General features: G+C 42.9%; 7 protein-coding genes, 1 long non-coding RNA gene and 2 pseudogenes across 15 annotated transcripts; 5 read left to right on the top strand and 5 right to left on the bottom strand.

Moving 5' to 3' along the window:
- Positions 1 to 16,658: 16,658 nt before the first annotated feature.
- On the bottom strand, positions 16,659 to 24,301 carry LOC115144578 (uncharacterized). 2 transcript variants are annotated; one of them, XR_010459327.1, is made up of 4 exons: positions 20,196 to 24,301; positions 19,795 to 19,904; positions 18,099 to 18,264; positions 16,659 to 17,910 (listed from the first exon to the last, which is right to left on the bottom strand). It is a non-coding gene; the product is annotated as an uncharacterized LOC115144578 (long non-coding RNA). The 2 variants fall into 2 exon arrangements; XR_003865834.2 differs by having other exon boundaries at positions 19,795 to 24,301.
- Positions 24,302 to 92,594: 68,293 nt separating this feature from the next.
- Positions 92,595 to 111,534, top strand: LOC115144147 (glucagon-like peptide 2 receptor). Of its 2 annotated transcripts, none has more exons than XM_029684930.2 (13): positions 92,595 to 93,635; positions 97,469 to 97,583; positions 97,793 to 97,897; positions 100,460 to 100,581; positions 106,947 to 107,053; positions 107,395 to 107,551; positions 107,793 to 107,952; positions 108,147 to 108,207; positions 108,376 to 108,442; positions 108,891 to 108,979; positions 109,106 to 109,244; positions 109,448 to 109,489; positions 109,619 to 111,534. In XM_029684930.2, the coding sequence occupies exons 1-13, from the start codon at positions 93,546 to 93,548 to the stop codon at positions 109,997 to 109,999; spliced, it is 1,635 nt and encodes a 544-aa protein (XP_029540790.1). In that variant the 5' UTR covers positions 92,595 to 93,545; the 3' UTR covers positions 110,000 to 111,534. The 2 variants fall into 2 exon arrangements, with proteins under 2 accessions (XP_029540790.1, XP_064858546.1); XM_065002474.1 differs by having other exon boundaries at positions 93,562 to 93,643.
- Positions 111,535 to 126,372: 14,838 nt separating this feature from the next.
- pts (6-pyruvoyltetrahydropterin synthase) lies at positions 126,373 to 128,789 on the top strand. Its single transcript, XM_029685625.2, has 6 exons — positions 126,373 to 127,147; positions 127,505 to 127,584; positions 127,758 to 127,780; positions 127,977 to 128,033; positions 128,248 to 128,318; positions 128,438 to 128,789. Exons 1-6 carry the CDS (start codon positions 127,056 to 127,058, stop codon positions 128,559 to 128,561), a joined length of 447 nt encoding a protein of 148 aa, XP_029541485.1. The 5' UTR covers positions 126,373 to 127,055; the 3' UTR covers positions 128,562 to 128,789.
- Positions 128,790 to 135,322: 6,533 nt separating this feature from the next.
- Positions 135,323 to 185,022, top strand: LOC115144146 (myosin-16-like). Of its 3 annotated transcripts, XM_029684927.2 has the most exons (24): positions 135,323 to 135,558; positions 141,043 to 141,234; positions 148,142 to 148,369; positions 149,874 to 149,978; positions 150,749 to 150,835; positions 151,053 to 151,198; positions 156,902 to 156,992; positions 165,292 to 165,348; positions 170,517 to 170,603; positions 170,774 to 171,019; positions 171,207 to 171,324; positions 172,294 to 172,421; positions 173,632 to 173,828; positions 174,295 to 174,427; positions 174,572 to 174,788; positions 178,697 to 178,833; positions 179,340 to 179,443; positions 179,822 to 180,014; positions 180,266 to 180,469; positions 180,684 to 180,809; positions 180,944 to 181,114; positions 181,265 to 181,465; positions 181,605 to 181,751; positions 181,946 to 185,022. In XM_029684927.2, the coding sequence occupies exons 1-24, from the start codon at positions 135,475 to 135,477 to the stop codon at positions 182,099 to 182,101; spliced, it is 3,555 nt and encodes a 1,184-aa protein (XP_029540787.1). In that variant the 5' UTR covers positions 135,323 to 135,474; the 3' UTR covers positions 182,102 to 185,022. The 3 variants fall into 3 exon arrangements, with proteins under 3 accessions (XP_029540787.1, XP_029540789.1, XP_029540788.1); XM_029684929.2 differs by lacking the exon at positions 141,043 to 141,234 and having other exon boundaries at positions 135,324 to 135,558; XM_029684928.2 differs by lacking the exons at positions 135,323 to 135,558; positions 141,043 to 141,234 and adding an exon at positions 146,171 to 147,209.
- A 120-nt stretch (positions 185,023 to 185,142) lies between these two features.
- LOC115144144 (growth arrest-specific protein 7-like) lies at positions 185,143 to 231,671 on the bottom strand. Of its 3 annotated transcripts, none has more exons than XM_029684924.2 (14): positions 231,139 to 231,621; positions 211,903 to 212,020; positions 201,912 to 201,989; positions 201,078 to 201,166; positions 199,849 to 199,902; positions 198,388 to 198,477; positions 195,277 to 195,392; positions 194,919 to 194,993; positions 190,610 to 190,688; positions 189,444 to 189,572; positions 188,446 to 188,569; positions 186,981 to 187,060; positions 186,671 to 186,769; positions 185,143 to 186,559 (listed from the first exon to the last, which is right to left on the bottom strand). In XM_029684924.2, the coding sequence occupies exons 1-14, from the start codon at positions 231,316 to 231,318 to the stop codon at positions 186,446 to 186,448; spliced, it is 1,425 nt and encodes a 474-aa protein (XP_029540784.1). In that variant the 5' UTR covers positions 231,319 to 231,621; the 3' UTR covers positions 185,143 to 186,445. The 3 variants fall into 3 exon arrangements, with proteins under 3 accessions (XP_029540784.1, XP_064858545.1, XP_029540786.1); XM_065002473.1 differs by lacking the exon at positions 231,139 to 231,621 and adding an exon at positions 213,714 to 213,801; XM_029684926.2 differs by lacking the exons at positions 185,143 to 186,559; positions 186,671 to 186,769; positions 186,981 to 187,060; positions 188,446 to 188,569 and adding an exon at positions 188,577 to 188,774 and having other exon boundaries at positions 231,139 to 231,671.
- A 480-nt stretch (positions 231,672 to 232,151) lies between these two features.
- Positions 232,152 to 246,038, bottom strand: LOC115144143 (myosin heavy chain, fast skeletal muscle-like). Its single transcript, XM_065002472.1, has 40 exons — positions 245,381 to 246,038; positions 245,191 to 245,237; positions 244,840 to 245,056; positions 243,196 to 243,339; positions 242,381 to 242,537; positions 242,244 to 242,271; positions 242,031 to 242,136; positions 241,806 to 241,898; positions 241,650 to 241,713; positions 241,470 to 241,568; positions 241,267 to 241,370; positions 240,769 to 240,907; positions 240,499 to 240,617; positions 240,253 to 240,402; positions 239,989 to 240,159; positions 239,588 to 239,894; positions 239,427 to 239,491; positions 239,242 to 239,329; positions 238,582 to 238,699; positions 238,355 to 238,478; positions 238,114 to 238,250; positions 237,744 to 237,999; positions 237,162 to 237,404; positions 236,895 to 237,071; positions 236,654 to 236,799; positions 236,470 to 236,560; positions 235,976 to 236,365; positions 235,648 to 235,893; positions 235,359 to 235,555; positions 235,002 to 235,185; positions 234,767 to 234,932; positions 234,532 to 234,656; positions 234,081 to 234,389; positions 233,676 to 233,879; positions 233,420 to 233,545; positions 233,158 to 233,328; positions 232,832 to 232,936; positions 232,605 to 232,700; positions 232,373 to 232,507; positions 232,152 to 232,275 (listed from the first exon to the last, which is right to left on the bottom strand). Exons 3-40 carry the CDS (start codon positions 245,041 to 245,043, stop codon positions 232,264 to 232,266), a joined length of 5,796 nt encoding a protein of 1,931 aa, XP_064858544.1. The 5' UTR covers positions 245,044 to 245,056; positions 245,191 to 245,237; positions 245,381 to 246,038; the 3' UTR covers positions 232,152 to 232,263.
- A 1,078-nt stretch (positions 246,039 to 247,116) lies between these two features.
- LOC135559587 (myosin heavy chain, fast skeletal muscle-like) lies at positions 247,117 to 249,891 on the bottom strand (annotated as a pseudogene).
- Positions 249,224 to 255,137, bottom strand: LOC115144479 (myosin-2-like; annotated as a pseudogene).
- Positions 255,138 to 265,017: 9,880 nt separating this feature from the next.
- On the top strand, positions 265,018 to 267,665 carry adprm (ADP-ribose/CDP-alcohol diphosphatase, manganese-dependent). The gene is made up of 3 exons (XM_029685624.2): positions 265,018 to 265,848; positions 266,157 to 266,279; positions 266,399 to 267,665. Exons 1-3 carry the CDS (start codon positions 265,272 to 265,274, stop codon positions 266,686 to 266,688), a joined length of 990 nt encoding a protein of 329 aa, XP_029541484.1. The 5' UTR covers positions 265,018 to 265,271; the 3' UTR covers positions 266,689 to 267,665.
- A 1,879-nt stretch (positions 267,666 to 269,544) lies between these two features.
- Positions 269,545 to 287,081, top strand: LOC115144141 (dual specificity mitogen-activated protein kinase kinase 4-like). 2 transcript variants are annotated; one of them, XM_029684920.2, is made up of 13 exons: positions 269,545 to 269,857; positions 271,182 to 271,217; positions 271,844 to 271,876; positions 274,351 to 274,462; positions 275,268 to 275,442; positions 278,927 to 279,046; positions 282,414 to 282,533; positions 282,655 to 282,706; positions 282,824 to 282,951; positions 283,625 to 283,702; positions 284,215 to 284,363; positions 284,552 to 284,597; positions 286,197 to 287,081. In XM_029684920.2, exons 1-13 carry the CDS (start codon positions 269,740 to 269,742, stop codon positions 286,308 to 286,310), a joined length of 1,281 nt encoding a protein of 426 aa, XP_029540780.1. In that variant the 5' UTR covers positions 269,545 to 269,739; the 3' UTR covers positions 286,311 to 287,081. The 2 variants fall into 2 exon arrangements, with proteins under 2 accessions (XP_029540780.1, XP_029540782.1); XM_029684922.2 differs by lacking the exons at positions 271,182 to 271,217; positions 271,844 to 271,876.
- The last annotated feature ends 1,277 nt before the right edge of the window (positions 287,082 to 288,358 follow it).

Below are 288,358 nucleotides of genomic sequence, written 5' to 3'. Positions count from 1 at the left end.
GCACTCGTAGTGTCAGAAAAACAACCTCTCTCACAAAGTCAACAAAACAACGGAGATGATCATGGACTTCAGGAAACCGCAGAGGGAGCACCCTCCCTATCCACATCGAAGGGACAGTAGTGGAGAAGGTGGAAACTTTTCAGTTCCTCGGCGTACACATCACTGACAAACTGAAATGGTCCACTCACACAGACAGTGTGGTGAAAATCAGGAGGCTGAAGGAGGCTGTGTCACAGCCTGGTACGGCAAATGCACCACCCTCAACCGCAAGACTCTCCAGAGGGTGGTGCGGTCTGCACAACGCATCACCGGGGGCAAAGGACACCTACAGTACCCAATGTCACAGAAAGGCCAAAAAGATCATCAAGGACATCAACCACCCGAGCCACTGTCTCTTCACACCGTTACCATCCAGAAGGCAAGGTCAGTACAGGTGCATCAAAGCAGTGACAGAGAGACTGAAAAACAGCTTCTATCTCAAGGCCATCAGACTGCTAAACAGCAATCACTAACTCAGAGAGGCTGCTGCCTACATTGAGACCCAATCACTGGCCAATTTAATAAATAGTCACTTTATACAATGCACTCTAAATAATTCCACTTTCATAATGTTCACATATCTTTACATTACTCATATCACCTGTTGTAAGGGAATTCTGCCCTATGTTATTTAAACAAGAGACCACAGGGAATTTGATCAGAGGTTAGTTTGTTTATTAATGATTGCAAGCCGGATTGCAAGCCGGAGTATACACTTACAGTAATTTGCAAGTAACACAATCAGCACAAAATATGGTGTTTTCCCCTTTTATCACCTACTGAGGATCACCCCACCCAGGGTGATGTCCCTTAACTTTAATACCATGTAAGCTCATAATTAATAGTTGCTAATAGAAAGATGTCTCTGCTAGGCGGAGTTCAGCTTATTGTTATTTGCAGTTAGTTTCCCAATCCTTCTTCCTCCTATTGCTATCATGTGCTAGCAGAAGTAAGACTGGAACATATCAACAGGAACTGAAAGTATAGTTTCAACACACAAACAGACATCTGACTTTTTGTACAGTTGACCTCTTCATGCACTTACAAAGTCTCTACCACTGATTCTTAATCTCAAGCTAAAGCAAAACATTAATCATTGTACTTTTGTAATTACATGTGTTCCTATAATGTACAGATATTATAAAATTCCTTTCAGTGTGTATACTGTATTTTATAGCATCCATTGCACCTCGCCTATGCCGCTCAGCCTCTGCTCATCCATAAAGTTACATGTACATATTCTCATTCACCCCTTTAGATTTGTGTGTATTAGGTATTTGTTCGGGATTGTTAGATACAGTGCCTTGCGAAAGTATTCGGCCCCCTTGAACTTTGCGACCTTTTGCCACATTTCAGGCTTCAAACATAAAGATATAAAACTGTATTTTTTGTGAAGAATCAAACAACAAGTGGGACACAATCATCAGGTTTTCTTCCAGAATGGTCCTGTATTTGGCTCCATCCATCGTCCCATCACTTTTAACCATCTTCCCTGTCCCTGCTGAAGAAAAGCAGGCCCAGACCATGATGCTGCCACCACCATGTTTGACAGTGGGGATGGTGTGTTCAGGGTGATGAGCTGTGTTGCTTTTACGCCAAACATAACGTTTTGCATTGTTGCCAAAAAGTTCAATTTTGGTTTCATCTGACCAGAGCACCTTCTTCCACATGTTTGGTGTGTCTCCCAGGTGGCTTGTGGCAAACTTTAAACAACACTTTTTATGGATATCTTTAAGAAATGGCTTTCTTCTTGCCACTCTTCCATAAAGGCCAGATTTGTGCAATATACGACTGATTGTTGTCCTATGGACAGAGTCTCCCACCTCAGCTGTAGATCTCTGCAGTTCATCCAGAGTGATCATGGGCCTCTTGGCTGCATCTCTGGTCAGTCTTCTCCTTGTATGAGCTGAAAGTTTAGAGGGACGGCCAGGTCTTGGTAGATTTGCAGTGGTCTGATACTCCTTCCATTTCAATATTATCGCTTGCACAGTGCTCCTTGGGATGTTTAAAGCTTGGGGAATCTTTTTGTATCCAAATCCGGCTTTAAACTTCTTCACAACAGTATCTCGGACCTGCCTGGTGTGTTCCTTGTTCTTCATGATGCTCTCTGCGCTTTTAACGGACCTCTGAGACTATCACAGTGCAGGTGCATTTATACGGAGACTTGATTACACACAGGTGGATTGTATTTATCATCATTAGTCATTTAGGTCAACATTGGATCATTCGGAGATCCTCACTGAACTTCTGGAGAGAGTTTGCTGCACTGAAAGTAAAGGGGCTGAATAATTTTGCACGCCCAATTTTTCAGTTTTTGATTTGTTAAAAAAGTTTGAAATATCCAATAAATGTCGTTCCACTTCATGATTGTGTCCCACTTGTTGTTGACTCTTCACAAAAAAATACAGTTTTATATCTTTATGTTTGAAGCCTGAAATGTGGCAAAAGGTCGCAAAGTTCAAGGGGGCCGAATACTTTCGCAAGGCACTGTATTACTGCACTGTCGGAACTAGAAGCACAAGCATTTCGCTACACTCACATTAACATCTGCTAACCATGTGTATGTGACAAATAAAATTTGCTTTGATTTTGATTTGATTAACAGAGATTAGAAGCAGAGAGGGGGGGGTGGACAATGCAAATAGTCTGGGTAGCGATTTGATTAGCTGTTCAGGAGTCTTGTGTCTTGGGGGGTAGAAGCTGTTAAGAAACCTTTTGGACCTAGACTTTGCTGCTCCGGTACCGCTTGCCGTGCAGTAGCAGAGAGAACAATCTATGACTAGGGTGGCTGGGAGTCTTTGGGAATTTTTAGGGCCTTTCTCTGACACCGCCTGGTATAGAGGTCCTGGATGCCAGGAATCTTGGCCCCAGTGATGTGCTGGGCTGTATACACTATCCAGGAAGATATTCCAGTCTGTACTAACAAAACAGTCCTGTAGCTTAGCATCTGCAGGAATCAGGAGGATAGAGTTATCGTCAGATTTGCTAAATGGAGGGCGAGCTTTGCATGTATCTCCGTGTGTGTAGTAAAGGTGGTCTATAGTATTGTTTTCCTTTGGTTGCACATGTAACATGCTGGTAGAAAGGAGGTAAAATGGATTGTCCCTGCATTAAAGTCCCTGGCCACTAGGAGTGGCGCCTCTGGATGAGCATTTTCTTGTTTACTTATGGCTTTATACAGCTCGTTGAGTTCGGTCTTATCGCCAGCATCGGTTTGTGGTGGTAAATAGACAGCTATAAAAAATACAGATGATAACTCTCTTGGTAAATACTGTGGTCTACAGCTTATCATGAGATACTCTACCTCAGACGAGCAAAACCTTGAGAATTCCTTAATATTAGATTTCATGCACAGCTGTTATTTACAAATAGACACAGACCGCCACCTCTGGTCTTACCGGAGGCAGCTGTTCTATCTTGCCGATGCAACGAAAACCCAGCCAGCTATATGTTATCCATGTCGTCGTTCAGCCACAACTCGGTGAACCATAAGATATTACAGTTTTTAAAGGCCCGCTAGTAGGATAGTCTTGGTAGGATAGTCCACTTTATTATCCAATGATTGCACATTGGCTAATAGGACTCATGGTAGAGGCGGATTACTCACTCGCTGTCGAGTCCTTACAAGGCAACCCGACTTACATCCACGATATTGCCATATCTTCTTCATGTGGATGATGGGGATTTTGGCCTTGTCGGGTGTCTGAAGTAAATCCTTCGCGTCCGACTTGTTAATGAAAAAATCTTTGTCCAGTACGTGTAATCACTGTACTGATATCCAGAAGCTCTTTTCGGTCATAGGAGACGGTGGCAAAACCATTATGTACAAAATAAGATACAAATAACACGAAAGAAAACACACACAATAGCACAATTGGTTAGCTGCCCGTAAAACGGCAGCCATCTCCTCCGGCACCATTATCCATGTACTTACTTACTTTATTGTCCCCATGGGGAAATTTTGTTGCAGTGTCATGTACACGTTTAAAGTGGCGTTTAAATTCAAAACCAATTTGACTATACAACTTTCATAACAGTTACATACCAATAAAACATTTTTTTTTTAAGCCTGCGGGTCTTACTGAGTCGATAGGAACATTAGTCCGAGCTATTTAGGAGGGATATCACACCTGGAACAAATGATTGTCTAGTTCTGTTTTTCCTGCTGAGGGGTGCCCTATACCTGCGCCCAGAGGAGAGTAGTTCAAAGTCCGGGTACAGGGGGTGGCTTGGGTCTAAAATTATTTTGTGAGCGTTGCGGAGGGCCCTGACCTTAAAGATTTCATCCAGGCATGTCTGTTTGACTCCAAGTACCTTGCTTGCTGTGGTGATAATCATTCTCCGCATATTTCTCTGGCTGACAGCCAAACCAACAAACAGTACAAAAAGTTAAAATACTCTCAATGAAAGATCTGTAAAACAGAATCAGTATAGTACAGTCTACATTAAAAGATCCCAGCTGTTTGACATTGTTCGTTTGTTGAGGGAATATAGCTGCATCTTTAGATCACAACAAAAACATAAATAGTGTAGGCTCACATCTAATATATATTTTGATATATATATGTTTTGTAAAAAGGAATTAGCCACAGAAATGGAATGATAATAGAGGGAACATACTCTGTGTATTCTACAGCGTGGTGTATTTGTGGAATGACATTTCATCTCTTCGCAGCACAATGAGCAAAATGATTCCATTAGCCCGTCTTAGTCTTTTCCATTGATCTGGCTGTTTATTGATAGCTAAAGAGGCCTGTCACAACAGGAGTATAGCTTGGCATGTCCTCTCCTCTCCAACATGTCTAGGCCTACCAGTAATGAGGCTTTTGGTTTGTGCTCACAGCCAGCAGATTCCTTTCATGCTGTTATTTATCCTGCTTGTGTTGCTTACCAAATGGAATTCACAATCTCTAGATACATCCACCTAAGCCTGATAATTAGAATGGTGCGCTGCTGATGATGATAATAGGAAGAGGGAAGAGAAATGAGGATAAGATCACAATGAATGAAAGTCAACCAGGTATTGTGAGACATCGATCCTCATGTAAAACATCAAGGAAGAAATATTGCTCAATTTTATTAACAAACCTATTACAATGGTAAATCTTAGCACTGGCGGTAGCGCTATTAAATCAAATTGTATTTGTCACATGCGCCGAATACAACAGATGCTATTTTCTCACGAGCCCTTTCCCAACAACGCAGAGTTAAAAAGTAAGACAAATTTGCTAAATAAAATAATGTAATAGAAACACAATAAAATAACAATAACAAGGCTATATACATGGAGTACCAGTACTGAGGACAATACAGTGCCACTGACACGGCCTGCAACGAAAACATGCGGACTCTCCTTCACTGCAGCCGAGGTGAGTAAGACATTTAAACGTGTTAACCCTCGCAAGGCTGCAAGCCCAGACGGCATCCCCAGCCGCGCCCTCAGAGCATGCGCAGACCAGCTGGCCGGTGTGTTTACGGACATATTCAATCAATCCCTATACCAGTCTGCTGTTCCCACATGCTTCAAGAGGGCCACCATTGTTCCTGTTCCCAAGAAAGCTAAGGTAACTGAGCTAAACGACTACCGCCCCGTAGCACTCACTTCCGTCATCATGAAGTGCTTTGAGAGACTAGTCAAGGGCCATATCACCTCCACCCTACCTGACACCCTAGACCCACTCCAATTTGCTTACCGCCCAAATAGGTCCACAGACGATGCAATCTCAACCACACTGCACACTGCCCTAACCCATCTGGACAAGAGGAATACCTATGTGAGAATGCTGTTCATCGACTACAGCTCGGCATTCAACACCATAGTACCCTCCAAGCTGGTCATCAAGCTCGAGACCCTGGGTCTCGACCCCGCCCTGTGCAACTGGGTACTGGACTTCCTGACGGGCCGCCCCCAGGTGGTGAGGGTAGGCAACCACATCTTCAGGAAACAGCAGAGGGAACACCCCCCTATCCACATCGATGGAACAGTAGTGGAGAGGGTAGCAAGTTTTAAGTTCCTCGGCATACACATCACAGACAAACTGAATTGGTCCACTCACACTGACAGCGTCGTGAAGAAGGCGCAGCAGCGCCTCTTCAACCTCAGGAGGCTGAAGAAATTCGGCTTATCACCAAAAGCACTCACAAACTTCTACAGATGCACAATCGAGAGCATCCTGGCGGGCTGCATCACCGCCTGGTACGGCAACTACTCCGCCCACAACCGTAAGGCTTTCCAGAGGGTAGTGAGGTCTGCACAACGCATCACCGGGGGCAAACTACCTGCCCTCCAGGACACCTACACCACCCGATGTTACAGGAAGGCCATAAAGATCATCAAGGATAACAACCACCCGAGCCACTGCCTGTTCACCCCGCTATCATCCAGAAGGCGAGGTCAGTACAGGTGCATCAAAGCTGGGACCGAGAAACTGAAAAACAGCTTCTATCTCAAGGCCATCAGACTGTTAAACAGCCACCACTAACATTGAGTGGCTGCTGCCAATACACTGACTCAACTCCAGCCACTTTAATAATGGGAATTGATGGGAAATGATGTAAAATATATCACTAGCCACTTTAAATAATGCTACCTAATATAATGTTACATACCCTACATTATTCATCTCATATGCATACGTATATGCTGTACTCTATATCATCTACTGCATCCTTATGTAATACATGTATCACTAGCCACTTTAACTATGCCACTTTGTTTACATACTCATCTCATATGTATATACTGTACTCGATACCATCTACTGTATCTTGCCTATGCTGCTCTGTACCATCACTCATTCATATATCTTTATGTACATATTCTTTATCCCCTTACACTGTGTATAAGACAGTAGTTTTGGAATTGTTAGTTAGATTACTTGTTGGTTATTACTGCATTGTCGGAACTAGAAGCACAAGCATTTCGCTACACTCGCATTAACATCTGCTAACCATGTGTATGTGACAAATAAAATTAGATTTGATTTGAGTCAAAGTGCAGGGGTTTGAGGTAGTTGAGGTAATGTGTACATACAAGTAGGTTGGGATAAAGGTGACTAAGCAATCAGGATAGATAATAAACAGAGTGGCAGCAGCATATGTGAAGAGTGTGAGTGTGAGTGTGTGTGTGTGTGGTGTCAATATGCATTTGTGTGAGTGTTTGTGTGTGTGTGTGTGTTGGAGTGTCTGTCAGTGTAGTATGTGTGTGGGTGAACATATATAGAGCCAGTGCAACAACAAAAAAAGCAATGTAAATAATCTGGGTAGCCATTTTGATTAACTGTTCAGCATTCTTATAGCTTGGGGATAGAAGCTGTTTAAGACCCTTTTGGTACCAGACTTGGTGCTCCAGTACCACTTGCCATGCAGTAGCAGAGAGCACAGTCTATGACTTGGGTGGCTGGAGTCTTTGACAATTTTTAGGGCATTCTTCGGGCGCTGCCTGGTATAGATGTCATGGATGGCAGGGAGCTCAGCCCCAGTGATGTACTGGGCTGTATGCACTACCCTCTGTAGCACCTTACGGTTGGATGCCAAACAGTTGCCATACCAAGCAGTGATGCAGCCAGTCAAGATGCTTTCAATGGTGCAGCTGTGATGCAGCCAGTCAAGATGCTCTCAATGGTACATCTGTAGAACCTTTTCTGTAGTCCACAATCAGTTCCTTTAATTTTGAGGGAGAGCTTGTTGTCCTGGCACCACACTGCCAGGTCTCTGACCTCCTCGCTATAGGCTGACTCATCATTGTCGGTGATCAGGCCTACCACTGTTGTGATGTCGGAAAACTGAATGATGGTGTTGGAGATGTGCACGGCCACACAGTCGTGGGTGAACAGGGAGTACAGAAGGGGACTAAGCACGCATCCTTGAGGGGCCCCCGTGTTGAGGGTCAGTGGAACGGATGTGTTGTTGCCTACATGTCAGGAAGTCCAGGATCCAGTTGCAGAGGGAGGTGTTTAGTCCCAGGGTCCATAGCTTAGTGATGGGCTTTGTGGGTACTATGGTGTTGAACGCTGAGCTGTAGTCAATGAACAGCATTCTCACATATGTGTTCCTTTTGTCCAGGTGGGTGAGGGCAGTGTGGAGTGCAATAGAGATTGCATCATCTGTGAGTTTGTTGGGACAGTATGCAAATTGGAGTGGGTCTAGGGTATCTGGGAGGATGCTGTTGATGTGAGCCATGACCAGCCTTTCAAAGCACTTCATGGCTACCGACGTGAGTGCTACGGGTCGGTTGTTATTTAGGCAGGTTACCTTTGCTTCCTTGGGCACAGGGACTATGGTGGTCTGCTTGAAACATGTAGGTATTACAAACTCGGTCAGGGAGAGGTTGAAAATGTCAGTGAAGTCACTTGCCAGTTGGTCCGCGCATGCTTTGAGTACACGTCTTGGTAATCCGTCTGGCCCTGCAGCTTTGTGAATGTTGACCTTTTTAGAGGTCTTGCTCACATCGGCTACTGAGAGTGTTATCACATCTGGTTCTCTCATGCATGCTTCAGTGTTGCTTCAGCGAGCTTAAAAGCATTTAGCTCATACTGGTAGGCTCGCATCACTGGGCAGCTCGCGGCTGGGTTTTCGTTTGTCGTCTGTAATAGTTTTCAAGCCCTGCCACATCCGATGAGCGTCAGAGCCGGTGTAATAGGATTCAATCTTAATCCTGCATTGATGATTTGCCTGTTCGATGGTTCATCTGAGGGCGTAGCAAGATTTATTATAAGCGTCCGGATTAGTGTCCCGCTCCTTGAAAGTAGCAGATCTAGCCTTTAGCTCGATGCGGATGTTGTCTGTAATCCATGGCTTCTGGTTGGGATATGTATGTACGGTCACTGTGGGGACAACTTTGTCTATACATTTATTGATGAAGCTGATGACTGAGGTGGTATACTCCTAAATGCCATTGGATGAATCCCGGGACATATTCCAGTCGGTGGTAGCAAAACAGTCCTGTTGCGTTGCATCCACGTCATCGGACCACTTCCGTATTGAGCGAGTCACTGGTACTTCCTGCTTTAGTTTTTGCATGTATGCAGAAATCAAGAGAATAAAATTATGGTCAGATTTGACAAATGGAGGGTGAGGGAGAGCTTTGTATGCGTTTCTGTGTGTGGAGTAAGTGGTCTAGTGTTTTTTTCCCCCTCTGGTTGCACATGTGACATACTGGTAGAAATGAGGTAAAACGGATTTAAGTTTACCTGCATTTACCAGCAATCCCCAGCCACTAGGAGCGCTGCTTCTGGATGAGCATTTTCTTGTTTGCTTATGGCCTTATACAATGCATTGATTGCGTTCTTAGTGCTAGTATCGGTTTGTGGTGGAAAATATTTGGTTACGAATAATATAGATAAGAAATGTCTTGGCGATAGTGTGTCTACAGCTGATCAATAACGTACACAACCTCAGACGAGCAATACCTTGAGGCTTCTTTAATATCAGACATTATGCACCAGCTTTTATTGACAAATAGACACACACCCCCGCCCCTTGTCTTACCAGACATAGCTTCTCTGTCCTGCCGATGCATGGAAAATCCTGCCAGCTCTATATTATCCATGTCGTCGCTCAGCCTAGACAAAAAAATACAATCCAGTTTTTAATGTCTCGTTGGTAGGATAGTCTTGATCGTATATCATCTATTTTGTTTTCCAATGATTGCACGTTGGCCAGTAGAACGGATGGTAGTGGAGGTTTACTCACTCGCCTACCAGTTCTCAGAAGGCAGCCCGACCTTCGTCCTCTTTCTCTCCGTATTTTCTTCATGCAAATTACGGGAATTTGAGCCCGTAATCGGAGCAGTACAGTTGTGGTCAAAAGTTTTGAGAATGACACAAATATTAATTCCCACAATGTTTGCTGCTTCAGTGTCTTTAGATATTTTTGTCAGATGTTACTATGGAATACTGAAGTATAATTATAAGCATTTCATAAGTGTCAAAGGCTTTTATTGACAATTATATGAAGTTGATGCAAAGAGTCAATATTTGCAGTGTTGACCCTTCTTTTTCAAGACCTCTGCAATCCACCCTGGCATACTGTCAATTAACTTCTGGGTCACATCCTGACTGATGGCAGCCCATTCTTGCATAATCAATGCTTGGAGTTTGTCAGAATTTGTGGGGTTTTGTTTGTCCACCCGCCTCTTGAGGATTGACCACAAGTTGTCAATGGGATTAAGGTCTGGGGAGTTTCCTGGCCATGGACCCAAAATATAGATGTTTTGTTCCCCGAGCCACTTTTGCCTTATGGCAAGGTGCCCCATCATGCTGGAAAAGGCATTGTTCGTCACAAAACTGTCACGCGATCAGTTTCACGCAAATGCTACCATCTATCCACAGTTTCTGGTTAGGGTAGATTTTTATAGTCACAGTGGGTACTACATCTCCTATACATTTTCTTATGAACTCAGTCACCGTATTTGTGCATGCGTCAATATTATTTTCGCACGCTACCCGGAACATATCCCAGTGCCCGTGATCAAAATATTCCTGAAGCGTGGATTCCGATTGGTCAGACCAGTGTTGTATAGTACGAAGCACCGGCACATCCTGAGTGTCTGCCTTTAGGACGGGAGGAGCAAGATGGCATTGTGGTCAGATTTGCCGAAAGAAGGGTGGTGAAGGACCTTGTAAGCATCCCGGAAGTGAATAGCAATGGTCGAGAGTCTTAGCGCGTGTAGGACATCTTAGAGTAGGAGTGCTAATCTAGGATCAGTTTTTACTTTTAGATCATAATGAATCAAATTATATTTACTGGTGGGACATGACCTTAGATCATCACTCCTACTCTTGTGGTGCATTTCCATACCGGATTTACCTCAGGCTCAGACTTTTCTGTTTCCATTCACACAGGCCGGCCCGTGTCTCACTGGGCCATGACTCCAGTGGACCTGCTCTCACTTGGGGCCAAAGCCAGGCTACTCGTACTTTTCAGCTGCATTTACATAACAATGGCTCACTGTGAACTTTAACATCTTCCCACAAAGCAACTGTTTTGATTATGCAGAGGTTGTTTATTCTGCTCTTCACAAGTCCTCACTGCCAGCCCTAGCTATGGAAACAGTTTCACACACTAGTGTAACACTGACGTTACAGTGAAAAAGCATACTAGGCATACTTCCACTAACAGCCCCAGTCTCCCCTGTCTCCCCTCCCGGAGGATCTGATCCCCTGGTCGTGCTGCTGTTCCAACTGCAACTCTGTGGTCCCCTGGTCTAATTTCACTGGGCGTGCTAACTTGTCCCAGACGCCTGCTGATCAAGTTTTGCCAGGTAGTCACTGTGCTTCTGCATTGCTTGCTCTTTGGGGTCTTAGGCTGGGTATCTGTAAAGCTCTTTTGTGACTGCTGATTAGGGCTGTCCTGATTAATGTGAGACAATAGTCATGGATTTGTAACATTTGTAAGTTAGTGTGTGTTGGTGTTGTATATCCTTATTTAGCAAATGTGAAAGTTTAGCTGATCTGGAGTGGACTTCATCTGAATTTAAATTATTCGCTACGATGATTAATAGACATCAGTATCCATGACTACCATCCACATGCAATCCAACACCACTACTCTAATGAAGGAAAGGGAATACACCTCCTCAATGTATTGTACATTGAACAATAACATTTATTTTTTAAATGTATTTATAATTAATATTCCCTTTTGTCAATAACCGATAATGGCAACATGCTTGAACATGTCTTTTTATGGAGGTTATGGGGGTGATGCTGTTGCCGAGCAGATTTCATATTATGCCAAAGTTATCAATAAGGAAGATGGTGCTCTTCAGAATGACACGTTAATGACTGTTGATGTTCATAGGACTCTCCTAATGCTATGTTGAACAGTGGAGGTTCCTCTGAGGGACCATCCCTCAGTGAATTTCAGAAAAAGAACACTAGTGAAACATTAAAGTTATCCTATTTGGATAAAACTATACTAAATATATTCACATCACCAAATAATGTATTAAAACACTGTTTTGCAATGAAGGTCTACAGTAGCCTCAGCGGCACTCTGTAGGGTAGCCCCATGGTGTAGCCGGAGGACAGCTAGCTTACAGTATGTCCTCCTCTGGGTACATTGACTTCAATACAAAACCTAGGAGATTCATGATTCTCACCCCCTTCCATAGACTTACACAGTAATTATGACAACTTCCGGAGGACGCCCTCCAACTTATCAGAGCTCTTGCAGCATGAACTGACATGTTGACCTCCCAATTAAAGGATCAGAGAAAGAATCTAGTACTGAAAGGATAAGCTACAGCTAGCTAGCACTGCAGTGTATAAAATGTGGTGAGTAGTTGACTCAAAGAGGGAGATTCATTTCTTCCAGAGTCAAGGAGAAGCAAGAGAGAGAAAAAGAGAGCGTTAGCAATATTACATAGTATATACAGTGCATTCGGAAAGTATTCAGACCCCCCCCAGACTTTTTCCACATTTTGTTACATAACAGCCTTATTCTAAACTAGATTAACTATTTTTTCCCCCTCATCAATCTACACACAATACCCCATAATGGCAAAGCAAAACAGGCTTTTACACATTTTTGCAAATTTATAAGAAAGAAAAAACTGAAATATCACATTGACATAAGTATTCAAATCCTTTACTCAGGAAGTCTATTGGGTATGAAGCTACAAGCTTGGCACACCTGTATTTGGGGAGTTTCTCCCATTCTTATATGTAGATTATCTCAAGCTCTGTCAGGTTTAGTTGAGTTTAGTTTATTTTTTTTATTTTTTTTACAGGGACAGTGCACATTAATCAACGTTTCAGTAAAAGTGCCGGTTTTAGCCAGCCGGCTAATTTTCAACCGCAGTCCCTGGGCAGGTTATTAAAAACAATTACAATATAGACAATAGCAACATAGAACAAGCAAGACATAGCATACAGACAGAGCAACATAGGACAAGCAAGACGTAGCATACAGACAGAGCAACATAGAACAAAAAGCAGCAAGACAAAATTCATAAAAGCAACAAAGTGTTTCCACACCTCACAAGCTACAGACAACAGACAACATGGAAAGCGGCAACACACAGCTAGGGACCATGTTCACAAATCTGATTGACCTTTAGCCATGTCTTCAAGCGTTTTGTGAAAGTGTGATATGTGGTGCAGTTATGTGTGTCTGATGGCAGTGTATTCCAGACATGGGAAGCTCTCACAGAGAATGCAGATTTACTAAAGGTGCTTTTCCTTAGGGGAACTATACAGTCACCTCTCATGGCAGACCTTGTGGATCTGCTGCCATATGTCTGGGTTTTCTGTTTAACAAAAATATTGAGTGGAGGGGGAGCCAGGCCATTAAGGATCTTGAATACAAGACATGCGTCGGTGTATTGCACAAGATTTTCCCAACTCAAGAGCTCATGCTTTCTAAGGATGTGACAATGATGATGGCTATTGGGCTTCCTATCAAGCACTTTGAGAGCCTGTTTGTAGACAGACTGAATAGGTTTTAATGTTGTACAGCAAGCTTGGGCCCAACTAGTCAAGCAGTATGTTAAGTGGGGGAGTATCATAGATTTGAAGTACAGTTTTGCTACCTCTGTAGTCAAACAATTTCGTATAAATCGGAAATTAGCTAGGTTGAATTTGGTTATTTGAATTACCTTTTTCACATGCTTTTTAAAAGAGAGGTTGGAATCAAGTATGATGCCAAGGTACTTAAAATCGGATACCACCTGGAGCTTCTCCCCTGACACATAGACATCTGGCTCAGTAGCATCTGTTGCCCTCTTTGTGAAGAACATGCAAACAGTTTTTTTCACATTGAGATGCAAACACGAGTCACTGAGCCACTTTGTAACCTGGACCATTACAGTAGTGAGTTCTTGTGCAGCTTGTTGTTTGCTCTTTGCATGCACATATATCACTGTATCATCTGCATACATTTGAACTTCAGACCCAGTACAGACAGAAGGCAGATCATTAATGTACAGGCTGAACAGGAGGTTGGATGAGGAGTGTCGCTGCACAGCTATTTCCAGGTCTCTCCAGAGATGTTTGATTGGGTTCAAGTCTGGGCTCTGGCTGGACCACTCAAGGACACTCAGAGACTTGTCCCAAAGCCACTCCTGCGTTGTCTTGGCTGTGTGCTTAGGGTCGTTGTCCTGTTGGAAGGTGAACCTTCGCCCCCTTCTGAGGTCCTGAGCTCTCTGGAGCAGGTTTTTATGAAGGATCTCTCTGTACTTTGCTCTGTTCATCTTTCCCTCGATCCTGACTGACATACCCAGTCCCTGCCGCTGAAAAACATCCCCACAGCATGATGCTGCCACCACCATGCTTCACCAGGTATACCCAGGTATACTCCAGACGTGACATCGGGCATTCAGGCCAAAGATTTCAATCTTCGTTTCATCAGACCAGAGAACCTTGTTTCTCATGGTCTGAGAGTCTTTAGTTGCCTTTTGGCAAACTCCAAGCAGGCTGTCATGTGCCTTTTAATGAGGAGTGGCTTCCATTTGGCCTGATTGGTGGAGTGCTGCAGAGGTGGTTGTCCTTCTAGGGACCTTCAATGCTGCAGAAGTTTTTGGTAACCTTCCTGGATCTGTGCCTCGATACAATCCTGTCTCAGAGCTCTACGGAGAATTCCCTCAACCTCGTGGCTTGGTTTTTGCTCTGACACTCACTGTCAACTGTGGGACCTTATATAGACACGTGTGTACCTTTCCAAGTCATGTCCAATCAATTTAATTTAACACAGGTGGACTCCAATCAAAATGTAGAAACATCTCAAGGATAATCAATGGAAACCAGATGCACCTGAGCTCCATTTCGAGTCTCATAGCAAAGGGTCTCAATACTTATGTAAAGAAGGTATTTCTGTTTTTTATTTTTAGTACATTTACTAACATTTCTAAAAACCTGTTTTCGCTTTGTCATTATGGGATATTGTGTGTAGATTGATGAGGAACATGTTTTATTTAATCAATTTCAGAATAAGGCTGTAACGTAACAAAATGTGGAAAAAGTAAAGGGGTCTGAATACTCTCTGAATGCATTGTATGTATTATTTACTTTCACTTACTTAGCTAGCAAATGCAGTTAGCTAGTTTAGCCTCCTCAAACACCAGTTTCAAACAGAGAGGGATGCTATGTTAGCTAGCTGGCTCTGGCTATCCAACACTGGAACTCTTCAAAGTCAAGGTAAGCTTTTGGTTTTATACATTTTTGCCACTGGGGCCCACCGGTGTAAGTGGTAAACTGCTTGCTGTACACTGTACTGCATGATTGTAGCAGGTTTACTAACGCGTTAGTTGAAAAGCGTTTCTTAAACAGAAGCAAACGGAATGAAACTGGGATAAAAATACCAGAATTTATCCAATATAAACTCTAATTTGCAGCTGTTGGACTAATGATTTATACTCAGATAAGCTAGATGCAGGCAAGAGTGTGCAAGGAGGTATGGAATGTGGCACTGTCTGTCACCTTGATTATTTTAATAAGGATCGGACCCTTTTTAACCATTTTTTCCAAAATTGAACTGCCTGTAGCTCAGGACCTGAAGCAAAGATATGCATATTCTTGATTCCATTTGAAACAAAACACTTTGGCGTTTGTGGAAATGTGAAATGACTGTCGGAGAATATAACATATTAGATCTGGTAGAAGATAATACAAAGAAAAAACATGCTTCCCCCCCTCCCATCTTTGAAATGCAAGAGAAATTACATAATGTACTATTCCAGATTATGCACAATTTAGATTTTGGCCACTAGATGGCAGCACTATGTGCAAAGTTTTACACCGATTCAATAAAATAAAATATAATATATAATATAATAATATATAATATATAATATATATATAATATAATATATAAAATAAATATAGAATAACTTTTTTTTATCATTCTGTGTCTGGGTTTTTATGCTGGATGTGAGTAATTTAGCAGGTCAATAGTATAATGTATTGTTTTTCAATGTTTATTAAATATATATTCAGTCAAGTCACTTCGATTTTTTTATGTCCCTTTTAAATGTTTGCAAAGATGTGTTTTTTATTGTTACTTGCTGAAACAGTCTGTCAGGTGGTGGGTGCAGCTGGTGCATGAAGTCAGGCGCAGGAGAGCAGAGATGAGTGAACAACGCACTTTACTTAAGAAATAGCACAGAGTAACAATACCAATGTGCGAACAATAACGGTTGCCACAAAGCACGGGTGAAAACAGCACCTGGGGAAAAAAACAGCCGGAAACGTACCGACCTGAACAATAAACAGTCACACACAAAGACATGGGGACAACAGAGGGTTAAATACATGACCAGTAATAGGGAAATGAAAACCAGGTGTGTGGGAAACAAAGACAAAACCAATGGAAAATGAAAAGTGGATCGGCGATGGCTAGTGGACCGCCGAGCGGCACCCGAACAAGGAGAGGAACCGACTTCAGCGGAAGTCGTGACACAGTAATTAGTTTTGGGTTAGATTATGATCTGGAAATGTCTATTACACTTTTATAAAAGTTATTGAGTGAAATTAGCATTCGTCAACCTCGGATGTGTATTAAGTAGGCATGTAAAGTGGAGTTGAGTGTTGAAAGCCTAAACGTATAAACTTAATTGACCAGGAGAGATAGTTGACTAACATATATATATATATATAAATACTTCAAACTATAATCCTTGTGAATGTTGACCTGTTTAAAGGTCTTACTCATGTCGGCTACGGAGAGCATTATCACACAGTCTTCCGGAACAGCTGGTGCTCTCATGCATGTTTCAATATTTTCAGCTGGCTTGGCTCGCTATGACAGCACCCCAAATTTCAATTTATATAAGGTGGATACAATTCCTATTGAGAGGAATGCACTGTGTTTGTTAAAGTGAATATTAGGAGATAACCTATTTGTTTGAGCTCCTCTGTGAAACCCTGTTACAGAGTATGTCTTTGCATAGTGTGGCACTGTTGTTGGCTCCCTTGTGAAGGGGAAGAATATGAGCACCATGGTCATGGTGAAGTAGAGTATTGTAGTAGCCACACTGGAGAAGTAATGCGTGTCGTAGACAAACAATTAGACTGTCATGAAGAGACTGATCAGGAAGGAATGACGCCACCAGCGAGTCCTATTAAAACACAACACAAACTTAAGGTTCTGCTCAATAACATTTTTTGACACAGTATTGAGGTTTTAGCGCTTGGGATAAATGTAATGATATGAGAAAGAAACATTTGCATCATTTAGAATGTTTTCATTAAACTGAAATAGATTTACTGTTGACACGAAGACTTTACACTTGGTGGCTAAACATAACGACACAGACAATCTGGCAAACTGGAAAGGTTAGAAATCTGTTTTGACAAATATTACGCATTTACATACAAAGAGAGAGAGAGAGCACAGTAGGTCATTATTGTGATAACCAGATACATGTATTTATTGCTCCACCCATCTCTGTACACAAGTGGAAGTAGCACAGTAGGATGGTGGTCTTGGAGCAGGTGATGAGAAAAATGATGAACACCAGGAACAGGAACCCAAACATGTAGTACATCTTGTGAGATAAAATACTCAACAATCAATCAAATTCAGTCTCCTTGCTTAGGGGCTGAGTTGACCTTGGTTCAAACAAATTATTAGGCATTTACTTATTCGTTAATGTGTAATTAACATCTACAATCTAATAATCAACGAATTACTTGTTTGTTTCTTTGTGAATCATTATACATGCACAACTAGGCTAATTCAAAGCTCATGGTTGAGTGGCAGACTTGATTCTTGTTCTTACCAGATGCTGTTGAGAATGGAGAAGTGCTGGATGAAGATGCAGTCGGAGGTCAGGATACCCCCCATGACGATTCCCGGCATGGGCTTGGTGAAGAAGGAATGTTAATGGATCTGCCGAGTGATCTTGTTGGTTCGCAATGGCTGCTCAATCGCCTGGAGCACATAGAGCAGCATAGAAACTCATCAAGACCTTGTTAGACCCTTGATTATGTGCTATGTTTTCTCTGACTTTTATGCAAGGGTGAAAGAGATTGCAAACAAATGGGGGGAAATGCACATGATGTAAAATGACCTGTTAAGAGTTATTCATACAGACAGTGCGATTGATAGGTGAAACTCACAGGCTTCTTGAAGCCGATCTATACTAGGCGCCCACGAAGGTGAGGGGCACGGGGATGCTAAACCACAAAGCCAAGATGGCCACCAATGTGCTCGAAGGGGATGGCTGCCAAGAAGCCCTCCACCCACAGGATTATGTTAATCAGGAAGAAGTCTGCAAACAAGATCCTGAGAGAGAAGGAGAGAAAAGGGGAGAGGGAGGGCAGGACCTTGAATATCTCACAGAAACAATCGGCAACATTATCACACAACAAGTCTAAAGACATGTTTAAAGATGTTTTCAGTCACCATCTTCCAAATGGATAACTTTGACCCATTGGCATGCAATATTAAATCTGACGGGCAACAGCATCACCCCCATAACCTCCATAAAGTCTATAGACAAGTTTAAAGATTTTTCAGTCAAGCATGTTGCCATGATGTGTAGAAGCTGTTATTGACAAAAGTGAATATTAATAATGAATGCGTAGAAAACGTTGTTGTTCCGTGTACAACCGATTTGAAGAGAAATGTGGATGGTAGTCATGGATAATGATGGATGTTAGTCATCCTAGATAATCATTTAAATTCAAATGTAGTCCACCTCAAATCAGTTCTACAAATGAATGACTATTGGCGCCCCACGTTGGGTTTGTGCCGTGAGGGTGATCTTTGTGGGCTATACTCTGCCTTGTCTCAAGATGGTAAGTTGGTGGTTGAAGATATCCCTCTAGTGGCGTGGGGGCTGTGCTTTGGCAAAGTGGGTGCAGTTATATCCTGCCTGTTTGGCCCTGTCTGGGGGTGTCGTCGGACGGGGCCACAATGTCTCCCGACCCTTCCTGTCTAAGCTTCCAGTAATAGTTTGTGTCGGGGGCTAGGGTCAGTCTGTTATCTGGAGTATTTCTCCTGTCTTATCCAGTGTCCTGTGTGAATTTAAGTATGCTCTCTCTCTCTCTCTCTCTCTCTGTCTCTGTCTCTCTCTCTCTCTCTCTCTCTCTCTCTCTCTCTCTGTCTCTCTCTCTCTCTCTCTCTCTCTCTCTCTCTCTCTCTCTCTCTGTCTCTCTCTGTCTCTCTCTGTCTCTCTCTCTCTGTCTCTCTCTCTCTCTCTCTCTCTCTGTCTCTCTCTCTCTCTGTCTCTCTCTCTCTCTGTGTCTCTGTCGCTCTCTCTCTGTCTCTCTCTCTCTCTGTGTCTCTCTCTGTCTCTCTGTCTCTCTCTCTCTGTCTCTCTGTCTCTCTCTCTGTCTCTCTCTCTGTCTCTCTGCCAACTGACATTTACTCCTGATGTGCTCACCTGTTGCACCCTCTACAACCACTGTGATTATTATTTATTGACTCTGCTGGTCATCTATGAACATGTGAACATCTTGACCATGTTCTGTTATAATCTCCACCCGGCACAGCCAGAAGAGGACTGGCCACCCCTCATTGCCTGGTTCCTCTCTAGGTTTCTTCCTAGGTTCCGGCCTTTCAAGGGAGTTTTCCTGTCCACCGTGCCTCTACACCTGCATTGCTTGCTTTTTGGGGTTTTAGGCTGGGTTTCTGTACAGCACTTTGTGACATTAGCTGATGTAAGAAGGGCTTTATAAATCAATTTGATTGATAGACTACTGTCTCACATTAACCAGGACAGCCCCGATCAACAGTCACAAAGTGATTTCAAGATACCCAGCCAAAAACCCCAAAGAGCAAGCAATGCAGAGGCAGAAGCACACTGACTACCTGGCTAAACTTGATCAACAGGGGTCTGGAACAAGGTAGAACGCCCAGTGATATCAGGCCAGGGGTCCACAGCTGCAGTCGCAGTGGCAGCACAACCAGCGGCTCAGGTCCTGGAGACACAGGAGACACAGAGAGAGCATGCCTAAGATCACACATTACACCAGGGCTCCAATGCTGCTTTTCCACTGTAGCATCAGTGATGCACTACAGTATACACCAGTGGAGGCTGGTGACTTGAAAAATTGAGGAGGATGGGAGATCCACGGTATAGGTGCGGAACGCACAGAGACGGCAAAGTGTATTTCAAAAATCGTCAAAGACGAATTATTTTAACCTAAAGCATTTAATAAAGACATTTAAAGTACAATATTATGGGGAATGGGAATGAGAGGGCTACTTACACCGTGTTGGAAAGGGATCACAGCAGTGATTGAATGAGGGTATGAGGCATGAGATAAGGTGTTCAGAGGCTTGACCAGTGCAGGACAGGATTTGACTGGGAAGAGAAACTATAAGACAACACACTACACAGTTAGACAAAAGAGATACAAATGAGTTAGTCCAAGCAAGGAGTAAAATCATTGATGTGATTGCATAAGTGATTGTCTCTACATACGTGCTGCATTGCTTGCTGTTTGGGGTTTTATATAGAAGGGCTTAATAAATTGATTTGATTTGATACGGTAATTAGAGAAACTTGATAGGGGTACTCGCAGTGCTTGGAGGGGAAACGTGGCTTCAGTTCATGTCAGGAGAAAGTTGACAATGTTAGTGGAATGGAGTAGTCATCACCTCTTAATCAGGGAACAGGAGGGGACTTGGCTATGAATACAAATAGCAGATACATTCCATTACAGCTGCACCATTGTAGGTTTGGACAACAAGCTTCTCCATGAACTTAAACTCAGACATTCAAAATTCATAAAGTCAAACACAGACTGTGCATCTCGCACACTTGAAACATTAAATTAGCCCAAGAAATGTTCCTGAATAAAGCCCTGATCCTCCATATACCTGACAACTGCAAGCAGACTGGTGCAGGTCCCAGAGCGGTGGGGCAATTTTTAACAGTTGATCAGACTCAAACATCGTCTCATTTTCATCCGATACAGCATGTCAGATTTCTAATGTTTAGGTGTAGCCTAGGCTGCTGCAACATTCATGTCATGATTTGTTGCTTGTGTCTGTCCGGAGTGATTATGTGTTATCATCTTTGCTAAATAAATTACCGGAGGGAAGTGGAAAGCCTACCTGAGCACATGTGGAAAAAAATGCGCTGCGTCAACCTCTCTCTATAATATAATTCTTAATGGATGAGGCGATGGTAGCTATCAAATCATTCAGTATTGTTTTCAACATCCCAGAAAAGACAGTCGAATGTCCATATGTTCAGCAAGTAAAGCATCATAACGGGCAATTACCTCTGCAAGCTCCTTGTAGTTGCCCTTGTTAACGGAACTTTCCCTCAAGTCATGTCCCCCTATAAGCAAATTCTTGCATGCCCTGCTTTTGTTTTTTCGTTTAGCTGAACGATCAATGTTCAGGTCACTGCACCCACCTTTCAACCAAGGCTCAGACTTTCCAAAATGCAGGTAAGGCCAGCAATACAGGCGGCCTGATGAAAGGCGTCCTGTTAACCAGCTATAATTTTGATTCAGGTTAGTATTGAACACCCTCAACCTTTTCATCCGTCTTCATGAAACTGATTTCAGGCAGAGATCGCCCCTCGTTTTTAATTCGCACCTTTTGTGTGTACCCCAGAGAAAGAAAGGGGTTCTTCAACAAAAAGTCCACAACATTTCTGGCAGTGTTGGCCTTTCTACCATTCTGGCGTAGAAAACTGCACACTCGTGCTGGTAGCTAGCTAGCTACTGAAGTTAGCAAAGCACATTTAAATACATTTGTTCTAAAACCAAGAAAACAATTTATAATATACCTCCTCCGTCTCCTGTAATTTGAAAAAACGAATTTGAATGGAATATTATCCCAAATATGGTAAACTATCACTCTTCACTCATAATCTCTATCCAACAATGTCACCAAGCCGTGACATTGTGTGTGATCTGTGTGGTAATATTATTTGAATCAGAACCATTTTCATTGATTGTTATAGCCTAATGTTAGGTGGATAACATTGAACCTAGTTTGTTAGCTTTAGCTACCTGCAGATTCATACTACAGATATGACAATGTTTGCATTGGTAGTATGAGTTGGGATTATTCCGGTTCATTGTTTAGATAGCTATCTAGCTACCTAGCTAGCTACATGTCTAAACAAAGACTCCACTTCGGCTGGATTGTTCCATGGCCCATCAAATTAGCCAGGTATGTCTGGGGGTGATTACGGCCATCTATTGTATTTCATCCACATGTGTACACGTCTAGACAATAGTGACCCATCCACTTAGCTAGATGTGGCTGGGGTGTGGTTCTAGCATTTCCTTCACATGACCCTTCAAGTTAAGGCTCTATTTTAACTTCATACACATCTCTCTTGTTCCATGAGCATGTGGGAACTGTGCGTCATGCCTGGATCGGCTGCTTGCTTTCTCTGTGAAAATCCATGCCATAGCCAACCGCGTTACCGCTAGGACCAACTTTTGGTTGGACTTAAATATCTCCTCCATTGCTGCCTGAAATTGGCACTTTGGCGCACGTTTGAGGACACACCTCAGATATTGCCACACCTCTCACTTCAGTGCAAGCGAGTTCATATAAGACAAGTAAATTGCCATTCCTGACGCAAGGGTTGGTAAATAGCACAACGGCAGCTTTAACAGGTTGAAATTCCCAATGAGCTTGTGTTTTCGAGAATTGCACTGGCTTAATGCCAGATGAAAAATAAAGCCCATAGTATCCAATTTCCATCACCCCCTGACACTGACAGCCCACATGGATACTTTATGACCAATCTACCCGACGTGTGACAGGTCTCATCAACAAAACATAATGTGGACAGATGGGTAAACTCATAGTGAGGAATATTTAATCAATACACTCTTAGAAAAATAGCTGCTATCGAGAACATACAAGGGTCCTTCGACTGTCCCATTTTTAGTTCCAGGTAGAACCTTTTTGGTTCCAGTTAGAACCCTTTTGAGTTCCATGTAGAATCCCAAAAAGTTCTACTTGGAACCATAAAAGGACCATCCTGGAACCAAAAAGGGTTCTCCTACGAAGAACGCTTTTGGAAACATTTTTTCTAAGAGTGTACAGAAGGATGGATAAGAGAAGTCCTCCCGTAAAGACGTTCAGTAATATCTGTGTGTGTTTGAACTGAATATTAATCTTGTCAGTGGCCTTTATCTCCTGTGCTCTGTGGAGACATTAAGAACCAGTGGGAGTCTCGCTGCCTCTCTCCTTTTTTCCCTTATATCACTTTCTCCACGATTTTCTCTCCGATTTTCTGCATCTGCATTGCTTGCTCTTTAGGCTGTAATAGTTGTAAAGCACTCTGTGACAACTGCAGATGTAAAAAAAAGGCTTTATGAAATAAATGGGATCGATTGATTGATTTTCTCATTTTCCACCCTAAAATGTTCCACTCCGAACTCCCAAGCCTACTTAGTAACATCAATAATTCACTCCTTTCTCTCTCTCTCACACACACGCACCTGCTCTCTCTCTTTCTCCACTCTCTCTCCCACTCTTCTCTGGTCTACACTGGTTGCTCTGGTTCACGCTGTCTATTGTCCATGTATACTGAGAGATAGAGATGGAGAGAGAAAAGGGAGAGAGTCAAACCGCCACACTTGGGCAGAGGCACCTCACCCCAGGAAATATGGATAGGAAATTATAGGAGAAGAGGAGAATAGTTCTCAATTTCCTGTGTCCTGAATGAAAAAAAGACAACAATATCCTGACAGCACAAAGGATGTAATGACATTTGAAGGGTCTACCTTTCGGATTCATACAATATTGATAACACCATACATGAAGTATTTCCATATATGGACCACCTTATAGTTTGAAATTGTGTCAAGTATAGACCATGTTTTATAATTGACTTACATGGGTTACTATAGTATCTTTAGCTGCTAGCTAGCCAATTCAATTTAGTGGACAATGGAATTTTTGATAACCAAGTAATATATTGGGGTTGATCTGAGCTTGGAGCTAGATGAATGAGAGGGGGGGTGAAACTGGATGAAACGGAACGCTAATTTCCTGGACAAATAGGAACAATCCTAAATAATTGGAAACCTCTTCCAATCAAGGTAATAGCTTTTTCTGTTCTCTTTGTCAAATTGACAAGTATTGCAGGGGACATTCAGGTCAATCTGGGAACAAATCAACTTGAACAACTATGGTTGGACTTCCTGAGGATTCCTCTCATCTGAAAGAGTGGCTGTGTCTCAAATGATATCCCATTCCCCATACAGTACACTACTTTCGACCAGAGCCCTAATTGTCTCAGTTTACACCATATTCCCCATGTGTGGATAGGGCCAAAGTAGTGCACTATCCTAGGGATATCACGCCCCAGGATAAGACCCAGATGCAGATATCCCATATCCACTACTTTCGGGATAATTGTCTCAGCCCCAGGATAAGACCTATCAGGGATATCACGCCCCAGGATAAGACCCAGATGCAGACAGTTCAAATCACAGATGTTTATTGTCAAAACGGGGCAGGCAAACGACAGGTCAAGGGCAGGCAGAGGTCAGTAATCCAGGGCAGTCAGAAAGGTATAGAACCGCAGACTCAGGGGATAATGGGGCAAATGGGCGACACCTGGAGGGGGGTGGAGACAAGCACAAGACAGGTGAAACAGATAAGGGTGTGACAAGGGAATAGAGTATGTCTCTGTTCAAAAGTAGTGCTCTGTGTAGGAAATAGAGTGTGATTTGAGATGTTTCCACAGATTAATAAAATAATCAGGAGATGGTAAGAATGTTAGTAACCAGGGTTACCAGTACAGGGATACCAGTAGTCTGCTGACTCTGCTAGCTGGTAGACAAATGGATGGATGGGATGGGGCACCTGGGTAATATGGGACTTCTCTAATGTGCCAAGAAAAGAGGGGGAAAAAATATTTGAGTGATTGTTGAGAATTGCAGCAAATTACTTAAACTGTTCCCATCCCTTTCGTCCTGAAATTAAGATCCCACTGCCACTATCATCCTGGTGCTGGGATGTTTGACTGGAAATTAAGGTTTTTATTTTTATTGGGGTGATTTTTGGTGCGTACGAAAATGATTCCTTTAGCACTTTAATTTGCATATATTGTGCATGACATGACAATAATGTAAAATTATATAAAATCAAAGAATATGAACAATATAAAATCAAAATACAAAAAAAGTATTTATGGATTTTTGTGTTGGTGGTGTACAAGGGTAAAACAACAACGAAACACACATCAGTGTAATACTGATAGCTTTGAAGAAACAGTTCTTACGTTGTATATTGGAGCATTGTAATTCTGATGACATGATATTGTTTGTACTTCCGGAGATCTTGATGACGGCAAAGCTCTACATTTACAGTACCAGTCAAAAGTTTGGACACATTTACTCATTCAAGGGTTTTTCTTTATTTGTACTATTTTCTACATTCTAGAAATAACACACAGAATCATGTAGTAACCAAAAAAGTGTTAAACAAATCAAAATATATTTTATTTTAGGTTCGTCAAATAGCCACCCTTTGCCTTGATGACAGCTTTGCACACTCTTGGCATTCTCTCAACCAGCTTTACCTGGAATGCTTTTACAACTGTCTTGAAGAAGTTCCCACATATGCTGAGCACCTGTTGGCTGCTTTTCCTTCACTCTGCGATCCAACTCATCCCAAACCATCTCAATTGGTTTGAGGTCGGGTGATTGTGGAGGCCAGGTCATCTGATACAGCACTCCATCACTCTCCCTCTTGGTCAAATAGCCCTTGTACAGCCTGGAGGTGTGTTGGGTCATTGTCCTGTTGAAAAACAAATGATAGTCCCACTAAGCCCAAACCAGATTGGATGGCATATCGCTGCAGAATGCTGTGGTAGCCATGCTGGTTAAGTGTGTCTTGCATTCTAAATAAATCACAAACAGTGTCACCAGCAAAGCACCATTACACCTCCTCCTCCATGCTTCACGGTGGGAACCACACATGCAGAAATCATCCGTTCACCTACTCTGCGTCTCACAAAGACACGGTGGTTGGAACCAAAAATCTCATCAGACCAAAGGACAGATTTCCACCGGTCTAGATTCCATTGCTCGTGTTTCTTGGCCCAAGCAAGTATCTTCTTATTATTGTTGTCCTTTAGTAGTGGTTTCTTTGCAGCAATTTGCCCATGAAGGCCTGATTCACGCAGTCTCCTCTGAACAGTTGATATTGAGACGTGTCTGTTACTTGAACTCTGTAAAGCATTTATTTGGGCTGCTTTTTTCTGAGGCTGGCAACTCTAATAAACTTATCCTCTGCAGCAGAGGTAACTCTGGGTCTTCCTTTCCTGTGACTGCCAAGAGTATATAAAGCTGTCATCAAGGCAAAGGGTGGCTACTTTGAAGAATCTCAAATATAAAATATATTTTGATTTGTTTAACACTTTTTTGGTTACTATATGATGCCATATGTGTTATTTCATAGTTTGATGTCTTTACTATTATTCTACATTGTAGAAAATAGTAACAAATAAAGAAAAAGCCTGAAATGAGTAGGTGTGTACAAACTTTGACTGGTACTATATATACTTATGTACAGTGGGGAGAACAAGTATTTGATACACTGCAGATTATGCAGGTTTTCCTACTTACAAAGCATGTAGAGGTCTGTCATTTTTTTTATCATAGGTACACTTCAACTGTGAGAGACGGAATCTAAAACAAAAATCCAGAAAATCACATTGTATGATTTTTAAGTAATTAATTTGCATTTTATTGCATGACATAAGTATTTGATCACCTACCAACCAGTAAGAATTCCAGATCTCACAGACCGGTTAGTTTTTCTTTAAGAAGCCCTCCTGTTCTCCACTCATTACCTGTATTAACTGCACCTGTTTGAACTCGTTACCTGTATAAAAATCAGAATCCCTCACCTTTGATCCATCCTCCTCAACTTTCTTCACTGCCTCAACATACGCCACCTTCTGCACATCTCTGACCCTGGCCACCTCAATCTGCCTCTCTCACACCAGACACCTCCGATCCCCAGCAACATGGGCACCCTACAGTTAACACACAACTTTTCCCACTGAAACAGGATAACTTATACAGTGGGGAGAACTAGTATTTGATACACTGCTGATTTTGCTGGTTTTCCTACTTAGAAAGCATGTAGAGGTCTGTAATTTTTATCATAGGTACACTTCAACTGTGAGAGACGGAATCTAAAACAAAAATCCAGAAAATCACATTGTATGATTTTTAAGTAATTAATTTGCATTTTATTGCATGACATAAGTATTTGATACATCAGAAAAGCAGAACTTAATATTTGGTACAGAAACCTTTGTTTGCAATTACAGAGATCATACGTTTCCTGTAGTTCTTGACCAGGTTTGCACACACTGCAGCAGGGATTTTGGCCCACTCCTCCATACAGACCTTCTCCAGATCCTTCAGGTTTCGGGGCTGTCGCTGGGCAGTACGGACTTTCAGCTCCCTCCAAAGATTTTCTATTGGGTTCAGGTCTGGAGACTGGCTAGGCCACTCCAGGACCTTGAGATGCTTCTTACGGAGCCACTGCTTAGTTGCTCTGGCTGTGTGTTTTGGGTCATTGTCATGCTGGAAGACCCAGCCACGACCCATCTTCAATGCTCCTACTGAGGGAAGGAGGTTGTTGGCCAAGATCTCGCGATACATGGCCCCATCCATCCTCCCCTCAATACGGTGCAGTCGTCCTCAGTCATCCTGTCCCCTTTGCAGAAAAGCATCCCCAAAGAATGATGTTTCCACCTCCATGCTTCACGGTTGGGATGGTGTTCTTGGGGTTGTACTCATCCTTCTTCTTCCTCCAAACACGGCGAGTGGAGTTTTTGTCTCATCAGACCACATGACCTTCTCCCATTCCTCCTCTGGATCATCCAGATGGTCATTGGCAAACTTCAGACTGGCCTCGACATGCGCTGGCTTGAACAGGGGGACCTTGCGTGCGCTGCTGGATTTTAATCCATGATGGCTTAGTGTGTTACTAATGGTTTTCTTTGAGACTGTGGTCCCAGCTCTCTTCAGGTCCTTGACCAGGTCCTGCCATGTAGTTTTGGGCTGATCCCTCACCTTCCTCATGATCATTGATGCCCCGCGAGGTGAGATCTTGCATGGAGCCCCAGACCGAGGGTGATTGACCGTCATCTTGAACTTCATTCCATTTTCTAATAATTGTGCCAACAGTTGTTGCCTTCTCACCAAGATGCTTGCCTATTGTCCTGTAGCCCATCCCAGCCTTGTGCAGGTCTACAATTTTGTCCTGATGTCCTTACACAGCTCTCTGGTCTTGGCCATTGTGGAGAGGTTGGAGTCTGTTTGATTGAGTGTGTGGACAGGTGTCTTTTATACAGGTAACAAGTTTAAACAGGTGCAGTTAGAACAGGTAATGAGTGGAGAACAGGAGGGCTTCTTAAAGAAAAACTAACAGGTCTGTGAGAGCCGGAATTCTTACTGGTTGGTAGGTGATCAAATACTTATGTCATGCAATAAAATGCAAATTAATTACTTAGAAATCATACAATGTGATTTTCTGGATTTTTGTTTTAGATTCCGTCTCTCACAGTTGAAGTGTATGTATGATAAAAAATTACAGACCTCTACATGCTTTGTAAGTAGGAAAACCTGCAAAATCGGCAGTGTATCAAATACTTGTTCTCCCCACTGTATATCAGTGGAGGCTCATCAGAATAAGAAGGGGAGGACCATCCTCAGAGAATTTCATGTGAATAAAAATCATTCAATTAAGGTCTACAGTAGCCTCAACAGCACTCTGTATGGTAGCACCATGGTGTAGCCGGAGGATTGCTAGCTTCTGTCCTCCTCTGGGTACATTGACTTCAATATAAAACCTTGGTTCTCAACCCCATAGACTTGCACAGTAATTATGACAACTTCCGGAAGACATCCTTCAACCTATCAGAGCTCTTACAGCATGAACTGACATGTTGAATGTAGTTCTGAAAGCAGCTAGCTACAGTTAGCTAGCACTGTAGTGCATATATTGTGGTGAGTAGTTGATTCAAAGAGGGAGAAAGGCAATAGTTAAACAATTGTGAACAAAATAATTTATTAAAAATGAAGGAGTGAGAGCGAGAGAGAGAGAGAGCTAGCAATATTTTGTATATATTTTTTTCACTTTCACTTACTTAGGTAGCAAATGCATCTAGCTAGTTTAGCCCTACTCAAACACCCGGCTCAAACAAAGGGATGCTATGTTAGATAGCTGGCTATGACTATCCAACACTGGAACTTTTGGTTTTACTGATTTATTGCCACCGGGGGCCGCCGGTGTAACTGCTAAAATGCTTACGGACTGTACACTGATTGTAGCGGGTACTGTATCTTAACGCAGTAATTATATTAGCTATGTTGACTACGACATTACATTAGCTAATATGGTGACAACAATGTAGACTGTGTGTAACGGTTATGATATGAAGGTTTGGCTTGGAAAGGTTTTTTGCCTGGTCACAGACAGCTGATATGTTGTGCATTGAAGTCACAAGCGAAGGGAAAAGGTGAGAGGAGGAGAGCATGTAGATGTGAGAAGGAATACAATAAGCTGCTTGTAAGTGGCTATGAAAGTGAACTGTTTGAGTGTGATCAGTAGTGCATTCATTCTGCCGATTCTGTTGCAAAAAACTTTCCTTAAATGGAAGCAATCAGATGAAATGGGGATAAACATACCTGAATTTGTCCAATAGAAACTCTCGTTTGCCACGCTTGGGCTAATGATCGTACCCTAGATCAGCTAGATTCAGGAAAGAGTGTGCAAGACAGTATTGAATGTATCAATGTCTGTCATCTCAAATCTTTCTTTCGACTTGTGTGCACCTATGTTGTAAACTTCATAGTTCATAGGTTGTAGCAATCTCACGATGGGCATAGCGAATATCATGCAGTAGCACAACCTATCAATTACAACTAGGTGAATGGATTATGAATGACAGTCATCCAATTTGCTCTCATTGAAATAAGGCCATGCTCATAAAAAATATAATCGTCCTCCCTCATCATAAACGGCACCAACCAACACTGATTTATATATATATTTACTTCCTTGGTGACTAACTCAACTTTTATTTCCTGGTTTATTTTGGGCATTCTGGGTTGTTATCAGTCATAAATCTGTGGGTAAATCTGTAATCCAGAGACACATGGAAAGGTCAAGGTATAGGTTATAGTCGATAACGTTTCGGGTGGAGAGCTTTAAACTTCAGATGACACATCTAATCCACAGCAGGAACTTCCATATATGGCCATTGTCTTCTGTATCGGAATGCAGCCTTCGAGCAGGACCTCCACAGACTTTCATCTTAAAATGCAGAAGGTATCCTTTCTGTTATCCCTTGATACTGTACATTTAGCAGGATTCTATGAAAGATGACCGAAAATATATTTTGTTTGCCCAACATGGTATTTAGGAAGATTTTATGAAATGCAAACATCTGCTATTCCATTGCATAGTAACTGTGATATCCTGATGGCTTGTTTTGAGTCCAGTTTTATCACTGATCACCAAAACTATGTGCTTGACCCATGGGTTATGGGTTGTACACAACCAGAGTCTTGGCGTGTTATTTTAGGAAGGTCGTTCTCTGTAGCAGTACTCAGAAATGTTTTTCTGCATTATGTAAAATGTATTCTCCGACTTCTCCGACAATGCCAGAAATAATTGGAAATATCAACAAGCTCCAGGCCAACTCTTGGCACGGCAAGTCCTTTTTAGCTTAACAAATTCAGGACTGTGACACTACCAATACTCCGCATGCTCTCATCTCATTTCTGAAGATTCTCTCTTCACTTTGAAGAAGACACAAGTGAACCAACCCAACCCACAAGTCAGACATTATCAAAAGGAGCTCTTTGGTATCTGTGCCGCGGAAGAAGAAGTAGATAGCTTTTTCATCTCCAAAGATATCACTTTTTTAGTAGATGACTAAAGTAAGAGGGAATGACTGTTAATCCATTGAGCTCTCTCATTCCTCCTTCCCTGTCCTTTCGACCTTCCATTTTTCCAAGATGCATCTGTATAAAGTCATTAGTATGCTCTCTCAGTTTCGATGTTAGGGGACTTTGTGTCCTCCCTAAAACTATCCAACAACATCTTCTGTTTTCATATGAGTACAGTATCGAGCAGGCAGAGGTTATGTCAAAGTGAACTTAGATTACACTTAGTTCTCCGGTACATGGGCAATTTGTCAGCGGGCAGGACGAGGGTCTAGACTCTAGTGAGAAATGAAGTGGATCTAAAAGGTCTGGGCTAGGCTGGGGAGGGGACGGGACGGGAACCTCATGATAATTACATGCACATTTAAAAAGTCTGTGTGTACCGTAAGCTTTATGAATTAGTCGCCTGTCACTTCCTGTTTGTGAAGCCTTCCATCGCGCCTCTGAGGCATTAGTCCTGGCCTCAGAACACAAGCACATCACTGCAGCGGAATTGTGGAGTGACCGGCCTCCACCGTTCTATATTGAATTATAAGTAAATAAATCCATCAACGGGAAGTAGGTTAGGAGCGAGACCGGAGTGGCTTTGTTCACCTCCCATAATCCAACCTGGAGCACCTTCCAGGCGGCCTGCGTCTCGCCTGACCTCAGGCCCTACTTCCCCACATTTGAATGAACATCAAATGTCAGTCCAGAATAGACGAGGGAGAGGAGTAGAGAGGAAACGTTTTGAATAGCCAAAGATGACAATGATTATAGGGAGAAACATACAGTATCGGTGCTGACATTTATCTTGTGTTGCAAGTTATTGTTGTGCATTTCAACAAGCTTCAGTTATAAAGTTAAGTGAAATTCAGTCATGTTATATTGCCCCAGTTGCATCAGCATCAGATTCAGTTGCGATCATTCAAGCGAATTCACACTGTGTTGTGAGAGAGATTCCAGACAGTCGTTTTTAGAGCCAGTAAACCATGCAGTCAAAAACCATATCGCACATAATCTCCACTTCATTTTGCTCAACAGACCTTCACTGTCAGCTCTTCTTTGAAGAGTTGTTTCAATCAGGAGCTTAACACACACACACACACACACACACACACACACACACCATACTGGGGACATTACATTACACATGTACCTTTGATCGGTCATCTCTGTGAAGTCCTGGCATCCATATGGAAGAGAAAGGAAGAAAGGAACATAAAATAAAAAGGGGGAACACCACCTCCCTTTATTAGCTGTCTGTGATGTGTGGTTCACGTCAGGCCTTAAAGCAATACCCTGCCTCACAGGGTGACAGACTGATAATCAGGAATCTTCTCTCCTTTCCCTCTTCTGCCTTTGATGGATGTAACTGTCATACCCAGGTCATTCTTAAATTGCAGTGGCATTTCAACTTGCAATTTGTATTTACCAAAACGTATTGGACAGTATTACTGAACTTCTTAACCGTATTAATCAACATAAATTATAGCTTAATTAGTTTGAATCATTTGTATGAATTGATTCAATTAATGATTGTGCTGCCTTTTTGTAATCGGTGGTACTCGCACCTTGAATGACAATTGTGGCTTTCCAAAAGGTTAATTAAGGAGATAAAGGGTAATGGTCATTTGAAGAAAGGCTGTGCTTGTTGTTTGGTTTACCTTAATCAGGTAAAGTGTAAAGTTGTATTGTGCAACATTCTTCTATTTGTACTACCCTTATTTTGCTGTAATGTCAACAATAATTGAAGATGAGTCATCAAAATGTGATGATTATATCCTTAAAATGTTTACTATTCAATAATGTTACAATTAGCCATTTGCTGAAGCACGTCGTCTGTCCTCGGTTGCAACACTCACTACCGAGTTCCAAACTGCCTCTGGAAGCAACATCAGCACAATAACTGTTCATTGGGTGCTTCATAAAATGGATTTCCATGGCCAAGTCTAAGATCACCATACACAATGCCAAGCATCGGCTGGAGTGGTGTAAAGCTTGCCCCCATTGGACACTGGAGCAGTGGAAACGCGTTATCTAATGAATCACAATTCACCATCTGATAGTCCGACAGATGAATCTGGGTTTGGTGGTTTCCAGGAAAATGCAACATGCCCCAATGCATAATGGCAACTGTACAATTTGGTGGAGGAGGAATAACGTTCTGGGGCTGTTTTTCAAGGTTCGGGCTAGGTCCCTTAATTCCAGTGAAGGGAAATCTTAACACTACAGCATGACATTCTAGACATTTCTCTGCTTTCACCTTTGGGGCAACAGTTTGGGGAAGGCCCTTTCCTGTTTCAGCATGACAATGCCCCTGTGCAGAAAGCGAGGTCCTACAGAAATGGTTTGTCGAGATCGGTGTGGAAGAACTTGACTGGCATGCACAGAGCCCTGACCTCAACTCCATCGAACACATTTGGGATGAATTGGAACGCCAACTGCGAGCCGGGCCTAATCGTCCAACATCAGTGCCCGTCTTCACTAATGCCCTTGTGGCTGAATGGAAGCAGGTCCCTGTAGTAATGTTCAAACATTTAGGTGAAAGCCTTCCCAGAAGAGTGGAAGCTGTTATAGCAGCGAGAGAGAGGGCAATGGACAGGGTATAAACAGCAGATGGGGACATTGGAGTATGGACTGGGGAGGGGGAGAGGGCAAGGAAGGTTGAGCGTGCTCTCTCACTGGCTAGCAATGTGGTGGTGACCCCATGCTCATACAGCTTTGCTTGCATTACAGGGTCCAGACCAACTCCATATTATTGTAAGTGATTTTGGAATGAGATGTTCGAGCAGGTGTCCACATACATTTGTGTCAGGTCATGTTGTGTTTATTAGACATTGTAGTGATAACGGACTAACTGGATTATACATCAAATTGTGATATTGGATTACAACAGACTGAGTGGAATATAGCTACATTTCATGAACGTTATTGGGATTGGAATGGATTAAGTGACATATATGGCAGGTTTATTGGATTAACCGTGAACAGGCTGAGTGGATTGTGCGCAGAGGAAACTTCAACTGCACGGCGGTACGCAATGAGAGTTTCACACATTGGGCTCGGCATTTCCAGGTCTGCTGTGAGACATCAGGTATGGTCATAGCCCAGTTGGCCAAAGTTCTGCCCTCTCTTGGTGGGGCCTGCTTTCAGCTTTTGGGGTGGCCTCACAGTTGATGTTATAAACATGACAACACAGTTACTCATATGCAATCAGTGTTTGGACAGGAACATGAAAATTCATCTTCCACAAATGCCAGGCCCCGCCAGGGTAATGAACCACTTGAGGTTTATGCAGCAGAGCTGTGTTGCCTTGTACACACTGCTTTCCCAGATTATGGTGAAGCTGCCGTTACAGGGGAAATATTGAGGTTCATTGCGGGTCTGGACCCTGTAATGCAAGCAAAACTGTATGAGCATGGGATCGCCACCACATTGCTAGCCAGTGAGAGAGCACGCTCAACCTTCCTTGCCCTCTCCCCCCTCCCCAGTCCATACTCCAATGTCCCCATCTGCTATTTATACCCTGTCCATTGCCCTCTCAAAGTGGACAAATTACTTTGTTGCATCCTTAACACATAACCAAATAAAGTTGTGCCAAGCTTGTAGCGTCATACTCATGAATACCCGAGGCTTTAATTGCTGCTTAAGGTGCTTCAAAAAAGTACTGAGTAAAAGGTCTGAATACTTATGTAAATATATTTCAGATGTTATTTTTAATACATTTGCAACATTTTCTGAAAACCTATTTTTGCTTTGTCGTTATGAGGTATTGTGTGTAGATTGATGAGAGGGGGGGAAACGATTTAATCCATTTTAGAATAAGGCTGTAACGTAACAAAATGTGGAAAAAGTCAAGGGGTCTGAATACTTTCCGAATGCACAGTATGACTGCACCATCAAACACAGAGATGGAAAGAATACTTTCCGAATGCACAGTATGACTGCACCATCAAACACAGAGATGGAAAGAATACTTTCCGAATGCACAGTATGACTGCACCATCAAACACAGAGATGGAAAGAAACTTGGGAATGCGGGTATACCTCACACAAACATTGTCTGTTGACAGCCCTCAGTGTCAGAAAGATGGCACCTCTCAGGGAGAGGTTGACCAGGGGAGATGTCCTCAAACATGGGCATTGAGAATCCTGTGGAGACTATCTTAAAAGCTGTCCCTACAGGAGGACATGGTCTCCCGGCATTCATATGACAGCTCAGTTGAGCCCTTCCTGCAGATTGTTGTCGCAGACTCAGTTCTGTATATACTTGGACAACCCTCAGTGGGTCACCTAGGTTGTAAAAAGACACTGGCCAGAGCAAGAGAACAGGTTTACTGGCCTTTCATGGCTGTGGATATAGCAAAGTACTGTATATAGCATGTGCCCAGAAATCTAGCCCTCCCTACAGACAGTCACCAACACTTGCCCCTCTTCCAAAAAGCTGAGCTTCATATAACACGTTCAGGGCACAGGTATGTTCTAGTCATCCAAAACTATTTCACTAAGTTAGGGGGAGTGATGAGCTCTGTAGCAGAGTCTTACAACTCAAAAACTGTTTTCTGCTCCTCCCAAAAGATAGAATATGTAGATAATTGGCCCTTTTTCTGTAACTCACCCACAAACAGGATCAAGCATGGCCTGCTGAGGAGTGACGGCTCCATCCTAGCTAGAGGGGTGCTCTCATCTTGTCTATCAACATAGACAGGGCTATAACTCCTCTAGATCCAAAGTGAGATGGGGTGCAGGCCTGGCAGCAGGCTGTTAGCCAGCCTGCCAGTTTAGTGCAGTCTGCCACTAGCACAGTCAGAGTAGTCAGCTCAGCTATCCCCATTGAGACTGTGTCTGTGCCTCAATCTAGGTTGAGCAAAACTAAACATGGAGGTGTTCGCCTTAGCAATCTCAGTGGTATAAGGCAGAGGTGTCACTAACATTTCCAACAGCAAATTTCAATTTACAAAAAGAAAAGACTGTGTTTTAGTCTTTTGAACTTCTAGTCATGAAATCTATGCAGTCTACTCAATCACTTTTTATAGCTACTGTTTACAGGCCTCCTGGGCCGTATACAGCGTTCCTCACTGAGTTCCCTGTGTTCCCCTGTAGTCCATTAGGAATATTCACATTTTTAGTGACTTTAATATTCACATGGAAAATTCCACAGACCCACTCCATCATCGACTCAGTGGGTTTTGTCCAACATGTCTCTGGACCTACTCACTGCCACAGTCATACCCTGGATCTAGTTATGTCCAGTGGAATAAATCCTAGTAATCCTGGACTATCGGATCACCATCTTATTACGTTTGCAATCGCAACAAATAATTTGCTCAGACCCCAACCATGGATCATCAAAAGCCGTGCTATAAATTCTGTGCTATAAAGCCCAAAGATTCCTAGATGCCCTTCCAGACTCCCTCCACCTACCCAAGAATGTTGGAGTACAAAAATTGGTTAACCACTTAACTGAGCATCTAAATGTAAACTTGCGTAATACCCTAGATGCAGCCTCAGCCCTAAAAACAAAAAGCATTTGTCACAAGAAATGTGCTCCCAGTTATACAGAAAATACCCGTGAGCTGAAGCAAGCTTCCAGAAAACTGGAACGGAAATGGAGCTCCACCAAACTGGAAGTCTTCCAGCTAGATTGGAAAACCGTACCGTGCAATATCGAAGAGCCCTCACTGCTGCTCGATCATCCTATTTTTCCAACCTAATTGAGGAGAAGAACAATCCAACATTTATTTTTGATACTGTCGCAAAGCTAACTAAAAAGCAATATTCAACAAGAGAGGATGGCTTTCACTTCAGCAGTGATGTTTTACTTTTAAACTCAGACAAAACAGAGATGCTAGTTCTAGGTCCCAAGAAACAAAGAGATCTGCTGTTGGATCTGACAATTAATCTTGATGGTTGTACTGTCTTCTCAAATATAACTGTGAAGGACCTTGGTGTTACTCTGGACCCTGATCTCTCACATATTAAAGACAACTTTTTTCCGTCTTTGTAACATTGCAAAAATGATGCAGAAAAGTCAATCCAATCGCAGCCAGTTGTGATACAGCCTGGATTTGAACCAGGGTGTCTGTAGTGACACCTCAAGCACTGAGATGCAATGCCTTAGACCACTGCATCACTCGAGAGCCTAGCAGTGTAAAAAAGGGAGGGGGGGGTCAATGCAAATAGTCCGGGTAGCCATTTGATTAGCTGTTCGCTTGCCGTGCGGTAGCAGAGAGAACAGTCTATGGCTAGAGTGGCTGGAGACTTTGACCATTTTTAGGGCCTTCCTCTGACACCGCCTGGTATAGTGGTCCTGGATGGCAGGAAGCTTGGCCCCAGTGACATACTGGGCCGTACGCACTACCCTCTAGCACCTTGCAGTCGGAGGCCGAGCAGTTGCCATACCAGGTGGTGATGCAACCAGTCACGATGTTCTCGATGGTGCAGCTGTAGAACCTTTTGAGGATCTGAGGACCAATGCCAAATATTTTCAGTCTCCTGAGGGGGAACAGGCGTTGTCGTGCCCTCTTCACAACTGTCTTGGTGTGTTTGGACCATGATAGTTCATTGGTGATGTGGACACCAAGGAACTTGAATCTCTCAACCTGCTCCACTACAGCCTCATCGGTGACAATGGGGGCGTGCTCGGCAGCTTGACCAGGGGCTCAGGTCGTCAGAGAGAGAGAGAGAGAGAAAAACATACAGTACGCTAGATAAGAAAAGCTGACCCTAGCCCCTGGCACATAAGCTATTGCTGCATCATTACTGGGGACTGAGATGGGGATTGGGAGACACTGTGGTGCTGTTCAACGGACAGGGCCAAGCAGGAAGGATTGGATTTGAACAACTAGCTAGCTTTATCAGATAGACATTTTCAGGAAAATAAGTTAATTTAGCATGCCAATAAAATGTATTTAATTGCGTTGGTTAAACATTGAAATCATTGAAAACATTCGAAATCTAGCAAGATACAATCTGTGAGATTTTTTAAATCTCTGACAGTAGCTGTTTTCTCTCACCTTACCTGGGCAGTGCAACAGCCAGATAGAAGCAGCTGCACAGCTGATCTTCTTCCCCATCCCCTCTTGTCTAGATTCTATTCCACTAGCCTGAGAAAATAGATCTCAGCTTGCTAACTAGCAAAGCCAACCAATTACACAACAAATATACACACAGCAAACAACCAGCCATTTTATTTCTATTAAAAATAAGCTAGCTAGCTAGTGTCAGCTTTGTAGCGATAATGCTATGTGGAAACCCTCATAAAAAATGTTGCCTCCGTTTTTTCCCTTGCATTTCCTCCATTTTCCTCCCTGCTGTAGCTTTGAAATTCGGTGAATATCATTTAATCATTTAAAAAATCCTTATTTAGCAACATCTCCTCCTTCTGTGAGTTGGTGAAGCATCACAACATCCCGAAAGTCAAACTGAAGTCAAACGGAAATTAAACCCCATATGAAGTCGAATGGAATGTGGGAGGTGCCAGAATGCATTGACCCTAGTAAAGATATTCTCTGGTACTTGTTTATACCTTATAGCCAGTAGTTCTGAAAGTAGCGCTCACGAGCCAATTGTAATCCCCCAAAATTGCGTCCTACATCACAAATGTGTGGATATGTGCACCACAACATTGCTCTCTATCTCTCACTCTACTGTGTGTGCGTCTTACTAGCTGTTACTCAAATGGGGAGGGGCTGAAGCTCATAGGCTGAATCTTGAATTGCTAGGGGGGCTGGCCCACGTGGGGGTAAATGTAGGAAAAATGGTACCGCACAGCTTTCAGAAAACAGTTGCTTTCAAACTAGGGATGTTCATGGCTAATTGAGGTAAGGCATTAATTCTGCTCATAGATGATGCATGTATGAACTATACATCGATACATCCAGCCCAAAGCGGGAGGTTTAAAAATACTTGTTAGTTGACAAAGTGCCGGAGCATGTCTTTAATGTAAAAGTATGTCACCAAGTACTTGCACTGTATTTCAGATGAGCTGACAGGAGGTCGAATATTAGGGACTCAAGGATTTACAGCTACCATTTTCCATCTGGCAAAGCCGCATGACCTGTATGGTTCAACCGTAAAACATATAAGCCAGTCACAGCATAACCAGCAGTGCCTCCGCAAGCAAGTGCTGCCACCACAGTGGCCGAAGAGCTGGCAAACACTTCCACAGGCTCTGACACAAATAACCCACCACAGATGCAGGTTTGTTGCCAACCACTGGAGGAAACTCAAAGGGAGTTGAAGGACTTAAAGGATACGCAGGGGTATTTCAGGGAGAGGTACTCTGCTTCTCCACTGTCAGACGACGTAATTAGGATGGAGACAAGAACCTGACAAGAACATGTTCCTAACTGTTATCCGTTCTATTCAGCGTTTTAAAGATTTAATTGTGTACATTGGTGAGTAGAGGGCACAGGGGCTGTCTCTTGAGGACCAAGTTTTCATTGCCCTCATGAAGTTGTGTCAGAAGAACACCAATTTGCACTTGGCCAGTCCCTTCCATTGTAGCACTAACACCATTAGTAGTGTAATCCTCACTCTTATTCATGTACTCCATAAGCTGTTGTTCAAAAACATCATGAACACAGTTTCAGCATGTTTACCTTCTTCTTTAAACATTTTAGAATGGTCATTGACTGCACCGACATAGAAATTGCCATTCAAATGGATCAGCAGAAATATACATACTCATCCTACAGAGGGATGCACTCATTCATGCTCTTATTGTGGGTCGTTTCAAATGCAGTGATAACATACTGCAGCAATTTGTTTCCTGGCTCCGTGTCCGATAAGGCTATTGTGCAGGAGAGTGGAGTGTTAGATCATTTTAAGTCTGGAGATGTAATCCTGGCCGACAAAGGGTTCCCTCATCCAAGGAATAATGCCTGAGGGAGTTTCGGTGAATTTACCTACCTTCCTCAGCCAGGGAAAGATTACAAGGAATCAAATCCATGTCAAAAGAGCAAATGCAAGATTGAAGGATTTCAGAATCCTGAGATTTATCCTAGCATATCTCAAAAGCCATACTGATGTGCTTGTATAGGTCTGTTGTGTGTTGGTTAATCTACACAATCCCCTCATCAGAGATTGCAGTTGATAGAAATGAGTAGTGCAGCTTTACCAGCCTGTCCTCTCTGTTGTCATCACCAGTTTGTCCTCTCAGCTGTTAACCCCTTTGTTGTCAGGAAACCCTCAGCATCCTCTGGTCTCTTAGTGACCAATTGAAAAGCCTTTGCTGTCATCACCTGTGAGAACATCATTAATGTAAACGGTGTACTTTATTTCTGCATTTTTCTGCAATTTCATATTTACTGTGAACAGTACCTTGTGTAGCCTGTTAATAATTCCATTACTGTTATTTGTTTTACAGTTAAAGCAAAGCTAGAACCTGCCAACCCCCCTCTGCTGTATGGGTGACCAATGGAAAACCTCTGCTGTATGGGTGACCAATGGAAAACCTCTGCTGTCCGAGTGACAAATGGAAATCCCCTGCCTTTGCTGTCATCACCAGTGAAAACTTCGATAAATTAAACTGTATGCATTGACAAGATTGATTGTAAATTGAAATGTGCATCGTCATCTCTACTATGGACTTCACTTCAAATCTTATTGGTCACATACACATATTTAGCAGATGTTATTGCGGGTGTAGCAAAATAAAAAAAAATCTAGCTCCAACAGTTCAGTAATACCTAACAATTCACAATACACACAAGTCCTCTTTGGGCTCTGTGGCCAAAATCCGGGGAAATTGCAGAGCACGAAATTCAAAATACAAAATTCGTAATATTAAACATTCATGAAAATACAAGTGTCTTACATCGTTTAAAAGCTTAACTTCTTGTTAATCCAGCCGCTTTGTCAGATTTCAAAAAGGCTTTATGCGAAAGCACACCATGCGATTATCTGAGGACAGCGCCTCGCATACAAAAGAATTACAAACATTTACCAAACAAGCAGAGGCATCACGAAAGTCAGAAATAGCGATAAAATAAATCACTTATCTTTGAAGATCTTCCTCTGTTTGCAATCCCAAGGGACCCAGCTACATAACAAATGGTTGTTTTGTTCGATAAAGTCCTTCTTTATATCCCAAAAAAGTCAGTTTAGTTGGCGTGCTTGACTCAGTATTCCACCGGTTTCCCTCGTTCATAATGCATACAAATGAATCCCGGAAGTTACCAATAAACTTCGTCCAAACAAATCAAACAATGTTTCTAATCAATCCTCAGGTACCCTGATATGTAAATAAATGATACAATTTAAGACTGAGAATAGTATGTTCATTACTGGAGATAAATAACGAAGTGCGCGCCCTCACCGATGTGCGACACAATACTACAGCCAAAATGGGAGCCACCAAGAAAAATGACAAATTCTAGCAAATTTTTCAAAAAACAAGCCTGAAATTCTTTCTAAAGACTGTTGACATCTGCTGGAAGCCCTAGGAACTGCAATCTGCAAGGTATTCCATTGATATTCCCATAGACAGGCATTTTAAATGGTGTCACCTCCAAAACAATGGATGGATTCTCCTCGGGTTTTCGACTGCTATAGCAGTTCTGTTATACTCACAGACATTATTTTAACAGTTTAGGAAAGGATAGAGTGTTTCCTATGCAATACTATGACTTATATGCATATCCTAGCTTCTGGGCCTGAGTAACAGGCAGTTTACTTTGGGCACCTCATTCATCCAAACTTCCGAATACTGTCCCTTAGCCTTAAAAGAGTGGAATTAAGAAATATATACATGTTAGGACGAGTAATGTCGGAGTGGCATTGACAAAAATACAGTAGAATAGAATACAGTATATCCATATGAGATGAGTAAAGTAGTATGCAAACATTATTAAAGTGACTAGTGTTCCATTATTAAAGTGGCCAGTGATTCCATGTCTATGTATATACGGCAGAAGCCTCTACGGTGCAGGGTTGAGTAACCGTGACCTAGAGAAGCTGTTTGTCAGTCTCTCGGTCCCAGTGTTGATGCACGTGCATTGACTTTGCCTTCTGGATGATGGCGGGGTGAACAGGCCATGGCTCGGGTGGTTGATGTCCTTCATGAACTTTTTGGCCTTCCTGTGACATCGGGCACTGTAGGTGTCCTGGAGGGCAGGCAGTGTGTCTGCAGTGATGCGTTGGGTAGACCACACCACCCTCTGGAGAGCCCTACGGTTGCGGACGGTGCAGTTGCCATACCAGGCCTGACAGGATGCTCTCAATTGTGCATCTGTAAAAGTCTGTGAGGTTCTTAGGGGACAAGCCAAATTTCTTCAGACTCCTGAGGTTGAAGAGGAGCTGTTGCGCTTACTTCACCACACTGGCTGTGTGGGTGGACCATTTCAGATTGTCAGTGATGTGTACGCAGAGGAACTTGAAGCTTTCCACCTTCTCCACTGCGGTCCTGTCATTGTGGATAGGGGCGTGCACCCTCTGCTGTTTCCTGAAGTCCACGATCAGCTCCTTCGTTTTGGTGAGGGAGAGGTTATTTTCCTGGCGCCACTCTGCCAGGGCCCTCACCTCCTCCCTGTATGCTGTCGTCACTTTTGGTAATCAGGCATATTACTGTTATGTCGTCTGCAAACTTAATGATTGAGTTGGAGGCGTGTGTGGCCACGCAGTCATGGGTGAACATGGAGTACAGGAGGGGGCTGAGCACGCACCCTTGTGGGGCCCCTTTGTTGAGGATCAGCGAAGTGGAGGTGTTGTTTCCTACCTTCACCACCTGGGGGCGGCCCGTCATAGAAGTCCAGGACCCAGTTGCACAGGGCGGTGTTCAGACCCAGGGCCTCAAGCTTAATGATGAGCTTGGAGGGTACTATGGTGGTGAAGGCTGAGCTATAGTCAATGAACAGCATTCTTTCGTAGGTATTCCTCTTGTCCAGATGGGATATGGCAGTGTGCAGTATGATGGCGATTGAATCATCTGTGGATCTATTGGGGTAGTAAGAATTTGAAGAGTCTAGGGTGTCCGGTAACGTAGAGGTGATATGATCCTTGACTACCCTCTCAAAGCACTTCATGGTGACATAAGTGAGTGCTATGGGGTGATAGTCATTTAATTTAGTTACCATTGCTTTCTTGGGTACAGGAACAATGGTGGACATCTTGAAGCAAGTGGGGACAGCAGACTGGGATAGGGAGAGATTGAATATGTCTGTAAAAAATCCAGTCAGCTGGTCTGCGCATGCTCTGAGGATGTGGCTAGGGGTGCTGTCTGGGTCGGCAGCCTTGCGTGGGTTAACACGCTTAAATGTCTTCCTCATGTCGGTGGCACTGTGTTATCCTCTAAGCGGGAAAAGAAGGTGTTTATCTTGTCCTGGAGCAAGACGTTGGTGTCCGCGACGTGGCTGGTTTTCCCTTTATATATATAATCCGTGATTGTCGGTAGGCTCCATATATACAGTACCAGTCAAAAGTTTGGACACACCTACTCATTCAAGGGTTTTTCTTTCTTTTTACTATTTTCTACATTGTAGCATAATAGCGAAGACATCAAAACTATGGAATAAGACATAGTAACCAAAAAAGTGTTTTTACACAAAAGTTAATTTGTGTAATTTCTTTGTTTGAGGCAATCAGTTGTGTAGTGACAAGGTAGGGGTGGTATACAGAAGATAGCCCTATTTGGTAAAAGACTAAGTCCATATTATGACAAGAACAGCTCAAATAAGCAAGATAAATGACAGTCCATCATTACTTTAAGACATGAAGGTTAGTCATTCTGGAAAATGTCAAGAACTTTGAAAGATTCTGCATGAATCAGGCCTTCATGGTCGAATTGCTGCAAACAAACCACTACTAAAGGACAGCAATGAGAAGAAGAGACTTGCTTGGGCCAAGAAACACTAGCAATGGACATTAGGCCTGTGGAAATCTGTCCTTTGGTCAGATGAGATTGAGATTTTTGGTTCCAACTGCCATGTCTTTGTGAGACGTAGGGTAGGTGAATGGAGGATCTTCGCATGTGTGGTTCCCACCGAGAAGCATGGAGGAGGAGGTGTGATGGTGTGGGGGTGCTTTGCTGGTGACACTGTCTGTGATTTATTTAAAATTCAAGGCACACTTAACCTGCATGGTTACCACAGAATTCTGCAGCAATACACCATCCCATCTGGTTTGTGCTTACTGTGTCTGATGGGTGGGGTGGGGGGGACTTGCATTGCAAGATGTGCAATTTTGTGCTGTTCCTATCAGGTACATTGTTTAATATATTATATTGTATATTGTAATTGTATGCTTTTGGTAACTACATCCCCAGTGAACAAGCACCAAACCAGCGTGCGTGAGTGCAGAGTTGGATGGTGAGCTGTGCATTGCATGACGTGCAATTTTGTGCTGTTTCTATCAGAATAAATCTACATGACTGGTGCTACATGTTGGAGTTCGTGTCGATGATTGATTGTACACAACGCAAGAAGAGTACTGTTACAGTGAGTCTACTAGTTACACACATATTGTAATTTCTTGTGATGCAATTTCTGGTGATGCAGTGGGCAATAACCGGTTGAATCAACGTTGTTTCCATGTCATAAAGAATATATGTGATGACGTTGAATCAAAGTGGATAATGGATTTGATTTGCAAAATGTCATCTTTATTTTATTTTTTTAACCTAATCCAATGACATGATGGCATTTTATTATTATTTCACGTTGAATTTAAGTTAGTTGACAACTCAACCAAGTGTAAATTAAAACTAGATGTTGAAATGATGTCTTTGCCAAGTGTGTAAGCTACAGTACGAGCTACAGTGGTTGGATACACAATGCTGCTCAAGCATTCAATACATTTTTACTTATTCCATTCAACTGTGTCGGAAAGATTCCGTTTTTTATCTTCAGCACATCGACCCATTGTGTCCCATTTTTTTTGTCTATTGTTTGAATTTGGCTGTGGTAACTATTCTTTTAAGCAGCCGGGGAGGGCCCCATGGGCTCGTGGGGAATTGCTTGTGCTGGTTCAAACAGCCAGCTTTAAGAGCGAGCGTCAGAAGCAGCATTGGAAATCCCAACACAAATCGAATGGTCTCCAAGCGTTTCTAATGAGCTCATGCCGTGCTTCCACAGAGCTCAGAGCTGACGGCTGCTGGGGAGACAGTTTGGCACATACAGCCTCTTTCAACTTAAGTTCTTACAAGTGTAAGGTTTTCTCCACCAAAAAGGTGGAGCCCAGAGTACAAGGTGTAGGCCTAAAATGAAGTATCTGTATTGGCTGTGTCTCAAATGATGGCCTATTCCACTATATAGTGCACTATTTTGGTAGAGCAGACTCAATTCTATCAGTCTGCTACTACTTAAAGGTAAACAGTAGACTGATTTAAGCCTGGTTCTCCTGAGCGAGGAGTGTGTGTTGAGAGTCCCTCTGGTGTAAGTGTCCGTGGAGGAGCGTTTAGCATGCTAATGAAAGTGCTTGATGTAGAAGCATGAAAACAATCAACCACCAAACACTCCACCGTAATCTCCTGAAAATCACGACGGCCCACAGAAGTTCAGTATATTCATCAGTGTGTTTGTGTACACGTGTGTGTGCATGATCTTCCCTCCACTTTGTGTGTATTGTGTCAGAGTGAGGGTAATCTATTGTATGTAATGGAGTGATACAATCAGTTCGGGACACTTAGAAAAGAAATTCACAATGCGACACTGTGTCTTGCAAAATCACAACGTTATAAATGTCACAATTGGATTTCTCACGACACGTTGTTGCAGTATGTGTAACAGTATTCGTTATTTTCTACCCTAAAGCTTTATTTGATTTCGGGAGGTGGTGTGTGGAGTATTTCTCCTTGGAGTGTTCAGTGACCAATCTGCAGTCTCTCCCTGGATGTAGCCTGTATGAGTATTTCAGATCAGATTAAAGGTCTCCGTTTAGCTCTCTGGGGTAGAAAACCACTGACGTCCATCCATCTCCATGCCGCCGACACCTCTAAATCCCCCAGAACACAGCATACTAGCTGATGTTTGATTAGACCCCTGTAGCGCTCCCCTCAGGGGAGTGTCAGTCCAACATGAGGAATGACCCAGTATTTATCGGTTAGGGCCTGAAGAGGAATGCTGGTGGTTGGCTGGAAAGGGACGCTATAACAATGCCTGGAGAACGTTTTTCACTGTTTGATGTGTGTCATGTCCTTGATCTTGGGAATGATGGGAAATCAATAGTGAACTCATCTAATCTGGGGAGAAATAGACTCACAGCCCCTGTAGATCTGTCACAATGTTCCTACCGCCTGGAACAGAATAGCTACATCACATCAGTCTAGCTGGGCCACTGAAGAAGTGCTCGGGTGTGCCCCAAAAATGGCATCCTATTACATAGTGCAAGGTCTGTTAAAGTATGGGTCGGACCCAAAGTGGGCCCTAGGCATTTGAGAGGTAGGTTGTGAGTTATGATCTACATCTATAATGACACATGATTTCTTCATTTGTGTCTTCAGAGGACAATTAATTTCTCACTTGGGTCTCCCAAGCTGAAAAAGTTGAAGTTGACTGTTTACCATATAAGTGCAATATATAGGGAATAGAGTGCCATATGGGACTTAGCCCTACTGTACAATGTGTTCTTGCAGTACAGACTGAAGTGGTCCGCATATTGTTATTTCAATACTTCATTGACTTTTTAGATCGCATTATAGTGACATAGGACAGATGAGGACATAGACATGTATTAGGCTTTCGAATGATAAGACAAAGAATCAGAGCTGGATGGAGTGTGAGGCGAATCATTGTTTCGTATTCTGATATCTTGGCTGGTCTGTAGTCTTCATCAGTGATCTGAATGTCAAACCACAAATAATTATGTTGATGTTTTCCCAATGCTGGCAGTGACATTAATTCCTAACCAAAACATCAAGCTAGTAACTAGAGTGTATTGAAGCACAGATAATTACTCCGGTGGGGACTGGTGGTGTGTTCCAATCAGCCAGGAGGGTAGGACAGTTCTGGGCAGACTTAAGACTAAAATCCCTGTCCTCTCAGATGCATTCATAAAGCCCCAATGCTCTCAGCCACACCACACACTGAAATGTATGCCACCTCTAATGCACCTTGAAACTGTGTGGGCAAACAGCACAGTCCTTGTCACTCTGTCCCCCAACGATGCTTTCATCTTTATGCAAATCCCCAGGCCTGACACTCAGAGGACTCCCAAGAGACCGCCACCCACACGTCATTTGCCAGTCCTTCATTCTCACCAATGCTCCGGCATGGTAGAGTATTGCTCCGTCTTTAAACCCTGAGCCCTTTCTTATACAACCCATTTACGAGACAAGAAATGAATAACCATTCAAATCTATTGAAAAATCTATTGAAGCCGGCTTCCCATCTGGTATTGACACGAAGTAGAATTTCTTTGTGTATGGATCGGAGGCTCGGAGCGTTGTTAAATGGGATACCAGATGTATTATAAAAACAGTTAGCAGGTATGCCCTCACCCGTCTGAGCAGTTGGCTGTGAATGCACTCACCCGCTAGTACAATTATGCTGTGATTTGGTTTCTGACCCTTCACAGGCTGTCTGGTCAGAACAATGCTGATGAACATCACAGAACATTAATCTTGACTGGGAGTGAATCTTGGTGGTATAGTACTCGTGTTAATCCAAATGAATTGTGGTTCTATAAGGCAACAACATTACAGTATCAGTAGTGTCAATTATGCACTATAGATGCTGTTCTATAAACTTAGCAGCATTAACATTAAACCTAAAGATGAACCTCTTGGTCACTTCACCTCTACCTACATATTACCTTGTACATTGACTACTGGTACCCCCTGTATATAGCCTCCACATTGACTACTGGTACCCCCTGTATATAGCCTCCACATTGACTACTGGTACCCCCTGTATATAGCCTCCACATTGACTACTGGTACCCCCTGTATATAGCCTCCACATTGACTACTGGTACCCCCTGTATATAGCCTCCACATTGACTACTGGTACCCCCTGTATATAGCCTCCACATTGACTACTGGTACCCCCTGTATATAGCCTCCACATTGACTACTGGTACCCCCTGTATATAGCCTCCACATTGACTACTGGTACCCCCTGTATATATCCTCCACATTGACTACTGGTACCCCCTGTATATAGCCTCCACATTGACTACTGGTACCCCCTGTATATAGCCTCCACATTGACTACTGGTACCCCCTGTATATAGCCTCCACATTGACTACTGGTACCCCCTGTATATAGCCTTGCTATTGTTATTTTACTGCTGCGGTTTAATTATTTGTTACTTAACACATTTTTCTTCTTAAAGCATTGTTGGGCTTGTAAGTAAGCATTTCAATGTAAGGTCGACACCTGTTGTATTCGGTGCATCTGACAAATGCAATTTGATTTGTCTGAGAGAGAGAAACCAATTACGGAGACTGTCAAGATAAAGCTTTATGACACCCTCTGGCCCGGTGTGAGAGCCTGCAGTGCTGTGGTCTTATCTGATCTGCCCCAGGGTCATAAATTACTCTAAGCATGCTTGAGCTCCAAGACCAGTCTGGGAGGGTTCTAGAAGCTCGCCCATGGCAGCGCAACAAAAGGTCACTATGGAAAGCGCTACAGTATCATGCGCATATGAAAACTGTTTTCTTAGTAAACAATGATACCTATGGCAACGGGCACAATGCTATATACTATAAACAAGATAGCAAGCAGTACTGGCAACTCCAACATGAAAGAATAGTAACAGTGGTACAATAATCACTTTAAGTGTGCAGCCACATGTTAAGTAATTTGTGGAAATGACCCATTATTACACATAAGTAAAAAATAAAATAAAATAAAAAAACCTGCAACTTACGTTTCGATGCACGCACCACATTCGGGTATTCTTGTAACTGTCCACAATAAAAAATAAAAAATGTCCTCAGAAATGTGTGTCTTTCTTAGGACAACGATGACACTGACGTGAGTGGTTGGGTGCAATGTCCAGATGCGCCTTTCAAAGCACTCTGATTGGTTGGGAATAGCAGTGCTATGATGGGTGATGGATAACTAAGGTAGGGTAAATATAATATATAAATTATATAAGGCGAGACCCAGATGCAGATAGATGGTTTGAGTCTTTGATATTTATTAAATCCAAAAGAGGTAGGCAAGATAATGTTCATGGACAGGCAAAAAGTGAAAACCAGATCAGAGTCCAGGCGGTACAGTGTGGCAGGCAGGCTCGAGGTCAGGGCAGGCAGGTACAGAGTCCAGACAACAGGCAAGTGTCAAAACCCGGGAGGACTAGTAAAAGGGAATAGAAAAAAAGAGGCAGGAGCACAGGAAAAACACTGGTTGAGAGACAGAAAACAGGGATATATCAGTTGAAGTTAGAAGTTTACATTCACACTTAGGTTAAACAGCTTGGAAAATACCAGAAAATGACATGGCTTTAACGTTTCTGATAGGCTAATTGTCAACATTTGAGTCAATTGGAGGTGGACCTGTGGATGTATTTCAAGGCCTACCTTCAAACTCAGTACCTCTTTGCTTGACATCATGGGAAAAGCAAAAGAAAATCAGCCAAGACCTCAGAATTTTTTGTTGTAGACCTCCACATGTCTGATTCATCTTGGGAGCAATTTCCAAACGCCTGAAGGTAGCACGTTCATCTGTACAAACAATATGGGACGGCACAGCTGTCATACCACTCAGGAAGGAGACAAGTTCTGTCTCCTAGAGATTAACGTACTTTGGTGCGAAAAGTGCAAATCAATCCCAGAACAGGAAAAAAGGACTGTGAAGATGCTGGAGGAAACAGGCACAAAATTATCTTTAGCCACAGTAAAACGAGTCCTATAGCGACAACCTGAAAGGCTGCTAAGCAAGGAAGAAGCCACGGATCCAAACCCGCCATAAAAAAAGCCAGACTATGGTTTGCAACTGCACATGGGGACAAAGACCGTACTTTTTGGAGAAATGTCCTCTGGTCTGATGAAACAAAAATAGAACTGATTGGTCATAATGATCATCATTATTTTTGGAGGAAAAAGGGGGAGGCTTGCGAGCCAAAGTACACCATCCCAACCGTGAAGCACGGGGGTGGCAGCATCATGTTGTGGGAGTGCTTTGCTCTAGGAGGGACTGGTTGCGCTGCACAAAAGAGATGGCATTAGGAGGCAGGAAAATTATGTAGATATATTGAAGCAACATCTCAATACATCCGTCAGGAAGTTAAAGCTTGGTCGCAAATGGGTCTTCCAAATGTACAATGACCCCAAGCATACTTCCAAAGTTGTGGCAAAATGGCTTAAGGACAACAAAGTCAAGGTATTGGAGTGGGCATCACAAAGTCCTGACCTCAAGCATACAGAACATTTGTTGGCAGAACTGAAAAAAGCATGTGCGAGCAAGGAGGCCTACAGACCTGACTGAGTTACACCAGCTCTGTCAGGAGGAAAATTCACCCAATTTATTGTGGGAAGCTTGTGGAAGGCTACCCGAAACGTTTGACGTGAAACTGGAGGGCGTGCAATTCAAATTAAAAATCATAAAAATTATGGATATTAAACATTTAGGTGCATAAAAGCTTAAATTCTTGTTAATCTAACTGCACTGTCCGATTTACAGTAGGCTTTACAGCGAAAGTATGCCATGCGATTGTTTTAAGGATGGCGCCCCACATTAAAATATATTTCCACCGGCACAGGTTTCATAACTTCACAAATAGCGATTCACTTACTTTTTGAAAATGTGCCTCCGATTTGTCATCCAAAGGGTCCCAACTATAACATGTAGTGTCGTTTTGTTAGATAAAATCCTTTAAGTTAAGAACAAATTCTTATTTTCAATGACAGCCTAGGAACAGTGGGTTAACTGTCTGTTCAGGGGCAGAACGACAGATTTGTACCTTGTCAGCTCGGGGGTTTGAACTTGCAACCTTCCGGTTACTAGTCCAACGCTCTAACCACTAGGCTACCCTGCGGCCCGGCAAGATAGGAATCTGAAAATGTACCCATAAACTTTGTTTCAAGTCAAAATACATTTCTATCTAATCCTCAGTTAGCCTCAAATGTAATTGTAATATTTCATAGGGAAGTAGTATGTTCAATAGAAAAGCGATATTAGCAGGTGCGCGTCCTCTTCATCGCGTGCGCATACACAAATTTCCAGGTCTGTGTCCCTGTAGTAACACTCATATTTCTTACTTGTTTTGGAAGAAACAAGCCTGAAACCTTGAACAAAGACTGACACCCAGTGGAAGCCATAAATCGTATACTGGGAGCTATTTTTTATTATTTTCCTATAGATTCCACTGGAAGGGCATGGGCTCTCAAAAAACAAACAAATTATTCAGGTTGGTTTGTCTTTGATTTTCTCCTACAACATCTGTGTTAGTCTCCTACATTATTTTAACATTTCTACAAACTTCAGAGTGTTGTCTTTCCAATAGAATTAATTATATGCATATCCTGGCTTCAGGGCCTGAGCAACAGGCAGTTTACTATGGGCACATCAGTCAGGCGGAAATTCGAAAAGACCCTAGCCTGCAGAAGTTAATTAAACAATTTAAAGGCAATGATACCAAATACTAATTGAGTGTATGTAAACTTCTGACCCACTGGGAATGTGATGAAAGAAATACAAGCTGAAATAAGCCATTCTCTACTATTATTCTGACATTTCACATTCTTAAAATAAAGTGGTGATCCTAACTGAATTTAGACAGGACATTGTTACTAGGATTTAAATGCCAGGAATTGTGAAAAACTGAGTTTAAATGTATTTCGCTAAGGTGTATGTGAACTTCAGATGTCAACTGTATATACACCAGGGCTAACAAGTGACCTGGAGGGGATGGCGACAACAACAAGAACAGGTGAAACAGTACACCCCCCCCCCCCTCTAGGGACGCCACCTAGCGTCCTACCTGGGCACATACCGGGTTGACCAGGGTGTCGTCATTGGAAGTCGGTGATGAGGGATAGATCCAGCATGTCTCTAGCGGGAACCCAGCACCTCTCCTACAGGCCGCAACCCTCCCAGTCAACCAGGTACTGGAAACCCCTGCCCCTTGGTTGAACACCCAGGAGTCTTCTCACGGTGTATGCCGTATGGCCATCAATGACACAGGGAGGGGTGGGCCTGGGGACAGAAGACAAAGGACTGAGACAAAGGACTGAGACACATGGAACGTAAGGTGAATACGGAGGGTACAGGGTAACACAAGACGGACAACAGTGGAACTAAGGACTCTAGAGATGGGAAACTGACCAATGAAACAGGGCGACAGTTTGCGAGACTCTACCCGAATGGGCAGGTCCCTTGTGGACAGCCATACCCTCTGCCCAATGCGGTAGCAGGGAGCTGGAGTCCGGTGGCGGTCTGCTTGTTGACGATACCTGGAGTTGGCCTTGAGAAGTGTTACCCGAGCTCTTCCCAGGTAAGTCTACAGCGGCGGACGAACATCTGGGCCGAGGGTACGTTAACTTCTGGTTCTGGGAAGAGCGGAGGTTGATACCCTATGGAGCACTCGAAAGGGGAGAGTCCCGTTGCTGAACAGAGAAGGGAGTTCCAGGCACACTCCACTCAGACCAGTTGTCGGCTCCAGGTAGTGGGGTTGGTTGAGGCGGGGGATGGAATCCGGAGGATAGGCTGGCCGACGACCCCAATTAGGGTGCAGAACACCCTCCAAAACTGAGATGAGAATTGAGGACCCTGGTCGGAAACCATATCCACCAGGAGTCCATGGATCCTGAAGACATGCTGGGCCGTTTCCTTGGCAGAGGGAAGTTTGGGGAGAGGGATGAAATGAGCAGCCTTAGAGAACCAATCCACCACTGTCAGAATGACGATGTTGCCATCAGATGGGGGAAGCCCAGTGACAAAGTCCAGAGAGATATGGGACGATGAGGAACCGGTAGTGGCTGAAGGCCAGAAGGAGCTTGCTGTGGAGTCTTGTTCTGGGCACACCGTGCATGTGGCGATGAAGGCAGAGACGTCAGGAACCATTGCAGGCCACCAGAAATGTTGTCGGAGGAATGCTAGGGTACGGCGGGAACCTGGATGACAAGTTAGCCTGGAGGAATGAGCCCATTCCAGGACCGGACTGAGTTAGGGACAAACAGCCGGTTACCCGAGCACACTTGAGGTCCAGACTGATAGAGTTGTGCATTGCGAACCAGGGTCTCAATACCCCAACCCACTGTGGCTCAAAGGCATGAGGTAGGGAGAATGGTTTTGGAGACCAAGGGTGTGGCAGAGGAACTGTATAGGCGGGAGAGAGCATCAGGCTTAACATTTTTGGACCCTGGGTGGTAGGAAATGGTGAAGTTGAATCTAATAAACAAGAGAGCCCACCGAGCCTGCCTGGAGTTAAGGTGCTTGGCTGTACGGAGATATTCCAATTTTTTATGGTCGGTCCAGACCAAGAACGGCCGTTCTGCTCCTTCCAGCCAGTGCCTCCACTCTTCCAACGCCATCTTGACCGCCAGGAGTTTTTGGTAGCCTACATCGTAGTTCCTCTACAGGATTGAGACGATAGGACAGGTAGGCACAGGGTTGAAGCTTTTGGTACTAGGCAGATCGCTGGGTCAGGATGGCCCCCACACCAATGTCAGAAGCATCAACCTCAAATACAAATTGACAAGACTGGTCCGGATGGATGAGGATGGGTGCTGTTGTGAACCGATGCTTCAGGTCCAAAGGCTTTGTGGACAGCTGGAGACCATTTGAACGGTACTTTGGAAGAGGTGAGTTTTAATTTTAAATTTTTTTATTTCACCTTTATTTAACCAGGTAGGCTAGTTGAGAACAAGTTCTCATTTGCAACTGTGACCTGGCCAAGATAAAGCATAGCAGTGTGAACAGACAACACAGAGTTACACATGGAGTAAACAATTAACAAGTCAATAACACAGTAGGAAAAAAAGGGGGAGTCTATATACATTGTGTGCAAAAGGCATGAGGTAGGCGAATAATTAAAATTTTGCAGATTAACACTGGAGTGATAAATGATCAGATGGTCATGTACAGGTAGAGATATTGGTGTGCAAAAGAGCAGAAAAGTAAATATATAAAAACAGTATGGGGATGAGGTAGGTAAAAATGGGTGGGCTATTTACCGATAGACTATGTACAGCTGCAGCGATCGGTTAGCTGCTCAGATAGCAGATGTTTGAAGTTGGTGAGGGAGATAAAAGTCTCCAACTTCAGCGATTTTTGCAATTCGTTCCAGTCACAGGCAGCAGAGAACTGGAACGAAAGGCGGCCAAATGAGGTGTTGGCTTTAGGGATAATCAGTGAGATACACCTGCTGGAGCGCGTGCTATGGATGGGTGTTGCCATCGTGACCAGTGAACTGAGATAAGCCGGAGCTTTACCTAGCATGGACTTATAGATGACCAGGAGCCAGTGGGTCTGGCGACGAATATGTAGCGAGGGCCAGCCGACTAGAGCACACAAGTCGCAGTGGTGGGTGGTATAAGGTGCTTTAGTGACAAAACGGATGGCACTGTGATAAACTGCATCCAGTTTGCTGAGTAGAGTGTTGAAAGCAATTTTGTAGATGACATCGCCGAAGTCGAGGATCGGTAGGATAGTCAGTTTTACTAGGGTAAGTTTGGCGGCGTGAGTGAAGGAGGCTTTGTTTGCGGAATAGAAAGCCGACTCTAGATTTGATTTTCGATTGGAGATGTTTGATATGAGTCTGGAAGGAGAGTTTACAGTCTAGTGCAGAGAGGGGGGCCGCCAGGGTGCTGTAACCCCGAATGAAACGGTGGTAGAAGTTAGCAAAGCCTAGGAATCTTTGCACCCTGGATGTAGGTTGAGGCCAATCCACCACTGCTTTGACCTTTCCAGGATCCATCTGGACATTTCCCTCAGCAATGACATATCCCAAAAAGGCAATTGTAGAGTGGTGGAGCTCACACTTTCAGCTCTCGCGAACAGTTGGTTCTCCAGGAGGCGCTGAAGGACCTGCCTGACATGAACATGCTCTTGGGCCGACCGGGAAAAAAACAGGATGTCGTCAAGGTAGACAAACAAAATGTTTTAGCATGTCCCGGAGCACATCATTTAGCAAAGCCTGGAAGACAGCGGGGGCGTTGGTGAGACCAAACGGCATGACCTGGTACTCATAATGTCTGCTGACTGTGTTGAAGGCTGTTTTCCACTCATCCCCTTTGCGTATCTGAACCAAGTGGTAGGCATTTCGAAGGCCAGCTTGGAAAAAATGGTGGCCCTCTGGAGAGGTTCAAAAGCCAAGGAAAGGAGTGGTAGGGGGGGGTACCGATTTTTAACCGTAATGCCATTCAGTCCCCGGTAGTCATTGCACTGACGCAGGGTCTTGTCCTTTGCCACAAATAAAAACCCTGCACTGGCAGGAGAAGCAGACAGACAGCCCTAGTAGCCAGAAACTCCTTCATGTACTCCTGCATAGCCTTGGTCTCTGGCCTAGATAGAGAATATAGCCAACCACGAGGTGGTGTGGTGCCTGGGAGAAGATCAATGGCACAATCATAAGGACGGTGCGGGGGAAGGGAAGTAGCACATGCCTTACTGAAAACGTTGAGGTCATGGTAGTCAGTGGGAATGGCAGAAACATCAGACAAGGGTTTCCTAACAGGGCAGGTAACTATTTAATGTCCTGCCCCTCCACTGTACAGACACGTTTGAACTCAGCCTACGTGAGCATTCCCCAACTGATAACCTAGCTCTTCCCAATTGAATAGGCTCAGGAGTATCCAACTCACCCATCGTTGATGGTTCACGAGGGAGCTCGGGGGGCTTCCGATCCTCTCAGAAAAATTGCCTTCGGAAACTTCCGGATTACCTCGAGAGGTAAACACGCCATTTCGGGTGCACGTGTGCCCGAGACCAGACCTCCTCGCACTTCTGTGGTCCATTAGGTGTCCATCAATTCTAATGATGAGGGTGATGAGGGAGTCAAGGTCCATCGGTAATTCCTGAGCTGCTAGCTCATCTTTTACCACCTCAGATAATCTGTGAAGAAAAGTATCAAAAAGAGATTCCAGATTCCAGGCACTCTCGGCAGCCAACGTGCCAAAATCAACCACATAGTCTGCCACACTACGGGAGTTTTGACATAATTCAAGCAGTTTACTGGCTGCCTCTTACGGACGCCGGAGAATCTAATACCAAATCAAAATCAAATCAAATTGTATTTGTCACATACACATGGTTAGCAGATGTTAATGCGAGTGTAGCGAAATACTTGTGCTTCTAGTTCCGACAATGCAGTAATAACCAACAAGTAATCTAACTAAGAATTCCAAAACTACTGTCTTATACACACAAGTGTAAGGGGATAAAGAATATGTACATAAAGATATATGAATGAGTGATGGTACAGAGCGGCATAGGCAAGATACAGTAGATGGTATCGAGTACAGTATATACATATGAGATGAGTATGTAAACAAAGTGGCATAGTTAAAGTGGCTAGTGATACATGTATTACATAAAGATGCAGTAGATGATATAGAGTACAGTATATACGTATACATATGAGATGAATAATGTAGGGTATGTAAACATTATATTAGGTAGCATTGTTTAAAGTGGCTAGTGATATATTTTACATCATTTCCCATCAATTCCCATTATTAAAGTGGCTGTAGTTGAGTCAGTGTGTTGGCAGCAGCCACTCAATGTTAGTGGTGGCTGTTTAACAGTCTGATGGCCTTGAGATAGAAGCTGTTTTTCAGTCTCGGTCCCAGCTTTGATGCACCTGTACTGACCTCGCCTTCTGGATGATAGCGGGGTAAACAGGCAGTGGCTCGGGTGGTTGTTGTCCTTGATGATCTTTATGGCCTTCCTGTGACATCGGGTGGTGTAGGTGTCCTGGAGGGCAGGTAGTTTGCCCCCGGTGATGCGTTGTGCAGACCTCACTACCCTGTAGAAGTTTGTGAGTGCTTTTGGTGACAAGCCGAATTTCTTCAGCCTCCTGAGGTACCTTCCTCAACTTTGCCATGAAATCCTCCAGATGACAACACATGGCGGATTGTTGCTCCCAAACTGCCGTAGCCCAGGAGAGCACCTGTCCTGACATTAGAATAATAAGATACACTATCTTCGACCGGTCCGAAGGGAACGAAGGTGGCTGCAGCTCAAAAATAAGGGAGCATTGAGAAAACCCAGGCAGGTTCCATGATCCCCAGAATATCGTTCCGGAGACGTTAAGCGGGGTTCTCGGGGAGCCAGGGTAGGCTGTACAAACCCACCACTGATAGTAGACAGGTTACTGGGTGGTTGGGAGGTTTCGGAGGTGGCAGGCTGCCTATGAGCTAACTCACTGATTCGCTCCATGATAGCCTTGAACCCTTGGTCGTGACATTCTGTCAGGGAACAAAACCCTTCCAAAGAGATTCAGCAGGAGCTCCTCATGCCTCCAAATGGTGGCTCCCTGCAGGGAGACAGCGTGGCGGAGCTGGTCCAAGTCTGCTGGGTCTGTCATGGCCAGTTCGTACTATAAGGGCACAAGGCAAGACCCAGATGCAGACACGGGAGGCAGATGGTTTGGGTCTTTGATATTTATTATATCCAAAAGGGGTAGGCAAGATAATGGTCGTGGACAGGCAAAAGTCAAAACCAGTTCAGACTCCAGGAAGTACAGTGTGGCAGGCAGGCTCGAAGTCAGAGCAGGTAGAATGGTCAGGCAGGCGGGTACACAGTCCAGAAAACAGCTGGCTATCACAACTGGCTGGGATTGGGAGTCCCATAGGACGGCGCGCAATTGAACCAGCGTTGTTAGGGTTTGGCCGGGTAGGCCATCATTGTAAATAATAATTTGTTATTAACTGACTTGCCTAGTTAAATAAAGGTTAAATAAAATCAATAGAATGAGATCAAATCTGTTGAATAAATAACAAATGGCCTCTCTCTTTTCATGTCCTTACTTCCATTAGCTTCTCCTCCCCCTTCCCTCTTCCCTTATTTAATGGTCTTTCCCTTGTTTCCCTGCTTCATCTTTCCTATTCCTTCTTCTTTTTTCTCTTTTCTCACTCTCTCTCACAAGTCACCTAATCACTGATTTATTTGTCTGTTATCCCACATGAAAAGATACTATAGTAATGGTATAACTACTGTAGTGTTTTTGCTGACTTTCGTGTAGTATACTGTATTATACTGTAATATTTACAGTTAACTATAGTATATACTGTAGTATTTACTGTAGTGGTTTTGCGTACTATGGTATACTGTAGGTTTTTTTTGCGGACTGTAATATACTGTAGTGTTTTTGCAGATATCACTGTAGTATTTATTATAGTGTTTTTGTTTTATTATCTTTGACATAGAAGTAAATACTAAAAGAGCAAATATTCCATAATCTGTATTATCTATACTCGTGTAGGTTTCTCATTTATGGGTGGAACAAATTAGGATTTGAGGATTCTACCATTCTACCGTACAGTTTACTACAGAATTCTATAGTAAGTACTGTAGTATTCTATAGTAAACTTTAGTGTATTTTTTCATGTGGGATGTCAGCCTCTTTATCTCTTGTTCCCTCTCTTTCTCCTTCTCCCCCCTCTCTATCTCTCCACCCCTTCCTCTCTCTCTCTGCATCTCTCTCTGTCTCTCTCTCTCTCTCTCCATCCCTCTCTTTCTCCTTCTCCCCCTCTCTATCTCTCCACCCCTTCCTCTCTCTCTCTGCATCTCTCTCTGTCTCTCTCTCTCTCTCTCCATTCTCTCCCTTTCTCATTCCTTCTCTCTCTCTCTCTCTCTCTCTCCATTCTCTCCCTTTCTCGTTCCTTCTCTCGCTCTCTGACAGATTCATGACGTGACTGGTGCTACAGTATATCTGTCAAGGCTGCCGCTCACTGTCACCCAGGCTGTCACCATGAGCCTTGAGAACGAGGGCCTATCTTACCAGGGCAGGGTGGCGCCATCGCCACATAAAGCCCCGATAAATCTGCTTATGATTGCAGACATAGATTACACAAACACACACAACCACACACATACAGACATAAACACACGCACTTTTGTGGCCACTTCAAAACTTCAGTGCCACCAAGAAAATGAAGGCATCACATCCAAAAGTCATCAATCAAAGATGAGTATTGGTTCAACAGCTGCACCGTTCAAATTAATTGCTTTGTAATACCAAAACTAGTGGCAACTGAGCTGCCACCAACTTGAAGGGGACAAAACCTGAACTTTGCTGGAGAATTGAAACATATCATCCTGAGATGTTTTGAAATGTTAAATAGTGTGTTGTAACACCACTTAAGTGTTGTCCAACACATTGCCAGGGACTGGCAGCACTGACAGAAAAGATTGAAAACACTAGTTGTTTTGAGTCCTGTATAGTGCAGAATTAGATGGCTTCTCTTTTGGTGTCATTTGCTCTCTCTAAAAGCTTCTAAAAAACACTGATGTTTTGAGTCCTGTATAGTGCAGAATTAGATAGCTTCTCTTTTGGTGTCATTTGCTCTCTCTAAAAGCTTCTAAAAAACACTGATGTTTTGAATCCCATTTAGTGCAGCATTAGATCCCCTTTTCTGAAGTGTCTTAACATTACTTTATGTTTTTGATCGTTTGCCATTATATTCTTTTTTGGTATGCATTGTCAAGCACAGCGCGCAAACTACCACACTAACTGGAGGTTGAAATGCAAGACTTAAGGCTTCTGCTGGTGCCTCTTCTGCTGACAATCATGAATGTGGGAATGGGTGCTGTCCTCATTGAACGTCAATTTGTCTGACGGTTCTGATATCTGCTCATCATGATCCATTACACCTCATGGCACGACAAGCTTAATAGCTCTTCTTTCTTTAAACATGCATACAACATGCATACAACATGCATACAACATGCATACAACATGCATACAACATGCATACAACATTTGGTTTAAAAAAAAAATGTATTACCTACAATCCACACAAAAAGTCATGTGGCAATATAGGAAATGCAAGGTGATTTAAAAGCAAAGATTACCAATGAGTTCAGTCACTCAATTTTCTCACTCTTTGGTTATCCTGATGAAAGATGCTTACATTTTGAGCAACATATTAAGTTGGATTCATTCTTCCATTATTTTGGTCAAATTAAATGAACAAATCATTGAAATGACTTGCATACATTTTTTTAATATACTACATGTTGGGGGTATTTTGACACTTATGAAATGACAGAGAGGGATACAGATAGGTAGGAGAAACAGAGTGAAAGGTTGTAGTGAGGAATTTAACCCCGGTCTTCAGTGGGGAGAGGGGTTACCTGTCTAAGCAAGGTGTGTTACCGCTATACCAGGGGCTCTGAACGACTTTGCATTCATTTTTATAAAATAGGCCTATATGGTTTTTTTTCTTTTGTCAATTTCAATTCACCCCAGAATAATTTCTTACGGCATGGCTGTGTGGTTAAGAAGTTCAAATGACCTCCTGAGTGGCGCAGTGGTCTAAGGCACTGCATCGCAGTTCTAGCTGTGCCCTCTAGAGATTCTGGGTTCGAGTCCAGGCTCTGTCGCAGCCGGCCGTGACCGGGAGACCCATGGGGCGGTGCACAATTGGCCCAGTGTCGTCCTGGTTAGGGGAGTGTTTGGCCAGCAGGGATGGCCTTGTCAAGTCACGCACTAGCAACTCCTGTGGTGGGTTGGGCACCGTGCACGCTGACATGGTTGACAGGTGTACAGTGTTTCTTCTGACACATTGGTGCTTCTGGGTTAAGTGGGCATTGTGTCAAGAAGCAGTGCAGCTTGGTTGGGTTGTGTTTCGGAGGATTTGTGGTTCTTGACCTTCGCATCTCCTGAGTCCATATGGGCGTTGCAGTGACAAGACTGTAACTACCAATTGGATTCCATGTCAAGTTTCAATGAAATGTACAATCTGACTGCCCTTCCTGTTTCCAATCTGTTTAAATAAAGCATAGAAAAAAATAAGTTGGAATTCCACACAAATATATTCTCCCTTATCACCAACCAATATCTAGGCTATAAAACATTTGCATTTCTAAATCATTGATTGTATGAGAAACACAGTTTTTGTGTTTTGATGCTGCCTGTTACATGCACTGAAACCCCCAAAAAGTGTTTTCACAACACACTTAAAAACACCATTAAACATTAAACACCATTAAAGAACCACTTTGGGTGTTTCAGAGTGCTTCATTTGTATTTCAAAACACATTATGTCTATTAAAACATTTACATAGGTTTCACATTCAAACACCCTCCGAACACCAGATCTCAGCTTAGGTGCGCAGCTTTTCATGGTTTCGTTACATGTTTTGAGACTTTCTATTTACAGTATTTACACTATTTAGAGTGGAATTCTCTATGCACTGAGAGAATTCAGAATTCACAGATTTAAATCCCTCTTTATGTTGAGGCTTTTGCTTTGTGTTATCCCAAGAGCCCCAATAATTATTCTGTTTGTGTCTTCCTAACCTTGAATCATTTCACTGTTTTCTATGCTCTTGGGTGTGTGTGTGTATGCATATGTTTGGGTGTGAGGGTGCAACTGATGCAGCACACACACACTGAGTATTGAGTCATGCTGGGATTTTTTTGCAGCAAACTGTCGCCTGGGTCTCAATTTGTCCTTCAATGAAGCTGTTAGAATAACCAGCCCACCATTTTAGCTTGGCACTGTACTAACCCCTCAGCTAGTGAGTCAGTGGACAAGACTGCACAGTCTTGGCAGTCTTGCCAAGATTATTGCCAAGATTCAGGCCTCTTCTCTCACTCTCTGTCTCTGTCTCTCTGTCTCTTTCTCTCTGTCTCTGTCTCTCTCTGTCTCTGTCTCTATCTTTGACCATCATCTGCACTGCAACCATGATGATGCAACGCATACAGCACACCTCCAAACTTCTGTATGAACCGATCCCCCAAAACATGTTATTACAAAGTCATGAAAAAGCTTTGGACCGTGATCAATTCGGTGTTGGTGTTGCAAAAGGTTTTGCACTTTCCATAATCAAGTCAATATGCTCTACATGGACTGTTCTACATGGACCAGAGTAAGAAATAACTTACCACAGTAACTGTTAGCAGCATACCACCCTGCATACCACTGCTGGCTTGCTTCTGAAGCTAAGCAGGGTTGGTCCTGGTCAGTCCCTGGATGAGAGACCAGATGCTGCTGGAAGTGGTGTTGGAGGGCCAATAGGAGGCACTCTTTCCTCTGGTCTCAAAAAAAATATCCCAATACCCCAGGGCAGTGATTGGGGACATTGCCCTGTGTAGGGTGCTGTCTTTCGGATGGGACATTAAATGGGTGTGCTGACTCTCTGAGATCATTAAAGATCCGATGGCACTTCTCGTAAGAGTAGGGTTGTTAACCCTGTTGTTCTGGCTAAATGCCCAATCTGGTCCTCAAACCATCACGGTCACCTAATAATTTACAATTGGCTCATTCATCCCCCTCCTCTCCCTGGTAACTATTCCCCAGTTTGTTGCTATAAATGAGAATGTGTTCTCAGTCAACTTACCTGGTAAAATAATAAATAAACTGTATACTAATAAAGTATACTACTGTAGGCCTATAAACAGTACCAGTCAAAATTTTGGAAACACAAAAAAGCAATATGTATCATAAAACTATTTGACAAATTAAAAATGTGTCTCGATATGTAATAGGTTTATGGACTCATTTTTTAACATATATTTCTGTATTTGTATTTGTTTTGTTCACAAAAATAAAAAATATTATAAAATATTATTTGTACTATTTTCTACATTGTAGAACAATAGGGAAGACATCAAAACTTGGAAATAACACATACGGAATCATGTAGTAACCAAAAAAGTGTTAAACAAATCAAATATATTTTAGATTCTTTAAAGTAGCCACCCTTTGCCTTGATGACAGCTTTGCATACGCTTGTCATCAAGGCAAAGGGTGGCTACTTAGAAGAATGTCAAATATAAAATATATCTTGATTTGTTTAACACTTTTTTTAACACTTCATTTGCTACATGATTCCATATGTGTTATTTCATAGTTTTGATGTCTTCACTATTATTCTACAATGTAGAAAAAATAAAAAAAATAAAGACAAACCCTGGAATGGGCAGGTGTGTCCAAACTTTTGACTGGTACTGTATATTGTATGTCTTGGCTTGGCTGAAAACAGGGCTTCTCTGATACAAATCATAGGTACAAACTTCTATGATGAAGAATATAGAAGAGCAGATGTGTTTTAAATGTCAGCAATGTACAAAGCAAAATGTCATTTTTAAGTAACTGCAAACTTGTGGCAAATTTAAGGTAAATATCTTTATTTGCGTTTAATCACATACTTATAAAGACTCTCTAGGCAATCAGTGACATTAATTGATCAATTACGTGCCAGGGAGCAACAACAATCTAGAGTGTAGGCCTCGAGGACTGGAGTTGTGCATCCCTGACCTAAATAATTGTCATTGACAACCAAGGTGTGATTGCTGCACTGTTTATTGTCCTAAGGCACAAAAAAACCCAAACCAATGTCTGAAAGTTTTAACGCTTTATAATTGAGTTTATGATTGAGAAAATGAAAATCGTTACCGTCTCCACACATGAATACTTACTGGATGATATACTGTATAAAGTTATCCCATTCATAATGGCAAAGAGCATATTCAATACTTCTAGATGAAGTTGGATTGTCCTTCCTTTATTATGAACATAATGAAACTACATCAACCTCCAATGATGATGGTGCTTAAAGATCGCAGTGTTAATGATCTATTAATTAATGATCTACAATTCAGCAGCAGAAATAAAGAACTCATCCCAGCATCTAAAAGTCTTGATATATCTCAGTAAGAATTGATATACTGTAATTCTGACTACTGGTCTTAACGTTAACCACAGCATAATTTTATGTAAGATTGAGAAGAACTGATTAAGTAATTATAGTTGTGGGAATCAGACTGTAAATTCTCATAAAGTCTGACCCCTCAATGACAGCTGGGGTGAATCAATGAAGGAATAAGTCTGTCATAACTCTATATTTATCTTATCGAGTCAATGTTCGATGCAGTCTATCACAGTGCCATCCGTTTTGTCACCAAAGCCCCATATACTACCCACCACTGCGACCTGTATGATGTCGTTGGCAGGCCCTTGCTTCATACTCGTCGCCAAACCCACTGGCTCCAGGTCATCTACAAGTCTCTGCTAGGTAAAGGCCCGCCTTATCTCAGCTCACTGGTCATCATAGCAGCAACCGCCCGTAGCACGTGCTCCAGCAGGTATATCTCACTGGTCACCACCAAAGCCAATTCTTCCTTTGGCCGCCTCTCCTTCCAGTTTTCTGCTGTCAATGACTGGAACAAACTGCAAAAATCTCTGAAGCTGGAGACTCTTACCTCCCGCACCAGCTATCAGAGCAGCTCACAGATCACCGCACCTGTACATAGCTCATCAGTAAACCGCCCATCCAATCTATCTCATCCCCATACTGTATTTATTTATCTTGTCCCTTTGCACCCCAGTATCTCAACTTGCGCATTCATCTTCTGCACATCCTACCATTCCAGTGTTTAATTGCTATATTGTAATTACTTTGCATGGCCTATTTATAGCCTTACCTCTCTTATCCTACCTCATTTGCACATGCTGTATATAGATTTTTCTACTGTATTATTGATTGTATGTTTGTTTATTCCATGTGTAACTCTGTGTTGTTGTATGTGTCAAACTGCTTTGCTTTATCTTGGCCAGGTCGCAGTTGCAAATGAGGACTTGTTCTCAACTAGCCTAACTGGTTACATACAGGTGAAATAAAACATTTAAATGAATAAAAATGTTGAGGTTAATCATTTCAAACTGATCTGTTCAAATGACAGTTTGGTATTTTATACACTAAAAAGTGCCAAATAAGGGTTATTTGGCTTGTAACCACAGCAGAACCCTTTTTTGTGCTTACATGGAACCTTTTTTTGAATGTTCTATAATGAACAATGCTCATAAGATTATAAATGTAACCTGTATGTCACACCCTGATCTGTTTCACCTGCCTTCATTCTTGTCTCCACCCCCTCCAGGTGTCACCCATCTTCCCTATTACCCCAGTGTATTTATACCTTTGTTCTCTGTTTGTCTGTTGCCAGTGTGTTTTGTTGGTCAAGTCTACCAGCAGTTTTCCCCTTGCACCTGTCTTTTTCAAATTCCTGTTTTCTGTTTTTCCTGGTTTTGACCATGTCTGCCTGCCCTGACCCTGAGCCTGCCTACCATTCTGTACCTTGTCACACCACCCTGGATTATTGACTTCTGCCTGCCCTGACCCCAAGACTGCCTACCGTTCTGTACCTTATGGACTCTGATCTGGATTTACTTCCCCCTGCCTGCCCTTGACCTGTCGTTTTGCCTGCCCCCTGTTCTAGTAATAAACATGTGTTACATCGACACTGTCTGCATCTGGGACTTCTCCTGAAACGTGATAGCATGAACTTGCCCTGACTGACCCTGCAGACTCAGACCAGCTCCACAATGCTGTCTCCCTGCAAGAAACCACCATTGGAAGGCACAAGGAGTTACAACAATGTCTTATAGGGGGACTCCACTCAACATGACCAGGCATTCAATACATTGCTGGAGCAATTCCACGGATTCCCCACTGGGCAGCTGGTCACACCAGTAATCTCCCTGCCTAACCCAGTGTCCCGATAACCCCGCTTACCTCCTCCGGAGTGCTACGCTGGAGATTCCCAAACCTTCTTTTCTCTTCCAGTGCTCCCTTATTTTCGAGCTGCAGCCTTCTTCGTCCCCCCGGACAGCTCGAGGATAGCGTACATCATAACATTGATGTCCGGGAGGGCACTCGCTTGAGCCACGGTGGTGTGGGAGCAACAGTCCTCAGTCTGGAGGAGTTCGTAGAGGAAGTTCGGAAAGTGTTTGATTATCCGTTGTCCGGGAGAAAGGCTGCTCATAAGCTGCTCCAGCTACATCAAGACTACCGTAGTGTGGCAGACTACGTGGTGTATTTTCGCACGTTGGCGGCTGAGAGTGCCTGGAACCCGGAAGCATTGTTCGACATGTTCCTGCATGGAGTATAGGAGGAAGTAAAGGACGAGTTTGCAGCCCGGGAACTACTGACGGATCTCGACTCACTCATCGCCTTGACCATTCGGATCAAGTTGAAGTTCAAATCTCTCCGGGTGCACATTGACTCGGAGGGCGATGAGAGTTTTATGGACGCAACGCTGGCATCCGAGCTGGGCATCTCCACTCAGCCCCTCTCCTTTCCCATGGACATTAGAGCGCTGGACAGGTGCTCTATAGACAGGGTAACCCACAATACCACCCCCATCAACCTACGTGTGTCAAAGAACCACAGCGAGATGATCCAATTCCTGCCTATTAAGTCTCCTCAGGTTCCAAGGGTATTGGGATTCTCTTGGCTCCAGTGACACAATCCCCTTATTGACTGGTCTGCTGGTGCCATCATGGGCTGCAGCCCGTTCTGCCACGCTCATTGCCTGAAGTCAGTGCAGCCTGTCCCGGGACGTCTTCTTGGGGGCTCGGAAGTTGCCCCGGACCTCTCCGCCATTCCTGTGGAGAACCAGGACCTCCAGGAAGTGTTCAGTAAAGCCCAGGCAACTTTGCTTCTACCACACCGACCCTATGACTGCGGGATCGGCCTTTTCCCAGGGATCACTCCACCACAGGGACGACTGTACTTTCTGTCGGGTCCGGAGACCAAGGCTATGGGGACCTACATTGAGGACTCCCTAGCTGCAGGGTCAATCCGTCCTTCTGCCTCCTCCGCCGGCGCAGGGTTTCTCTTTGTGGAGAAGAAAGACAAAACCCTGTGCCTGTGCATTGACTACCAGGGCCTCAACGACATCACGGTGAAGAACCGCTACCCACTACCACTCATCTCCTTGTCCTTCGAGCCGCTCCAGGGGACCACCTTGTTCTCCAAGCTGGACCTACGGAACACCTACCACCTGGTGCAGATACGGGAAGGGGGACAAGTGGAAGACTGCCTTCAACACGGCCAGTGGTCACTATGAGTATCTGGTCATGCCATTTGGCCTTACCAACGCCCCTGCTTATGTTCCAGGCTCTGGTGAATGATGTTCTCCGCAACATGTTGAATCGGTTTGTCTTTATCTACCTTGACAACATCCTAATTTTCTCCAACGAACATGTTCTCCAATGCCTCCTGGAGAACCAGCTTTTTGTGAAAGCAGAGAAGTGGGAATTCCATCACTCCACCATCCCCTTCCTGGGTTACATCATCGCTGCAGTGAGTGTACAGATGGATCCCGTGAGAGCGGTGGTGGATTGGCCTCAGCCTCCATCCAGAGTGCAACTGCAACGTTTCTTGGGATTCGCCTATTTTAATCACCACTTTGTCCGGGGTTACAGCAACCTGGCTTCCCCCCTGTCTGCACTCATCTCTCCCAAGGTTCTGTTTACATGGTCCCCAGCTGCTGACCGGGCGTTCCGGGACCTCAAACACTGATTCTCCACAGCTCCCATCTTGGTTCATCCTGACCCGTCCTGGCAGTTTGTGGTGAAGGCCGATGTGAGCTTCTCTCGGTGAAGATGGCATTGGAAGCACTGGCTGGAGGGAGCGGTACATCCATTCATTGTGTGGACAGACCACAAGAACCTGGAATATCTCCGCACCGCCAAGAGTCTCAATTCCAGGGAAGCTAGGTGCGTCCTGCTTTTCACCCAGTTCAAGTTCTCCCTCTCATACTGACCAGGATCCAAGAATGTCAAGCCGGATGTGTTGTCATGCCACTATAGCCCTATGGCTACACCACTGGAACCTATGACCATCTTTCCCACCTTGTGCCTGGCGATGGCACTCAGCTGGGGAATATGGAAGCAGGTTCCTCGGCATTCCTAGCCGAACCCCGGGGGGGACCCAGATAACTGGATGTTTGTTCCTGACACTGTCCGATCCTTAGTCCTAGAGTGGGCCCACTCCTCCAAGCTTGCCTGCCACCCGGGCTCCCGTCGGACCCTGGCCTTTGTGCAACAACGCTATTGGTGGCCTACCACGGTTCCTGACATCTCCGCGTTCGCCGCCTCATGCACGATCTGTACGCAGAACAAGACTCCCCAGCAAGCTCCGGTTGGTCTCCTTCAACCTCTGCCTGTTCCTCATCTTCCCTGGTTTCACATATCCCTGGACTTTGTCACGGGTCTCCCCCGTCTGATGGCAACACCGCCATCCTGACAGTGGATCAATTTTCCAAAGCCGCCCACTTTCATTCCTCTCCCCAAGCTACCCTGTGCTAAAGAGACGGCCCAGCTCATGGTGCAGCACGTCTTCCGGATCCATTGACTCTCAGTTCTCGTCCCGGTTCTGGAAGGAGTTCTGCACACTCATTGAGCCGTCGGCCCGACTGTCCTCTGGGTTCCATCCCCAGTCCAACGACCAGCCGGAGCAAGCCAACCAAGACATAGAGACGACTCTGTCGCTGGCCGGACTCCCCCGACCCCACCACCTTGAGCCAGCAACTACTGTGGGTTGAATATGCCCACAACACCCTTCCTTGCTCTGCCACGGGTCTCTCGCCGTTTGAATGTTCCCTGGGTTATCAGCCCCAGCCCTTCCCGGAGCAAGAGGAAGAGATCGGCGTACCCTCGGCCCAGATGTTTGTCCGCCGCTGTCGTCGTACCTGGAAGAGAGCCCGGTTGGCTCTTCTCATCACCACCTCCAGGTATCGACGACAAGCGGACCGCTACCGGACCCCGGGCGCCCCGGTATCATCTTGGCCATAGGGTATGGCTGTCAACCCGAGATCTGTTCTTCCAGGTGGAGTCCCACAAACCTTCCCCCAGTTTATCGGCACTTTCCCCATCTCCAAGATATTTAGCCCCTCTGCTGTTCGTCTTCTGTTGCCCTGTACCCTCCGTATACATCACACTTTTCATGTGTCCATGACCAAACCCATGTCTCACAGCCATTTGTCTCCTGTTTCCAGACCCATTTTTTATACTTTTTCCAAATTTTGTTAAGTTAGACTCATTCAAAAATTGATGAGGAAATAAATATTTAATCCATCTACACACAATACCCCATAATGACAAAGCAAAAATGTCTTTTTAGAAATTCTTGCAACTGTATTAAAAATTAAAAACGGACATATCACATTTACATAAGTATTACTCAGTACTTTGTTGAAGCACCTTTGGCAGCTATTACAGCCTCAAGCCTTCTTGGGTATGATGCTACAAGCTTGGCACACCTGTACTTGGGGAGTTTTCCCATTCTTCTCTGCAGATCCTCTCAAACTCTGTCAGGTTGGATGGGGAGCACTGCTACACAGCTATTTTTAGATATCTCCAGAGATATTCTAATGTGTTCAAGTCCGGGCTTCGTCTGGGTCACTCAAGGACATTCAGAGACTTGTTCTGAAGCCACTCCTGCATTGTCTTGGCTGTGTGCTTGGGGTCGTTGTCCTGTTGGAAGGTGAACCTTCACCCCAGTCTGAGGTCTTGAGCGCTCTGGAGCAGGTTGTCATGAAGGATCGATCTGTACTTCGCTCCACTATCCTTACCATAACACAACAGATAAACTGGAATGACATTCTCACTCATGGTTGTATAAAAAGAGCTGTGAACAAACCATGCCCGACCAATATTGTAATGAGCCTTCGCCCCTACATTTCAATTACCACTGAAAGAGGAAAGAACCCTGTTTTTAACTGCAAAGAACCATTGAAGGGCTCAAAGTGTTCTTAGAGTCATTATGGTTCCACATAGAACCATCACCCTTCCCAAAGAACGCTTGAGGAACCCTAATTTTTCAGCATTTACTTTGAGGAGGAGCATGTGTGAATGTGTTGATAGATCAGATTGCTGGTGTTGTGAACCATACAATGTACACAACATCTTAATTTACAGAGAAAATATCACACTGGCCCTTTTTTGTAGTTTCTGTGAATGTATGAATTAATTAATGGATAAATTCATTCATTCATCAATCAATCCAATGAATCAATGGCTGAAAAACAAAAAACAAACAATACAAAAAAAACAATTCATTCACAAACTATAGAATAAACAAACAGACTAAGAAAGTCGTATGTCTGAGTGTTCTGAGGTCAGAGTTTTCTCTGATTGTCGTGCTTCTCTCTCCTCCCACACAAGACAATACAGTCTGATTTCACCCCTCAGGGTTCCCCTTCTCTCTCTCTCTCTCCACATCTCTCTCTCAGGGGATAAAGCCAGACACCTGTAATCAGAGAAGATGTCTCCTTCCCAGACGCAGGATGTGACCTCATAACAGGATTTACACGTCTGTCTCCCACGCTGTCACTGAACTAGTGATTCCATCTGGTGTTCTCACATCAGCTTAACCAGCACATCCCCCTCATCCCCCCCCACAACTGTATAGAATACTTTGGAGAGGAAAGAGAAAGAAATGTTTTAACAATAAGTTCGGGAAAAGTAACATCAGTAAACAAGTATAGGGCTAATACTGATACAGCACATCTTGACAGTAGAGTGATGCCTTTACACAAACGGTGTACAATTTCACTACACGTAGTTGCCTACATTAGACTCTGTTCATGACAGGACAAGAAATGACAGCCAAGAAATGCCCTCCACATGATTTATCAATGTTAATGGATGGGCAGGAGATAAGACAAGGACACACACACACACACACACACACACACACACACACCGCTGTCTCCTGACTCATATGTCCTCCCCGTCTCAGACATGAGTTATTCCTTCATTATGGCCCCAATCGCCCAGAGAGCAGGCAATTACACCCCAGAACACATGAGACCGGAAGCAGGCTAACCCAACCGTCCCCGTTTATACCTCAGGACCGGCAGCACGCTAACCCGACCGTCCCCGTTTATACCTCAGGACCGGCAGCACGCTAACCCGACCGTCCCCGTTTATACCTCAGGACCGGCAGCACGCTAACCCCCGGCAGCACGCTAACCCGACCGTCCCCGTTTATACCTCAGGACCGGCAGCACGCTAACCCGACCGTCCCCGTTTACAACACACCCTCATTCATTATGCTGCAGTGTTAGTAAGGCAATATGCTTTGGATCACGACCAGATAACTATTCAATCACATTACCATCCCTTTCCCTCAAATTGAAATATTGGTATGGATTACCTTTATTACGGGATTCTAAGTTGTGTTTATTGTGGTGTAATGATGACAAGAGGTGTAGATGCAGGTTGTGTGCTGTTCGTAATGTTAATAACAGCCATGGAGAATTGTAATTTTCCCTATTAGTCCAGGGATAGAGGAGGGTAGGATTTAGGAGCTGTGTCTCATTGTACCTTCTGTATGTCACAGATAAAACACACACACACACACACATGGCTTCTTCAGCTGCCAACACCTGATTAGTTAGTTGGCTAATTACCAGAAAATTATGTATTAGTCACCTAAATGTCGACTTGGAGTACCGTTTGACTCAAATTATAGTGTGTTTATATTTGGCAACAGGCATAGACTTTTATGAAAGGGCATTATATACTGTACGTGTGGTTGATTCAGTCTAATCAGCAAGGTAGTCTGAGGTTAAAAACACAGTTACCTGGTAAGACATCATTGTGTTAGAATCAGCTGAATCCCATTGGCTCATTCATCCCCTCAACTCTCCCCTGCAACATATCCTCAGGCCAATGTTGCAGAAGAGAATACATTCTCAGTCAAGTTCCCTGTGCAGCTTCTCATCGCCTGTCTGTCGTTCTAAAACAGATACTCCACTGCCCCCTAGTGCTAGGAAACGTCAGTTTTCTTTCATCGTATTGTATGTTCACTAACAACGTCCAAAAGTCTGCCCTGCCCAAGGTTCTACTGTTGCATCATTATTTATCCTGTCCATCCCTTGTTATTTTTCTTCCTCTGTTAGAGTTGTTTGACTTCCAGTTCAAACAGAGCGATGGTGGGCAGATAGTGGTTCTGGCTGAGAGAATCTGTGGTTGCCTAGCAGCTCCCTGAGGAAGGAATGGTCTGAGCTCTCATTTCATGCTTTACTGGACTGTGTACAGGGGAACTGTGAAATGTCTGAGACCACAAGGGCTTTGTTTTTGTCTTTTAGAGTGGTGAAAATGTTTTTTTTTTAAATGGTCAAGTAAAATGTAATGATGATAAGCTATTGGGGGCTGTTTTGTTAGCTGCTTTATTACTCATGAAATCTAGCTAACAGTGGTGGAAAAAGTACTCACAGTCATACCTGAGTAAATGTAAAGATACCTTAATAGAAAATGACTCAAGTAAAAGTGAAAGTCACCCAGTAAAATACTACTTGAGTAAAAGTCTAAAAGTATTTGGTTTTAAATGTACTTAAGTATCAAATGTAAATGGAACTGCTCAAATATATATCAAAAACCAGGCTGCACAATTGATATATATTTGATTTATTTACAGATAGCCAGGGGCACACTCCAACACTCAGACATCATTTACAAATTAAGCCAGATCAGAAGCAGTAGGGATGACCAGGGGTGTTCTCTTGATAAGTGCGTGAATTGGACCATTTTCCTGTGAAAATGTAAAGAGCACTTTGGGAGTCAGAGAAATGTATGTATGAGTAAAAAGTACATTATTTTCCTTAGGTATGTAGTAAAGTAAAAGTTATAAATATAAATAGTGAAGTAGAGTATACATACACCAAAAACCAAAAAACTTCTGAAATAGTACTTTAAAGTATTTTTTACTTAAGTACTTTACACCACTGGCAACTAAGTTGTATTTCTCCAAAGATAAGAAAAGGCCTTTTTGAAAGCAGTCACATTAACACCTACAGAATATCTTTTAAGTATCAGAACAACAGACAAATTATGAAAATTAAATTAGGTAGCCCTTACATAAATGCAGTTCTCTCCTCTGAGTTAGGTTGAGACTAACTCAATGTACAAGTACAATACCCGTTGGTTTCATCGGGTGGCGCTATAGCCTATTTGACACATGTAGTTTTAATGGAAGCAATATTCACTCATCTTTAGGTAATAGGAGCTAAGTGTTAACCATTCAGTAAATTGGAAACATAACAAGTATGACCTTTTACTCAGGTACCTAGAGAGGGTCCTTTCAATCAAATCAAGGCATTCATTGGCCTGGGTAATCTCTAACCTATGACATCACTGTTCTACAGGAGGATTCCTGAGAGATGATGCATACAGTATGCAGCCTCCGTACAGAGAGAGAGAGAGGATTCCTGAGAAAGGATGCATATTCAGTCGAGAGAGAGAGAGAGAGAGAGAGAGAGAGAGAGAGAGAGAGAGAGAGAGAGAGAGATGTGTATGGGAGAGAAGAGATTTTCGCTTCCTGTTTCCAAGTAGGAGACACTCATGGCCAAATCTGGGCAGGATGGGAGAAAAGACACAAACAGTCTCCATCCCTCCGTCCATGGGGCTTGGAACTCCGCCCGAAAAACAGAAAGATAATTAATAGTGTTTATACTACGGAATATATTGCAGACATATTTGAAAGGGATGCAGGATGTGTGATGATTTTTAAAAAATCAAAACATTTCCCTGAGTGTTTTTAGCTGGGAGTAGAAAAGAGGTAATGAGTGGAGAAAATGTAACTATGAAGTCCTCTGATGGAGAGACTGGATATATTATATATATATATATTGGTCAGATTGTAGGCTTACTGAGTGCACGTATCGTTTAAAGATCAGCCTTGATCAGCCCGCGCTGTGTTTCTTATTGAACAACGCTACATTGAACAACGTCACATCTTAACCTAACAGGACAAGTTGGCTAATAAAGGTGTGGTGCCCATTTTTGCTAAAGGCCTTGGCACACCGTTACATGGCATCGCGATGATCTAACTCAGAATGAACTCACTGTAATAGGCATGGCATTTGCGAACAAAGTCACACCACCGCGTGTCGACTCTGCCCTATACTCTGTGTATACAGTACGTTCGCGTGAGGTGGAAGCTAGCTGTTCCACTCCTCACAGATCCCCTGTTTGACTTAGTCTCTGGACTCTCTCACTGGCGGACTGCAGACAGAGGCTTTGACTTTAACATCTATCACTCAACCACATGGTCTACAGTAACGGCCACACCGCTTCATCTACAGATTCATTTTTTCCCCATCCGTGCATACTTTATCACACCGCTTAGCTTGAAGTAGATATCATTGTAACTATGGAATGGGATGGTTCGACATGTAAATGTTATTGTGTGGTATTTCTGCCTGTATGTGAATATCTGTATGCTGTAGCCTATGACAAAGAAAAACATTTCATCTGCAGACAACTTCTATTCATTCATTTTCCTCATTCGTAGGTGATACCATTGAGTTTCCTGTCCAAAGAGGGCAGCTAAGACACCAATTCATTGATTCATTCACACTCTCCCAAAAATCAACCGTTTCCATTGTTTGGAATTGTCGCAAACTGCAGATTATAAATGTATTTTTTAAATTTGAATATACTGTATGTCAGTGGAGGCTGCTGAGGGGAGGACGGCTCATAATAATGACTGGAGTAAATGGAATGGCATCAAACCATGTGTTTCATACCTTTTCACTGTCATCTGGTTTCATCTGCAAACTGCAGATTATAAATGTATTTTTATAATTGTAATCTGAATATACTGTATGTCAGTGGAGGCTGCTGAGGGGAGGACGGCTCATAATAATGACTGGAATGGAATCAAACCATGTGTTTCATACCTTTTCACTTATTCCACTCCAGCCATTACCACAAGCCCGCCCTCCCCAGTAAGAACAAATTCTTATTTTCAATGACAGCCTAGGAACAGTAGGTTAACAGCCTGTTCAGGGGCAGAAAGACAGATTTGTACCTTGTCAGCTCAGGGGTTTGAACTTGCAACCTTCCGGTTACTAGTCCAACGCTCTAACCACTAGGCTACCCTGTATCTGCAGTCATGTTTTTCTTTAAGCTCCTGCTATATTGTCAGACATGTTTGCTGTTCTCATGCACTGTGCTTTTTTCTTTTTTTTTGACATACCACTACGAATGTTAAGATGTTCATTCAGAACTACAAAGGACTGGTTTGAACGTTTGATTTAGCCCAAGTATTAATGTCTTTTTACATAATTTTCTTTGCCGCCTTGGCCTAAGAACCAAGCCAAGGCAACATGTCAAATCTTAGGCCAAGGCAACATGCCATGATGCAAGAGCAGAGACAGACACAGCGGTCCGTAGGAAAGAGTTTTGTTTGGAATTTTATCCCAAACTGTCCAGTTCCCTGGTCTGTATACAGAGCTGACAGAGAGATCAATTAATTATCTGATGCTTATCAGTAGCCAGGGCCAAACATTCTGGATCTAAAAGCATGCAAGCACGCTTTCTGAGAAAATAATATGCCAGATCTGGAAGAGAGAATATAAACTCACAGGGCGCAGAAAATGAATAAATCCCAAATGGAATGGAGATGGTGTAGAGGTGTGAGACCATATACAGCATGATCTAGAATCTAAAGGATGTATGGCAGGCCTAGATATTATAGACTAGAATGGAATGGAGATGGTGTAGAGGTGTGAGACCATATACAGCATGCTCTAGAATCTAAAGGATGTATGGCAGGCCTAGATATTATAGACTAGAATGGAATGGAGATGGTGTAGAGGTGTGAGACCATATACAGCATGCTCTAGAATCTAAAGGATGTATGGCAGGCCTAGATATTATAGACTAGAATGGAATGGAAATTCATTATTGAACAATTTAGTTAAAAGGGATTTGTATCTTTTTCCATTTGCATGAGTCACACGCTAAGGGGCTGTATGAAATAGCATAGACATGAATAGGATGAACTGTGAAGTGAGTTCATATAGTACAGTTCATATAGTACTCCACAAAAGACATACTGTGTCTGCTCCAGCGGTACTCCCTGTCCCATCACATAGCTCTTTTTTTCACATCACTTTCATAGAATTTATACAATGCAGTATGTGTATATATTTTTTTTAACTTCCACCCCCAACCACCTCAGTAATCTGATACCATATGTAAATCTGTCATAAAAAACGTTTGATAAGAGTTCAGAAATGTCCGCATTACATAGTAGCTCTGATACTTGGGAGTGGTTCCTGTTCCTTACAAGGGACCGCTATCATCAGGTGACCAACGGGTCCCTGTATTTTATTGTCAACAAAATGTCGCAAACATCAACAACATTGCGTACACACGTTCCCCTGGGAATGTTCTCCTGTTGATTGTAAACCGTTTAGAGATATAAACACTTTAGTTTAATGGTTTAATTGCATGTTTTGTGCAGTGTGTTTATATTATCATCAACAATTCTCAGAGATTCACGTATCATCGGGATAAAGAGACACATTGTCTGAGAGCTATGTTACATATGTAAACATATGTACACACTTAGCTCACTTCATATATTCCTTATATTACAGTAATATCAAAGATTTGTATAACTAAACAAAGATAGACCGCAGCCTGTTGTTTCCAATGGGAACAAATGAGTCATAGTGGGCAGAACAAGCAAGGAGGTGGGCAGAGCCCAGCACAAGCTAGCAAGATCCTATTGGCCCGTTCTAGCATGCATCTGCATATTTATAGCCCACTCTGTTCATAACAGATTCTAGTTTTGGGAACAGAAAACTGAACTGAGATCAAACGTTTTGGAAAGTTTGGTAGTGAGTTGATGCTCCACATTTATACATCACGTGAAATATCTGTCTCGTTGTTCTATCTGTGGTAATATTCCCCAAGATGGTATTTTAGCAGACACACATTTAACACAGACTTACCTTTGTATATGTAGTGTATGCTTTAAATGTATGTGGACACCCCTTCAAATTAGTGGATTAGGCCATTTCAGCCTCACCCGGTGATGAAAGTTGTATAAAATCGAGGACACAGCCATGCAATCTCCATGGACAGCCATTGGCAGTAGAATGGCCTTACTGAAGAGCTCAGTAACTTTCAACGTGGCACTGTCATAGGATGCTACATTTCCAACAAGTCAGTTCGTCAAATGTCTGGCCTGCTGGAGCTGCCGCGGTCAACTGTAAGTGCTGTTATTGTAAAGTGGAAACATCAAGGAGCAACAACAGCTCAGCCGCAAAGTGGTAGGCCACACAAGCTCACAGAACGGGACTGCTGAGTGCTGAAGCGTGTAGCGTGTAAAAATTGTCTGTCATCAGTTGCAACACTCACTACGAGTTCCAAACGTCCTCTGGAAGCAACGTCAGCATAAGAACTGTTTGTCGAGAGCTTCATGAAATGGGTTTCCATGGCCGAGCAGCCGCACACAAGCCTAAGGTCACCATGCGCAATGCCAAGTGTCGGCTGGAGTGGTGTAAAGTTGGAGCAGTGGAAATGCAGTGGAAATGCGTTCTCTGGAGGGATGAATCATCACCATCTGGCAGTCCAACGGACGAATCTGACGAGGAGGAGTAGTAGGAAGGATCGGAGGACCAAGGTGCAGCGTGGTAAGTATTCATTATGCCTTTTAATGAAAACGAATACTCGAACAAAACAACAAAACACGATAAACGAAACAGTTCTGTATGGTGAACATACACTACAGAAAATAATCACCCACAACTCAAATGTGAAACCAAGCTACCTAAGTATGGTTCTCAATCAGGGACAATGATTTGACCGCTGCTTCTGATTGAGAACCATACCAGGCCAAACACAGAAATCCCAAATTATAGAAACAAAACATAGACTGCCCACCCCAACTCATGCTCTGATCATACTAAAACAAGGACAAAACAAAGGAACTAATGTCAGAACATGACAGATCTGGGGCTGTTTTTCATGGTTCTAGCTAGGCCCCTTAATTCCAGTGAAGCGAAATCTTAATGCTACAGCATACAATGACATTCTAGATGATTCTGTGATTCCAACTTTGTGGCAACAGTTTGGGGAAGGCACTTTCCTGTTTCAGCATGACAATGCCACCATGCACAAAGCGAGGTCCATACAGAAATAGTTTGTCGAGATTGGTGTGGAAGAACTTGACTGCCCTGCACAGAGCCCTGAACTCAACTCTATCGATCATCTTCGGGATGAATTGGACTCCGACTGCAATCAAGGCCTAATCGCCTAACGCCAGTGCCCGAGCTCACTAATACGCTTGTGGCTGAATGGAACAGCAATGTTCCAACATCTAGTGGAATTCCTTTTCAGAAGAGTGGTGGCTGTTGTAGCAGCAAAGGGGGGGACCAACACCATATTAATGCCCATGATTTTGGAATGAGATGTTCGACGAGCAGTGTATAAGGCCCTGTGATATTGTAGGATGTGAAAGTAATTTGTCTGGCCGGCTGTTATTTAGCACTGCTGGCTCACTGTTTATACTGCCATGCTCGGTGTGTGTGTGTGTGCGTGTGCGTGTGTGTGTGGAACCCTGTGCTATGTGTGTGTGTCTGGACCTGCTCCGTGTGTGTACGGAAGAGTGTAAATGTGTTACTAAGTCACTGAACGCTTCACAGACAAATTCCTCCTTTCAGCGTTAGGGAACCAGGGCTAATCTCTCTGTCCATCTCTAACACGAAAAAAGGAAATGTTATGACTACTGTTGGAATGAACATGATAAACTGGACATGAAATTGAGAAAAAAAATAACACAAATGTTCTGGCATCATCTGTGCATCAGTGTTTTGTTGATAATTTGTTGTACTAATACAGTAGCAAAACGTCTATAGCCGCTGAAGGTTATAGATAATCTCACTCTTTAGATTTTGAAAGGAATTTCCCCACAGAGGTATAGGTTCATTTTCCATAAGGGAGAGGAAGAGGAAGAAGAAGTGGAGGGAGAGGAAGAGGAAGAAGAAGTGGAGGAAGAGGAGGAGGATGAAGAAGATGATAATTAATAGAAGGAAGAGGAGGAGGAGGTGGAGCAGGAGGAGAAAGAGGGGAAAGAGCATCCTCCACCCAGCAACCCCAACCCAGCTCAGCTCCAGGGCAGTGGGACATTAACAGTTTAAGGGGAGTTAGAGAGGTGAGTCTAGTGTCACTGCCTCGTTATCGCATCACAATAACACACTTTCAGGACCACTGGGACAAAGACCACTAATAAATAGCCTTATTGTCCCATTGGGTTGGATCTCTCCTACATCATGTGATGTTAGGGGAGGGGGCAGGAACTGAAACACCACACACACACACACACAAAACACACTTATCTTGTTTGGGTGTTTTTATTTCACTCCCACCTGTATTTTGTGTTTACTCAGTGTGTCCCTACACTCTTAAAAACAATGGTGCAAGTTGGAACCACATAAGGTTCTTGAGAGCGATGACATAGCAGAACCATTTTAGGGTCTCTGAAAAACCTTAAATAGGAGGGTTTGTTGAAGAGACATACACAAATCCTAACCCAGAAATGTTTCGTCCCTCCAGGACTGGGATTGAATAACCCTGCAGTAGGGTTTAAAATCTTATTAGCATTTTTCCTAGGGTGCCTTTCGAGTGAATTTTAGAGTTATCAGTACCACCTATGACTGTTGCTAGTGACGGAGACATTGTAGTTGCATTCATTCATTTTCAGTCCTGTGGCCTTCATCAAGTGAAATCCTAAGTGAATATGTTGTGATAAAAATGTAATTCTTTAAGACAAGACAATACATATTTCAAAAGGTCTTTTTTTGATGAACTGGTTCCCCCTAATACAGTGACCTGAAACTCATAGTTTATAGGCCACGTCAGACCTGAAGTCACATTATGCTGGATGTAAAGTGAAGTTTAACTCCTATTGGAATACAGCCAGACTGCCAGGGTTTGGAAACTAAGAGACTACCTTAAAAACCTAAACTGGAGGAACCATTTGAGTAACGGATGCAATAAGTCAACTAACAGATTGGAATAGAAACATGTATGTTATTTATATTTGAGTAGGATAATATTCATTTATCAATCATTGTACATGCAAAAACATAGATATTGAAATAAATCATTCTGGGAAAAAGGATAATGATGGGTGTGGTTTTGGTTCAACTCTGGTTATTAACACCAATACTGAGCCCTTTTCTAAATTGCATACTCCTCGTGTCGTTGCTCCTCTCTCCTCAAAATCCATTGGAGGAGAAGGTCAGAGGGGCGGGACGTCTGGCTTTCTCAACCAATGGGTTTTGAGAAGGAGGCGAGGAGAGAGGACGTGACGATTATAGAATTGAATGTATTGGGAAAACGTGTCATCTAGTACAAAGCGTTCCGCAATGTAGTAAACGGTCAAGCAAACTGAATGCACCCCTGTTCTCCTGTGGAGAAATATAAAAATGTCAGTGTTTGTAGCAGGCACTTTCAGCCAGAGGATTTCAAAACAGACATGAAGTCTCAACTGATGGGATTGCCAGGTCATTGGAAAGTGAAGCTATTCCATTGATTTTCTTCTTCAGTTAAAAGAGGATAGCATCCTATCAGCTGATTATTTTTCTTCTTCTGTGGTGTTTTAGGTCGGACTTACACTGGAAACGGTGTATGCGGGGGAAATGCGGGGGAAAAATTGGGGGAAATCCAAAATGGATTTCCCCCTTTTAAACGTCATACCCGACCAATAAAATTTTATTTTGATATAATGATGTTTGATAAAAAAAATTATATAACCTTTTTTACAAGTGTACTGACAAGTGACTAAATGATTCTAGCTTCATTGGATCAATTCATTGTGATATTCATGAAATCTATTAAGGTAACCTAGCTACAATCTTATTGCTAAAACAAATGATGCAGGGAGTCGGTGTATCATTTAAATGTTCATTTGTAGGCAAGTAAATATGTTTTAATAAAATAGTAGATTTTTTTTTGTCAATATAGCAAATAAGTACACATGGCTTGTATTCAAGACCATGTTTATTTGCTCTGGAGACCGTGGTCAGTTTACACAGCAATATAAAGGAACAGTTATGGCAATGTATGATATACAGTACCAATCGAAATATTGGACACATCTACTAATTCAAGGGTTTCTTTATTTTTACTATTTTATACATTGTAGAATAATAGTGAAGACATCAAAACTATGAAATAGCGCATATGGAATCAGGTAGTAACCAAAAAAGTGTTAAACAAATCAAACTATATTTAATATTTTATATTCTTCAAAGTAACCATCTGTTGTCTTGATGACAGCTTTGCACACTCTTGGCATTCTCTCAACCAGCTTCACCTGGAATGCTTGTCCAACAGTCTTGAAGGAGTTCCCACATACTGTATGCTGAGCACTTGTTGGCTGCGTTTCCTTCACTCTGCAGTCCAACTCATCCCAAACCATCTCCATTGGGTTGAGGTCAGGTGATTGTAGAGGCCAGGTCATCTGATGCAGCACTCCATCACTCTCCTTTGTGGTCAAATAGCTCTTACACAGCCTGAAGGTGTGTTGGTCATTGTCCTGTTGAAAAACAAATGCTGGTTCCACTAAGCATGAACCAGATGGGATGACGTATCGCTGCAGAATGCTGTGGTAACCATGCTGGTTAAGTGTGCATTGAATTCTAATTAAATCACCAATAGTGTCACCAGCAAAGAACGCCTACACCATCACACCTCCTCCTCCATTCTTCACGGTGGGAACCACACATGCGGAGATCATCCATTCACCTACTCTGCATCTCACAAAGACACAGAGGTTAGAACCAAAAATGTCAAATACTCATCTGACCAAAGGGCAGATTTTCACCGTTCTAATGTCCATTGCTCATGTTTCTTGGCCCAAGCAAGTCTCTTATTCTTATTGGTGTCCTTAAGTAGTAGTTTCTTTGCAGCAATTCAACCATGAAGGCCTGATTCATGCAGTCTCCTCTGAACAGTTGATGTTGAGATGTGTCTGTTACTTGAACTCTGTGAAGCATTTATTTGGGCTGCAATTTCTGAGGCTGGTAACTCGAATGAATTTATCCTCCGCAGCAGAGGTAACTCTGGGTCTTCCTTTCCTGTGGCGGTCCTCATGAGAGCCAGTTTCATCATAGTGTTTGATGTTTTTTTGAAACTGCACTTGAAGAAACTTTCAAAATTATTGAAATTTTCCACATTGACTGATCTTCATGTCTTTTCTCTTTGCTTATTTGAGCTGTTCTTGCCATAATATGGACTAGTCTTTGACCAAATAGGGCTATCTTCTGTATACCAACCCTACATTGTCACAAAACAACTGATGATGTTCAAACGCATTAAGGAATGAAATTCCACAAATTAACATTTAAGAAGGCACACCTGTTAATTGAAATGCATTCCGGGTAACTACCTCATGAAGTTGGTTGAGAGAATGCCAAAAGTGTGCAAAGCTGTCATCAAGGCGAATGGTGGAGTCTCAAATATATTTTGATTTGTTAAACTTTTTTGGATACTACATGATGGGTAATTTCATAGTACCGATGTCTTCACTACAATGTAGAAAATAGTAAAAAATAAAGAAAAACCCTTGAATGAGTAGATGTGTCCAAACTTTTGAATGGTACTGTATTTCTACAGCAGAAGAAAAATATACTACTAACACCTATAATAAGGACTACAGTTCTACAAAGGGAATACTTGCATGTGGTGTGTTTGGGTGGTGCTGTGAGGTGTTCAGAGTCACTAACTTCTTTGTATCCAAGCAGTATTGTCTGTGAGAGTAAGACAAAAAGCGCTATTAGACATTCATGGGCAATCGTTGTGTACTGCCTGTATTCCTACTGCAGCAGCATGGTGTAGAATATGAGACATCAGACACACGTTAGCTAGCTAGCTACAACGCACGGGTATAGTTACTCAAATACTTATTTGAGTCATAAAGCCAAAGTCATTCCTTTACTCTTCGTCATCATCATCAAAACATTTCTCCAGTTTTAATCCTAATGAGATGCTTTGAGGATAGCTAGGCTGGTTAGCTAGCTAGCTATGAAGTTAAACTACAGTACATTTTAGGTACACCTGGCTAGCTTGGCTTGTAATGGTACTAGCAAACCCCGTTATGGTTTAATCGATAACAAAATTGTACTGTACTGAACAATACTGTCTCATGTTAAAAGAGAGCTTATATTGCTAGCTAACTACTGACAGCAAAACAACTTACTTGTTTGTAATTTTGCCTCCTGATCCAGTTGGTCTAGGCTGCCACCACGAGTTGACCGAGGACGTTCTGAAGAGCCCGTCTTTGAGGGTGGGAACACAATTGGACAAAGAAGTAGTGCTCCCGTCAGGGTGTAGTTTTTACAAAGCCAGGGAAAATTAGTCAACCTAAATATCCTGCAATATCCTGGCAGACAGGAACATCGTTGAGACAAGTCCAATGGCTCTATTGAACAAGGACTACAATGTCTACTCGCTGCTAGCGTGCTCGCGTAATCGGAAAAACATAAAGGCCACAACAATTGCTACAAAACATGACTCCATTTTTAGATCAGACAGCAGGCTAAATCCACAGATGACGTCATTGGTTGAACTCTCCCAGCGCAAAAATCGAAAAATACAGCTATAGTGCATAGTGCATAATCATGTCTGAATTCATAATTACAGTTGAAGTCAGAAATTTACATACACCTTAGCCAAATACGTTTAAACTCAGTTTTTCACAATTCCTGACATTTAATCCTAGTAACAATTCCCTGTCTTAGGTCAGTTAGGATCACCACTTTATTTTAAGAATGTGAAATGTCAGAATAATAGTAGAGAGAATGATTTCTTTCAGCTTTTTATTTCTTTCATCACATTCCCAGTGGGTCAGAAGTTTACATACACGCAGTATTTGGTAGCATTGCCTTTAAATTGTTTAACTTGGGTCAAACGTTTCGGGTAGCCTTCCACAAGCTTCCCACAATAAGTTGGTTGAAATTTGGCCCATTCCTCCTGACAGAGCTGGTGTAACTGAGTCATGTTTGTAGTCCTCCTTGCTCGCGCACACTTTTTCAGTTCTGCCCACCAATTTTCTATGGGATTGAGGTTTGTGATGGGCTTTGTGATGGCCACTCCAATACCTTGACTTTGTTGTCTTTAAGCCATTTTGCCACAACTTTGGAAGTATGCTTGGGGTTATTGTCCATTTGGAAGACCCATTTGCGACCAAGCTTTAACTTCATGAATGATGTCTTGAGATGTTGCTTCAATATATCCACATAATATTCCTGCATCATGATGCCATCTATTTTGTGAAGTGCACCAGTCCCTCCTGCAGCAAAGCACTCCCACATTATGATGCTGCCACCACCGTGCTTCACGGTTGGGATGGTGTTCTTCAGCTTGCAAGCATCCCCCTTTTTCCTCCAAATATAACGATGGTCGTTATGGCCAAACAGTTCTATTTTTGTTTCGTCAGACGAGAGGACATTTCTCCAAAAAAGTACGATCTTTGTCCCCATGTGCAGTTGCAAACCGTAGTCTGGCTTTTTTATGGCGGTTTTGGAGCAGTGGCCTCTTCCTTGCTGAGCGGCCTTTCAGGTTATGTCGATATAGGACTTGTTTTACTGTGGATATAGATACTTTTGTACCTGTTTCCTCCAGCATCATCACAAGGTCCTTTGCAGTGGTTCTGGGATTGATTTGCACTTTTCGCACCAATGTACGTTCATTTCTAGGAGACAGAACACGTCTCCTTCCTGAGCGGTATGACGGCTGCATGGTCCCATGGTGTTTATATTTGCGTACTATTGTTTGTACAGATGAACGTGGTACATTCAGGCATTTGGAAATTGCTCTCAAGGATGAACCAGACTTGTGGAGGTCTACGATGTTTGGCTGATTTCTTTTGATTTTCCCATGATGTTAAGCAAAGAGGCACTGAGTTTGAAGGTAGGCCTTGAAATACATCTACAGGTACACCTCCAATTGACTCAAATGATGTCATTTACCCTATCAGAAGCTTCTAAAGCCATGACATCATTTTCTGGAATTTTCCAAGCTGTTTAAAGGCACAGTCAACTTACTAAACTTCTGAACCATTGGAATTGTGATATAGTGAAATAATCTGTCTGTAAACAATTGTTGGAAAAATTACTTGCCAAAACTATAGTTTGTTAACAAGAAATTTGTGGAGTGGTTGAAAATGAGTTTAATTGACGCCAACCTAAGTGTATGTAAACTTCTGACTTCAACTGTATGTAGGGAGACTGGAAACACCCCAAATAATGTTTAGCAGTGACGTTTCCCTTTAAGAACTTTAATTTCTTTCAGTATGCCCTGGCTATGTTCTCAGTGTGGATTGTCCTAAAATAACTATGTCCAAGGATGACCCTGTTGATGTAGTCTGTCACCTCCAAGGTCTCCATCATCTTTTTTAACACTGCAAAACCACAGCAAGAACTAGATTTCTATTTCCTGAAAAGCACACAAAAGCAACACAACAAATACCACAAATATCAGAGTGAAAAGAGAGCTACTACATCATGATAGTCAGTTTCTGTATCCGCTGATGACCCATCCAGACCAGGGGCCTCATTTATCAAAGTTGTGTATGCACAGAAAATAATCCAAACCATGTATATGTATACTCTGTATACTCTAAACCATGTAAACCATGCACAAATGTATATTTCCACTCCGTGATAAGAGTCACTGACTCAAAGCCACAAGAGGGTAGAACATATTTCAAACATTGCTTTACAATGGGGAGGGTACAGTTGCAGAAACATTGGAATGGTTTTGTCAGCTAGCATGCTAGTAGCACTGAGGCTAGGAAACAATCTCACCACCGATAAATCTACGATAATTGAGAATTTCAATAAGCAATGTTCTACGGCTGGCCATGCTTTCCACCTGGTTACCCCTACCCCGGTCAACAGCTCTGCACCCCCCACCGCAACTTGCCCAAGCCTCCCCCATTTCTCCTTCACCCAAATCCAGATAGCAGATGTTCTGAATGAGCTGCAAAATCTGGACCCCTACAAATCCGATGGGCTAGACAATCTGGACCCTCTCTTTCTGAAATGATCCGCCCCAATTGTTGCAACTCCTATTACTAGCCTGTTCACCTCTCTTTCGTATCGTCTGAGATCCCCAAAGATTGGAAAGCTGCCGCGGTCATCCCCCTCTTCAAAGGGGGAGACACTCGAGATCCAAACTATTACAGACCTTTATCTATCCTACCATGCCTTTCTAAGGTCTTCGAAAGCCAAGTTAACAAACAGATCACCGACCATTTCGAAACCCACCGTACCTTCTCCACTATGCAATCTGGTTTCCGAGCTGGTCATGGGTGCACCTCAGCCGCGCTCAAGGTCCTAATCAATATCATAACCGTCATCGATAAAAGACAATACTGTGCATCCATATTTATCGACGAGGCCAAGGCCTGTCAATCACCGCATTCTTATCGGCAGACTCAACAGCCTTGGTTTCTCAAATGATTGCCTCGCCTGGTCCACAAACTACTTCTCAGCCAGAGTTCAATGTGTCAAATCGGAGGGCCTGTTGTCTGGACCTCTGGCAGTCTCTATGGGGGTGCCACAGGGTTCAATTCTCGGGCCGACTCTCTTCTCTGTATACATCAATGATGTCGCTCTTGCTGCTGGTGATTCTCTGATCAACCTCTACGCAGATGACACCATTTTGTATACTTCTGGCCCTTCTTTGGACACTGTGTGAGCTAACCTCCAGACGAGCTTCAATGCCAGTAAAACGAAATGCATGCTCTTCAACCGATCACTGCCCGCACCTGCCCGCCCGTCTAGCATCACTACTCTGGACGAATCTGACTTAGAATATATGGACAACTACAAATACCTAGGTGTCTGGTTAGACTGTAAACTCTCCTTCCAGACTGACATTAAGCATTTCTAATCCAAAAGGAAATGTAGAATTGGCTTCCTATTTCACAACAAAGCATCCTTCACTCATGCTGCCAAACATACCCTCGTAAAACTGACTATCCTACCGATCCTCGACTTCGGCGATGTCATTAACAAAATAGCCTCCAACACTCTACTCAGAAAATTGGATGCAGTATATCACAGTGCCATCCGTTTTGTCACCAAAGCCCCATATACTACCCAACACTGCGACCTGTATGCTCTCATTGGCTGGCCCTCGCTTCATATTGGTTGCCAAACCCACTGGCTCTAGGTCATCTATAAGTCTTTGCTAGATAAAGCCCTGCCTTATCCCAGCACACTGGTCACCATAGCAGCACCCACCCATAGCACGTGCTCCAGCAGGTATATTTCACTGGTCACCTCCAAAGCCAACTCCTACTTTGGCTGCCTTTCCTTCCAGTTCTCTGCTGCCAATGACTGGAACGAATTGCAAAAATCACTGAAGCTGGAGACTCATATCTGCCTCACTAACTTTAAGCATCAGCTGTCAGGGCAGCTTATAGATCATTGCACCTGTATATAGCCCATCTGCCCATCCAACTACCTCATCCCCATATTTTTTTTTTTTTTTTGTCCTTTGATGTTCTAGCAGCTTCCCCAAGCTCCAGGCTCTCTCTCGCTCTCACTCACTCTCTCTCTCTTGCTCTCTCTCTCTCGTTGTCTCTGTCTGTTTCTCTCTAAGTTTCTCTCTTTTTCTATGCCTCTCTCTTCCTCTCTTTCATTTTCTCTCTGCCTGTTTGTTTTTTCTGGTATGAGTCCTGCGCTCATAAGCCCGCCACCTGGGGCCCTGCCATCACTCTCTGCCTAGGGAAGAATGTAAACACTCTGCACACACACCCGCACACACACACACACACACACACACACGCACACACACACACACGCACACGCACGCTATAGAATCCCTTACTGGGGGCGGGGGGGTAGATTGGACAACTCCTGCTCAGTCTTTCTCACGCCACACTCCCAGCAGCCAGCACAGAAACAAACAGTTTATGTATCCACACAGCAACCTGTTTAACTTCCAACATATCACCTGTCCTGAGTGCTAAACACATTCTAACCCATTTACAGCAAGTGGTAAACAAACTTCATGCGCGCCGGCCCAGGCCTCTCCTCACACAGAGTGCTGTTTACCCCAGCGGTGTCACAACGCTGACACTTTTACATGCCGGTGATGGACCTGAAGAGTGGGGCTGAGGAGACCTGCATGTCTGTAAAACTGGATTCTTGCCTGTTTTGGTTGGTGTCCAGAAAACTTTCACTTTGAGCTTGGGTTTTATGTAAAATGATTAATGGAAATGTAGGTCGCCAGTACAAATTATAACACCATTCATTTGTTTTAGAAAATTGTGATTTTGTGCATAATGTGCCATTTTTAAACAATGCACTTTTCCTGAATGAGTCTTCGTTATCAGTTTGTTTTCATCTTTGTGTACAGTACATTTTGTAATTGTATGGTTGTTGTAAAATGTTAACACAGGTTTACAGTAGGCTACTGTCTTTTTCATTGTCCAATAACAACTAACATTGGCACCATCTACCTTTGTCAAGCATTCTCTCTGTGGTCATAAACATTAACACATTCAAAATAATAACTATGTATAGTGCCTTCAGAAAGTATTCAGACCCCTTGACTTTTTCCACATATTGTTAGGTTACAGCCTTATTCAAAAATGGATTAAATGGTTTTTTCCCCCCTCATCAATCTACACACAATACCCCATAACGACAAAGCAAAAACAGGTTTTTAGAAATGTTCGCTTTTTTATATTAAAAAAGACGGAAATGTCACATTTACATAAGTATTCAGCCCCTTTTCTCTGTTCTTTATTGAAGCACCTTTGGCAGATATTACAGTCTTCTTGGGTATGAAGCTATAAGCTTGGCACACCTGTATTTAGGGAGTTTCTCCCAATCTTCTCTGCAGATCCTCTCAAGCTCTGTCAGGTTGGATGGGGAGCGTTGCCGCACAGATGTTTGATTGGGTTCAAGTCTGGGCTCTGGTTGGGCCACTCAAGGACATTCAGAGACTTGTCATGAAGCCACTCCTGCGTTGTCTTGGCTGTGTGCGTAGTGTTGTTGTCATGTAGGAAGGTGAACATTTGCCCCAGTCTGAGATCCTGAGTGCTCTGTAGCAGGTATTCATCAAGGATCTCTGTACTTTGCTCCGTTCATCTTTGTCTCGATCCTGACTAGTCTCCCTGTCCCTGCTGCTGAAAAACATCCACACAGCATGATGCTGCCACCACCATGCTTCACCGTAGGGATGGTGCCAGGTTTCCTCCAGACGTGAAGCTTGGCATTCAGGCCAAAGAGTTCAATCTTGGTTTCATCAGACCAGAAAATCTTGTTTCTCATGGTCTGAGAGTCTTTGGGTTTATTATTTTTAATAAATGTGCAAACGTTTCTAAAAACCTGTTTTCAATCATTTCTAAAAACCTGTTTTCATTATGGGTTATTGTGTGTAGATTGCTGAGGATTTTTTATATTTTTTATCCATTTTAGAATAAGGCTGTAACATAACAACATTTGGAAAAGTCAAGGGGTCTGAATACTTTCTGAAGGCACTGTATGTGGTTGTATTTGCCTGATGCCAGTGTTGTAGGATTCTTACAATGTACAGAATGTCTCAGAGACCTGCGATCAGGACATTTTTCAGTAGCTCAGGATTATATTTGCTTGTGATGCAGAAAGAAAACACAACAAGTCAAATATTCCCCCCAGAAAGAGCTGCCTGTTTTGATTTGTCATTCCCCTTGGTTGAAAAAGCAGAAATCCAATACCTCTGACCCATATTGGATCCATACTGAAGCAGAAGGGTTCGGACATCCGTTTTCACAGTGTTATTGCCATGTCGAACACGAGCACAGCTTTATCTGAAAATATATGTATCAATTAGTTCAGTCTCACAATTGTCTTAGTACCTCATTGGCCTGCTTTGCTAGCAGATATACTGTTGTTTAGCGTATCTGAGTCCTTGTTGTTGAAAGGGCCCTGCTGTAATGTATTCCTAAAACTCACCATGTTGGCGTTCTGACTACAAATCAGCTGAAAATGTTTTGGGCTAACAGTGAAAAAGACAAAAAAAAGGACACTTGGTAAGAGACTAAAGATATATGGGAAAGTACTTCTTAGCTATGTATTTTGCCTTTTTATCTATACATGTTGACCTCAAGTAAAAGATCATGGGAATGCACTTAAAATCGACTCCAGGCCCGTTTTAAGACACGAGACAACAAAATGGGTCTGGAATCCTTTGTTTAGATTTGCTTCTCCAGTGCTCACGAGAAGCTCTCATGACAATGGGAGAGAATGGTACAGTGATTCCGTGATGCGCAAACATGTCATAAAACCACAACAAAGTAAATACTGCCATCTTCACGGTTCAGGCCAAGTTCACTGTTATGGCTGAGAGTAGACGAAGCTAAAATACTGGCAGAGTCAAAGCCAAGCTCGCAGGAAACAAACCCAGACAGATCATAACTGTAATATCTCTCTTTAATGAGTGAAAAGACACAAATACTTCATTGACTGTCTCCCATTATAAGCTGCTGTGTGCAAACTCTGATCTGGTGAATAAAATGTTCATCAGTATAGTGTGAAAACTAAATGAGACAGTTAAAGCTACCGTCTCAGCTTCCAAAACAATGAAACTAAAGTCGGTCCGAATGGGACCGTAGGACTTGCCAAAGCAGCCATCCTTAACTTTATTGTGAAGCACACATCACAGACGAGTGACAAACCAGACAGTTCTCTTAGCGGGAGAAGCTTCAGTTCAGTTGGCGAGCGTCTTACTATTATCTGTGTTTCAAATGGGCACACTTGAACCATCACATTAGCTCCTTGACAGCCTCTTCACTCTCGTCTCGGACCAAGTCCAGCTTCGACACACACACACACACACAAATACACACCCACACACACAAATACACACAGAGGATCCTTGGCATGGGGTAGCAATACCAGGGCTGTCCTAAGGCCATGTCTCCATGAAATTGCTTTTATCACATTTATGTTGTCCTGGACCTGAGAGAATTTCTCTATATATTTTAATTGTCGTCTAAACCCTCTTAAGCTTTTTATTGTTAGTGAAGATAATGCTGACATATGACTGTATCAGGACTTTTTACAGCCATGCTTATGGAACCAAGAGTAAAATAAACTAATTTCAGTTTGATATTTTGTATATCACACAGTCACAAATGATGCCATGGCTGGGTCACAGTGGAGTCTTAATTCCTGCATCTTCATAGTCCCTATACCATAGAGAGTCACCTGGATGGATTCACTGTCAAATCTGCCCCCTGTATTTATCAGAGCACTAGATCATTCTGTAATGAAAACACAATTACGTACCAGCTGATGTATTACTAAGGTTAGCTCTTCATGTAAACAAACCAGCCATGCTGGTTAACTTCCTCCCATTTCACAAAAATGTGACAGGTGTGTCTTCCATCTTAATATACCATACTATCAAATGATGATCTATAGAATGATCAGATGGATGTACAGTCCATCAGAAGAGCAAAACTCGCACCAACGGATACTGTGCATTTATTTCATTGCTGGCTGAATGATCTACCCACACTAACATGGGTTTTTACTACACCCTGCTCTTGTGAAGGTCAGTGACCTCTCTATATTAGTGCAATGTGATGTACTATACTGTAATTGCTTTTTCCTTACACTAGGTATCCTTACTCTCAGGAGCGAATTATCTCACAAAGTGGATGTAAGCCTGTTTTAAAATGTAAAAAACAGCTGACGTTAGGTTACGGCTGTCAATCGGAAGCATAACTAACTAACTCCTTCAATCCTCCACCTGTGAAGTGCACAACACTGTGAGGATAAATAGTTGTGGGTTGATGTGGTGAGGCCAGGCATATGGCATTCTCCAGGTGTTTTATAGCATGACCTGCGTGATTATGTTCATGTGTCTAGCACCTGAGAAATACTAGATGTGCACATAAATAACTAACCCTGGCCGTCCACATCCTAATCCTAGCCTCAACTCTTATCCCAACCTTAGCTTCATGTCCACACCTCGACTCAACCCTAACCCTAACCATAACAACCCCCTGATATTTTGTTCTCTTACAGTTATGGAAGGCCCAGTAGCAAAACAAAGGACACTGTGACTCTGTGACAAACAAAGCTGGCCCCGCAGAGCTATAGTAGGGTTTTAATATTAAACTAGAAGCGAGTTAACCCCGGCAGACTGGCACCTCAGGCCCTCCCCACACTGACAGTCCTACAAAGAACCATTGATCAGTGGGGACTGGGAGAATTGTCTACATAGGCTGAGTCATATCTTCCTCCACCTATCTTATCTTCCTCTACGTAATGTTTCCCTTTTATTACAGGTGTTTATACCATTCCTCTTGTTCCTCGTTACAAAGGTTCCTTTTTCTCTTCCATAACGCTATTTCCCTATTATGTCAACATGTAAACAATGCGGTAAATAATGGTGTCAACAACACTAGACTCAACCCCCCTCATATATAGCACATTATTTACACTGTGATGTCATAGTGAAATAAGTTTAGCAATTGATTAGCTTTTCTTTCTTTCTAAATGTCTAAGGAATGTAGTTTACTTCCAAACATAGTTTAAACCCCCCCCCCCCCCCCCCCCTCGTTGTTTATAAAGTGCTATTTATTGTTACTTATACATGAGTACACTTAGGAAAAGTTTGATTTGATTTAACAGTAATGTATTTTTTTGGGCTGCACCATCTGCACAAGGAATGAACAGTAGTACAACATGTTTCTCTGGCTTATGATCCATCCTGTGTGTTTGGTCATGGCCCCTGCAGCTCCTGTGGTGCGTTTGTAGATCCATTAGACCACACAGAGATCCCATTAGTGTCAAATACTGTTGATGAGGCCCTCTTACTTTGGGAGAACCACCCACATAAAACTGCCACTGAACCTTTAGCCCCAGTCTTGGATCAACACTGCACACCTTACTGTGTGTGTGTGTGTGTGTGTGTGTGTGTGTGTGTGTGTGTGTGTGTGTGTGTGCGTGTGTGCGTGTGCGCTTGTGTGTGTATACTTTCTGCTTGTGTGTGCGTTCCCCTCCTGGACTATAAAGTCACTCCAGTAAAATAGCTCTCCCTTGTCTTATCTTGATTGGCTGGGACAAGGCCGGGCGGAGAAAAGGGGAGGCAGACTGATGGGTGAGGATCCACAGACGCTTTCAGTTGCGTTCAGGACATCAGAGAGGACAGACAACAGAACCCTTGAGAATGAGCCTGAGACGAAGACAACTTAACCAAACACACAGCGACAGGCAGACGAGCCAAAGACAACTTTACCAAATACTAAGAAGACAATGATGACTTTGCTAATCCCCGTCAACTAGGTGAGGGACAAAGGACAAGTTAACCAATGCTTGTGAACTAGGACAGATGACAACTTTATAAAATACTAAAACTAGTGGAGATGCCGGAGGAAACTTTATCAAACTGATCACAACTTAAAAAGGAGTGTCTCAGTTTAAAGCCTCGATGAGATGGGGAACATTGCTCCAAAATAATACACAACTAGAATAAGTGCCTGGATATCTTTACTAAACACCTGTCAACCAAGAGAAGAACACTATTTATTCCCAAAACATTAGTTACAGGAAGAATTTACCTTTAGAATATCAACCCACGCCTAAAAGAAGTGAAACAACAATCCTAAGAAGAAGCGGGCTCCATCTCTACCAGGCAACTATAAAAATGTACCTAAACCAATCACAAATCATCTTTACCCGAAAAACCCACTGTTTTGAGGCGAGCCTACATTGAAGAGAGAAGACACTGCCTTTCAAAAATCAGCTCAGAAGCCAAACACTGAGAGCCGCCTACACCGTGAGTAAGTCAACTTAACCAAGCACATAAAACGTTCACAAGTCTCAAATCATCTTTACCTGGAAAACCACATTGGTGAAAGGACTGGACACTTTAGAGAAGAGGCTTGTCCATGTGTTGGTTCCGTGTGGTGTGGATGCTGAGAGGTAAGACAAGAATGAGTGTGAAGAGAACATCGATGGCAGGCGGGTCGATGAGGAGCCATCCAGCTTGTATGTAAACAAAGTGCCATACCCATGCTACGACCAGCCTGGCACAGAGGGGGGTGGGCCCTGGGGAGTACCACACTCTCTCCTTTACTCCTACTGCTCCTCTCCAGTCTGCAGGTAAGATGGTGAGCCACGCGCGCACACACACACACACACACACATTAATATTAAGATCACTTTATTTGTCAGCACAAAGTCCAACCAAAATCTGCTTTATCCCAACGCCCCCGAAAGACACACATACAGGTTAAGTGACTTGCTCAAGGTACAACGGCATCTAGGACTTGATAATAGCAACCCTCCGGTTGCCAGCTGACTTCCCACCAGATATTTTCCTGTCAGACCCGGGACTCAAACTGGCTGGCAACTCTCCGGTTGCTGGCTCCTCTCTCTAAACCGCTTGGGTACCTGCGGCCATATGCACACACATACACATACAAGCAGGGCACACACATGTGCATGTACTAATCTGAATTCAATTTCTCCAGAATATTGATTCTAAACCAGTTTTGGAGCCATTTGATATTTCCTTTACAACTTTTCCTACTTTTTTCCTGTCAGGAGTGCCAGTAAAAACTAAAAACGTTTTTAATTTTTTTTTAAAATTATTATTATTTTTTTGCATTTATTTGAACACCTATAGTACATATATAATATTCAGTAAAATATGAAAAAACAAATACTCTGTTAAAAAAGTGAATTGAAGTAATCTCATAAATATTCCAACCTCACAACCGAAAAACATAATTTGCTCCAAATTCCAGTTCTCCTTAATCTGATTGAGAGGATGAATTGCTACCGTTGAACTGTACACAGTGAGCCCTGAATTTATGGTTATGAAATCTTTATTTATTTTTATGCGACTGGGATATGAATGAACTTTGGAGTTGCTTAGCAACATGGCTATATGATAATGTACTGGGTTGCATGGCATGGCACACATATGGCTGTGCATATCACTCCAGACATAAATATTATGTACCAGAACAGCCAAAAACGGACATACAGTATACAGCACATAAAATACACTGACACATTTCCAAAGTATGATTCTATCTTTGTAAAAAAGATAGAACAGAAAAGTACATAAAACTAAAACTCAATACCTTCAGTATTACCTTGTGTACTTACTGTAAATACATCTCTTTACTCAATAGTAGCTACATACTATATGATAAACATGATCTCAGTAGAGATCTCACTGATTTTATTCCCAGGCCCTCAATGAAATGAGCACTCTCTCCAAATATGTAACTGAGTTAAGCTCAGAATCCCTTAAGTGGCTCAGTGGATTTTTAAAGTGTTTTCTCTTAAAGTAGAGGAGAGCCCCTGTACCTTCTTTTCATCCCAGATAGTAGTGAGAGATCTAACAGACAGACAGACAGACAGACAGACAGACAGACACAGACACAGACAGACAGACAGACAGACAGACAGACAGACAGACAGACAGACAGACAGACAGACAGACAGACAGACAGACAGACAGACAGACAGACAGACAGACAGACACACACACACACACACACACACACACACACACACACTCCTCTGTGATAGCTGCTGTCCAGAAAACCTGATGACAAGAGACAGAAGGGGTTAATTGAAGCGGTAGAAAGTCAGGGCGCTCCTAGGATAGGACAGATCACATTGGAACAGGTGGTGATGGAGGGGGAATAGAATGGACAGGCACAGGGAGGTGACACATTTCAGATAGATATACAGTATGTATCCCCATTGGAGTGTGAAGGCAAGGCAGGAAATGTTGGTCAGAGAAAGAGTACCCCACATAGAAATAGAATCCATTGGATTATATATCTATGGTACTGCACCCCACCTGTGGAATAACAGATTCTAGATGGGAAAACCTTGATTCTCTGTTTACTTTACAAAAAGAAGAGAAGGGTTGGTCTGTCACTAGAATAATTGAATTTATTATGTTTTGTCAATGTTTTATTTGTATAGAACATTGCCAAATCATGTGGTAAGATATTTTAAAGTATCTGCCCAGTTACCTTTCAAAGTTAATATTCTGTTAACTCATATCCAAATAAGGTTGTTGATACTCGTATTTGTGGCCAAATAATAAATTGGAGAAAAAAACACTTCAAAAACCCCACCTCAAACTTGTATCTCAAACAGACCATTTAAAAAATGCTTGCTATTTCCTCATAGAGCATAACGTAATCTTGAGCTGGCCAATCAGCAGTCTAGAAGAAGGTGAGCTGGCCAATCAGCGGTCTACTTGCGTTAATCTTTTTTCCGACTGGTATACGCCCACACCATTAACCATTTTGTTGTTGGGGTAGGCTCACACAATTGCAACACAGAAATGCTGCTTTTTAACATACTTCGTTAAAAAGATTTGTAAGGAAAATGTATAAGTCATATTTCATAGAAATCTGGAAACACTGTGCAGTCACTTTACATTTTGGACCAAGATCATGATTAGGCATAAGGTTGTGTTTACACAGCCACCCTAAGAACCCAAATCAGATTTTCTTTATACTTCAGACATTTTTTGGACTGTCCACACAGTTTTACATGTGACCAAAATCAGATTTGCACATTCGCATTGATGTAGCCTCTGAAGTAGCAAACAGATGTAAATGCTCATTTCCCATCACTGCTACTGTAATGTTGGGGTGGTTGTTATGGTAAAAACAGGGCATGCGCAATAGTGTGCAATAATGATGCATTCATAGCCAAGTGGGAAGGTGGTATTTACCACATACAACTGGGAAAAATCCACTTGAATGCCCCTCGTAATTACTAGTTGGAAACTCGTCTATCATCCCTGAGCTCCGACTTGTCCCACATGCTGAGCTCTGATATCACCTACTAAGGAAATTACCTCGATAACAGCATTTTCTGGAGTTAGATGTAAAAACTAAACATTATTTGTAAAATCTCTTCTGTTTTTTGAACGCTATAATTGGTTTACAATCATGATGTCTGCACTTACAGCTTGTTGGCCATTAGCCAATCAGCGTTTCTCAATTAGTTCAAAGCACATGAATGGATCCAACTGGTATTTACAAATTCACAACTGTTAATGACCACCTTTCCACTTGGTTATGAACGCAGCATCAAACTACTTAAGAGCAAAAAAATCTCATCTGAGCGTCCAGACAGAGGTTGCATATGGAGGATCGGGTTTGTATCAGGATTCAGATTACACAGGAAGCCTAATTCTGATCTTTTGCCCAATCATTGGATAAAAAATCAGAATTGCGCTGCCTGTGTAAACGCAGCCATATGGAGGTGGTACTGTATGAACTGGAAGTCAAAAGATTAGATTCCCTGTAGTTATTTTTGATGTTTACACATTAGGGAAAGACCAGATAGATATCAGATATGCAAATAATTGTCCAAAGATCATAATTGGGCTGCCTGTGTAAACGCAGCCTAACTGAGTAACTGCTGGTCAAATCTCACATTTTGATTTCTCTTCTCAGAGTAAATGAAACAGGTGCATTTACTTCTATTAGTTTAGACCACATGACATTAGGGTCTCGATTCAATCTGTATCGCCGAAGTTCAACACTATAGCACGATTTAAAATTTAAGACAATGTTCCTGCGTCTGCGGAGACTGCATTCAAGGTTAGCCTTGCATATGTCGGCTCAATCGTAAATGACCTTTACATTTCAATTGTACTACAGTGCTGAACTTCGGCAATACGGATTGAATTGAGCCCTAGGCTTGTGAAATTGTCTACACAGACACCTAACAAAGATGGAGGCTGGGTAGTTAGATAGCTCAACAGGAATTCTACTCAAATACTGCCATCTTGTGGACTCTCACTAAAACCACATTCCCCTCAGTCTTCTTGGCACCTTGTTGGGGGTGGTAAAAATGTATAGTTTATCATAAAATATTCCTCTCTTTATAACTGTCTTATTTCACATGAAAGGTGGTGGGCTCTGTGATTAATTTGATTTTATTAGGATCCCCCATTAACTGACGCCACGAAGATGAAACTTGAAGAGTTGATCTCTAAACGGAATGAATATAGGGAGAACTGCACCAGGATTTTAGCAGAAAGCATCTTCTCAGAAACTGGTGAGCAGTTTGTTTTTGGCAATGGCCAGTTCCATGTATCATTGTGCCATTCTTCCGCTACAATGTGTATTGTCATTTAATTGCAGCCAGATTGTCAGGGCAGCAATTGATCTATATGGAAATCCATTTCCCGTTAATTAAGCAATAGAACTTTATTATTGATGTACTTTTCTGTTTGTCTCTTACTCTATACTTGTTTGTCCTGTCAGGAATCTACTGTAACGGGATGGTTGACGTGTTTGTGTGTTGGCCCCACTCAGCCCCCGGTAACGTGTCAGTGCCCTGTCCTTCCTACCTTCCCTGGATTACAAATGGTGAGTCTGGAGGCTTTATTCGGGCTAAATCAATCCATCAAATGCAATTTGGATTCAGAACTAACCATTCTACCGAAACAGCCAACTGTTATTTTTTGGAGTGCATTAAACATTAACTGGACATAGGTGGTGAAGTCAGTCTTTTTGGATCTTAAAAAGGCCTTTGATACTGTGAATCATGAGGTCCTCCTATCCGAACTATCCTCCCTTAAATGTGTCCACTTTAGTCATTAGTTGGATGTATTCCTATCTGACAAACAGAAGTCAATGGGTTTGTTTTGGGGGACACTTCGGGGTCCTACAAGGGCTCTATATAAATGATCTCCCGCTTGTTTGCCCACAAGTTAACATGCAGATGTATGGGGACGATACAGTTCTGTATGTGCACTCAAAAATAGACAACTAGTTGTTAACAAGTTAACTGAAGCTATGGTACATGTTTCTACATGGATGACTAATTCTTGCCTGCATTTAAAGACTGTTTCTATGTACTTCTCTAAGAAATCCATTGATTCTTCCCAACAAGCTGTTCTTGTTAATGAGGAGCGTCTGAAAGTTGTGTCTAATTTCAGGTATCTCGGCGTGATTTTGGACTCCAACTTGACATTTAAGAAACATGTGAAGACGGTGCTTAACACAGTCAAGTTTGGATTATCCAACTTTAGGTTTATAAAACTATATATGCATGCTATATTCTTCTCACATTTGAGATATTTCCTCACATGCTGGTCACAGGCGGGAGCTACTATTCTGAAAGCAATTGAATCACTTGATAACAAACCAAACAGTTACCATCATTGTCATATAATTGACATACATCATTTATTTAGTCTGTATAGCTTTAAGCAGGATGTAGATGCGAGCCTTGTCTTTAAGATCCTGAATGGTCTTGTCTCTCCACCCCTATGCCGGCATATCATGTTCAAGGAAAGCCCCTCCAGGATAACAGGGCAGTAAACTAGAGGGGATCGCGTTGTCCCTTTTCCACACAGTAAAATCAGTCAATCGGCCTTCTCTGTTAGAGCTACAATACACTGGAATATCATGCTCAAGGAAAGCCCCTCCAGGATAACAGGGCAGTAAACTAGAGGGGATCGCGTTGTCCCTTTTCCACACAGTAAAATCAGTCAATCGGCCTTCTCTGTTAGAGCTACAATACACTGGAATATCATGCTCAAGGAAAGCCCCTCCAGGATAACAGGGCAGTAAACTAGAGGGGATCGTTGTCCCTTTTCCACACAGTAAAGTCAGTCAATCGGCCTTCTCTGTTAGAGCTACAATACACTGGAATATCATGCTCAAGGAAAGCCCCTCCAGGATAACAGGGCAGTAAACTAGAGGGGATCGCGCTGTCCCTTTTCCACACAGTAAAATCAGTCAATCGGCCTTCTCTGTTAGAGCTACAATACACTGGAATATCATGCTCAAGGAAAGCCCCTCCAGGATAACAGGGCAGTAAACTAGAGGGGATCGCGTTGTCCCTTTTCCACACAGTAAAATCAGTCAATCGGCCTTCTCTGTTAGAGCTACAATACACTGGAATATCATGCTCAAGGAAAGCCCCTCCAGGATAACAGGGCAGTAAACTAGAGGGGATCGTTGTCCCTTTTCCACACAGTAAAATCAGTCAATCGGCCTTCTCTGTTAGAGCTACAATACACTGGAATATCATGCTCAAGGAAAGCCCCTCCAGGATAACAGGGCAGTAAACTAGAGGGGATCGCGTTGTCCCTTTTCCACACAGTAAAATCAGTCAATCGGCCTTCTCTGTTAGAGCTACAATACACTGGAATATCATGCTCAAGGAAAGCCCCTCCAGGATAACAGGGCAGTAAACTAGAGGGGATCGCGTTGTCCCTTTTCCACACAGTAAAATCAGTCAATCGGCCTTCTCTGTTAGAGCTACAATATACTGGAATATCATGCTCAAGGAAAGCCCCTCCAGGATAACAGGGCAGTAAAACTAGAGGGGATCGCGTTGTCCCTTTTCCACACAGTAAACTCAGTCAATCGGCCTTCTCTGTTAGAGCTACAATACACTGGAATGCAGTGCCCATGGACTTGAGAAGCTGCACTGACTCTTGTATTTTTACATTGAAAATTGAAAACATGGCTCAAATCTATCCAAACCTGTACACATGAGTTATCTGTGATTCCTCATATGTAAGACGACAGTTGATGATAGTGTTGTTGTTGTTGTTAGAATGATATATTTTGTATTGTTTCAGTGAGTATTTATATTGTGGCTGTGTAAAGACCCTTACATGCTCAGGGACTACAGGTGCAAATGAGCTTTTGGCTAACCCCGGCACATTTACATGGATGTTTCATTATTGTAATATTGATGTTGATTTATGTGCATTGTCCCGTATGAATTAATACATATCACACCTATCCATGCATTCTATATCTATAAAGTCATGTGATGGCACAACATCATAACATTTCATATAGTACCACACGCAATTAGAAGCACAGTTAAACGTGCCTTCCAACATGGTTGGAACATGAGCAAATCTCTCCATAACCGATCTAGTCATTCCTCTTCTCTTCCTGACCCAGATGACTCCAGGAGAGTGTACATGGAGTGTCTGTCCAATGGGTCCTGGCGACTCCAGGAGAATTCGACGGATGTCTGGCGAGAGAAGACAGAATGTGATGACCAAGACTTCTTTAAGCCCGAGGTGAGGAAAAGGCTGTGAGAGGAAACAAAGTGGAGACTTGCCTTGCATTTGGAAAAGGCCTTGCAACTGAAACGTCAACGATAAATCATACCCCAGTTGTATTTTATTAGGGATCCCCGTTAGCTGCTGCCAAGGTAGCAGCTACTCTTTCTGGGTTGCAGACAAATTAAGACACTTATATTACACATAAAACAAAAGATAAAACAATGCATCATGTAGCACTGTCACACCACCACATATCCACAACACAACATGTATGATACCACTATACAACAATATTAAAATGTAAGTGTGTGTAGAGTGCATGTGCCAGCACCCATGTGCCTATGCGTGTGTCTGTACCTGTGTGTGTGTCTCTTCACAGTCCCTGCTGTTCCATAAGGTGTATTTCTTTCTGTTTTTAAATCTGAATCTACTGTTTGCATCAGTTACCTGATGTGGAATAGAGTTCCATGTAGTCAAATCAAATCAAATCAAATTGTATTTGTCACATACACATGGTTAGCAGATGTTAATGCGAGTGTAGCGAAATGCTTGTGCTTCTAGTTCCGACAATGCAGTGATAACCAACAAGTAATCTAACTAACAATTACAAAACTACTACCTTATACACACAAGTGTAAGGGGATAAAGAATATGTACATAAAGATATATGAATGAGTGATGGTACAGAGCGGCATAGGCAAGATACAGTAGATGGTATCGAGTACAGTATATACATATAAGATGAGTATGTCATGGCTCTATGTAGTACTGTGAACCTCCCATAGTCTGTTCTGGACTTGGGGATTGTGAAGAGACCTCTGGTGGTCTTGTGGGGTATGCATGGGTGTCCGAGCTGTGTGCTAGGTGTTTAAACAGACAGTTCGGTGCATTCAGCTTTTCAACACCTCTTACAAAAACAAGTAGTGATGAAGTCAATCTCTCCTCCACTTTAAGCCATGAGAGATTGCCATGCATATCATTAATGTTAGCTCTCTATGTACAGCCACACTGCCCTGTTCTGAGCCAATTGCAATTTAACTTAGTCCCTCTATGTGGTACCTGACCACACAACTGAACAGTAGTCTAGGTGCAACAAATCTAGGGCCTGTAGGAGGGATAGTTGTAAATCATGCAGCCCCTTGTCACGATCACAGATTTTAGAGAAACAACAAATGTCGATACATATAAGTGTCTAACATCGGCTGAAAGCTTAAATTCTTGTTAATATAACTGCATAGTCCAACTTACAGTAGCTATTACTGAGAAAAAAATGCCATGCTATTGCTTGAGTAGAGCTCCTAACAACAAAACACTTTTTTCACCGCAATAGGTTTGGTAAATTCACCTCTGAAGGTGAAATGTGTACTTACATTCTGAAATCTTGCTCATCCAAAGGGTCCCAGAGATAACATAGTGTTGTGTTGTTAGATAAAATCATTTTTCATATCTTAAAAAGGTCCATATGGCATCCACGGTCGATTTTGTATTTCCACTCGTTCAATTTATCTTTATCTTGGCCAGGTTGCAGTTGCAAATGAGAACTTGTTCTCAACTAGCCTACCTGGTTAAATAAAGGTGAAATAAAAGAAAAAGAAAAAGAAAGGAGTCTTTGAAAATCTAACCCTAAACATTGTTTCAACCAGTCAAATCACGTTCGTATGTATTCCTCAGAGATCCTAGAACGTAACCAGACTTCACTATATCATTAAGGGTGTAGTATATCCTATAGGACACCAAATTTGGTCAGAGAGCAACGCCTTCATGGCACGCCGATGACGCTGGCGGTCTTCACTTGATCGACTCTAACTTGTCAAATAAGCACCAAACAAAGCTAGCTAGATAGCCAATGAGCTGGGCTTTATGGGAGTATCCGGAAATCTGTCCCCGTATCTGTCGCAAAATGTAGCTGTTAACCTTGTGCGACAGCCAGCCTTTTCCTTTGGGACAAAAATTAAAAGAATATGGAGAGTTATAAAGTTATGAAAATTGGTTATTTGCAAATGTCCAAGTATACAGATTTGATGATATTCTTGCAGAAAAATGTAATATAAATGTAAACGTCTCCTTCATGATTTGCCCAAATGTACCTGGGTAACTTCACACTAAATGTCATGTAGTTTGCTCATACTTCAAGTTATTGAAAAAAAAGTGGGCTATCCCTAAGAAGTTTTTAACTACTGTTGTATCAACATGTTTTGAAAGTTTATAATCCAGGGTTTCTACAAGCTGTTTAGTCACATCAACTTGCTCAAATTCCACATAATTCATTACAATATTTAGTTGTGGTGTAGGGTTTAGTGAATGATTTGTCTCAAATACAATGCTTTTAGTTTTTGAAATATTTAGGACTAATAGGCTGACCACACTGCTTGCGTCACGTCAACGAGCGTCTGTGTTGCCACGGGCTAAAATAGAACTCCTTTATATTTCTGACACAGATCGCACTGCAAGTCCTGCCTCTCCCATCTCCTCATTGGTTTATAGAAGTGGGTACCCATGTGCCATTGGTTATACCCACGTGGGTGATTGAAAGACAAACTGTGTTGCCGGTCGGTGTAGTAATTCTATGAAAGTTTAGAAGCCAATCACCACATAAGTTCAAAGATGAAAAGGCCTGGAAAGAGGAGAGATGATTAGAAACGATTCGGTTGACTGTTTAATGTGGATTAATTGTCGGAGTAGAGAACCTTGTACATTTCAGGTAAAATAACAACTCAATGTTTATATCCCAGGACAAATTATCTAGCAACAGCAAGCTAGCTAAATTGTTTTGATATTTTAACCTGTGTGTCGTGATCGCGTTTGGTGTGGGGGGACAAAATAAATGTATGCACGATGGCGCACGATGGCGCTCACACCCAGCCGGTTTTGCTGTCATTTCTGTCACTGTAGTAGCTGATGTGTATAGTGTTGAGTCATCTGCATACATAGACACCCTGGCTTTACTCAAAGCCAGTGGCATATCGTTAATAAAGATTGAAAAAAGTAGGGGGCCTAAACAGCTGCCCTGGGGAATTCCTGGTTCTACCTGGATTATGTTGGAGAGGCTTCCATTAAAGAACACCCTCTTTGTTATGTTAGATATGTAACTATTTATCCACAATATAGCAGGGAGTGTAAAGCCATAACAAATACGTTTTTCCAGCAGCAGACTAAGATCTATAATGTCAAAAGCCGCACTGAAGTCTAACAAAACAACATTTACAATCTTTTTATCATCAATTTCTCTCAGCCAATCATCAGTTATTTGTGTAAGAACTGTGCTTGTTGAATGTCTTTAAATATAAGTGTAAGTCTGTTGCCAATTTGTTTACAGCAAAATAGCATTTTATCTGGTCAATCTGGTCAAACAGGTATCTGGTCATTTTTTCCAAAAGTTTACTCAGGGTTGGTAACAGGCTGATTGGTTGACTTCTTCAACCAATAAAGGGGGCTTTACTATTCTTGGGTAGCGGAATTACTTTTGCTTCCCTCAAGGCCTGAGGGAACACTTTCTAGTAGGCTTAGATTGAAGATATGCAAATAGCAGAGGCAATATTGCCCTCTATTATCCTCAGTAATTTTCCATCAATGTTGTCAGACCTCGGTGGCTTGTCAGTGTAGATAGACAACAATCATTTTTTCGCTTCTTCCACACTCACTTTACGGAATTCAAAATTACAGTGCTTGTCTTTCATAATTTGATCAGTTATACTTGGATGTGTAGTGTCAGCGTTTGTTGCTGGCATGCCATGCTTAAGTTTGTTAATTTTGCCAATGAAAAAATCATTAAAGTAGTTGGCAATATTAGTGGGTTTTGTGATGAATGAGCCATCTGATTCAATGAATGATGGAGCCGAGTTTGCCTTTTTGCCCAATAAATTAATTTAAGGTGCTCCAAAGTTTTTACTATCATTCTCTATATAACTGATCTTTGTTTCATGGTATAGTTTCTTCTTTATATCCAGTTTAGTCACATGATTTCTCAATTTACAGTATATTTATCTGTTGTGCAGCCAGACTTATTTGACATTCCTTTTGCCTCATCCCTCTATACCATACATTTTTTCAATTCCTCATCAATCCACAGGGTTTTAACAGTTGTTGCAGTCATTTTCTTAATAGGTGCATGCTTATTAGTAACTGGGATAAGCAATTTCATAAATGTGTCAAGTCTGTTTGCTCCTCATTACACACCATGGACCAACAAATATTCTTTACATCAACAATATAGAAATCACTACAAAACATATTGTATGACCTCTTATAAATTATACTAGGCCCAGACTTTGGAACTTTGGTTTTCCTAGATATGGCTACAGTATTGTGATCACTACATCCTATGGATTTAGACACTGCTTTAAAGCAAATTTATGCAGCATTAGTAAAGATGTGATCAATATATGTTGATGATTTCATTGCTGTGCTTATTTGTAATCCTGGTAGGTTGACTGATAACCCGATACAGGTTGCAAGCACTAGTTACAGTTAGAAGATTTCTCTTGAGTGGACAGCCTGATGAAAGCCAGTCAATATTTAAATCACCCAGAAAATATACCTCTCTGTTTATATCACATACATTACGGGTCAAAAGTTTTAGAACACCTACTTATTCAAGGGATTCTCTTTATTTTTACTATTTTCTACATTGTAGAATAATAGTGAATATATCAAAACTATGAAATAACACATATGGAATCATGTAGTAACCAAGAAAGTGTTAAACAAGATTCTTCAAATAGCCACACTTTGCCTTGATGACAGCTATGCACACTCTTGGCATTCTCTCAACCAGCTTCACCTGGAATGCTTTTCCAACAGTCTTGAAGGAATTCCCACATATGCGGAGCACTTGTTGGCTGCTTTTCCTTCACTCTGCGGTCCGACTCATCCAAAACCATCTCAATTTGGTTGAGGTCGGGGGATTGCGGAGGCCAGGTCATTTGATGCAGCACTCCATCACTCTCCTTCTTGGTAAAATAGCCTGGAAGTGTGTTGGGTCATTGTCCTGTTGAAAAACAAATGATAGTCCCACTAAGCCCAAACCAGATGGAATGACATATTGCTGCAGAATGCTGTGGTAGCCATGCTGGTTAAGTGTGCCTTGAATTCTAAATAAATCACAGACAGTGTCACCAGCAAAGCACTCCCACACCACCATAAAGACACGGTGGTTGGAACCAAATTCTCCAATTTGGATTCCAGACCATAGGACAAATTTCCACTGGTCTAATGTCCATTGCTTGTGTTTCTTGGCCCAAGCAAGTCTCTTCTTATTATTGGTGTCCTTTAGTAGGGGTTTCTTTGCAGCAATTCGACCATGAAGGTCTGATTCACACAGTCTCCTCTGAACAGTTGATGTTGAGATGTATCTGTTACTTGAACTCTGTGAAGCATTTATTTGGGCTTCAATTTCTGAGGCTGGTAACTCTTGAACTTATCCTCTGCAGCAGAGGTAACTCTGGGTCTTCCATTCATGTGGCGGTCCTCATGAGAGCCAGTTTCATCATACCACTTGATAGTTTTTGAAACTGCACTTGAAGAAACTTTCAAAGTTCTTGACATTTTCAGAATTGACTCACCTTCATGTCTTAAAGTAATGATGGACTGTCATTTCTCTTTGATTATTTGAGCTGTTCTTGCCATAATATGGACTTGGTATTTTACCAAATAGGGCTATCTACTATATACCCCCCTACCTTGTCACAACACAACTGATTGGCTAAAACGCATTAAGAAGGAAAGAAATTCCACAAATTAACTTTTAAGACGGCACACCTGTTGATTGAAATGCATTCCAGGTGACTACCTCATGAAGCTGGTCGAGAGAATGCCAAGATTGTTTAAAGCTGTCATCAAGGCAAAGTGTGGCTATTTGAAGAATCTCAAATAGAAAATATAGCTTGATTTGTTGAACACTTTTTTGTTTACAACATGATTCCATATGTGTTATTTCATAGTTTTGATATCTTCACTATTATTCTACAATGTAGAAAATAGTACAAAAAAAGAAAAGCCCTTGAATGAGTAGGTGTTCTAAATCATTTGACCGGTTGTGTACATTATCAACCATTTAACACATTATCCAGAAACTGACTGTTAGCACTTGGTGGTATATAGCGGCTTCCCACCAGAATGGGCTTTAGGTGAGGCAGATGAACCTGTAGCCATATTACTTCAACAGTAGTTAACAGGAGATCCTCTCTAAGCTTTACAGGAATGTGGTTCTGAATAGTGTATAAACGGCAACACTGATCTTTTGGCATTTCTGTCTTTTCAGTAGATGTTATAACCATGTATTGCTTTCATTGTATCAGTGAAATTTGAATTTCTAAGTGAATTTCAGAGGTAAAGGTCAATTGCCTATTTTTCCCTTTTTTTTCCATGTCTGTGTCTTTCAGGAGGATGAGTGGTTTCGCCATGCAGCCCTTAGGGTCATCTCCATCGTCGGCTACTCTCTGTCTCTCTCCTCCCTTTCTCTGGCCACTCTGCTCATGGGCATTCTCAGGTTAGTGTCAAGGGGCCAGAGCACAGGGGTCAGGGGGTTAGGCACATGTTAATGATGATCATGATGAATTCTACTTTTGTAGGGTGATGACACAACTGCAAAGCAATGACATACTCCTTAGTCATGGCATTGATTCAATGTCATTAATTGATAATAACATATAAAACAGATACCAGGGGAAGCAGAATAACAAGATTACAGATTATGTTATCGATCACTATAAACCACAATGGATTGCCTATGTACTGAGCATTCATCTTAGTCGCATAATCACAAAATCAATTTCCACACTAAATAGTCAGTGGTGGGTTTGAGTCAATGCCAACCTCTGTCTCTTCCAGGAAGCTCCACTGTACGAGGAACTACATCCACATGAATCTGTTTGTGTCCTTCATGTTGAGAGCCATGGCCGTCTTCATAAAGGAGATCGTGTTACATGTCATGTACACCAAGCTACCCAGTGACGACCAAGGGTGGAACTCATACTCCAACTCAGTGGTACTCATGTCCTGTAGTTTGTTTTAAAAAAAACTATAAAAACATTACATTTTCAACCATGCTGGCCTTCAGGATACTTATTTCTTATGATAGAAGAAATCTCGGGCACCCAGAACCAAATCTCAGGTGTGCTCTTACGTTAACGTCTGTCACAAGAGACTATAATGTAAAGTACATTTATTCAACAAGGATAAGGCAATGTCATATATCACATTTCATCTAATATCTCCTCTTCCTGTAGATAACGGTGGTATGTAAGGCCTCCCGGGTATCCATGGAGTATTTTGTAGCCTGTAACTACTTCTGGCTCCTGGTAGAAGCAATCTTCCTCCAGACCCTCCTCTTCACCGACGTCCTCACCAAGAGACGGCTGCTCAAGAGATACATGCTCATTGGCTGGGGTATGGTTCTAAATGTTTATAAGATACATGTTAATTGGCTGAGGTAAGGCGCTAATGTTTAAGAGACACATTCTGATTGGTTGGGGTGTAAGGCTCTAATGTTTGAAAGGCACATGTTCATTGGATAGGGTAATGCTCTAATGAAGATAGATTGACAACTCATGGCAACAAAATACTTTTGCTCTTGCAAAAAGGTACTCCATTCGTGTTTGTGGTGCCATGGACAGTGAGCAAAGTTTTATATGAAAATAAAGGGTAAGTATTTTGGGAGAATTAACACCACTCATTTCAAGACTTCTGGTCATATTTCTGTCTGTTCGCATAAAGTAACCAATCAGTACTGATCTGTGTAAATACCCAATAGTCTATGATACAAGCTGATGCTGTAGGCCCAAATCTCGCTTGAATCTCTCCTGTCCTAAGGTGCTGGAACAATGAGAATAGATGGATCTGGTGGATAATAAGGGGACCCATCACTTTATCTGTGCTGGTGAGTAGCAACCTACAATATACAACCTATAGAAACCTCCTGTATCACCACTCAAATAATGCTCCACTGATATCTAAGAACGTGACACAACGATAAATCGTCTATCAAACCATATGACTCCACAGTGTACGCCAAAAGTGCACAAGACTGACACACTGGGGGCATCAGCTCTTGTGAGATTTCCTGGGATTCTTCACTGATTTCACACCGATTTTGGGATGTCTAAGATCAATAGTTGAGACCATGTGACATAGACGTCAGCCAGAGCAGTGGGTGTCAGAAGCAGTCACAAGCATGTCATATAGGGCAGAATGGTTAGGGTGCACTGATCCCAATAAGATAGGGTTTCTCCTCTTAAAGACACAGTTGACTTTTTACACACCAGCCTAAAAACATAAGCATCTCCTACTGTTTTACAGAAGAATAATATACTTGATTTGTGTTGCAGGTCATTTTCTACATATTCATCAAAATACTAATGTTGCTGCTCTCAAAGTTAAAGGCAGACCAAGTGAAATTCACAGACTACAGATACAGGTGGAGTACGGTCACTCTAAAGGTTTACTCTGATCTTTGACAGTAGTAGCCAGCACCCTCGAGCAACTATTTATTTGAACCCCAGTACAGTCTGAATGCCAAAACTCCTTTCCTTTTCTCTGTTAGCTTGGCCAGGGCTACGATAGTCCTGATCCCTCTACTGGGGATCCACGAGGTAGTTTTCACTATACTGATAGACGAGAGTGTGGAGGGAAGCAGCCGCTATGCCAGGAACTTCATTAACCTCACTCTTAGCTCCTTCCAGGTAAGAGCTTATAACAAAATGGCCACCTTCCACAAGAACATAACAAATGTTTAATTGTTCCTGTTGAGTAAAGAAAGGAAAACATCCTGATCCCATTAAGAACTGCATTTAGAGGAAAATAAATTGTCTTGATAATAAATGCAAATGCCCGGTAGAGTTTGCTACCTTGAATACAATCCTTATGTGTCATACCTCTCTCTCAGGGATTCTTGGTTTCTGTGCTGTACTGCTTCGCCAACGTAGAGGTAACTATCCACAAACTAGCTGTTCAATTTACTGTAGCCTAAGCGTTAGCTTAACAAATCGTTCTAATCGTAATATGAAATAATAAATAAATACAAATAAAAACATAAACAAAAATCTGTTATCTCCAGGTCCAGACAGAGCTGAAAAAGCGATGGCAGCTCTTCCTGTTCACAAACCACTTCCAGGTCACGCCCTGCATTGACTTCCGGGGCGAGCCCCTCAAACATCTGTGGAAGTGCTCTAGAGGCCGACGCCCCCATGGCTCCCAGCAGAGCGAATCATACGAGGAGGGGGGTGGGCCTGCCACACACTCCCACTTGCTGCAGGTGGCCTTGCAGGGGCAAGGAGGGCGACGAGAGGTGGAAGGAGGGGAGGTGGCAGGGTGGCGAGATAGGGAGAGAGACACGGGAAGATTGGAGTTCCACACCAGGAAGAGCCTGTCAAGTAGCGATGGAGAGATGACGCTGGGAGAGACCATGGAGGAGATCCTGGAGGAGAGCGAGTTCTAACCTCCTCCATCTTGTGGACACTCCCTGTCCTGGTTGGTTAGGTTACTTTGTAAATATAATCTGTTACAGTTACCTGTCCAAAATTGTAGTCAGCAGTGTAACTTTTGGATTACCCAAACTCAGTAACACAATCTGAATACTTTCAGTTACTTTTGGATTACTTTCCCCAGAAGAGGCGTTAGAAGAAGACATAAAGGATCCATCAAACACATTTGGTGTGTCATCATAGTGGCCTCTGATTTGTGGTCAGCCACACACAGGTGGAACGAACTTGCCCCTTTTTTCAATACTGAATTGATTGTCATTGAGAAAACCGAAACAAACATCCTTTCTGAATTTAAAAGTAATTCAAGAAGTAGTCATCTAGTTTCTCAAAAGTATCTGTAATCTGATTACAATATTTTAGCTGTTTTTTTGTAATCAATTACTCCCAAACCCTGCTACCTCCCTTTCCGGACTGTTATGAATTGTTAAGGTGCCTTGTTTCCTGACAGATGGGGAGAATCTCAATTGCGTACTCCTTGCGTCTTCTCTCCTCGCCTCCTTCTCAAAGGGGAGAACCCTGGTTTTCTCATCCAATTGGGTTTGAGAAGGAGGCGAGGAGCGAGGATGTGATACTAGTCCTTGCTTGGATAGACAATGAGATTGGTGTTGTTGTATCTTTGTACAGATTCTTTGTATGGTACCTTTGTGTATCGTTTTGTTTACGTGGATGTGAGTAATGTTCCACTATAAAAAAAATATGAGTTTTATGAAAAATCATAATTACATACACTGAGTGTACAAAACATGCTCTTTCCATGACATAGACTGACCAGGTGAATCCAGATGAAAGCTATGATCCCTTATTGATGTCACTTGTTAAATCCACTTCAATCAGCTTAGATGAAGGGGATGAGACAGGTTAAAGAATGATTTTTAAACAATGACACAATTGAGACATGGATTGTGTATGTGTGCCATTCAGAGGCTGAATGGACAATACAACATATTTAAGTGCCTTAGAACGGGGTATGGTAGTAGGTGCCAGGCGCACCGGTCTGAGTCAAAAACTGCACCGCTGCTTGGTGTTTCACTCTCAACAGTGTGTATCAAGAATGGTCCACTCCCCAACTTGACACAACTGTGGGAAGCATTGGAGTCAACATGGGCCGGCATCCCTGTGGAACACTTTCAACACCTTGTAGAGTCCTAGACAAATGGAGGCTGTTCTCAGGGCAAAGGGGGGGTGCAACTCAATATTAGGAAGGTGTTCCTAATGCTTTGTACACTCGGTGTATATTTATGTACATACTTTTTATCGAAAAAACAATCAAATGACTCAAATAAACGTTATCACATAAAGGTACTTCCTGCAGGTATATAAACACAATAGAGCATTAACAGGTAAGTGTAAATTTTTTGTTGTCAGAAATGGTTCATATTGAAGAGGACAGTCTGAAGGATACGTGTTACAGTCAATGTGCATGATGTGGGTATTATGTATTTGTCATATCTAAAAGTGTATAGTGGTACATTAAAGAAATCTTGTATTACCGGTTGTGTTTGAAACAAATCTCTGATACTGATGACTAAATAATAAAAAGGTATACGGTATCGACACACAACAGATACAGCATGGGGAGGGGGGGGGCAGCCTAGTGGTTAGAGATTGAATCCCCAGGCTGACAAGGTACTGTTGTTCTGCCCCTGAACAAGGCAGTTAACCCACTGTTTCCCAGTAAGCTGTCATTGTAAATAAGAATTTGTTCTTAACTGACTTGCCTATTAAATAAAAAAGTAAAAAAATACCACATGGACAAGGTTTTCAGATGGCACACATGTGCAAGTAATATAGTCAATGCTCAAATTGAGGGGGTATGCGGGGGTACCCAGCACCACTTGTTCGAAAAAAGGGCAAAAAGTGTTAGCTTAAAAATGTGAAGGCAAAAAAATGGATCCTGATAATATTAAGCAATCTATACCAATGCTTTTTGACCTTTTTTTGAACAAGGGGTACTGCGTGCCCCCACAAGGCTAGAAACAAGCAGTGAATTCCACGAGAAAGACGCGACTCCAATGCTCTTATCTTCGGATGTTTTTGGTTCGTCTACGAAATTCAGAAGCTGAGTTACGACCTTCTAAAGTTGAGGAATAAAAAATATATTTTGAAGTGTAACACGCTGTTTGGAGGATTCAGGGAGTGTAACATCAGCTATAAGACAGGATGTGGACATGAGACAGCATAAGGAGCTCAACAGGAAGTGACTTTATTCTGGGTCAGGCAACCACCATCCCAATTAGTTCACGTGATAGACAGGAATTTATACACACCTGAGGCCTTTCTAATCAATCATGAATATCCCATTCTCATCCTTACAGAAGTAATAATAATAACTTACATTTGAAGAGCACTTTTCATTTACAGATGTAAATCACAAAGCTATTCACGTTGAGAGCAACCATTTAAATAAAACATCTTTAATAAGAGGGCTAAAGATAGCTAGCAGTCTAGTACTATACAAGATACACAAACTAAGAAGAGAGGCGACAAGGACAAAACAATAGAACTTGAAACTAATGTACAAGACCAACAACAGACACCACATCATAGATCAGATTAAGTTAAAGCCAGTTTGAAGAAGTGATTCTTGAGCTCAGACTTTAAGACAGTGGTGGTCTGAACATGCAGAGATGGGGGGGGGGGGGGGGGGGGCTCGTTCCAGAGCCGGAGGCCGTGGCAGCAGAATGCTCGGTCATGAGTGACCGTGAAGACTGTTTGGGGCTGAGGAGTACACTGAGGTATTGGGGACCAAAGGCTTGGGTTTTGAAGACTAACAGGATGATTTTGAAGTTGATTCTGAATTGGTTGGGCAGCCAGTGGAGAGAGGCTAGAATAAGGCTGATGTGGGCAGATCACCGGGTTCCTTTGAGGACACTGGCAGTTCTGCACAAGCTGCAGCCTGTGGAAGCTTTTTGAAGGGCGACCACCAAGGAGGGCATTATAGTAATCGAGTCGTGAGGTGACGAGTGAGTTTAACAGCTTTTCCAGAGCAGGTTTGGAGAGAGTAGGAAGAAGCCGGGTGATGTTTTTCAGGTGAAATAATTATTTTTCGCAGACAGATTTTAGGTGGTCGAAGAAAGTGAGGGGGGGGGGGGGGTCTAGCAACACTCTAAGGTCGGAGACAGAGGAGGACAGTGGGATGGAGTGGCTGCCCAGGGTAAGGGTGGCGATGGGACTAGTTTGGTGTGATGGGGAGTGCCTAATGTGTGACTATGTTGCTATCAATTGTGCTAATCACTTTCTGAAAAAGAGGTTTATCTACACTGATACTTGACTCATGACACATAAGATGTCATGAGTCATGTTACATGATGTAGAATTGCAGGAAATTAGCTTCAAAACAACAACAATTTCCTAGGGCGCTGAATTAAACAAAACCATATTTTTGTGGTATATTTAATGTATCTCATTGAACAATAATTTAAACAGGCCCAAATGCAGGGTCTGGTCAGCATTTTTGCCTCCAACCTTGACCAACTCATGTTTCCAACACATCTGTTTAGTCTTTCACAACAGCTAACGTAAGTCAGTGGAAAAATACTCTTTCCTTACAATGGAAAAAAATATAAGGTAATTAGTGTGCTTAGAAACTAGACTATGAAACAAAGATCAATTATATAGAGAATGATAGTAAAAAAAACTTGGAGCACCTTAAATTAAGTTATGGGCAAAAAGGTGTTGTGACGTTGTATTAGTTAATGTGACAACTGTTGCTCATTGAATGATTAAAAGTTTCTAATTGCGTGATTAACTGAATTAAGCAATTATTAACTCATTAACCTGGGGCACCATGGGAAAATAGGTTTTTATTGAGTTTCTATTTCCCAAATTAACTCAAAGAATATCCGAATATCGATTTTACAACAGCCGCTAATTAATCAGTTATCTCTACAATCTCGTTCTGAACGTCGTATAATCCGGGAATCTGCACGGACCCGGGTCTCACCAATGAGTTCGTATTTATTTACTAGAAAGCTAAAAATGATGATAAAAGATACACATACACAAAAACACATTCTAGGCTATTGATTATAACTTAGTATAACGGGCCAACACACTATGGCCGCATGTTACCCAAAATGGGGATTTAAAAGAGAGAGAAAAAGAGAAAGTACACATTACATTTGGGTGAATTTGTCAGCTATGCTTATTCTAACCCTAGCCTTGCCCCAAACTGCCGCTCTTATGGGTCAGAATATAATGATGTAATTACGTGGGGAAGGTCTCTGTGGATTCTCTGTGTGGACCGTCCAGGCTGCTCAATGACGCACTTCTCTGGCGCACCTCTCTGGTCATCCTCACGATATCAGTGTCCTTTTGGCTTAGGAGTCTGTTCCCTTGCCCTTGTTCTGGAAGGGCTCTTCTGAGGACAGACAGCTCTGTAGTTCAGAGCTCACAGCTGAGGAATTAAACAGTGTAGATACCACGATTCAATGGGAGATGGAGGCTAGGTGGTTCGACTTGAATTCACCGGCTTAGACACAGCTACTCACAGCTACTCATGGGTAGAAAAAGATTTCTTTGTCTTCAAACTTGCGTTGCATTTTGGGTTCGTTGACTTTTTAGACCTCGGCTGCAGCTTGGGTCACGTAGTCTAATCTGGAAATTCTTTACTCACAGGTTTTATACCCTCGTGTCAGAAGTGGGCGTAACCGCCTTTAGGGCCCTTCTCTGGGCGTACCAAGTTATGGGCAAGGTCTAGATTTGATTCAAATCCAATTTTAGACAACTAACTTCACATTTCATCTTTATCAAAACATTCTCTTTGATTTGGACATTTTCCATACAACGTACAATGTATAAACATCAAACATATACTAGGTAAACTGTTGACGTTACAATGTTTTCGTAATAACGTCATCTATTAACCTTTAATAACAAAACAAAACTCACATACATTTTCATATTCCATCTATCGTCATGACCACCATTGCGGCTGATGGAAACCATTGTTCGAAAGTCCCTTTATTTCATGTTTAATGTTCTGAGGCTGGTCCTCCATAGTAACAGGACAAAAGGAATTTGTCTGTGGCCTAAGATTTACCAGGGGCGTGAGGGGTCATAAAACCCCCACATCTTCAGACCCCTAGATCTCTCCTCCTCTGTTGGGGTTGAGAGAAAATCTGTAGGGTCGTGGTCTCCTGTAACCTGACCTGATCAGGACAGTCATGACAAAGGCAAACTCAGCTCCATCCATTGAATCAGATGACTCATTCATCACAAACCCACTAATATTGCCAACTACTTTAATGATTTTTCATTGGCAAAATTAGCAAACTTAAGCATGACATGCCAGCAACAAACGCTGACACTACACATCCAAGTATAACTGATCAAATTATGAAAGACAAGCACTGTAACTTTGAATTGCGTAAAGTGAGTGTGGAAGTAGTGAATCAATTATTGTTGTCTATCTACACTGACAAGCCACTGGGGTCTGACAACTTTGATGGAAAATTACTAAGGATAATAGAGGACAATATTGCCCCTGCTATTTGCATATCTTCAATCTAAGCCTACTAGAAAGTGTGTTCCCTCAGGTCTTGAGGGAAGCAAAAGTAATTCCGCTACCCATGAATAGTAAAGCCCCCTTTACTGGCTGGAAAAGTCAACCAACCCTGAGTAAACTATTGGAAAAAATGGTGTTTGACCAGATAAAATGCTAATTTGCTGTAAACAAATTGGCAACAGTCTTTCAGTACACTTATATTTAAGGACATTCAACAAGCACAGTTCTTACACAAATAACTGATGATTGGCTGAGAGAAATTGATGATAAAAAGATTGTAAATGTTGTTTTGTTAGACTTCAGTGCGGCTTTTGACATTATAGATCTTAGTCTGCTGCTGGAAAAACATATTTGTTATGGCTTTACACTCCCTGCTATATTGTGGATAAATAGTTACATATCTAACATAACAAAGAGGGTGTTCTTTAATGGAAGCCTCTCCAACATAATCCAGGTAGAACCAGGAATTCCCCAGGGCAGCTGTTTTGGCCCCCTACTTTTTTCAATCTTTACTAACGATATGCCACTGGCTTTAAGTAAAGCAAAGAAAAACCCTTGAATGAGTAGGTGTTCTACAACATTTGACTGGTACTGTATATTTTAAGCAAATTACGCAATCAAACATTACATTTTAACCTGTCTAGCTTAAATAGGTAGGTCTTCAGTTGTGTTTTAAATAATGAAATTGAAACAGCCTCTGTGACATGTAGAGTGTTCCAGAGCTGAACGGCCACATGTAAGAAGGCCCTGTCACCAATGCTGCGCAGGGTTGTGGTAGGTGTGACCAGGATATTTCACAGCGATAACAGCTGTGAGTCTTTTTTGGACTCTAAGAGCTTTCCACACCTCAATTGTGCAACATTTGCTGATTATTATTTTTCTAAATTCTTCAAGTTGGTTGATCATTGGTAGCAACCATTTTCAGGTCTTGCCATTGATTTTCAAGTAGATTTAAGAACTGTAACTAGCACACTCAGGAACATTCACTGTCTTCATGGTAAGCAACCAGTGTAGATTTGGCCTTAGGTAATTGTTCCTCAAAGTTTAATTCATGTCTGGTGGAAAGCAGACAGAACATATATATTTACATTTTAATCATTTAGCAGTCATTTAGCAGACACTCTTATCCAGATTGACTGACAGGAGCAATTAGGTTTAAGTACCTTGCTCAAGGGCATGTCAACAGATTTTTTTCAGCTTGTCAACTCGGGGATTTCAAACCAGCGATCGGTTACTGGCCCGGTGCTTTTAACTGCTAGGCTACCTGCCACCAGGTTTTCCTCTAGGATTTTTCCAGTGCTTAACTCCATTCCGTTTATTTTTTTCCTGAAAAACTCCCTAGTCCTTAACAATTACAAGCATTCCCATAACATGATGCAGCCACCACTATGCTTGAAAATATGGACAGTGCTACTCGGTAATGTGTTATATTGGATTTTCCTCAAACATAACATTTTGTATTCAGGACAAAAAGTGAATTGCTTTGCCACATTTTTGACAGTATTACTTTAGTGCCTTGTGGCAAACAGGATGCATGTTTAGAATATGTTTTATTCTGTACAGGCTTTCTTTTCACTCTGTCAATTAGGTCAGTATTATGGAGTAACTACCATGTTGTTGATCCATTCTCAGTTTTCTCCTATCACAGTCATTCAACTCTGTAACTGTTTTAAAGTCACCCTCATGGTGAAATCCCTGAGCGGTTTCCTTCCTCTCTGGCAACCATGCTCAAAGGGATATTCAATGTCTGCTTTTTTGTTTTGTTTTTAATGAGGTAGTCATTCAAAAATCATGTTAAACACTATTATTGCACACAGAGTGAGTCCATGCAAGTGACTCGTTAAGCAAATGTTTACTCCTGAACTTATTTAGGCTTGCCATAACAAAGGGGTTGAATACTGGTTGAGTCAAGATATTTCAGCTTTTAATTCATTTGTAAGCATTTCGAAAAACATGATTCCACTTTGTCATTATGGGGTATTGTGTGTAGGTCAGGGATAAAATGTTAATGTAATCCATTTTAAATTCAGGCTGTAACACAACAACATGTGGACAAATTTTAGGGGTGTGAATACTTTCTGAAGGCACTGTATGTAGGCGCATTCAATTGGATCCTATATTGAACAGGCCAAGATGTTACCAGGGCATGCATAAGCTTCTGACTCCACAGTGGACAAGAACGAACTGATCCGAGCGATGTTACACAGTTGGAAAAAGGACACTTTAATAGAAGTCACAGATTGTTCTCTCCAGTACCGCACAGCAAGCAGTACCAATGCACCAAGTCTGGAACCAACAGGATCCTGAACAGCTTCTACCCCCAAGCCATAAGACTGTTCTCTCCAGTACCGCACGGCAAGCAGTACCAATGCACCAAGTATGGAACCAACAGGATCCTGAACAGCTTCTACCCCCAAGCCATAAGACTGTTCTCTCCAGTACCGCACAGCAAGCAGTACCAATGCACCAAGTCTGGAACCAACAGGATCCTGAACAGCTTCTACCCCCAAGCCATAAGACTGTTCTCTCCAGTACCGCACGGCAAGCAGTACCAATGCACCAAGTCTGGAACCAACAGGATCCTGAACAGCTTCTACCCCCAAGCCATAAGACTGTTCTCTCCAGTACCGCACAGCAAGCAGTACCAATGCATCAAGTCTGGAACCAACAGGATCCTGAACAGCTTCTACCCCCAAGCCATAAGACTGTTCTCTCCAGTACCGCACGGCAAGCAGTACCAATGCACCAAGTCTGGAACCAACAGGATCCTGAACAGCTTCTACCCCCAAGCCATAAGACTGTTCTCTCCAGTACCGCACAGCAAGCAGTACCAATGCACCAAGTCTGGAACCAACAGGATCCTGAACAGCTTCTACCCCCAAGCCATAAGACTGTTCTCTCCAGTACCGCACAGCAAGCAGTACCAATGCACCAAGTCTGGAACCAACAGGATCCTGAACAGCTTCTACCCCCAAGCCATAAGACTGTTCTCTCCAGTACCGCACAGCAAGCAGTACCAATGCACCAAGTCTGGAACCAACAGGATCCTGAACAGCTTCTACCCCAAGCCATAAGACTGTTCTCTCCAGTACCGCACAGCAAGCAGTACCAATGCACCAAGTCTGGAACCAACAGGATCCTGAACAGCTTCTACCCCCAAGCCATAAGACTGTTCTCTCCAGTACCGCACGGCAAGCAGTACCAATGCACCAAGTCTGGAACCAACAGGATCCTGAACAGCTTCTACCCCCAAGCCATAAGACTGTTCTCTCCAGTACCGCACAGCAAGCAGTACCAATGCACCAAGTCTGGAACCAACAGGATCCTGAACAGCTTCTACCCCCAAGCCATAAGACTGCTAAATAGTTCAATATTTAACTACCCGGACTATCTGCATTGACCCCTTTTGCACTAACTTTTATTTTACTCATCACATGCTCACATGCTTATGTGATGAGTGAAATAAAATAAAAGTTAGTGCAAAAAAACAGTCGCTGCTACTGTTTATTACCCTTCACATCGACTGGTACCCCGTGTACATTGCTAAGTTACGTGTTATTACTCTTATATTATTTCTTTATTTTCTTTCTATCTGCAATGTTGGGAAGGGCCCGTAATTAAGCATTTCACTGTTAGTCTAACCTGTTCTTTACAAAGCATGTGACAAATACATTTAGATTTGATTTAATCTGATGCTGCGGATGTGTGCTTCAAATGAGAGGTTAGAGTCAAAAGTTACACCAGGGTGTCTGGTGCTGGGGGAAGCTGCAATGTTGTCATCATCTAGAAAAATTGCAGATGTGCTCAGTATCCAATACAATATATTTCACAAATGATTGATTAAATGTAACAATAGGCCTACATGAAAACACAACAAGAGAAACATATTTTAGCTAAAAGGGTTGCAAAGAGATGGAATGTGACCGGTGACTTAAAAAATGTACAAGTTTACTACCAGCATTTTTTTTAACATTCAAGAATATGAATAACTTTCAAGGACATAATAGAGTAAAATATACACAGTGCACAAAACATTAAGAACACCTGCTCTTTCCATGACAGACTGACCAGGTGAATCCAGGTGAAAGCTATAATCCCTTATTGATGTCACTTGTTAAATCCTCTTCAAAATCCACTATAGATGGAACCATCTATAGTTTATCTCACGGGAGTGAACTCAGTAAAAACATTGAGATTGAGAGTAGATGGTGAAAACAAGAGCATCTCTAATGATGATACCCATAGGATTAAAAGCTTTTGCGCACCGTGCATTCATTGTTGTTGCACATTATAGAATATTTGACTTTACCGTAAAAAATGCAGCCATAGCCTATTCATTGATTGCGCTTTATAATGGCAAATTGATGATTGTGGTGATGGTGATGGGTCGTTCGCGACGGGGTCTTTTTAGTGAACGTAGGTGAAAGAGCCGGCTATTTGGCTCCCTGATTTGCATACTGCTACTAATGATTTTTGAGCTCAAAAAGTTTTTCTGCAGATAAGCAAAAAAATAATTATCTAAAAGAGGGTGAATTCGCACTGCAGAAACAAGAGATAGTGGGGATAGTGTGTCAATCAGGTCAACGCTGATTTTTTTCAGTGCATAAAATATATTTGGGACCAGGTAAAAATGTATTTGACCACGCATGACCACCGATTTTACATAATGGTAGCCTACCTTTTGGGCATTACATTGGAAATCTTTTTTAAATTTATTGTTCTAGTTTGATTTTTAAGCATTTTGAACAAAGAGCCGTTTGGGAGCCAAATGAGCTGTTTTTTTTTTTATCTGAACAGAGCCAAATGAGCCGGCTCACCAAAAAGACTCGGAATTAATACTTTTTTTCTGGGGGTATGTGCGCTGTTACCGCCCAGATGTGAACCAATGTTATTGTATTACCTTTGTCCGAGCATGAGGATATTATGCTGGCAGGTAATCGCAGATTTTTTTGTAAAAAAATACAAGTCCCATCATTGTACCATCTAAACCGCTGTGAAATATATTTTCCATAAGCAAAACTATTGTATTTTCAGCTGTTTGACGCGGGTGTACAAAAACTAAAGTAAAAGACGCAAAAACAAAATTTAAGAACAGAAAGATGAGACAATACACATAGAACAGATCCACTGATTATTAGAAATGCTTTCAAATAGAATGACCGCTCTATAACTCACATTTCTATGTGAATTTGGTAGGGTCACCCAAAAAGTTATATATTGCCGCTTTAAAGAAATATACTTTTAATAAAATACAAATATATGTTTTTGGAATTACTCAATAGAGTCTGCAAAACATAGATTGGTCTCTTGTGCTGAGCAACTGTAAATGCCATGTCTGTAGTTCTCTGTGTTTCACTATCGCTTTGTGTCTTAACCTCTCTTTTGTTTAAAGCACCTCCATACTCCACCTTCTCACTTCACTGCAATGCAATACACTGTATATGGGATACATATTAGGTTGTAGAGAAGAAAAAATATATATTCCCGTCTCAGCCAAAGTGGGGTGGAAAATACTCAGGGGGGTCTCTACTAACCAAATATTGTGTGTTTTTTAGGGGGACCATGTAGCACGGCCTGCTGTCGCCCATATAGCCCCCAATGCAATACACTGTAAAAGACTGTACATGGGATATACGTTATATTGGCTTGTAGAGAGAACTTTTCTGCCTCTCTCAGCTAAAGTGGGGAGGAAAAAAAAATACTCAGTAGGGTCTATACTAACCAAATATGCGTAGTTTATTGTTACAACTTTTCAACCCTTAGGTCTTCATCAGGCGGTGGTGGAAGGTACTATATATGTAGGGGCAGTCCTCAGTGACATCACCTGATACAGGAAGTAAAAATATATAATATCGGTACACAATATCAATATTCAATATGTCTGTTACGGATATAGTTATCCTGTGTGTGTGTGTGTATCCTGTGTGTGTTTCTTTTCTCTCCTTCTCCCCTCACAGGTGAAAACCATCACTCCCCAATCAGTCAACAATCAATCATCAATCAGAAGACACACCTCCTCCTATTTCCTACCCTATCACAGTTCCTTCCCCATGGTTTAAAAACCCCATCATTTGTTTGTTCTAGAGCAATCGCTAGCGCAATCTCTAGCTCAATCTCTCTGTAAATGCCATGTCTGTAGTTCTCTGTGTTTCACTATCGCTTTGTGTCTTAACCTCTCTTTTGTTTAAAGCACCTCCATAGCACTTTGTCATCACCTGTGAGTATTGTTTTTGGTTATGGTGTTTGTGTGTTGCTGGTGGGAAAAGGGGGAAACCAAGACAAGTCGCCCATGGGCATACACTACCCGTAGGTGAACTTTGTTAAATACACTAGTTAGAACTGGGCGGACCACCCACTGTATTTTTGGTTAGTTAGTTAGCTGTTGTTAAAGTAGGCTAGTCTAGCTTAGGGGTGTTTTTGAATACTTATTGTTTCTTTCCTTGGGTCCAGCTCAGCCCCTTTTCCTGCTCCCCCCATTACCGTGTGTTTATAAATAAACCTAGAGTTTGACGGTAGATTTCTGTTGTCGTGGTTATTTCGTGCACACTTTTACTTTGTCACAATAATAATTTGCATGAGTTATGTTACGGGTCTCATTACCATCCCCCCTAGACTGTCAGGCCAAAAGGGATTCTTAACAATGTCAAAATACTGTATATAACCAAACATGAGGAATGTGATAAATATTTACAGTAATATATATATATATATAAATACACACAATATTAAATTATGGTAAAAAACAGTATTTTAGAACTATAGAAACGGTTTCAAGTCAAACTCCTCATTAAGACCAAGAGGAGACAGTGTGTTGAGCCTGTGGATAAAGACTCCCTTTGAAGTAGTTTCCTCTCAATGTCCCCTCCCCTGCATGACATCTGGACCATTTCTATTCCAATGTATCTCATCGAGCTAATAGAATGTCCAGCTTGTGCAAAATGAACAGCAACAGGATTTTTTTTGTCTCAATGGTCTGTATATTGTTGCGGTGCTCACTGATACAGGTCTTAAGGCTTCTGTGGGGTTTCCCTGGACAGACCACAGGGACATGTCAACATGTAAACACCATAGGTGGACATGGGTCTTTCTATAAACTAGGGTACCAGTAATTATTTATTGTAGTGGGCAACTGTTTGGAGCTGTTACAGAGTCATTAATAATAATTTGCCATTTGTTTTCACGTGAATACATTCAATGTATCTATGTTTCCCTTTTATATTGTAATGTAATTCATGAGTTGAATCAAAACCTATGTTTAAACCCTTTTTAAGGCTTCACAACTTTGTCATGTGACATTTGTCTTTAACTCATATACTAAGCATTTAACATTTGAATCACACATTGAACTTGATCCTGTGAAATTCCTGGATATTGCTGTCAAAATCATATAAAATACTCTGAGACCAGGTTTCATATTAGTGTGAAAGGTGTGAAAATAGTTTTCATGGGAACACATATCCAAAATAATGGCTGTTGCAAAATTAAAGAGTAACTTTAACATGATTAATAAAACCAAAATCCATACTGTCATTAACAGAGTTCTTCAATAATTATCCATAATACTGTAGTTGTTTGATTTACATTTGATGTTAGCTGTTTAGTAGGATGGGACATTGTTGCGCTACATCAGCTGATTCAGGAAAGGATTTTATGAATGTCAGTCAAGTGATGAAGAGCTCCTGTGACACCGCACGCGATTAAACAACAGCCAACGTGTGGGAATTAACGTTGATCTAGAGGGTTGATTTTTTTTTTGTATGTCTATGTTGTAAGGGGGGGGGGGGGTCAAGATAAATAGACTAAATTTATTCCTGAGGTAAGATTACAATGACAGCTGTAGCCTAGTTTTCTGTTTGACTTACGGCTGATTTGTTACATTGAGCAGAGATCGTGTCTAGTTTATGAGTGATGGGACAGTGAGTGAGTGTGCTATGTACAAAACATGCATTTCTAAAGTCTTTCCCAAAAAACTGTCCGAATTAAATGTTGAATGCAAAGAAAGCCTATGCCTGGGAGAATGATATCATGTTGGTTTGTATCAATCGTTTGGGTGTTTGTTTGTTTTGCAAACACTCTCATCACATGTCTAGTAGCATAAAGAAACATTTTAGCCAAACACAACGGTCCATTGAGAGGCGTAAAGTGGAATTAAAGAGGAATTACAGAAAACAACAACACAACGTTTTACTCAAAAGTGGTCTACTGGTGTAGTTTAAGCATTACTGTGGATTTAGAACATCCAATTTTGTAGTTTTTCTATAAGTGTGATTTCTTTAGGGAAAACCTGAAAACATTTTTTTAATTTTCCACAGGCCTTACTTGTCCTCATTTATTTATGAATCTATATTATTATTATTATTATTTTACATAGCCTGCCTGAACACATTGTTAGACAGTTTAAAAATAAAAATTTTAATGCATTTGATAGGATTTTGTGTGTTGTATTTACAATCAAATTCTATTTGGAATTTTACAGGTTCAAAGTTGTATAATGTCCCCCCAAAAGAGTGTCATACATGCTAGCATAAGATGCAATAAGTAGATGAACGAGTCCCATCCTCTCTGAAAAGAAAAAGTGAAACGACAATGTTGGAGAACCAGCATGAAGAATAAAAGACCCTACAAAATATTAGGAAATATTAAACAAAGGACGAAACTACAACAAAACACACATGAGATGTCCCTTGCTGGTAGTATCCTAAAAAAGAGGGACATTTCAAGCAAAGAGAGGGAGAAGGCAGAAAAGCTGCAGCAGTGGAAAACGTATACTCTATAATGCAAGTTCTTCCCAAAGAATGCAGACGATGAAGAGTGATCAGATGAATTGCAATTAATTGCAAAGTCCCTCTTTGTCATGCAAGTGAACTGAATCCCCCAAAAACATTTCCACTGCATTTCAGCCCTGCCACAAAAGGACCAACTGACATCATGTCAGTGATTCTTTCTTCAACACAGGTGTGAGTGTTGACGAGGACAAGGCTGGAGATCACTCATGCTGATTGAGTTTGAATAACAGACTGGATGCTTCAAAAGGAGGGTGGTGCTTGGAATCATTGTTCGTCCTCTGTCAGCCATGGTTACCTGCAAGGAAACATGTGCCGTCGTCATTGCTTTACACAAAAAGGGCTTCATAGGCAAGGATATTGCTGCCAGTAAGATTGCACCTAAATCAACCATTTATCGGATCATCAAGAACTTCAAGGAGAGCTGTTCAATTGTTGCGAAGAAGGCTTCAGGGCACCCAAGAAAGTCCAGCAAGCGCCAGGACAGACTCCTAAAGTTGATTCAGCTGCGGGATCAGGGCACCACCAGTACAGAGCTTGCTCAGGAATGGCAGCAGGCAGGTGTGAGTGCATCTGCACGCACAGTGAGGCGAGGACTTTTGGAGGATGGCCTGGTGTCAAAAGGGCAGCAAAGAAGCCACTTCTCTCCAGGAAAAACATCAGGGACAGACTGATATTCTGCAAAAGGTACAGGGATTGGACTGCTGAGGACTGGGGTAAAGTCATTTTCTCTGATGAATCCCCTTTCCGATTGTTTGGTGCATCCGGAAAAAAGCTTGTCCCGAGAAGACAAGGTGAGCGCTACCATCAATTCTGTGTCATACCTTCAGTCCTGTGTCATGAGAAAATTCTTGGAGGTTAGTACCAGTTCAGCCAAGTCCACAATACAATTGGCACTGGGTAGAGCATTAAGGGATGTTCATTGAGGTAGAATATAGGATGGTAACATCAAAGTACAACAACAACAAAAATTGTTGTTGTTTAAGGAGATAAAACCAAGGGTCTCTGGTGTACGTGGGGAGAGAGCTCACCCAGGGCTTCACAAAATGGTCTACAAAGGTTGAAATGTTCTCTGTCAGAGATCAGTTGCTACTCACAATAGGCCAGCCTGGTATAGCTGGCGTCTTTTTAATTTCGGGGAGAGTGTAAATGACAGGTGTGGTTGGGCAGTCAACTTTCATATATGCAATATTCTGTCTTTGTAATTTCCTCTTCATTCAAAAACTTAAAACAGTTCATCATGGATCAGAGACTTGAATTGATTAGTAGGATCCCCAGGGAGTCTTTGCAAAATGAATCATTTCTGAGAATTTTCTTTCCATAGTCTGCAGCATTTTACATCACTATTGCACTTCCTTTGTTGGCAGGTTTTATAATGATAGTGGAGTCATTCTTGAGTTCCATAAGGGATACTTTCTCTGCTTTCGACATATTGCTGAATACCTTGTTCTTGTTTCTTAGCCAGGAGATTATGTGCATCTTTCTCAACTAGGTGACAGTATTTTTCAAGAGGTATTTCTTTTGGGAGGTATACGTGTGCTTTTTCTCTTAAAATATGTATTTTCCCCGTATCATGTCCTCCGAGCGAGAGTCAAGTGCATTGTCATTCTGGTTATCAATGGGAAGAGCATTAACACTCTGTCCTGTCTGGCTACTTGTCTCATTCAATGTATTTACATTGGCAGGTGCATAGGGAGCAAACCCCATTACCAAAGAATTCAGTCAATCTCAAGCTGCGGAAAAACTTTGGAAGTCTATAACGGTATTACAGTCATTGGCCTGTGCCGTTGGGACAAATGACCGTCCCTTACCTAAGGCAGATGAGCATGTGTTTGACAAGTTCATTACAATGTCTTCCTCCGTGTGAGTCGGAGGGACTTCGGGTGGTATGCGTTATCCACACTTCAATGTTTTGAAAGGTGGGCTTTTATTTTGAAGGTTCTCTCATTACCATACAAAGTGATGACATGGTTTGTGCTGCTTGCAAAATATTAGTTGGTTTAGAGCCCCACAGTGGAGGTGTCATAATACTCATAAAACCTAGCGTCAAACAGAGTAGTTCCAATGGGGTTTACACCATTAATTGTTCCCATAGGGAATTTTTAGAAACACTTAATAAGGGCTGTGTTTCGGGTAGACTTACCCTGACTTGACGTTTTGATAACCATGTAAATCTCTCTCGGATATGGTGACTTTGATCAATATAGTCGGCTGTATTTACACTCGGATTCGAAAACGCTAATTGGCATCATGCAAGACTACAAATCCCTGCAAGCTCCTGCACGTCATCTCTAGCTGACACCTTTGCTAACAGGTATTGTGCACAGGAGGTTGGTGGCCGCTTAATTAGGGAAGATGGCCTCGTGGTAATGGCTAGAATTTTTTTGCGGGTAAATACAGGCGAATATATTGACAGTCTCCTTGGCCTAGAGATTTACACGGTTATCAAAATGTCACGCCAAGCTCTTAGTTTAAAAAAAAAAAAATGCCTATGGGAAGAATGTATGAAGGAAAACCTATTGGATCCATTTCCCTGTTTGACTGCTAGGTTTTATGGGTAGTATAACTCATACCGTGGTACTCTATTGTCGCTGAGCGTTGAATGACCTGAAAAGACTAGGGGGCGTGGACTCGATTCTCCACACGCCCAGCATAACCTATTTAACGGCATCAGCGACGACTATTAATTACATTGTTTACTTCTGTTCATCTGTCATTGCAATGGCACAAGCCGATTCAAGAAACGAAGTAGCAGAGCGCATTGGATACATCACACGAGTCCAGAGTTTCAGCGCGTGCCATCGATTGCACAGGTACCAGTGCAATCCTTTTCTATCTTTTTGTTGTTGTTGTAAACGACGACGCAATAGGCAGCTTAATGCAGGGTTGCCATCTAGAAAGTGTTGCAGAGGCTGCGAGACGAGTGCAAGATGGAAAGCAATTTGGTATGATTGTGTTTCCAGTGAGACGTTATATTTGATAGAAGGGAGAGTTTTAACGCCACGAAATGAAACTGGAATCAAGCATAACCTGTTGCGTCAATCCCGGAAGATCATGGGATCTGTAGTTCTATTGTAGAGACAGCGAAGCCATAAACTTCTTAAAATTGTTAAAGGTTTTTATGATATATTTGTTGAATTGAAACCTCATGTATTGTGTTGTCTCTCCAGCCCGACGTTGAGTGATGAGGTAAACAAGAGGATATTTGGGAAGTGCAACAATCCCAATGGCCATGGACACAACTATAAAGGTCAGTCATTTGTCAAGGTCTCATCCAAACCATTCACGTAGGACCAATTCTGTTGTCAGTTATTGTCAGATTCACAGTTGGCCTATAGGTTACATAGCTGTCCTGTTCCATAACTTCAAACTGGGTCTAACCCAATGTTTATCTAAGGCTCTGTTGTGTTTTTATTTTTGTAGTAGAGGTGACGGTACGGGGAAAGGTAAGTCCCACCTGAGACTTTGCGTCGTAACATATTCATAAAAACACGACTTACAAAACATTCTCATAATTGCTAGTGGTAGAAACATACCAGTAAATCACGAGACACTCTCATGATATGAAAGCAGTCTGCCTCCTTGGTAATGGATGTTGGAGACACACAGACCGTCACAGAGCTTCTCTTTGTCCATCTCCAGATCGATCGTCACACAGGCATGGTGATGAACATTACAGATCTGAAGCAACACATTGAGGTGAGACCCTCCCTTTCTTCCAATACAATCCTGGACTTTACTTTTTTGATTTGAAGTGAAGGCTATGCTTTGATAGCGTAGGCTGCTAGACTATTAATTTCTTCATTCATTTCACATTTATAGCACATTTTAGAGAATAAGGAAAATGTGCATTAATTAATTAGGGTGTTATTTACAAACTCATGTATACTCATGTTTACAAACTCTGATACAGGAAGTCATCATGATTCCGTTGGACCATAAAAACCTGGATAAGGACGTCCCTTACTTTGCTAATGTTGTCAGGTGTGTGCTCCTCTACTGGACCGTAGCCTTATGTTTATGAGTAAAGGGTGGATTTTCAGTTCGGAGCACGTGATTCAGAGTTTCCATGGTTGAAAGTTTTTTATTTGTCTGCTGTACAGCACAACAGAAAACGTGGCTGTATATATCTGGGACAACATGGTCAAGCAGCTACCAGCCAATCTTCTCTACGAGGTCAAGATTCACGAGACTGACAAGAACATTGTTGTATATCGAGGAGAATAGCCAGCCACCTTCAGTACCTTGTAATTAGTACGATCTTTACTAATATATATTATGTAGTATGCACATCTCACGTTTGAGTTCATAGATGGACTTATGCGATGTGTTATGATGGTATTAAAGTGCAGAGTTGAGGTTATACTATTGAATAGTATTGTGCATCATTTGCTGGTGCAATCCACTCTACAACTTTGTTACAATAATAAATGGAATAAGCTCAAATTTAAACAAGTTGTTTGTGCCTCTCTACAGTGCATCTACAATAGAGAACATCTAGAATGTACCTGACTTCAGATTGACCACTAGAGTGCAGGATCTGAATGCCTCATAGCCCAGTAAGCAGCTTGACTTGACTGAAATGTCTAGTTTAGGGGTGTCAAACTCATTCCTTGGAGGGCCTAGTGTCTGCTGGTTTTTAGTTTTTTCTTTTAATTAAGACTTAGACAACCAGGTGAGGAGAGTTACTTGCTAATCAGTGACCTTAATTCATCAAACAAGTACAAGGGCTCCCAAGTGGCACAGCGGTCTAAGGCACTGCATTTCAGTGCTAGAGGCATCACAACAGACCTTGGTTCGATCCCGGGCGGCGCACAATTTGCCCAGCGTGTGTGTTTGACCAGGGTAGGCCGTCATTGTAAAATAAGAATTTGTTCTTAACTGACTTGCCTAGTTAAATAAAGGTTAATACAAACAAACAAACAGAGAGGAGCAAATCCTGCAGAGACTAAGCCTTGTGTGGAATGAGTTTGAGACATGGTATAGTATGTCAAATCATCAACAACAACAAAAAGGTTCAGAGACTGTCACACTGTTTGTGGGAACAAGCTAAAATGGGCTTAGAAAAGCCATAAATGCTTATTGTTTCATTCTAAATTCTCATCAACTGATAATGATAAATTACAATTTTTTAAAATAAATATTTCACCTTTTATTTAACCGGGTAGGCAAGTTGAACAAGTTCTCATTTACAACTGCGACCTGGCCAAGATAAAGCAAAGCAGTGCGACAAAGACAACAACACAGAGTTACACATAAACAAACACAGTCAATAACACAAAAGAAAATATCAAAATCTATGTACAGTGTGTGCAAATGTAGGGAGGTAGGCAATAAATAGGCCATAGAGGTGAAAATAGTTACAATTTAGCATTAATACTGGAGTGATGGATGTGCAAGTAGAGATACTGGGGTGCAAGAAGGTAAGTAATAATATGGGGATGAGGTAGTTGGGTGTGCTATTTACAGATTGGCTGTGTACAGGTACAGTGATCGGTTACCTGCTCAGACAGCAGATGCCTAAAGTTAGAGAGGGAGATATAAGATTTTTTTTTGCAATTTGTTTGAGTCATTGGCAGTAGAGAACTGGAAGGAAAGGTGGCCAAAGTAAGTGTTGACTTTGGGGATGACCAGTGCAATATACCTGCTGGGACGTGTGCTACGGGTGGGTGCTGCTATGGTGACCAGTGAACTGAGATAAGGCAGGGCTTTACCTAGCAAAGACTTGCAATATTGAACAGTAGGCTACCATATATTTTGTTAATTGTTGGGGCACAATATTCTGCAGTGTCTCACATGGACCTGGAGTGGCTTTCTTTACTTTCCTTTTAAAAAGGATTAGATCTCGTGACTTGTATAAGATCCTACAGTATGATCTTATACATGCACAGTCCTGGAACATGAACTACAGTCCCCACCATCTCGGTCTTCTCTTGTTATGAGCTCCTCCACAGATTAATAAAGCATGTATATACTGTAGTATATCCCGGCACCTTAACACCAGACCGCCCTTACGTGATTTATGGAGATAGTGCAAGCGGGAACTGACGTTAACGAGAAGCCAGTAGTAAGGTATTTAATCTTCTAGACATGAAATAACAAATGTTTCGTGATGCATGATTCTCTTTCAGACCTCAGGGTTAACCACAGCTAGCACATACTGTAAATTAGAAACAGTCTTTACACTGGTACTGTAGAATCCTGAAAAAAATGTCAGTCACAAATCATAGCTGACACAATGTCAACATACTATAACTCATCATACAGTTCAGTGGTGAGGCTTTGGGGCAGTATGTGTGCTTACAGATTGGTACTCATGTGATGACCATGTATTTTAGTAAGCCTGCTTTCAAATCCTCTCAGTGCATCTTGGTGTGTTTTTTTCGCCTCGCTTTTCATTCATTCATGGCTTAAAATCTGTCACCTAACCACAACCACTTAGTCTAATAAACTGCAATGCGGATCCCCTCAATACTCTTGTGATTCAGACCACAACATATGTGAAATGTCATAAGGTATACGTAGATGGGATGATGACACTGAAACGAGGGGGCCCCTTCTCTGCCAGAGTTATGATTTATTTGAAGGATGTACTGGGTGACTGTATAGTATGAGGCAAGATGTTACCACGGCACCAACCCACAATTAATCAGATTCCAAAAATGTGTGTCATGCACCCGCAGACCTGATGCTATGATCATGCTAGAGCACGATAGAGCAGGTCCAAGTTTCCCCTTAGAAATTGATCCTAGGTCAGTTTTAGATTTTCACTCCCAAAAAGGTTTGGATCTAAGGAAGGTAGGCTGATCCTAGATCTGTGCCTACGAGCAACTTTTAACTGGGGCAGTAGAGATGGCATCACACAGTGCACAGTGCTTTGGGCCCTATCATTACACCCACATACTAGGCAGTAAGATTATAGCAATTACCAGGTAAAAGCCTGTCATTAGGGCTCTGCTTCATATAAGGTGGTTTGATAGCATCTTCCTATGAGGATAATCAATGTGGTGCATTATGACCATGGATCAAACCATCCAAATCAAATCAAATTTATTTATATAGCCCTTCGTACATCAGCTGATATCTCAAAGTGCTGTACAGAAACCCAGCCTAAAACCCCAAACAGCAAGCAATGCAGGTGTAAAAGCACGGTAGCTAGGAAAAACTCCCTAGAAAGGCCAAAACTGGGTGGCCAGTCCTCTTCTGGCTGTGCCGGGTAGAGATTATAACAGAACATGGCCAAGATGTTCAAATGTTCATAAATGACCAGCATGGTCGAATAATAATAAGGCAGAACAGTTGAAACTGGAGCAGCAGCACAGTCAGGTGGACTGGGGACAGCAAGGAGTCATCATGTCAGGTAGTCCTGGGGCACGGTCCTAGGGCTCAGGTCCTCCGAGAGAGAGAAAGAAAGAGAGAATTAGAGAGAGCATATGTGGGGTGGCCAGTCCTCTTCTGGCTGTGCCGGGTGGAGATTATAACAGAACATGGCCAAGATGTTCAAATGTTCATAAATGACCAGCATGGTCGAATAATAGTAAGGCAGAACAGTTGAAACTGGAGCAGCAGCATGGCCAGGTGGACTGGGGACAGCAAGGAGTCATCATGTCAGGTAGTCCTGGGACATGGTCCTAGGGCCCAGGCCAGTTGAAACTGGAGCAGCAGCATGGCCAGGTGGACTGGGGACAGCAAGGAGTCATCATGTCAGGTAGTCCTGGCAAGTCCAAGACTTTCTTTATTAGCTGTGTCTCTCCTGAAGACCTGCAGGTGATTCCTCAACAGTTTTTGGGACTCGAAGCACGCTGATTTGATTACTCAAACTGTATTGACAAACATATCACATATCAGTTGTAATTGTCTCATGAACATGTATGCAGAGTGAAACATCCACCCCCCTCTTTTGCAGACAAATAATTGTTTTTACACGTTTGTGTTTTTGATTTTACCTTCATTTAACTAGGCAAGTCAGTAAATAACTTCTTTTTTTTACAATGACAGCCTACCAGGGAACAGTGGGTTAAATTGCCTTGTCAGGGGTTGAACCACAGATTTGTACCTTGTCAAGCTTGAGGATTCGATCCAGCAACCTTTCGGTTACTGGTCCAATGCCCTAACCACTAGGCTACCTGCTGCCCAAGTTTTACCGAAGCTGTGAGATGTCTTTTATCATTCCTCCTCCTGAACCCCAACCCCCCCACTATGACAGTGTCCCAAAAGAGACTATAATACACACACACAGCCCATGCTGTTATCATTTAATGTGTTTCACGCCAAACAAAAACCCCATTCACTGAGATGTGGCCCCGAGCCAGAACACAACCTTGATGATAAGCCGTACAAGAGCCTTGGAGGAGGAGGAGGAACAATTATTCCACTGGCATCTCACTGGCTCTATCACAGAGGCTAGGGTTGAGAGGCCTGATGTGAAGAGACTTAGGAGACTGGGAGATGGATTTAGTACATTTATTAAAGAAAGGGTTGGTATAAAGGCTGGGAAGCCAATGCGTTAGAATTCAATCAAACTATCATCTGTTGGCTGCCAGGATACACAACTCTTATTCTGACAACTGGAAGTAGTCTACCTGAGTGGAAGCAGTCTACCTAAGGCACTGCATCTCAGCACTAGAGGCGTCCCTACAGACACCCTGGTTCAAATCCAGGCTGTATCACACCCAGCCGTGATTTCGAGTCCCATAGGGCGGCTCACAATTGGCCCAGTGTCGTCCGAGTTTGGCCGGTGTAGGCCGTCATTGTAAATAAGAAGGTTTTCTTAACTGACTTGCCTAGTTAAATAAATGTAAAAAACAAAAACAAACTGGTGTTACTCCTTTTCTTTCACCTCTATGGGAAAACAGCTACAGCTTACAGCAAATACCAAACTGTGGGCTTGATTGAATGGTGTCTCAGAGGTTTTCATAACAGGAATGTTGGTATAGTTTGACCTTGTGCAGAAAAAGCCTTGATTTTTTAACAAAGTCATCCAGGTAAAATGGTACAGTAAACTGAACTTGACGTCCAGAGTGGTACTCCCCACTGAGGTCAAATTCTTCAACTCCATCTGCTTCAACCTGGTGCCTGTGGAAAACTCTGAAATGTACTGTCATGCGATCTTCTTTGTCAGATAATGCTGGGGAAATTAATATCTTCGACTGTCATGGTGATTAAAAAGTTAAATGACCTGTCCTCTGCATGCCCCAAGATGAAACAAACCAATCATCCTCCCTGTCATTTCTTCCACCTACGAAGTAAACATGTAATGTCACGCACGGCATCCCTATCTCTTTCCCTGCCTGTAGAGATGTTGGGATGTTGTCTGCAGGAGAAAAGTCCTGTCAGATGTGAGTTCTAAAGAGCTTAACCTGGAAAGGACAGGTTATGTCAGGTACTGTAGGAAGTGTTTGTATAGAGAGAATTTAATGACTACAGACAGATCGGATGAATGTGGGGAAATACCGATGGATGTTGGTAACGCTTTAGAGTAGCTTTCAAGTAATAAACGTTAACCCTTCAACAGGCAGCTCAACTAATTTTGACAACCAATTTTAAATGAAATAAAACATTAATTTTGTTTGGCATATTTTACCATCTCAACCAATGCCATTTAGTAAAATGATCATGTGGTTTTCATTATCAGTCTCCTATATTTTCTGTAACACCCATTCAATGATGGTTGAAAGCCAGGAAGTGAATGTGAGCAAAACCCAAACCTAATTTACCACACATTGTTTTACTAATTGTGTATAAAATGGGAAATGACAAGGTTGTGAAAAGTTGTTGACCCCTAAAAACATAATTTAAGAATGATTAAATTACTACTATGTTGTTTTAGACATTTAAGAACTCTTGAAAAATATGCTTTTACCAAGCAGTTGAGGTACCCATTAAAGGAATGCTATTAAGTCATTGTTAGTGATAATGGACAACAGAACAGTATTGTTATGGGAATTTTTTGTCTGTGCAAATACAAAAATCCTTTAAATTCATTTCATTATCTACTGTCTGCCTGTTATCTTCAATATGTTTCACAATATTCTGTAGATGTAATTTTACTGGTATTCATATTTTGACGCAAATGTTCATATTTGATTAATATTTGATATCAGTCCTCATTTAACTAGGCCTATCTTCCATTATAAGTAAATGAAGCAGACATAATGTAAATTAATGTATAATTTTTTAGATGAGTTAAAAAGGTCTGCAAATTCCAATACAAAATTTGTTTACTCTAATTGGGCAACTCAACCGGCTGCAAGCAAACATTATTAATTTATATCTTATATTGAGGCTAAATACACATATTTTGCAGAACAAGAATTGTTCTGATAATTATTTCTTGCTGTGACAGTCAAAGGGTTAATCAACTATTTATTAGTAGTGTAGCTACTCAATGTTTTACTTTTCTAATACATGTACAATATTTCCTGTGTGTTTGATCAGTAAAGCTATAATAAAACATGTTTTTCTGTCAGTGTTTGGTTTGATTATAATGAAAATCCGCAGGTATTTCGATTTCACGGAGGATTAAGGGAATTCTGCCTCAGCATTTTCAGTTTGGCTGCACTGAGTACTTTGCTCAGAATTACAGAGTACTCAAAGTAGTGAGCTCTGTTACAGAAAACATTGCTGTCATTACCTTTTGACTAATTACACTGACACGGTACACTGAATAGAAGCAAACAAATAAAGAAGGTTTTATCTTTTTAGCAGGTTCAGGCTCACTGAATCCCCTTTCTGTGAATTTTCACCTTAGTGGTGCAGTGTATCGGGGGTTAACATAGAGCTTTCCTCCGGGGAGGGGAGGTGGGGGCAGACGGTCTCTGTGTGTTGTGCCCCTGTCAGTGGGTGGTGGAGCTTTAAAGAGGGTGTGGAGGGAGGAGAAGGGGAGGAAGGGAGGGAGGTGTTTGGGGGGAATGTTGAAGCTCGTTTCTGTTTTCTTTTTGCACGTCAGATCCCTCCTCTCTCTCTCCCTCCCTTTCTCCAGACAGATCTGTTCTTCTCAGGGTCAGGTAGCAGGGCTGCAGTGAGCACACATATACACACACACACACTCCCCAGAGCACCGGCGAGCACACACACTTGCTCCCCAGAGGCCGGTGGGTGAAGACAGGATGGGGTGTAGCTCCCAGACAGAGATGTGAGGATGGAGAAGAGAGTGTGTGTCATCCAGACAGACTTCCGTCAGTACAAACCCATCATCGCCATCCACAGCAAGCCACTGGCACACGTAAGAACCACCTCTCCTCCTTCTCTTTGGATCCACTTCTCTGTGTCTGTTTCTGTCTCTCTCTCTCTCTCTCTCTCTCTCTCTCTCCATGCTTGTTAAATTGGTTACAGCCCCTCCTCTGTTCTGCAGGAGGCCTACCCCCTGAGTTAGGGGGTCTAGTGTTGGTCTCTACTCTTCCTGCAGGGGGAGGGAGTGAGTGAACTTATACATCAGTGACTGAATGAGAGGAGGAATTTGTTGTTTTACTTGCTGCCTCTTCAGCAGGGAAGAGTAACAGTCTTCCCTAGTGGTTAGTTAACCTTGAGAGAGTGTTTATGGCTTTGACAGACAGTGATAATGTTGTCTGTCTGGAGAGACTCACACCGATGCAGCAAAGGAATGCAAACAGACTGTCAATCAGCCAGGCAGAAGACATGGGGTCTTGTGTTGAGGAAACAGGAAGCATTTTCAGGGGATAGTTTGGTTGAATTGTTGAAAATCAATATTGGTCTCAAAGTTCTCTGAAATATGTAATATATTAGAGATTTCCGTCAGGCTTGCGTGTTTAGTTATACTGAGAGTGAGTGCTACTTCAGATTGGATGGTACAGCAGTGTGTGAGTCAGATCTGAGATGGATGATATCTCTGTATGATCAACGAGCCTGTGACATCAGCCTGTCTCTCTCCATTGCAGACCATGTGGGATCTCTCTCTCTCACACACACACACACACACACACACACACACACACACACACACACACACACACACACACAGCTTTTGAAGTCATCAAAAGCAGTGTGATTTTCGCACCTTGATAATACTGTTTATTATGGGTCAAGACATTACAGCACAGTGTGTATGGGTCAGGTATGGTACAGTATAGTGTACACATACCAGACACCTTGTAATGAAATAAACTAATTGAAAGGTAGAGTTCTTTTACAGTGTTTTGATTTTTCAGATGATAATGGGTGTGTTTCATGAATGCGGCATGTTATTAAATCACCAGGAGCTCTAGCTTGACTGATGTCGCTCTATGTTTCTGTGTTGGAATTCCTCAGCATCCCAAAACAGCTGTACTGAAGATATTCTCTCTCGGGTCTTGGCTTATGAAATCGAATCATATGAAAACAATCATGGCATTGATCTAATTGCAATCCAATAGCAGTACATGCACCCAGAGATCAAACGCAGCACCTGTAGATGTAGGCCTGCATGTGTAGTGGTCTGGTGATCAAAGAGTCTGTGTGCGTACCTCCATGACCTGGACCTACTGGAGTTCAGGTAGAGGCCAGACCAATCTGCTTCAGATTGGGCTGGGCTGCAGTTCAACCACCTGGCATTGTTTAGAGTAGTACTGTGTGTGTTTAAGGAAATAGCCTAGCTTTATATGTGTTGTAGTGGGTCAGAGTTATGTTAATAGTTCTTGCTTAAAATCATCACAACCTTCTTAATATGAAGTGAAACCGTGTAGATTAAGATTGTAGGGCTTAGTATTATTTTACACAGACTGATGAGAAACCAGTGGGTGGTACAGTACAGATACCCTCAGGTTAATGCAGTGAAAGTACTGTACATTCCGGGCATTTAAGGGCTTTGCAGTATCTTGGAGTTGAGATATCATTGGTTTCCCAGTACTACAATTGTTCCTACAGTTGGACAACAATGCATTCAACCGAAATGTGTCTTCCGCATTTAACCCAACCTCCCTGAATCAGAGAGGTGCAGGGGGCTGCCTTAATCCACGTCCGGGGAGCAGTCAACTGCCTTGCTCAAGAGCAGAACAGCAGATTTTCCCACCTTGCCAGCTCTGGGATTTGAACCAGCAACCTTTCGGTTACTGGCCAAACACTTTTATCATACTGTTGATTGATACAATAAGTTACTGATAAAATGACTAACAGTGCAGAAACGGTGTTAATAAGAGGGACTTTACTTGGGGATCTGCCACTCTGTCCTTGAAAAAAGCGAGTGTGAAGTTCAGAGAGGGAGAGAAAAATAAAGGTATCTTCTGGATTCTCCCTTTCTCTTTCTTTGTTAGGCCTATTTACAGATCTAGATAAAATGGAAAGATCAGTTCACTGAAAAATAACAATGTGCACGAATCGCATAAATGTAGGTGTGTGTGCCTGCGTGCCTATGTGTGTGCATGCATGCTCCTGTATATGTGTTTCGACGTTTTCTGATTGGACAAACATCCTCCCTCCTGAAGTCAAAACACAAACGCTCTGCTCCACAATAAGTCCCATTCATCAAGCAGAAGGGGATGTACATTAACAAAGACAGAGGTTCATCAGGGTTAGCTGCCTTATTCACACAGACAATACCCAATGCTTATATAGCTTAGCACTATGATTATGTGAAAGGTGAACCATTGATGTGTCACTTTAAATATCTTCCCCGTGCTTAGCAGTACTGAGGGCTATGGAGCTAATGTGCAGAAGGATGTTAAGTGCGACGATAAATCCAGCCCTGACAAGTAAAATACGGCCTATTCACCTGACTGTAGCCGAGGGAAGTTCAGGTGTGTCTCAGTGTGTATATCCTCAATGTTGGTTAAAAACACACATCTTAAATCATATTTGGATAACAAGGCAAATGCCCACAGACACTTAATGTTTCCCTGTCATTGTTAGTTGACAAACTGTACATGAGTTTGAAGAGGTAAACCCTTTGTTGAGGTTAGGGTTAGAGTTGGGCTAATGACAGCTCTTTTCCAGTGACACAGATACCTTGGCTCAAGCTGCGACAGGTTTTCTATTGCTCTGTGTGTGTGTGTGTGTGTGTGTGTGTGTGTGTGTGTATTTTACACAGCTTTCCTTTTCAAACTTCTTTAGATCGAGCTGTGGAAAATTTGTTCACATCTGTTTTTCCACACAAGGAAACTACAAATTTATGCTTTTGTACTCGAGCCAGAATTGCTTGTAGATTCTTGTTAGCTAAAGAGAGAAAATAAGAGAAAATTGATTTGCCCTGGTGCACAGTAAAAGTCTAAATGATTGCTGCGAGACTTCTCATTGTTCTGGACAGCATGTAGGCCAAGGTTACATGCCAAGTGCACTTCAGTGCCATGTAGAATACTTCAAATATGGACGTTTCTGTACCTTCATATGAAGTGGTGTTCCAGAGATCAAGTATACACGAGAACGCATTGATCGTCTGGCTTAGTTTATCACACAAATACAATATCAGGCATGATGTACATCCCAAGTGGCACCCTATTCCCTAGTGCACTACTTTTGGGGTGGCATTTGAGACACAGTTTTAGGCTGGTTCAGTCACCAGTACAATACATTTTTTATTTAACTAGGCAAGTCAGTTAAGAACAAATTCTCATTGACAATGACGGCCTACACCGGACAAACCCGGACAATGCTGGGCCAGTTGTGCGCCGCCCTATGGGACCCCCAATCACAACCGGATGTGATTCAAACCAGGGGCTGTAGTGACGCCTCTTGCACTGAGATGCAGTGCCTTAGACCACTGCGCTAATATGCACTTTAAACAGTGGGCTGCAGTGTGTGCACCCAGCACATCTGATTCAAATAACCCATCTAGCCTTTAGTTTGACAGTATATCAGATGACTTTAAATCACATGTATTAGCGTTGTATTTGAACAAAAGCCTGCATGCATTTACCGTCCTCCAAGAGTGGCATTTTCCCTTCCCTGAGCAGTGCAAATGAATGAGACGGCGAACCTGGTGACCGCACTACGCCTTCTCTGCCACTGTACGCCGGTTGGCTGTAAGACTCTCTAGCGGAGAGGGCACTACGCCTTCTCTGCCACTGTACTTCGGTTGGCTGTAAGACTCTCTAGCGGAAAGGGCACTACGCCTTCTCTGCCACTGTACGTCGGTTGGCTGTAAGACTCTCTAGCGGAGAGGGCACTACGCCTTCTCTGCCACTGTACTTCGGTTGGCTGTAAGACTCTCTAGCGGAGAGGGCACTACGCCTTCTCTTCCACTGTACTTCGGTTGGCTGTAAGACTCTCTAGCGGAGAGGGCACTACGCCTTCTCTGCCACTGTACGTCGGTTGGCTGTAAGACTCTCTAGCGGAGAGGGTACTACGCCTTCTCTGCCACTGTACGTCGGTTGGCTGTAAGACTCTCTAGCGGAGAGGGCACTACGCCTTCTCTGCCACTGTACGTCGGTTGGCTGTAAGACTCTCTAGCGGAGAGGGTACTACGCCTTCTCTGCCACTGTACGTCGGTTGGCTGTAAGACTCTCTAGCGGAGAGGGCACTTGAGCTGACTATACACTGGACTGAGAGAGCTAGTTCCTAAACCTCTGGTTGTTCCCTCCGATTCACCTCGATTCCCTTTGGAACGTTTCAGGGACTCAGACCTGCAGGTCAAAATACTATTTGTTTTCTTTCAATAACTTGATTTAGCTTAATTGTCTGGTGTGCCAGGTGGCCTGATGTGCACTTTTGGGACAATTCCATTGGCTCTGTTGTTCTGGGCAAGTTGCCAAGCTCAATCAAGTGCACCTAAAGTATTTGAAAGAAAACACATTTGATTTAGAGAAGCAGGCCCAATTTTCTCATGGCAGGCTGCATTCCACTGAGAGTGTTATTGTCTGTTTGTGATAACTTGTCAGGGGGCTCAACCTTTGATAGAGGACTGTTTAGCTAAAGAAAACCCATGGACTGGTGTAGGGGATGTGTTACAGTCAGAGGCTGTATGGTGCTGATGAGAGAGACGCATGGACAAAGAAAGGGCTGGTACTTGGTAAACATGTAAAGATATTATTACCATTCTGTCATCTCCATCTGTCTCCACTAAGCAGCTCACCAGCTGTCTGACCTCTAACCTCTGACCCTTGCGTGCCAGGTACAGCTCACTTCCTGGAATGCACTGTACTGTACGTGAGGATGAAACTCCTACAGTGACAGGAACAGCGGGAGATATTGTATAGGACAATATATGGAATGGTCTGGAAGGGTTTCCAGAGAATTACAGTAAAATTCCCTCTGGGACGATATCAATTGATTCATTGACAGACAACAGAATCAGGTGTTCGTGTAAATGTCTGACGGATCTAGCTACGATTTGAGAATCACTGTGCTCTATTCTGATGGATTCTCCTCCACGTACATGTTAAAGTATGATAACATGAACAGATGTTATCTCTCTCCGCACACTATAGCTCTGTGTACGTTTCCATAAGCCCAGCTCTCTCCTCTTTCTCACCTGTCAATATCAGAGCTGTTAGATGACACTGCGACGACAGCAGCAGCAGCAGCAGTATTGAGGTATTTGCTTTCCTTTCTGAGTCCAGAGGTCTTTGGTTCAGCAGGGGAGCAGCAGCCGCAGCCCACAGGAGGACATTTTATATTGTTTTAAAGAGAGTGGGCCAGGAGAAGGCCCCATCTGGAGAGAGAGAGAGGTGTGTGTGTGTGTGTGTGTGTGTGTAGGATGGGGGAGCAGTCCAGACTCCAGACAGCAGCGAGAGCCAGCCAGCCAGCTAAAGGAGCGTTGTCTGTGTGTGTATTGCTGCAGGTTGGGTCTCTGTCGCTGCAGCAGTGTACTCAAGCTCAGACTCAGACCCAGGAGGCAGGGATGAGGGAGAGAGAGGAGCTGAGGAGGGCTATAGAGCAGAGCGACCGTCTGCTAGCCAGGGTCCAAGAGTTGGAGGAACAGAACACACAACTCGGGAAGGACAAGAATGAGGTGGCCACTAAATACAGAGCTGTAAGTCTCCATTTACTAAACGTCTGTTTTCTCTAAGTCCCCCTTACCATCACCCAATTCTCTGTCTGTTGTCCTTTCTCCCTCTCTCTCTTTGTCTGCATCTCTGTCCATCTGTTTCTCTCTCTCCTTCCCTTGGTTTCTCTCTCTTTGCCATGTGTTGTGTACACAACTTTTTGTGACGTTGACAGTCGTTCATTGTGTTGTTAGTCGATCTGGTTTCCATTGAGCTTCGTCACGTGACAAATGGCATGGATGGGATGTGTCTGCAAGGGCAAATTTGTGCATGATAAGGGATTCTGAACGTAGTTATTACTTCAACCGCCAGCGAATAGTACTCACTATATAATGATACGTCTCTGGAGAAAGAGAGAGGGGGGGGGGGGGGGTGGAAAGAGGGAGAAAGAAAGAGCCAGACAGTACCAGCTTGTTGTAATGATACTTTCTCTCGGTGTCAGTTTTTATTCCAGCACATTGTTTTACTGTAGAGAGAAGATAGAGATGTTGTGCGTTTTTATTGTGATTCTCTCAGAGCCAATAACAGGCGTTGTACAGCTCTGTGGCCTCAGGCAGTACAGTGATTGAGTGGTTAACTGCTCGGAGAACTGTCTGATAGACATGCTCCCTTCCATTGAAAAGAAGGGTGGCAGAATGATAGGATAAGCTATCACTTTTTGAGTTATTCATCCAGGTGATCCAGATGAGATTAAAAAACTGTTCATCAAGAGAGATCTGTGTCAAGAAGGCAGCAGACAGACAAGTTGGCACTTACTTAGCCTTACACGTATTAGCCTACTGCGGCTGTTCTGGTTCTGACTTGCAAGAGGAGAAGTTGTAGCCTCGTCCCAGATAAGTACAGATCTGTCATTATAACAACAGTTAGATATGTTGGCTAAAGCACATACTGATCTGGGACCAGGCTGGAGAAGTTGTAGAAAAGACAAGACCCACCAAATTATTTAGTGTGAGTGGAAAGGAGAGAGAGGGAGAGAGTGTATTTGGTGGTATTGCCAGTGGTTTCAAAGAAAGCTCCAATCCAGCCCAGGGGATCTGGCCATTACTGGTGCTGATTTCCTTAGCAGACCCGTCAGGCCGCCCTTCAGCCTGCTCCAACAGAACACTTTGTGGAGTTAAACTGCAGCTCTCTTCACACACATTTTATCACCGTCTGAATTTGACATATTGAAGTGTAATTTGGAATCTTGAAGTCGTAACTTTTGCCTCATGGCTGACCGTTCACACGCAGGTTATTTTGGATTTCCCTTTAAAAGCATCGACTTCTCCTGCTTAAGGAGCACTTCCCAGTTTTCGAGGGAAGTTTGTCCCTTTCTTCATTATCCCGTAGTTTTCTGATGTCGGAGCTGGTCGGAGTTCTGGGGGGGCTCAGAGGGACACCACCTCCCAGCTTTCTCTGTCATCAGGAAATTATGTATTCCTTCTTCTTAGTGTGTGTGCGTGCGTGCAAGTGTGTTTGTGTGTGTTCTTTTTTACATCATGCATTATCTTTCTCATTAGTTAACATAGTGTCTCTGTTTCAATTCTATAGGCAACAATGTATGGGAACATTAGACAACAAAAAAATCTCATTTAGCTCCCCCAGTAAAAGTTAGCCAAATGAAATGGTAGTGCTTCAAGCTTTGTCAGGACAAAGATACATAAACAGAGAAAAGTGCTCGGTTTACCCCTCAATTACGGCTAATGGTAAATAAATGTGGAGTAGTTTTCCAGAGCTATCCAGATGCCCTAGTAACAGTAGTCTCCGCACTGTCTGGACTGGTTTAGATGTAGTGTGTGTGTGTGTGTGTGTGTGTGTGTGTGTGTGTGTGTGTGTGTGTGTGTGTGTGTGTGTGTATGTGTGTGAAGGAGAGGGTACAGAGGGTCTGGGATGGTTTTAGAGGTACTGTGTGTGTGTGTGTGTGTGTGTGTGTGTGTGTGTGTGTGTGTGTGTGTGTGTGTGTGTGTGTGTGTGTGTGTGTGTGTGTGTGTGTGTGTGTGTGTGAGAGAGAGTGTGAAGGAGAGGGTACAGAGGGTCTGGGATGGTTTTAGAGGTACTGGGGCCCAAGGAAAGGACTGCAAATGTGTGTTGGAGTGGGTAGAGAAAGAGAAGGAGAGTAATAAAGAGGGTCTGGACTGTTTTCAACTGTGTGGAGAGTGACAGTGAGGGAGGGAGGGAGACAGGCAGAAGAGAGGTTGAAAAAGAGAGAAAGATGAGCGAGTAAGACAGGGTTTTCTTAGAGGTATCCAGCCAAGGTGGTGCCCAAGGGATCAGATATGTGAGTGTTTGGATATGCTTTTTTTATATATTTTTTAATAATCCAATTTCATGTCAGCAGTGTTTGATTGTGAAAACAACCAGAGGCTGTTGGTTGAACTTTCCACCTCTTCAATTTCAACTCTCTATTCTGCCGTAGAAACCCTGGAAGGCAGCAGCCACTCACTATCTAATGTGGTTAGATTCCGATTTTCCTGTAATCTAATAGACATAGATCTCTCTAGTCTTCTCTCTCTCTCTCTGGAGGGGGAAGAATGATGCAGTTTGGCAAGGAAGCTGTTTGAAATAGCTGGATATTATCCTGTCTAGGGACATAAACTTTACCTTCATAATCTTCCACATCCATATGGGGCTTTCCAGAAAGCTTTCATAATGGCTTCTGTGTCCTTAGTATACTTCTGCACCTGTGAGTTCCTTACTGTAGCTTAGTCTTATAGCCTTGCCTATATGGAAGATAATACTATCACTCCAACCAAAAGTTGAATGAAATGCAGAGTGCAACATAATATTACATTAGCGTCAGTTCATAGAAGCTGTACTACAACTTTTAAACAACTAACTTCAGAACCATGATGTGAAATGGAATAGCAGTTGCTTGGTCAGAAGAATCAAATGACAGTCATTGATGACACACACGTGTCTTCCTCTGACAGAAGAGAATCCCTCAGATTCCTTCAACCTAAATCCATCTGAATGCATATCCATACTTGGCACGCATGTTATCTGCTACAAAAGATCAGTGTTAGTGTTGGATGTGAGTGGTGCTTGAACATTGTCTGGGCATGCTGAGTGTCTCTGGTCTGTGTAGTTCATATGGGTGTTACTGCAGGCGTTTATGCAGACATGAATGGGTTCCTCTGTTCTGTCCACAGCAGAACTCTTAACATAATGTTGAAAATTCAGGAATCTTTGAGAAGATGTTTTGTTTCAGTGTTTTTTTCTGCAGATGGATGGAAGCTTGCCATGGTTGGATGAGGCATTTGTAGCATACTTGCCCTCCCTCACATTGTTTACGCTCAGTCAGTGGTCAAGTTTTTAAGATTCACTGCAGGCTTTAGTTTTTGAGAAATTCAGAAGGGTTATTTATGAGGTTTGGTTTTTGGTGCCAAACGATTCTTTCATAGTAACCTTCAAACCCTCTGTTCAAAAATGATCAATGCAGTAAACGGTTTGTCTTGGTCTGTCACAGTCTACATAACTCATGCTCATGTGGTGGTCAAGTATCAGCTTCTACTTTAAAAGCTTCTGTCCTGTTAAGAAGGGATGTTCATTCAAAACCATAACAAGAATGCTTTCAGTTTCACCTGGTTAGTTTGTTTTACGATAACCCTCAATACTAACTACTTAACTTCTCTGGGGTAGGGGGCAGCATTTGGAATTTTGGATGAAAAGCGTGCCCAAATTAAACTGCCTTCTACTCAGGCCCAGAAGATAGGATATGCATATAATTGGTAGATTTGGATAGAAAACACAAAAATGTCCAAAACTGTTAAAATAGTGTCTGTGAGTATAACAGAACTGATTTGGCAGGCGAAAACCGGGAAAATCCATTCAGGAAGTAGGATTTTTTTCTTTTTGTAGTTTTCTATTCAGTGCCATTACAGTATCCATTGACTTAGGACTCAAATTGCAGTTCATATGCCTTCCACTAGATGTCAACAGTCTTTAGAAATGGTTTCAGGCTTGTATTCTGAAAAATGAGGGAGTAAGAGCAGTCTGAATGAGTGGACTCTGCCGCGTCGAGCTTTTTCATGCGCGTGACCGAGAGTGCGCCTTTCTTGTTTACCTTTTATATTGGCAACGTTATTGTCCGGTTCAAATATGATCGATTATTTAGGCTAAAAACAGCCTGAGGATTGAATATAAGCATCGTTTGACATGTTTCTATGAACTTTACGGATACAATTTGGATTTTTTTTGTTCTGCCTGTTGTGACTGCGTTTGAGCCTGTGGATTACTGAAGAAAACCGCGAACAAAACTGAGGTTTCTGGATATAAAGAGAGACTTTATCGAATATAAGGAAAATGTATTGAATAAATGAATGGCAAACATATGAAGATCATCAAAGGTAAGTGATTAATTCTCTCTCTATTTCTGACTTGTGTAACTCTTCTACTTGGCTGATTACTGTTTGTAATGATTTGTCTAATGGGCGATGTTCTCAAGTAATTGTACGGTATTTTATAATAAGTATTTCTGTATTTGAATTTGGTGTTCTGCAATCTCACTGGATGTTGGCCAGGTGGGACGCTAACGTCCAGCCTACCCTAGAGAGGTTTTTAATGAAGCACTGATGTAAAATCACTTATCTTCGGTACAGCATTACAGATAGAGAGTACCCACTGGGGACACACCGGTTGAATAAACGTTGTTTTCATGTAATTTCAATGAAATTACGTTGAACCAGCGTGGAATAGACGTTGAATTGACGTCTGTGCCCAGTGGGTATGCTTAGTCTAGCCTAGTCTCTACACTTCGTCTGCTGGTTCATTCAAGAAAATCCGCTGCACTTGAACCTAAGGCACAATATGGCCTTTGTGTCCCTGTCTAGATGAATGCCCTGGCATTGTTGAAACTATGTGGGCGTGGTGGGCACATAAGGTCTTTATGCTGTTAATTTGAACAGAGAGAGAGAAGAGAGAGAAAAAAAGTCGTACTTGCGACACTGCCCTTGTTTTCGTCTCTTTGTGTTGTTTAGTTGACTGCTTTGATAGTGTAAGGTTTGTGTTACCAACAGACTGAAGAGGATAACTTAGAGCCATTCACATGACTTGCCATCCTACACCTTCCTACAGTCCCTCCAGGAATCCTTTGGATCCTCTGCCACTAGGGAGAGAGGGACACCTGTTTCAGGAGGGGTGAGGTGAAGGGAGCGAAGGAGAAGAGGGGGAGGAAAGGAGGAGAGGCTGTTGTTGCGGTGTGAGAGCAGTACAGTAGTGGAGGACTGGACACAGAGAAGTGGGCTTCTGTTTTCTACTCTGGGGGACTGTAAGCGAAGAAAGAATTGAGGAGAGCAGAGGAGGAATGTGTGGATTACAGTAGCAAGTACCAACAGACTGAAATTAAAGAGGAGAAAAGTATTTGATTGAGCAGGAAAAAAAGAGAAAGCAACCGAACAAATAGTAGAGAGAGAAAGCGAGAGAGAAAGAAAGAGAGATTGATAGAGAGAGACAGAGAAAGAGAGAAAAAAAGAGATTAAGGGCATACCGCTGCAGGTGTGCGGCGCTAAACAGTGGGCTATAGGGAGAGAGAAAGGAGACTGACTGTTCGCAGCGTGCTGAGTGGAGTTACCGTGGTGACCAAACCTTGAATTAGTACCTTCTCTTCTACAGTGAACCCTCCTGAACCTCCGCTAACCAATCACAGGGAGAGAAAAGCAGAGGGTAGAGGTGTTACATGGAACTTTATTTACAACCTATAAGTCTACCTGGCCTATTAAGGAGGTGCAGTTGATACAGGTGCAGTACAGGGACTGTGTAAGGGTGTTAGGTTACTGTTGAGTTGCGGTAGGTAGAGAGTGTTGACAGGTCAATTGACAGGTTGATTGACAGGCGTCGGGTTAAGGTGATGTCTGTGGAGCGGGGCCAGGGACGTGGCCACTCCCCCTCTGACTCGGAAGAAACCAACGGGCTGCCGGTGGATCCTGAACCAGAGGAACTGGACTGGGATAGCTTTAGTACTGCATTGGAACAGAGACTGACTATTGTGGGTATACTGGTGTGTTGGGTTGGAGTGAGTGAGTGAGTGAGTGAGTGAGTGAGGTGAGTGAGTGAGTGAGTGAGTGAGTGAGTGAGTGAGTGTGAGTGAGTGAATTGATGTGTTTACATGTATGTCTGTACATGTGTGTCTGTACTGTTAACTTGTTTTTACAGTATCTTCACATTATCTGGTAATTTTGAGACCGTGATTTATCTTAACACACCAGCCAACCTTTTGGATAATCTGTATTGAGGGTTGGGAAAAGAGAGTGCCAATTATGTTTTGGAAAATACATTTTTTTGACATAACTCACTAGCTGGGTAGATAAAGTAGAGATTATGAAGAAAGAGCACAGCACAAACACATTTATATAAACATATTCAGATGGAACATGTGGTCAATGATACATTTGCAAATGGACACATATTTGGGTATGCAGTTCAGCCTCATTCCAAATGCCTTGACCATGATGACTGGTACATTAGAAAATAGCTGACACACTCAACCAGGCGCCAAATAAGACAGACTTTTAAATCTGTCCTGTTCGGGACAGCTGTTTGTGTTATTGTTTTGGCTTATCAAGTCAGTGTTTTTCTTTCTCTCGACGCGTCACTGAGAGGATGGTTTCCCACTATATATTGGAGAGAGGTTTGGGAAAGGGAGGATAAATATCTCGCTACTTGGAGTACAATGCAAGGCATTCTGCTGGTTTTACATCTGTGTGTCTGGGATATGATTGTCTCTCTATGTAAGCTAAATAATTTACCCTACTGTCCTCTCTCTTATTTACCTTCACATTCCACCACTTTTACGTTGTCTCACCGTTTCACCCCTCAACCCTGAGGCCTCTCTCCTCCTGTTCATGCTCAATCTCCTCCTCCCATACTCACCTCCTGACCCTCTGTGCTTCATCCCTGTCTTCTTCTCCACCTCTTCAGGAGCAGGAGTGTGCCCAGGCGTCAGATCACCGTTGTGCCCAGCTGGAGAAGGCCCAGCGTGGGCTGGAGCTGCAGCTGTCTGGCCTATCTGAGCGCCTGGAGGAGGAGGAGGCGTGCTCGACCCAGCTGGCCCACCACAGAGAGAGGCTGGAGGCAGAGAACAGCAGCCTCAGACGAGACCTGGAGGAACTGGAGAGTGCTCTGACTGCCACCGAGAGAGACAAACAGGTAGGCTACAACCGACTCCTTATGCATTCTCTATGGCTTAGCACCGAATGCACTAAACCGGAGCAGAGAGAGATATTATTTAAACAAGAGAACGTCCTTGATTTGGGACTACTTTACCTCTCTGCTTCATCTGTTTTCCTCTGGCTTTCAGTATTGAATTTTATGCTTTTTCTGCCCTCCTTTTTATCACTTGAATAGTCCCTGGAGAGTGGTTATATTGTAAATATCTAAATGTTAAACTAGTGTGACTACTACATGTACAGACAGAGGTAAATAGAGGGGGTGTTAACATATACTGTTACAACCCCCTCAGAGCTTTAGCTATTTCATTGAGGTTTATGGAAGGATTTAGATGGTATCTTTACTCAGGAATGCTTCATAGAATGCACTGTACTCACAGCATCGGTTGTCTATGATGGGAGAGAGATGAATTCCTTTGACTTTGTCAAATTAGTCCGTTTTACCTAGGCAATCAATATGGTGCTCCGAGTGTATTTGGCATGAGAGGGTTTTTTGAGAAACAAAGAATAATGGTGTCAAATCCTTGAACTATGTGAATCTTTTGTTGGCTCATGTGGGTTTCCTGACATGTACAGTAGAAAACAAGGTTGTTTCAATATGGATGCAGTACACTGGGATCTACAAGACTAGACCTGCATGGTGGTGCTATTGGCACTGTGCTTTCACACCTAGTAAGTGGTGGGTCTTGATGTCATAACAGTTGTAGTACTATAGATATGGGTGTTTTTTTTTATCAAAGTAAAATGAAATAAGCTACAAGGAATGCAGGCTATTGGGATTGAGTTGCACAACATTTTTATTGTACACTTTTAACATTTCTATGGTATTTGTCATAAAATATGTGCAACACTTGCAACTTCATATAAAAGGTATACATAATTAAGCAATAAGTCCCGAGGGGGTGTGCTATATCGTCTGATATACCACGGCTTTTAGCCAATCAGCATCCAAACTACCCTGTTTATAATGAGGTATAAACACTTTCTTCTAAACTAAATCACTTCCCTCTCCTCCATTCCTTCTGATTTATTTATCTGTATTTCAAAGTCCTGACAGTCCCAAACTGTTCCCCTGGTTCATTAGAACCTGATGGCCAAAGTGGGACCAGAATGCTACATGCATGTTCCACTTTGATGTTCATGAAGAACAGATTGAGAGTAATGGAATCTGTTTGGTCATCGAAGGGATAATTGTTTTATGGTTTGGCTGCAAAGCCATTGACTAATGCAACTGTTTTCCCAAACCCTCATCACGGTTATTGTATCAGTAGAAAACACATTGTCTAAGGGTCAAATTACTTCCAGATTAAAACATGCACTGTGGTGTTCTTTGTACAGACAGATTTATACTCGTTTGATATTTTCGAAGGTTTATTATTTTTCTCTATTTAGCAACATGTCTGGGGAAGATAAGTAACAAATACAATGGGTTTTATGATATCAGATGATTTGAATTTCCTCTTTCTCTCCCCCTCATCCTCCAGTTTTCAGACAGCTCAGTCAGGAAGCTTTCAGAGGAGCTGTCCCAGAGAGAGGAAGCTGTCCAAAAGCTTCAGAAGGAGAAAGAGCACCTGGTGGAGCTCAGCCAGGTGAGAACTTCCTGACCTCTCCTCACCCAGTACTAACACCTGGTGGAGCTCAGCCAATGGTGAGAACACACTGTCCCCAGGGGTCATAAAGTGAGGTCGGGGTGAAATGTGAAAGGTCGACCCTGGGTCTAACAGGAAGGGAGATTATGAAAGGGTTTGCAGAAATGCATATCACTCTCACTATAAAGAGCATGTATGCATGTGCATGTGTGTGCGTGTGTGTCTTGTGTGGATTTTCTCCCTCTCTCCTTCCATCCATCATGCCCTATACTTGCAGCTATAGGAACCCCAGTACAGCAATGCATACCAGATGCTGTAACCAACAGTAGCAGCTTGATATCCTATATAATCTGTTAAAGTCATTTAGAATCTGAGCCATTATCCCACAGTAAACGGACTGCTTATTATACATGTCCAATGTGATGGAAGATGTCTGGAAGTTACAGTTTAGCAATTCAAGTAGTGTGAGAAGTGGGAATGGAAATGGCTCAAAGCTCCTAAAATGTTATGAGGGATACAGTCACAGGGTCAGATGTTATGGTAGGGTTACATACATCATGTCGCCCCAATGAGTTTGTGTCCGTCTTCTGTTATCGATGTTGGAGAGAGAGGACTCACTCTTGGCATTCCCTTGAACAACCCAAATGAACTCATCATGGCTCCTCAGATCCAGTATGGCTGACAGATGCACGCAATCCCAATAGGGGATTAAAGATTTAAGCTACATCTGTGGGCCAGACTCAGCCATTTTGTTTCATCCCTGTATGCAGCAAGCCATTGAGGATCTGCAGAGCGAGGAGGAGAAGGTGAACCTCCTGACCAAAGAGAGGGCAAAGTTACAGGTGCAGGCGGAAGATGTAAGTGTATTTGGGGGAGATACGCCAAATTTGACTTCAGTAGTGTCTAGCTTTATGGTATTGGTACAGTATCATTGTAACATATGATCAAAGAACGTTACGCCTCTGTGATGTTTTTCGGATGCTGATGAACGGTTATGCTGTCCCCTCCATTGAAGCCCAGAACCTTTAAAACTTATATTGTTATTCTCTCGCTCTCACTCTCACTCTCACTCAGTTGGAGTACCTGTTAGAGCAGGAGCGGCATCAGCGTGGGGAGCTGGAGAAAGGCAGGAAGAAACTGGAGGGAGACAGCAGGTCCACTCTGGAGAGCCTCACTGAGATGGAGAGGATGAGGAGCAGCCTGGAGGAACTCATGAAGAAGTAGATTATATACACGCTTCATACACCAGTTATAAGCGCAATAAGCCAGTTATAGGCACTCAGTTAAATCGGTTATAGATGCTTAATAACAGTTTACAAGTCAAGAAGTGGGTTATAGACCAGGGACATCACTAGAGATTCATAGATAGGGGGGCTAAGCCCATTTTAGGGGGGTCTGGGCATACTCCCCCAGGAGTTAAAGCCCCCAAAACGTCTTTTCTCAATGTGTATTTAGAGTATCTATTAAAATAAGGTTATTTTTGGTCAAGGTTGGCTAAAAGTATACCTGTCTGATAGTTTGTGTTCGACACTGATCTAATATGACTTACTTAAATTCTATCCAAATTAAGAAATTAACGTCCACTCTGTCCCCATCCATCCAACACCAACAAAAGGCACAAAAATGTCTGTACTATGTAGCCAAAATACTTTTGGGATTTTATTTTGTGTGAGAGTGAGTGAGTGAGTGAGTGAGTGAGTGAGTGAGTGAGTGAGTGAGTGAGTGAGTAGACATGCAGGTCATATTATACCAATATATATATTTTTTTAAATTTAAGTTTCACCCTTTTGTTAATTGTTGCTCAAAATTAACCCAATAATTCAGACACATGGAAGATCCCAAACAAATATTACAACCTTTGTTACAGAACTGCTCCTCCAGCTTCTCTCTTTTGATGCTTATTTTGTGGTTGGATGCATCAAAGTGTACCTCCTATTTTTAAAGGTTGCAAATTGGTCAATGACACTATTGTGGCTTTAGTGACCCAAGCACTTCACCCTCAATGGACATGGCTGCAAGACTTGCAAGCCTTTTCTGACCCATTGTCTTACGCAACCAGGAGTACAGCCGGCACAGTGCACTAAATTACCTTTCACAGGAGCAGGTGCTCACAGGAACTGTGAGGGAAACCTGAATGATTTCCTTCAGAGAAGGAAACACATCATCATCCAGGAGGTTATGCACAGCAAGTACATCTTTGGGAGGACATCCAGCCTCTCTTTTCCAGGCAATACATTTTCTGGCAACCAACATCTCTTGTGTTTTAACATCAATTACCGTAGTGCTTGGCAAACTCAGTTCAGCATGATGTATCTAGGAAGCTTTTTGAGTTGGGGCTGCATGCCTGTATGCCTTTGAGCAGACCTGCATCTACAGTCGAGAATCGCTGGTCAAGCTCACAAACCATCCCGTCCAAGCAGGGGAGCAACAACTCTGTTGTCATTGTTTGGGAACATGACAATTCTGTGCCTAAACCCAAGGAGGTCTCCACCACAAAATCTCCCATTTTCCTTTGTTTGCGCTTTCTTGATGGATCTGCCTCTGGAATGTTGTGAATTTCACAGAGTGCTTTGGTTCTGTCATAAAGTTCTGTGACAAATGCATCTGTGCGTTTGACTTTCAGTGTGTCACATACAGCTTGTTTGCCGAAACGAGCTTCTGCCAGGTCTACAGTCTCTTTCTGGAGGAACTTGTCGTCCCTCAGTTACAGAAAGAAGGGACTGAAACATCAGTAGCAAACACACGGTGGACGACTGATGTTGCTCTCAGACCAACAGCCATGGGGGATCCAATAGTAGATAGACAATCACAAATAGCAGTTAGTGTCCACGACTGCATTAATGGACCGCAGCTGGCATGCCCAGTGAGTGTTTGAGAGCTGTTCAAGTTCAGCTGATGCTATTCCAAGTTTGGACTGAGCTTCTTTGAACTCGTGGTGGTTAACTAGGGATGTATTGAAAAATGAATACACATTCTCCAAGAAACTGAAAAACTCAGCAGCCTCCGGAATAGCCCTGCAAGTATGACACAACACCAAATTATGCTCATGAGCATAGCAATGTACATATACTGCCTCCGGATGCAGCACTCTGAAATGTGCTTGCACACCTCCTTTGGACCCACTCATGACAGCTGCACCATCATAGGTCTGTGCACTTTAGGCCTGCTACCCCCATCATGGGTCATCGCACTTTAGGCCTGCTACCCCCATCATAGGTCTGTGCACTTTAGGCCTCTACCATCATAGGTCTGTGCATGGTCTGTGCACTTTAGGCCTGCTCACCCCCTGCTATCATGGGTCAACGGGCCTCTGGGGTCAACGCACTTTAGGCCTGCTACCCCATCATAGGTCTGTGCACTTTAGGCCTGCTACTTTACCCATCATAGGTCTGTGCACTTTAGGCCTGCCTACCCCATCATTTAGGTCTGTGCACCCCATTGGTCATTTTAGGCCTACTTTAGGCCTGCTACCCCCATCATAGGTCTTTAGTGGTCACACTTTAGGCCTGCTACCCCCATCATAGGTCTGTGCACTTTAGGCCTGCTACCCCCATCATAGGTCTGTGCACTTTAGGCCTGCTACACCCATCATAGGTCTGTGCACTTTAGGCCTGCTACCCCCATCATAGGTCTGTGCACTTTAGGCCTGCTACCCCCATCATAGGTCTGTGCACTTTAGGCCTGCTACCCCATCATGGGTCAACGCACTTTAGGCCTGCTACCATAGGTCCAGGCCTCACCCCCATCATAGGTCAACGCACTCATTCTGTGCAGGCCTGCTACCCCCATCATAGGTCAACACACTTTAGGCCTGCTACCCCCATCATAGGTCAACGCACTTTAGGCCTGCTACCCCCATCATTGGTCAACGCACTTTAGGCCTGCTACCCCCATCATAGGTCAACACACTTTAGGCCTGCTACCCCCATCATAGGTCAACGCACTTTAGGCCTGCTACCCCCATCATAGGTCAACACACTTTAGGCCTGCTACCCCCATCATAGGTCAAAGCACTTTAGGCCTGCTACCCCCATCATTGGTCAACGCACTTTAGGCCTGCCACCCCTGTCATTTGGAGCTGCTGTTGCAACTCATTTGCTTTTGATTGGGCATCAAATGACTTGATTTCTGCTAGTGCTAGTAAAGGCTCCTTAACTGTCCCCTCTGTCACATACCTAACACACAGAGCCAACTGTTCAGACTGCCCATCCCTGAACACAGCATTCGATCAGGTCATTCTGAGTTTCTGGAGATACGTCACATTTGATGGAGTGTTGTACCTTTGCAGGAAAGGGTCAAACTCCTTCAAAAGCTCCATACATTCAAGAAAGTTCCCTCTATTTGTTCTTTCACTGGATTCATCATTGGCACGGAAAGAGAGTCCCTGTCTTCCTAACATTGAGGTGACTGCAACAGATACTCCCTTCTCTCTGCAATATCACTAACATGGGCAGATGTTCAAATCTGAGCAATGTTCCCATGATTGCTAGTTGCCTGGTAGCTTTGCTCTGCCACAACACTGTCTCTGTGTGTTTGTGCCAGCTCGTGTTTACCAAAGATGGACAAAGATTTTTTTCCAATTTTTGCAGCCATTACTGACAAAATAATCAAATGTAAATGGTTTTGCCAAAAACTCTACATGGAAAGCAGAAAGCTTTACTCTACACAATTGTATTTCTCAAACCAGCAGTGCTGAAATGCCCTTTTCTGTGTACCAAAACTTTCGTGTGGGTAGTTATTCAGCTTCACTTGTCTGGGCCCAGTGTCTTTGTCACCAAAATTGCTCTAATTTCTGGAAGGAGTTGCTGCAGCAGCTTGACTACTTCATTTCTCTGGATCTGTTTCTTGTCCCTCTCTCTCTGGGCATGCTTGCCCTCTCTCTCACTTATACAGCTCGCATGTTGATCTCTGCCTTGCACAGAAGCCTCTCTTTCTGCATGACCATTTTAAGATGTCATGAAAATCATTTATTTATGCCTAACAAAAGTAAGGCATATGCTTTCACATGCTGTATAAATTTAACTGAAAGCTTAAACATCTACTGGCTTTTTTGAGTCACTAACCTTCGACATGCTCCCTCAGCCTCCAGCTTCTTTCCCTCATTCTTGTCTGCTGTGTTTTGACGTGTATTGTTATTCAACTCATATTTACAATAACTCGAGGCTTAATGGGTGATTAATCAGTTTAAGTTTCATTTGTTTGAACTGGTAAAATCTTCATTTCCCACCGGATTGGCCTTCGGCAGAGCTGCTGGCATTGCCTCTCTTGAAAAATGTCCATATATCCAGCTGACATTAGTCGTTAGCCGACAGTTAAGAAATTGAGGATAATATAATAACTTTGCGATCAACACTGACGCCTTTTCTACACATGACCTACTGATAATTGTTGTGCAATGGCCTACTGAATGAAAGAAATTGAGTATGAAAAGATATGTTCATGATGTTACGTCCTCGGTCTCATTTATAGCCTGGCACAGATAGCAAAACTACATTAAATACAACGTTAATTAGATATCATCGCCACATAACGGTGTCTTTTAAATTCAACATAAGTTAACGTTACCGTTAGGTAGCTCGCAACGTCTTACATTGTAGGCAGCCTCGCGTAAAAACGTATTGGTTAACAAAGCTTTGATTATGACCAAAGTTTAGAGTAATGAACTCTCTCGCCCTCTGTTCCAACTTACCACAAATTCACATCGTAGCCTATCTACATGAATCCGTCCTGTCAGAGCCTTTTCCTGTCCGTTTACTGTTAGCAAGCAGTCTCAAGCCACAGAAGTAGGTAACGTTAACCAAAATGTTAGCTAAGAGTAGGCCTAACGGTCACTAGCGTGTGCAGCATTCTCTGCATCAACAGACGAAAAAAAGGATTCACAAAGAAAATATATTGACTGATATATTGATTTATTTAGGGAGGGGGGGGCTAATTAATATTTTAGTGGGGCTAGACGTCCCTGTTATAGACAATGGCAAATCATTGAAAAAAAAGAACAGTTGAAGAGTTCAATTACAACTTATAGACAATGAGTTACAGAGATATGAGATATTTATAGAGAGAAATAGAATGCAGTGGCTTAGTTTTTTCATAGACCCAATAGAGTTGGGACTGGTCTGTTGAAAAGTCTGTTATAGTCTGTTGAAATACCCATCTTATCCTCAACCAAAACAAGGGAAATTGGCAGACCGACAGTCCAGGTGTTGTCAACTGACGTCTTTGCTAAGGAATTGCATCTGCATACTATATCAGCCATATGATATCTGTTCAACATCCAAGAAATGAAAGAAAAAAACAGTCCAGAAACAGTATTTGGTTTGCTGCTTGCAGACATTTGGATTGCATGTCTCTGGCTTGCAGCAAAACAGATGCCTGGTGGAGGTTATAACATGATATCAGTAGTGCAGAGGACCGTTATCTAGATTTGAAGGGCTCAGGGCCTCGGGCCAGGGTTTCAGTAATGTCCTAACTTGTTGGTATGTGCCTCTCAGTAATATGAGGCTGAATGGAGGAAGGTGTTCTCTGATCTTTACCTGGAGAGTAGAACCAGCTGTGACATACAGGACACAAACGCAATAACATTTTCATTACCAAAACAGAACTGGGCCTTGACGTCAGATGTCATTCATTCATTTCCCCCCTTTCCTTCCCTCCTTCTCTTTCACTCACACACCTCTGTTTCTCACAACAACAAAAAACATTTTCATTTTCAAAGGAAGAGGGGTCCTTGAAGTCATTCATCCTCGTTGCACAATATTATTCTCACTTGTGAATGCCAATCAAATGAGGGAGTCACCTTGTTGCACCACCAGGATCAAACGAGGTCTGCCACTCATTCTCTCTGCTGAGCATGTCCCCTCACAGGGCAGTTTACTGTGGAAAAGGTATGATGATATTGATATATTCTCTCTCTCTTTCTCAAGGAGAGATGTGGAGATAACCAGCACCAGTACCAAGCTGGAGGCAGAAGAGGCCCTAAACATCAGCCTGCATAGGAGGAACAAGGAGCTGCAGGTTGGACCCAGACTGGAGATGAAGGGGTGTTCGAGTGGAGATATTGAGGGGTGGCAGGGGAGGGGAGATGGGTAATGTTGTGGGTTTGAAGGACTTTAAAGGGAATTGGGGTCAGGGGTAGGAGGCATTGAGACATATTGTGAGGTGGCGAGGGGGAGGGTGATGGGTTGAGTTGGAAGAGGGGGTGTAGGGTCAGGGGTCGGGAGGCATTAAGACGTGTCGGAGAGAGTGGGAGGACTGGGGGGATTAAGGGGGGGGTTGAGGTGGATTTGAGGGGTAAGATTGAAGGGGGTTGCTCTCGGTCGGGATGTCAAGGAGAGATCTGCATTCCTACTTTTCAGCACCACGGCTGTGTTCTGTCCTCTGATTGGTGGGCTGGTTTCACAGCCCCCTGCCTGTCAGGAGAATGAGGAGCTGGTAAAAACACACATCCTCCATCTGAGCTGACAAACATCTATAGCCTGGCCTCTCTTATAGGGAGTTAACTCCATCTGAGCTGACAAACATCTATAGCCTGGCCTCTCTTATAGGGAGTTAACTCCATCTGAACTGATAAACATCTATAGCCTGGCCTCTCTTATAGGGAGTTAACTCCATCTGAACTGATAAACATCTATAGCCTGGCCTCTCTTATAGGGAGTTAACTCCATCTGAGCTGACAAACATCTATAGCCTGGCCTCTCTTATAGGGAGTTAACTCCATCTGAACTGATAAACATCTATAGCCTGGCCTCTCTTATAGGGAGTTAACTCCATCTGAACTGATAAACATCTATAGCCTGGCTATAGGGAGTTAACCTCTGAACTGATAAACATCTATAGCCTGGCCTCTCTTATAGGGAGTTAACTCCTTCATCTGAACTGATAAACATCTATAGCCTGGCCTCTCTTATAGGGAGTTAACTCCTCCATCTGAACTGATAAACATCTATAGCCTGGCCTCTCTTATAGGGAGTTAACTCCTCCATCTGAACTGATAAACATCTATAGCCTGGCCTCTCTTAGAGAGTTAACTCCTTCACTCTCTGTGGATATATGCTGTGTAGACATTGCCCTTTGACTTCTCCGTTCAGGTTACGGTTTGCAAAGATGCACTTCAAAATCACAAGAGCCTTCCTAGTGAAATAATGTTTTATAAATAAGTCATTATAGTGTCTGATTTGCAGATACTTTGCACTATGTAAATGGAATTCATGTCCTCAGAAGATACAAAAAAAACTATGCGCCCTGCAGCTTGTTGTGTTTCCACATTCAGTCCAAAAGTATGTCAATGATTGGGAAAGAGGTTGCATTTTCTTTTTGATTCAACAGTGCCTACGCAACTAAAATAACATTCAGGTCATTCAGTTCTTATATCTGGCTTACATGCCTGAATGAGCACGTAATAACGCTGAAATGATTACTTTAACAGGACATTTGGTTTTATTGTACTATTTGCAGTTGTCATTGCATTACATTTTTGCAGACACTCTTCTCCAGAGTGACTTACAGGGTCAATTAGGGTTAAATGCACATCGGCAGATTTTGTTCATGTTGTCAGCTCAGGGATTCAAACCAACAACCTTTCGGTTACTGGCTCAACACTCTTAACCGCTAGACTACCTGTCGACCCCAAAATGATGAAAAGGCCCACGGAAGACAAGGTTACGGGAACAACGTTGACAAGCAGTGGCATACTGTCGCTCCAACACGATTATCTCTCTCCGCCACTGGAACTTGCAGATGAACATGTGTTTTGTCTGGCTCTGTTCCTTCATGCAAAATAATGAGATTGAGAGAGACACTGAAGGAGTTGCAGATAAACAGAGGGACGGAAAGAGAGTCAAGAAGAGAAACAGAGAGAGACACACAGAGATGCAGAGAGAAAGAAAGACAGAGATGGAAAGAGAAACCAAGAGAGAAACAGAGTGACAGATTGAGGAAAAAGAGAGAGTGGTAAAAGCAAAAAGGGGCAGATCAGGTAAACTCCTCCTGAGATCCATGGATAACTCCAGTTCCTTGATCCTCTATCCAGAGGTTGGGAAAGAACAGAGGAATAAAGACTGTCTTTGTCTGTCTGCTGGGTGAACGAGGGACTGAAAGACGATCGGTGTGTCAGTGAGAGTGGTCATGTTTTCACATTTACTGAAGCCCTGGCATTATCCCATCAATGAAGCCTGTGTGTGTGTGTGTGTGTGTGTGTGTGTGTGTGTGTGTGTGTGTGTGTGTGTGTGTGTGTGTGTCATGTTTTCACATTTACTGAAGCCCTGGCATTATCCCATCAATGAAGCCTGTGTGTGTGTGTGTGTGTGTGTGTGTGTGTGTGTGTGTGTGTGTGTGTGTGTGTGTGTGTGTGTGTTTGTCACATTTACTGTGCCCTGGCATTATCCCATCAATGAAGCCTGTGTGTGTGTGTGTGTGTGTGGTCATGTTTTCATTTACTGTGCCCTGGCATTATCCCATCAATGAAGCCTGTGTGTGTGTGTGTGTGTGTGTGTGTGTGTGTGTGTGTGGGGTCATGTTTTCACATTTACTGTAGCCCTGGCATTATCCCATCAATGAAGCCTGTGTGTGTGTGTGTGTGTGTGTGTGTGTCTGTGTGTGTTTGGATTGTGATCAGCATCTCCTCCCACAGATAAAGATGCAGGTGTCCAGGCCAGGCCAGCGCTGAACAAAAGACCAGATTATTGCTCGCCCACTCGTGTGTGGTTTAAATATAAAGGTCACATGAATATATCAAGATTCCCAAGACAGCATTGTAGCTCACAGGAAATCAAAGAGATATCTCATCTTCCCCCCCTACAGTACAGTTAAAGCACAATGTACTGCTGGGGTTAGCAGTTATGCATTTCAGCTGCTTCTTAGGAGAGTTGTAGCTCAAAGAGATAGCTCTGAATAGCTTTGTGATAGCTCTGAACAGCCTGCGTACTGTACAGTGCAATGTTCTGTATTTATATTGTGTACGTGGGGGAGAGTTGGCTAGTGAAGACCTATGATGATGGAGCTCCCACTACTCCTCTACAGTTCAAAGCAGCTTTGGCAGACACGATATGAATGCAGTTGTAGAATGGGGCGAGCAGATGCATGCTATTCACTTCCATCTCGGAGGTGGGAGATGTTTAATGGCTGGTTTTATGGTGTTTATAATAAAGACAATTCTAGCGGACTGAAAAGGGATCATTGTGTGAGGTCAGAGGTCAAGTCAATCATCATGAACCAGTTTGTGACCAGTATTTTTCTGTTTTGCTATAAAGCAGATGTGGGTTTGCATGTCCAGTACGTGTGCAAAAGTAACACAGGACAGGAGCCAGGCCCTCAGCCACCTGGGTACTGTACACAGAGCACATCGTTTTTAATAATATGATTTTGACCTTCCTGTCCTCAGCTACACTCTTAGAAAAAAGGGTTCCAAAATGGAACTCCCCATAGGAAGAGGTTGTAGAACCCTGGAACCAACCAAAAGGGTTCTGCCTGCAACCAAAAAGGGTTATTCAAAGGCTTCTACTATGGGGACAGCTGAAGAACCCTTTTAGGTTCCAGATAGAGACTGATGAGGTAACAGCCTTGAATTACCTGGCCATCGCTCCAGTCAATGAAATCACCAGGGCATTGCCATGGTAGCTACAGCTCCATCTGAAGGTGTTTTTACGTACGTGGACAGTATGGAGAGTTCTATTGATAGGAGTGGAGTCTGTAATGAGGTTAGTTTGATGCAGGAGCAGGTCTGTGGTAGGCGTGTGCCAGGAGAGACTAATCGTTCAGCCTCTGGTCTGGTTCCCCTCTCGGAGGGCTCTCCGAGGGGGGTTGACAGGATATAGCTGCCCACGCTATAGAATACCCCTCAGATACAATCACCGAGCCATCAGGCTCAACTCACATGTGATTGCAATTTATGCTCAATTTAAAATGGTGGAGAGTTGCACTGGGGAAAAAAGCCCCTAATGTGGAAAGTTTAAGTAAGTGCAATTTCAGATATCAGACCGTCCAAAAGTCCACTGTAATAATGGGCTAACGGTTTTGTTTCCTTTTGCGGTGTCTTATGCTTATACGATGATGCTGAAATGGACTTACTGTGGTAAAACACAATAGTGTGCCAGTACAGCAGTTCCCAGGCATGTTCAGAAGGAAAAAAACAGGTGGTCCAACAAACTGTTATTCTACAGGGCAGTATTATTGTATCAAAATATTAGCGATAACAGTTTCAGGCAAAGTTGACCGGGGGAGAAGTAACAGACACAATGTATTAAATAGAGCAGTCGGGAGCCCTGCTACTCTCTCTCTGTGTGTGTGTCAGGAAGTGTGGAGTGTAGAATGCCCGAGGAGAAGCGACTCGGCTGAGTGGAGCACAGCAGCATGTGTGTGTGTCGGTGTGTGTGTGTGAGAGAGAGAGAGAGAGAGAGAGAGAGAGAGAGAGAGAGAGAGAGAGAGAGAGAGAGAGAGAGAGAGAGAGAGAGAGAGAGAGAGAGAGAGAGAGAGAGAGAGAGAGAGAGTGTTGGGGAGAGTCAGTCAGTCAGTTGGGCTGCTGCTGCCTCACCATGGCTGTGCTCTCTGCTGAGGTCCTGCGCTGGCACGTGAGTTTCTACACCACTTTTCTCTCGCTCGCTCGCTCGCTCTCTTTATCCTCCTCTCCTCTTTCTTTTTGCATGCTCTGGAACGTTGGTGTGGGCTTGTGCCATTCATAGGAAGCTTGAATGTTATTAGCTAAAGTTATACCGATGTTATCTGAATGACTAGCCTCCTGGTTGTTTTGCTACCTGTAGAGTATTGTTGAAATATTTGCATGTATTATACCGGTTTACTGTCATCACTAAAACTCATTTGACTTAGAGATGATTAGGGCCAGCAGCATACCAAATCAAATTGTACTTGTCACATACACATGGTTAGCAAATATTAATGCGAGTGAGGCGAAATGCTTGTGCTTCTAGTTCTGACCATGCAGTAATATCTAACAAGTAATCTAACAATTTCACAACAACTACCTTATACACACAAGTGTAAAGGAATGACTAAGAATATGTACATAAAAATATATGGATGAGTGATGGCCGAACGGCATAGGCAAGATGCAGTAAATGGTATAGAGTACAGTGTATACATATGAGATGAGTAATGTAGGGTATGTAAACATGATATAAAGTGGCATTGTTTAAAGTGGCTAGTGATACATTTATTACATTCAATGTTTTATTATTAAAGTGGCTAGAGATTTGAGTCAGTATGTTGGCAGCAGCCACTCAATGTTAGTGATGGCTGTTTAACAGTCTGATGGCCTTGAGATAGAAGCTGTTTTTCAGTCTCTCGGTCCCAGCTTTGATGCACCTGTACTGACCTCGCCTTCTGGATGATAGCAGGGTGAACAGGCAGTGGCTCGAGTGGTTATTGTCCTTGATGATCTTTATGGCCTTCCTGTGACATCGGATGGTGTAGGTGTCCTGGAGGGCAGGTAGTTTGCCCGCGGTCATGAGTTGTGCCGACCTCACTACGCTCTGGAGAGCCTTGCGGTTGGGGGCGGAGCAGTTGCCATACCAGGCGGTGATACAGCCCGACAGGATGCTCTCGATTGTGCATCTGTAAAAGTTTGTGAGTGTTTTTGGTGGCTGCGCCTTCTTCACTACGCTGTCTGTGTGGGTGGACCATTTCAGTTTGTCCGGGATGTGTACACCGAGGAACTTAAAACTTTCCACCTTCTCCACTACTGTCCCGTCGATGTGGATGGGGGATGCGCCCTCTGCTGTTTCCTGAAGTCCACGATCATCTCCTCTGTTTTGTTGACATTGAGTGTGAGGTTATTTTCCAGACACCACACTCCGATGGCCCTCACCTCCTTCCTGTAGGCAGTCTCGTCGTTGTTGGTAATCAAGCCTACCACTGTAGTGTCGTCTGCAAACTTGATGATTGAGTTGGAGGCGTGCATGGCCACGCAGTCATGGGTGAACAGGGAAAACAGGAGAGGGCTGAGAATGCACCCTGTGGGGTCCCAGTGTTGAGGATCAGCGGGATGGAGATGTTATGTCCTACCCTCACCACCTGGGGGCGGCCCGTCAGGAAGTCCAGGACCCAGTTGCACAGGGCGGGGTCGAGACCCGGGGTCTCGAGCTTAATGACAAGTTTGGAGGGTACTATGGTGTTAAATGCTGAGCTGTAGTCGATGAACAGCATTCTTACATAGGTATTCCTCTTGTCCAGATGGGTTAGGGCAGTGTGCAGTGTGATTGTGATTGCGTCGTCTGTGGACCTACTGGGGCGGTAATCAAATTGGAGTGGGTCTAGGGTGTAAGGTAGGGTGGAGGTGATATGGTCCTTTACTAGTCTCTCAAAGCACTTCATGATGACGGAAGTGAGTGCTACTGGGCGATAGTCATTTAGCTCAGTTACCTTAGCTTTCTTGGGATCAGGAACAATGGTGGCCCTCTTGAAGCATGTGGGAACAGCAGACTGGGATGAAGATTGATTGAATGTCTGTAAACACACCAGCCAGCTGGTCTGCACATGCTCTGAGGGCGCAGCTAGGGATGCCGTCTGGGTCGGCAGCCTTGCCAGGGTTAACACGTTAAAATGTTTTACTCACGTTGGCCACAGAGGAGAGCCAGCAGGTTTTGGTAGCGGGCCGTGTCGGTGGCACTGTATTGTCCTCAAAGCGAGCAAAGAAGTTATTTAGTTTGTCTGGGAGCAAGACATCATGGCCCACGACGAGGCTGGTTTTCTTTTTGTAGTCCGTGATTGACTGTAGACCCAGCCACATACCTCATGTCTGAGCTGTTGAATTGCAACTCTACTTTGTCTCTATACTGACGCTTAGCTTGTTTGATTGCCTTGCGGAGGGAATAGCTAAACTGTTTGTATTCGGTCATGATTTTGGTCGCCTTTCCCTGATTAAAAGCAATGGTTCGTGCTTTCAGTTTTGCGCAAATGCTGCCATCAATCCACGGTTTCTGGTTGGGGAAGGTTAGCACCCTGCATCCCACTCCTAGCTTTCCTCTGAAGCTATGTAAGGTTGGTCCTTGATGGGAGACCAGATGCTGCTGGAAGTGGTGTTCGAGTGCCAGTAGGAGGCACTATTTCCTCTGGTCTAAAAAAAATATCTCAATGCCCCTGGGCAGTGGTTGGGGACATTGCCCTGTGTAGGACGCCATCTTTCAGATGGAATGTTAAATGTTATGGAATGTTATCCCCAGCTTCCAATTGGCTCATTCTTCCTCTCTCCTGTAGCTATTCCCCAGGTCATTGCTGTACATGAAAATAAGTTCTCAGTTAATTTACCTAGTAAAATAAGGGTTAAGAAAAAGGAGTGTGATTGAGATATTGAAAGTTATGACCCTGTCTGTGTGTGTAGAGTGTGGAACTTTGTTTGGTGTTTCCCCAAGTCTCTGCGTTTTGTGGTTAGTAGTGAGAGAGTTGGCTATGTGTGTGTGTGTGTGTGTGTGTGTGTGTGTGTGTGTGTGTGTGTGTGTGTGTGTGTGTGTGTGTGTGTGTGTGTGTGTGATGTCCTGGGGCTATACGGTACATGTTAGACACACTTCCTGACACTGAGACAAGATGGAGCTGTAGATACCACAGAACATGACTTGGAGCCTGAAGACTGCAATGTTTAGAAACTCAATACGTTTGTGTCAAAAGGGCATAAACAACCTGTGTGTCAGTGAATTAGTGAGTTATGATATTGGGAAAACTGAAATGTACTTAGAGATCCATTAGTGTGATAAGAAGCTGCATGACATTGCATCTATACTGAAGCAATAATAGCCTACAATTGTATGTCATATATTAATGATAAAAGTGCAATAAATCATTCAGCTATAGTAACAATTATAATATAATCAAATATTGCAACATGAACCCGATAATTCCATGAAGTGAAATCCTTCATTACTGTCGTCCCACCCGTTGGGCCGCCATGTATGAATTAAAGATAATGTGAAATGACAGTTGATATTCTCTGTTGAGCTGACTGACCTGATATGAAAGCCCAGTCCCATGCAGACTCAGTCTGAGGGTCAGAGTAGAAATAATGATGAAGGCTACTGCTGCTGCTGACATTCCTGCTGTGAAGAAGAAAAACCACTGGCATGCTGAACCAACCCAGGGAGAAATACAGAGAATGAGAATATCTCTCACCACAAACCTACTGCCCTGAAATAGCAAACCAACAACGGGGTAGTGCCTCTTATTTGCCCAGACAAAACATTGTATTTCTGCAGACTATGTAGGTTTACTGGGACAATGGGAACTATTCAAATGTTGTCAGAATGTTGCAGTGATTCTATGAAATGCTAGCACATGCATGTAATGAGGACAATGCTCTCTCGGCTCTCTGTAGGTCCGTATCGAGGAGCTGGAGGAGGAACTGGAGACAGAAAGAACCATGAGAGCCAAGGTACAGTACATCTGTCACTGGTCCAGTACTGTAACCCCTACATTATCACCTAACTCTATCAAACCTATTGCATCCATAACTCACTGGAGTTGGGCTGTTGTTAGTGTTATAGGGGTGTGTGCTAGAGTTAGCGTTATGTTTGGAGGTGCTGTGGCCAGTACTGCGGTCTACTGTGGTCAGTGCAAGGCATGTCCTGCTGTCTACTGTGGTCAGTGCAAGGCATGTCCAGAACTGTCCGAGTGAATGTTTGTGGTGTTGGATGGCGGAGCTTCCTGAGGGAGAGTCCTGTATCACATATCAGTCAAAGACTAGAGCAGTCCAAGGTGCTGTGGGATGAGATGAGCTTTGCCCGGCAGTAATACTCTGAGATGTGGTGCAGCTAGGAGTTGTCATAGGATTGAAACCTCTGAAGGGAAGTCAAGGAGAGAGAAGGAGGAATACTGGGGAAGGGAGTTAGGTTTGGAGAAAGAAATAGAGAAGAATCAGTAAGGTGAGAGGTTGATTTCAGACAGGAAGGGTAGTGGAGGGTTCAGTTGGAGTAGGGAAGTGGGATTGAGGCATATGGGAGTGACGGGGTTTGGGGGACCTGGTGTTTGGCATGCTGGTGGGGTAAATAGGTCTGTCCCGTGCCTCTGGTGGTTACCCCAAATCAGCTGCACCTGTGATAATAAATGAGAGGAAAGCCCTGGTGTTTCTGGTTAACTCACAGAGCAGCCCCGGAGGCAAACAGAGCCCCTACATCCGAACACGCATGAAAACACAAATGGACACACACACACACACATTCCTCCACCTTGCTCCGCACAAGCGTGACAGAAGTAATGGACAAGGATCATTTTTTCGCTCTCCTTCTTCAGTATGCCAAGGTGGCCAAAAGGCATCTGGTATATTTGTATGTTAAGGCTACAAACGGGGTTTAAAACTCTGAGCTTAGTCCATGTCAAACCAATCCCTTGTAGAAGAGAAGATTGTTCACTTAACAGTAGGAGGAGATTGTTAACCCCTTCTTATGTGAAACGAGACTTGAGTTTTGTGTGTATGTTAGAGGAACCGACCCTGCTGCGATTCCACTGTGGCAATAAGCAGGCCAGAGATAGAAACATACATTTTTCATCCTCACTGGTGGTGAATGGAGTGACATCCAGTCCCTTTAGGCTGTTTGCACACTTCTTCCCTAGCTCTGGGTGGCACACACACACACACACACACACACTGGGTGGTATACTTAACTAATAGCCCTGTGCTCCCCCTGCCTCCTATTAAAGCCAGCAGAGTGAGGGAGAGACAGGCAGAGACTTGTAAAGCTTTATCTCAGTGTCTCTAACACACATACCAGCGCTGCAGACAGGCTGTCCATTGTCTGGCTCAGCTCAGGTAGGGAGAGATGAGGAGATAGTGCCGGCACTATCTCCTGGTACGGTTTGCAATGGAATCTTCTCCCCAGTGGAATGTCGGACACACACACGCTCACCCAAACTCCCGGACACTCTCATGCAAACAAGAGTTATCTGCCATTCCACATGGACTAAGACAAAGCTGACCTTCCTTTAACCTCTTTCGTTTACAACAGAAAGGGAATGGTTGTGAAGTGTATTGAGCTGAAGAAGCTGTTGACACTGTCCATGGACTGGACGAGAGTGATGACAGAAACAGGTCAGAGGTCAGAGTGCATGGGCGAGACAGAGATAGGGAGCTATAGTGGTAGAGTGGGGAAGGGTGAGTGCACAGGAAACTGAAAGATGAGATCCCTCTGCTTGGTTGGAGCTGAAATGAGATTAGTCTGTTTTCACTTTGAGCGCTGATTAACCATGTCAAGAGGAAGACCATACAGAGAATACATCATGTAGAATATCAGGAAGCAGGCACAAATACTGTACATGGAAAAACACACTTGGCTTTGAGGTAGTGTGGCCTACCAAACACTACCAGTGGACTGAAGCTTTAACCTTCTACTGCAGTGGGCTACATCAGAGTGTTTCTTAGTAATCTTTAACAAATCTACTTTGAAACAAAAGTGTACACCTCACACACATGGTTATGGTCTTAAGAAAAGATGATAACTGTTCCATGTCAGATATAGAGTTGAAATATTCCATTTTGAGTTTGCATCCCATTATGACACTTTATACACAGTTGAAGTTGGAAATTTACATACACCTTAGCCAAATACATTTAAACTCAGTTTTTCACAATTCCTGACATTTAATCCTAGTAAAAATTCCCTGTCTTAGGTCAGTCACCACTTCATTTTAAGAATGAAAGAACAATAGTAGAGAAAATTATTTATTTCAGCTTTTATTTCTTTCATCACATTCCCAGTGGGTCAGAAGTTTACATACACTCAATTAGTATTTGGTAGCTTTGCCTTTAAATTGTTTAACTTGTGTCAAACGTTTCGGGTCGAGTTCCACAAGTTTCCCACAATAAGTTGGGTGAATTGTGACCCATTCCTCCTGACAGAGCTGGTGTAACCGAGTCAGGTTTGTAAGCCTCATTGCTCGCACATGCTTTTTCAGTTCTGCCCACAAATGTTCTATAGGATTGAGGTCAGAGCTTTGTGATGGCCACTCCAATACCTTGACTTTGTTGTCCTTAAGCCTTTTTGCCACAACTTTGGAAGTATGCTTGGGGTCATTGTCCATTTGGAATACCCATTTGCAACCAAGCTTTAACCTTCTGACTGATGTCTTGAGATGTTGCTTCAATATATCCACCTCATTTTCCCTGCCATCTATTTTGTGAAGTGCACCAGCCCCTCCTGCAGCAAAGCACCCCACAACATGATGCTGCCACCCCCTTGCTTGTCACGATCGTCGTAAGGAGCGGACCAAAATGCAGCGGGGTATGTGTTCATGATTTTTGTCATTAAAGAAATCACTGAACACTGAATACAAACTATACAAAACAATAAACGAATAACGACCGTGAAGCTATAATGAGAACTGTGTGACACAAGCAACTAACATAGACAATCACCCACAACCCAAAATGACAAAACAGGCTACCTAAATATGGCTCCCAATCAGAGACAACGACTAACACCTGCCTCTGATTGAGAACCATATCAGGCCAAACACAGAAACAGACAAACTAGACATCCAACATAGAATGCCCACTCAGATCACACCCTGACCAAACAAAACATAGAAAAATACAAAGCAAACTATGGTCAGGGTGTGACATTGCTTCACGTTGGGATGGTGTTCTTCGGCTTGCAAGCCTCACCCTTTTTCTTCCAAACACAACGATGGTCATTATGGCCAAACAGTTCTATTTTTATTTCATCAGACCAGACGATATTTCTCCAAAAAGTACAATCTTTGTCCCCATGTGCAGTTGCAAACCGTAGTCTGGCTTTTTTTATGGTGGTTTTGGAGCAGTGGCTTCTTCCTTGCTGAGTAGCCTTTCTGGTTATGTCGATATAGGACTCGTTTTACTGTGGATATAGATACTTTTGTACCTGTTTCCTCCAGCATCTTCACAAGGTCCTTTGCTGTTGTTCTGGGATTGATTTGCACTTTTCGCACCAAAGTATGTTCATCTCTAGGAGACAGAACGCATCTCCTTCCTGAGCGGTATGATGGCTGCGTGGTCCCATGGTGTTTATACTTGCATACTATTGTTTGTACAGATGAACGTGGTACCTTCAGACATTTGGAAATTGCTCCCAAGGATGAAGCAGACTTGTAGAGGTCTACAATTCTTTTCTGAGGTCTTGGCTGATTTCTTTTGATTTTCCCATGATGTCAAGCAAAGAGGCACTAAGTTTGAAGGTAGCCCTTGAAATACATCCACAGGTACACCTCCAATTGACTCAAATGACGTCAATTAGCCTATCAGAAGCTTCTAAAGCCATGACATCATTTTCTGGAATTTTCCAAGCTGTTTAAAGGCACAGTCAACTTAATGTATGTAAACTTCTGAACCACTGGAATTGTGATACAGTGAATTATAAAAGTGAAATAATCTGTCTGTAAACAATTGTTGGAAAAATGACTTGTGTCATGCACAAAGTAGATGTCCTAACTGACTTGACAAAACTACAGTTTGATATTAACAAGACATTTGTGGAGTGGTTGAAAAACGAGTTTATGACTCCAACCTAAGTGTATGTTAACTTCCGACTTCAACTGTACATCACAGAAGACTGAAATATAACAAAAAACTGTTTGACATAGAAACACCAGATATTTGTTGTTTAAAAAAATATATACTTTTTTTGTATGAAAAACATTTGTATGAAAAACATTTAGAACATTCCATCCACGAGGCCACTGGGTCATTTGACTGGAGGAAAGGGCTACAGACCCTCTCAACATTCACAACAGCTTTAAAACAGCAGTAAAAGATCAACATAAAACCAACAACAGCGTTCAACTGGAACATCTAAAGCTTTGATCGTTTGTGCATTTCACGACCATATGTTTCAGAGTACTATAACCGTTACATGTGTTGCCTTGTTTTATAATGGAAATTCCTCAAGTTTTAGATAAACATCACCCAAGCCTGTCATTACCACTCTGATTGTGATTGTCCTTTGAAGATTACATTTATGGAGATGATGCTTAGTCTGGTCTAGCACAACATAGATTTTTATATAGACATTTAAATCATTTACACTTCTCTACCTGGAAACACAGAGATGGTAGTAGCTACTGTAGATGACCAAGAAAGAGGAGCCGCTCAATATTTGGACTTTGCAACGGATGCTCCTCCCTGCTGTTCGCTGATCCTGACCTCTGAACCCTGTGGAGGTCACTTCCTGTTGGTGTCTTTCAATCACAGAAATCCCCAGGATGTGACCCCCATTTTGGTGGGTCCAGATCGAATCTGCAGGGATGTTTGCTTACCAACATCTTTACAGTGTTTCCAGCATATTTAATTAATAAAACTGCAGCTATCAATGTTTTGTCGCTTTAGATGCCCTCAGGCTGTTACATAGATGACCACAGCTGGTTTACACAAGGAAGATATAACCCACCGACAAGAGTCTCACTTTGATGATGTCACTGTGTGTGGAGAGGATACTGTTTGTGATAAACTGAGCCGGATCTGTTTCTGACGCAATTGCACCCAGAAACAAATCTTGCATGAGCACTGGCCTCTAGCCAACTAATTTGTAATTGTTAAGTCTATTATGAGACACTACAAATGACTTTGTTTTGTAGGTGGAGAAGCAGAGAGCTGATCTGACCAGAGAACTGGATGACCTTACTGACCGACTGGAGGAGGCAGGGGGAGCCACAGCTTCACAGGTACACATGCAGACAAACACACTCTAGCATGTAACCCTGAGATGTATTGGCACTTCACATGTCACTCCATTTGACCAGTAATGGGAGGAATGTAACAGTAATCATAGCCATTGTAAATGGGATGACTAGCTTCGACCTTCCCCTCTCACTCCCTCCATCACTCCCCTCAGATTGAAGTAAATAAAAAGCGGGAGGCGGAGCTCCAGCGTCTGAGAAGGGACTTGGAGGAGTCTTCTATCCAATCAGAGGCCCTGGCTGCGTCTCTAAGGAAGCGTCATGGTGATGCGATGGCAGAGCTGGGAGAGCAGTGTGAGAGTCTCCAGAGGACCAGGGCCAAGCTGGACAAGGAGAAACAGAGTCTACGCATGGAGTTGGAGGACCTTGCTGCCTCACTGGACACCCTGCAGAAAGTCAGGGTTAGTCACACCTCGGATGGGAAGGCTGTCCCTGAGAGTTAGCGATTCGTTCTATCACAGTGACCCACATCAAGCTTTTGGAGGTGTCTTGTAAAACCTTTCACACTCTAAAAAGAATCAGCCATGTGAGTGCCTATGTAATATGGCCAAAGCGCCTAGAAATGCCATGTTTTCATCTTATCACCAGGTGTCGACAGACAGCCAGCTGAGGAAGCTGGAAGAGCAGCTCTCTGAGGCCAACACCAGAGGAGACGATCTGCAGAAAGCCCTGACTGAGGTCAACGTAGCCAGGAACAGACTCACAGGTGCACGTACAAGTGCAAACACACAACCTCGCACACACAACCAAGTAAAAGCTCAAAGCCTTTGGCGTGTCTCCAATGTTCAGTTCAATCGGGTTTAACCCTCTACTTGGCTTAGAGTGCAGAGTACAAATACTCACACAAACAGATTGAACAGAGTTAGTCAGCACTAGGACTGTAGACACAGATCGAACAGGGCTGTGGTGCAACAAAAATATCATTAAGTATCATATAAAGTGCTGTCATGAATCCTCTGCGAATTCCGTGAAGAGTACTCTCTTTGTCTTTGCTCTGTGTATTAAAAAATCACTGTGAGCATAGCTATCATATGTGTGTGTTTATATCAGTTAGCTGTATGGTAAAAGTGCTGAATCGGGTACAAACCCAGTTGGCCACATCAGTTTTGACCAAGTCGGTCTCAGTCCCCTGTATGTTCTGGTAGTTGATAACACACCTGGGCCTAGATTCAATCAGATCAAGCATTCACCCGCGATAGAAGACACCCTCAAAGAGGGTATTTTGGTGGTGTCGAAGGTGTAACGTTAGAGATATCAAATCGGTGAGAGGCTGCTTGTGTGGTCAGTCACGAAGCCACACCCATCCCACTTGCGTTAGATGTTCAGAACAGGAAAGTGTAGGGTCTATAAAAAATAATGACACTCAAATTGAAAATGATGAAACCAAATATTGAGGATTTCTATCAGCCTAATCGAGGTGTAGATTACGCATTCCAGTGTTTGAACTAAAGAAGGCTGCATGGGATTTCCCTTAATGTGACTCCATGCAACCAATGGCAATGTCCGCTTTAGGTATAATGCTGCAAGCCGCTTGTGGATTTGACTGCTCTAGCGCAGTTCGACCTCCGACACTGCCGGGGGAAAAAAACGCTATGCGGGTGTCGGCTGGCACGGATCTGATAGAATCTAGCCCCTGGTTGTGTCTCTAACTTGTCTTCTCTCTGTGTGATGTTAGCCGACAACACAGACCTGGCCAAACAGCTGGAGGAGGCAGAGAGCAGAGCCAGCCAGGTCTGTCGCTCCAAGACCCTGATTGTGACCCAACATGAAGACATCAAGAAACAGATGGACGAGGAGCTTAAGGTAGGACCAGGCAGTGGTGTGTGTGTGTGTGTGTGTGTGTGGGGGGGGGGGGGTGAATGTTTTCAGTTGTGTCAATAACTGATAAGAATTGAGGAATCTAAGCATCGGAATGACCTCATATCCCAAATATGTGTCCTCCCTACGCACAATGTTTCATTACGGATCCTTATAGCTTTCAGGTGTCTTCGACAGTTTCTGTGCATCTCTCCCCCAGTCTAAGCTGGCCCTGGCCAGCAGTCTGGCAGCAGTCCGGAGTGTGTTACAGTGTGTGTCTTTTTCACTGTCCCCAGTCTAAGCTGGCCCTGGGCAGCAGTCTGGCAGGGCTGCGTCCGGAGTGTGTTACAGTGTGTGTCTTTTTCACGGTCCCCAGTCTAAGCTGGCCCTGGGCAGCAGTCTGGCAGGGCTGCGTCAGGAGTGTGTTACAGTGTGTGTCTGTTTCACGGTCCCCAGTCTAAGCTGGCCCTGGGCAGCAGTCTGGCAGGGCTGCGTCCGGAGTGTGTTACAGTGTATGTGACAGTGTGTGTCTTTTTCACTGTCCCCAGTCTAAGCTGGCCCTGGGCAGCAGTCTGGCAGGGCTGTGTCCGGAGTCCCCAGTGTTGGGCAGCAGTGTATGTGACAGTGTGTGTCTTTTTCACGGTCCCCAGTCTAAGCTGGCCCTGGGCAGCAGTCTGGCAGGGCTGTGTCCGTCCAGTGTGTGTCTTTTTCAGTGTGTTACAGTGTGTGTCTTTTTCACTGTCCCCAGTCTAAGCTGGCCCTGGGCAGCAGTCTGGCAGGGCTGCGTCCGGAGTGTGTTACAGTGTATGTGACAGTGTGTGTCTTTTTCACTGTCCCCAGTCTAAGCTGGCCCTGGGCAGCAGTCTGGCAGGGCTGCGTCCGGAGTGTGTTACAGTGTATGTGACAGTGTGTGTCTTTTTCAGTGTGTTACAGTGTAGGAGTGTGACAGTGTGTGTGTTTTTTTCACGGTCCCCAGTCTAAGCTGGCCCTGGGCAGCAGTCTGGCAGTGCTGCGTCCGGAGTGTGTTACAGTGTGTGTCTTTTTCACGGTCCCCAGTCTAAGCTGGCCCTGGGCAGCAGTCTGGCAGGGCTGCATCCGGAGTGTGTTACAGTGTGTGTCTTTTTCACGGTCCCCAGTCTAAGCTGGCCCTGGGCAGCAGTCTGGCAGTGCTGCGTCCGGAGTGTGTTACAGTGTGTGTCTTTTTCACGGTCCCCAGTCTAAGCTGGCCCTGGGCAGCAGTCTGGCAGGGCTGCGTCAGGAGTGTGAGGTGTTGAAGGAACAGCTGGAGGAGGAGCAGGAGAGCAAGCTGGAGCTGCAGCGTTTCATCTCCAAACTCAACACCGAGGTCACACATTGGAGGACCAGACATGAGGCGGACGCCATACAGCACTTGGACGAACTGGAGGAGACCAAGTAAGACACATACTAGTATACAGAACACACAAACGAAACTGAGCTAGAAGACAAGAAGGGAGAGTTACACCCAAAATCTTGCCTTCTTCTTACTACAACAACATACTGTGTGCCAATCGTACGACATACTATTTAGATCATACTGCTAAGTAAACATTCACGCAGTAAGCAACAAACATAAAATGCTAGGCTCACCACACTGAGAATGTGTCATATTTCCCGCCATTCATTTTGCTACAGTCTATCCCCTGATTTTGAGCTGAGTGTTGTCAAACACACATGGTTCTGAAAAGCCGATTCGCTTTTTCAATCGCATGCAGCGAATTGTACTGGATGAAAAGCCAACATTAGTATAACATCCTGGCATCTAAAGCATACTTTCAAAATGTCACATACTACAAGTATGTACAGGTATTGAGACACACTCGCACACACCTTCATATCCAGACATTTGTGTGTGTTCCAGGAAGAAGCTGGCGTCTCGGCTCCAGGAGGCTGAGGAGGCGGTGGAGGCCACCCAGGCTAAGTGCTCCTCTCTGGAGAAGACCAAGCAGAGACTCCAGGGAGAGGTGGAGGACCTCTGTATAGACCTGGAGAAGGTAAGAGGACACATTAAAACATGGCAGAGGAGCTGAATAACCTACTTTATCAATGTAATCAATTATTAACTGGTCATAACTGAGAAATGGTAGCTGCCGGGTGATAATGACCAATCCTTCTGCCTTCATTGTTCTTCCTTCCAGGCTAGTAATTGTGGCCAGGCGCTGGATAAGAAACAGCGCATCTTGGAAAAGCAGCTGGGCGACTGGAGGCAGAAGTGTGAGGAGCTGGTGCTGGAGGTGGAGGGTTGTCAGAAGGAGAGCAGACAGCACGCCACGGAGCTCTTCAAACTGAAGACGGCCCATGAAGAGGCTCTGGAACAGGGAGATGCCCTACGCAGAGAGAACAAGGCCTACCAGGGTGAGGGTTAAATACCACAGTACAAAGCTCTGGAACAAGGCCTACCAGGATCAAATAGAATTTTGTCACATACGCCAAATATAACAAGTGTAGACTTTATCGTGAAATGCTTAGTTACGAGCCCTTTCCTAACAATGCTGTTAAAAAGTAAGAAAATTAATAAATAGATCAAATGAAAATAGTAGTATTAATAGTATTTGGTAGCATTGCCTTTGAATTGTTTAACTTGGGGCAAACGTTTTGGGAAGCGTTCCACAAGCTTCCCACAATAAGTTGGGTGAATTGTGGCCCATTCCTCTTGGCAGAGCTGGTGTAACGGAGTCAGGTTTCTAGGCCTCCTTGCTCACACACGCTTTTTCACATGTTTTTTAACATGCTTTTTCTTAAGCCATTTTGCCACAACTTTGGAAGTATATTTGGAAGACCCATTTGCGACCAAGCTTTATAAATGAACTTAGGGCTAGTCGTCCCGTCAGTGGGACACCTGTCGACAACATCCGGTGAAATTGGAGGGCGCGCAATTAAAATAAATAATCGTAATATTAAACATTTATGAACATATCTTATATCGGTTAAAAGCTTAATTTAGGTTTAATCTAACTGCATTGTAACTGCATTGTCCTAAAGCATACCATGCGATTGTTTGAGGACGGCACCCTACATCAACATATTTTTCAACCAACACAGGCTTCATAAAATCACAAATAGCGATGAACCTTTCTAGGGCAGGCGTTCCGCTAGCGGAACCCCTCGACAACATTCCGCTGAAAAGGCAGCGCGTGAAATTCAAAAATATTTTTTTGAAATATGTAACTTTCACACATTAACTTCCTTCTACCCCCTAATTTTTCGAACATTCTGTTAAAAATCGCGCAACATTTCAGCGCCCTGCTACTCATGCCAGGAATATAGTATATGCATATGATTAGTATGTGTGGATAGAAAACACTCAGACGTTTATAAAACTGGTTAAATCACGGCTGTGGCTATAACATAACGTGCGTTTCATCGGAAAGCGCAGGAAAATCTGATCACTGAAAATAGAAAAATATATTGCTGCGCGACTTGAACCCATTGATAAAGGTGAACCACAATTAATGGGGCTGAGGTTGCAGTACCTACAGCTTCCACACGGTGTCTAGAGTCTTGTCATTTGCCTACTATTTGTTTCTTGGTCAAACAGATGCAAGGCAGCGCAGTTCTTCAGGTCTCGGACCGGATATTTTGGTTGAGTTTCTACCCGGACATTTTTCCAGACGGACAGCTATAGAATATACTTCGTCTTGTGATTAATTTGATCGCTTATTAACGTTTACTAATACCTAAAGTTGCATTACAAAAGTATTTCGAAGTGTTTTGTGAAAGTTTATCGTCGACTTTTTGAATTTGAAAAAATGACGTTACGTTATGAAACGCTTTTTTTTCCATTTATCACACAGTCTACATATAACGATATCTAGGCTATATATGGACCGATTTAATCGAAAAAAAGACCCAATAGTGATTATGGGACATCTAGGAGTGCCAACAAAGAAGATGGTCAAAGGTAATGAATGTTTTCTATTTTATTGTGCGGTTTGTGTAGCGCCGAATATGCTAATTATTTTGTTTACGTCCCCTGCGGGTCTTTTGTGGTGTTACATGCTATCAGATAATAGCTTCTCATGCTTTCGCCGAAAAGCATTTTAAAAATATGACTTGTTGCCTGGATTCACAACGAGTGTAGCTTTAATTCAATACCTTGCATGTGTATTTTAATGAACGTTTGAGTTTTAACTAATACTATTAGCATTTAGCGTAGCGCATTTGCATTTCCAGAGCTCTGGATGGGACGCAAGCGTCTCAGTAGGAGCAAGAGGTTAACAAGTCCAATACAGCAGATGAAAGATACACATCTTGTTAATCTACCCATTGTGTCGGAATTCAAAAATGCTTTACAGCGAAAGCACAACATATGATTATGTTAGGTCATAGCCAAGACAGCCATTTTTCCAGCCAAAGATAGGAGTCACAAAAAGCAGATATATAGGTAAAATTCATCATTAACCTTTGATGATCTCCATCAGATGACACTCATAGGATATCATGTTACACAATACAAGTATGTTTTGTTCGATAATGCGCATATTTCTATCCAAAAATCTCAGTTTACATTGGCGCCTTACGTGCAGGAATGTTTTGATTCCAAAACATCCAGGGATTTTGCAGAAATACTAATAATAAACATTGATAAAAGATACTAGTGTTATTCACAGAATTAAAGATAGACTTCTCCTTAATGCCACCGCTGTGTCAGATTTTTTAAAAACTTTACGGAAAAAGCATAATCTGAGAACGGCGCTCAGAACCAAAAACAGCCAGAGGAATATCCGCCATTTTGGAGTCAACATAAATTAGAAATTACACCATAAATATTCACTTACCTTTGATGATCTTCATCAGAAGGCACTCCCAGGAATCCCAGTTCGACAATAAATGACTGATTTGTTCCATAAAGTTCCATCATTTATGTCCAAATAGCCACTTGTTGTTAGCGTATTCAGCCCAGTAATCCATCTTCATGAGGGGCAGGCACTTTGTCCAGACAAAAACTCAAAAAGTTCTGTTACAGTCCTTTAGAAACATGTCAAATGATGTATGGAATCAATCTTTAGGATGTGTTTATCATAAAACATCAATAATGTTCCAACTGGAGAATTCCTTTGTCTTCAGAAAAGCATTGGAATGAGTGATAACTCTGTCGGGAGCACGTGTCATGAGACCAAGGCACTCTGCCAGACCACTGACTCAAAGAGGTCTCATGAGCCCCTCCATTATAGTAGAATCCTCATTCAAGTTTCTAAAGATGGTTGACATCTAGTGGAAGTCGTAGGAAGTGCAACTTTATCCATATCTCAATGTGTATTTGGTAGGCCAAGCTTTGAAAAACTACAAACCTCAGATGTCCCACTTCCTGGTTGGATTCTTCTCAGGTTTTCACCTGTCATATGAGTTCTGTTATACTCATTACTCATAGACATCATTCAAATGGTTTTAGAAACTTTCTATCCAATACTAATAATAATATGCATATATTAGCATCTGGGACAGAGTAGGAGGCAGTTCACTCTGGGAACGCTATTCATCCAAAAGTGAAAATGCTGCCCCCTATCCCAAAAGGTTAAATAAATCACTTTTTGAAAAATCTTCCTCTGTTTGCAATCCCAAGGGTCCCAGCTACATGCATGATCATTTTTTAGATAAAATCCTTCTTTATATCCCAAAAAGTCAGTTTAGTTGGCGCCATTGATTTCAGTCATCCACTCGTTCAACATGCAGACAAAGGAATCTAAAAAGATACCACTAAACTTTGTTAAAACAAGCCAAACTACATTTCTATTTAATCCTCAGGTACCCTAAAATGTAAATAAACTATAATATTTCATACAGAAAGAAGTACGTTCAATGGAAAAATAAAATGAGCAAGTTCGAGTCACGCGTCCACAGATTGATTTCCAACTGTGACTCCTGATACCAAAACTCAAAATTCTTCCTTGTTTTGGAAGAATCAAGCCTCAAACTTGAACAAAGACTGTTGACATGTAGTGGAAGCCATAGGAATTGCAATCTGGAATTGCATAGAAATCATAGCTTTCCATTGAAAGAGCATGGGATCCCAATGTATTGGATGAATCCCGGAACATATTCCAATCTGTGCTTGCGAAACAGTCTTGTAGCTTAGGGTGAGAGATGATACATGTTTAAAGCCCAGGGTATAAAGGAAAACTTCCAGTTACTGAAATAATGGAGGCCATTAGGTGTTCTACAGGGCTCTGTTTTAGACACTATTTTATTTGGGTAAAACATTCTCATGATCTCTCGAGGTGTTTTCTGCGTGACTGAGTGCAACTCTTCTGTCGTTAACTCAGAGGAGATAGTTGACCTGACTGACCAGCTCTCGGATGGAGGCAAGAGCGTCCACGAGCTGCAGAAGACAAAGAAGAAGATAGAGATGGAGAAGGAGGAGCTGCAGGCCTCATTGGAAGAGTCTGAAGCTGCCTTAGAGGTATGGAGGTTACAGTAGGAGGTGGCCATATTGGGTGGAATAAAATAAGTCTACACCAATCATTCCACAACTATTACATAATATGCATTTAAATGTGTTATCTTAGATCATTGTCACATTCAATATTATTTGATCTCTGTTTACATAAGCGTTAAATTCTCTTCAGCGTACGTCATACACAATGTAAGACTGAGGTGTGGAGGTGAACCAGTGTGGCAGCGATGTGGCAGATCTGACAGTGAGTGGGGAGAAAAGGCCCCCAGACAACATGTTTCAATTAGTATTGGCCATTCATGCAGGCCGAGAGCAGACAGATCCCAGCCACTGATAACACTACACCATCAGCTATCTGCTCCTATAATCAGCCTGGCCCTCCAGGGACTGGAATCTTACTAGACAGGAGCCCCCTGGCTACTCGGCATAGATGGTTGATTCACCCACCCCTCTCTACTTTTCTTTCCCTCGCTCACCCACCCGCCCGCTTGCTCCCCCCTCCCCCTCTCCAGGCTGAGGAGACCAAGGTGCTGCGTCTGCATCTGGAACTGTCCCAGGCTAAAGGAGACATGGAGAGGAGACTCCAGGAGAAAGAGGAGGAGTTTGAGGCAGCAAGGTAAGGTACCCACTGTCCATAGAGCTGCATTTTCATTTAAGAAAAATGTGTTTTTCCCCTCTGCCCTTTGTCTTTCTTTTCAACTGAAAGGGATTTATTTTAAGGAATTGTTTTAGCCATTTTCCCCAAAAGCTAACTTCCTGCATTGCAACATATTTTTCCATTGGGAAGAGAGAAAAATGTGAAGTTTTATAATGCTATTCTACACATTTTGCCATTGCATATGGCATGTTCATATGCTATCTAGCGAGGCCCAAACCTCCAGGGGGCAATCCCCCCTACCCGTTCCGTAATCCGGCCCTGCTTCTTCAGTTGATTGCTCTATTGATAACCCCTCCTCTCTCTCTCTCTCTCTCTCTCTCTCTCCTCCCCTTCCAGGAAGAGCCACCAGAGGGCGCTGGAGTCCCTTCAGGCCAGTCTGGATGTGGAGGTCAAAGGTCGTGGTGAGGGGTTGAGGGTGAAGAAGAAGCTGGAGTCTGACCTAAATGAGCTGGAACTACAGGTGGACCTGTTCACCAAGAACAACATAGAGCTCACCAAGAACACAAAGAAGATGCAGCAGCAGATCAAGGTGAGATTCTACACCTCCATCGCTTCTCTCCCTCTCTCTTTTGCTCTCTCGTCCTCCTCATCCCCTTTCTTCCCTTGCTCCTTCCTTTACCCAGTCTCCTCTGCTTGCCCGACTCTTTCTTCAGCGTTTCCCCCTCTCTCTCTCTCTCTCTACCTCCTTTTCTCTCCTCTTCCCACCCTCTGAAAGGAGCTGCATACAGAATGTGATTGATTTATTAATGGATTGACCTCTTCTCTCCTTTTCCTTCTTAGGAACTGCAGGGCCAATTGGAGGAGGTGGTGCGTGGGCAGGAGGAGCGGAGGGAGGAGCAGATCGTGTTGGAGCGACGCTGCCTCCTGCTGGTGAGCGAGGGAGAGGAGACACGTGGTGCGCTGGAGAATGCTGACAGACAACGCAAAATCTTAGAGATTGAGCTTACAGAGACCAACGAGAAGTACAACGACCTCAACAACCAGGTAGAGTACAGATTGCAACACCTTCTATTCAGTGTTTTACCAATAATACATCAAATTAAACTGGCTTAGTTACATTATGGACATTAGGTTAAAAGAGCTCAGTTTCTCACTGAATAAACAATGAACAATAGAACTTCAGCCGGTACATGAATCAATCCTCTCCCATGCTAACCTCATGTTGTCAAGTTCATGGTGGTTTTGTTTCCTGCTGTAGTTCCAGTCAGCGCTGAGTGGTAGGAGGAAACTGGATGTGGATTTACAGGCACTGCAGCAGGAGCATGAGGAGCTGCAGAACGAACTGAGAGGAGCCAATGACAAGATCAAGAAGGCCAACTGTGAGGTAAGACAATCCCGAATTTTTGATCATTAGGAGCATTGATTTGAATTGACTTGTCAATAGAACATTATTTATAAATATATTTTTTAAAATAAAAATGAACCAGTGGAATAGAAATTGATGTCCCTTCTCTCCAGGGAGCACGTGTGTCAGAGGAACTGAGGTTAGAGCAGGACCACACCCTGCACATGGAGCGGGTGAAGAAGGGTCTGGAGGCCCAGTTAAAGGACATGGGCACCAGGCTGGACGAGGCTGAGCAGATGGCCCTCAAAGGAGGCAAGAAGATCATCCAGAAACTGGAGGGCAAGGTAAACGCACACACACTCACATATGCTCAAACACGGGTCCTAAACTTTGAAATGGTTGTTTCTGTCGCATTGCCCAGTGTTTCAGGTTTACAGGGAAAGATGGGCATCAAAATGTATATTTTCCTAGACTGACCATGTGTCTGGCTCTAGGTAAAGGAGCTGGAGTTGGAGCTGGACTCGGAGCAGAAGCGTCACGCTGAAACGGTGAAGACGCTGCGTAAGAACGAGCGTCGTCTGAAGGAGCTGCTGTTCCAGTCCGAGGAGGACCAGAAGAACCAACACCGCATGCAGGAACTTGTGGAGAGACTCCAGAACAAGATGAAGGCCTACAAGAGACAAGTAGAGGAGACGGTAAGGCTTGTCTGTCTGTCCATCCGTTTCTCTTGCTCCTTCGCCCTTTCCCATCCTCTCGTTTTCTCTCAGTCTCTCTCATTCCGTTCTCTAGACTCCATATGTTGTCTTTACAACATGACTTGCACCTTTCCTACAGGAGGAGCAGGCCAACATGAACCTCGCTAAGTACAGGAAGACTGTACATGAGTTGGATGATGCTGAAGAAAGGGCAGACATCGCTGAGTCAGCCCTCACCAAGATCAGGACCAAGAACCGCGGTAGCTTCAGCAAGGGATACTCGTCTGTAAGTCCTACAACCTTACCGCATTAACTTGAATTGAAGATAGTCAAATCATCATTAATGTTGTCTGTACTGAAACTGTGGGTCACATCTGTGCTTTAAATTGAAAGAAATTCTATGTATTATGTTGAGTTGTTGTTAGTCAAGTAAGTAATCTTAACGCTGATCTGATGTTTCGTCCTCTTGCATGTTTCCAGGGTTACAGCACTCCGTACCCCGGGGGGATCGTGAGGTCACCCAGTTCCGTGGGGTCAGAGGGTAGGAGTGAGAAGATCATCAACGACGACAATGACTCGGTCAGCTCCCTCATCCCAGCTTATCTCAACTCCCTGAAGAAACTCATGATAGACTAGCACCTAGGGAGGGAGTCAGTTGGATGTACCAAACATTCCAGAGCAAAGAAACATGTACTGTCTTACATATGTAGGATCTTAATTTGAGACCGTTTGCTGCAGCAGGAAACGTGCATTATAATTCATGGACATTTTTGAAGGGGTTGATACATTTTTCATTTGGGCAAATTAAGTCTGACATTTGAAAGTGGAAACTAAACTTTAGAAGACTTTTTAAAATTCAAGAACTACAAGTTTGTGTTTCCTGCTGTGCAGGACAATTCTCAAATTAAGATCCTACGTTTGTATGTTTTTACTTTTAAATCCAAACCAATTTCCCTGCATACATGCAGTGTCAGACATTTCAAAGCAATATTTTTTTCTGGATTTTGTGGTATACAATACATACAGTTGATGTCAGAAGTTTACATACACCTTAGCCAAATACATTTAAAAACTGTTTTTCACAATTCCTAACATTTAATAATCCTAGTAAAAATAATCTGTTTTAGGTTAGTTAGGATCACCCCTTTATTTTAAGAATGTGAAATGTCAGAATAATAGCAGAGAGAAATATTTATTTCAGCTTTAATTTCTTTCATCACATTCCCAGTGGGTCAGAAGTTGGCATACACTCCATTACTATTTGGTAGCATTGCCTTTCAATTGTTTAACTTGGGTCAAATGTTTTGGGTAGCCTTCCACAAGCTTCCCATAATAAGTTGGGTGAAATTTGGCCCATTCCTCCTGACAGAGCTGGAGTAACGGAGTCAGGTTTGTAGGCCTCCTTGCTCGCACACACCTTTTCAGTTCTGCCCACAAATTTTCTTTAGGATTGAGGTCAGAGATTTGTGATGGCCACTACAATACCTGGACCTTGTTGTCCTTAAGCCATTTTGCCACAACTTTGGAAGTATGTTTGGGGTCATTGTCCAATTGGAAGACCAATTTGCAACCAAGTTTTAACTTCCTGACTGATGTCTTGAGATGTTGCTTCAATATATCCACATAATTTTCCTACCTCATGATGCCATCTATTTTGTGAAGTGCCCCAGTCCCTCCTGGAGCAAAGCAACCCCACAACATGATGCTGCCACCCTAGTGCTTCACGGTTTGGATGGTGTTCTTCGGCTTGCAAGCGTTCCCCTTTTTCCTCAAAACATAACAATGGTCATTATGGCCAAACAGTTCTATTTTTGTTTTATCAGACCAGAGGACATTTCTCCAAAAAGTACAATCTTTATCCCCAAGTGCAGTTGCAAACCATAGCCTGGCTTTTTTTAATGGCAGTTTTGGAGCAGTGGCTTCTTCCTTGCTGAATGGCCTTTCAGGTTATGTCGATATAGGACTCGTTTTACTGTGGATATAGATACTTTTGTACCGGTTTCCTCCAGCATCTTCACAAGGTCCTTCGCTGTTGTTCTGGGATTGATTTGCTCTTTTCGCACCAAAGTACGTTCATCTCTAGGAGACAGAATGCTTCTCCTTCCTAAGCGGTATGACGGCTGCATGGTCCCATGGTGTTTATACTTGCGTACTATTGTTTGTACAGATGAACGTGGTATCTTCAGGCATTTGGAAATTGCTCCCAAGGATGAACCAGTCTTGTGGAGGTCTACAATTTTTTTTTCTGAGGTCTTCTGATTTTCCCATGATGTCAAGCAAAGAGGCAGAGTTTGAAGGTAGGCCTTGAAATTACATTTACATTTAAGTCATTTAGCAGACGCTCTTATCCAGAGCGACTTACAAATTGGTGCGTTCACCTTAAGACATACAGAAATACATCCACAGGTACACCTCCATTTGACTAAAATGTCAATTAGCCTATCAGAAACTTCTAAAGCCATGACATCATTTTCCGTCATGGCTTTAGCTGTTTAAAAGCACAGTCAACTTAGTGTATGCAAACTTCTGACCCACTGGAATTGTGATACAGTGAATTATAAATGTGAAATAATCTGTCTGTAAACAATTGTTGGAAAAATGACTTGTGTCATGTAAAAGTAGATGTCCTAACTGACTTGACAAAACTATAGTTTGTAACAAGAAATTTGTGGAGTGGTTGAAAAACAAGTTTTAACGACTCCAAACTAGGTGTATGTAAACTTCCGACTTCAACTGTATATCAACAATGTTAATGAGATTGTTGTCCAGTTGATTTCCTTTGTATGATTTAATCCATCCTAGGTATTTGTGATTCAGTTCATAATACTGATGATAACGAAAACCACTTAAAAACTTCATCACGTTTATATTCTCCAGATCAAATGTTCTGTAAAAAAAAAAAAAAAATTGATGCTTGGTTATAAAGACATTGATAGACAGTTTAAAGACCGACATAGAGAAGTCACAAGAAAGTTTGTGTTCACTTTTGACTCTCATTCTACTTGCTCATCCAAAGAGTTTGATCAAGTAAAGTTATATAGCAGTGATGTGCATGACCTTTTGCAACTAGGGGGCAATATCCTTACCTGAAATCTGCATTTGTATCGCATGTCTTCCACTGGCATCTGAGGTTATACACGCTTGCATGTCGAGTAAGAATTTCAGTAACACTTTATTTGGATAGTCCATCTGTAGATGCCCCAGACTAAATCAGTAACATTTCAACAAACCATCTACTAACTAACCTTAACCCTTATTCTAAACCTAACCGTAACCTTAGCAAGCAATTGCTTATCAACAGATGGTTTGTTGATAGTACAACTGTCTGTAGAACATCTACAGACGGACTATCCAAATAAACTGTTCCCAGAATTTCGGACGTAAAGATTTGACGAAGATGGAATATTAACGTTGACCATTATTATAATGTGCAGACATATACATCGCTGCCAAAGCATTTTTACATTACTTGTCCAAAGCATTTTTACATTACTTGTCCAAAGCATTTTATTGTTGAATGTGAAAATGTGTTAAGAAATAAACCCTTTTTATTCATCCCTGAAATGTCTTCTTCTACCCTCAAAATAATTTGCCAGAAACACAAAACACCTACAAAAATCACCTGGTTATATTGTAAAAAAAACAGCAGAAAGGAACTACCAGAGATAGATGTAACATAAGATGTATATCTATATATTTATCATATCAATGCAGAAACATTAAAATGCCAAACATTCAGAAGTTATGTCCATATTCAGAATCCTTGGAATGTTCACGGTTCTTGTTGCACCAAACAAAGAATAATGGAAAAGTCTGTACAACATGTATGTGTCTGCATGGAACATGTACGTAATACTTACAGGAGAGAAACGGGATCGTGATATACTGGAACCATTTCATCTTCAGTTGAGGATCTATATCCAGTTAGCTTGTCTCTGAAACAACGTTGTCGTCGTTTCATTTAGTAGAAAAATAATCGTTGTGTAATATCAGTTTAATATATTATTTGTACCATCACTCCTGTGTAATGTGTGTATATATATATATATATCTCATCTGTTTTGCTGCCGATTCCACTATTTCACACTATTTTACATCCTTCATTCTCTAGATGTTTTACTTCTACACCCCATTATGTTCATCTTGTATTTACAAAAAGCTAAAGCACATTCCCTTGTAACAGCATCCCAGTTGTACTGCCCCCTTATAGACTATAATTCAAATGTTGATCAATTCAACAGTAAGGAAAACATCACAAAACGTTGTAGATTGTTACATGTGTGTCAATCCCTCTTCCAAACGACCCATTTCATATAGGTTTGCGGAATCAATATTCACCTTAAAAACCTTTTGTTCACCTCACTTTATAGTTTCAATGTAGTGGCGCAGATAAAATATCATCTATAAATTGGAATGCATTTGATGGACGGTTATTACACAAAAGCAGCAGTAGCTGTTAAATTTCATAATTAACCTTTGCGTCAGTATTTCAGTTGGCCAACCATTTACAGAATTTGTTTGGGGTTATTTTAAGGAAGGGGATAAAGCCCACACAGCCTCAGTCCCACAGGTTTGTACTGTAGACCATAGATTATGTACAGGTCAAAATAGCCATTCCATTTGTTTATGTTGGTAATACATTCTCCCCACTTGAGTTCGGCCCATATACACACACACCTGTCTTCCCTTTAGTAGTCCTCAAGGTCTAGGGCATAATGAACACTGTCTGTCTACCATACATATAGAATACTCAAGGGCATCAAGAATACTGTCTGGTGGTACACTGCTGTCATTCACTTTCAGAATCACTTCTCTTTAGTAGAATGAGTTGACATTGTGAATCATGCCATTAAACCTCTCTCTAATGACCTATTCTCATTTCTCAGGATGTCCATAATATCACAAAGTTGACTTTAGTAAGGTGGGCTAAGGTCTTGAAGCCCTAGTAAAGATTTAGGCTTGTGGATCCACATGTGTGTGTTATATCTCAATGTCCACAGGCCTGATGTCTCCTGTCTTGTGCTCCTGGACCCAGAGCTCTCGGTCTTTAGCTGGGTCCACACTCTGTAACAGCTGATCCACTGGCTCCATCGTCTGCAGGGACAGGTGGAAAAACAATCAATACCCTGTGTGTTTGTGTGTGTGGGGGGGGAAACAAGGCATTTAGTGCCCTCTAGAGGTACTATGAGGTGGCGCTTGACTTACACTCTGGTTAAACATGTCCGTCTCATGCCGCAAGGTGGTGTACTGACACAGATGCTGTCGTATCATCTCCACCCTCTCTACCTCCAGCCTCTCCAACTCCTGATGGGCAGAATGGATTGAAGGGAACAGGGTTTTAGACAACATGATTTCTCCTTTCTGTCGTTAAAACCAACGCCTCACTGTTTTTGAAGATGGCTGGAGTAGAAACAGACTAGCACCCAGGCTACCAAAGCAATGAGTTTACACCCCGAGTCACTTTTAATAAAAGGAGGAAATACAAAGGACAATATGAACGACAGATGAGTCTTACCAAGCTTGTGGTCACCATCTCCTCAAACCATTTGGACTGGGACTGGTTGTAAAGGTCGACACAGCGCATCAGGTCATCTCCTGGTAGAGACACAAAGGATGTTAAGACAAACCCATCTATACTTTGGACACTGGCTGGCACCTTTCTCTCGTCTGGGTTTATGATGCATGCTCACTAACTTCTCCAGCCGGGAGAGCCCCAGTCTAAATATTAACTTACAGAAGAAAGTCTTCTCCTTCAACCTTAGCGCCGACAAAAAAAAATAAAAAAACGATAACCAAGGCTCACGTTGCAGAACAACCTGCTATAAATGGATCTATATGCGATTTGAGTCTTATATAGTGTTTTGTTTTGTATTTTATTAGGACTGAGAATGTAGCCTTGCTAAAGGCTAAGCAGATGCGTTCTCTCTCACACACACACACACACGACTGTCATAGCTGGCACACACACCACCATCACCATCGTCACAAACAACTGCTGCTGCTTTTCACACAGACTACGCAAGCAAAGAGGAGGTGTGAGTGTGTGCGCATGTGTTAGCAAGTTTGTGCGAGTGTGTGTGTGTTCATCCACCTCTCACTGTGAGTATCTGGCGAGCCATGATGTGAGTGTATCTGGCGAGCCATGATGTGAGTGTATGGTCCAGCCATGATGTGAGTGTATGGTCCAGCCATGATGTCACTCTCCGGATGAGGTCATCTGTTTATTCTCAACAGTTACTTTTCCAAATCTATAACCTTAAAACTACATTTTGTCTACAGCATTCTCCCTCCCTCCCAGTAGGTTAGCCTCCAGAGGGAAGCATGGAGAGAGATAACCCACCACACCCAAGCCTGTCTACAGGCCTAGAGATGCACTACACTGTGTTGCTGTTCTCCATGTCGTTCCACAGACCCCCCCAGTCTCAGTGAAACTGCTGATAAACCGGTGACTCATACACAGTTAAATGTCTACTGTACAGATAGATTAAACCACATGGTTTGCAGTGCCATCTCCATCTGATCGTCAAAAAGGAGGCACTTGAGAGGGATGAGATTAAGCCTCAAGACACCTTTCCGTTTCATTGCCAGCTTCAAGAGCTTTCTTACAGGAACGTTCCTTTTCTTCTGGTTTATTGCTATATATGCTAGTCTGCATGTGTACTCGGTCTCCACGGCAACATGCCATTGGACATAACACTGACAGCACAGTCATGACGACTGTTTGTATATAGTTTAGAGTGTCTGTTTAGCAAGTCGTAAACAACTTTCTTGTTTAAAGTTAGGTGTTAGCTAGCTACATCTTAGTCTCACTTGGTCAGATTTGTACTATAAGAACCTGTAATCTGTGCAGATAAAATATTCAGACACTCAGATGGGGACGTAATTAATGACACCCCTATCAGTTATAACAAACATGTGAGTCTTTGACCCCACTGGCTAACCCCACAACCTCTGGTTTGACCTTTGACCCGGACTCTGACCTGCTTGTGTGGACTTCCGCCGGGCCTTCTTGATGTCCTCCTCGATCTTGTTGCTTAGTTTGATCTCCATCTGCTGAGTTTTCACCTCCAGGTCCTTCTGTCTGTCCGCTAGAGCCTTACGGGCCTAGAGAGATATATTAAGATGTTATAAAAGCTGGTATGAACGCTTATAGCTGCTGACTCTTCACCTCCAGGTCCTTCTGTCTGTCCGCTAGAGCCTTTACGGGCCTAGAGAGATATATTAAGATGTTATAAAAGCTGTTATGAACGCTTATAGCTGCTGACTCTTCACCTCCAGGTCCTTGTCTGTCCGCTAGAGCCTTACGGGCCTAGAGATGCATTCAGATGTTATAAAAGGTTGTCATAACTTTGTTATAAGATGTTAAGAAAGCCAATGGGGACATACCGGAGGGTATTTCAGTAGGCCAGGTGTAGGGAACCCTGGTTCTGGAGGGCTGCAGGCACTTCATGTTTTTGATTTAACCAACCTGAAGACCAGGTGTGTTGAATTTAGCTCAGTTGGACCTCATTGCCTTCTTGGAACAAAATCTTGCAATACCTGCAGCACTCCAGGGACAGGGTTGCCTACCCTGCAGTAGGCTACTACTAACTGCTATTAGCCATGCATTATGAATGTCTAAATGGCTGATGGCGAGGGGTTGACAAGTCTATGGTAGGTGAAGGGATCGGTCCAATCATTATTTATAGAAGCACAAAGAGGTTGTGTGTGTGTGTGTGTTGACAGGAAACGGTCCTCTACTTAGGGACAAGTTGTGGAATTTTAATCTCATGTGAGAAGATTCCTGAAATTCTACAGCTGCAAAGTGCAAGGACGGTTATTATTGCGTCAACTTTTGTATAACTAATGTAAGTAGCTCTGCATAAGACCGTCTGCTAAATAACAAAAATGTAAACATAGATTTTTGTGTGTGTGTGTGTGTGTGTGTGTGCCTGCGTGTGTATGCGTTTGTTGCGTCTTGTTACGTCAGGATGCGTACCTTCTCCACGGCTGTGTGCCGTCCGACCAGATGTTTCCGTAGTTCTGCCACGTGATGGTCGAACCGCTTCATGTCCTTCTTAAAGTTATCTCTGAAAGTCAACAGAGGCTTCTCCACCTCGCTCTGGAGCTGAACGAGTTCAAAAACAATCAAATGCAGACCTCATTGGAGACAACTGTTAGGAAGGCCTATAATATTACCTGTTTTTTTTTTTCCTGTTTAAGTCATGTGGTTAGTAAAAACAGCTGGCCCATGGCCTCTCCTATAATAATGATATATTGTGTTGACAGTTGTGTTGTTTTTGTCTACGCCTGTATCTCATATCCTTAGTGGCTAAGGGACAGCTATTTACAAAAGCCCCTTTTACCCATAAAACCTGCTTATCTGACAGAGCTGTCAATGATTTACAGTCACAAATGTGTTTCTCTAAAATATAAAAGTAGGTCAATGTAGAGTTTGATTTGTGAGCTGCTTTGATTCTCCTGAAGAGTGTCTGCTTAGGACCAGGAGATTATTTACGGTTGGGAGACAGACTCCTTCCTACCCATAAACCGTTTATAGAAATTATATGGGCAAATCAGTAAATTACGAAAAGCACAATGCAAGAGGAAACATTATTAAATTACTGCAGAAACCTGATTGAATAGGACACAGATTTAAGGATAATAAATAGCTATTGAAGAGATAGAAGTGCATGAAGAATGTTTTCAAATCTGCTCATTTTCTCTCCCCCACCTTTCCTAGATAATACTCTCTGCTCATTCTCTCACTCTTTGCTTCCATCTCTCATACTCCCCCCTAAACCTCAAGCTGTACTAAATACAGCACATCTGTGTGTGTCTGTCTGTCTCCAGAGAATTGAAACACTGACGTTGTTTCCTCCACTCAGTCCAGCTGGGCTCCTCGCTGGAACCTCTCTTTCTCTCACACACACACACACACACAATACCCCCACCCCTGCGCTCTCGCTCCCAAGACAAACCAATCATACATGTGTATTTCGCAGCAAGGGGCCAGAGAGTAAATAGGCCTCAATTAAGTGTTACAAAACCATGGGACACAATGTTAAATAGACTGTACTGTGAATTGAAGTCACGTGGAAAATAATTCCCAAAATGTGAAGTGGTTTCTTTGTGTAAAGAATGCGGTCCACTGTAATACAGTACCTTAGAGGAGAACTTGAGGTGAACCTCAGCCTCTTCAGCCAAACTCTTCTTCAGCTGCGCCCAGGCTTCCCCTAGAGTACTGAGGAGAGAGATAACACACCAGTCAGACCACAGAGAAACCACACTATCACTGTATGACACTACGTAGTACTAGGAGACAGAGAGTTTGCGGGGGGGTTGGGGGGGTAATAGTACAAAGAAGGGTAGGGGTGAGAGGACCACATCCTGTAGGAGGTAAGTACCACTCACATCAAGAGTTAAGACCACACAGGCTTTACAGAGCGAGAGAGAGAGAGAAAGTGAGAGCGAGCGAGAGAGAAAGAGAGCGAAAGAGAGAGAGAGAGAGAGAGCAGAAAGGGAGGAGTAAGAGAGATCATGAAAGAGGGCGAGGGAATGAAAAGATGAGAAGTGTCAGGGTGGATCCCGCCAAACAGAGAGAGCAATGAGGTTCAACTGAAGGTTCAGTTTAAAAGTTCATAGGCTGCATATAACCCAGCAGGCAGCCCATCTCACAGTCGTGTTTGGTCCTCTGCAAGTTAACTGGCTGGTTAGGATGTATAGACTGAGGATATGAGACACAGCTAAACCCTTTTCACAGCTTCTTCATTCTGCAACACTTTCATCTCTGTAACATAATGCAGTGTGGGAAAATGTATAATAAGTCTTGGGGCCAGTAACCGAAAGGTTGCGAGATCGAATCCCCGAGCTGACAAGGTCAAAATCTGTCGTTCTACCCCTGAACAAGGCAGTTAACCCACTGTTTCCCGGTAGGCTGTCATTGTAAATAAAAATGTGTTCTTAACTGACTTGTCTAGTTCATTTAAATCAAATTAACACTGATCATAGCAGAGGGTACTAGACGTTGTTAAAAAGAGAGACACCAGACTAGAACCTCTTGTCCTCTGAACATAAATCTTGAGTCCCTCCATTCCAAATATTAGCAGAATATTTATCCAAGTTGCCATACAGTGAGCCAGCAGCAGGCCCATACAGCCATGAGGCACTTCTGGGTCTGGGTCTGGAGCAGGAGAGGAGAGGAGAGGAGAGGAGAGGAGAGGCTGAGGAGAGGCTGAGGGTCTTTAGCCTCTTCACCAGGTCACATCAAAGCACCGCTCTGAATGGAAGACAGGCTACATTCCTACAGCATCGGGGTGCTGCTCTCTGCTCTGCCAACTGCACTTTAATATACTATATTCAGCTACTTTCAGAGCCATCGGAGAAGAAATAGAAGATAGAAGATGGATAAGAACAGATACAAATTGCTAAAAAAGGTATTTTTACTTTTATCTGATCAAGAAGTTCCACTGAGATTGATACTGTGTTTTGCAAGGGAGGCCTGGCCAAGAAGGTTTCTATACTGGTAGGATATAAAGTCTTATAGGCTACTAAAAAGTACACAATGGCACCGATCCACAACGCATTCACAGTTGGTTCCTCATATCCTTAAGACAGCTGCTTAAAAAGTGTTCATACCCCAGGGAGCATTGGCCAACAACAGTTGAGTCAAACAAATGGACCAGTGTCCACTCCTTTCTAGCCCACTGTAAATACAGCACATGATTGGTAGCGAATCTAGTGATACAAGCTAGTCACATGCTCTCGGGGCTGTGTTACGGCCAGACAAATGGTAAATTCAGGAATAAACAGGCAGTATTTCTGGGCTTGGACGCAGGCAGGGCAGGAGCATAGCAACAACACAGTGATTGTCCAGGAAGCCAGGCTGACAACAGAGCAGGGTAGAGGGAGAGGAGATAATAACAGTATTGTGTTGCTCTCTCTGGATGTGGTGGGCGTGAGCGGACGGAACTCACTGGCATAGTCTAGATTCTAGAATCTATATGAAACAATTCCACCCCACCCTGCCATTCTATCACAATAACACTGGTGCAGTACAGTAGTGGAGAGAGGCCAACTCGTACAGAGTTGTATAAAACGCAGAGAAGGGCTTTTAGTAGTCCAGCATCATATGTCTCATGCAGGAGAGTGCCGTACAATATATGTTTCAGTGTTGACGGTAGGGCAGTATCATAAACATCAGTACATCAAGCCCCTCATAAACTGGTGCAGCATCTCTCTCCTCTGCCTCCATTCTCACCCCCTCTTAGAGCCATAAAGAGCCATATCTGGTACAAGTATCTGGCACAGGGCAGTCTCATAACACAGTGTGTGTTTAGAGCACATGTACTGTAGTTCAGTCTGGCAGAGTGGCCAGACTCATTATGTCTGTGTCGTAAATGTGGTATGCAGACGTTCTTTTACAGCCTTCCCTCCCTCTCAGCCTAGCCCAGGACCCTCGCCATACAGCCGGCCATTCCCCCTCAGCCTAGCCCAGGACCCTCACCATACAGCCGGCCATTCCCCCTCAGCCTAGCCCAGGACCCTCACCATACAGCCGGCCATTCCCCCTCAGCCTAGCCCAGGACCCTCACCATACAGCCGGCCATTCCCCCTCAGCCTAGCCCAGGACCCTCACCATACAGCCGGCCATTCCCCCTCAGCCTAGCCCTGGCCTCTCTACCATAAGGCCTGATTGGTGGAGTGCTGCAGTGATGGTTGTCCTTCTGGAAGGTTCTCCCATCTTCGCAGAGGAACTCTAGAGCTGTGTCAGAGTGACCATCAGGTTCTTGGTCACCTCCCTGACCAAGGCCCTTCTCCCCCGATTGCTCAGGTGGCCGGGCGGACAGCTCTAGAAAGAGTCTTGGTGGTTCCAAACTTCTTCCATTTAAGAATGATGGAGGCCATTGTGTTCTTGGAGAACTTCAATGCTGCAGAAATGTTTTGGTACCCTTTCCTAGATCTGTGCCTCGACACAATCCTGTCTCGGAGCTCTACGGACAATTCCGTTGACGTCGTGGCTTGGTTTTTGTTCTGACATGCACTGTCAACTGTGGGACCTTATAAAGACACGTGTGTGCCTTTCCAAATCATGTCCAATCAATTGAATTTACCACAGGTGGACTCCAATCAGGGATGTCCAAGGATGTTCATTGGAAACAGGATGCACCTGAGCTCAATTTTGAGTCTCATAGCAAAGGGTCTGAATACTTATAATAACCGTACTTACATTTTTTTTATTTTATAGAAATTAGCAAAAATGGCAAAAAATCTGTTTTCACTTTGTCATTATGGGGCATTTTGTGTAAATTGCTGAGGACTTAAAAAAAAAATGTAATCAATACTAGAATAAGGCTGTAACGTAACAAAATGTGGAGTCAAGGGGTCTGAATACTTTCCGAAGGCACTGTATGTAATGGTTTAAAGGCTCAGTCTGATGGGGTCTGGAGGGTCTGGATCAAAGGAAGTTGTAGCGATTTACAGGACGACCATACTTCCTGTTTCACTGATTCTACTGACTGGCTGGGCCTCCATGCAGTCTCACCAATGAGTCTGGCCTGATATGGTTCAATACCACCCTAATGGGAGAGGAACCACAGTACCCTGCTGTCCAGTCCAACAAACACAGTGTTCCTGCTCTTGTTTTATCATCAGAAAGTCTCCATCTTTGCCTAAAATGTACAATTATCAAATCCTTTCAGAGCTACAGGAGTTGGCTAGGAGTTGGAAAAGAATGTGCATAATCTGTGAAATAACCTTTGACATGGAATCGTTCAAAATGTTGACGCGGAGCGATTTTCTTGTATTGTGCCATATCTTCCTAAGCGTCAGTGAGCACGAGCACAGTGTGTGAGTGAGGCGACAGCCATTCCAGCTGTGACTCATACACTGAGTATACTGAACATTAAGAACACCTTCCTAACATTGAGTTGCACCCCCCCTTTTGCACTCAGAACAGCCTCAATTCGTTGGGGCAAGGACTCTACAAAATGACAAAAGCGTTCCACATGGATGCTGTGTCATTTTGGCTCCAATGCTTCCCACAGTTGTGTCAAGTTGGCTAGATGTCCTTTGGGTGGTGGACCATTTTTTATACACATGGGAAACTTGGGAAAACCCAGCCGCGGTGCAGTTCTTGAACCAAACCAGTGAGCCTCGCACCTACTAACATACCCCGTTCAAAGGCACTTAGATATTTTGTCTTTCCCATTCACCCTCTGAATGGAGCCCATACACAATCCATGTCTCAATTGTCTCAAGGCTTAAAAAGCATTATTGAACCTGTCTCCTCCCCTTCATCTACACTGATTGAAGTGGTTTTCACAAGTGACATCAATAAGGGATCATAACATTTACCTGGTGAGTTTATATCATGGAAAAAACAGGTGTTCTTATTGTTTTGTATACTCAGTGTACATGTAGGTTCCTCTTTATTAAGGAACCACCACAGGAAGTGATGCCACTGCTCACTCACCCTTCCTCCTGTCCTGCAAGGGGAATCTGTGACAGCTTGGAGAGGTTCTTGGCATATTCTTCTTCTATCTTTATTCTGAAAGAGGGAAGGAGAAAACATTTTTGTTACAGTACCACAGAATTGCAACATATAGCAAGTAATTTTTCCTCTTTTGCACAAAGTGGAAAAGTACGCATCGGTGCAAAAAAAATAAAAAATAAAAGTTTTTCAAGAAATGATATTTTCCATTGCATGGTTTTCATGGCAACACGTGTCAAACATGAAAATGCTCAAGATTAAAAAGGAGTCGTGAAACATTGGTCTGACCAGGATCGTTGACAAATCAGCTGAGATAATGATATTCGATTATTGTTGTTACCTTTCTCGTATAAACTCGGCCATCTCTTTCTGCATCTGTTTCCCCTTCAGCTGTTTCTGCAGCAAGACCTCAAACCCTGAGATAGAGCTTGTCCCCTGAGGGTCCTTCTTATCCTCCTACACAACAACAACAACAACAACACAACATAAATACACACCACTGTATAACAACATCTAGTGTAACATACTGTAAATCAACAAACTATCCACAAATAATATGACCATTATTGTAAATTAATTCACTGCTGGGTTGTATAGTATAGTGATATTGTATTGTACTTTATTGCATGGTATACATTCATACAGTTATTCGTTGTATTGTATTGCTGGGAAAATACCAGGCAATATTTACTGCAGCACTATAATCCATTCTACAGCACCACAGCCAGTGTTCTAGAAAGTCTACAATTCACACACAGCAGGGGAGTACTAAATACTTGGCAACCTGTTTTAATCTGATCCTCTGTGTCTCAGTAAAATCCGTCACTCTCAGTGTACGGTATCCACTCTTTCTTTACGAGCGTCTTCTGCTGTTGTCACCTCAAAAAGTAACGTTAGCCCAGTCTGACTGTAACATTAGCTGAGTGTCGAAACCTGAGAACACACCTTGGTGGTGATTACGTTTCAGCCGTGGGAGAAAGGAAAGCAGAGCCAATCAGATGCATGGAGTCTTGTGTCATTCTACTACAGCTCTGCAGGCTTACTCTGAGGAATCTGTAAAGTGCCCTGTGTCTAAGTGTTTATCGCACGGCTGTTTATGTGGAAGAGCTGTGGACTGCAGTCTAAGGCACGGCAGCACAACACCCGTCCTTGAAGGCTGCAGTGTCTGAATGTTTCTGTTAGATTTTTTATTCTTGCCCGGACAATTAGGGCAGTAATGTTGTGATTATTCATACCAAGGAGACATGAAAACCAGCAGAACTGTGGTCCTCAAGGACTATGTCATGTAGTGCAGTGTATTGTAGAGTTGTGTCATGTAGTGTTGTGTATCGCAGTGTTGTGTAGTGTTGTGTATCGCAGTGTAGCGCTGTGTATCGCAGTGTTGTGTATCGCAGTGTATTGTAGAGTTGTGTAATATAGTGAATAGCAGTGTTGTGTAGTGTAATGTAGTGTTGTGTACCGCAGTGTATTGTAGCGTTGTGTAATATAGTGAATAGCAGTGTAGTGTAATGTAATGTTGTGTACCGCAGTGTAGTGTAGTGTATCGTAGTGTAATGTAGTGTTGTGTACCGCAGTGTAGTGTATCGCAGTGTATTGTAGCGTTGTGTAATGTATCGCAGTGGTGTGTAGTGTAATGTAGTGTTGTGTTGTGTACTGCAGTGTAGTGCAGTGTAAACTAGTGTTGTGTAGTGTAGTGGTGTAGTGCATCGTAGTGTAGAGTAGTGCTGTGTAGAGTAGTGCTGTGTAGAGTAGTGCTGTGTAGAGTAGTGCTGTGTAGAGTAGTGTAGAGTATTGTACACTCTTAGAAAAAAGGGTTCCAAAAGGGTTCTTCAGCTATCCCCATTGGAGAACACTTTTTGGTTTCATGTAAACTCTCTGTTGAAAGGGTTTTACACCTTTAAACCTAAGGGTACTACCTGGAACCAAAACATTTTCTTCAAAGGGTTCTCCTATGGGGACAGCTGAAGAACAGTTTAAGGTTCTAGATAGCAACTTTTTTTTCTAAGAGTGTAGTGTTGTGTATTGCTGTGTGTAAAGTAGAGTAGTGTAGTGGAGTGTAAAGTAGTATAGAGTAGAGTATTGTAGAGTAAAGTAGTGTAGAGCAGTGTAAAGTAGAGTAGAGTAGTGTAAAGTAGAGTAGTGTAAAGTAGAGTAGTGTAGTGTAAAGTAGTGTAGAGTAGCGTAAAGTAGCGTAGAGTAGTGTAAAGTAGAGTAGTGTAGTGTAAAGTAAAGTAGAGTAGTGTAAAGTAAAGTAGCGTAGAGTAGTGTAAAGTAGAGTAGTGTAGAGTAGTGTAGTGTAAAGTAGAGTAGTGTAAAGTAGTGTAGAGTAGCGTAAAGTAGCGTAGAGTAGTGTAAAGTAAAGTAGCGTAGAGTAGTGTAAAGTAGAGTAGAGTAGTGTAGAGTAGCGTAAAGTAGCGTAGAGTAGTGTAAAGTAGAGTAGTGTAGTGTAAAGTAGTGTAGAGTAGCGTAAAGTAGCGTAGAGTAGTGTAAAGTAAAGTAGCGTAGAGTAGTGTAAAGTAGTGTAGAGTAGTGTAGAGTAGCGTAGAGTAGTGTAAAGTAAAGTAGCGTAGAGTAGTGTAAAGTAGAGTAGTGTAGTGTAGTGTAAAGTAGTGTAGAGTAGCGTAAAGTAGCGTAGAGTAGTGTAAAGTAAAGTAGTGTAGAGTAGTGTAGAGTAGTGTAAAGTAAAGTAGAGTAGTGTAAAGTAAAGTAGCGTAGAGTAGTGTAAAGTAGAGTAGAGTAGTGTAAAGTAAAGTAGCGTAGAGTAGTGTAAAGTAGCGTAAAGTGTAAAGTAGTGTAGAGTAGCGTAAAGTAGCGTAGAGTAGTGTAAAGTAGAGTAGAGTAGTGTAAAGTAGTGTAGAGTAGCGTAAAGTAGCGTAGAGTAGTGTAAAGTAAAGTAGCGTAGTGTAAAGTAGCGTAGAGTAGTGTAAAGTAGTGTAGTGTAAAGTAGTGTAGAGTAGCGTAAAGTAGCGTAGAGTAGTGTAAAGTAAAGTAGCGTAGAGTAGTGTAAAGTAAAGTAGCGTAAAGTAAAGTAAAGTAGCGTAGAGTAGTGTAAAGTAGAGTAGTGTAGAGTAGTGTGGTGTAAAGTAGTGTAGCGTAAAGTAGCGTAGAGTAGTGTAAAGTAAAGTAGCGTAGAGTAGTGTAAAGTAGAGTAGAGTAGTGTAGAGTAGTGTAAAGTAGAGTAGTGTAAAGTAAAGTAGAGTAGTGTAAAGTAGAGTAGTGTAAAGTAGAGTAGTGTAAAGTAAAGTAGCGTAGAGTAGTGTAAAGTAGAGTAGAGTAGTGTAAAGTAAAGTAGCGTAGAGTAAAGTAAAGTAGCGTAGAGTAGTGTAGAGTAAAGTAGCGTAGAGTAGTGTAGAGTAGCATAAAGTAGCGTAGAGTAGTGTAAAGTAGAGTAGTGTAGCGTAGCGTAAAGTAGTTTAATTTGACTCTGTGGTGTGGCCAGTCTGTCTCTTACCCAGAAGTAGTCACAGTAGCTCCACTCATCTGGCTTCAGCAGCTGCTGCTCAGGCATACTCATGGGGAGGGGGAACGTTACACAGTTAATCTGGAAGAGAGAGCAAGAGAGAGAGAGAGAGAGACAGGAAGAGAGGGGGGGGTATGGAGAAAGAGAGAAGGAGCGAGGGAGAAAGAGAGAAAGGGTGAGAGAGAGGAGGAGATACATTTTTCCATTGTGCATCGTATTTTATTTGAATAAATTAGACTTGGTATGCACGGGTCTGAGGAGTCTAAGCCATGAAGGTCTACATTGAGATTAGCAATAATGCAGGATGTGGAGCTGCACACACATCCACACTGCACAGACAGTAACTGTCCAACTCTGCTGATGCTACTATTCAAGGTGCTCTGCCACTGTTGCTCTGGCAACACTTCACCTCCTCAGTTCATCTTGACTTCATATCGCTCCTTGAATTTGTCAACTCTTTTTTATTTCTAGACTTCATGAATAATGCTCCATGAAAACACAGAAACTGTCAACCTTGTCGTGTCCCCAGCATTTATCATTGAACAGTCCTGACAGTGTGCTATAATTCCCTTTCTCCTCTAGATGTTAAATCTGTTGGTTGAGCGACTATCTCCCTGCTCGGCTCCTCTATCTGTTCTGTTGCTGCTGCACAGGGCCTCAGCGTTGTGTATTATAGTCGCTCTCACACACACACACACACACACACACACACACACACACACACACACACACACACACACACACTGCTAACAGCAGGTCTCCTGTGTGGTCATCAGTTCCAACTGTTAGCACACAGAGCGGGACTGTTGTCTCCCCTCACATTTCCTTTCATTACCTCCAGCAGCAAAACAACTCCGCCTCGGGGTGCTGGAGGTGTGTGCGCATGCGTGTGTGGATCCACTGCTGAGCATGTCCAGCAGTTTACTGCTGTGGAAATGGTATGACAATGAAGACGGTCCTCTTTCCACTATTCCCGTCTTGATGAAAAGTTCACACAAAGCAGCTAAAACATCTGGCTTCCGTCACTTTCTAATGAGCCTTTAAGTGACCTTAGTTGACCTCTATCAACCACTCCCTTAACCCCTGACTTATTAGCTGAAGACTAAATCAGCACTGTCTGCCAATTCTCCCTCTCAAACATCCGCCAATCAATAGCATTGTCCTGGTTGCTATGGGAACAGGGTGAGTTCCCTCCACTGCAACCCCTGTGCACTCCTTCACCTCTGCTCAGGTCTCAGTTTCCAGAATTTCTACAACTGTTTTACAAATTCAAAATGTCAATATTCAATTCTGTTCGACGCTGGCATCTAAATCACGTCCTCGGCCTCAATAGTCCCTAACATCATCAGTTGGATTTTGCAACTTTGTATTGCCCATGCATGTTGGGGTTCGGGTCAGTGTTAAGGTTTGTGTTAGGGTTGGGTCTGGGATTGTTTTAGTAGTGGTACTCACTGTGATGGTAGTCTCTTTGCTCTGTCTCCTGGTGGGTGATGTAGGACCTGGATTCTGTTGAGGGAGACAGGATGCTCCGTCAAAACCTTCCTCTGTGTCCGACATGGTCTCTGGCTAACACACACACACACACACACCGGAGCTGCTGAAGCTCTCTGGGACTGACTGTCTGTGTGCTGCCTCCGCTCTGGCTACTGTGTGTGTGAGTGTGTGTGTTGCAGTGCTGAGTAGGGGGGCATGTCTGCAGCGCAGAGCAAATCGCGCTTGGATATTTGTGTGTGTGTGTGAATGCACTTCGGCTCAGACTATGTCATCACATGAGCAATATGAGTGTGTATGCACATGTGAGTGTGTATGCGTGCGTGCGCGGAGCGAAACAGAGAGAAAGAGTGGGCGTAATGAGATGGAGGGGGTAGACGTAGATTTAAAAAAGGTAGACAGAAAACGAGAGGGAGAGAAAGAATGAAAGAGAGAGTGCACATCCCCCACTGTCCATACCATGCCCACTGAAGCAAGACACAGGGCTGGTGAGAAGAAGGGAAGGAGAGGAGGAGGGGGTTTATTGACAAAGTACAGAATGCTCCACACCTCCTCTCCCAAAGAGAAAAATAGAAAGGGGGAGTTAAAGGAGGAGCTATTGGAGGAGCTAAAGGAGAAGTTAAAGGAGGAGGAGGAGAAGCTGGGTAGTGGTGGGGTGTATCTGGATGGTGTGTGTGTGTGTGTGTGTGTCTGAACAACGATGAGTGCTCTCCTAATTATGATCTGAGGATAAGATAATGAAAGGAATCAGGATGGAGAAACTGCTCTCCTTTCCAGGGGTAATGAGTATCATTATCTCATTTCATGATGACGGGGTTGTGTGTGTGTGTGTGTGTATGTGCACATCTTTGCCTCTGTCTTTGCGTGTGCGTAAGGAGGTTGGGTAACCATGTCCCCAGTAACCATGGCATTACTGTACATAGGAGAAATCTGCTGTTTGAAGCTACTACTGTACAGTACCTCTATCAACGGGGATGCATTGGCATAGCTTCTACTAAACGCTGCTAAATGCTTTCGTTGACTGGCTACCACTGTGGCGTGGTGGTGGCTGTTGGTGGTCTAATATGAAGAAACAGAAATGGGCTATATTCTGTGTAAACATAAGCATAGTTCATGGGGTTCATGGGGAAGCCCTTAACTGGAGTAACGAGAGAAGGAGAGGAGGAGGAAGAGGAGGACACCAGTTTTACCTGTGGTTCGGAACTGGGCTTTTTGACCAGACTGATGTGGGAGTGTTCATTCTGATGCAACGTACCGCCACTGGAGTGAAACCCGTTCACTGTGGAGGGAGAGAGATGGAGAGAGAGGGGGAGAGATGGAGAGAGAGGGGGAGAGATGGAGAGAGAGGGGCAGAGATGGAGAGAGAGGGGCGGGGTAGCAAGAAAGACAATTTCATTTGTAACACAGCCTGCGGAGGAGGAATAATGTGTGTTTGCCTCCTATGAGTTGTCTCTATATCTGAGCCGGGGGTAAATTAACTTATCTTTGTGACTCAAACAAAGCGATCAGAGAATCGCTTCTTCTTTGTTAAAATGGTCTTTCTCAGGGCGGTTACTGGAAACCAGAGACCGAGCACCTCACCAAACCCAGGTCTGAGTCCAGACCGCCTGGGTTGTCCTCTGGTACACAGGCAAGGAAAATGAGCTATTATTTGGGAGAGTTGCTCTGCATGCGTGCATTGTGTGTTTGAGTGATCAGGCAGCATGCGAGACTACATGTCAGTGTGTGTGTTGGAGAGAATTATTATGTAGTCTAGATGAGATACCCCACTGTGTCTAGTGATCAGCCTGAGCAAACAAACGTGAGTTGAGACGACTCCAGATCGCAGATCAAATTAGCCACAGGAAGTGTGTGTGTGTGTGTGTGTGGTCAGAGGCCTCTGGTATTTTCTGTGCGCTGCCACACAGCGGTAGGCCTATGTTCAGCCCTCACCACACTGGCAAAAGGAGGAAAAGTGAGAGAAAGAGAGTGAGAGGGAGTCAAGGACAGAGTGAGCGAGAGAGTGAGAGAGATGGCGTCAGTACCTGTAGGTAGTGAGTTCTTGTGTTTCAGAGGGGTGTTGGGGGTCCCAGGTACACTGGAAGGTCTCTCCCACGTCGTCTCTGGGACCAGACAGGAACATGAAAGACTATTTAACTTGTGTGGTCAGAAATACATGGAAATTGAGAGACATACTATAATATCTCTACCCTGGATTTCATCGCAGGTCCAAGATGAAACAAAAAAATGTGTTCTTGATGATTATGTTGACGGGTCGTTCTTGAATTGCAGTGGCAACTTCGTTTTTCTAGGTGTGTTTTTATGTAAATGTATTGGGTACATCTTCCCATTCTAAAATCAATGAATATGGCAGCTTAACGACTTTAAATCATGTTTACCATTATCATAACATTGTGTCACCCATAGGAGTACTAACACAAATGACACATTTTCAGCCCATTAGGATTTTCTGAAAAGTAGGCCACAGATGCTCAAATCTAACGTCATTAATCCTTGAAAAATGATTTACCAAAAAGTCAAATGATTAATCATTTTGCTCACTATGTCATTCCCCTTAATGTAAATTGAGTAACACCAAGTGGCACTTTGGATTTGGATACCAAATTATCAAAAATAATCCTCAATTTTTGTACATAATAAATGGGTGTGATTACCTAATATCTGTATTTCATATAGAAGCCTCCCCCAATAACAGTTTGCCACTGGAATAACATCTTGCCACTGGAGGGGATGTTCAAGGTCTTTGCAATAAGTGGTTTTCAGGCAGTAACACAGAGGACAAAACTTAAGGACACATTTTTTTTGGGGGGGGGGGGGGATTACGATATTTTAACAGCCTTCTTTGGTTTTATTGATCTATAGAATATATTAAAAACTTTTGTTTACTTTCTAGCATTCATGATAATAGATGCAGTTGAAGTCGGAAGTTTACAGACACTTAGGTTGAAGTCATTCAACTCGTTTTTCATCCGCTCCTCAAATGTCTAGTTAACAAACTATAGTTTTGGCAGGTCGGTTAGGACATCTACTTTCTGCATGACAAGTAATTTTTCCAACAATTGTTTACAGACAGATTATTTCACTGTATCACAATTCCAGTGGGTCAGAGGTTTACATACACTAAGTTGACTGTGCCTTTAAACAGCTCGGAGAATTCCAGACAATTATGTCATGGCTTTAGAAGCTTCTGATAGGCTAATTGACATCATTTGAGTCAATTGGAGCTGTACCTGTGGATGTATTTCAAGGCCTACCTTCAAACTCAGTGCCTCTTTGCTTGACATCATTGGAACATCTAAAAATCCAACCCAATGTCAGGAATTGAGTTTAAATGTATTTGGCTAAGGTGTATGTAAACGTCCGACTTCAACTGTAGTTCTCTAAATCCCCAAAACATGTCACTACAACTCTACTGGGTCACTGCTGGGACAAGACAATTTGCTTACCCTAAGTAAGTTAAACAACGCATAAAACAAAGTTGTGCAGTATAAATCACTTGCATTCCTTTTTTATCATTGAGAAACTATTCAATATAAAGAGGAACATGTACGCCATGTAGCTAGCTGTCATTTGAAAGTGTTTTTCATGGTTGCGAAGGTGAGGAAAGCACAGTTTCTGTCCAATCCAACTAAACAGTTGTCAGACTGACTGACAACTTCCCAAAGCAATATAAGAATGTGAGCCAGATTCACTAAGTGTTTGCACCTGTGAGCAGAGCACCGCACCTGCTACTTCCATACAGATAATAAGACACCGCTTCATCTTCAACTCCCTGTGTTAAAAATAACAGGTGCAACCTTTCAGTGAATCCAATACGGCTGTTTAACTTCACCAAGACTCTCTGCCTCACTCATTCAACTCGTGCGTCCCCATTTGACTCTCGCCGGAGGAAGCAAGAACAAGAGAAGGAGAGAGCGAAAGAAAAGAGGATAAGAAGCATGACTGACACAGAACCTGATAGACCGAGAGAAAATCTGTGATTCACTTAACTCCAATATCCAAATTCACAATACAAATTTGATCTCAATTACCCCTTAGTGTCACCAGGGAGAGAATAGTCGTTGAGACTAACAAGCTTTTATTTCATTTGTGTCTTTGGCTAGCACTCAGCTTGTCTGCCTGTACTAAGCAGAGACTGAGCCAAAACCATCAGTTCCGATGACACACATGGATAGAGAGAGAGAGAGAGAGAGAGAGAGAGGGGGAGAGGGAGGGAGGGGGGAGAGAGAGAGAGAGAGAGAGAGAGGGAGAGGGAGAGAGAGCGAGACGGAGACGGAAACAGAGAAAGGTGAGAGAGATTTGGCAGATAGACTCCTAGGAGGAGAGAGTCTTTCCCTTCCGATACGATGTATAACACTGTCACAACACAGTCACAACGTTCATTAAAAAGGTGCCTTCTGCCTCCATTTCTCTCTGTTAGCTTGACAAAGGAAATCGATCTGATGGGAGGAATCAGATATTAATGGAGAGACATACAGTATAATTAGGTTAGCTCTGGGGAATTGTATGTCACTCTATCCTTCTCTCAGGAGCTACAGCAGTAGCAATAAAATCCTGAGACGGGACAAGTCTCTAAGCGTCATTACGCTATACTAATGATACATCAAGATAGGATTCAATCAAATCTCGACTACACTCTCTATAATTGTCATTGTGCTATAAAATACATCAAAAGAATAACACAATCAAATCTCTACTGCAATCTGGGAACAGGTATTCTAGTATCATCATTAAAGATGGAATGCGCAGTAGGGGAAACAGCGCCACCGTAAGCCCCACTGCCGAGCTGATTGTTTTGTTGATGAAACGGAGTTGGAGGAGCGTCACGCAACGTGATAAAACACTGTATATATTCTGCTGCTCTATAGCACGTGCAATGATGTCAGGGGGGGGGGGGGGGGACAGTGTTCGTTGTTTGCAGTAACTTCTTTGTTGTTGTAACATCACAAACCGACGCAGCTACTTCAAGAGACATTGACATGTCAAATTAGCATGAGTATAGTGTGTCAATGAGCGAAGTTAAATACGGGTTTACGTTATATTCACAGTACCAGTCAAAAGTCTTAGAACACCAACTCATTCAAGGGTTTTTCTTTATTTTTACGATTTTCTACATTGTAGAATAATAGTGAAGACATCAAAACTATGAAATAACACATGGAATCATGTAGTAACCAAAAAAAGTGCTATTTTATATTCTTCAAAGTAGCCACCCTTTGCCTTGATGACAGCTTTGCACACTCTTTGCATTCTCTCAACCAGCTTAATGTGGAATGCTTTTCCAACATTCTTCTGTGGTCCAACTCATCCCAAACAATCTCAACTGGTTTGCGGTTGGGTGAATGTGGACGACAGGTCATCTGACACAGCACTCCATCACTCTCCTTGGTCAAATATCCCTTACAACTGGGTGTGTGTTTTGGGTCATTGTCCTGTTGAAAAACAAATGATAGTCCCACTAAGCGCAGACCCAGATGGGATGGTGTGTCGCTGCAGAATGCTGTGGTAGCCATGCTGGTTAAGTGTGCATAGAATTCTAAATAAATCACTGACAGCGTCACCAGCAAAGCACCCCCACACTATCCCTCCTCCATGCTTCACGGTGGGAACCACAAATGCGGATATCATCCGTTCACCTACTCTGCATCTCACAAAGACACGCCGGTTGGAACCAAAAATCTTACATTTGAAATCATCAGACCAAAAGGTCAGATTTCCACTGGTCTAATGTCCATTGCTCGTGTTTCTTGGCCCAAGCAAGTCTCTTCTTATTATTGGTGTCCTTTAGTAGTGGTTTCTTTGCAGCAATTTGACCATGAAGGCCTGATTCACGCAGTGCACTCTGAACAGTTGATGTTGAGCTGTGTCGGTTACTTGAAATATGTGAAGCATCTATTTGGGCTGCAATCTGAGGTGCAGTTAACTCTAATTAACTTATCCTCTGCAGCAGAGGTAACTCTGGGTCTTCCTTTCCTGTGGCGGTCCTCATGAGAGTCAGTTTTATTATAGTGCTTGATGTTTTTTGCGACTGCACATGAAGACATTTTCAAAGTTCTTGAAATGTTCCACATTTACTGACCTTCCTGTCTTAAAGTAATGACGGACTGTCTTTTCTCTTTGCTTATTTGAGCTGTTCTTGCCATAATATGTGACCCGATTCAGGAAACTAGGCGTATGTCGCAAGTCACAACTTCCCAGGAGAGCCGTTTGTCAGAAATGCCTTCTCGAACATGTGAACTTTCATGTGCCTTAATAACAAACTTGTATGCCATCTGTAAATATGAATAAAATTGTTAAATTCAGAGCCTTGTTTGTTAAGCCACAGAAAAAGCAGCAACCTTCCCACTAGCCATGATTGGCTGAGATAATGAGTGGGCTGGCCATGCCGAGAGAGGAGAGAGGATTGGTCTGCCACATAGAAGGCTTCTGTCTATTTGAGCTCGTCAGTCTGTGTTGGTAATCCTGTTGGACGCAGCTTTTTTTAAATGTATTCTGTAGTGGAGCTGCATAAGCGTTGCTTTCCATTTTCTGGAGGATCACGTTTTGAAATCAGTGGAATTAGAGTATGATTGCTAAAGAGATGGAGAAAACACCTCCGGATTACATCTTCAAACTAAGGGAAAAGGTGGTATGGCATTCCTGACAGGGAGACACATCATCATGCATGATGGACGCACACAGGTAAGATAGCTAGCTACATTTTCAGATATTACACATTTCTAATTTTGACAGAATGTGGTTTATTTTCAAGCTAAATTGTACTGTAAGCTCGCTAGCTAACGTTACCTGGCTGGTTTCCTAGTGGACGCTATTATTCACTTCCCAGAGCCGTTTGCTTTTCTAGTTAAAGCCTAATGTTAGCTAGCTAACATTGAACCTGGTTGGTTAGCTCCCAGCACTGTGGTGTTCTTGGCACTTTGTTCATTGTTGTTTAACTAGCTAACGTTAGCTGGCTGGCTCATTAGCTAACGTAACGTGACGTGTGTGCTCTTAAACGTTGTTTACCTAGCTAGCTAGCAATTTGTCTTAAGCTAAAGTGTAGCTGACATTATTTGTTTCCCAGAACCGCTTGCTTTTCTAGTTAAAGCCTAATGTTAGCTAGCTAACATTGACCCTGCTTGGTTAGCTCCCAGCACTGTGGCATTGTTGGCACTGTTCATTGTTGTTTAACTAGCTAATGTTAGCTGGCTGGCTCGTTTACTAACATTACGTGACGTGTGTACAACACCCGTTGAACATGGTCAGTGTCTGCACACCTGTTAATTGAAATGCATTCCAGGTGATTACCTCATGAAGCTGGTTGAGAGAGTGCCAAGAGTGTGCAAAGCTGTCATCAAGGCAAAGGGTGACTACTTTGAAGTATCTCAAACATAAACTAATGAATCTATTTTAACACTTTTTTGGTTACTATATGATTCCATAGTTTTCATGTCTTCACATCATTCTACCATGTAGAAAAGAATAATGAATGAAAAACCCTTGAATAAGTAGGTGTTTCCAAACTTTGGACTGGTACTGTAGATAGCAAGTCTCTGTGACAAGTGACCTTAGTTTCAATTACATTGACAATGTGTTCATTTCATGTGCCGGCCTAGTTGCATGACAACTTTACTAAGAAAATGAACAGGAAATGAATGTTTCAATGTTTAAATTACATTGGAAAAAAAAATCCTAATTTTATGTGTAGGCCGAGATGCATGACATGTTTAATCAGAAAATGAACAGGAAATTAATGTAATATCAGTGGATAATGGACTGAAAGGTGAAAGAAACATCTCTATTTACTATCAGGATTACAACAGAACTGTAACACTGTTGACATCAAAAGGGTCTGTTACTTAGCAACTGGCACCTGGAAATGCAGATTGGAGTGATTATGTACTTCACATCAGTGTGCTCAGATGAGAGGTCGGCTGCAGCTCTACACACATCCTCCAACATATTTACTCTGTAACAAGCTCATTACAAAGCTGTAATTCCAGGATAGCTGAGACAAGATTTCAATACACTTACACAGGTGTGTCAAACTCATTTTTGATCCCGGAGGACCGCACAGAAAATGTGTTATATTTCCTCGCCATCAAAATTTGTAAAAATAAAAAAAATTGTCCTCTATCCATCATTTTTGGAATGTTCGATGATCATGGACTGTCTAGCTTTCATTTCGGTGATTACTAGCGAGCTGGATACAGTCATAAAAACTGTATGAATGTAGGTCCATTATAAGTATATTAAAGCTCCTCCCCCCGCCACACACATTTTGCCATGGGGTCATTCCTAGGTATTACAACACCATTACAGCTAGAAACACAAGCATTTCGCTGCACCTGTGATAACATCTGCAAATTCTACACATTTTGACATGCGGCAGAGATAAAAAATGTTTTGCTGTTTTACAGGTAATTTCCTGCAATTCTGCACATTTTGTAATGACTTATGCATGTTAATATGATATCTGAGTGAGAATGACTAACAAAATAACCTAGGCACGTGCCCTGCATGCCCGGTTGGTATTCGGTCATGAATTACTACAAGTTCAGATAGCTGGCTAGACTAACTACCAATCTAAAAATTGCTAGTTTACATGGCTTTTAATTGACTGACTGTCTGTGACTGACATAACAGAAAAACTGCTGATTCACCTGGTGTATTCTACTATTCTTATTCTCAATAGTAAGTTGAGACCCCGACTGAGTTCCTAAAAAAATATTAGAATTGTCACGCCCCGATCTGTTTCACCTGTCTCGTTATTGACTCCACCCCCCCAGGTGTCGTTTGTTTTGCCCAGTGTATTGATCCCTGTGTTTCCTGTCTCTCTGGGCCAGTTCGTTTCCCCTTGCTCCTGCTTTCTATTTCTCTTTCCTAGTCCTCCCGGTTTTGACCCTTGCTTGTTTTCTGGACTCTGTGCCCACCTGCCTGACCACTCTGCCTGCCTCCGACCATGATCCTGCCCGCCGACCTGAACCTCTGCCCGCCCCCGAGCCTGCCCGCTGACCTGTACCCCTGCCCGCCCCCGAGCCTGCCCGCTGACCTGTACCTCTGCCCACCCCCGACCCTGCCCGCCCCCGACCCTGCCCGCCGACCTGAACCTCTGCCCGCCCCCGACCCTGCCCGCCGACCTGAACCTCTGCCCGCCCCGAGCCTGCCCGCTGACCTGTACCCCTGCCCGCCCCGAGCCTGCCCGCTGACCTGTACCTCTGCCCACCCCCGACCCTGCCCACCCCGACCCTGCCCGCCGACCTGAACCTCTGCCCGCCCCGACCCTGCCCGCCGACCTGAACCTCTGCCCGCCCCGAGCCTGCCCGCTGACCTGTACCCCTGCCCGCCCCGAGCCTGCCCGCCGACCTGTACCCCTGCCCGCCCCGACCTGTACCCCTGCCCGCCCCGACCCTGCCCGCCCGCCCCTGAAACTCTGCCCGCCCCTGACCGCCGACCTGTACCCTGCCCGCCCCTGAACCTCTGCCGGACCCTGAACCTCTGCCCGCCCCGGACCCTGAACCTCTGCCCGCCCCGGACCCTGAACCTCTGCCCGCCCCGGACCCTGAACCTCTGCCGGACCCTGAACCTCTGCCCGCCCCTGACCCGTCTTCTGCTTGTCCCTGTTGGAACATTAAATATTGTTACTTCGACAGCCTGCATCTGGGTCTTACTTTGATATCTGATAAAAAATTGTGTTGGGGGCTCCTAGCAGCCAAGGGCCCTAAGCAACCCCTTATGTTACTTATGCCTGGAATCGGCGCTGGTTGTGTGGGATATCAATGTGAGTGAACAGAATTAGTAGTAATATGGCCTAGTTAGGTCTAGCAATCCCCATCTTTAATTCATAACCAGCTGACACTCTGACACTCTCCTCGCATGCACACACTATGGCCCATTCACACTGACTACATTTATCTGGTTATAGCATGGAGGGTAACTCACAAATGCCCAATACAGCTCACAACAAATGATGAATTGAAAAAAGGACAAATGATGGTATGTCAAAAAGTCATATTGAGAGAACTAAGCATAAAACATTGTGTCACTGTAGCCTTTGCAGAGTCTACTGACACTTTTATAGACAACAATAAACAGTCTAGGCATCTATAAAATGTCTAATAGTGTATGTTGGGAGACGGCAGGTTGTGGGTCTATGGAGGATTGTTTTTTTTACAAAGCTACGCTCTGGACAGAGAGGAGGATGCCCAGGGAGAATGTGAGGAAACCACAGTTCAGAATCACACTGAAACACAACATAGTTGCCAAACTGTAATGCACAGAAATACAGGAAGGAAACCTCCAAGAAACAAGCTGTAACTCAGGAACCTTTACAGCACTAGCTCACCCACGCATGATCGTCCTCTGGTTACTATAGCAACGCAGAAACATAATACACACGGACGCACATGCATGTACGTGTCGTGCGCACACACATAGCATACATATGTGCACGCACACACAACATTATCTAATCCATCTGAACTTTAACATAAGAGGGAGGGAGGCCCGTTTGAAATGGCGGATATCCTATAAATAGCAGATTGCTTCAGTTAAACATTATTAGATAGTTGGAGACTGTTGGGAAAAGTCCTAGTTACAGTGGCTCTGCTGGTTGACTGTGTGTGTGTGTGTGTGTGTGTGTGTACTGTGCATTTATTGTGCTTACATTTCCAATTACTTGAGGAAAGCACAATCAAAGAAGGACTGGTGATTGTCTATGCCCCTCAGAGGCCGATTTTGCAATACCACAAGTACAATAATCATTTTAAATTTTTCAGCTGGGATGACCGTTACAGCTGTGTGTATTTTTGTGCAAAGTTATGAAAGATGAAGCATTTCCCTCCAAGGAAATCTGACAGCAAATAAAACCAGTCCAACATCAAGAACAAAAGAGGGTCATGGGACCATATCCCCCCTCATCTCTCCGCAACCCTGGAGTCAGAGAGATAGTTATCTACTGACGACATGGTTATTCTGCAGACAGAGAAGCACACAACAGATCAGTGGAATCAACTCCGATATGAAATGAGTCTGTAAGGTGAAATAACCACAATAGTGAGGGGGTTTTGCCATGCTTTTGGCTGTGTGGTAGACAAGCCTTCAGAAGAGGGTGTAGCCAAACATGACTGCCCTCTAGTTTGGTTTGTCCTTTCCTCTTTCCCATTAACACATTCACCAAAGAGACCTGCATCTAAAAAAGGAGAGAGAAAGGAGCAACTTGTTATTCTGGTCATGTTTCTGGGTGGAGTTTTGGTTTGCCAAATTGTAGATGTTTTCTCATGGTCAAGTGTGGACCATGTGCCCAACTCCACACACAATCTTCCCGCTCCACACAGTAAAACCATGATCCCAGACATGCACACTGGGAATGCCTTTGGTCTTAATTACAGCTACTATCATTCACAACACAACTTGTTAAGGCACTGAATCGCTTTACTCCTAAGTGAGTGGTTTCATGAAAAAAATACAGTAGATCTACAGTCTACAACCTCCCAGCTGCGCTGCCAATCTTACTTCTCCTCAAAAATAAACTCAGAACCTGAACTTCATTCATCCACCCCCCCCTCCTCTCTGTAGTTGCCATGACACCCACAGCAGGCATAATAACATCCCCCAGCAGGTCTTCCATTCCATTTCACACCATCATGTCAACACTTCATGTTTCCTCCCGAGTTCATTTAAGGTCAGTAAATCAATACGGTGCCAGTGCCTGTCCTATTCGAAACAGAGGAAAGCTCACAGTGTTGCTTTCTCAGTCTCTGTGTGTCTCTGTCCCTGTCTGTGTGTTTGAGTGGTGGCGCTGGGGATAGAGACAGACAGCTAATTGTGTGAACAGAAACAATGGTGTGAAGAGGAGAGATCTTCCTCAAGTCTTTCATGTGCCTCGACACCCAGCAGTACCATTCAGACACCTCAGCAGTCAACTAGTGCTCGGAGGACATTGTTAAGTAGCGGTGACCTTCAACAGCTCTAGATTCATATGAATCAATTTATCTTAGGCAATACATGTATATCAGTCTCCATGTGTGTCCTTACCGTTGCTGGCTGTGTTGACATAGTAGTGCCGCCCTTGTGGTGACATGTAGCACTTCCAGTGTTGAGGGAGAGGCTCTCCGAGGTCCTCAACAGGCAGTGAGGTCATAGACGCCGTTTTCTGTCAAAACAGATCAATTAAAGACATATAAGATGAATAAATTGAACATAAGGGCTTTGAGCATTCACATGAGAGTGCTTACCTTGTGTCTTTTGTTTCTAGCTCATTTCACAATTAGCAACCGTTACTGGATAGACTGCGGTATATTGCAATACAAAAACAAAACAAAACAAACAACTAGAGCCAGTCTGCTATTGGCCAGGCATGATAGAATTGATTGAACGTACCTGCGCACACAAACACACTATGCTGACTAACACAGGTGAGTGTGTAGCAAACTCTGGCCAGCTGCTATTGATTAACAACATGAAAACAACATTGTTAAGTACAAGGCCAAGGCCATTGTAACACATTATTGGGGGTGGTTGGGAAAACCCGGATGAAATTCCATAACAATTACTCTGTGTTATTGGAGCGGGTGCCAACTCTTCAAGCGTCTATAAGAGATTTGTTTTAGTGGGTGTAAGTAATAGTAATCCATAGACTGGAGTGATTCGGGACAGTTCTAAGTGCAGGTTAAGATCTTAGAACTATTGCATGACTGCATGTCTACAGCGGGACAAAGGGAGAGCTAGGCTTAAGACATCTTATTAGTTCATGAGAACCTTGGATTACTTTTAGGTGAGGGGAAATTTCACGGTACACTCAAAAAGATGCTGGGATAAAAACAACCCAATTTGGGTTATTTGGTAACCCAGCGCTGGGTAAATATTTGAAAGAACACACGCTGGGTTATTTTGACTCAGCCAGTTGGGTTGTGTGACTAACCCAACATGTTGGGTTATTTTGATTACCCAAACATGGGTTAATTTAACCATCAGTTGGGTTTTTAATTCACTTTCATGCTGGGTAGACCCAGCAGCTGGGTCTCCTTTAATGTAATCCACAGGTTAAAATGTCATTCCTGTTCATTATGTTAAGTTGTACACTACACATTTCAATCATCTTGAAATTTTTTACACATTACGTATTTTAGTATAACATTAATATTTACGGTATTTGATTCGGAGGAGCAGTCGAGTTTGATAAGGACCACGTTCCTGTACAAAGTAGAGGTCGACCGATTAATCGGAATGGCCGATTAATTAGGGTTTTTCATAACAATCGGAAATCGGTATTTTTGGGGCCGATTTGATATTTTTTTTACACCTTTATTTAATCTTTATTTAACTAGGCAAGTCAGTTAAGAACACATTCTTATTTTCAATTACGGCCTAGGAACAGTGGGTTAACTGCCTCGTTCGGGGGCAGAAAGACAGATTTTCACCTTGTCAGCTCGGGGGAGCCAATCTTGCAACCTTACAGTTAACTAGTCCAACGCAATAACGACCTGCCTCTCTCTCTCGTTGCACTCCACAAGGAGACTGCCTGTTACGCAAATGCTAGCTAGCATTAAACTTATCTTATAAAAAACAATCAATCATAAATCACTAGTTAACTACACATAGTTGATGATATTACTAGATATTATTATCTAGCGTGTCCTGTGTTGTATGCTCAGTAAGATTATATGCAAGTATCTAAGTATCTGACTGAGCGGTGGTAGGCAGAAGCAGGCGCGTAAACATTCATTCAAACAGCACTTTCGTGAGTTTTGCCAGCAGCTCTTCGTTGTGCACAAGCATTGCGCTGTTTATGACTTCAAACCTATCAACTCCCGAGAGTAACCGAAGTGAAATGGCTGGCTAGTTACCACGCGCTAATAGCGTTTCAAACTTCACTCGCTCTGAGCCTTGCTCTGCATGGGTAACGCTGCTTCGATGTGGTGGCTGTTGTCGTTGTGTTCCTGGTTCGAGCCCAGGGAGGAGCGAGGAGAGGGACGGAAGCTATACTGTTACACTGGCAATACTAAAGTGCCTATAAGAACATCCCATAGTCAAAGGTTAATGAAATACAAATGGTATAGAGGGAAATAGTCCTATAATAACTAAAACTTCTTACCTGGGAATATTGAAGACTCATGTTAAAAGGAACCACCAGCTTTCATATGTTCTCATGTTCTGAGCAAGGAACTGAAACGTTAGCTTTCTTACATAGCACATATTGCACTTATACGTTCTCCAACACTTAGTTTTTGCATTATTTAAACCAAATTGAACATGTTTCATTATCTACTTGAGGCTAAATTGATTTTATTGATGTATTAAGTTAAAATAAGTGTTAATTCAGTATTGTTGTAATTGTCATTATTACAAATACATTTTTTACATTTTTATTGAAAGATCGGCCGATTAATCGTTATTGGCTTTTTTGGTCCTCCAATAATCGGTATCGGTGTTGTGTTGAAAAATCATAATCCGTCGACCTCTAGTACAAAGGACCAAAGACAGCCTTTTAGCAAAGTGACTTAACATTTTACCTTGTTAAATCATTTGTACACATTTTAAATGGCTTTTACAGAATGATGTTTTTTTACAAGGAAAAAGTACTTTTATTTATGGTTGTTTATTGTTTTTAACATATACTTTTAAACTAATTTAAATGTAATAACACTGCTTTATGTTTTTATGCCTTTTTTATGTGTACAAAATTATGTGCAAAAATACATGAGCTGTTTTAAAAGGAAATGCAACAATAAAACTTTTCCAAAAGAAAAAACAATATTTACATATTGTAACAAAGTGGTAACTATCCAGACACAAACATGTCAGTGTTGAACCATAACATGTGATAACAGAACAGAATAACTGGAATGACATTTACTCTCACGGGCCACTCTGGATCATTACACTGGATCATTACTCCTAGCTAGCTGCTAGCTAACTAGCTGCAAATGAGTGGCTACTGTTAGCTAACGCCTCTGTCCCGAAGCAAGCACCAGCTAGCCTCGAGCGAGGCCCATATACCAACTAATTCTAGGGCTACAATGACCTCCTTCGCCAATTGGCCTGGACCCTTTATTGTCGACACGGAGCTCTGCCGATCCATCACAACTGGACTGCCGATGTGATCGCCCGATGTGGTCTCAACAGGCTAGTAGCCCCGGCCCGTTAGCTTTTTCTGAATGCTGTGTGCCCTGCTCGCCCAGTATAGTAGTGAATACCGTACAGCACCCTGACTCACCTATTGCTACTCTTTTGACCCTATGATCACTCGGCTACACAGCTGATGCTGTTTCAATAACACGGTACCTCATTTTGTTTACCTGTCAGCCCCAGCCTCTAACTCAGGTCCTGTATGTATCTAACTGACCCGCTCTGTCCTTTCTTCACCATTTACCCACTGTTGTCTTAGCTCTCCTAATCAACACCTGTGATTGATTTATGCCTCTCTCTAATGTCAATGTCTTGTCTACTGCTGTCTTGGCTAGTTTTTATTGCTTTATATCACTGTAGAGCCCTCAGTCCTGCACAAATTGCCTTAGATAGCTCTTTCGTTACACCCCACACACATACGGAGACCTCACCTATGTTAATTGATAACTCCAGAGACAGAACCTCTCTCATCACGCAACGTATAGGTTTACCACCACTGTACTCACATCCTATCATACCCTTGTCTGTACATTATGCCTTGAATCCATTCTACCACACCCAGAAATTTGCTCCTTTTATTCTCTGTCCCCAACGCACTAGACAACCAGTTCTTATAGCCTTTAGCCGTACCCTTATCCTACTCCTCCTCTGGTGATGCCGAGGTTAACCCAGGCCCTGTAGCCCCCAGCTCCACTCCTATTCCCCAGGCGCTATCATTTGTTGACTCCTGTAACTGTAAAAGCATTGGTATCATGCATGTTAGCATCAAAAGCCTCCTCCCTAAGTTAGTTTAACTTTTGCACACTCCACTAACCCTGAGGTCCTAGCAGTGTCTGAATCCTGGCTTAGGAAGGCCACCAAAAATTCTGAAATTTCTATCCTCAAATATAAAATTTTCTGACAAAATAGAACTGCCAAAGGGGGTGGAGTGGCAATCTACTGCAGAGACAGCCTGCAGAGTTCAGGTCTTGTGCCCAAAGAGTTCGATCTTTTACTTTTAAAAATCCACCTTTCCAGAAATAAAAGTGTCTCATTAAAAAAGTGTCTCTGGGCTTATTGACGGTATGTTTGGTTTATTCCATGTGTAACTCTGTGTTGTTGTATGTGTCGAATTGCCGCGCTTTATGGCCAGGTTGCAATTGCAAATGAGAACTTGTTCTCAACTAGCTTACCTGGTTAAATAAAGGTGAAATAAAATAAAATTTAAAAAAGTGGCCAGAAAAAAGCCATTGTTTAAAGAAGAAAATGAGCAAATATGTTTGGTGTTTGCCAAAAGGCATGTGGGAGACTCCCCAAACATATGGAATAAGGTACTCTGGTCAGATGAGACTACAAATTGAGCTTTTTGGCCATCAAGGAAAACACTATCTTTGGCGCAAACCCAACACCTCATCACCCCAAGACACCATCCCCACAGTGAAGCATGGTGGCAGCATCATGCTGTGGGGATGTTTTTCCATCGCCATGGACTGGGAGACTGATCAGAATTTAAGGAATGATGGATGGTGCTAAATACAGGGAAATCCGTTTCAGTCTTCCAGAGATTTGAGACTGGAACGGAGGTTCACCTTCCAGCAGGACAATTACCCTAAGCATACTGCTAAAGCAACACTTGAGAGGTTTAAGGGGAAACATTTAACATGTTGTCACGTTCTGACCGTTATTTCCTGTGTTTTGTATTTAGTTAGTATGGTCAGGGCGTGAGTTGGGTGGGCAGTCTATGTTTGTTTTTCTAGGTTTTGGGTATTTCTATGTTTCGGCCTAGTATGGTTCTCAATCAGAGGCAGGTGTCATTAGTTGTCTCTGATTGAGAATCATACTTAGGTAGCCTGGGTTTCACTGTGTGTTTGTGGGTGATTGTTCCTGTCTCTGTGTTTGCACCAGATAGGACTGTTTTAGGTTCTCACGTTTGTTGTTTTTGTTAGTTATCTCATGTGTAGTTTCTTCATAAATTAAAGAACATGAATAACCACCATGCTGCATTTCGGTCCGCCTCTCTTTCACCAGAAAACCCTTACACATGTCTTGAAATGGCCTAGTCAAAGCCCAGACCTCAATCCAATTGAGAATCTGTGGTATGACTTAAAGATTGCAGTACACCAGTGGAACCCATCCAACTTGAAGGAGCTGGAGAAGTTTTGCCCTGAAAAATGGGCAAACATCCCAGTGGCTAGATGTGCCAAGCTTATAGAGGCTTACCCCCAAGAGACTTGCAGCTGTAATTGCTGCAAAAGTTGTTTCTACAAAGTATTGACTTTGAGGGGGTGAATAGTTCTATTTTGTCTTATTTCTTGTTTGTTTCACAATAACAAATATTTGCCAAAGTGGTTGGTATGTTGTGTAAATCAAATGATACAACCCCCCTCAAAAATCAAGGTAACAAAATAGGAAAAATGCAAGGGGGGGGGTGAATACTTTCGCACGCCACTGTATGCGAGCACACTCGTTTGGGTCGCCTAGCCGACTTCAGCTTGCCGCCAGCTGAACTGAGGCACGCTTACGACTTTACATTAAAAGGGCATGATCGTAATTTTCACAGTATTATTCCAGCCTCATAGTGTGGAAATATATACAGTGACTTCGGAAAGTATTCACAACCCTTGACTGTTTCCACATTTTGTTGTGTTACAGCCTAAATTCAAAATTGATTAAATACCATTGTTTTTTTTGGTCACTGGCCTACACACAATACCCCATTATTGTTATGGCATGCCTAAATAAGTTCAAGAGTAAAAATGTACTTAACAAGTCACATAAGTTGCATGGACTCACTCTGTGTGCAATAATAGTGTTTAACATGATTTTTTAATGACTACCTCATCTCTGTACCCTACACAGACAGATAATTGTAAGGTCCCTCAGTCGAGCAGTGAATTTCAAACACAGATTCCACCACAATGACCAGGGAGGTTTTCCAGTGCCTCACAAATAAAGGCACCGATTGGTAGATGGGTAAAGAAAGTAGACATTAAATATAATTTTCAGCATGATGAAGTTATTAATTACATTTTGGATGGTGTATCAATACATCCAGTTACTACAATTCTATTGCCGGAGAAGAAGGAAACCACTAAGTGATTTCACAATGAGGCAATGTCACAATGCTGACTTTAAAATAGTAACAGCGTTTAATAGCTGTGATAGGAGAAAACTGAGGATGTATCAACAACATTGTAGTTAACTCCGCAATACTAACCTAAATGACCGAGTGAAAGGAAGGAAGCCTGTACAGAGTTTTTTTAAATATTACAAAACATACAAAGCAATTAATTTTTTTGCCCTGAATACAAAGTGTTACGTTTGGGGCAAATCCAATACAACACATTACTGAGTACCACTCCATATTTTAAAGCAAAGTGGTGGCTGAATCATGTTATGGGTATGCTAGTAATTGTTTAGGACTGGGGAGTTTTTCAGGATAAAAAATACAACGTATTGTAGCTAAGCACAGGCAGTTCAAGCACTGAGTCACAGTTGACTTAAATCTACTTGAGAATCTATGACAGGACCTGAAAATGGTTTTCTAGCAATAATCAACAAAACAATGACAGAACTTTAAGAATTTTTTAAATAATAAAAACTATTTTTTAACAAAATGGGCAAATGGTGCTCAATCCAGGTGTGGAAAGCTCTTAAAGACTTACCCAGAAAGACTCACAGCTGAAATCCCTGCCAAAGGTGCTTCTACAAAGTATTGACTCAGGGGTGCGAATACATACTAGAGGTCGACAGATTATGATTTTTCAACGCCGATACCAATTATTGGGGGACCAAAAAAGCCGATACCGATTAATTGGCCATTTTTTTTATTAATGACAATTACAACAATACCTAATTAACACTTATTTTAACATAATATAAAACATCAATAAAATTAATTTAGCCTCAAATAAATAATGAAACATGTTCAATTTGGTTTAAATAATGCAAAAACAAAATGTTGGAGAAGTAATATGTGCCATGTAAAAAAGCTAACGTTTAAGTTCCTTGCTCAGAACATGAGAACATATGAAAGTTGGTGGTTCCTTTTAACATGAGACTTCAATATTCCAAGGTAAGAGGTTTTAGGTTGTAGTTAATATAGTATTTATAGGACTATTTCTCTCTATCCCATTTGTATTTCATATACCTTCGACTATTGGATGTTCTTATAGGCACTATAGTATTGCCAGTGTAACAGTATAGCTTCCGTCCCCCTCCTTGACCCTACCCGGGCTCGAACCAGGAACAACATAGACAACAGCCACACTCGAAGCATCGTTACCCATCGCTCCACAAACGCCGCGGCACTTCCAGCGCAAGGGGAATAACTACTCCAAATCTAAACGCGAGTGACGTTTGAAACAGTATTAGCGCACACCCAGCTAACTAGCTAGCCATTTCACATTGGTTACACCAGCCATTAGGCTGATAGGCTTGAAGTCATAAACAGTGCGGTGCTTGCGAAGAGCTGCTGGCAAAACGCCCGAAAGTGCTGTTTGAATGAATGATTACAGGCCTGCTGCTGCTCAGTCAGACTGCTCTATCAAATCAGACTTATATATAAAACATATTAACACACAGAAATACGAGCCTTTGGTCATTAATATGATCGAATCCGGAAACTATCATTTCAAAAACAAAACGTTTATTGTTTCAGTGAAATACGGAACCATCTAACGGGTGGCATCGGAAATCGGTATTTTTTGGCGCCTCTAATACATACAGTACCAGTCAGTAGTTTGGACACACCTACTCATTCCAGGGTTTCTTTAATTTTACTCTAATTTTACTATTTTCTACACCGTAGAAGAATAATGAAGATCTCAAAACTATAAAATAACATATATGGAATCATGTAGTAAGCAAAGAAAAATGTTTTTAAACATTTTATATTTGAGATTCTTCAAAGTAGCCACCCTTCGCCTTGATGACCGCTTTGCACAATCTTGGCATTCTCTCACCAAGCTTTATGAGGTGGTCACCTGGAATGCATTTCAGTTAACAGGTGTGCCTTGATAAAAGTTCATTTGTGGAATTTCTTTCCTTCTTAATGCGTTTGAGCCAATCAGTTGTGTTGTGACAAGGTAGATACAGAAGATAGCCGTATTTGGTAAAAGACCAAGTCCATATTATGGCACGAACAGCTCAAATAAGCAAAGAGAAACGACAGTCCATCATTACTTTAAGACATGTAGGTTAGTTAATTTCGAACATTTCAAGAACTTTGAAAGTTTCTTCAAGTGCTGTCGCAAAAACCAAGCACTATGAAGAAACTGGTTCTCATAAGGACCGCCACAGGAACGTAAGACCCAGAGTTACCTCTGCTGATGAGTTCAAATTTGAGATTTTTGGTTCCAACCGCCGTGTCTTCGTGAGATGCAGAGTAGGTGAATGGATGATCTCCGCATGTGTGTTTTCCACCGTGAGGCATGGAGGAGGTGGTGTTGGTGGTGTTTTGCTGGTGACACAGTCTGTGATTTAAAACAAATTCAAGGCACACTTAACCAGCATGGCTAACACAGCGACACGCCATTCCATCTGGTTTGCGCTTAGTGGGACCCATATTAGTTTTTCAACAGGACATTGACCCAACATACCGCCAGGCTGTGTAAGGGCTATTTGACCAAGAAGGAGAGTGATGGCCTGCTGCATCAGATGACCTGCCCTCCACAATCACCCGACCTCAACCCAATTGGGTTGTTTGGGATGAGTTGGACCGCAGAGTGAAGGAAAAGCAGTCAAAAAGTGCTCAGCGTGTGGGAACTCTTTCAAGACTGTTGGAAAAGCATTCCAAGTGAAGCTGGTTGAGAGAATGCCAAGAGTGTGCAAAACTGACATCAAGGCAAAGGGTGGCTACTTTGAATAATCTCAAATATATATATAATATATAAGATAACCCGGTGATATATATACACATATACACACTTTTTTGGTTACTACATGATTCCATGTGTGATGTCATGGTTTTGATGTCTTTACTATTATTATACAAATGTAGAAAATTGTAAAAATATAGAAAAATCCTTGAATGAATACTTTCTTAAAAGCACTGTTTAAAAACATAGGAAACTCACATTTTTGACTGTTCTGTGCCTTTAAAGTGAAAAAGACTCAGTGAAACTCTCAACGTGGAATTGCCCTGAAGTATTCCAACATCATATAAGCTCATTCACAGACGTCCCACTACGGTTATTCTTAATGACCTTTAAATACATCTAATCCCTTTCTTCAGCTAATCATCAAGATCATGCTTAGCTTAGTCTGGTTTGTTGGTTGGTGATGGGCTGGAGCAAAAGCCTCCACACCCCTCCTGACCACTAAACTACAGTCTAGTAACAAGCAATGCAAGCAGCTTGAGTCATACATATTTGACTAGTCATAATTCCACCAACTTGGAATGCTGGAAAGGTGCTATGGAACATATTTTCAGCGCTAACATGCATGCATGCATCATCATCATTACAAATCAGACACAACCTGTACACAATTGTTTCTGATTTAATAGTGAACTAGTCATTTTTATCTTTGAAAGGAATACGAGTCAGCATTCTAGAATGCTAAAATGATCCGGGAGGAACAGGGTCTGACATGAATGAATCATCAATATTATACACAAAGTGTCTCTGAGAATCCAACATCAAGTAACACAGACACATCCCCACATTCCCCTCAATAATGCTGGGAATAAGAACCCCCCCCCCCCCCCCCCAGCTGCTTAGTCTTCAACAATGACATCACCAACTTGCAGGAGTCATTTCTATAATTCAAGGCAGAAACTGGCCCTAGAGACAGAGTGTTCCTTTTCTGTCCCTCTCAGAATTAACCCATTCCATTCAACACTTTCCAGGAAAAGAGAAGAAGAGAAGAAGATGAGAGAAGAGGTTTGCTGCTGGTCCCACACGGATGGAGAGTATGAAGCAACGTCAACCCTGGGTGACTTATGACTCCCATGTAATTACACAGAACATGACAGCATTGCACTTCCTTTGATGGTCACTGTGTTATATATGTCCACATCCGCCCTTCGGAAATGTATTTACTTAACTAACCTTGGATAGTCATTTATTAAGAAATGGAGGCGTAATAATATTTTGAAACAGAAAAAGACAAAACAATTAGATGGATGTATGAGTGTTAGTGAGCATGCTGTCCTGATGGGGGTAGTGGTCAGAATGTCATAAAAGAGCAACCAAGATGCATGAACAAAGGAGGAGTAAACCAAAAGCACCATTTTCAGTGTCTAGTGTTTCTAAACCCAAACAACAAGGGTCCAATCACCATTTCATGCGAGGAGAAAAACAAATAAAAGAGAGGTACTGTAAGGCATCATAGTGAGTGAAAGTGACCATCACCGAAAGCTAATTTCCTGTAGAAACCCGAGACACCAACTGATTTTCTGTTCACTTCCTCTTAGTCTGCCTTCTTGTCTGCTTCCATACGTCTGAAACACACAGTCTACTGACATGGTGAAACCCCACATTAGCTGGGGAATGTGTAACACAATGTTGGGTCACGTCTTGGTCTTATCAGTAAGGTGACACAAGGGTTTTTCTCCTGCTCTGCAGATAACACTGAGGAAGACAGATGGGAGTGGGCTGTACTCAGTCAGGACACAGATTTCAAGAAAAAAGGACATCATTGGTTCAACCCATTGACGTGGTCTGTTTTCTAGACGGCAATATCTCATTGGCTGTCTTTGAACACAGTCACTGAGTGAATTTGTCTTCGAACTGTCAGTCAGTAAATCACCGTTCAAAGAGTATATGGGCTCTGTGAACTGGGCTCAACCTTTTAATAATGACGAATGTGTTGGACCTCAATGTAAAATCTCTAACCCCGCTTCACAACATTGGGAGAGGTCGCATCTTGAATGAACTTTCATATGAGCCATGCATTGATATCAATGGGGAGTTAGAATTTAGGCCACAATTAGGCACACGGGGATGCAGTGAGTGAGGGAATGAGCACCTATGTGTGCTGGGAACTAGGAACTTTGACAGCACATGAAGCCAGCTTGTCCCGGCATATGCAACATTAAATAATGCACCATGCCAGATGGTTAACCTCGACAACCCCAGACTGCCTGTGGCTCTGCATTCACAGGATGCCAGAACAGCCCCTGGCTAAGAACATATGGTTTCAGCTATGGTTGTCTGGAGAGCAACAACAACAATCATGGTCGTCACTGTGAATGGCTGGCTGTCGGTGTTCTGTAGAACCACAACAATCATGGTCGTCACTGTGAATGGCTGGCTGTCGGTGTTCTGTAGAACCACAACAATCATGGTCGTCACTGTGAATGGCTGGCTGTCGGTGTTCTGTAGAACCACAACAACCATGGCCTCCATCATGTTTCGAATACAGTATCTATTCCATTCTAATTCTCTTTTGACACGGCGCTTATTCCATAAACCTAGTAAAGTCCCCCAAGTCATAAAGAGAGTTACCGTAAGGTCAAGCTGAGGATCACTTCAACCCAAGCCAATGCCATTGATTCATTTTTGCTGAAATAACCAAATCAAGCCACCCGACCTTAGTTAACGATGACTAGTCCCAGTAGGGCTACGAGTACAAACAAACATGCTTATTATAAGAGCAGAGTGGTCCATGGTATGTATGGCATGACAGACACATCCCTGTGATGGTTTTACAGCCACGTTTCCCACACCCAAAAACACAAACAGCATCTCTTACTATGGAAAAACTAAATAGCTCATAGCTTTCCATTTCAGTGCCACTGGCTCCCCGCCTGGAAAACCAGGAATCATTTGTCAAATTCCCGTCGGAAAAATGGCTGTAAATACCCTGGGCCTGTGGAGGAGGTCAGTGAGAGTATGAAGAGGCATTAAACTATGCCGTTACCCTTTCACCTGAGTTGTAATAGGCTAGCTAAGACCCCAGGAAGAGAGAGAAAGTGCTATGTTGAGAACAAACATTAAAAGGATTGTTCACTCCACAGTCAAAGTTTTAAGTTTGCTGAAAGCGGTTGAGCTTCCAACAGGGAATATGAGCTCTTGGATCCATCCAATTCAATTATACATTTAGGATGGACACAGAGACATTTGATATAAAGCTCTTAAAGTTCTGTATAAATAAATATCTCGACTGGACCTCTGCGTAAAATAAATCACTATTTGTTAACCATGTTTTTGTTAAAGTAATGTCAAGAAGAGAGGAAACTGGGTTATGGAAGTACAGAAGTACTAAGGCTAATTCCCCCAGCCTCACCAGAAATTGTGTAAACATTAGATTGGGTTTCAGACCACCCAATAGCAATTATTTTTTATATCATGTCAATGTCTTCAAGACAAATGAATATAATTTAAAGATGTAAAACGTCTGGCTTGATCAATTGAAAAGATTCTAATATTGAAGTTGAAAAAAAAAAAAAAAAAGTATTCAAAAATGAAATTGCAGCAAGTCATTTAAATCCCATTTAGAACAAGACCAACAAGAGTGGGCTTCTGTCTTAGAATTAGATTAATGAGTTTCTCTTCAACTTCCATCGGGGTTTTGACATCAGTTTATTCGTGTTTGACAACATAAGTAGGTGATTCACAGAGCAGATACTGAACGGTCAGCAGGTTTGTGAAATGGAGGTCGCCCACTCATGGTCTGAGAGGAGAAATGTGCAGCCTCTGTATTAGTGGCCTTCCAGAGTTTCAACAGAGGATTACCAGTCAGGTCCTTGTCCAAAGCTTAGCTGCCCTTACTCATGCCTGAATTACTCATAGACTCCTGACATGCGGTGGTGTGAGCTCAGTGTGTGTGTGTGTGTGTGTGTCACAGGAGGTTGGTGGCACCTTAACTGGGGAGGACGGGCTCATGGTAATGGCTGGAGCGGAATGATATCAAATATGTCAAACACATGGTTTCCTGGTGTTTGATGCCATTCCACTCTGACCGTTCCAGCCATTACCATGACCCCGTCCTCCCCTCAGCAGCCTCCACTGTGTGTGTGTGTCTGTGTTGTTCAGCCTGTCCTCCAGTGACCTCTAGTCAAACATCTGGATGTAGGAAGATGGGGGTATGAGGGTCAGGGTCTGTATGTGAAACCAGCGGTTCAGTTCTAGTTGAGCCAGGGATGGCAGTGTCCTGTACACGACCAGGTATAACACAACACGCCAGAACAGAGGTGGAACAGTATCATGAACCAAGGACAACAGGCCATTACAGAGAACATAAAGTTCCCAGTACACCAGGGCCAACCAACTGTAACAGTTCTTTCAACTGTGGTTTAAATAAGTATATGTTGTTCACTATACAGAAACATTGAGGTCGCAAACAATGCTGGTGATGATTCTTCTTCCACTGTGATCTCTGTATCCCACCCTCCCTCTCACTCTCTTCCACTGTGATCTCTGTATCCCACCCTCCCTCTCACTCTCTTCCACTGTGATCTCTGTATCCCTCCCTCCCTCTCACTCTCTTCCACTGTGATCTCTGTATCCCTCCCTCCCTCTCACTCTCTTCCACTGTGATCTCTGTATCCCACCCTCCCTCTCACTCTCTTCCACTGTGATCTCTCTATCCCACCCTCCCTCTCACTCTCTTCCACTGATCTCTGTATCCCTCCCTCCCTCTCTTCCACTGTGATCTCTGTATCCCACCCTCCCTCTCACTCTCTTCCACTGTGATCTCTCTATCCCTCCCTCCCTCTCACTCTCTTCCACTGTGATCTCTGTATCCCTCCCTCCCTCTCACTCTCTTCCACTGTGATCTCTGTATCCCACCCTCCCTCTCACTCTCTTCCACTGTGATCTCTGTATCCCACCCTCCCTCTCACTCTCTTCCACTGTGATCTCTGTATCCCTCCCTCCCTCTCACTCTCTTCCACTGTGATCTCTCTATCCCACCCTCCCTCTCACTCTCTTCCACTGGGATCTCTCTATCCCTCCCTCCCTCTCACTCTCTTCCACTGGGATCTCTCTATCCCTCCCTCCCTCTCACTCTCTTCTCTATCCCACCCTATCCTGTCCAGTCAGCAGATGCCGTGTCAGAGGAACAGAGGTGTGACTGATGTGGAAGTGTCTGTTTCCTATTATTCACTCATAAATACCTTTACTGTACTCTTATCAGCACCATCATATTTATATACCCGGAGTCACTTGCCTTCATTAGGTCACCACCAATAATTACAATGATGAAGGACTGGTGAATGTTGATGTGTACTTTCAGACCATGCAAAAGCTATACTAAAAGCCCATACGAAATATGGATGCTGTCGGGGGACATTTCCCCCTCAAATGTAGATAAAAGGCTCTGGTACACACACACACATGGTTATGACTCAGCAAATATGAGCTCTTCACAATCTATCGTCATCCGTTTAACAATGGCTCCCAATGGAGAGTGGAGCAGCCAGCTAACGGCTGTTGCCCAAGACTTCTGAGGCTGCGAAGGAGAAGAGGAGAGAGTTCTCAACCCTGTGAGATCACTCAGCCAGTGGCTGGCGGCTAGGGGGCCCTGGCCTCTCTCTCGGGGTGTGAGGAATACAGTCAGAGAGAAACATCTCACACACACACAGTCATTACTACCGTAAGACTCTGTCTAGCAGATGCAAGTGTACAGCGGAAAGACTAACAGTGAAATGAGAGGGAGGGGAGACGGAGAGCGAGAGCTCTGCTTTGGGCTGTAGAGTATGGGGGCAGTAGCAGACGTCTTTATTTGGAAGAGGTTGTTTTGGTTTAGGGCTATTGTGAGAGCCTGAAGCCACATTCCCAGATGCGCACACACACAGAAACTAGACACACATTCAGTCACAATGAGAGAGAAACACAGGCTGAGACATAAGGAAACAGACAATAGCAGACAGTGTGTGGTGAGTGCTAGGGTGCTCCCTACGTGCAACAAAGCCTGTTTTGTGCTTCCTCTGCCCATACCAGTTTATGTGGATTGCACAAGACCTGTACCATGCCTTGTAAGTCTCTCTATCCCCTCCTCAAGGCTCCTTCTCTAGCCTTACAAATTTAACTGATAACATTGTAGAAGTGACGTGAGACAATAGAGTTAGCGCAGCATGTGGAATGACTCTACTGACTGCTAAGGTCATGCTGTACAGTGGAAGATCATATCTTGTATTCACTAATTTGACAAAGCAAACAAAGAAATACACACTTAATCGTTCTACTTGAATAGTATCCCAGGTAGGAGATAGAAAACTGCAAACCTATAGAGATATCAAACATAGAACCTCAGTAAGTCATTTCCTTTATAAAACAAGGAAAACCCTCATCTGCAGCTACCGTGTACAGCGGACTAAACAAACAGTCTGGTTGCTATTCAAAGAAGTCAGAGTAACTACGGTATGATACTGGATAAATACAGATTATATACACTTTAGTGGAAAGTGTTTGCCACAGGTATGACGTCAGCACTGGGAGTGGTGGTTAGAGAGTTGGAGAGTTTTCCCATGTTCCAGGCAGGGAAACACCTGGCAGTGTGGTGTGTATGGGGGCAGTAGGTCTCAGCAGCTCCCTGACCCTCACATTCCTCTACAGGGGAATTATGCCAGCCTAAATGACCATCTACCTACCCCCTGTGTGCGGAGCCCAGAGTCCTAACACTACACTGGACCAGTTACAACCACAGATACAGATTCATAACACAGCTGACTAACCCACTGAGGGAAGGCTTTAAAGGCAGTAATGAGAGAGGGTTTTATTTAACTAGGCAAGTCAGTTAAGAACAAATTCTTATTTACAATGACGGCCTAGGAACAGTGGATTAACTGCCTTGTTCAGAACAACAGATTGTTTTTCCCCTCTTAGGCCCATCTGCAGAGTCAGGGTTACACATCCATCCACTACCCACATTAATATTTCAGGAGTAACGGGGGCGTCCTGATTACTTATGGGAGTGGTGCCCCAGTAACGCTGACCCTGCCCAGCTGTCATCTAGACTAGAACTGTGGTCTCCATGCCCACACAGCACAGAATATAGCAGGCCTCATTGCCTCACCATGCCAGCTCCCGCAGTCATGCCAGTGCTGATAATCACACTAGACTGTCTTTGGGTTGGAGATTAGAGCGAGAGTGTTTGTGAGAGTGGGCCACTAAGGAGAGATGAATGCAGGATGCCATTCCATAGCAACTATTGGAATAATCATATAACGATAACATAGCATGGACACCACAAAATCCCAGTAAGTTACACTATAATCTATAGTCTAATCTGTTTTGATTGGAACAGAGGCTAGCTAAAATACATAAGTATAGGAAATTAGCAAAAAAAAAAAAATCTGGTAATAGTTGTTCATTGCCAACTCACCAACATGGTATACGGCTGTATATGTAGCTAACTATTATACACCAAAATGTTAATTTTTCATTCACTCATTCTTCGAACCAATCAAATTCTTTGTTCCCCGGAGAGCCATTTCCATTGGGTGAAATCTGTCATCAATGGTGTGTCTAATTGGTCCATTCATCTAGATTCCACAGCTTTCATTTCCTTTGTCCTTTTTTCCCTCATCTCTTCCTCATCAAGCTCCACCTCAATTAGTTTGGCACTAATCAGCAATCACTTGACTTGATGACTCAATGGCATGATCCATGATTCACCGTGCCCTGTTCCACTTCTGTTCATCAGTTAGGTTGTCATGGCCAGCAGAGTCATACCGGTACAGTTGAAAGTCAGAAGTTTACATAAACTTAGGTTGGAGCCATTAAAACTTGTTTTTCAACCACTCCAAAAATATCTTGTTAACAAACTATAGTTTTGGCAAGTCGGTTAGGACATCTACTTTCTGCATGACACAAGTCATTTTTCCAACAATTGTTTACAGACATATTATTTCACTTATAATTCATTGTATCACAATTCCAGTGGGTCAGAAGTTTACATACACTAAGTTGACTGTGCCTTTAAACAGCTTGGAAAATTCCAGAAAAGGATGTCATGGCTTTAGAAGCTTCTGATTAACTAATTAACATCATTAACATCTAATTAACTGTATATAAAACCATATAGACAACGGGTAGACTCATACTGATATAGAAAAATACCAATTTCAGCACTTTACTGATAGGGGTGGAACCCCTCTTTAACCACCCTGTCCTAAACATCTCATAACATCATAAATGACATTACCTCTTTCTCTTGGTCAATCAGTGAGCTTGGAAAATACACAAAAGAAGTACAGGAAACAGCTCCTCAAATCAAACGCAGCTGTCATCCCTCACCCAGGGATCACTGCTATAGTAACAGGAAATGTATAGCTTATTATAACCATCCCCTGAAACTACTTCTCATCTGAAAGTAGCCGGCAGGGCCCAATTATATGACACATTCTCCAGATTCCATGACAATAACACAAAGATAAAGTCTACAAGTTAAAGTTATTAAAAAAATAAAGTTATGAACATCTCATCATAAAAATATGAACTGAATGCCTTCTGTGTTGTATTTGTTTGTTCAAATGAAGGCAGCATCTATCCATACAAGGAGGTTCCTGGGGACTGTGTGGATCTGAGGGTCTGTCAAGGCGAGCACAGGCCTGATGACAGGTTCTCTGTTGAATGATTCATCGAAAGTTTGAAGAAGAAAAAAAGAAAGAAGAATAGACTGTTTGGAGAACAAAGCCTCGTCTGCTGAAGATGACAATGGAGCGTGTCTCAGACAGAGATCAAAGCGCCGCACTGTAAACTACGCCAGCAGTGAACACACACATTCCCCTGATTCCGGCATTGAAAACACCCTGGTCTGAATTGATGATATATATGGCTGTTTCTAGGTGTGTTTCCCTCTTGTTTGAATTCAAATGTAGAACAAATGGAGGGGATCAAAAGGACGTTCCTGAAAATGCCTGGCTAGTTTGATTGGTTGACCAGAATAAGGAAGTTCATAGCGGGGTTTTTTCCATTAAGATCTATAGGCAAGAGCCAAGTCAGCATTAGTAGCAATCATTTGGTAACTCATTCGGAAGAACTTCCTGTTTCTACGTCAGTGTTTCAAGTTAAATGTTGATGGTGCAACACACATCCTAAACCTGAGCCAATGCAACTAACTATTCAAGTCATGTCCTTCAATGCAGCCTCCACCTGTTACACACCCAGTATCAGGTCATGTCAGATGCTGCTTCCCACTTCTCCTTATCTGTAGAAATAGAAATGTACACTACTGTACCAAGTACCAGATTCCAAACCTCCCTGTGTGTACATGTACAACCTCTATCAAGAGATCTGACCCGTTATGGTAAAAGGTGGATGTACACATGCTCTGGAACCCCAGGGTCACTGGTGATTTGGCAGTTCCCCTTCAAGCGCTACACAACTACATCAAGCTGGTATGTTGAATGACCGATTGAGGTGTGTTGAGGACCAGCTGCCTCGGCCAGCCTGACCAGCCCACATCCTACAGATCTACTCCCATCTGCCCATCTCATTTCTGATCCAGTGATTTACTGTGTCCGCGAGTGTGAACATTGGGTGGGTGTCCATTTCCTTTTGCCAATTGTTGATAAAACATGTCATTAGCTGTGTGTTCTCTTGTCACTCTTGGCTAAAAACCTCAATTCAAGACCGCCTTCGCTTAAGGATTTCCCTGTCCTCCTGTGAACCGTGTGTTCACCTGCATACCGCACAAGCGTGTGTTTGTGCGTACTTGTGACCTTGCTGTGACAGAGCAGTGTGTTCCCTCAGTAATCTGCCCCGTGCACTCATGCAGACAGACACAGGCAGGAGACCTGAGAATTCCAATGGAATGTGTCAGGAATGAGGAAATGTGGTGGAGGCCTCAGAAGAGTGGACAGGGGTGGGGGAGGCTAGCGCTCAAGCTGATCGAACACCAATGGGGAAAAAAGGTTTAAAACCCTCATCTCTTCTGAAACAGAAATCGCCACATCTGTTAGATAGCAGCCATGGAGTGTGAATGTGGAGTTATGTGGATATGAGACTGGACATATGTATTTACCACAATGTCTAAATATCTGAGTGTCTTATTTAAGTGTGACGACATATTGACTCTTTATGATGACGTTATTTCATTGGGCAATATAGTAAGCATCATAAGACACTCTTACTACTTCATTAGGTCTTACTGAGTATACACGCCACTCCAAACTCAAAGGGAGAGGGGGAAAAAAGTGTTTATTTTGTTGCCATTTGTTTCACCATTGGCATTGCAACATTTATTGATCTGAAAGTGGACATTCAGACTTACCTCTAAGACCTGAACATAACTTGCTGGGAACCATCCCCTGACTCCATCCAGCTCTCCTTCCCACCAGCCGCCAGGCAACGGCTGAACTATCTTTATGATTTCTCCAACTTCAAAAGTCAAACCCTGCTGATGTTGATCCCCGCTGAAGGAGTATAAACTTTTGCAGTAAGATCCAGACATCGTTATCGTCTCCGGTAAAACGTCGGGTCCGCGCGTAGATTCACACAGACTGATCCCCTTCCTCGAGATTCACTTGGCTCTTTCTTGTCACACTTGTAATGTTGATTAGTTAGCGCATCAATGACAACAATCCAACATGTTGCGAATCTGGTTAAAGTACTTTCTGAGTGAATGAAAAGGTATCCCTTGTCAAAAGAATCCTGTAAAATCCTGAACTCAGCGCAGATGGAGGCGTGTGTATACGGGCGCTTCTCCGTTTGTGTGAACTCCCTTTCGCAAAGACCACAGTCAAGTCTGTGCTCCTTCAATTCCGATTGCGCCTTTCTATGAGATAACTCGGTACTCGCTTCCGTTTTTTATTTGCACATGAGTTATGTTGTGGGGATTAGTAATCAATTAGCAACTTTCACTAAGGCTGGGCCTATTGAAATGTAATGTACTTTGTCAATTGAATCACTTCTCCAAGACGCGATTGTTTATGAATGTTTGACAAGGCGACCGTGGAAAATAATGTGACTTTGCCATAACGTGAACTGTAGAAACGGAGCTCCACCGATCAATGAATGCAGTGTGTGTGCCACAATTTATTTTGCAATTAAACGTAGTGCAGATCTCACAATCATGGTAGGCGAGCCTATGCTCTTTGTAACACACAGTATAGCCATATTTATTAGGTTGAAAGTAATCTTAGTGTCGCAATCTTGAAGTAAAATAGTGGAGGCAAGATAAAACAAATACAACCGGGTGTTAACCACAAGGCGGCGCCAGAATACTTCAGGTAGAAATGCATTATTCTTTCCAAAGACCTTATATCATAGGCCTACACACAAAACCCATATTATGTGCGTTTAATAATACAGCACATACAGTGAGCCAAGCATGCGTAGTACATAAGTCATTCAAAACTCCTATTTTAGGAGTCTTCTGAGTCATATCTTCTCTTCACTATTCTTTGCTCTGTTTGGAGAAAGAAAGGTTTGATATCATTCACTACCTATGAATACAGTGGCATGACTAAACAACTTGATCTGTAAAAGTCTCATTTCAAACAAACCGTTGAGCCCGTGTCTCTGCTCTTGGCTCTCATCTTGTTGACCTGGGAGTCAGCGAGATCAGCCCTCTCGGATGCCTCCTCCAGTTCATGTTGCACTTTCCTGAACTTATTCAGGTGGGTGTTAGCCTGCTCTTCCTGTGGAGAAATTCAGCATCAAGGTTAACGTCATAATTAAATAAATATGCAGCCATTTTGAATTGGGGTATAGATGACAAATGGAAGTTTTTCTTACAGCTTCCTCAGCCTGGCGTTTGTATGCCTTTACTTTCAGCTGCAGCTTGTTCACCAGGTCCTGGAGTCTGAAGACATTCTTCTTGTCCTCCTCTGCCTGGAAAATATTGTTATTATTACCATTTTGTCTTCATCCACCTACCCCACATCATTGTCATCATCATAACCATCATTATCATTAAACTACTGTAGTAGTGGTAATATCAATGCAATATGGTAATCCTCTACCTGGTAGGAGAGTTCCTTGACTCTCCTCTCATATTTCCTGACTCCTTTGATGGCATCAACTCCCATCCTCTGCTCAGTCTCCAGTTCTCCCTCCAACTCTCGCACCTGCAACCCAGAGGGTCAAAGGTTGGAATGCCACTCTTTCAAATATATTTGTTTAATTAATGTGCACTTCTTTTGAAAAATCTATTTGAAATTCAGATGCAGAGTTATTATAGCCTAGAGATTTTCCTACCGCTCGTACTCAGTCGGCTAATCCTCTGGATATCATCCATTTGAGAGCTATGTATTTGCATATCAAAAGAGAATAGCTGTTATTGACTCACCCTGGTCTCCAGTTTCTGGAGCTGCTTCTTGCCTCCCTTCATGGCCAAGTTCTCAGCCTCGTCCAGACGGACCTGCAGGTCCTTGACTGTGACCTCCAGGTTTTTCCTCATCCTCTCCAGGTGAGCGCTGGTGTCCTGTTCCTTCTTCAGCTCCTCAGCCATCATGGCTGCCTGCATTGGCACACAGAGAACAAGGACAAACAGGATTGAAAGAGGGATGTCTATGACAGTGTACTCAGTGAAACCTATGGTTGTCACTCACTTCCGTGATTGCCTTCTTGGCTTTCTCCTCTGCATTCCTGGCCTCCTGGACAGCATCCTCAACCTCAGCCTGGAGTTGGGTGAGGTCAGCATCCAGCTTCTTTTTGGTGCTCATCAGGTTGATGTTCTGAAACAGAAGTTCTTAAACTTGAGAAGTTCTTCCTGACTTGACCGATGAGAGTAGATCAGGCCTCAACTGTAATTTACATGATTATATTTCCTTATAAATATGATGTAAGTAAGCCACTGACACTAACCTGGGAATGCAGCAGCCCCACTCTCTCACAGGCGTCAGTCAGTTCCTGCTCGGCCATCTTGCGGCTCCTCTCCGTCTGCTCCAGGGCAGCCCTCAGCTCCTCCACTTCGGCCTGCATCAGGGAGCTCCTGCGCTCTACCATGGCTGCCTGGTCCCTCAGGTCCTCCTGGCTACGCAGAGCCTCATCCAGGTGCAGCTGGGCATCCTGGAAAACCAGTCACAACCATGTCTTGATTAGTTTTATGAAGCTGCAACTGAAGTGCAGCAAGGAAGTAGAGTTGTGGATCCTACTTCTAACACCAACTCAGTGAAGTTGGTGGATAGTGCTACTACCCTGCTCTGTTATGATGCCACACATTACCCTGCTCCAAAACACATGGCTGTTTGCAGTAAAAGTGACCCTCACCTTAAGTTGTCCCTGGACATTCCTCAGCTGTTTCTGGGCCTCAGCAGACTGCCGGTTGACATGACTCAGCTGGACCTCCAACTCGTTAAGATCAGCCTCCATTTTGCGTTTGAACCTGAGAGCATCATTCCTGCCCCTGACCTCAGCTTCCAGAGTGCTCTGCATGGACTCAATCAACCTCTGGCTGTTGCATTTTAGCTTATCCATCTCCTCGTCCTTCTCCGCTAGCTTCCTGCCCACTTCGCCTTTGACCTGGGCCAGCTCCAGGTGCACACGTAGGATCTTGGACTCCTCATGCTCCAGAGAGGCCTGAGGGAGATACAGGTGGTGATTGAAGAACACTTGCATTGAAGTGTACATGTAACTATAAAGAGTACAACCTACCAGGTTTCATGCGCAGAACTGAACCACACCAACTTTACTCATCTACAGTATTGTTGAAACACAGTACCTCTGCTTCCTCAAGAGCTGTCTGGATCTCTGCTTTCTCAGTCTCTATAATCTTCTTGGCCTTCTCCACTTCATGGATGCTCTTCCCAGTCTCACCAAGCTGATCACTCAGGTCTGTGACCTCCTCTGGTGATCAAATAGAAAAACAGAGATTTGGTCTATAATTCTATCAGTTGCCTTTGCCTATAGGATACTTTTTAAGTCTAAGAATGCCAAAACCACAGTCTCAGCCATACGCTGCAGTGTCTTGTTCTCTCTTTTCATGGTCTCCAGCTGATCCAGACATTCCTCGTAAGAATTCTTCATTTTGAAGAGCTCAGTGCTCATAGCACGAGACCCTTTCTGGGAACCTTCCAGCTCAGCCTGACTCTCCTCATACTTCTGCTTCCATTCAGTCAAAACCTGAGGAGACAAAAAGTTTGTTACCAAGAAATAGACCTCAACTTAAGTCCTCTCCAAGTCATTTAATACCTTGTCAAAGTTCTTTTGCCTTTTGTCCAGGTTAGCGGCCCAGGCATTATTTTTCTCCTGATCAATCATCAGGTCCTCCACCTCTCCCTGCAGCCTCTGCTTGCTCTTCTCCAGAGAGGAACACTTAGCGTTCACAGCCTCAATGGTCTCTTCAGCATCCTGAAGACGCAGGGCAAGCTTCTTCCTAATAGATAAATTAAAAGTTATAGAGAGACATAGATATAGAGATTTCAGCAAATGCTGCTATATATTAAGAATAGAATGGTCTCTAAATTGTCATCAACAGTTTTTTGTTTGAATGTTTGGTGTCAGCGTGAGACCCTAACTCTGTATATCTACAGGTCTGACTAATCATACTTGGCCTCCTCCAGCTCTTCTGTTCTCTGGATGGCATCAGACTCATATTTGGTTCTCCACTGAGCCACCTCTCCATTGGCCTTGGACATGCCGCGCTGCAACTCTGCCTTGGCCTCCTGCTCCTCCTCGAACTGCTCCCTCAGCAGGTCACAGTCATGGCGGGATGATTGGAGGACATGGGCTAGGGCATTTTTGACCTGCAAACACACCCAGTAAGGGAAACGTTTAGTATGTGTTTTAATGTTTATTTGATGTGATGCGGACATTTGAATCAGTTGTGTTTCTGTACCTTAAGCTCCTCTTCAGCCAGCCTCTTCAGTTCATCCACCTGCGATGTCAAAGCCTGTTTGCTTCTGGTCAGCTGGGATACCAGTGATTCTCTCTCCTCCAGCTGACGAGAAAGCTCGCCATTCTCTGTTTGGAATCTTGCTTTTTGAACAGTGATGTCAGTGACGTTTCGCTGACTTTCGTCGCTTTTGGCCTTTAGCTCGCTGATTTGATCTTCAAGACTTCGGCACATTTTCTCCAGGTTACTCTGGCAGAACAAAACATTCTTTATAACCACAAATATAGGTTTGAAAATGTGCAATAAATGTTAACTTGTCAACTTACTGTACCTTCAATTTGGACATCGACTCCATGTTGCTGACCAGGTCACTGATCTCCATTTTGTATTCTCCCTTCTCCTTCTCCAGCTTCTGCTTGACTCGCTGCAGGTTGTCGATGTGCTCTCCCATCTCGGCCATACTTTCTGCGTGTTTCTTACGCAGGGCAGCAGAAGTAGCCTCATGGTGCAGAGTTGACTCCTCCAGGTCTCGTCTCAGTTTCTGAAACTCGGCCTCTCGCTTCTTGTTCACCTCACTCTGAGCAATGGTGGCTCCACCAGCTTCTTCAAGCCTCTCGCTGATCTCCTCAAGTTCCCTGGCGAGATCAGACCTCTGTTTCTCCACCTTAGCCCTGGCAGCACGTTCTGCCTCAATCTCCTCTTCCAGCTCCTCAATACGGGCCTGGAAAAAACAGAACAGTTGATAAAAAAAGAAATTGGATGCATTGTTGGCAGTTGCACCACATATCAACATCATTGCTTGAAACATTTGTTGCAATTTGATACCTGATGTTCCTTTAGTTTCTTCTGCAACTGGGCACCAAGGGCTTGCTCATCCTCCATTTTCCCAGCAAGATGACAGATTTCAAAGTCTTTCCTATAAGTTAAATATTCATTGAAAGTTGTTAAAATGTGGAGAGAACCTGATCCAGTAGAATGTGTACAGTATGTAAGAAGTATTTCATCGTACTTCTTCTGCTTTTCATCCATTTGCTGTTTTTCATTCTCCAGATCCATTATGGATTCCTGGGCATGTTTTAAATCTCCCTCAATCTTCTTCCTGGATCTCTCAAGGTCCATGGAATGTTTCTTCTCTTGTTCAAGAGAGCCCTCTACCTGTAACATCACATGGGATCATTGTAAGAATATACCAAGGTTAGGACGTCATGACATACCATAGGCCTATGATGTACTGGACTTGTCAAACTCACGTCGTCCACTTGCTGTTCCAGCTTGGCCTTGGCTTTGGTCAGAGTGTTGACTTTCTCTTCCTCTGCCTGGAGATCATGTAAGACTTGCTGGTGGGCTTCTTGGAGGGCTTTCTTCTCCTTGGATAATTTAACAATGGTTTCATCCAGTGTTGACACTTCTTCAGTCAAGTTTTTCACCTGTTCATACAAACACAAAAGTGAACCGTTCTCAAACTGATAAAATAAATAGCTTCAATGTAGACTTTATGCCGGGGAAGTGTCTTTAACCTTGTTTTCAGTGGCATGTTTCTCTTTCTCCACTTTAACCAGGGTGAGCTCCAGATCATCAATGTCCTTCTTTAACTCAGAACACTCGTCCTCCAGCTTCCTCTTCTTGGCGGTCAGCTCAGCGTTGATCTCCTCCTCATCCTCCAGTCTCTCACTCAGCTCTTTAGCTTTGACCTCCAGCTGGATCTTGTTCTTGACGAGACTCTCACATCTCTCCTCCGCATCTGAAAGGTTCTCACTTTCCTACAGAATTATTTTCAAAACATGTTTAAATCAAATATTGTATTTATTTGTTACCGGTAACTTCACAATTTACCAGTAAACTACCAGAATTTTGGAAACTTTAAAGGATTATAGTTCATTTTCATAACATGTCAAATATATACAATTAGAAAATAAGATGTTTTAAAAATGAAAACTAGAATGGCAAAGCTGTAAAACATGATCCTAAATATAACCCATCAACTTAGTGAATACCGTTGGTGTTTAACCTTTTATATTTTTAACATGCTTTTATTTATTTGACAATGTCAATAAAGCTTTGTTGTAAATGTTTTGGGGCCTAACTGGTGAAAAACATACCGAAGCTACTTGTAACTGAAGATCGTTATTTTCCTGCAGAAGAGAGACCATTTTCTCCTCTAGTTCCTTCTTCTTGGCTTCAGCCTTGGCCAGGTTCTCCTTGCACTTGGCAAACTCTTCCTTCATGGTGGCCATTTCCTTCTCTGTCTCAGCACTTTTCAGCAGGGGCTTGATCTTGAAGTACAGCTTCATCCATGGCCAGTGTTTCACGTTCATGAAGGAGCGGATGTTGTACTGGACGATGAAGATAGATTCTCTGTGTGAGGAATAAGTGGTTATTACATCAATCTCCATGGTCAGAAAAATGAAATATTATAGCTTCACAGATAATTAGTCAAGCAGATCAGTCCTACTGAGGCATTTGTCTTACCTTCGCTCCATCATCTTTTTGAACTCCTTCCTCATGACGAAGCCTCTGCAGAGCGCTTGAGTCATTGTAACCAACGCTGCCAGCTTCTCATCTCTCATCTCCTCCAGAGTTCCCAGCAGCCCAGCCTTAAAAAACACCTGAGAGACAAAAATACATAGTTGGGCCGTAGAATAGGATTTAGATTGGCTGCCAATGTTAACATTGTGGCTTGTGATTGTGAACAAAATTGGGCTCCTCTTACCTTGGTGTGCCCAAATTTGTACTGAGTGTGGTCCACATCAATTGACCCCAAGAGCCTCTCTGAAGCTTTCTTGTTGTCAATGAACTGGCCATCGGGGATAACACTGGCATTCAATACTTTGTACCTGTTCCAAACATGAAAGATATATATTTTAGGTATGTTGTATTTTTTTCAAAGGATTTAAATGCATAGCATTTTTGGTGAACTACCATGGAATGATAGTATACCTTTGCTTGAAATCACCATACAGGATTCTGCTTGGGAAACCTTTTCTGCAGATTCTGATACCTTCTAACACACCATTACACCTCAGCTGGTGGATCACCAAGGCATTCTCCATGAGACCTAAGATGTACAAGATTTTGGCTGCATTTTATCTGAAGAGAATGGTTGTTCACTGCCATAGTGAGCTCCAAAAGTATTGGGACTGTTACCCATTTTTTGTTGTTTTGGCTCTGTACTCCAGCTATTTGGATTTGAAATGACTATGAGGTTAACGTGCTGACTGTTAGCTTTAATTTTATGGTATTTTCATCCATATCGGATGAACCGTTTAGAAATTCTAACTTTAGTTTTACATAGTCCCCCCATTCTAGGGGACCAAAAGCATTGGGACAAATTCACTTATGTGGATTAAAGTGGTCCAAAGTGTAGTATTTGGTCCCATATTCCCAGCATGCAAAGATATTTGTGCGTCGGTAACTTTCTCACTCATCATTATTCACAATTCATTCAGGATGATCCGTAGTCGTGGTAGCATCCACATTCATGTAGAAGTGTTTTACAATACATTTGACAATAAAACAAAACAACAACCCGCTGTCCCATTACTTTTGGAGCTCACTCCATCTCCTACATACACTCAGTAACCAATGCTTTCGTGCTACCTGGAGTCTTTGACTCGTTGGGAATCAAGCAGCGCACAAAGTGAGGATGAGTGCATCTGAGGTTTGTCATCAGCTTGCCCAAGTTCTCCTGTGGGATGATAGTAACGTAAATGAGTGGAACGTTTGAGTCTCAATACCTCATTTGTAGTCGATATTTTCACTACTACTTGATGCATCCGGCCTACCCTAAACAAAGCAGACACTGTTTGGAAGGAGCCACCTTTCTTCTTGGCACCTTTCTTGCTAAGATCTGTCAATGAAACAATCAGGAGTTGTGTGAATATCTATAACACCATGTTGTGTATACAAGACCATGTTTTTAGAGGTAAAGTTATAGATCCCATACCATCTGCTTGTGTAAAGCTTGCATATAAGAGAGACAGCAGTTTAACAGCAGACTTCTGATACAGCTGGACCACAGACTCGTTCAGCGGGTCCTTGTTCTTGTCCAGCCATCCACAGATGTTGTAGTCGACAGTTCCGGCATAGTGCATCAGGGAGAAGTGGGCCTCGGCCTTGCCTTTGGCAGGCTTGGGCTTCTGAAAGCAGCCAGTCTTTCCCAGATGCTGGTCGTACAGCTTGCTCTTGAAGGTGGTGTCTGAAGCCTTGGGGAACATGCACTCCTCTTCGAGGATGGAAAAGATGCCCATTGGCTGTAGTGGGATGCGGTTGAAAAGAGGTTGATACGAGATACAACAGTAGTGTAAATTCTTCTCATCTGACATGAAGCATTCCCATTACACTTACCTTCTCAATGAGCTCAATGCAGGCGGCCAAGTCCATTCCAAAGTCTATGAACTCCCACTCAATTCCCTCTTTCTTGTACTCCTCTTGTTCCAGCACAAACATGTGGTGGTTGAAAAACTGTTGCAGTTTTTCGTTGGTGAAGTTGATACACAGCTGCTCCAGACTGTTGTACTGTAGAAAGTATTTGATTGGCATACTGTGTTTCAATGTTACAGAGACTGTATCATTCGATTAAGTACTGTGCTGAGGACATTCAATACTTACGTCAAAGATCTCAAACCCAGCGATGTCCAGGACACCAATGAAGAACTGCCTTGGCTGCTTGGTGTCCAACATCTGGTTAATGCGGATAACCATCCACAAGAACATCTTCTCGTAGATGGATTTTGCCAGGGCCATAACTGAATTATGGACCTAAAAGTTAAACAATAATACAACAGAATTGGAATAATCATAATGGACTGATTGATGTACATTTATTGGTAATATTGAATAGATATGATTTTTCACCTGCTGGACTGTCTGTCCCTTGGTGACATATTCATTTCCAACCTTCACTCTGGGGTAGCAGAGAGCTTTTAGCAGATCTGCAGAATTCAGGCCCAGGAGGTAGGCAATTTTGTCAGCCACTAAAACAATGACAGGAGCCGTAGAAGAATTTTAACATCTCTACTACTTAAAGTTGACCATCACTGAGATGAGTCACATGTTGTACTTTTCAGAGTAAGTATATAATCAGTATGTTCATATTATGTATACATATTCAAAACCCATGTTTACCCTCAGTGCCGTCTGGCTCTGCTTGCTCCTCCCTCTGCTTCTGCTTGAACTTCATGTTCCCATGATGCATCACAGCACCTGTCAGCTTGAAGATGCCCATCTTTTCATCCAGCGTGAAGCCCAAGATATCAATAGCAGTCTAGTAGCCAAATCAATCAGATATAAGTAAATTCAATGTTAATAGAAGAGTAGGAAACCAAGTATATACTATAAGTAGATTCCACATGATGTTGTATTATGCTAATCGCATTTTTTATTTATTTAACTAGGCAAGTCAGTTAAGCACAAATTCTCATTTTCAATGACGGCCTAGGAACAGTGGGTTAACTGCCTGTTCAGGGGCAGAACGACAGAATTGTACCTTGTCAGCTCGGGGATTCGAACTTGCAACCTTTCGGTTACTAGTCCAACACTCTAACCACTAGGCTACCCTGCCACCCCTATGGTAAATGTGCAAACATAATTTGTCAAGTTATTTGTCAAATCAAGAAGACCTACATCGGTGGCGACCAGTTCATCTTTGTCTACGATGCTGGTCACAGTGATCTGCCCCTGACTGATCATGGGGAAATCATATGGGTTGGTTGTGATGAGCAGCATCTCTGTGGAGATGAATATAGTCATTAGTGATTTAAAATTCAATACTCAGCTTTAATGTCAGGATGGACCATTGGCAATACCATTAGTCATGTAATCCTTACCTATCAGCTCTGGCTTGTGGTTGGCCATTACTTGATAGAAGATGTGATAACTTCTCTCATCAGCAAGCTGGAATGTCACTCTGGACTTTTCCAGCAAGTCTGGGTAAAGAGTCAAGAGTGTCAATGCCTTCCATAACCTCTAGTCTAGACCATGCACAGAAACATACAGCATAGACTCACATGTCTCAATATCAGCTGATGCTAGCTTTCCAGTGGTTCCAAAATGAATCCTGATGAATTTACCCTGTTTGGAAAAGAATAATTTAGGATTCCTGGTTTGAACTGTAACACGTCTTAAGAAGTATATTAAAGATAACGGTAATAGGCTCAACTTACAAATCGTGAGGAGTTGTCGTTCCTCACAGTTTTGGCATTCCCATAGGCCTCTAGCAGGGGGTTGGCTGCAATGATTTGATCCTCCAGCGAGCCCTGTAGAATAATTGCTTACACTTTACTTCACAAACCACTATTTATCTGATATTTACTTGTTAAAATGACTATTACATACATTTGAACTAGGTTTTTGTCAGCTGGCATCAGCCTGGTATCACAGGGCCTCACCTGCATTTTGCCACTGGTAGATTCTTTCTTCCCAGACACTGCGATTGTCGCAAAGTACTGGATGACACGCTTAGTGTTCACAGTCTTCCCTGCACCAGATTCTCCACTGAGTTCAGATAAATAAACAAGGTTGGGAAAAGAATAAGATAGGTAAGATAAGTGGTACTTGTGGTACAGAAATATGACGGTTTGTTAATATAGAATGCAACTTACGTGATAAGGACAGACTGGTTCTCTCGGTCTGTGAATACAAATATTTTGATGAGAGGGTTTAATGAGGGGGATATATTGACATAATCAGGTAATTCTGCTAAATAAGGTTTTCCATTACAGCCAAATATCAACCTTACCAGTGAGCATGAACTGATATGCGTTGTCAGAGACAGAGAAGATATGAGGCGGGGCTTCCATGCGTTTCTTCCCTCTATAGGCCACTACCACCTCCTGGTTGTAGACTGGTAACCACTTATAGGGGTTCACAGTAACACAGAACAGCCCAGAGTAGGTCTGAAACATAGTTTAGTAACCATTACTTTTGGCTTATCTCATTGATATTATATTGGAGTGAATGATAAAAAATTGTATATACTACACAGTGGTCTAAAGTACTTCAATCAAAATACTTTAATGTACAACTTAAGTTGTTTTTTGGTGTACCTTTACTTTAGCCAACTTTTACTTCACTACGTGCCTAAAGAAAATGTACTTTTTACTCCATACATTTTCCCTGACACCCAAAAGTACTCGTTACATTTTGACAGGAAAATGGTCCAACTCACGCACTTATCAAGGGAACGCCCCTGGTCATCCCTACTGCCTGATCTTGCGGACTCACTAAGCACAAATGCTTCATTTGTAAATGATGTCTGAGTGTTCGAATGGGCCCCTGGCTATCTGTAAATGTAAAAATATATAATAATTCTGCTTTCTGGTTTGCTTAATATAAGGAATTTGAGAGGATTTATACTTTTACTTTTGATACTTAAGTATATTTAAAACCAAATACTTTTAGACTTTTACTCAAATAGTATTTTACTGGGTGACTTTCACTTTTACTTGAGTCATTTTTATATTAAGGTATCTTTACATTTACTCAAGTACTGTATGACAATTGAGTACTTTTTCCACCACTGACAGTACGTAATGTCAAGCAGTCTAGACTCACATAGATCATCCATGCTGCGTAACGCTCTTTGAGGTTATACAGCACAGTGGCCTCGTTGAGGTGGGTCATCATGGCCATGTCCTCAATCTTATCAAATTTAGGAGGATTCATTGGATACACATCATCCTCCGTCACTGTTACACCCTTGGAAAGTTAGACATGAGAGTTATTAACATGTAGTACTACTTCTGTTAATTACTAACATATTGTATTAGTTATTATTACAATGTACACTGAGTATGCAAAACATTAACACCTGCTCTTTCTGTGATAAAGACTGGCCCGGTGAATCCAGGTGAAAGATATGATCCCTTATTGATGACACTTAAATCCACTTCAATCAGTGTAGATGAAGGGGAGGAGACAGGTTAAAGAAGGATGTTTAAGCCTTGAAACAGTTGAGACGTGGATTGTGTACGTGTGCCGTTCAGAAGGTGAGTGGGCAAGACAAAAGATTTAAGTGCCTTTGATCGGGGTATGTTAGTAGGTGCCAGGCTCACCAGTTTGTGTCAATAACTGCAACGCTGCTGGGTTCTTCCACACTCAACAGTTTCCTGTGTGTATAAAGCATGGTCCGACACCCAAAGGACATCCAGCTAACTTGACACAACTGTTAGAAACATTAGAGTCAAAATGGGCCAGCATCCCTGTGGAACGTTTTAAACACCTTGTAGAGTCCATGTGCAACAAACTATGACTGTTCTGAGGGCAAAAGGGGGGGTGCAACTCAATATTAGGAAGGTGTTCCTAATGTTTGGTATACTCAGTGTAGTAATGATCTCGCCATCACGGTTGACAACTCCACTGTGTCCTCCTCCCAGAGCGCTAAGAACCTTGGCGTGATCCTGGACAACACCCTGTCGTTCTCAACTAACATCAAGGCGGTGGCCCGTTCCTGTAGGTTCATGCTCTACAACATCCGCAGAGTACGACCCTGCCTCACACAGGAAGCGGCGCAGGTCCTAATCCAGGCACTTGTCATCTCCCGTCTGGATTACTGCAACTCGCTGTTGGCTGGGCTCCCTGCCTGTGCCATTAAACCCCTACAACTCATCCAGAACGCCGCAGCCCGTCTGGTGTTCAACCTTCCCAAGTTCTCTCACTCGTTCTCTCGCTCCTCCGCTCTCTCCACTGGCTTCCAGTTGAAGCTCGCATCCGCTACAAGACCATGGTGCTTGCCTACGGAGCTGTGAGGGGAACGGCACCTCAGTACCTCCAGGCTCTGATCAGGCCCTACACCCAAACAAGGGCACTGCGTTCATCCACCTCTGGCCTGCTCGCCTCCCTACCACTGAGGAAGTACAGTTCCCGCTCAGCCCAGTCAAAACTGTTCGCTGCTCTGGCCCCCCAATGGTGGAACAAACTCCCTCACGACGCCAGGACAGCGGAGTCAATCACCACCTTCCGGAGACACCTGAAACCCCACCTCTTTAAAGAATACCTAGGATAGGATAAAGTAATCCTTCTCACCCCCCTTAAAAGATTTAGATGCACTATTGTAAAGTGGCTGCTCCACTGGATGTCATAAGGGGAATGCACCAATTTGTAAGTCGCTCTGGATAAGAGCGTCTGCTAAATGACTTAAATGTAAAAATGTAAATGTAATACTGTCTATATGAATTAGTTGTGGAGTCAAACACTCACTTGTCCACCAGTAATCTTTACAGTGACTTTGCCACCGTCTCTCTTCTGGATGTTGCCTTTGAGGTACAGCTCTTTGCTGTCGGTCACATAGCAGGCTGTCTTGGCATCAAATGGGATGTTCTGAGCAGCAATCCTCTCTCTCTCCGGTTTCCGGAGGTATATGGCTGCCTCGCCGAAAATGGCCATCTCTGCGTCCGTACTCATGGCTGGGCTTTTACTGTGAAGAGAAAGCAGAGTTTCAAAATAAGTTTTAAAAAATCACTTTCTCTGATGGAGAGACATCCAGTGACAGGAATCAATTAAAAGGACCAGCTGAGAGAGGACTGTAAAATAAAGCGTCTTCAACCTTACCCAAATCCAGACTCACTGAGAAAATGTTGCTGTTTTGTTTCACTCACCTGAGGAGATATAGGAACCATTATTTTTTTATTCATTTTTGCATTTGAAAACATCATAATGGAACCTTTTGTTGATAAAAAGCTTTAGCATAGACAGTCAGTAGTGCACAAACCTCTATAGGATAGGTTTTAATATTACTCACCAGAGTTCTCCCTTAGACGGATCCCTCAGTAATCAAAGGGACTCACTGGGGCGGCTTTTATTGAGATAATTTGGGTCGCCCCTCATATCCTTCCCGTTGTTTTGGGCATGGAAAAGTAAGCCACCCCCCTGATTAGTTCTCTGTCATCTCTCATTATGGGGCTTATTCTGGGATCTAGTGGCATGGTGGCCAGACAATGGTTTTCAGAGGCAGAGGGCAGACGTTACATAAACCGATGGATGGAATTGGAGAAATGTGAAACCTTGAAATAGTTTGCGTCTTAACATTTTTTGGAGGGACAGCTATCCATTTAAGATGAAGCAAAGATAAGGATACATTTGTGATCCTATTCTAAGCATGATCTTAATTGGTCCTTGATGTATGTGACAGGAAATGGCATTTCAGCATTTGTATATTTTGCCAGGCATATAGATGTTCCATCTATAATGTGTAGTTCCATCGTTTATATTCCTAGTTTAAAACATCAATCTAACATAAATCAATAGCATGGAGATACTCAGCTGTTAATCTGTTTGTATTTGGGCAGAAAGAGCCCAGGACCTTATTAGAAATCGAATTAAAACCCTAGTGTAATCCTGCTGTATAGAAAACATGCAGAATGGGTATTATACTTCCATGCCAAGTGTAAATTCCAATCTGGTTTTCAGACAATTGAAATTCCAAAGTTATGATGACCTTTGAGACACTAAATGTGTGCGTTTATTACTGGACCACAAAAATAAGACAAACACAGGTGGGATGCGCCACCCTAAATATGATAGTCAATCAATGTGCACTAAACAGATAGTTCTAAAGAAGGCATCACACAGCTAATGATTTAGCCCAGCGATAGGAAATGTCTCTGTGCCTTTCTGATCTTTCTGATCAGTCTGGATTGACTTTTGATTACGGGGCCTTAATCATGGCTAATCCTGAGATAGCATGCAAGCTTTAGGCCCGTAGGCCTTTTGTGTGTGCGTGTGTTCTGTATTGGACTTTGACATTGGAGAGGAGGTCTATTTTGGCTGTCGTGGGGAAGCCCAAAATGTCACCATGCATTCTCCTGAGGGTCACTACTAATCTCTGAAAATCGCAGACTCTCAAATGAAATTAAAACTACATGGAGGTCCTGCCGGGTCTAAATTAAGCCTCAAAATCCATACTGTTTGGCTGACTAACGATTTGGATGATTGTGTTACACTTTATACTGTTGCCTTGTTTGGCAAGATAATGACAACAACAAAAAACCTATCAAAAGTAGGCCTAATGAGATCACTGGAGGATATGTTCATGCAAAACAGATAAAAGTGAATGTTAATGTTTTGTGTCACACTTTAAAACAACCCCAGAAACAGTTATACATGCACTTGCTTAATTTATTTTGTACTATAGTTCCACTAGGTTGTGCTACAGTCTATACATAAACAGAACCAGACATCCAGGCAGGCATCCAAGCAGGCACAAATCCTGGGTCTTCTAACCACTTCTGGGTCTTCTACTCACTCAGATTCAGGCTGGTACAGAAGATAAAAAATATGTAATACAAATGTTGTTTTTATTTTCCTTTTTTTTGGCAAATAATACACACATCAATCAATCAATGTGGTACTGAAATATATGAATACTTATGTTTTTGCATCGCATCGTACCTTCCCGGCATCCCTGCTCTTGGCTCTAATCTTGTTGAGCTGGGACTCTGCGATGTCAGCCCTCTCCTCTGCCTCCTCCAGGTCATGCTACATCTTTCTGCACTTAGTCAGGTTGGTGTTGGCCTGCTCTCCCTGGAACAACACCACCAGACCATAATACAAGAAGTCAGGGATTAACAATAACAACCAGGTACTTTCTCATTAGGTCATAGGTCATTGATCTAAGCTTACATCTTCCTCAGCCTGACATTTGTAGGCCTTCACTTTCAACTGCAGCTTGTCCACCAGGTTCTGCAGCCTTTGGACAGTCTTCTTGACCTCTTCGGTCTGCAAGCAGAGATCAGCAGATCAATCAGTGAGGTAAAGGAAATTAGATCACTTCTAATTGAATCAGATTCCTCTGAACTAATTTCTCTACTACCTGGTAGGTGAGCTTCTTGACTCCCCGCTCATATTTTCAGACTCCTTTCATGGCATCAGCTCCTCTTTTCTGCTCAGCCTCCAGTTCTAATTCCAGCTCACGCACCTGCCAGTGAGTGGATCACATCACAAGTAGTCAACACTTGATGAATAGTTTCAGGCTTCCTCTGGGATATGCTTCCATTATAGCAGCTAAAAAACAATGATTTCACTATGCCTCCAGCCTAGCAGCTCTGGGAGACAGCACCATCTGCCGGTATGTCATTAGATTAATCTAGAATATTTGAGTCCCATACTATGATAATCTTGTGAAAAGGGGATGGGTTACCTGAGCCTCCAGTTTCTGGAGCTGCTTCTTGCCGCCCTTCATGGCCAGGTTTTCAGCCTCATCCAGACGGAGCTGCAGGTCCTTGACTGTGACCTCCAGGTTCTTCGTCAATCCTCTCTACATGACCACTGGTGTCCTGCTCTTCTTCAGTTCAGCCATCATGGCCACCTGTGTAGGAGAACATTTCATCACATCATATTGTTGTTGGTTTTACATGACATGAAGGTAAAATATTGTGAATCTTTGCTTGATATGACACAGTGATGGCTTTCTTGGCTTTCTCCTCTGTGTTCCTGGCCTCCTGAATGGCATCCTCCACTTCCCCTTGCAAGTTGACTGACATCTGCATCCAGATTTTTCTTGGTGTTGAGAAGACTGGTGTTCTGTTAAAGTATGGCATTATAGATAATGTTATTAGATGTTACAATAGTGGCATGGGAAATCTATATAAACCTTGGCAAGGCTACATATTTGTGAGTATACCTGGGAATGCAGCAGCCACACTCTCTCACAGGCATCAGTCAGCTCCTGCTCAACCATCTTGCGGCTCCTCTCCGTCTGCTCCAGGGCAGCCCTCAGCTCCTCCACTTCGGCCTGCATCAGGGAGCTCCTGCGCTCTACCATGGCTGCCTGGTCCCTCAGGTCCTCCTGGCTACGCAGAGCCTCATCCAGGTGCAGCTCGGCATCCTGAGGAGAGAAATAAACTCAACTTTATAATAAAGTTCATTAGTAAGACAGTATAGATTCATATTATGTAGAAATGCTTTGAATGCATTACCTTGTGGTCTGCCTGGACGTTTCTCAGCTGTTTCAGGGCCTCAACAACCTGCCTGTTGGCGTGGCTCAGCTGAACCTCCATCTCGTTGAGATCGGTTTCCATCTTCTTTTTGATCTTCAGGGCATCGCTTCTGCCGAGGGTCTCAGAGTCTAGGACCAACTGGATGGTGTCAACGACATGTTGGTTGTTTAGTTTGATTTGCTCCATCTCCTCCTCTTTCTTCGCCAGCCTCCTGTCCACCTCATCTTTGACCTGGGTTATCTCCGGCTGGATTCGTCGTGTTCCAAAGAGGCCTAAAATAATTGGATAAATTGACAATGACGAAACAATATCTGTTATTCATGCTGAAATTATTCCATTGATTATTGACATTTTCATATTTCAGGACATTTCTCCATTGGCATCAAACCTCGGCCTCCTCCAGAGCAGATTGGATCTCAGATTTCTCTGTTTGCTTCTTGTTCTTCTCCAGTTCAACGTGTTCCATCAGATCAGATATTTCCTCTGGAATAACATTAGTATCATAGTTAGTTACAGATCTGAAGTTTAAACCTGCAGAGACACAGACTATTGTCTAGTTAGCATACATTGCAGGTTCTTGTTCTCTCTCTTCATGGCCTCCAGGTTCTCCAGACATTCCTCATAGGAGTTCTTTATTTTGAAGAGTTCAGTGCTGAGGGAACAAGACTTTTCTGGGAACCTTCCAGCTCAGCTTGACTCTCCTCATACTTCTGCTTCCATTCAGCCACAATCTAAGGAGGGTTTGAAAGATATTGGCAAAACATTGGTAGTCCAATTTAGTATAGTCTACTACTTAAGGGTCAGAATTGGTGGGTGACTGATAAACTTTTGTTTTATGGAGGTCGCTACATGTAAATTCAATACAAGTGTATTACCTTGTCATAGATCCTTTGCTTTTTATCCAGGACAGCTGCTTGACTATTTGCTCTCTCCACAAGAGCCATGAGGTCCACCACCTCTCCCTGCAGCCTCTGCTTAGTCTTCTCCAGAGAGGCACACTTGGCATTCACAGCCTCAATGGCCGCCTCAGCATCCTGGAGTCACTGGGAAAGCTTCTTCCTTGAGGATATGAATGTCCTTCTTTAGTGTTGAAACACAATGTTTCTTGGCCTCATGAAGGTGAGCAGTACATTTCTAAAGTACAATATTTAAAAGGCCTGTATCTTGTGACTCACTTGGCCTACTCCATGTTATCAGTAAGCTGGATGGCATCAGTCTCATATTTGGCTCTCCACTCTACATTGGCTTTGGACATTCCCCTCTGCAGCTCTGCCTTGCTCCTCTTCAAACTGCACCCTCAGCATCTCACAGTCATGGCGAGATGATTGGACAGCGTGGGCTAAGGCACTATTAGCTTTTACAGAAACAAATTAAAGCAGATCAAGCATCCACCTTTTGTCACGCCCTGACCTTAGAGAGCCTTTTAATGTCTCTATTTGGGTTGGTCAGGGTGTGATTTGGGGTGGGCATTCTATGTTTTGTTATCTATGATTTTGTGTTTCTATGTTTTGGCCACGTATGGTTCTCAATCAGGGACAGCTGTCTATCGTTGTCTCTGATTGGGAACCATACTTAGGTAGCCCTTTTCCCTCCTTTCTGTGTGGGAAGTTATCTTTGTTTGTTGGCACTATTGCCTTAAGCTTCACGGTTGGTTTTGGATTGTTTATTGTTTTTGTCGGCGTCATCCTAAATAAAAAGGGAATATGTACACTCACCACACTGCACCTTGGTACAGTTCTTTCAACAGCCGTGACACCTTTACACCAAAAGATGGGAGTTGGTTATCATTTTTAAGCATGTGTAGAGCTGTGTACTTTCTTTGACTTTTATTTTTACTCTTTTAGAGGAATGAATGAATTATTCAAAGTAGAATTTTAAAACAAACCTTTGTTTCTTCTTCAAGCTGCCTATTCAGCTCTTCAATTTGTTGAGTGAATGATAACTTGGTCCTTGACATCTGAGAAAGTATCTTTCTCGTCAAGCCGGCGAGAACACTTGCCTTTCAAATTAAAGTATTACAAGAACATTTGTTAGAACAGGCCCTCTTTAATTGTGGTCCAAGTGGTGGATTATTGCCAACTCAGCATGATGTATTTCCTACCATTCTCAGTTTGAAGTCTTGCTCTTTGAGTATTGAGATCAGTGAGCTGGCGAGTGTTCTCATCGTGTTTGGCCTTGTATTCGCACAGCTGGTCCTCCAGAGCATGACACATCTTCTAGTAATTTGCCTTAGAAAAATAATAAGCAATGTAATCTGTTTTCATGAATTAAAAAAGTATGAATGCATATTTCTGTAATGGAATGAGATTGTTCTCTACCTTGTATTTGGACACTGATTCCATGTCGCTGACCAGACCATCAATCTCCATTTTTCTTCACTATTTTCTTTCTCCAGCTTCTGCTTGATACGCTGCAGATTGTCAATGTGCTCTCCCAGCTCTGCCACAGTGTCTGCGTGTTTCTTACGCAGGTCAGCAGAAGTAGCCTCATGGTGCAGAGTTGACTCCTCCAGGTCTCGTCTCAGTGTCTGAAACTCGGCCTCTCGCTTCTTGTTCACCTCAATCTGAGCAGTGGTGGCTCCACCAGCTTCTTCAAGCCTCTCGCTGATCTCCTCAAGTTCCCTGGAGAGATCAGACCTCTGTTTCTCCACCTTAGCCCTGGCAGCACGTTCCGCCTCAATCTCCTCTTCCAGCTCCTCAGTAGAGGCCTGAAATAAAGTATTGAAGGAAACATTTTAAACACAAAAAGGGCTTAATCTTGAAGGCAATATTTTCTCGTTGAGTACCTGGAGCTCCCTGATCTCTTTCTGAGACTGAGCTGACGAACTTTGCTCGTCCTCAATTTTGGTGAGAAGCTGGCTTAACTCAGCCTTTCCTGCCAAGTCAAACCATATGATTAGAGTTTGTACCAAAATCACATGTACTAGAATATGAATGGATGAATAACTGAAGTGTTTATTGTACTTTTTCAGTTGATCCTCCAGCTGCTGCTTGTCGTTCTCCAGATCCATTGCAGATTCTTGTGTCAGTTTCAGAACCCCTTCAAGCTTTCTCTTTGTCCTCTCAATATCCATCCATATCTTTTTTTTCTTGCTCCAGAGAACGCTCAAGCTGTAAAACGAAGTAGGAAGCATGTTTAATAGTGAAACCTATCCAGAATAAAAGCTAAAAAAGCTCAATGTTTAGACTTACATCATCCACTTGTTGCTCCAGCGTAACTTTGGCTTTGGTCAGAATGTTGACTTTGTCTTCCTCTGCCTGGAGGTCATCCAAGGCTTGCTGGTGGGTCTCTTGGGGGGCTTTCTTGTCCTTGGATAATTTTCCAATTGTCTCATCTAAACGTCACATTTCTTCTGTCAAATTTTTCACCTGAAGGTTTTTTGAAAAAAGACACATCAGTGAATGAAGGATCATACCTTTTTTTTAGAAAACAGACCCATACATGAAAGACATTCACCCTGTTTTCAGTGACATGTTTCTCCTTCTCCACTTTGGCCAGGGTGAGTTCCAGATCATCAATGTCCTTCTTCAGCTCAGAGTACTCATCCTCTATCTTCCTCTTCTTGGAAGTCAGTTCAGCATTGATTTCCTCCTCATCCTCCAGCCTCTCACCCAGCTCTTTGGCTTTGGTCTCCAGTTGGATCTTGTTCTTGATGAGGCCCTCACATCTCTCCTCTGCATCCACCAGACCTTCACTTTTCTGGAAAGAAAATGTCTCAAACAAAATATAATATTCTGTTGATATTTTCTATTGCATCCTGATAACCTTGCTTTTTGATGTGATAAAATGACTCTGGATCTCTAGAGCAAGTCATCCAATGTTGTAAGAACATTGTTTCCTATCCTTTGGCACTCAAGAACTATACTTACAGCCTGAACTTGCAGTCGCAGGTCATTCTTCTCCTGGAGCAGGGTCACCAATTTGGCCTCCAGCTCGTTCTTCTTGGTCTCTGCTTTGACCAGGTTGTCCTGGCACTTGCCAAAATCCACTAGTCTAAAAAAAGTACAGTTTTATAGCTTCTTTAATCATAACTAGTTTTCAGCTGAGCTAACATAATTGCAAAAGGGTTTTCTAATGATCAATTAGCCTTTTAAAATTATAAACTTGGATTAGCAAACACAATGTGCCATTGGAACACAGGAGTGATGGTTGCTGATAATGGGCCTCTGTACGCCTATATATATATTTCATAGAAAATCTGAAGTTTCAAGCTACAATAGTAATTTACAACATTAACAATGTCTACACTGTATTTTTGATCAATTTGATGTTATTTTAATGGACAAAAAATGTGCTTTTCCTTCAAAAACAAGGACATTTCTAAGTGACCCCAAACTTTTGAACTGAATTCTCTGAGGTGAATCCTAGGATGTCAATAGCACTCTAGAAGCACATCAGTGGACAGTGTTTTTTTAAATGAACGAAACTGAGCATTTGTGAGGGATCCTGATCAAATCAAGAATTAGGAGACAAATTCAACACATTTTCTGCAATTTCAGTTTGATTTAGCCCAAGTTTCTCTCCTTACGTCAGTAGACAGCAGTTCATCACAGTCATCGATACCAGCCACAACAATTTCCCCTTGACTGATAAACAGGAAGTCATAAGGGTTGGTGGTGATGAGAAGAGTACCGATGAGCTCAGGCTTCTTGTTGGACATGATCTGGTAGAAGATGTGGTAGCTCCTCTCTGCTGACAATTGGAATGTCGCCCTGGATTTTTCCAGGAGATCTGCCAAAGCAAAGAGAACATGTCTGTGCTGTGATTCATGTGTATGTCATCGTATAAAATAGATGTTTCTGAGCCAAATGTGGCATACAACTTACGGTAATACTTTATTTGGATAGTCTGTAGAGTATCTGCAGATGGACTATCAGACTTTCAACTAACAATCTACTAACCTGAACCCTAGCCCTAACCTCTGTCCTAACCCTAAACGTAACCCTTACCCTAACCGTAACCTTTTCCCTAACCCTTATTCTAAATCAAACCCCAACCCTAACCATAACCTTAGTAAGCAGCTGCTTATCAACAGTCTGTTGACAGTATGACCTGGAAAATTTCGGACTATGCAAATAAAGTGTGACCCAACTTACAAGTCTCAAAATCAGCAGAAGCCAGTTTTCCTGTAGTTCCAAAGTGAATTCTGATGAATTTTCCCTGAACAGAGAGAAAACAAGACGGTAATGACCTTGATGACTTAACAATGATGACAAATAAGTGGCACCATATGACATAGACATAAATACTGATTTACAAAGTGAGAGGAGTTGTCGTTCCTAACGGTCTTGGCATTTCCAAAAGCCACCAGCGGAGGGTTGGCTGAGATGATCTGGTCTTCCAGGATTCCCTACAGGTAAGATACAACAGACCAGTCAGCCAATCAAGTAACATTCATTCATTCATTCATTCAATCATAAAGTACAGCAGATTATCTGTCTGTTTAGAGACCTACTAAAGGCATGTTCTTTGTATAGCTGTCTGAACAGTGTTTCTTGAGAGGAAAATGAAGATGTTGTGTTCTACTTGCATGCATTTTGCCTGGACCCTCTTTCTGCTTGTCCCCATTTCCAGACACTGCGATGGTCGCAAAGTACTGGATGACACGCTGGGGGTTCACAGTCTTCTCTGCACCGGATTCTCCACTGAGAGAAACACAAAGCACATCCATAAAAAAACACAATGTTTCTTCCTGTTGAAGAAAGTCTGTTGATTTTCAAGTTCCATTACTTACGTGATCAAGATGGACTGGCACTCGCTATCTAAATGAAAAGGAGCATCACAATCATGAGAAGAACATACTGCATATGAACAGACGACAAATAAATTACATTGAAGAACTTGAATCCTACCAGTCAGCTTAAACTGATAGGCATTGTCGGAGATGGAGAAGATGTGGGGTGGAGCTTCCTGACGTTTCTTCCCTCTATAGGCCACTACCACCTCCTGGTTGTAAACTGGTAACCACTTATAGGGGTTCACAGTGACACAGGAAAGCCCAGAGTAGGTCTGAAAATACAGCCGTGATTGTAATATCCGTTTAAGGAGAGTTATGTGGAAAGGGTGAGCTTTGGAAACAAACTCAACTTCAGACAAAGCACAACCTTCACTCGTGTCAAATGTGACTCACATAGATCATCCATGCTGCGTAACGCTCTTTGAGATTATACAACACAGCGGCCTCATCGAAGTGGGTCATCAAGACTCCCTCTTCCTTCACCGTTACAGTCTATGTTTAGGAAGAAGAAATAGATACATTTCTGGAAAACACTCGATCTCGATTGTTTACATCTTTTTTTTCACATGGCACTGTACTAGTTCAATTAGACTCAATGCTCCCCCGCTTCAGTCTTAAAGGTTGCTTTGCTGCCCTCTTTGCTTTGGAGAGTGCCTTTGACATACAGCACCTTAGGCTCAGACACAAACACAGCCGTCTTGGCATCAAAGGGTCTGTTCTGTGCTTCTATCCTCTCTCTATCAGACTTCCGGAGGTATGGGGAAGCTTCCCCAAACACACCCATCTCAGCATCTGAACTCATCTTTGTAAAGCACCCTGGAGGGGACTGGGGGGACAGAGATGGAAGTTGGAAATGAAATTCAAAGTATTTGTCAATTGAACTGAAGAATAAGAATGACTTTTAGACCACAAGAGGCTGCTGAGGGGAGAACAGCTCATAATAATGTCTGCAATGGAGCAAATGGAATGGCATGGAAACCATGTGTTTGATGTATTTGATACCATTCCACTCATCACGCTCCAACCCTTACCATGACCCCATCCTCCTGAGTTTTAGACACTTACCTCCCTCTGATGATATAATTCATGTATGAGATCCTTTGAGTAATGTGTGTTCCTATAAAAGAGAAGTCAGATCACTCATCAAATCATAAGATCATAGTACAAATGTCTAGCAATGCTTTCATTGGAACGTAATGGAAGTTATCACAAGGCACAAGTACACTATACATCACAGAGTTTGAAGGGCCTTAACAATATGTTACTGTAATTTAATTATTCCAATATGTTTTCATTAATTGAATTCCCTTAATCTATTTTATGAGAATTTGTAAGATTCTTGTTTGCATAAAATAGACGGAGACCAGTCTTATCAATAATAGGTAACAGAATTTATTCTCGGAGCGCGCTGCCACGTTACCACGAGCAACAGTTTATATACAATAACATGACGTAATTTCATTGCTTCTAGAATGAATCCCCTCCTCCCGACCTAGAATTAAGTGAGTTTAAAAGTTCATTCCAACTCACTAACACACTCACAGGTCACACAACATAACTGAATTAACTCTTGACCCCTCACCATTATCGATCACCAGTTAGCTGACAGTTCTAATTAACAGAAAATGCACTCACTGTCTTATCTAAAACACCCCAGAGCTCAGTTTTGTTGGTTCAACCATAGGTTAACGACCCTATCTGCTTACTTAACCCACTCCTCTCCAGACTACTTTGGAATGGTGTTCGTTATGTTTAATTACTCCTTGTCCATGTCACACAACCCCTTCTTATGAACTCATATTGTTAATCAGATATAATAAAAGAGTATAAGTTTACTTAGTTACAGTTCCGTTTAAAATTAGAATATTGTTCAGTCATTTATTCATAATATTCCTAACACAATAGCACCACCAATCAAAAAATGTAGATGTCTGCTTCTCCTCCTCCTTTTATGAGGTTCCCTTTGGCTCAAGCGGAGACTGGACAAATGCCTATATTTGCGTCAAAGCCCATTGAGAATGTGTGGCTTGAGGGAGGTGATGGGATTGGTATGTGATATTAAGGCAAATTAATGTCACTCAGCTTTTGTCACAAATCTGCAGGGAGCAGCTGCAGCTCAGGGGGAGATCTCATAGAACAGACTCAGAGGAGAGTGACCTCTGAGATACATCCTTGGGACAGCAGCCTCTGATGCAAGGGTCTCCAAGGTTTTCAACATTACCTTGTTGACTCTTCTATGCAGAGAAACAGAATGTAATGCTTTCTTAAGAATCATGCAGACCTTTGTATTACAAGAGGTGTCAGTGAGGGCTCCAAAAGCTTAATGGCTGACCTAAATAACTCAAATCCATCTGATTTGTGAGTGCTGTGGTTGGGCTTATGAATTAAAGCATAGCTGGTTTCTCCTTCAATGCACATTCCTTCAATAGAGATTCCTGTAGGCTCTTCACAGAAGCCTCTGAGATGAGTGGATGAGGGCGTGGCCGAGATTTGGTCCTCCAGGTCCAGCATCTCACCATGAATCAGCTTTGAGTACAAATGGACAACACCCAAGATGTGTATTGTGCTATGCTGTACTTTACTGTGCTGTACTGTACTGTAAAGTACAGCACAGTAAAGTCCTTGTTGATAATTACTGTACTTTAGAAAGCCATAGAATATTATGTATAATTACATAAACAACGGCGCCGCAGAAGGGGCAGATGGAGCGGTCTTCTGGTCAGGCTCCGTAGACGGGCACATCGCCCACTGCTCCCGAGTATACTACGAGCCAACGTCCAATCTCTTGACAACAAGGTAGACGAAATCAGAGCAAGGGTTGCTTTCCAAAGAGACATCAGCGATTGTAACATTCTCTGTTTCACAGAAACATGGCTCACTTGTGATTCGTTATCAGAGTCGGTACAGACACCTGGTTTCTTCACACATCGCGCCAACGGAAACAAACATCTCTGTGGTAAGAAGAAGGGCGGGGGTGTATGCCTTATGATTAACGAGTCATGGTGTGACCATAACAGCATACAGGAACTCAAGTCCTTCTGTTCACCTGACCTAGAATTCCTTAAAATCAAATGCCGACCGTATTATCCTCCAAGAGAACTCTCTTCGAACTCCCCCCCCCCCCCCCCTAAGCAGACACCTCGACGGCCCTGAAAGAACTTCATTGGACTCTATGTAAACTGGAAACCACATATCCTGAAGCTGCATTTATTGTAGCTGTGGATTTTAACAAGGCTAATCTGAAAACAAGGCTCCCTAAAATTGATCAGCATATCGAATGCGCATCCCGGGCTGGGAAAATTCTGGATAATTGTTACTCTAACTTCTGCGACGCATACAAAGCCATGCCTCACCCTCCTTTGGGGCAAATCTGACCACGACTCCATTTTGTTGCTCCCAGCCTATAGACAGAAACTAAAACAGGAAAGCTCCTGTGCTCAGGTCTGTTCAACGCTGGTCCGACCAATCTGATTCCACGCTTTAAGATTGCTTTGATCACGTGGACTGGGATATGTTCCGGATAGCATCGAACAACAACATTGATGTATACGCTGATTCGGTGAGCGAGTTTATTAGCAAGTGCATCGGTCATGTTGTACCAACAGCGACTATTAAAACCTTCCCCAACCAAAAAACGTGGATTGATGGCAGCATTCGCGCAAAACTGAAAGCGTGAACCCCTGCTTTTAATCAGGGCAAGATGACCGGAAACATGACCGAATACAAACAGTGTAGCTATTCCCTCCACAAGGCAATCAAACAAGCTAAGCGTCAGTATAGAGACAAAGTGGAGTCACAATTCAACGGCTCAGACACAAGAGGAATGTGGCAGGGTCTACAGTCAATCACGGACTACAAAAAGAAAATCAGTCCCATCGTGGACCAGGATATCTTGCTCCCAGACAAACTAAACAACTTTGCTCGCTTTGAGGACAATACAGTGCCACTGACACGGCCCGCTACCAAAGCCTGTGGGCTCTCCTTCTCCGTGGCCTCGCAAGGCTGCCGGACGAGACGGAATCGCTAGTCGCGTCCTCAGAGCATGCGCAGACCAGCTGGCTGGTGTGTTTACGGACATATTCAATCAATCTCTATCCCAGTCTGCTGTTCCCACATGCTTCAAGAGGGCCACCATTGTTCCTGTTCCCAAGACAGCTAAGGTAACTGAGCTAAACGACTATCGCCCCGTAGCACTCACTTCCGTCATCATGAAGTGCTTTGAGAGTCTAGTCAAGAATCCTATCACCTCCACCCTACCTGACACCCTAAACCCACTCCAATTTGCTTACCGCCCCAATAGGTCCACAGACGACGCAATCACACTGCCCTAACCTATCTGGACAAGAGGAATACTGTAAGAATGCTGTTCATCGACTACAGAATTTAACACCATAGTGCCCTCCAAACTCATCATTAAGCTCGAGACCCTGGGTCTCGACCCCGCCCTGTGCAACTGGGTCCTGGACTTTCTGATGGGCCGCCCCCAGGTGGTGAGTGTAGAAAACAACATCTCCACCCCACTGATCCTCAACACTGGGTGCGTGGGGTGTGTTCTCAGCCCTCTCCTGTACTGTCTTTTCACCCATGACTGCATGGCCATGCACACCTCCAACTCAATCATCAAGTTTGCAGACGACACTACAGTGGTAGGCTTGATTACCAACAACGATGAGACGGCCTACAGGAAGGAGGTGAGGGCCCACGGAGTGTGGTGTCAGGAAAACAACCTCACACTCAAGGTCAACAAAACAGAGGAGATGATTGAGTATTTCAGGAAACAGTAGAGGGAGCACCCCCCTATCCACATCGAGAAGTTAAGTTCCTCGGTGTACTCATCACGGACAAACTGAAATGGTCCACCCACACAGACGGCGTGGTGAAGAAGGCGCAACAGTGCCTCTTCAACCTCAGGAGGCTGAAGAAATTTGGCTTGTCACCAAAAACACTCACAAACTTTTACAGATGCACAATCGAGAGCATCCTGTCGGGCTGTATCACCTCCTGGTATGGCAACTGCTCGGCCCACAACCGCAAGACTCTCCAGAGGGTAGTGAGCTCTTCACTACACATCACCGGGGGCAAACTACCTGCCCTCCAAGACACCTACACCACCCGATGTCACAGGAAGGCCAAAAAGATCATCAAGGATAACAACCAGCCGAGCCACTGCCTGTTCACCCCGCTATCATCCAGAAGGCGAGGTCAGTACAGGTGCATCAAAGCAGGGACCAAGAGACTGAAAAACAGCTTCTATCTCAAGGCCATCAGACTGTTAACACTAACATTGAGTGGCTGCTGCCAACATACTGACTCAAATCTCTAGCCACTTAATCATTAAAAATTGGATGTAATACTTGTATCACTAGTCACTTTAAACAATGGCCCTTTATATAATGTTTATCTACCCTACATTACTAATCTCATATGTATATACTGTACTCTATACCATCTACTACATCCTGCCTATGCAGTTCGGCCATCGCTCATCCTATATTTATATGTAAATATTCTTATTCATTCCTTTACACTTGTGTGTGTAAGAAAGTTGTTGTGAAATTGTTAGATCACTTGTTAGATATTACTGAATGGTCGGAACTAGAAGCACAAGCATTTTGCTACACTCCCATTAACATCTGCTAACCATGTGTATGTGACCAATAAAATTTGATTTGATTTTGTAGTTAAAAAGCCTAACCCTTCATGTTTCTCTTCTAACAGACAACTGCCCTGGTATATCTAATTTGTTAGAGTGCTAACAAGCATTGGAGTCAGGGCTGAAAAGCAGCCAGTGGTTCTGTCACTCATTGCAAGTTTAATAACGTCATCAGGAGTTAAGAGAGATGGTAACTGGTAAGAGAAGTGATAAATCATGAACAAGCATGCTGTGAACCCTCAGCGTATGCTGCCCCCTATCCAGGCAAGGTTACTATGGTGTTACTTAGGAGACGCAATTGAATGAATACATTCCTGGAGGGCCAGCTGTCCTAAAGATGACAGTGAGAAGGGACCTTAGGGTCGGGGATGCGCCTCATTTCAATAAGTTATCTCCTCTACCCCTGCCCTTGTTCATTCCCCTTTGTCAATCTCAGACGTTCAGGTCAATATGTGAGTTTTCAGAAACTCTGCCACTGAGAGAAAAATAATAGCATTGCTTCTGAAAAGTCTGTAAGCATGTATTTATTTCCTGAAATATGCCAAATTCAAGTGAGCCCTGGCCAAGAAAGCAGCATACATATATTTACACATGAGACACAACACAACATAAAACATAACTATGGATGGAAGTTGAAACAGTGCAAAGTGCATAAAACAACTTAAAAGAGCAGGTTTAAAAACGTGCAATCTATGGTCAACAGCCCTCCAATTTCAAACCATCAATCAGAATAGAATGATGTAGTTTTAATTCCTTCTGCAAATTGTTCCAAGATGACTGAGCAGCAAATCTAAAAGCATTCTGACCAAACTCCGTTTTTGTGTTGGGAACATGATATAAAATACAGTTCTGTGGTCTCAGACAAAAGTGTCTACCTGAAGGGGAGTAGGGGGTTGCTTTCTTGATCTTGAGAGTATCCTTTGTTTTGTTTTCTCTGCCATTTAAAGGCCCAGTGCAGTCAAAAACTTTTTTTTTTTTGTGGTTTTAAATACTGTATTTTTTCCACACTGTAAGGTTGGAAGAATACTGAGAAATTGTGAAAACGACAATAATTCCTTTTTAGAGTACAGTAAGAGCTGTTTGAAAAGACTGCCTGAAATGTCAGCCTGTTTTGGTGGGATGGAGTTTTGGCCTTCCGAGGTACGTCACCAGGCGGTAAATTAATTAATAGGCCAACAAGAAAGATAGTTCAAAACTGCTACCAATAACTTGTTTTCAGTTTTCCCCTACACACTTCCCATCATAGCGAAATTATTGCTATTTTGGTTTATTTGTGACAATTTTAATTGAAAACAATCACAGTAAGGTGCATAATTGTAACCCAGAAATGATTTGATATTGAGATATATTTGTTTAAATGTCTGCACTGAACCTTTAAGACCGATTTGCGCTGAAAGAGGTTATCTTGGACAACAACAGCTCCTGTAATTTGAGAAATGCCTCAACTAGTGTGGGAGAAGTGCTATTTTGGTGTCATCTGCATATAGATATTTGGAGGGCATGGTAAAAGAAATACATGGGTTGGCATCATACGCTGTTTAAAAAGCTCATCTTTAATGCAACAGATCAAATCTCTAGGCTTATGAGTTAATGTCAGGTCAAGTTCAATTTATCTAAATAAAGCACAGCTGTCAGGGTTGTTCAGTCCATTATCAGACCCATAGACACACTTTTTTTCTGATGGTCAACAATTAACAAACGATGGTTGGAATTGACCCTTCGTAAAGTCCCGCACCTGAATTTTGGGCAACCAATCACAATGCTCCAATGAGAGCAGCTGCGGTCAGTCCCTCAGACAAGCTCACTGAAAGCCAGTGAGAGCTATGGCAAAAACGGAGTTTTAAAATAATGTAATGGCTAAATAAGTGAACTGTGATTACTGAAATGCAGAGCCTGTTGGATTATTTTTCGAATCCGCAATTCGACGTTTGTTGCATTGTTTACTAGCTCTCAGTCTCATTGACCACCAAACATTGCTAATGCTAGCTAGCTCGCCACTTAATGTGACTTGTTTTCTCAAAATGTATGTTAGCTAGCTAAGATAACCATGTTATGAATGCAACTTCCATCTGCTGTTGACATCAGGATATGATTTGAGAGCACTCGTTAGCTCCAAAAGGGGTTATAGCTTTGACTGCTTGCTGACAGTGAATGCAGAGCCATGCAGTGACTAGCTAACCTACAAAATGAATTTGACCAGGTTCCTGCGAAGTAATTGTAATGACAATCCACCACAACATATCCACGAGTTTCCTGATTAGCAAGGGGTAGTCTGTTTAAGTTAACTGTGTATTAGAAAAGCAGTTTAAAATTATTGTGAAGGGATTTCGCCAGACAGTGGTTGAATGGGGGAAATTATTTTTAATTTTATTTTTTAAATGGTTTATTTCACCTTTATTTAACCAGGTATGCTAGTTGAGAACAAGTTGTCATTTGCAACTGCGACCTGGCCAAGATGAAGCAAAGCAGTTCGACACATAAAACAACACAGTTACATATGGAATAAACAATCAATAATACAGTAGAAAAGTCTATATACAGCATGTGCAAATGAGGTAGGATAAGGGAGGTAAGGCAGTAAATAGGCCATGCTGGCAAAGTAATTACATTATAGCAATTAAACACTTCTTCTTTGGTATCATGGTGTTTGCACATTTTGTTTGTGCATGTCGCCACCTACTGTGATGTAGTGTGTGTTTAATACAAAATGCTCCTGCACCATACCAACGGGCTGGGAGGATGGCACACCACCCCTCAACACACCCTGTAATTCTTCTGAAGTCAAATCTCATATACCCTTATATTTCTCTGCAGCTGCCACCACAGCATCTATTTTCTGGGATTTACGTTCCATTGATGCGGTACAGTTGATAACCATTGCTATGAACGGTAAGAAGACAACATTACTGAAGCATAAATCACTCACCGTGCTTTTACACCTGCATTGTTTGCTGTTTGGGGTTTTAGGCTGGGTTTCTGTACAGCACTTTGAGATATCAGCTGATGTACGAAGGGCTATATAAATAAATTTGATTTGATTTGATTGGCCTTTCCCTCTGTGCTGGCACAGATCTACTACTCACTGGGATCCTCTCAGGATCCCTCACCCTTGACCCATCCTCTACTTTCTTCACTGCCTCAGCATACAAGCCTTCTGCACTACTCTGACCACTCCAACCTGCCTCTCTCGCATCGGACACTTCCGATCACCAGCAACATGGTCACCCCTACAGTTGACACGCACACCTTTATCCACTGAAACTACACAATCCTCTGTCCCATGCATCTCCTGCACACCGTGGAATTTCCCTCCTACACGCAGCTGCTACATGACCAGAAATGTTGCACCTGATTCTGCACAAAAGCTCTAACAGGATGATATATATATTATTTTTTACCTTTATTTAACCAGGCAAGTCAGTTAAGAACAAGTTCTTATTTTCAGTGGGTTAACTGCCTGTTCAGGGGCAGAACGACAGATTTGTACATTGTCAGCTCGGGGGTTTGAACTCGCAACCTTCCGATTACTAGTCCAACACTCTAACCACTAGGCTACCCTGCCGCCAACATGACTTTGTCAGGTAAAGACTATGACTCAAAAGGACTGTTAGTGACTCCTCTGTTTCTCCACGCTCAACACCAGGTCTGTGTCGTACCAAATCGCGGGCATCACAAACACCAGGAATTTTCAACTTCAATTGCTCCATCTCCACACTTAACGCTACACAAGAAATAACTCCATTCAATGGTGCTCTGTTCTTGAGAGCAAAGCAAGAAACAGATCTTCACCCAAGTTGCATGACATGGAGCACCTGCCTTTCTCACCCACCCTGAAACCACAAATGGATCTATAGTGGACAAGTTCAAACACACCTCTAGGTCTATGTGATTAATATAAACATGTAAAGACTAAATACAGATTTACTGTGTGACCCAGTTCAATAGCCAGTGAGGTGTAGTATTACTACCTTCTAGTGTCAATACTGTGAAAATACGGGTGAGGTCACTTTCAAATTTTTTTTGATGAGTCAGTAGAGCCACATTACTATACCTGCTAGATTTGTCTATGGCCCTGTTCAATATTTCACGAGAGTCCCGTGCATTTGGTGGTAGTGCAGTACTTGTCTGTTGTTTAAGTAACCTGCCATGCAATCCCAATACTGTATATAATACTGCGCAGTTGCAGCGCAGTTGGGATGTTCGTGAACAAATGCACTGACAGTAGTCGGAATTACCGTTCTTCTAGCATCAGGATATTATGCTGGCAGCAGGATCGAGGATATGTCTTTCTCAAAATAAGAGTTCCCCTGCAAAGACATGCTAAACTTTGGGAATTTATACCAGCGTCGGAGATACTCAGTAGGTTCGCTACTAACCAAATATGGTTAGTTTTTGAGGGGGACTGAGTCGCACGCCTTTTCGCCGACCCCTCCATAGCCCCAATGCATTACACTGCAATATACTGTACATGGGATACATGTTGGTTTGTAGAGATCATTTTTCTACTCAGTAGGGTCTCTACTAACCAAATATGTCGTTTTGGAGGGGGACTTTGTCGTAAATATCTAGCAGCACTTCGTTCTCCACCGTTCCATAGACCCAATGCAATATACTGAGACAGGAATAAAAAAATTATCTCTACAAGCCAATATGTATCCCATGTACAGTATGTTACAGTGTATTGCATTGGGGCTATACGACTGGTGGAAAACGAAGTGCTGCTGGATATGTACGATACAGTTAGAGACCCTACTGAGTATTTCCTACCCCACTTTAGCTGACACAGTTAGACAAGTTGTCTTTCTATAGCCCAAAATACCAGTGTAGTATTTTTTAATTATATTGGTCTTAAACCAGATGTTGTATTTGTTTTCATGAATTGCGTATTGTATGTTCTTGTTTGCACAATAAAAGTGGCCATTGATTCGATTCCATATCTATTGAATGAAATAGTTGTTGACAGTCGTTATTCACTTTGCAATGTTTTGAACTGCGGGCTTTAATTTTGAAAGTTTTCTCATACAAACGTGACGTTATCATGTGTGCTGCTGGCAGAATACTAGTGCAGTCGGACATGTAACAACTCTACCGGTGTTTTAGAAAAACTGTAACCTAACTGTATCAATTGACATTGAAACAATGTACAGTATCTAGTACAAGAGGACAACAGCCACAGAATATCCTGGCAACCTTCACTCCATTCTAGTAGGTAGAATAAAGAAGCGTTCTGGCAGCGGTCAAAAATGTTAGAAGGTTAGCTAGCTTTCTCAAGTGGACTAAAAGTAGAAGTTTGATCAATAACACCATGACAACCGGAATGGAGAACTGCGCCAAACCACTGTTTACATTTGGAATAATCGCCGACATTCAATACGCCGACATAGATGATGGCTTCAATTTCAAACGCTCAAGGAAACGATACTACAGGAACAGTCTTCGCCTATTGCACAATGCACAGAAAAGGTGGACCGCGGATACTGTCAAACCCAGGTTCATCCTTCAGCTCGGTGACATTATCGATGGCTTCAACAAGAGGCACGACGCATCAGAGCGAGCCCTGGAAACGGTGATGAAAGAGTTTGACTCCTCTCCGGTTGAAGTCCACCACGTGTGGGGCAACCATGAGTTTTATAACTTTAGCAGAGACACCCTAATGCGGTCGGTTCTCAATAGTACTACAGATTCTGAAGCAGGAAGGGGGCATCTCAGCAGCTGTGAAATCTATGCTTATCATTTCAGTCCAGCCCCCAAATACCGATTTGTCGTTTTGGATGCCTATGATGTGAGCCTACTAGGGAGAGAGGAGTCCAGTCTGAAATACCAGCAGGCTATTGCTATTTTAAAAGCCCACAATGACAATGAAGATCTGAACCATCCCCCAGGTAGGTCTACTGTTAGTCAGGAGGTCTGGACCTTTAGCCTATAGCACAGGTAGTGCACTTGCCCTGTTAACTGCAGGGTAGCTAGTTTTAAACACTGTTCCCCCACAAGTGCTACACTAACCTCATCACATCACTTATGAGCAGAATAGCCTACCACTAGTAGCTACTAATTTATTGACACTGCACAATTCCATGTAGCTTGACTATGGAGAACCTAATGCCACAGTAGGCCCTGAGAATAAGAGGTGTTTCATGTGAATTGAAGTGTTTGACATTTGTTTAATAATGTCTTTTTCCATATGTTTTAGCACCTGTGGGGATGGAGCAAAGGTTTGTGAAGTTCAACGGAGGATTCAGTCAAGATCAGCTGGACTGGCTGGAAGGAGTTTTGTCGTTGGCAGACAACAAACTGGAAAGAGTCACCATTGTCAGTAAGTCAAGTCATGAGGCCTACATAACAAATGTCATAGCAGTCATCATGACATTTGAAATCCCTAATGTGACTCAATAGACGAATTGCCTAAATAATGTTGACTGTTTTCTTGTACAGGCCATCTCCCTATCCACCCCAGCTCTACAGAACCTATCTGCCTAGCCTGGAACTACGATGCGCTGCTCTCCATACTCCAGGCCCATAAGAGTGTAGTCTGCTTCATGGCAGGACACGACCATGATGGAGGCTATCACAGAGATGACTCCGGAGTGCACTACCTCACACTGGAGGGGGTGATAGAGACCCCCCCGGACAGTGATGCCTTTGGTATAGTCTCTGTGTATGATGACAGAATGTTTTTAAAGGGATATGGAAGGATGTCTGATAGAATACTGATGTATCCATGATAATGCCAAAGATTCTACGGCTGTACGGAATCTGGGGAGGGACAATTCCTTGGGTCCTCATATACAGAGTATACAAAAACATTAAGGACACCTGCTCTTTCCATGACATAGACTGACCAGGTGAATCCAGGTAAAAGCTATGATCCCTTATTGATTTCACTTGTTAAATTCACTTCAGTCAGTGTAGATGAAGGGGAAGAGACATGTTCAATAAGGATTTTTAAGCCATAAGACAATTGAGACATGGATTGTGTATGTGTGCCATTCAGAGGGTGAATGGGGAAGACAAAATATGTCAGTGCCTTTGAACGGGGTATGGAAGTAGGTGCCAGGTGGACTGGTTTGTGTCAAGAACTGCAACGATGCTGGGTTTTTCACGCTCAACCGTTTCCCTTGTGTATCAAGAATGGTCCACTATCAAAAAGACATTCAACCAACTTGAAACAACTGTGGGAAGCATTAGTGTCACCGTGGGCCAGCTTCCCTGTGGAACGCTTTTGACACCTTGTAGAGTCCATGCCCTGACGAATTGAGGCTGTTCTGAGAGGGGGGAGGGGGGGTGTTACAAATCAATATTAGGAATGTGTTCCTAATGTTTGGTACACTCAGTGTGTGTATATACATATTTCATTTTATAATGGGCCAGTGATTAAAATATAACTTTATACCAATATTGATTTAAGTGGAAGACAACAGGTACTGACAAAACATGTTGCATATTCCATCTGGCCTGAGATTGGGTGCCAAAAGAGTGGGAGAATGTCTCTTCATAACACAAACACACTTTCTCTCATAATATGTTACCTCAATAAGTTGATATTGTAGCTCTAAATTATGTTATTGTGGTGATAGACCTATTGATAATTACCTATGAAAAATGAATGCTATGACAAGAGTAAATGGATTAATCTGTGTATTGCGCTGTAAGGGGTTCATTATTTTACCTTCAATAAATGTAATTTTAATTTCTAAATGTTCCTGTAATAGTCATGCAAATTAAGTTTATTGTCATTACTAAATATATGCCATTTGACGCATTTATCCAAAGCACATGACTGCCATGGGGCTAAGAGTATAAGAAGCACCAAAAGACATTCAACCAACTTGACACAACGGTGGGAAGCATTGGAGTCACCATGGGCCAGCATCCCTGTGGAAGACAACAGGAGACTCACGGATGGAGGAGGCTGACGGCAGATCACACTTTAAGAAATATATTTTTCTTTATTCTACTACTTAAACCCTTTTATACATTTCCTTTATTATTGTAACATATTCAGGGGGTAGCCCTGACCGGGGCTTGAACCCAGATCTAGCAAGTGTCAAGCCAACACCTTATTCCAAACCTATTGATGAGGTCATTGGGTTTTGGATTAAAGGGAAAATCCACTCAAACTATCTTTAGATTTGTATTTTTTATTATTCCACTGTTGATACAGTCCCAAAATGTACTGCATGTCAGAAGTCTCAAGATATTGGACTTTCAAGAAGCAAACTGACTGGTTGCATCACTGGCAACTGCTCGGCCTCCGACCACAAGGCACTACAGAGGGTAGTGCGTACGGCCCAGTACATCACTGGGGCCAAGCTTCCTTTCATCTAGGGCCTCTATACCAGGTGGTGTCAGAGGAAGGCCCTAAAAATTGTCAAAGACTCCAGCCACCCTAGTCATAGACTGTTCTCTCTGCTACCTCACGGCAAGCGGTACCGGAGCGCAAAGTCTAGGTCCCCCCCCACCACCACCTTTCACGCTGCTGCTGCTCTCTGTTTATTATCTACGCATAGTCACTTTAAAAACTCTTTGGGTAGGGGGCAGTATTTTGACATCTGGATTAAAAGCGTGCCCAAAGTAAACTGCCTGTTACTCAGGCCCAGAAGCTAGGATATGCATAGAATTGGTAGATTTGGATTTGCCATTGTTATTTTACTACTCCTCTTTAATTACTTAATTACTGTTTTTAAAAATGTTTTACTTATCTATTTTTTACTTAACACTTATTTTTTTCTTAAAACTGCATTGTTGGTTAAGGGCTTGTAAAGTAAGCATTTCACTGTTGTATTCAACACATGCGACAAATAACATTTGATTACCGGCTACATCATTGTGATGATGCAAAAAGCTTGACTGCTGACATGTAAAACATTTGGGACTGTATTAGCCTCGGTCAAGGCTACCTTCTGAATGTGTTACAATAATAAAGGATTATTATATATTTTTTTAAATAGAAAAAGACAGTTTTAGAGTGGATTTTCCCTTTAAGGTTGCTAGATTACCCTTCCTTCAGGAGAGCATGTCCCCATGCTTCTCTACATATCAAGTTCCTCACGTATACATCCCACTTCTCACACCAATGTAGTGAATCTGGAGTATAGCCCTAGACTGGGACATGTGACTGTCAATCCAACACCTTAACCATTACACCAAGAGGTCCAAACCTCTTGACACGGTTGCTAGATGTTGTGTTAAGGTTGCTACACTATATTTGATCTTTCCACTGACCTGTCATACCTCACACCAGCTTCAGACAAACACCCATAGGAAACTGCATTGAACAAGGACAATATTCTGCTGGCCCTAGGCCAACCTTACAATGTCTCCATAACCCCATTCAATAAATGATTATGTTCATAGCCTTCCCTGTAGCCATATCAACTGGATTACTCAACTCAAAAATATGGGCTCCCGAGTGGCGCCGAATTCAGGCTGCATCACAACCGGTCATCTTGTAAACAAGAATTTGTTCTTAACTGACTTGCCTGGTTAAATAAAAAAAAGTGTATATATATATGTGGTATTTGCTGGGCGTCCCATTATACCAGCCCAATGGAAACCCCCGCCCCATCTGGCGTAGGCTAACTGTTACGCACTGTCTTCCGTGACTCAGGAGTGTCCATGGTGCAGAATCGGGTGCCATAGCACATCCATAGACGTGGCCGTCGTATGCTGTGCTGCGTTCGCTCGGCTGGCGCAGTGTCCCGTGTGGAGCGAGAGAGGGCGAAGTTTACTCTGCCTGCATTGCAGCCTGAGCGCTGCTGGAATCGAACACAACAATGGCGTCTCCCAGTTCCAACAGCAACTCAACAACCTCCAACAGCAACATCGCAGGATCCACCTCGCACCATCATCACCCGCAAACACAACACATGACCACCGTCAGCAACATGCAAGGTAAGAGCAGATGCCCGAAATGTCGATTTTTCTACTTGATCAGAGTTATTTAGCTGCTGAAAAACATGACTTGGCTAGCCTAGCTACCATTGCCCCGAGAGGCTAAGCTACATAGAAGAGATGCAGCTAGCTATATGCTGCTAAATGTAGCGCCTCGGCCATTTGTTGCAACATTGTAATTTTCTGCGCAGTGTACTGTAACAATGTTACAACTATTGAAACGTGATCGCGCCATCAGACAATTGTTACATTGTAGTTACGGACGTTTCACTGCATTTGAGTTTCCATTAATCGATTTTAGTCGAGTTAGTCGCTGCATCCACCACTAAAGACAGGGCCTAGTACCAGATTGAGAAATTAAACATATTTATGCTTATTTATTTTATCTTGTGTCCTTTAACTATTTGTACATTGTATATATATATATATATATATATAATATGACATTTGTAATGTCTTTACTGTTTTGAAACTTCTGTATGTGTAATGTTTACTGTTAATTTTTGTTGTTTTTCACCTTATATATTCACTTTGTATGTTGTCTACCTCACTTGCTTTGGCAATGTTAACACATGTTTCCCATGCCAATAAAGCCCTTGAATTGAATTGAATTGAATTGAATTGAATTGAAATTGATGTTCTCTTTCACCAAACGTATATAGGCTATGTACTACTGTTTTGTTAGCGAATTAATTTGACATGTAGATGATCACAAATGTAATTACTTTGTGTTTCTATGTATATTTTCCCTTGGAAATATTGAAACATAATTGGCATTGCTTTATTGTTTATTATAAACTGGGTGATTTGAGACCTGTAAGCTGATTGGCTGACAGCCTTGGTATATCAGACCGTATACAACGGGTATGACAAAACATGTATTTTTTACTGCTCTAATTACATTGGTAACCAGTTTATAATAGCAATAAGGCACATCGGGGGTTTGTGGTATATGGCCAACATAGCACTTAGCTGTGGTATATCCAGGCACTTGGTGCTAAATTGTGCATAAGTATCAAATCAAATCAAATTTATTTATATAGCCCTTCGTACATCAGCTGATATCTCAAAGTGCTATACAGAAACCCAGCCTAAAACCCCAAACCGCAAGCAATGCAGGTGTAGAAGCACACATAAGTACAGCCCTTAGCCGTGGTATATTGGCCATATACCACACCCCCTCGTGCCTTATTGCTTAATTGTCACTGTTGTGTAATGTTGCAGTCTGTGATCAGTGTTTTAGTGCCATTAATCTAGGCCTACTTTGACAAATGCAGTTGTAGATGTCTGTCGCAAATGTTCCGCTTTATTTTAAACATTTCAGAAATCAACACGTGCTGGAGGTGTCAAAACGAAACAGGTACTATAGATTTTTTTTTATAGGATTTCAGTAGAATATTACTAGGTTGTTCTGTTCATCTTAGTGGAATATGATTTACCATTGTCTCAGTCCCCATTTCCCTTTTTGATTTTGATTTCCTCATTGAGTTCCCCATTCTGTATGTTTCCATTCACTGGTATGGGTTCTAGGTTAGAGATTTCCCACCATTCCATAGCTCCTGAAATAAACTCATTGTTGTAGCCTAATATGAGGCTCAATATCTTAGATGGCCAAATATTTGTAGGGTAGCATAAATACACAAATAACACGACCAGCCCTCACTTGCCATTGAAAGCTAGGGTTGCGCAGTCATAGTAGATTGACGACTTCCATCCAGATGACATAGATCTTCCTGTTGTTAACTCACTATCTATCCACCTGTAAATCACACAGAATCAATGTATTCATCTTCAACTACATGTTGCGCCTATGTTGCACTCTTGCGGAACAGCAACTGTTGCTAAATTTAACAGGCTAAATTCATAATCACGGGGATAACCAGATTAGCCGATTTTTTTTTCGAAACCTATTGGAAAACACTCCCATGTTTTACAGTAAAAGAGCGCAAAGCCAAAATGTAGTAAAATGTCTTTTCTTTACCTTAGGGTTTCAGATAAGCCTGTCTGGAGTGCCCCAAAGTAAGCATTAGCACTCTCTCATAGCACAACAACCCTCTCTCTCTCTGTGGGTGCATCCAATAGTCTGAAGTGTCTCCTTTCCTCTATCTGCACTGACTGGACAGTTGACAGTAAATATTTGTTGGGCATCAACCAAATCTCTTTCACCTAGTATGTGTTGTCAGAGCAGTGAAGGATAGGATACAAGGTAGGTGGGGGAGGAGACAAGGAGAGGAAGCCACTCTAGACTATTGAGATGCAGCCTGTGTGGTTCTCTGGTAGTGGGGCGATCTGTCTACTGTTCTCTGTTGACTAATCTAATCCACGGTGGAGCATTTTGTTTGGGTGAGGATTCATTTGCACCTGGGCATAATGGCTAGTGGGACCACTAGTACTGCACCTCTGATTTGGGCCTGTAGGTCACTCTACTCTGTATGTCAAAGAAGACCCCACGCTCCCATCTCATCTTCAACATTATCATATAGTTGAGTACCTAACATTTTTTTTCCCTGTTATGTATAGGCTGATAAAAGACCATGATAGAAACATTTAGCACTTAAACAGTTAACAGATGCGGACTATGTTAGTATGGAATAGATTATATCTTGCTGTCCCGTTTGGACATCATATCATGTTTTGAGGGTGTTGGTGGGTTTCCTCTTTGACAAGTCTGTTACTGTAGCTACTGCACAATTTAAACAAACTATGGAAATGTCTTAAATGGATTCCCAGCGCATGCAGGTTTGCAATGCAATCAATTCATGTTGGGTTAATTTTGTAGTGGTAATTCAGTAATGACACTGGGGTGTTGTCTGCATTTCCTGGCAAGTGGGAGCCCCTGCATTTGTGGGAACTTTGCTTGTGTTTATAATGCATCGTGCTTGTGTTCTGTCAATATCCGGCAAATCCAAGCCTGAAAGGTATGGGGAGGCTGTCTCTCTGAGCATGTGGCAGTGACACTATAATTACACCAAAAGTATGTGGACACCTGCTCGTCGAACATCTCATTCCAAAATCATGGTTATTAATATGGAGTTGGTCCCCCTTTTACTGCTATAATATGCCTCTACTCTTCTGGGAAAGCTTTCCACTAGATATTGGAACATTGCTGCAGAGACTTGCTTCCATTCAGCCACGAGCAATAGTAAGGTTGGGCACTGATGTTGGTTTGCAGTCTGCGTTCCAGTTCATCCCAAAGGTGTTGGATGGGGTTGAGGTCAGGACTCTGTGCAGGCCAGTCAAGTTCTTCCACACCGATCTCGACAAACCATTTCTGTATGGACCTTGCTTTGTGCACAGGGTCATTGTCATGCTGAAACAGGAAAGGGCCTTCCCCAAACTGTTGCCACAAAGTTGGAAGCACAAAATCGTCTAGAATGTCTTTGTATGTTGTAGCGTTAAGATTTCCCTTCACTGGACCTAAGGGGCCTAGCCCGAACCATGAAAAATAGCCCCATACCATAATTCCTTCTCCACCAAACTTTACAGTTGGCAATATGCATTCGTGCAGGTAGTGTTCTTCTGGCATCCGCCAAACCCAGATTATTCCATCGGACTGCCAGTTGGTGAAGCATGATTCATCACTCGAGAAGGCGTTTCCGCTGCTCCAGTCCAATGGCGGCGAGCTTTACACCATTCCAGCCGATGCTTGGCATTGCGCATGGTGATCTTAAGCTTGTGTGCTGCTGCTCGGCCATGGAAACACATTTCATGAAGCTCCAGATGAACAGTTCTTGTGCTGACGTTGCTTCCAGAGGCAGTTTGGAACTTGGTAGTGAGTGTTGAAACCAAGGACAGACGAGTTTTATGTGCTACGCATGTCAGCACTCCGCGGTCCCGTCCTGTGAGCTTGTGTGGCCTACCACTTTGCGGCTAAGCCATTGTTGCTCCTAGACATTTCCACTTCACAATAACAGCACTTACAGTTGACTGGGTCAGCTCTAGCAGGGCAGACATTTGACAAACTGACTTGTTGGAAAGGTGGCATCCTATGACGGTATAATGTTGAAAGTTACTGAGCTCCTCAGTATGTGCCATTCTACTGCCAATGTTTGTCTATGGAGATTGCATGGCTGTTTGCTCTATTTTATACACCTGTCAGCAACAGGTGTGGTTGAAATAACAGAATCCACTAATTTCAAGGGGTGTCCACATGCTTTTGGCCATGTAGTGTATTATTTTCCAGTCTCCTGAAACATTACTGATACTTTCATTTGCTGAATTTCTCACTCAAGTTACACTGAAACTAAATTCACTCAGGGACTTCTCCTGGTTAGCATGAATTTAGTGGGGTTCACATACGAGTTCGAACTGATCTCATCATATTTTGAAATCTATTTATTCCATGTTCATTCATCCTGTTCTCTTACAACCCCATATCATTTGTATTCTGTGTCCCATCCACCAACGTATCATTACATGCTCACCCTTTTTCCTCACCCGAACCAGCATGTGTCGTGTACGAACATGTCTGTTTCCTCCTGTCTCTCTGCCAGGTAAACGTAAAGCCCTGAAGCTGAACTTCGCCAACCCTCCAGTGAAGCCAGCTACCAGGTTGCCCCTCAATCCCTCACCTTCAACTGCCCCCTCCTTCCAGAACCCACACATGTAAGTGCTGTGGAGAGCGGGTTCAAAACACACCGTTATCCTAGTGCTAATCTAATGGTCAGTAAGAGGGGTGTTACGAAAGGGTTGTTGAGTCCTGATAGTCCTAGGCCTAGTTTAGAACTTTTTGTAAGTTCTATACAGGTTATGTATTTCTGTTTGGTGATTTCTGTTTGCTTTATTCTTCTAGGGAAATATCATCTTCATACACACTGTAGGGTACTGTTTGTGTGCAGGTATAAACAGGGTTTAAAGCACTCTTATTCTCAGGCCTGAGAATACAGTAAAATGTCTGTGCAGGATGAGTCAGCATCTTCTTCAGTCTGCTCTGCTATTGAGGAAATAACCCAGAAGTAATATCTTGTTTTCTCATGCTTTTTTAAAATGAGTTATACTTTTTGGATATTGAATACTGCACTGTTAGGTAGGGCTTGCAGGTTAAGCATTTCACTGTACTTGTGACAAAACGTGATACTTGAATGCAATAGGAGCGAGGTGGAGGCATCCTCTAAATGTCTCCAAATAAGATTAGCGGCTCAGGGACTTGATGCATTATTTATCACTTCCTCATGTATGTATAATGTATTTTCCCCTCTCTGCCCCAAACACACTCCCTTTCGTCTCTCTATCTTCCTATATTCCTATTTTACCCCTCCTCCCTCTGCTTTACCCCATCTTTGTCCTTCCCCACATTTCCCCTCTTTTTATCTCCTTCCTTCCTTCCTTCCTTCCTTCCTTCCTTCCTTCCTTCCTTCCTTCCTTCCTTCCCTCCCTCCCTCTCTCCCTCTCTCCTCTCCCTCCCCTAAAGAGAGCGTATGAGGACACACAGTATCGAGTCGTCGGGGAAGCTGAAGATTTCTACAGAGAATGCCTGTGACTTCACGGCCGAGGACCTGAGGGACCTGGGGGAGATCGGCCGCGGGGCCTACGGCTCCGTCAACAAGATGCAGCACAAACCCAGTGGACAGATCATGGCCGTCAAGGTGACCACACCAGCTGCTCTCATCCTCACTGACTGAGCCATTACAGGCTGAATAGTAACATTGATATACTGTAGTCTACCCACCTCGTAAATTGCTCTGTCCATGTAAATAAATCATGGATCTGTGTGTGACAGTTTGGTTTAGATGTGCCCATCTCAAGGAGGATGCATAATGAATAGGAAAGCTTGTAAAATATCGTCTTGATTCTTGGTCAAATCAAATTTTATTTGTCACATGCGCCGAATACAACAGGCGTAGACGTTTGTGAAATGCTATTGTACAAACCCTTAACCAACAATGCAGTTTTAAGAAAAATAAGTGTTAAGTAAAAAAAATAACAACATTTTAAAGAGCAGCAGTAAAATAATAGTAGCGAGGCTATTTATAGGGGGTACCGGTACAGAGTCAGTGTGCAGGGGCACCGGTTAGTTGAGGTAATTGAGGTAATATGTACATGTATGTACATGTAGGTAGAGGTAAAGTGACTATGCATAGATAATAAACAGAGAGTAGCAGCAGTGTAATAGAGGGGGCCGGGGGAGCAATGCAAATAGTCTGGGTAGCCATTTGATTAGCTGTTCAGGAGTCTTATGGCTTGGGGATTAGAAGCTGTTAAAAAGCCTTTTGGACCTAGACTTTGCGCTCCGGTACCGCTTGCGGTGTGGTAGCAGAGAGAACAGTCTATGACTAGGGTGGCTGGAGTCTTCGACAATTTTTAGGGCCTTCCTCTGACACCGCCTGGTATAGAGGTCCTGAATGGCAGGAAGCTTGGCCCCAGTGATGTACTGGCCTGTTCGCACTACCCTCTGGAGTGCCTACCCTCTGTAGTGCGGTCAGAGGCAGAGCAGTTGCCATGATGGTTGCAGTGATGCAACTCGATGCAGCAGCTGTAGAACTTTTTGAGGATCTGAGACCCATGCCAAATCTTTCCAGTCTCCTGAGGGGGATAAGGCGTTGTCGTGCCCTCTTCACGACTGTCTTGGTGTGTTTGGACCATGAAAGTTTGTTGGTGATGTGGATACCAAGGAACTTGAAGCTCTCAAACTGCTCCACTACAGCCCCGTCAATGAGAATGGGGGTGTGCTCGGTCCTCCTTTTCCTGTAGTCCACAATCATCTCCTTTGTCTTGATCACGTCGAGGGAGAGGTTGTTGTCCTGGCACCACACGGTCAAGTCTCTGACGACCTCCCTATAGGCTGTCTCAACGCTATCGGTGATCAGGCCTACCACTGTTGTGTCGTCGGCAAACTTAGGGATGGTGTTGTAGTTGTGCCTGGCCGTGCAATCATGAGTGAACAGGGAGTACAGGAGGGGACTGAGCACGCACCCCTGAGTAGCACCTGTGTTGAGGATCAGCATAGCAGATGTTGTTACCTACCCTTACCACCTGGGGGCGTCCTGTCAGGAAGTCCAGTATCCAGTTGCAGAGGGAGGTGTTTAGTCCCAGGGTCTTTAGCTTAGTGATGAGCTTTGAAGGCACTATGGTGTTCAATACTGAGCTGTTGTCAATGAGTATCATTCTCACGTAGGTGTTCCTTTTGTTCAAGTAGGAAAGGGCTGTGTGGAGTGCAATAGAGATTGCATCGTCTGTGGATCTGTTAGGGTGGTATGCAAATTGTAGTGGGTCTAGGGTTTCTGGGATAATGGTATTGTGAGCCATGACCAGCCTTTCAAAGCACTTCATGGCTATAGATGTGAGTGCTACGGGTCGGTAGTCATTTAGGCAGGTTACCTTAGTCTTCTTGGGCACAGGCCCTATGGTGGTCTGCTTGAAACATGTTGGTATTAGACTCAGACAGGGAGAGGTTGTCAGTGAAGATACTTGCCATTTGGTCAGCGCATGCTCAGAGTGCACGTCCTGGTAATCCGTTTATCCTTGCGACCTTGTGAATGTTGGCTTCGGAGAGCGTGATCACACAGTCGCCCGGAACAGCTGATGCTCTCATGCATGCTTCAGTGTCGCTTGCCTCGATGCGAGCATAGAAGTAATTTAGCTCATCTGGTAGGCTTGTCACTGTGCAGCTCGCGGCTTTGCTTCCCATTGTAGTCTGTAATCGTTTGCAAGCCCTGCCACATCTGACTAGCGTCAGAGCCGGTGTAGTACGATTCAATCTTACTCATGTATTGACGCTTTGCCTGTTTGATGATCTGTCGGAGGGCATAGCGGGATTTCTTATAAGTGTCCGGGTTAGAGTCCCACTCCTTGAAAGCGGCAGCTCTTCCCTTTAGCAAAGTGCAGATGTTGCCTTTAATCCATGCCTTCTGGTTGGGGTATGTACGTACAGTCAATGTGGGGACAACGTCGTCGACGCACGTATTGGTAAAGCCAGTGACTGATGTGGTGTACTCCTCAATTCCATCGGTAGAATCCCAGAACATATTGCAGTCTGTGCTAGCAAAACAGTCCTGTAACTTAGCATCTGAGTCATCTGGCCACTTCTTTATTGACTGAGTCACTGGCGCTTCCTGCTTTAGTTTTTGCTTGTAAGCGGGAATAAGGCGGATAGATTTATGTTCAGATTTGCCAAATGCAGGGCGAGGGAGAGCTTTGTACGCGTCTCTGTGTGTGGAGTAAATGTGGTCTAGGGTTTTTTTCCTCTGGTTGCACAATTAAGTTTCTCTGCATTAAAGTCCCCGGCCACAGCTCATTGAGTGCCAGCATTGTTTTTTTGGTGGTAAATAGGCAGCTACGAAAAATATAGATGACGACTCTCTTGGTAAATAGTGTGGTCTCCAGCTTATAATCAGATACTCTACCTCAGGCGAGACTTCCTTAATATTAGACTTTGTGCACCAGCTGTTGTTTTCAAATATACACAGACCGCCACCCCTGTCTTACCGGAGGCAGCTGTTCTATCTTGCCGATGCAACGTTAACCCCGCCAGCTGTATGTTATTCATGTCGTCGTTCAGCCACAACTCGGTGAAACATAAGATATTACAGTTTTTAATGTCCCGTTGGTCGGATATTCGTGGTCGTACCTCGTCTAGTTTATCTAATGATTGTACGTTGGCTAATAGGACTGATGGTACAGGTAGATAACCCCCTCGCCATCAGATCCTTACAAGGCACCCCGACCTACGTCCCCGTTATCTCTTTCTCCTGCGAATGACAGGGATTTGGGCCTTGTCAGGTGTCTGAAGTAAATCGCGTCCGACTCGCTAAAGGGAATCTTCGTCCATTACGAGGTGAGTAATCGTTGTCCTGATATCCAGAAGCTCTTTTCGGTCATAAGAGACGGTGGCAGAAACATTATGTACAAAATAAAAAACACACACAATGACACAATTGGTTAGGAGCCCATAAAACGTCAGCCATCTCCTCCGGAACCATTCTATGTTAGACCTAGTAATACAACAATGTTTTGACCATAATGGTCTTCATCAGGTGATGACTAGTACGTCCTATGAACTGACCTCTAAGCTGTTGATAGTTTCCCCTATTTCTGCTGAACATGTTTGGTTGTTGTCACTGTCTCCCTCAGAGGATCCGTTCCACGGTGGATGAGAAGGAGCAGAAGCAGCTGCTGATGGATCTAGACGTGGTGATGAGGAGTAGTGACTGTCTCTATATCGTCCAGTTTTACGGAGCTCTCTTCAGAGAGGTGAGACTGTTATATTATACAAAAGTATGTGGACACTTTGCTGTTATCACAGCCTCCGCTCTTCTGGGAAGGTTTTCCACTAGATGTTGGAAAGTTACTGTAGGAACTTGCTTCCCTTCAGCCATGAGCATTAGAGAGGTCGGCACTTGTGTTGGGGCGACTAGGCCTGGTTCGCAGTTGGCGTTCAAACTCATCCCAAAGGTGTTTGATGGGGTTGAGGTCAGGGCTCTGTGCAGGCCAGTCAAGTTCTTCCACACGGGATCTCAACAAACCATTTCTGTATAGACCTCACTTTGTTCATGGGGGCATTGTCATGCTAAAACAGGAAAGGGCCTTCCCCAAACTGTTGCCAAAAAGTTGGAAGCACAGAATCGTCTAGAATGTCACTGTATGTTCAAGCATTAAGATTTTCCCTTCACGAACTAATGGGCGTAGCCCGAATCATGTAAATCAGCACCAGACTATTATTCCTCCCACTAAACTTTACAGTTGGCACTATGTATTGGGGCAGGTAGCGTTCTCCTGGCTTCCGCCAAACCCAGATTCGTCGGACTGCCAGAATGTGAAGTGTTATTCATCACTCCAGAATTTAGGTGGCTGCTCGGAATGGAAACCCATTTCATGAAGCTCCAGACGAACAGTTCTTGTTCTGACATTGCTTCCAGGGGCAGTTTGGAACTCGGTAGTGAGCGTTGCAACCGAGGACAAGTTTTACTCGCTACACGCTTCAGCACTCGGTAGTGACTGCCTCTATATCGCCCAGTTTACAGAACTCTCTTCGGAGAGTTGAGACTGTTATATTATATACGGTAAATTCGGAAAGTATTCAGACCCCTTTTTCCACATTTTGTTACGTTACAGCCTTTAAAAAATATATATTTTACCCCCTTTTTCTTCCCAATTTCTGTCTAGTCTCATCACTGGTACTCCCCAACGGGCTCGGGAGTTGAAGGTCGACTCATGCGTCCTCTGAAACATGACCCGCCTAACCGCGCTTTTTAACACCCGCCCTCTTAACCCGGAAGCCAGCCGCACAATGACACGCCACAAGGAGTCTCTAGAGCGCGGTTGTGATACAGCACGGGATTGAACCGCTGCGCCACTCGGGAGGCCCTGTTACAGCCTTATTCTGAATTTAAAATTTTAAAAAATCCCTCATCAAGCTACAGACAATACCCCATAATGACAAAGCGAAAGCAGATTTTTACATTTTTGCAAATTGAAACTAAAAAACAGATACCTTATTTACATAAGTATTCAGACCCTTTGCTCTTAGACTCGAAATTGAGCTCAGGTACATCCTGTTTCCATTGATCATCCTTGAGCTGTCTTTTCAACTTGATTGGAGTCCACCTGTGGTAAATTCAATTGATTGGATGTGATGTGGAAAGGCACACACCTGTCTATATAAGGTCCCACAGTTGACAGTACATGTCAGGGCAAAAACCAAACCATGAAGTTGAAGGAATTGTCTGTAGAGCTCTGAGACAGGATTGTGTCCAGGCACAGATCTGGGGAAGGGTACCGAAAAAGTTCCCTAAAACACAGAGGCCTCCGTCATTCTTAAATGGAAGAAGTTTGGAACCACCAAGACTCTTCCTAAAGCTGGCCGCCTGGCCAAACTGAGCAATCGGGGGAGAAGGGCCTTGGATAGGGAGGTGACTAAGAAGCCAATAGTCACTCTGACAGAGCTCCAGAGTTCCTGTGTGGAGATGGGAGAACCTTCCAGAAGGACAAACATCTCTGCAGCACTCCACCAATCAGGCCTTTATGGTAGAGTGGCCAGATGGAAGCCATTCCTCAGTAAAAGGCACATGACAGCCCGCTTGGAGTTTGCCAAAAGGCACCTAAAGGACTCTGACCATGATTTAGATTTTCTGGTCTGATGAAACCAAGATTGAACTCTTTGGACAGAATGTCAAGTGTCACGTCTGGAGGAAACCTGGCACCATCCCTACGGTGAAGCATGGTGGTGGCAGAATCATGCTGTGGGAATGTTTTTCAGGGACTGGGAGACTAGTCAGGATTGAGGGAAAGATGAACAGAGCAAAGTACAGAGAGAACCTTGATGAAAACCTGCTCCAGAGCGCTCAGGACCTCAGACTGGGGCCGAGGTTCACCTTCCAACAGAACAACGACCTTAGGCACACAGCCAAGACAACGCAGGAGTGGCTTTGGGACAAGTCTCTGAATGTCCTTGAGTGGCCCAGCCAGAGCCCGCACTTAGGTTTCAGGCGATGCTTCTCATCCAACCTGACAGAGCTTAAGAGGATCTGCAGAGAAGAATGGGAGAAACTCCCCAAATACAGATGTGTATACCCAAGAGTACTCACGGCTGTAATCGCTGCCAAAGGTGCTTCAACAAAATACTGAGTGAAGGGTTTGAATACTTATGTAAATGTGATGTTTCAGTTTTTAATTTTTAATACATTTGCAAAAAAATCTACAAAGCTGTTTTAGCTCTGTCATTATGAAGTAATGTGTAGATTGATGAGGGGGAAAAACTATTTAATCTATTTTAGAATGAGGTTGTAATGTAACAAAATGTGGAAAAAGACTAGTGGCCTGAATACTTTTTGAATTTACTGTATTAGGAGTAGTGACTGTCTCTATCGTACAGTTGTAAGGAGCTCTTAAGGATCCGCCCCTTTTCCCCTCCAATTTTCGCCTAAAATGACATACCCAACTCTAACTGCCTGTAGCTCTGGCCCTGAAGCAAGTTTGTGGAATTTTGAAAGAATTTAGGAGAATATAACACAATAGATCTGGTAAAAGATAATACAAAAAAGAAACATTCTTTTGTATATTTTTTTTGGGACCATCATCTTTGAAATGCAAATGTGAGGCCATAATGTATTATTCCAGCCCAGTTGCAATTTAGATTTTGGACACCAGATGGCAGCAGTGTATGTGCAACGTTTTATACTGATCTAATGAACCATTGCATTTCTGTTCAAAATGTTATATCAAGACTGCCCAAATGTGCCCAATTTGTTTATTAATAACATTTCATGTTCAAAATTGTGCCCTCTCCTCAAACAATAGCATGGTATTATTTCAATGTAATAGCTGCTGTAAGTTGAACAGTGCAGTTTGATTAACAAGAATTGAAGCTTTCTGTCCTGGGAAATGTTCTTGTTACTTACAACCTCATGTTAATCACATTAGCCTACGTTAGCTCAACCATCTCGTGGACGGGACACCGATCCTGAAGAATATAAGAGCAGTTAGAATATCTAATTAGAGAGGTTCTGTTCTGGGGCAGAAGTAATAATCAAATGTTGGGTCGGGACTGGAAACGTTGTTTTGTTTCAATTATATTTGTTTAGCATACTTGTGATCAATAATGACATCTCTTTCTTTTTAGGGCGACTGTTGGATATGTATGGAACTAATGTCTACCTCATTCGACAAATTCTACAAATATGTATATTGTTCGTTAGATGACGTCATTCCAGAGGAAATATTAGGCAAAATCACATTAGCAGTGAGTTAATTTTTAAAAATTTACTGTGAAATATAATCTGTTTATAACATATTTATATGAATGCAGTTGTTGGTCACAGATACAGTAGATTGTAACAAAATGTTTACTTTTCTTTTTACAGACCGTTAAAGCACTGAACCACTTAAAAGAAAACTTGAAAATAATTCACAGAGGTAAGTCTTGGTTGTCAGATACATCTTTTGCAGTTTGGCCATGTGTGTAAAAATGATTCTCACAGCTATGTTTGGTGCATGAACTCTTAAAACCTTTATGTTTGTGTGCTCTCCCAGACATCAAACCTTCCAACATTCTCATGGATCGTAACGGCAACATCAAGTTGTGTGACTTTGGCATCAGCGGCCAGCTGGTGGACTCAATAGCCAAGACCAGAGACGCAGGCTGCAGACCCTACATGGCTGTACGTCTGGTTGAGACGGGGGTCATGTAAAAATCATCCCGGTGTGAAATGGTTCCCAATCGTTCTGATTGTGTTGTGACGTCATGCTGTAAAACGTCTCCCAGCGTGAAAATGTTCCCTGTTCGATAATTGCACGTGCGTCTCTTTATGTGGATGGCTGAGCAACATGTTTCTCTCACACCCTTTCTCGACCTCGGGGGGGGGGGGAAACTGTTCTGTGGGCACGCACATTTGCTTAACACATCTGCCAATCAATGGTTGCCAGGAGTATTGACAGTGACCAATCATTTTTGCGATTACAAAGACGTTGGCACTACGGGAGGGTGTGAGAGAAACATCCGCACAAGCTCAGCCATCCACATAAAGAGACGCGCGTGCAATTATTGAACTGGAAACATTTTCACGCTGGGAGACGTTTTACAACATGACGTTACAATCACAACACAATCAGAACGATTGGGAACTATTTCACGCTGGGAAGATTTTTACATGACAACGGGCACTGCTTTCTTTATATTGTTTGAAACAAATACTAAGTACGGTAGTTAGATGCCTGGGTAACTTGAATGTTTGTGCAAATCTCACTACAATGTTCGCTAGGATTCAGTTCCTGAAATGCCCAGTATATCGTATATAAGTGTAATGTTGGTTAAGTTGTGTTTTTGTCCTCCAGCCGGAGAGGATAGACCCCAGTGCTTCCAGACAAGGCTACGACGTCCGATCAGACGTGTGGAGTTTGGGGATAACCCTGGTAATTATCTCATTCAGATGAGAGAAAAATGGCTTTACTATATTGCCAAACATATATTATTGCCTAGCTGCACGGTTGAGTTTTATTGATATCAACCTGATTAAAGCTGCAATATGTAACTTTTTGGGTGCCTCGATGACCAAATTCACATAGAAATGTGAGTTATAGATCTTTCATTCCCATTGAAGTCTGAGAAGCAGTAGATCTGTTCTATGTTCACTATTTTGATGCTTCCCTTAAGTTTCTTTTTTGTGTCTTTTACTTTCAGTTTTGTACATCAGCTACGATTTATGGAATAGATATTTCACAGCGTATTAGGTGGTACAATGATTCTCTACACTAGCTTGTTTTTGTCACAAACTGAAACCGTTAGAATTTTTGTAACCAGGAAATTGCAGAGCTATTTCTGCATAGTGCATCTTTTAACTAATTCTAAACCCTTGGTGGTGGTGGTAGCCAATGAGTAATAACATTTTTCTTCGTCTAATGCCAGTCTCTGTGTGTGTCTTCAGTACGAGCTTGCCACCGGCAGGTTCCCCTACCCCAAGTGGAATAGTGTGTTTGATCAGCTGACCCAGGTGGTGAAGGGCGAGCCACCCCAGCTCTGCAACTCTGAAGACAGGCAGTTCTCCCCCAAGTTCATCAACTTTGTCAACTTATGGTGAGTATCACCTCTGGTGAAAGCAGTCTACCACTGGATATGCTATTGCACAATGACGGTCACCTAGAGGCTTTTTCATTTATGCCCTCTACTGGTAGAATGGTGAAAAGGCAACAGTGCTGTTTACCCAACAGCAGTATATTGCTGTTTGTTGTATATATAATTGCTCCCCCCTATTTTTTTTACAGCCTTACAAAGGATGAGTCAAAACGGCCAAAGTACAAGGAGCTCCTGGTAAGTTTGTCTTTCTATGGTAGGACTTGGGATGTTATATGCCTTTTGGATTTCACTGTGTATTGTCTGCTATGTGGGCAACTGTAAAGCCTGAGCTATACTGAACAAAAATATCAACGCAACATGCACTAATGTCAAAGATTTTACTGAGTTAGTTCTATAAATCAGTACATTTTAAAGTCATTAGGCCCTAATCTATGGATTTCACATGACTGGGAATACAGATATGCATCTGTTGGTCACAGATACCTTTAAAAATAAAAGTAGGGGAGTGGATCAGAAAAGCAGTCAGTAACTGGTGTGACCACCATTTGCCTTGTGTAGCGTCACACATCTCCTTCACATAGAGTTGTTGGCTGTTGATTGTGGCCTGTGGAATATAGTCCAACTCCGAACTGCAGTCAGGTTAAGACCCTGGTGAGGATGATGAGCACGCAGATAAGCATCCCTGAGACAGTTTGTGCAGAAATCCTTCGGTTTTGAAAACCCACAGTTTCATCAGATGTCTGGGTAGCTGGTCTCAGACAATCCAGCAGGTGAAGAAGCCAGATGTGGAGTTCCTGGGCTGGCAGGGTTCAAATCAAATCAAATGTATTTATATAGCCCTTCGTACATCAGCTGATATCTCAAAGTGCTGTACAGAAACTCAGCCTAAAACCCCAAACAGCAAGCAATGCAGGTGTAGAAGCACGGTGGCTAGGAAAAACTCCCTAGAAAGGCCAAAACCTAGGAAGAAACCTAGAGAGGAACCAGGCTATGTGGGGTGGCCAGTCCTCTTCTGGCTGTGCCGGGTGGAGATTATAACAGAACATGGCCAAGATGTTCAAATGTTCATAAATGACCAGCATGGTCCAATAATAATAAGGTGAGCCGGGTTACACGTGGTCTGCGGTTGTGAGGCCGGTTGGACGTACTACCAAATTCTCTAAAATTACATTGGAGGTGGCTTATGGTAGAGAAATGAACATTCAATTCTCTGGCAACAGCTCTGCTGGACATTCCTGCAGTCAGCATGCCATTTGCATGCTCCCTCAACTTGAGACAAAACTGCGCATTCTAGTGGTCTTTTATTGTCCCCAGCATAAGGTGCACCTGTGTAATAGTCATGCTGTTTAATCAGCTTCTTGATATGCCACACCTGACAGCTTCTTGATATGCCACACCTGTCTTGGCAAAGGACAAATGCTCACTAACAGGGATGTACACAAATTTGTGCACAACATTTGGGAGAAATAAGCTTTTTGTGCGTATGGAACATTTCTGCGATCTTTCATTTCAGAAATAATCAGAAGCCGTCTGTGCTCTTTTAAGGTTCCTTACTACTGAAAAGTGTCTGTTCAAGGTGCGTAGGAGTCAAAATAAGAATAGTGGAAGAAATGGACCCGCACACTGTCAAAAAAAGGAATAGATCCAAAACGGAGGCTTGAATGCAAAATATATATATTTTTTTTGCATATGGAACATTCTGGAATCTTTTATTTCAGCTTATGAAACATGGGACCAACACTTTACATCTTGCGATTTTATATTTTTGTTCAGTGTAGTTTCTCAGTGGCCATATTGAACTTGTGACTGAGGTAATGTTTTTATCTCTCCCAGAAACACCCGTTCATCCTGATGTACGAGGAGAGGTGTGTGGATGTGGCCAGCTACGTGTGTCGCATCCTGGACCAGATCCCAGCGTCCCCCATCTCACCCATGTACCTGGACTGACTGGGGGGGGGGGCACTTTACACCGCAACACACATGCCGGGGGGGGAACAGTACACCGCATGACATCTTAGCCCTCGGATACAGAGTTACAATAGTATCATCTGTTTGTTTCCATGTTCCAAAGAACACGAGAACAATTTCATATAAAAAATGTATCGCCCTGTGCAATACGATAATACACACACACTCACGCTTGTTCAGTGTCAATTAAAATATCTAGATTATCCTCCCGTCTTCAGACAGCTAAACTTGAAGACATTCAGTTGGCTCAACGTATGTACGACGTTCATCTTTTTTTATGTGCTAGAAAAAAGGGTTAGAGTACATATACTGTATATGTACAGGTGTGTGTGTGTGTGTATGTATATAAATATATATCTTAGTACCAGTCAAAAGTCTGGACGCCTACTCATTCCAAGGGTTTTCTTTATTTTAACAATTTTCTACATGGTAGAATAATAGGGAAGACATCAAACTATGAAATAACACTTATGGAATCATGTAGTAACCAAAAAATGTGTTAAACAATAAAATACTTTTGTTTGTTTTTTGTTTTGAGATTCTTCAAAGTAGCCACCCTTTGCCTTGATGACAGCTTTGCCCACTCTTGGTATTCTCTCAACCAACTTCATGAGGTAGTCACCTGGAATGTATTTTAAGTGTATCTACTTTTACTGGTACTATATATTTACGCACACACACATACTTGAAAATCGATGTAAACGAATACAGAACTTACCAAATAAACATGTTGGAAAGTGATGCTCATAACATGAACAAAATAGTATTATATTTGGATTGTATGTGATGGACTGTTTGTGTGCTCACTTCTATGTCGTCAGAAAATGTACAGATGTATGCAGACAGACTTGTCTAAGTGAGACGCACGTATCACACAGTACGTTATGGCCACCTACACTCATTGTAAATGAATGGGTCTGATGATGCAAAAGTTTGAAACACAAATCGATGGTGTTAATGTGGCTTTATTTTCTTAATATGCAATTTACAGTATGACTGTTCTGTCATCGCATAATTAACGTTAAAAAAAATACCTAAATGTTGTTCCACTCTCTGCAAAATGTCAATTTACAGTAGGATTGTAAGACTTTTGTCCACAATTGTATATCTGTATGTACATCTCAAAACAGTCTGCTATTATACACCAGTTCTGTTCAGTAGTTAGTAGTGCGGACGCACACAGCAAAGTTTGCTGGAGCAGTTACGTTGTTCTCAACCTGCTACACGTTGCCAAGTGGACGGATTTACAGCCAGTCGCGATGGTCTGATCTGCATGGTCATGAGCTGTATAACCTGCCACTTTGCAAGGCATCACAAGTTGAACATGCCAGATATACATTGATTGCCTGACCAGGCCTGTGCTGCATCGGTCTGTGGGTCTGTTATACTACAGCACTGTACAATCCATCTGCCCATCCCTCCTGATCACAGAGCTGTAAGATCAGCCAATAATAGATCAGTCGGCATGCTCTTCAGTGGCTCGCGTAGGGCGCACCTCAACAGTGTACTCTTTATGTTTGCTCAGCAAGCCACATTCAGTGTGTCGTAATGTAACGAAGCCAAAACAAAGACCCAGTGGAGTTAGCTAGCTATTGAACCTGTCGTGTGTATGTGGCATTGAGGAGGGCGTTCGGCATCGGCATGTTATATGACGACCAACCTGGGCTGTGCTTCACCAAGGATGGTCAATGTGTTTGCCAGATAACTTCGACAAACTTTCAGATGTAACTCCCAAGGTTACTGTATGTGATGTCTTTTTAAGAACTCGAGAAGTCCACAGTTGTTCCTGAACGTTTAGAAAAGGTAGCTGGCTATCTCATTGATTGTGCTTCATGAAGATGCCCCCTTGGAAATATGTCGGGTCAGTACAGAAATGTTGCTTACATATGCAGCTGATCCAGGAACATGGAACGTTACAGAACATTCTGATAGAAAAGTACTACATAGACCCGATCTGATTCCCTGTTGTGTGGCGCATGGGATCGAGTCGGCTTTATTCATTCCATTTCTATCTGCGTTGTTCCAAA

The sequence above is a fragment of the Oncorhynchus nerka genome, linkage group LG16, assembly GCF_034236695.1.
Source record: "Oncorhynchus nerka isolate Pitt River linkage group LG16, Oner_Uvic_2.0, whole genome shotgun sequence".
NCBI classification, from domain to species: domain Eukaryota; kingdom Metazoa; phylum Chordata; class Actinopteri; order Salmoniformes; family Salmonidae; genus Oncorhynchus; species Oncorhynchus nerka.
Note: the sequence above shows the minus strand (reverse complement) of the source record. Positions and strands in the feature narration are given on the sequence as shown.

Coding starts and splice junctions, on each gene's coding strand:
- LOC115144147 (XM_029684930.2), top strand. CDS start 93,546: ATGCTACGACCAGCCTGGCACAGAGGGGGGTGGGCCCTGGGGAGTACC. Junction 93,636..97,468: donor TGCTCCTCTCCAGTCTGCAG/GTAAGATGGTGA, acceptor TGATTTTATTAG/GATCCCCCATTAACTGACGC. Junction 108,980..109,105: donor TTCACAGACTACAGATACAG/GTGGAGTACGGT, acceptor TTTCTCTGTTAG/CTTGGCCAGGGCTACGATAG.
- pts (XM_029685625.2), top strand. CDS start 127,056: ATGGCACAAGCCGATTCAAGAAACGAAGTAGCAGAGCGCATTGGATAC. Junction 128,034..128,247: donor ATCTGAAGCAACACATTGAG/GTGAGACCCTCC, acceptor ACTCTGATACAG/GAAGTCATCATGATTCCGTT. Junction 128,319..128,437: donor TACTTTGCTAATGTTGTCAG/GTGTGTGCTCCT, acceptor TCTGCTGTACAG/CACAACAGAAAACGTGGCTG.
- LOC115144146 (XM_029684927.2), top strand. CDS start 135,475: ATGGAGAAGAGAGTGTGTGTCATCCAGACAGACTTCCGTCAGTACAAA. Junction 180,015..180,265: donor AGATGCAGCAGCAGATCAAG/GTGAGATTCTAC, acceptor TTTCCTTCTTAG/GAACTGCAGGGCCAATTGGA. Junction 180,810..180,943: donor TCAAGAAGGCCAACTGTGAG/GTAAGACAATCC, acceptor CCTTCTCTCCAG/GGAGCACGTGTGTCAGAGGA.
- LOC115144144 (XM_029684924.2), bottom strand. CDS start 231,318: ATGTCTGGATCTTACTGCAAAAGTTTATACTCCTTCAGCGGGGATCAA. Junction 188,570..189,443: donor GGCACACAGCCGTGGAGAAG/GTACGCATCCTG, acceptor ATATCTCTCTAG/GCCCGTAAGGCTCTAGCGGA. Junction 187,061..188,445: donor GCGGAAGTCCACACAAGCAG/GTCAGAGTCCGG, acceptor TGTCTCTACCAG/GAGATGACCTGATGCGCTGT.
- LOC115144143 (XM_065002472.1), bottom strand. CDS start 245,043: ATGAGTACGGACGCAGAGATGGCCATTTTCGGCGAGGCAGCCATATAC. Junction 242,538..243,195: donor ACGCAGCATGGATGATCTAT/GTGAGTCTAGAC, acceptor ACTATGTTTCAG/ACCTACTCTGGGCTGTTCTG. Junction 241,569..241,649: donor ATCAGCTGATATTGAGACAT/GTGAGTCTATGC, acceptor CTCTTTACCCAG/ACTTGCTGGAAAAGTCCAGA.
- adprm (XM_029685624.2), top strand. CDS start 265,272: ATGACAACCGGAATGGAGAACTGCGCCAAACCACTGTTTACATTTGGA. Junction 265,849..266,156: donor AGATCTGAACCATCCCCCAG/GTAGGTCTACTG, acceptor CATATGTTTTAG/CACCTGTGGGGATGGAGCAA. Junction 266,280..266,398: donor GGAAAGAGTCACCATTGTCA/GTAAGTCAAGTC, acceptor TTTCTTGTACAG/GCCATCTCCCTATCCACCCC.
- LOC115144141 (XM_029684920.2), top strand. CDS start 269,740: ATGGCGTCTCCCAGTTCCAACAGCAACTCAACAACCTCCAACAGCAAC. Junction 279,047..282,413: donor ACGGAGCTCTCTTCAGAGAG/GTGAGACTGTTA, acceptor CTTTCTTTTTAG/GGCGACTGTTGGATATGTAT. Junction 282,534..282,654: donor TAGGCAAAATCACATTAGCA/GTGAGTTAATTT, acceptor TTCTTTTTACAG/ACCGTTAAAGCACTGAACCA.